The sequence below is a fragment of the Emys orbicularis genome, chromosome 2 (assembly GCF_028017835.1).
Source record: "Emys orbicularis isolate rEmyOrb1 chromosome 2, rEmyOrb1.hap1, whole genome shotgun sequence".
In the NCBI taxonomy this organism is placed as follows: Eukaryota; Metazoa; Chordata; order Testudines; family Emydidae; genus Emys; species Emys orbicularis.
The window spans coordinates 37,922,731-38,211,088 of NC_088684.1; the positions used below are offsets into that span (position 1 = coordinate 37,922,731).

The 288,358-nt window shown below is 44.2% G+C and overlaps 2 protein-coding genes across 2 annotated transcripts; one reads left to right on the forward strand and one right to left on the reverse strand.

Annotated features, from left to right (window-relative positions):
• Positions 1-59,450: 59,450 nt before the first annotated feature.
• Positions 59,451-77,480, forward strand: NCALD (neurocalcin delta). The gene is made up of 3 exons (XM_065398786.1): positions 59,451-59,828; positions 70,804-70,909; positions 77,383-77,480. Exons 1-3 carry the CDS (start codon positions 59,451-59,453, stop codon positions 77,478-77,480), a joined length of 582 nt encoding a protein of 193 aa, XP_065254858.1.
• A 21,732-nt stretch (positions 77,481-99,212) lies between these two features.
• Positions 99,213-218,377, reverse strand: GRHL2 (grainyhead like transcription factor 2). The gene is made up of 17 exons (XM_065398290.1): positions 218,373-218,377; positions 217,719-217,769; positions 188,507-188,696; positions 186,174-186,241; positions 184,096-184,486; positions 180,667-180,722; positions 171,935-172,091; positions 169,055-169,166; positions 155,265-155,359; positions 141,505-141,663; positions 122,683-122,770; positions 122,456-122,595; positions 119,451-119,482; positions 117,568-117,662; positions 111,268-111,353; positions 100,827-100,891; positions 99,213-99,327 (listed from the first exon to the last, which is right to left on the reverse strand). The coding sequence occupies exons 1-17, from the start codon at positions 218,375-218,377 to the stop codon at positions 99,213-99,215; spliced, it is 1,905 nt and encodes a 634-aa protein (XP_065254362.1).
• Between the last annotated feature and the right edge of the window lie 69,981 nt (positions 218,378-288,358).

Consider the following 288,358-nt stretch of genomic DNA (forward strand, 5'->3'; position numbering starts at 1 on the left):
TCAAAAATTTACCAGTGTTGTGTGTGTATTAAAAAGAAAAAGCTTGCAAAACGCTTGGGAATATTGGTGGTAAATGCAGGTGAGAGTTAAAGGAACTGCAGTGAACCTGGTACACATGTGGTCCGGGTGGCTGGGAGATTTTATTGAATTTATTAATAAAAGTTCAGGATGCCAGGCAGTTATGTGAATTCTGCAGTTTTTGCTGGACTAAGTGCCATCTGTACACAGAAAAGAAAACGTTCCTTTGCAGTCCAGTCTAGTCCAATGACTGTGAGTTGGCCTGTAGTGGTGTTGTCCACCTCTCAACATGCCCATTTAATGTCTGTGAATATTTGAGCAAACCATGTTAATTAAAAAACAAAGTTATTTTTAAAGGAAGGTGATAGAAAAGTTGCTGGTGTGTGTGGCTGTTTGCTCTGCATTTGCTCAGCCCTTCATTAAACACTGTAGTCTTTGTGGAAAACTCTGCTTTACGTTATTCTAAAGATCTCAATGAAAAGCAAATTTTAGTGTGTAATTAATTGTCACATTACAGCTTCTAAGATGCCAGGCACATAAGGTAAAATGCACATTGTTCTTGGTACACTTTTCAGCACAATGCTCCATTGTGATTTTAGTAGAAACTTTGCAAATTTGAGCAGTGTGCTGATTGCACAGTCGCCGGAGAGGAGGAGCAGCAGCAAAATGGTAAAAAGATTTATTGTTAACATTGTAAAGGGTTACAGCATTTTCCAGACTGGCATTTATTCCTTTTGTTCACTTAGTTCTCCTGTGCTTTTACAGTATTTTTCCCATTACTCATTTCTTGCCCGAAATAACATTTTTAATAGAAGGAATTGCTTGAACTTGAAGAAGAGGGGAATACGTAGCCAAATTGGACAGCTGTATGTCTGGTGTGTCAGTGTGAGGGCAAATTCTGCACTGTCATTTTAGTTTTAATTGGAGATGATAAAACAACTGGCCATTCTCAGTATTTTGGGTAATATAATAACTTTCATATCCCCAGAATAAGCTTGATAGTTCTCATGCACCGAGTCTACAGTTGGGTTTCCATGGCTATATTGATATTTTGCATGCACAGCTACAATTGCTCTAGCTCCATAGAATGATGTAATATGGATGTAAGTAACTTTCTAAAAAATGGAACAGTTAACGTGTGTGAATGGTTTCTAGCTACAAAAAAGATGTGATTACTGTACATAGTGCAAGGCTGCGCTGTGGGATCATGTAGATCTCCTGTAGGGCACCTTTGTGTTTGCAGTTGACTAGAACCATTGCTTCTTGATGGCATGCAACAATTAGGGACAGAAAGGGTTTTTTGTGTGGAGAAATGATGACAAAGAAACATAACCATGGAGCCAGGCAGATAGCCCTTGCTGAGTTAATCTTACTGAAACAGATCTTCAGTTCTCACTGTATCTCCTTTATACCTCTTAAAACTGACCCAAGAGGAAAGCTGGGATTTCCCATTATAAAGGAAAATGGTGAGATGGCTTAGAGCCAGGGTATGCCACCCATCCATTAGCGCCTAGAGTGGATGTGTGTGTCATGGACAGGAGGAGACATAGCCATATTACACTGTGCAGTCCTTGCTAGCTAGCTATACTGGAGGGAGGCCAAGGAAAGCCAGAGATGATCCAAAGATGAAAAAACTAATACCATAGCAATGGCTTCCCATCCTCATGTATAAAGGATCTTTGTTACTGCCTTGCTGTCACGGAAGTGTTGATTCACTTATCACTTAGGGTATGCCTACGCCACAGTCAAAAGTGTTACTGCAGCAGGTGTAGACACACCTGAGCTAGCTTTGATCTAGCTAGCTCAAATAACAATAGCAGTCAAGCCACAGGCTAACCACTCCAGTGCATACTCAGGACCCTGAGTGGGTTTGCATAGCCCATGCTGCAGCAGCTTCACTGCTATTGTCGTTCAAGCTAGCCTGATCAAAGCTCAGGTGTGTTTACAGTACCACAGTCACACCTCTGCAGCATAGATGTACTGTTGGATTAAAAGCAACAACAGATTCCTGCTGAATGTGATGCTTTGGTAGATCAGACAGGCCAACCCATCACCATCACTCACTCACTTTCCCCCCCCCCCCCACCCCTATACCACTGTGGAATCACCCATACTACTGGAAAACCAAGCCCAGGTTTGGGCTCAGATTCACTGCAGCTGGCAAAAAGAGGTATAACTGACACCCCTGTGTAATAGCATGGCCCCCTGCCCTGGAGGGGAGGATTCACTGAGTGGAAGGGGAGGGAGTGGTACCCCTAGCCTACTCTCCCTCAGTGCTTCTGTCAGAGAGATTCTTGATGAAGGCTCTGTGAGGACCTCTGCCATTAGAGGCCGATGTGGTGATGTGTTGAATCTGCACATCCCTTAGCCATGCCTCTTTCCTGGCCAGCACCAGCCAGTGTTGGGTTGTACAGGCCTCATGGCATTCCCTCCTCCCTGAAGAGAAGAAATTGTGGCCATTTCCCCCCCACCCCCCAACTTCCATCCTTTTCATGCATTTTGCTGCTGGGTTTTTTTGCCAGCTGGCTAAAGGGGAGAAGGGAATTTAGCCCTAGGATTTTTTTCAGTCCCGATTGCTGGTAACTTCAGAGCACTCCAAAACACCACCATCGGTACCACCACTATTCACAGCAGGAACAGAATGTGAGCCTTCTCTAAAATCATGCCAGCTAAAGTGACTTTAGGCATCAAAAGTACAGTTAATAATATGACACCATATCCACCCTGATAGAGTTAAAATAGTGGAGGATAAAGCTTCCTTACCAAAGTGATGATTCTCTATATTAGGGTTACCATACATCCGGATTTCCCCAGACATGTCCGGCTTTTTGGTCCTCAAATCCCCGTCCGGGGGGAGTTTTCAAAAAGCCGAACATGTCCGGGAAAATAGGGAGGCATAAGCCAGGGTCCGCCCGGCCCCAGCACGACCTGCCAGGTCCGCAGCGCAGCCCAGCCCAGCCGCCCCGGCTACATTGTAGCGAGCTCGGGCGGGGGGAGGGAGGGTGCAGCCGCAGAAGTCGGTGTAGGGGCCGCTGTTGCCCCTTAAGGCCGGGCGGACCGCGCGCCCCAGCCAAGCCCGCAGGAACACGGGGAGGCCGGGCCCAGCCAGCGGTTCGGGCTTCCTTCGCGGGCGGGGACCCCCCGGCCACTGGGGGACCCTTCCTGCGGCCCTGTCGCCCCGCGCGGCTCGGAACCCAGCGCCGTGGGAGCTGTTTCCAGCGGGGACATACAGGCTGGGGAACACGCTTGGCGGCAGCAGGCAGGAGGCTGCGGCGCGGGGCGGGGAGTGCGGCGTGTGCTGGGGCTGCAGGGACCCGCGCCCCCCCGGTCGCCGCTGAGCGTCCGAAGCCCCCGCCAGGCAGAGGCTGCCAGGGGAGCAGGGCATGCGGGGGGCGCAGAGGCTGCAGGGGCGGGGGGGTGCAGGCGCTGCAGGGCGAGTGGGGAGTAGGGGTCACAGGCTGCAGGGCGGGGGGGTGCAGGGGCTGCAGGGCGAGTGTGGAGCAGGGGTCACAGAGGCTGCAGAGGCGGGGGGTGCAGGGGCTGCAGGGCAAGTGGGGAGCAGGGGTCACAGAGGCTGCAGAGGCGGGGGGTGCAGGCGCTGCAGGGCGAGTGTGGAGCAGGGGTCACAGAGGCTGCAGAGGCGGGGGGTGCAGAGGCTGCAGGGCAAGTGGGGAGCAGGGGTCACAGAGGCTGCAGGGCAAGGGGGGGTGCAGAGGCTGCAGGGCGAGTGGGGAGCAGGGGTCACAGAGGCTGCAGGGCAAGGGGAGGTGCAGAGGCTGCAAGGCGAGTGGGGAGCAGGGAAGCACTTAGCAACCCCCAACCAAGATCAGAGCGGGAGGGAGGAGGGGGAATGCGGGGTGCTCAGAGGAGGGGGCAGAGTTGGGGCAGGGACTTTGGGGAAGGGGTTGAAATGGGAGCGGGGAAGGGGCGGGGGTGGCGAAGGGGCGGAGTTGGGGCAGGGCCAGGGCCCCCGTGGAGTGTCCTCTTTTTTCAGTGTTGAAATATGGTAACCCTACTCTATATCTTGGGTTTGATAATATGGGCCTCTACTTGTTTGTCCACTTGAAAGACTACCTGACTGCTCCTAAGATGATTCTTCTCAGACTCGGCCTCTCTTCCAGCAAAATGGGAAACCTCAGGGAAACTAAAAGTCTTTCTGAAACTCAGCAGTCAGGTGGGTCCAATCCCTTATGGTGGCTACCACGCAGCAAATCTGCCACATCCTCCAACTTGAGTATAAGTAGCCAAGGCAAGCCTGGAAGAGAGGCAGTTCAAGTCACCAAAAATATAGTGATGAACCTTTTAAAATGTGGATTAAGTGAAAGATATGATGAATATAACATGATTAGGAAAAATAGCAACAAACCACGGAATGACTAGACACAGATATTTCAGGATAGTTATTCTGTAAATGAGTTGGCTCTCTTATTATTGTTTATAATTTGTATTATCATAGCATCTAGGAGCCCTATCCTAGTCATAGACCAGGACCTCCTTGTGGTGGGCACTGTACAAACACGGAACAAAAAGATGAAAGCTTACACTTTAAGTATAAGACAAGAGACATCAGATGGATAAAGACAGATGGGGGAATTCAAGGAAACAATGAGACAATATTGGTCAGCATGATAGACAGTGGTCTCAGCAGGTATATTTGTAGCATGCATTGACCTAAGCTTGTGCAGAATAGGTTTATCCACTTTGATAATAATTTGATATACAGGTTTCACTCAGTTTTAGGATTTTCATGTTTATCAGGTATCCATTTTAATAGTTTATAAATATGTGAAAATGTGCAGACAGGTGTACAAAACTCTCATTTTATTTTATTTTTTGTAATCTCTCCAGAATGAATATGTGGCTTTTGTCCATATTAATCATCTCAATTACAGATTGACATGACGCCTTTTTTTTTTTTTTCAAAAGAATTAAGACAGTGAAAGGACCCACTTTTTGACATCTTCCTGCTATGGGTCAACAGGTCTGTACTGTATCACATGAAAAATTGGCTTAATGTCTTAGACAACAGCTTGACACAGTGCAGCACATGATAATGGCTGTGATTTGCAATGCTTTGCAGTGTTTGTATTTCAGGCCAGGGAAGGATGCCATGAGATAATGTCAAGATGCTCTCTTATGGCATTGACTGAGGAAAAAGAAAAGAGTTCTGGCTGCAATTTACACTCATTGCTCCTGGTTTATTGAACTCAACCCTTATGTTTTCAGCATAGGGATGTAACTTAAATTGAATGTACACCTCTACCTCAATATAACGCTGTCCTCGGGAGCCAAAAAATCTTACCGTGTTATAGGTGAAACCGCGTTATATTGAACTTGCTTTGATCCGCCGGAATGCGCAGCCCCGCCCCCCCGGAGCACTGCTTTACCGCGTTATATCAGAATGCGTGTTATATCGGGGTCTTGTTATATCGGGGTAGAGGTGTAGTTTTAAGCAGAGTCTTGTGTGGGGAGCACTTACCTATTGCTGTTCCTTGCAGAACTCTTTTTAAGATTGCTTGATTCCATTATTGTATTCGATGTTTGACATGGAACTGAGATGGGCCATTTTCCCCTTCCCTCAAATTTCCCAGTAAAATCAACTCTCCTCCAATGCCGTGCCCCTCCTGCCCTAAAGGTGTGGCAGCTTCCTTTACAAAGGGCATGTCACTAATCCTACAAGTCACAAAACCTGCCTGGTTTTAGGCTTTGTTGCAGACTGGAAATTTGGATCAGAGGCATTAAAAGGTTTGTTAAGGTGCATGAAGAGGGTGCATTCAGGAGAGGTATAGTGGGTTGGTGGCTAGGATGCTAGACTAGGTGTCTTCAGGTTTGGGTTCTAGTCCAAGCTCTTGCTTTTTGACCTTAGGCTAGTGAATTAGCTTTTACAGTGAAGTAAAGATAACTTTTTATCAAGTGCTTTCAGTTTTGTTGCATGGAAAGCCCTGTATCAGTGCTCCTTGTTTTTATTCATGGTCTTACATCGAAGTCTTGTGAAAGTCAGTGATTTTGGTTGAGCTACAGTTTGAGAGTCTTTGGGTTTGTTGAAACTAAAACCAGGGGCATGAACCCATGAAAATGGAAAGGTTCAAAACCTCCACCTGAAAACAGAAACTGCAGTGTTCTGCATTCCTCTAACTAATTTAAGGGACTTCTTGGAAGTAAGTCTGTCATTTTTCCACAGTGATTAAATATTGTCTTTCACACCCCACAAACTGCTCTCTGTGGTGAAGGGTTGATGTGTCTGAGTGAAATCCAAGGAAACTGGACAATGTGTAATAGTTGTTTTTTATTAAATAAACAACTGAACACAAGCTTTTCCTCCACAAAGTAGCAAAAGAAGGCAGTATCAGGTAAGTGCTTCAAAATCTAAACATTTTTTCTGAAGATTTACATTCCCATTAACAGTACAGCCTCTGGCCCTAATCTACTGTAGTTCTTTGGAGTAGCTCCGTGGGAACGAGGGAAATTCTGGAAACAAAATGTGCTCCTGTTCTGCACAATAAGACAGCTGATAAATTTGGTAATAAACACTATTCAACTGGCCTTATATTTCATCAGTGTTTGTACTGATTGTTCTTTAGCCTTTGCATTTTGCTAAGATTGTTCTATTAAGCTGTCAATGTTCTCCAAATTGCCATTGCTCAACTGCACATAATTCACTATTCCTTACTAATTAAGTTGGTTATCAGATTTTGCTGATGGGTAATTTTGTTCAAGACTTCACAAGCGCTGCTAAATTTTTTCATGTAAACAAATAGTAACATGCTTTTCTCTGTTATTATGAAGATTAGATTAGGAAAAGTTTTTCTCCCCTTTCTGGAAAGCTTAATAATAGCTGCCTTTTAGGCAGATATTTAGAATTTCTACAGGTGTCTAGCACAAAAGGTTGTGTGACATGCTTATTCCTGAATGCATTAGCCTTGACTAGCTCTGGGTAATTGGATGGCTTGTCATGTCTGTAAAAATACATTATTTCTTTAAAAAAAAATCCCCCACTGCAAGGAAAAGGTGTCAATAGAAGACTGGTTTAAATTGGTTAAATTTGTTAAGAAAAATGCAATGCACTGTGGAAACCTTTATTGCATTTCATTTTAAGTCACCGTATCTAACATCCAAAGCTCATCAGTTTACTCTTAAGTAGACAACAGCAAGATCTATTATACACGTTTTAACAACATAGACCTTCTCCAGAAAACATGCTTACGTAAACTAATTGGGTTTAGGGTTTCTAATGGGAACACTGGATAATCGAATTACACTTCCCCTGAGAGAAATTGGCATCAGATTATTTCATTTAGGTTTTCTGATAACAGCTCTTACTGAACAGATAAGAATCAACACTTTTTTTTCTGCCCTGAAGATAATCATAATATAGCCAAAATGTGGACAGTGAGTTCAGCTGATGGGTAATATATCTATCGCTGTCATTTTGAAGAGGACAGTTTCATTTTATTAGGCTTTGCTCCTATGTCCCAGTAAAATAGCTGCAAATCTGTTTTCATTTGAAGACTTTTGGAGTGTGTTCCACTTAAAAGAAACACGGTGGGATACATTGGTAGCACTTGCTAGATCATCATGGTGTGCTGATATTTCAAATCCAGGACAGGGAATTTCAGAGGGCAGAACGAAAAGCTCAATCCAAGGTTGCCTCCTGGAGTTTTGACTCCCTCCCAGCCTTGTTCTGCCCTGCATTATTTTGACCGGTGGCAACCCTTCAAACAGGTTAACCTCTAACTATTTGTAAATAATCACGTGATTGCTATAGAGCTCAGCTGGACGCATATACTGTATGCAGCAGCATCTGAAGAATTTAAATGATTTATAACAGTGCCTCTCCTGATTAAAATTAGTGTTCACATTATTTGAGGGATACTGGGAGTGAGAAGGCGCATGGAAAGATAAAAATGTGTGCTCTTCTACTAAAGTGCTACACATGGACTGTTCTGCTATTTACTTATTACTACCATCTACAAAGCACTTTTTAATATTAATTATTTGGGGATCATTTTTATTTCTAAATTTAAAGAAAGCGAGGATTCACTGGTTGGTGACAGCAGAATCTGGCCCACAAACAGCGAGCTAGGCAGCAGCTAGGTCTTCTAGTTAGAGCACAGACAGGGGAGTAAGGAGATGCAGGTTGTAGGCCTGACTCTACTGCTCTTTGCTGTGGCCTTGGGCAATCGTGCAACGTGAGATTTTCAAAATTGCCTAAAGACCTCACTTTCATATGGTTTTTTTAGGCACCTAATGGTGCAGACTGAAATTCTTACTAGGTGCTTATCTGCACCTATTGGGGAATGAACATCTTTGAAAATCTGAGCCAAAATGATTTAGAAGCACAGGTTACATTGACTTTGAAGATTAGGTGCTTTTTGAAAACTCCATTCTTAATCTCTGTGTTTCATTTTCTTCACCTCTGCAATAGGGATAACACTTACCAATTGCTATAAAGTGCTCAGAGATCTTCAGATGAAAAGTGCTAAGTTGCATCAATACAAAGTATTCTTATTGAATTCCATAAATAAATAAATATTGCAGGTAAATAAAACATTTTTACAAAGACAGATTTTATATGAAGAATGAATTGCCCTTGGATTAATGCTATATGTCCTGTGGGTACTGAATGAAAAATTAGATAAATGATTTCACTTAAAGAGAAAACATATTGTTTAACAGATTTGAACAACATACTAAGCAAAGCCTCTTGGTTTTAAGGTTAAATTCTATTGGCTGTGTTTTTTATTCAGATTACCTTTAAATCCTAATTTCAATTAAATTTTGCACTAATTGTATTGTTGCTTCTAATGCTCTCTAATGCATGAACTGACATAGCTTACTGACTCTTTTGACCTATCCAATTCGTTACAGTAGGTGATCATCCTCTTACACAACACTCTGTTTTACACTTTTGATGCAACGGAGTATTGATTTGTAATGATCAAATGTTATCTACTGCAGATGAAGGTTGAGATGCAATAAATACAATCCCTTTACATTACTGGCTTTGGAGTGAATATTGGTAACATTTTCTGCACTGGATGCAGTAAGCACTGGACAGTTTGGATAGCTCCTTCTTTTGCAAGGTACCAGCTGTTTTGGAAAGTGCTACTTCAGAAAGGAGGCATTTGTCAAACTCGCTCCCCAACCTACACCCCCTATGGGAATTGTTGACTTTAGATTTACACTTTGGTTTTATTCTATTTGTTTTTTTAAATGTACCTAAATGTTTTTATTATAGCTAATAAAGTGAAGGGCCACTGCACTAATTTGAAGCTTATTACAAGCAGGGTCTATCGAGGTTTCCATATCAGGTAGTTCTGCCAAGACACTTCACTTCTGACCGGCAACATCTCTACAACTTCAACGTGGAACCTCTCTTAAACAAAACTTGTGAACTGTGGAGATATAAATTGGGTGTTAGATGATGTGGATTTTGCTCTGCGTATGTTCTTATGTCAGAGGAGTGGTTTAAAGCTAAATTCTACAGATTACTAAAGTCATTATTCAGGGTCAATGTTTTGAGAATTTAGATACAGAAGTGAAAATTCTTTCATGCGCTGGACTATGGTGTGGAGATCTTGTTGAATTGCAAAGCAGAAACAAAGCCTGTGGTTGTCCTTCACTAATCCTGTATGTTCCTAAATGTCATGGCCAGGTCATGGGTGGCCAGACCTAGTAGTCAGAGCCAGAATCCACAGTCACAAGACAGGAGTCAAGAGTCAGCAGCAGCAGAGAATCCTGGAGGTCAGAAGCAGGACACAGACTGTAAATCAGAACCACGAGTTGGGAACCAGAGTCAGGCCAGGTCAGGATATCTGGGGGTCAGAGGCAGGAGGCAAACTGGAGGTTCGGAACCACAAATCAGATGCCAGAAAAATCAAGCCAGGGAAGCAGGAGTGGGTAATAGGTAACACAAGGCACACAGTCCAGAGCAGCATGGAACCCAATGGTTCAGACAGCTTCCTGTTCCTGCTGTTAGCTTAAGTAGGGCCAGTGGGCCAATCAGCCACTATGGGACTCTGCCAATCATACTTCAAGGGAGGAGCTTCACTGTGGGGCTGGGCTTTGTGGGTCTCAGGTGAGCTGTTGGCAGCAGGCTGCTAGGTAGAGGGTTGGAGCATGGCTGCTCCTATGGGGGGGAGGGACTTGAGACCTATGGGTCATAATAGTAAAATGATTTTTCTGCAATTTCTTGCATTAAAATTGTAACACAACCCCCCTCCCCCAACAAAAAGCTGGCCTCTTTCCCTCTTTATGTTGGAGGGCTTTGGAGGACATGGATGGATCACAAGAGCCTGAAAACTGAGCTGTGTCTTGTCCAGTCGCAAATAGAGGAAGGAGGGGCTATTGAGTTTTGGACTGTATAATCCTTGTAATGTCGCAGATCCCAGCTTTAGACTGAACCAGCATATCCTCTCCTATACTTGGCCCCGTTGCACTGTTCAGGCAGCACAAGGGGTTGGATTATGGCTGTAAATGAATAACTGAGGATTCCCGTCATGGTGGGAACTCCCTGCAAGCATAAACCCAGAGAAGGCAGCCCCTGCACCAGCCACCCCTCCACTCCTGATCTAAGGAGCTTGGTGGACATTGTGGAATGGAGCTTCTCTCCACCACTGATGTGAGGTCCCCAATGGACTTTATACCAGTGGCATCAGTTAGAGAAGCCCCTATTCTTTATAGCTCCATGCCACTGAGATTGGGGCTGGGCTGGTGCCGAACCAGAGCTATAGCCAGTTTGTGAAGATCCCTCCTTCCCTTTCTTGTGCTGAGCAAAGCTCAGATACAGGGAAGAATCAAGCCCAGAATTTTGGGGTTTTGACATGAGTGGAACTACTTAGAACTTGGTCTTTGTGTTGATGTGCTTTGTATCTGGCAAAATCAAGATTCAAAAAGTCACTTTATTGACAGAATGAGTTCAGATTTCAGTCCATCACATGCATAGTTAATGTGCTAGGAGATTAAGCTACTGTACCAATAAATTTGCTGACCTAATTTTGAGAAACATAAAAGCTCCAGTTAAGTGAGGTTTCATGGCACAATACTTTCCTTTCTTAATTCATAATGCTTCAGACGAACATTAAATTAAGATCTCCCCCAGGTAGCTGTTAAGCTGCTTGAATGTTTTCCTCTTCACAACATAGGCAAATGTAAGCAGATCTTGCAAGAGGAAGTAAATAGAGCAGCACTAAAACTTCCCTCCGCCTGCATCTGAACATCTGTTCAAACTTTTCACAGCCCTAATGTGAAAGTAAATACAAAGCAGGGATGGGAGAAATGGTTCGAGCAAAATAAAAACCATCCCAAACCTTTGTACACCCATTGAACCAAAATGAAATATTGTTTCAGGTTCAGAAAAAGTCACCCCTACTCCTGCCCTTTCCATCCATTTGCCTTTCCTTTCCCCTTCCTCTAACACGCCCAACAACCAGCTCCCATTGACCTCCCCTTTCTTGTGTGTTTGAATATCCAAAGAACACAACAAATCTTGCAAAGCCCCTGAGCAATCCCTGATTACAGCACTCCCAGTACTCTACGAATTCCCCATTTCACTTCATTTGCAATCCAGGCTGAGGGGCAGTTGTACTTACTTGCTGCACATTAAAAGTGTATCTATAATGTGTATTTGCAGCACTAATGGGTCTAAATCAGTGGTGGGCAAACTTTTTGGCCTGAGGGCCACATCGGGCTTCCAAAATTGTATGGAGGGCCGGTTAGGGGAGGCTGTGCCTCCCCAAAGAGCCAGGTATGGCCCGGTCCCCTCCCCCTATCCGATCCCCCACCCCCGATTTTTACCCCCTGACTTCCCCACCGGGACTCCTGCCCCATCCATCCCCCCCCCCCCCCGCTCCCTGTCCCCTGACCACCTCCAGATCCGACACCCCTGACTGCCCCCTGCCGCCCCATCCAACCCCCCTCTCCTTCCTAACTGCCCCCCTGGAACCCCTGCCCCCATTCAATCCCCCTGTTCCCCGCCCCCTGACTGCCCCGCCCCCTGACCACCACCCCAAACTCCCTTGCCCTCTGTCCAACCCCCCTGCTCCCTGCCCCCTTACCACACTGCCTGGCGCACCGGTGGCTGGCGGCACTACAGCCACCCCACTCAGAGCACCAGGACTGGCAGCTGTGCTGCCCGGCTGGAGCCAGCCACGCCACCGCGCAGCACAGAGCACCGGGTCAGGCCCGGATGCCCAGAGCATTGCGCCGGCGGCACGGTGAGCTGAGGCTGCGGGGGAGGGGGAACAGCAGAGAAGGGGCCGGGGGCTAGCCTCCCTGAATGTTGCTTGTTTGGGGGTAAAAAAGAACAGCTATTGGACCTAACCAAGACTACCCATGCCTATTGTCACACTGGGATACAATATACACTTTGCTTTTATATTGTATCCCAGTCCACCTTCCTCCCTCCCGATTTGTCCCTTGTCTTTCTACTGTGTAAGCTCACTGGGGCAGGGATTACCCCTGAATGTTCATGGCACAGTGGGGATCCAATTCTGATTGGCTACATCAAGGATACTTCTGAAGCTACAGAGCAATCAACATGAGCAAATCTTATCTGTTCTGGGGCTTGGGAGATCTGCTCTGCACTTGGGGTGCAATTGCCAGGAAAGCCCCAGTGTGCTGGGAGTTTCAAATTGAGACACAGCAGCCTGGAGCTCAGCAGAGAGGCTGCCAAACTTGCTTGTCCTCAGCAGAGCCTCACAAGTAGAGGTGTGGGGGAGTGGAACCAGTGACACATGTCGTGGAAAAGGAAGTGGCTAGATGTATATGGGATGGTTGTGGAAAGGGGGTGGCGTATGTAAATTTAGACTCCGATCCATCTAACCTATGTTCTGTGGCTTAAAAAAATTCCCTCCTTCCTAGTTTCTTGGGCCCCGGTGTTGCTCTTTCACAGAGACATCTGCAGGTCTTAACAGCTGGTTTGTTTTTCACCTATGATTAGACTGTCTTGTATGGTAAATAAGCCTGGTTTTCCATTTGTAACTTCAAATGCATTAAACTCTATCTGGCCAGGCTATTAGGGAAGTTCCGGTAAAAACCACAGACATGGCCTCCAGGTGAAGTTGATGCTTGTGGTTCTGTCTGTTTTGGCCACATTTGGGTTGGTTGCAGGCTAAACTGAACTTTCCCTTCCCTCCAACCGGCTTTACATTTTAAAAGGTAATATTTATACTGTAGACTTCAGTAATGTGCCTTGTAGGTACTATTCTGACACTGGTTCTGAACTATAATCACTATATATGAGATGATTTGTTGGGTTGTGCTTTCTTTATACAAGATCAAATGTCCAGTGTACATATAACATTAAAAAGAGCCTATTGGAGCCTTGTTGACATGACAAACTCCAAGAAAAGAACCTCCCCCCTCCAATAAAGCTCATGATTTAATTGTCACCAGAATCCCAATGAATTACTCTTGTATATACTGTCTGAGTGTGCATAACTCATCACAATCCATGGGGAAATCAAAAGAAGCTTAAAACTTTTTGTTATACAAAGGCCATTGGCAACAACTCTGCGTCAGCAACTCTTGTCAGGCCTGTCATACTCACTACACCTAATGCACTGTTGTCATGATATATACCCAAAAGGTGGCATATAATATAGCATTGGAAAACTAACAACTCCGTGATCATTAATATTCTTGCATAAGGTATGTAGAGGGTGTGTACAAAGAGTTATAAATATGTGCTAGAATTATGTTTGTTTGACAAGCACAGTCTGCCTTAGACCAGAGGTTCTCAACCTGGGGCACACCCCTCTGGGGGGTGCAGAATGTATTCGGGGGTGGGGGAGAACCTCTAGGGGGGAAAAAAAACTTGCTGTGCACATTCAGAGCTGGGTGGCTGGAGAGTGATGGCAGCTGCTGGTCGGGCACCCAAAGAGGTGAGGCGTAAACTACTACAGAAACAAAGAAGGGGGGCGTGATCAAATACATTTGACACCCACTGCCTTAGACAACGGAATGTGTATTTGCTTGTCTGACCAGCCTGGTCATCCGGCAGAGACAATGAAGATATATTTACATAAAAGGTCAACAAAGCCATCAAACTAGCAAGTGGGGGAAAGCGTCTCTTAACTGTAAAGACGGGGGTCTGAACCTTAAATGATAAGCAATTGTATCAACTGATTGTATATAATATTACTGTATTAAAAAATAAGGTCTTTTATGAATGCTGGTGACACACTGGTGATTAACATCATTGTGAAATGTTTTCATTAATACTATATGTGGAATTATGGATATTTATGGTTTAAAGCTTATGACCAAACGCAGGGAGAAACTGGTTTTCTCACAGACAGGAGGAGAGCAGCTGTCTACCTGTCCCCAGTGTAAATTAAGCAGTGTGAAATCAAAACAATGGAAGCTCCATTTACATATGAATCAGCAGGGAGATAGGAAGTCCATAAAAAGGGAAGAACAGTAAGAAGCCTTCCTGCCTCCTGAAACAGAGAGAGTGAATTTTGGGGTGATAAGGGGGGGCAAAAAGACATTTAAGTTATCCACCACTGGACACAGCCAGAGCTCTTGTAATCTGAGGAAAAAATGGGTCCTTCAGCCAAGGGGGTAGAAATCTCTGGGAACTGAGTTTAGGTGAGAAACCTGCTTATGCAAAGAGTGTAACTTGCTGAAATTAAGTTTATTTTAGAAGCATATTTTTACTTCTGTTGCTTCCTATCTTTATTCCTCATACTTGGTATCACTTAAATCTATGACTTTTTGTTTAATAAACTTGTTTTACTTTTTTTATAAACCATTGCAGTGCTGTGATTAAAATAGCAGTGTTTGTCAAACCCCAGTTAAATTAATGAGTGTCCTCTTTAAAGGAACAACAAACCTAATAACTTCTGTGACTGTCCCAGGAGAGGGCTGGACGCTGCAGGAGGACATCTCTGGGGAACTTGGGAGTTGGGGTTCAATGTTTTGTAGCCTGCACAGCAAGGTTTAGACGGGCAGAGTCCTGAAGAATTTGCTGGCAAGGTAGACAAGCTGGTGTGTCAAGGTGTTGTCACATAGCTTATCAGTAGCAAAACTCTCACTTGCTGAGGGGGTAATCTAATAACTCTCAATTCTGGGTACATCAGCAGATTGTCACATTGGCAGATGATTCTGGGGAAATTTGGGACTTGGAGGGTTCTGGCCTCACTTTGCAAAAAATAACTCTGTGGTGGAAGCCAGGGTGTGACCTGGATGCTGGCTGATGGCGTCAGGGCTGTGAGCCACAGAAGCATGCCATGTAAGGCACGCAATGTTGCAGGGCAGGCAGTGACACAGCCCCTATTGGTCTGGGTTGAACCCCAAAATGTCACACTCTTACTGACTGTCATTCCTGCCTATCTAGCAAGTTATCTGAACTGTTTGCTTGAGCCTAAGATGGAGACAAGCCCACGACCTGTTCAGATGTAGGCTGGGGTTTGACTGGGTTGCACATACGAACCTCAGACTATGTTCTCAAAAAGTTCAGGTGTATGGGCTGAGGTTTACATTTAAGTAACAAGCCCCTAGCTCCCCTGGTCTCCCCTTACCTGTTTATTCCTAGACCTTCTACCATTTGGGATTTGAAAAGGTATGTTTGGTAAAGAAAGTATAACATTGGGGTTGGATATTAGCTGGACTTTATGGAAGCATACTTTCAACCTTGTCTTTCGGTGGAATTATGGATATTATGATTTATATACACAGTGTTTGCCAGTTAATATTGGAGAGAGGTTTCTTAGTGGAATATAAAAACAACAAGGAGAGTCCGGTGGCACCTTAAAGACTAACAGATTTATTTGGGCATAAGCTTTCGTGAGTAAAAAACCTACTTCTTCAGATGCATGGAGTGAAAGCTACAGATGCAGGCATTATATACTGACACATGAAGAGAAGGGAGTACCTCACAAGTGGAGAACCAGTGTTGACAGGGCCAATACAGTCAGGGTGGATGTAGTTCACTCCCAATAACTGATGAGGAGGTGTCAATTCCAGGAGAGGCAAAGTTGCTTTTGTAGTGAGCCAGCTACTTCCAGTCCCTATTCAAGCCCAAATTAATGCTGTTAAATTTGCAAATGAATTTTAGTTCTGAGGTTTCTCTTAGAATAAATGGACACAAATCGGACATCAGGAATGGTAACATACAAAAGCCAGTAGCAGAACACTTCAATCTCCCTGAACATTCTAGAACAGATTTAAAAGTAGCCATACTTGAACAAAAAAACTTCAGAAACAGACTTCAAAGAGAAAGCAACTTTGCCTCTCCTGGAATGTGTCATGTGTCTTGTGGGGGGAGGGATAGCTCCGTCGTTTGAGCATTAGCCTGCTAAACCCAGGTTTGTGAGTTTAATCCTTGAGGGGGCCATTTAGGGATCTGGGGCAAAAATCTGTCTGGGGATTAGTCCTGCTTTGAGAAGGGGGTTGGACTAGATGACCTCCTGAGGTCCCTTCCAACCCTGATATTAAAAGTATAATAATGCCTGCATCTGTAATTTTCACTCTATGCATCTGAAGAAGTGGGATTTTTACCCACGAAAGTTTATGCCCAAATAAATCTGTTAGTCTTTAAGGTGCCACCGGACTTCTTGTTTTGTAGATACAGACTAACACGGCTACCTCCTGATACTTAATGGACTATGGCATAAGACAGGTCTGGTACAATACCTGAGCAGGCTGAGGTTCATTGCTAGCCTACGCGCTTTCCCTCAGTGCAGTCCATTTCAACAATCTTTTGTCTGTAAGTATTTTTCACTTACATGAATCCTGATCCCAATTGTTTTGCGAGCACCAGGTTTGTATAGTCACCTACTGCCAGTGTTTGAGTCCTTCTTGCCTCTCTGTTACGACTCTTATTCTAACGGATAATGTTGATTTTACTAATGATCCTTTTCCTCTCCAGTTGTGCATGATCGACATGCTGAATGTATGGCAATTTACACTTCGGATTAGAATATCTGATGTGTAACCTTGGGTGGTATAGCACAAGCCAAGGGGGACAGCGCAGATGTCTCGGAGGTGAGGGGTATAGTTGTGGGGGACTTTCCACTATTTATTACATTCTTAAAGAAGCCTGGAAGTTTCCCAGCGATTTTTCTCAATGGTGTCATCAAAAGTAAGGATTTCCATTAGTACTCCCTCTGCTGGAATAAGGAATTCTGCATATAGACTGTGCCGATATGTCTGGCAATGCAATTTTACGCCTATCGCACTAGATCCTCAGTTGGTGTAAACCGTACAACTCCATTGACTTAAAGGAAGCTACACCACTTTACATCAGATGAGGATCTGGTCACTGAAACCATATTACTATTTTCAAAGTCAGCCTTTACCAACAGTTTCCACAATATGATATCAGAAAGACAACAATTTCCCATTTAGTTAGAGCAGCCTTTGAGAGAGACCGTTGTGTGGAAAATGTTGCCTTCTCCCAATAACCATGCATCATATGTTTTAAAAGAGATTATAATAGAAGGACAAAAGCATGCATTAAGTCTTTGATCTTTTCCAGCTCTGGTAAAGAGATGAGATTTTTACCTTGAATTATCACTGCAGATTTTTCCTTTTTTGCTAGGCTAGTATGTCTGTTACCATGACGACAGCCTTCAGAATATTCCAGTTATTTTACATTCATTAATAGGAGTAAGAGAGCAGATGTATAATTATGCTATTCTTATTCAATCCACCAAATTGCAGTTGACACTTCTAAAACCTTTTCAGTTAAAAAAAAATATTTTTACTGTTTTCCTAGCAACAGATAAGGGAAGATAATTCTTTTAGGACAAACAGATACAGAGGAATTCATACACAGGAAAGTGGGGGTGAGGAGAACACAAAGAAAAATTATACACCTTTTGAGAGAAGTAATCAAAAGAGAACCAGTAGCATGGCCTAATAAATAGGTTACTGGGACTGGCAGTCAGAGGAGTAAGTTCTAGCTGTAGTCTCAGTCTCTGACCTGCTGCGTGACTTTGAGCAAATCATCAGATCTCTTTATGCCCCTGTTTTCCCTCTCAGAGGGAAGCTCTTTACAGCAGGGACCGTCTCTTACTATGTTTCTTTAGTGCCTGGCACAAGGAGCCCCCGTCTTGGGTAGGACCTGTAGGGTATGTCCACCTTGCAGCAGGGAGTGATGCTCTGGGTAAAAAGACTCATGCTAGTGGGGCTCAAGCTAGTGCACCAAAAATAACAGTGTGGACGCAGCGCCTTGGGCTCTCAAGCCAAGGGGGTCGGGTGTAGGGTTGCCAACAGTCCCTTATTATAAGGGACATCTCTTAATTTTTCATCTCTGTACGACAAGATCGGGAGTTGCTGAGTGCTGCAAAAAGCAGCAAGGAATACCCCTGGTGAATGTAGATGAGTACTGCTTCTTAGTAGTAGGGTTAATGATGATGATGATGATTGATGATAATATCGGGAAGAGGGATGGGGCGAGGTGCTAAGAAAACAGTCTCTTATTTTTGAAATATAGTGTTGACAACCCAAGTCAGGTGGGCTTGAAAGCCCAAGCTGCAACTTTCCCATTGCTATTTTTAGCATGCTAGCTTGAGCCCCACTCGCACAAGTCTGTCTTCCTGGCCTGGGAGGTTTGCTCCCAACTGCAATGTAGACATGCTCCTAGATGCTACTGCAATTTTATATCTATATCTCTATATCTCTATATTTAAAAAAAGAGAGGAAGAACAGTTTTACTAGTAGCTTTTTTTCCTCTTAAGCACATTTATGGATGTAATTCCAGTGTTGAAACAAAAAAGAAAATATTGTTTAATAAACTATTGGAAATCTTAATGTCTGTAAAACTGAGGACCTTGCATGCAATGTCTTCTCCTCTGGGTTGTAATATTTTTGATGTATGAACCGAAGAAGTAATCAAGGAGATTATTTCATCATTAGGACTATTATAACACACCCTGCTTACTTACCTTTCCCTTGGTCTGATGCTATTCACTTACATAATGTTACAACATTGTGTATTACACAGCATACATAGTGACTGCTTTAGAGCTTTCTTACTGGAGAAAGCTGCATTTAGACTATTACTACCCTCTTTTTTTTTTCTTTTTCATGTGCCCAGAACGAAATTTTTCTTTGGGGCTGATGTTTGGCCTGAGCCCGAAAGCAAATGGTTCTGGAAAGGTTAAGAAAAATTCAGCCATTTTTGAGTGGAGAGAAATTCTCAGTTGGAAAAAGAAGAGTCCAGTTTTCCTCTAGTGTAAATCAGCCTAGATCCATTGACTTCAGCAGAGTCGGACTTCAGAGTTGCTAGGAGAATTTATAGCTTCTGAGGATACAGCACTCAATTTTTTCCCTTACAGATTACTGAAAAAATGGCTGAACAAAGAACACCACACTTGGCATTTTGTTAGTTCTCCATAAGAAGGAAACTTGTTGCAAACTTCAGGTGAGGGGAGAAGAATTGAAAATAAAGTTTAAATGGATTTGAAAAAAATCAATTCTGAGCATGGTCAGTGGCATCGGCTGAGATTTTATCAGCACGAATTGCAACGCTGCTCCTATGCAACATCCATCGGAGACAGGAGAATTGCATATTTGACGAGTCTGGCCTGACAGGCACTGGGGTTACTACTGAGACAGTTTGCATGAGAACATTGGTAAATCACCCATTACCGCAGTTGAAGTTGGGATACCCCTTCTTTTAGTTCCTAGAGTAAATTTGAAGGTTTTCCAGTTGCAGGTGCTGTCTTTGGAACACCCTGCCCTCGATGGCTTACCAGACCTGAGCTTGGCAAGCTTCAATGCACAACATAAGGCCCATTCATTTTACTTAGCATGTGAGTGCTTTTTATTTGTTTTGTTTGAGTAAATGTGTTACTCTGGATGAACATCTGAGCTATGAAAGCCATAACGTATAGAGGCAGTTTGAGTGCCACTGTTTGAGCAGCTTATTTAAATGATGTGTGTTTCTAATACTCTTCTACTTAATCTGCCTGTAAAAAGCAACAGAGAGTCCTGTGGCACCTTTAAGACTAACAGAAGTATTGGGAGCATAAGCTTTCGTGGGTAAGAACCTCACTTCTTCAGATGCAAGTAATGGAAATTTCCAGAGGCAGGTATAAATCAGTATGGAGATAACGAGGTTAGTTCAATCAGGGAGGGTGAGGTGCTCTGCTAGCAGTTGAGGTGTGAACACCAAGGGAGGAGAAACTGCTTCTGTAGTTGGATAGCCATTCACAGTCTTTGTTTAATCCTGATCTGATGGTGTCAAATTTGCAAATGAACTGAAGCTCAGCAGTTTCTCTTTGGAGTCTGGTCCTGAAGTTTTTTTTTGCTGTAAGATGGCTACCTTTACATCTGCTATTGTGTGGCCAGGGAGGTTGAAGTGTTCTCCTACAGGCTTTTGTATATTGCCATTCCTGATATCTGACTTGTGTCCATTTATCCTCTTGCGTAGTGACTGTCCAGTTTGGCCAATGTACATAGCAGAGGGGCATTGCTGGCATATGATGGCATATATAACATTGGTGGACGTGCAGGTGAATGAGCCGGTGATGTTGTAGCTGATCTGGTTAGGTCCTGTGATGGTGTTGCTGGTGTAGATATGTGGGCAGAGTTGGCATCGGGGTTTGTTGCATGGGTTGGTTCCTGAGTTAGAGTTGTTATGGTGTGGTGCGTGGTTGCTGGTGAGAATATGCTTAAGGTTGGCAGGTTGTCTGTGGGCGAGGACTGGCCTGCCTCCCAAGGTCTGTGAAAGTGAGGGATCATTGTCCAGGATGGGTTGTAGATCACTGATGATGCGTTGGAGAGGTTTAAGCTGAGGACTGTAGGTGATGGCCAGTGGAGTTCTGTTGGTTTCTTTTTTGGGCCTGTCTTGTAGCAGGAGGCTTCTGGGTACACGTCTGGCTCTGTTTCTGCCCCTCTGATACTTAATCTGCCTGGCTTTCCTGGACATAACTGCCTAATTGAAACACGCCCAGCACCAGGTACACTTACACAAGAGAACGTAGTCTCGGGGAGCTCACAGCTAGCTGCCTGAAGCCCCATATAGACACTCTGAGCCTTCAGGAGACCTGGGTTCAATTCCCTGTTCTGCCATCGATTTCTAGTGTGACCTTGGTTAAGTAACTTAGTCTCCTTTGCCTCAGTTCCCCAGATAATACTTCCCTGCCATACTGAGGTGTTGTGAGGATAAGTATACTGAAGAGAGTGAGGTGCTCAGATACTACAGTGGGGTGGAGCCCATATAAGTATCTTGGGTAGGTAAGATGAGGTTAAAAGGTTTCTCTGGGAAGGGAGAGAAAAGACAAATAGATTGTGTATAACATGATTGGATAGTTTTGGGGTGGCCTGGTTTTGTTTTCACATTGTGCTCTATTTTGCGGACATTCTGGATCCTGTGAATGTAGAAGTTTTTAGCCTTTTTTTCTTAAGGTGGGCAATATTGGTGTACTAGCTTCTACTGAACATGGTGAATGTGCAGATATATAGGCAGCACTGTCTGCATTTGAGCTTTGGGTTAGAAAGTAGGGCCAGTTTTACACCAATATAACTCCACTGACTTCAGTGGAGTTACGCCAGACTGACAGTGCTATATCTCAGATCAGAATCCCATCTCGGCCACTGATTTACTTTTTAGCTGTGGTTTAGCCACTTCAACGGAGAAGTTTATTATCCTGTCGGTAAAATAGAGATAAGATTACTTTCTTATGCCACAATGAGGGGTGAGGAATGGAGCTATATGTGCTGCACTTTGAAAACACATTGCAGTAATAGTGCTATTATTATTACAATGTGGACCGGTCTTGAAAATTTTACATGCCACCCTGCTAACCTGAGGACTAAGCCCACTCATGAGCCAGTATGAAAATAACTGTGCTGCAGTGTTCCCTGCAATGCAATAAAATAAGCCAGTCATGTGCTATATTTAATTGTCACATTGTCAGTCAGCTTCCCATGTAACTTTTTGGTAACTGTCTGTGTCCTTTCTCTTTCTGACCCAGAGCCACCTAGCTACTGAGAAAGTGATGGTGGTGGTGGGTTCTCTGCTAATTTCCCTTTCCCTTGCGTTTTTGTGTCCTCCTCCTGAGGGAATAGCTCCTGTGCTCACCTCCTCTGACTGGGAAATTTCTCTTGATGGTGTCACAGGGTTCCCAAGCAGAAGTGAAAAGAGCTTTCATTTGGCTGTGGCGGCAGGAGCATTGGATCTGTCTGCTGGCATACCTGGGAAGATGGTGCTGCGTTAACTTGGTTCACATGTGGGAGGTTCTCTTTGCAATCATAAGGGCTAGAAATTTTGTTTTACTTTGGCATTACATTGGCTTTGATTCTGCAGCCATTTAGGGCACTTGCCAGGGGGAAAGAAAAAGATTCCTACTTGCTGTGGTCAAGTGAATGTTACAAGCCCTCAGAATGATTTTTTGTCATTTTAAATGCCATTTAAAGTCTTATGACCAAATTCTACTCTTTATTAAATCTGATGTCCATGAGTTATTCTAGATTTACACCTATGAAAACAAGGAGCAGACTAGTAGGCCATAAGGGCCTGGTTCTCAGGTCACTGACCCTTGTATAAATAAGAAGTTTTTTCCATTGACATTTCCATTGCAGTGATGGAAGTGAGATCAGATTCAGACCTCTCCCTTTTTCTCTTCCAATGAGAGTTACTCCAGTCCAGTGCTCCTTGACTCTCCTCCAGTAGCCCACTATTCCCTTGGCATTGGGCTGCCAGTTGTTCTCTATTAGTACATCTACACTTCGAGCCGGAGGAGTAATTTCCAGCTCAGGCAGGCAAACATGGGTTAGCGTTGATCAAGATAGCATGCTAAAAACTGAAGTGTAGCCACAGCACCATGGCTAGCAACAGGATGGGCTAGTTGCCTCAAGTAGGGTCCCATGTGGGGTTCTAGGGCAGATCGCCCGTACTGCCGCCCATGCTGCTGCAGTTACACTTCTACTTTTTAGTGGAAATTACCACTCCAGCTCGAAGTGTAGACGTACCCTTTGTCTGTTTATGGTTTAATTGTTCTGTTGTTGCCTGGTCTAGTCCTTTGGTGTTAAAATGCTATATAATTTATGATAGTGGCTAGACTGTGTTTTATAGAGCAGGTTATGGTGATGTGATTAATCCTAATGTATAAATTTTATAGAATAGGAAAGGAATCACAAAAGATTCTTAATTGGCTATGAATTCCCGAGTAAAGAAATCCTATTGAAAAGTGTTACTGAAAGGTTTGGTAAAAATAATTTATTTTGCCCTTTTTTAAAGATTATGTAACTTCTGCACCACCACTATACAATTATTACACCGAAGAATGAATAGAGAAAGTGCACACATAGCAAGAGAAGCAAAATAGGATACCTACCTTATATAAAGAATGTGCACTCAAAAAGACTCTACAATACCAGTATATTAAAGCATTCAGTGCAATAGAATAGCCAACCAAAAGAAAAATAAAGATAAATCAGATCATTGAGGCAGGTATAAGCTACAAAAATCAGATGGTAGTGACCCGAAGATCAAGCCAGACAAAACCCATAAATGATCAAATGTAGCAGATGGTTGTTTTGACAGAGTAGTTACTCATAGACACAATTCACAACGACAGAAAGGGGGAGCCAAATAGAGAAATAATCTGGGAACTCCTTAGGACAAAACAGAGAAAAGCGTCCCATTGCAGATAACTGGCATGCTTCCTCTAATGAGAGTTTTCATATTATAAGCCATAGCCCTGTGTATTATGCAGGAAGCAGAACCTGAATTCTGCAACAGGTCCCTTGTTTCTGCAGTGATCTGCTGCTGGATCCCTGCAGCAAATTGAAAATCCTGCAGCAGCTTCACATGCACTCAAAACGGAGGGTTTTACTGAATTCAATATGAACATTACTAATTGTTACTTATTTTTGAGGACCCATAAGTGGTTAGGCACTTAATAGAAATAAGGTGGGACATGGACCTTACATCAGAGACTTTACAATCTAACATCAGACTGAACCAGACAAATGAGGGGCATCTAACCAAACAAAAGGAGGGGAGGGAGGAGAGAGTAGAAGGACAAAGTTACATTAGTAAAATTGCATCATTCTTTTTCAGTAAGTGTTTCACACATCTCGAAGCTTCTGTTTAATTCGGGCTGTTTCTTTTAACTCCCTGCTCAAACACCACCATTGGTTTATTTATTCTTATATTAAATGCAGTGTGGCAAATTCTGTTCAGCGAGTCCACTGTAAATCTGGAGTAATTCCATTGTTATTGTTTGCTATTTTGCATTTCTGGTGGTGCCTATAATACACTAGGCATTTTACAAACATACGGGAAAGCCCAGCTCCTGCCCCAAGCAGCTCACATTGCCCCTATATTCTCAGTGTTCAAAGCGTTACATATTTTTATAGTGGTTGCATTTGGAGATTGTTGAGAGAGGAGCCAGAGGTTTTGACAGCTGAATCAAGGACATCTGGGACAAGTCATAGGAGCTGATTTGGGTTTTGGACCGTCCAAGGTCGAAGTGATTTTGTTTTTTGGCACTGGGAAGAAAATGCATCTTCTCTTGCTCTCCCCATTTTTGGGCAGGGGAGATAACGATGGTGATTGTGGAGAACTTGAACTTCCTTTTCCCTGTCTCAGGCCTTGTCTACACTACGAGAGTACTTCGATTTTAGTTAATTCGACTATGTGGAATCGATATTACTAAGTCGAACGTGTGTGTCCACACTAAGGACAGTAATTCGACTTTGTGAGTCCACACTAACGGGGCAAGCGTCGACATTGGAAGCGGTGCACTGTGGGCAGCTATCCCACAGTTCCCGCAGTCCCCCCTGCCCTTTGGAATTCTGGGTCGAGCCCCAAATGCCTTCTGGGTAAAAAAGTGTCGAGGGTGCTTTTGGGCGCCTGTCGTCATCCGTCCGTCACTCAAGCCCTCCCTCCCTCCCTCCCTCCCTGAAAGCGCCGGCGGGAAATAACTTTGCGCGCTTTTCTGATTACTGACAGCGCGGACGCCACAGCAGTGCGAGCATGGATCCCGCTGCGACCATCGCTGCAGTTGTGGCAGTTCTCAACGCCTCGCAGCTTCTCCTCCACCTGTACCAGAGGCAGCTGCAGATCAATCATGAGAGGAGGCTACGGCACTACCGTGACGGCATGAAGTCGGACACTAGCTCCGACCTCTCTGAGAACATGAGACCCAGCGCCCAGGACATCTCGCTGTCACTGGGTCTTGTTGATACTGTTGAACGGCGATTCTGGGCCTGTGAAACCAGCACGGAATGGTGGGACCGCATAGTGCTGCAGGTCTGGGATGAATCCCAGTGGCTGCGCAACTTTCGCATGCGGAAGGGGACTTTCCTCGAACTGTGTGAGTTGCTGTCCCCTGCCCTGAAGCGAAAGGACACCCGGATGCGGGCAGCCCTGACTGTCCAGAAGCGAGTGGCCATAGCCCTCTGGAAGCTCGCAACGCCAGACAGCTACCGGTCCGTCGCTAACCAGTTTGGCGTGGGCAAGTCTACCGTGGGGGTTGCTGTTATGCAAGTAGCCAGGGCAATCGTCAAGCTACTGCTATCTAAGGTAGTGACCCTGGGAAACGTTGAGCTCATCAGAGATGGCTTTGCCGAGATGGGATTCCCAAACTGCGGTGGGGCTATAGATGGGACTCACATCCCTATCCTGGGACCGGACCACCAGGCCAGCCAGTACATAAACAGAAAGGGATACTTTTCCATGGTGCTGCAAGCACTGGTGGACCATCGGGGACGTTTTACCAATATCTACGTTGGATGGCCTGGCAAGGTTCATGACGCTAGGGTGTTCAGGAACTCTGGTCTGTGTAGACGGCTGCAGGAAGGTATTTACTTCCCGGACCACAAAGTAACTGTTGGGGATGTGGAGATGCCTACAGTCATCCTCGGGGACCCTGCATACCCGCTAATGCCCTGGCTCATGAAGCCCTACACTGGCGCACTGGACTCAGGGAAAGAACTATTCAACTACCGGCTCAGCAAGTGCAGAATGGTGGTGGAGTGTGCTTTTGGCCGTCTCAAGGGCAGATGGAGAAGCCTACTCACTCGCTGTGATCTCAGCGAGACCAATATCCCCATTGTGATAGCTGCTTGCTGTGTGCTCCACAATTTGTGTGAGAGCAAGGGGGAGACCTATATGTCGGGGTGGGAGGTTGAGGCAAATAGCCTGGCTTCTGATTACGTCCAGCCAGACAGCAGGGCGATTAGAAGATCACAGCGGGACGCACTGTGCATCAGGGAGGCTTTGAAAGCCAGGTTCCTGACTGAACAGGGTCTCCAGTGACTTTTTACTTTGTGGACACAGATGCTGAACCTGCCCCCGTTTCTTTACCCAGTTACTGTTGACTATCCTTCCAAGTTACATACCCCCTTCCCCACCTTCCCAACAAATAAAATCTGTTCTGTTCTGTTAATGAACAAGGTTCTCTTTTTTACTGTTTTCGCGGGAATGTTTTAAACCGGGGACGCAGACTGTGGCGGGGGGCGGGCTTACTGTTTTGATGCAAATGATGCTTCTAAAGTCCGGGAATGACAGGCTCCGCAGTGCTGCATTGGTTGTTTCAACGCAGCCTGCCAGCAGTCCTGGGCGGGACTGGATGTATGTGTCGGCCAAGTGACTTTCTGGCAGGGGGCGGAGGGTAACAGATCCCCTGCTGCGTGGCTCTGTGATCCAGGATAAGGACCGCGGCATAGGATCTCTAACTGCCCTCCCCCGACACAAAGTCACAGATCAACCCCCTCGCACCCCAGAACAAGAAAACCGCCTCCCAGACTGACCAGGGTAACTGGTGACTGCACTGTGTATGTGTCCTGATGCTGGACCTGCCCCCGCCTCTGTAGCCTGCTACAGGTGACTGTCCTATCCAAGTAACAAACCCCTTCCCCCCCTTCAGACAGAATCCCCTCCAAAAGACACTCTCGGAAACAGTACTTAACAGAAACCGATGTTTTATTACGAACCGCACATGAAAAGGGGGGGGGGGAAGGAAACTTGGACATGGGCTAGTGTGAGATGGGTAGGAAAGGACTTTTCAAACTTTGGAACGAGAGCCTTCCATTGCTGCAGCAGTGTGCAGTGGCCGACTGACAGTTTTAACGGCCCTTGCCGCCCCTCCTTCTTTGTACTTTTGGCGAGGGGGGTGTGGGACTTGGTGGCGGGGGAGGGCGGTTAGAGATAGACAGCAGCAGTGCTCTGTCCTCCTGCCTCCGGTCTTGCAGAACATCCACTAGGCGCCGGAGCGTCTCCGTTTGCTCCCTCATTAGTCCAAGCAGGGTTTGAGTAGCCTGCTGGTCCTCCTGGCGCCACCTCTCCTCCCGTTCCATGACTGCTCTGTGCATTTGTGACAAGTTCTCCCTCCACTGTGTCGTCTGGGCTGCCTGCTCTCGTGAGCACTCCATAAGTTCATAAAACATGTCTTCACGAGTTTTTCTCTTCCTTCTTCTAATCTGCGCTAGCCTCTGGGAGTGTGATGCCAGGCTGGGTTGGGAGACAGTCGCAGATGTGTCTGTTGGAATGGGAAAAAGGGAGTAAATTCCTGAGACAGATAAATGAAGTTGCTAACAAAGAGCATAGTCTTTCTCTGTGAACAACACCATGCACTGCACCTTTCACATGCGCACTCAGGACAAGGTCGAATTTTCGGCCCTCGCCTTATGTGTCTGGGGTCCTGCAGTTGCGATCAGAGAAGCGTTGCAGGACACCTCTACTTCTGCTGCGGGAAAACATGGTAAGCCGTAGACTTGTGGCAGCTTAAACATGTAATAGTAGCACTGGGCTCCTTTCGCACTGAATGCAAGGCCACTCTCTGCTGGCAGCAATCAGGGAAGCATGAGCTCTGCCCCTGTCCCACCACCTCGCGGCTGTCCCCGGGAAAGATCCCTGTATGCTGCCCCTCTGCCGCCTCCACCGCGTGGCTGTAAAGCAGTCCAAATACTAACATTCCCCTCCCTAATTTAAAGCAGGGCGTCATGTGTGACATAACCCTCATGAGGATCTCGGAGACCGAGAGGGGAAGGATGCTGCGTGAATACATGCAGAGGCCTGGGCCATATGCCGCCATGCTGTGCCGCGCACTGATCCCCGACTACCTCATGGACTCATGGCGTGGGAACGTGTGCTACCACGGGGGACCAAACAAGATTGCCCTGCCGTTGAACCTCGTGCGCATGCTGGAGCGGTACCTCCAGGAGAGCTATGCGGAGCTATCCCAGGAGGACTGTCTGTCCATTCCCGGGCACATTGACCGCCTTTTCCTTTAAGTTGAGCATAACGGACTACAGAGTGGAGGGGCCGTGTTGTGGACTAATCATGAATATCCGGACAGTACTTGATTTTCTATACATAGTTAGTAGAAAAAAGTTTACTAAGCCAACTAAATCATGAACAACAAATTACTGATATAGTTATTATTCCTGTTTTGTTATAAATAAAAGTTTCTATGTTTAACTGAGTGACTGAAAAGCCCATTCTTAACAATATAAATATTCCACTTATGTTAAAATGAAATGTTTAGATGTTTAAAGCACTCACTGCTTGATCCTTCCCCTGATTCGGTGTCCGGGGTAAGGGCTGTGGACGGTTGGTAGGGGATCTCGGTAAGGGTGATGAAGAGCTCCTGGCTGTCGTTGAAATCAGCGGTGCAAGCGCTGTCGACTGCCTCGTCCTCCTCATCTCCTTCCTCATCTTCCCCGTCACCTAACATTTCCGAGGAGGAACCGGCCGTGGACAATATCCCATCCTCGGAGTCCACGGTCACTGGTGGGGTAGTGGTGGCGGCCGCACCTAGGATGGAATGCAGTGCCTCGTAGAAACGTGATGTGTGGGGCTGGGATCCGGAGCGTCGGTTTGCCTCTTTGGTTTTTTGGTAGCCTTGTCTCAGCTCCTTGATTTTCACGCGGCACTGCGTTGCATCCCGGCTGTATCCTCTCTCTGCCATGGCTTTAGAGATCTTCTCATAGATCTTTGCATTCCTTCTTTTGGAGCGCAGCTCTGAAAGCACGGACTCATCGCCCCACACAGCGATGAGATCCAAGACCTCCCGATCAGTCCATGCTGGGGCCCTCTTTCTATTAGATTGCACGGCCAACTCTGCTGGAGAGCTCTGCATCGTTGCTAGTGCTGCTGAGCTCTCCACGCTGTCCAAACAGAAAATGAGATTCAAAGTGGCCAGACAGGAAAAGGAATTCAAATTTTCCCGGGGCTTTTCCTGTGTGGCTGGTCAGAGCATCCGAGCTCAGACTGCTGTCCAGAGCGTCAACAGAGTGGTGCACTGTGGGATAGCTCCCGGAGCTATTACCGTCGATTTCCATCCACACCTAGCCTAATTCGATATTGCCATTTCGAATTTAGCGCTACTCCTCTCGTTTTCGAGGATTACAGAAGTCGAATTTAAAAGAGCTCTATTTCGAACTAAGTAGCTTCCTGGTGTGGACGGGTGCAGGGTTAATTCGATGTAACGGCGCTAAATTCGATATAAGCTCCTAGTGTAGACCAGGCCTCAGCAATCCTTGCTCTAACCAGCGCCTGCCACATCCCCACTGTCTGATACTGCAGCCAGCAAGATGGATGAGCAGATTAGTTGAATATTTCTGCTGAAATATGCAGTGGTGGTGTAGCTACGTTTGTCCCAGGATATTAGAGACACAATGGGGTGAGGTCATATCTTTTACTGGACCAACTTCTGTTGGTGAAAGTGACCAGCTTGCCAGCTTACACAGAGCTCTTCTTCAGGTCTGGGCAACAATTTTCAGGTCTGCTGAAATAAACAGGAGTGAAGTAGTTACTTCTTCAGTAACTGTCATCAGTAGGCTTCATAGATAACACCCCACTGAGATCAGGCAAGTCACACATCTGGAAACTCGACATTGGTTTGCATTCAGTTCCTGTCTGGAAGATTTCTCTTCACAAACATGAAGGCTAGAAATGTTTTTTTTTTTTTAAGTAATTAAAGCTTTGTTCTAACACACAACTCCCTGGTAAAGGCTGGATTCTGTGGCAAATTCCATGACAAGAGCGTTGTGCTCCGTATGTTTCAACTTGCAGATTAAAGCATTTTGCAAACTCTTACGTAGTGCATGCAACATCACTGAAATGCAGCTACCTCTGAGTGGGAAGAGCAGTAGCCAGGCAGACAGCAAGCTTTACAATAATAGAGGGAAGGGGAGTGGCTAGCTAGGCTCTGCTTCATTTAATCATGTATGGGTTTAATCTTCAGGTCTCTGTGGATGATAACAGAATCAATTACCTGATATATTTTTTCTCCTTATTTTGGTTGATAACAATATCTAGCTCTTGAAGTTGTAATACATTATTACTGCAAAGGCTTCTTTTGTATGTATCCTTTACGTAATGTAGGGGAAACCTCTCAGTATGGCCCTATCTACTTGTATTAGTAGAACTGTTCACTAGTTTCGCACTCTTGATTTCATGCAGAAGCATCTTAGAAGGGTCATTTTCCTAGTGGCAGCAAGTTCAGCTCATGAAGTGCATGAGCTTCAGGCTCTAGTGACTTTATACTATGTTTTATATTGATCAGGTGATGCTACAGAATCATGCCCCAAAACTGTGGTCCTAGAGCTGGTTGGTTGGCCTAGCGCACGGTTTCATTGAAAAATTCCAGTTGGTTCAACAACTTGGTTTCTTGCCAGCTCACCTGGTGGGTTGCTGGGTACCCCAAGATTTCCAGAGTCTGTGGCTCCATCATGCGGCCTGCCCTACAGCCAGGGACCTCAGAGCTTCCAGGGTTTTTGCTGAGGAGTGGGGAAACCCTGGGGACTCTCGGGAGGGGATGTGTGAATAACTAGTCTCTTGGTTTGGCGGCCGAATTGGGGGGGAAAAATGTTTCGGGTCAACTGGAAACTATTTTTAAAATAATTTTTGGCAAAATGAAAGTTAAAAAAACAAACCTCATTTGATGTTTTTACCTTTTTTTTTAAGGGAAAATTCTAAACGAAAAGTTGTTTTAAATTAAAAAAAAATCAAAGTTTTATTTAAAAATTGCCACTGTTTTTCAGATTTTTTTTCCCCTTGGCCAAAACTGTTTGTTGAACTTGACATGAATTCACATAATGTTTCAGTTCACCCAAATTCAGTTTTTGCCTGAGCTGCAAGCCTTGCCACTTGGGCTATAAGTGTATGTCTACACTGACTTGGGCTCAGGCTAAGGAACTGTTTAATTGCAGTGCAGACATTCGGGCTCAGGCTGCAGCCTGAGCTCTGGGACCCTCCCACCTCACAGGGTCCTAGAGCCCAGACTCCAGCTCAAGCCCAAACATCTACACCACATTAAACAGCCCCTTAGCCCGAGCCCCATGAACCCGAGTCAGTTGGCACAACCGAGCCGCGAATTTCTAATTGCAGTGTTAGACATACCCCCAGAGTCAGATTAATTTCAATTTTTTAAATGAAACAAGTTGATTTTCTAAATAACGTGTTTTTTCCTTCCATGTGAAATTTTGAAATGCTTCTTTTAGTTCTGTTTCAGAACAAAATGTTTTTCAGAATTTCAGCAGTTCCCGCAGAATAGAAATGCCAACTTTTTACCTGCTTTAGTGCCATCCTGCACAGCAGAACTGGTGAAGAGGGGGAAATAATCTGCTACTGGCATAGTGCAATAACAGATTGTGTCTCCATGGGACAAGGAAGAGAACCAGGAAATAGTTGCACTGCCCGTGGAACAGAACACGTGCTGCCTGTTACTCCAGGCATATTGTTAAGTCACAGTATAGCCCTCAGTGGATATCTCACTGCAACAGCTAGGCAGGCCTGCAGCTTGAAGGTCATGTAAAGGCTCAGTAAATTCTGTTCAAAGCAGCTTTGGCTGCTAACCTCAGATCTGCCCCTAGCCAGGAGATTTGCAGAGAAGCCACATGGATTTCTCCTCACACATATGTAAAGCATTATTGCTTAGTTTTGGCATCTAGTCAGTAATCCAGAACCTATTTCTCACTATTCAAAGTCTCTTGCACTTTAGAATGTTATTCTATTCAGGATGCTGTTTTCTCACCTTGTGAAAGTACTTCACCTTCCCCATACACTCAGTGCTATCTATGCATGTTATTACTTTAAAGAATTTAACATTAAGGTTTGAGTCATGCACTCAAAAGTTAGGAAGTACCAGAACTAAGGTTGTCTCTGCTTTCATCTTTTGAACTCTGTTAGCCTTGTTTTTTCTTTACTGCTATAGCATCAGGCAGTTTTTCGGTTTTGCTTTCTTTTTGACCTATCCCTTGAGCTTTTACAGTAGGTTTCCAAGAATGGGACCTCAATTAGATGGGTCTTTTTGGGAGAAGACAAATTCTTATTTACCGATAATTCTTGTTCTTTGAAGCTACACGCCTCAGTAGATCACCAGTCATCTTCTCCTCAGAATGTGAAAGAGTGTGTAACTATAAACAGGTAGAGTTCCTAACCTTGCTTTGAACAGAATATACTCACACAAAACACACTTGCAAAATCTTTTCTATAACTGACAGTCCCTCCAGTGCTCTTCGTTGCTTGGAGTTAAAAGATGCATCTGCCACTAGGTATTTTAGACAAAGTGGAACAGTTTCAAAAGGAGCTATTGAGAGCTACCAATAGCTGGATTAGGGTGCTCCCCTGAGAGGTCTCTGTTCAAATTCCTGCTGAGACCCAGACAAGGTGGGGATTTGAACCTGGGGCTCCCACATCCCTGTGGAATGCTTGAACTCCTGGAATATTAGGTAAGAGGGGGAACTACCTCCTCGGCTCCTGTCTGGTAGCTATGCTCTTAGGCAGCCTCAGCGACTTCCTACCGGATTGGGCCCCACCGGTGAGATTGGCACAGCAACACCTAGTTTGATGATCCCTCCGGGGCTTAGTCACTGAGCAGGTTGGCAGCACCTGGCCTGAGGTGGCGCTGTGTATGCCCATCAGCAGAAGTTTAGGTGCTGAGAGGACTTCACTTGCAGTAACTTAGGTGACAAGGAACTTTAGGCATTTGCAGGGTTAGGCAGCAGCTGAGCTGCGGTTTTGAGGATCTAAAGTTTGGAATGAGGTGACTAAATTCCTTTGTGGAGCTAGCCCTTAGCATCTCTCTTCATTTTGCACTAACACTTTCCATATATATATATCAGCTTTTATTTGGGAGTTATCAGCTGATTTTGATTTTGCAAATGATTTTGGAATGTATTGCTGCAGCCTAAATGACTGACTAATGTATGCGCAAGACTTCCTGATTCAGATCTTTCAAAGCTATGTGAGTTCAAATCTGATCATGTGCAGGAAGCAGGAGTTGTAATCCATTGAGATATACTTCTGGAGAAAAAAAGAACAAGTATTTTTCTTTTGTATGGATTTATTTTCAAAGCAAACATTGCATAACACGTGATGATTTTAGTTTTGCTTTGTTTTGTTTTTTTGTTTCTTTGCTTTGATTAAAACAGAAGATTAGATTTGGAAACACTGTTGGAAAAACTGGTCTGCGTATGGCCTTGTGTAAAGTGTATGTGTACATGTAATAAAGCAGGGTATTACACAAATTTAAAACACCTAATCTTTTTAAATCCATGGTCATTAATGTGTGTCAGTAATGTAGTATGTGCATATAGAGTGAATCATAGAAATTAGAGATGGAAAAGCCCAAATAGGTCAGTTAGTCCAGCCACTTACTAATGTAGGCCTTTTCCCTATAGTATTTTTTTTGTACTTTCTCCAGTCCAGTTATCAAGCATTGGGGCTTCTATCTCTTGGAATACCACCAGTCTTCCGGGAAACAAATTAATTTGTAATAATTGTGGGCTGTTTAACCCTCTGGAAGCGCAAGTTGTTTCCAGTGACAAACATAAGCCTGTGCTTCAAAGGATTTTGATAATGAAGATAGACACACTGTAGTAATAAAACTGGATAATGTGAAGACTGTCAAATACTGAGAAACTGGGACATTTTAAAAATGCCTCTAATACTGAGGAGTGACTCGTACTGTTTTGAGATGCATTATGTGCTCTGCTTTTGGGCCTGCCATTTGGTGTGGAAGAAACATAGAGCTATGGCCCCATAAACTTTGGGGCATCTAGCATAAGTGTCCAAATTCTGGCTGCCTCCCGTGTGAGGTAGAGGAGGAATCTTTCACTTAAATATGGGTGTAAAGAAACATCTCAAACCTTTTAGCTGCCAAGCTGCTGGCAATAATAAGACACATCCAAATTGAGTCTAATTTCAGTAGTTAGATGTCCAAGTTCAGAACCGTTATAGACGCCATGGGCTTCCTTCCCGATTCCTTCCGGAACACATTCGACAATTGGAAAGTGGGTATAGAAGCCATACGTAGTATGTGACAATGGTCACATTGTCCCTTCTATATTGAAAATTATCTCTGTGGTACTGAATTGTGGTGCACAATTTTTGCATCACTAATAGAAAAGGCCTGTTTACGAATTTCTGCACATATCAAGAGGCTCACGAATGTATCCAACCCTCTTATGTACTCCGGTTCTCTGTCATTTGGCAGGCGTTTACAAAAGTGCATTAGGTTTCTTTGGTGCACAAAACTCAGATTAGAGGGGATTGCATCATTTAAAGTCCGTTACTTTTAGCTGAACTTTGGCCTTAGCTGCTTCAAGTGCAGCATCAGAGGGGCCTATAAATAACTTGCCCATAATTTGCCTCTTTGGAAGTTTCTGAACAATTAATCAAGCAATTCTTGATGTCTCTGCTCCTTTCAGCACAGAGGCAGCTGTCACAGCCAGAACTTTTGAGTCTCTTTTGGAAAGTGGGAATGCTCATTTGATGAAGCTGCCTGTGGAAAAGTTTGCTGCCAAAAGCAAGGCCTACTGCTCCCTCCCACGCCTCTCTGTAATTACAACCAAAGTTGTCTGCTCTCTTCCAAAGTTTAATATATTAATTTCAGGTACTGGAAAAGTTTGCCAGCTGTTGTGAGCAGCATAGCCAGCTCCAAGCATTTAGAATCATACGATTGGCTTAAACATTTTCAAGAATAATACATTTGGGTCTCTCTTCATTCTCCTTCTGGTTTTTTAGACCTGACAAGCAACATTTTCAATCTATTTTTTGCAACCGTGAGAGCGAGAAACTTACTTTTTTAAAATGAAGGTTGAGTTTCTCAGCTAACAATCTGACTACAGCGGCTGGGGCTTGTGGAAGAACACCATCTAGTGCAAGACGTGCAGTAAAACGATGAGTGCTGGCAAAACTGAAGACTCAAGAAGCATCTTCAGACTTAACAAAAAATGAAGCCCAACAGTGCGTGGTGAGCTGAGCTGAGTTAGCAGCAGAATGAGCTTCAGTGGCTGTTGAAACTCCCAGATCTGCTCCAACAGTAGTACATGCAGCAGTTCTCTGCTCTCCTCCCACTTCATTGTACTCTGCTCTGCCACAGACTTAATGGATCTCTTCCATCTATAAGTTCTGTGGTAGCTGATCACACTTGATTAGCTACATCTTCCTAAATTATTTCACTAAATCTTGAGAGGTACTGAGTATCCACAACTCCCATTGACTTCCTATAAACAGTACCTCTATGTAAGCAACATCCACCAGTGGGTGTGGCCAGGGCTCAGCCATTTTTCCCCATTGTGTTGAGACAATGGTAAACACAGGGGCACTCTACTGACACCATTGCTTGCACTAGTGCAGTTGCACTGTTGGTAGCAGTTACTGTCTCATCCATTCCGGCACTAACAAAATCTTCCTGCCTGAATGAGTCATTAGTGATAACTCTGTATCATTATACAGTGTTTTGTCATTATTATTATTTGAATTATAATTGTACCTAGAGACTCCACCAAAATAGGGACCATATTGTGCTGGGTGCATAGTCCTGTCCTGTCGTGACGAGCTTCCAGTCTAAATAACTGGATCTAAATAAGAATGGAAGGAAAAAGAATTATCCACACTTTGTAGATGGGGAACTTTGATCGAGAGAGAATAAGTAACTTGCCCAAGATCACACAGGACTTCTGTGGCAGAGCCAGGAAAAGAATCCACATCTCCTGAGTCCCAATCCAGTGCTTAGCCACAATGCCATCCTTTCACCTGCACTCAGGGCCCTTCAGAGGAGGAGACTTCATTCATACAAAGTTCTGGAAGCTGCCAGCTGTTTATAGCTCCTACATAGTAAGTTTAAAAACTGTGGAGTTGTTTAATTATTTTAGCCTGCACATAAACAAAGTGCAGCAGAACATACCTCATTCAGACTGATGGTATAGAATGAGGAATAGATGTTATAGTCTAATTTGGTTGTAATACTTGGTGGGAAATTTTAACACAAATAGGAAATAGTAGTATCAAGTTCTGTTCTGAATAAGGCGTGATTTGTACAATATTTTTATAGGAGCAATGATCAAACACAATTGCGAACATCCATTCTGATTATTATTTTTATGTTGAGGCTTATTCTTTTGGATAAACATTTAAGATTTCACATAATACTGGACCATGAGGAGGGAAGAGCAGAAGTTTCACATTAACTCACCTTTCTCAAGCAAGATTTAGTGACATTTGATTTCACAAATCACTAGCAGTTAATTGAAACAACTTTTCATCTGAGCATGAATGATTGAACATCGCATGAGTGTAAATTGTGCATGTTATATGATGAGGGATGATGCAGATTGGTCAAATCTTTAACCTATACAGAGATCAAATTGAATGCCTATTGGTAAATGGTTGAAAAATGAACGTCCTCTAAACTAATAGTGAGGGAACAATGTGAAAAAGTGTAGATACATTCCCCATTTTAAACTAGCAAAGTAATGGACGGTGGTGTATAACTGATGTGCAAAGGGTATATTGCTTCTTAATGTATGGTACAATAAGCCTTGTGTATTTTTCCTAGAACACCCATTCATTAGAAGTGGTTAGTCTCATGAGTAACTTCCTGGTTAATAATGCTTTTTAATAAAGAAAAAGCACATAGAAAACCAGAAGTCCACTTTTCTTTTGAAATTGTTATGGATATCTTTCTCTCTCCTGCTGGATTCCTTTGGCAATCCTGTGTTTCTTGCTGATTTATGTGACTTTTCATGGAAGTCATCAAAATGTTAGGGCATAAAGCATCAGATGAGTTCTGTTGAACTGTTCTGTTGTATCTATTATTATTTAATATCCAGCAAGTAATTTATAAAGTGATGTAAATTTACATGGCACTTTACAAATACTGGGCCAGTTCTCCAGTGTGTTATGCCAGTTCCACACTGGTGTTACTCCACTGATTTCAATAGTTACATTGGCAATTGGTGTAACACAGTGAAGAACCAGGCCCATAGATTAAGAAACATTTTCTGCCCAAAGATCTTACAATGTAAGGCACAGACACCAGACACAGTGTGGGATGTTCAGGTAGGGGACACTAAGGAGAAAGTAGTGGTGAGAATTACAAGGAAGAGTTGCTTAAAAAGTAGGCTTTTAAGGGGTATCTGGCAAGAATGATAGATGGTTCCAAATGTAGGGGGCTACATTGCTGAAGACATGGAGTTGAGAGTACAAGAAGATTGAAACCGGTAAAGAAAGAGGAGTGTGGGTAGCACAGAGTGCAAGAAAGGAGGAGGAAGGAAGTGAGATCGGGTGGAGGTCAGATTATGATTATGTACATTTGATGAATGGATCTGAAGTGTTCATCAGCCTGTAACTCATGATATGAACACCCCCCCCACACACACACACACAACCAACCATATTACAGCTTTGGAGCTTGTGGTTTCCAGTGCAAACAGACCAGATCACCGATGGATGATTCTTTCATGCGACCCTACTGATAATGCTGTGAAAACCAGCATAGGGAACTGTTTCCCCTGCCAGCTAGGCAGCAATCCACCTAACAGCAAGACAAGGGCAGCAGGGCAGAAGTGACGTGAGAAATAACTGAGAGGGAAGTGATCGGGAGGAAAGAGAAGACTTCTTGAGCATGGGTTCTCCCACTAATTTCTTCTGCAGACCATTTCATAAAAGAGAGATGCTACCACAGAAGACCTCCCCTTCAATATTTCCAATACCCTGTTCTTTGGGTCTCAAAATATTTCATTGTTTGCATGACCAGAACTGGCACCACAGAGAAATGGTGCTTCACAGACCATACACTGAGATTCTGAGTTAGAAAATAAAGCAAAAATGAGAAGAAAAAAGTAAAAGGGACATGGCCAAAGATAATATAAAAAGAAAGAAAAAGAGGTTAGGTCTAAAGGATTAGGGAAAGAAAGAGAGGGGAAACAGAGCAAAAACAGAAGTCAAGAGAATAAAGAATGAAAGAAATAATAGGGTTAGCAGTATTGAGTTTAATAAAAGTACAGAATGAAATAAAATGTCTGGGAAATTAAAAGATAGGGGACAACAGGAGAATGGCAAACTGAAATCTCAGGGAAGCTGCCACATGGAGCACAGGAAGGAGGCAAAAAGTAAACAGGTACACAAAATATAACCGGCGCTAGCATTTTTATTTATTTAGGACTGCTAAGGAGTTATGAAACATGACTTTCGTTATGCCATGTTGAATACATTCTGGCATTTCTAAAGCGAAACCCTGGAAATAAGGGTCAGAACATTTTCTGGGTCTCCCACTTAAACTTTCACCAACAATAAAAATTGTTTGTACTTTCATGAGAAAAAATGGTTCGTTTGTTTGTCTGAAAACAGTTATCTGTTGCATTTCTGTTCATTTCCTCAGTGGTCAGTAATAATGAACACTGAAATGATGTTAACTCATCAAATGCAAATGAGTGCATCCTGGTGGGTTTAGAGGAAGAAATAATATTCAGTGAAGACCGAGCAAACATCAGATACTCAATCTAGGTTTTTAGCTCTGGCCATCACTGTGCTATTTGAGCAGCTGTGAATATGGTTTGCAGTATTGCTGTAGTCGTGCTGGTTCCAGGACATGACAGACAGACAAGGTGGGTGAGGTAATATCTTTTATTGGACCGACTTCTGTTGGTAGGAGGGACAAGCTTTTGAGCTTCCCAGAGCTCTTCTTCAGGTCTGGGGAAGGAAGAAGAGTATCTGAGATAAATACAAGCTGCAACAGATTGTTAAGCAGAAGGGGTCACATGTTGTAGGAGGCCACTTGAAATGGAATGGGCAATAAGAATCAGACTGTTATGGACAAGGGGTTTGAAGTGGGCTCTTAAGGGTTAGCAGGAAGACGTGTGTTACAAATCATTATAATGAGCCATCAAACCAGTGTCCCTGCTAAGTCCATATTTTTAGTGTCTAGCAGCGTTATGAATTTAAGGCCTTGTCTACACTACGAGAGTACTTCGATTTTAGTTAATTCGACTATGTGGAATCGATATTACAAAGTCGAACGTGTGTGTCCACACTAAGGACAGTAATTCGACTTTGTGAGACTTTGTGAGTCCACACTAACGGGGCAAGCGTCGACATTGGAAGCGGTGCACTGTGGGCAGCTATCCCACAGTTCCTGCAGTCCCCGCTGCCCATTGGAATTCTGGGTCGAGCCCCAAATGCCTTCTGGGTAAAAAAATGTGTCGAGGGTGCTTTTGGGCGCCTGTCGTCATCCGTCCGTCACTCCCGCCCTCCCTCCCTCCCTCCCTGAAAGCGCCGGCGGGAAATCAGTTCGCGCGCTTTTCTGATTACTGACAGCGCGGACGCCACAGCAGTGCGAGCATGGATCCCGCTGCGACCATCGCTGCAGTTGTGGCAGTTCTCAACGCCTCGCAGCTTCTCATCCACCTGTACCAGAGGCAGCTGCAGATAAATCATGAGAGGAGGCTACGGCACCACCGTGACGGCATGAAGTCGGACACTAGCTCCGACCTCTCAGAGAACATGAGACCCAGCGCCCAGGACATCTCGCTGTCACTGGGTCTTGTGGATACTGTTGAACGGCGATTCTGGGCCCGTGAAACAAGCACGGAATGGTGGGACCGCATAGTGCTGCAGGTCTGGGATGAATCCCAGTGGCTGCGCAACTTTCGCATGCGGAAGGGGACTTTCCTCGAACTGTGTGAGTTGCTGTCCCCTGCCCTGAAGCGAAAGGACACCCGGATGCGGGCAGCCCTGACTGTCCAGAAGCGAGTTGCCATAGCCCTCTGGAAGCTCGCAACGCCAGACAGCTACCGGTCCGTCGCTAACCACTTTGGTGTGGGCAAGTCTACCGTGGGGGTTGCTGTCATGCAAGTAGCCAAGGCAATCGTCAAGCTACTGCTATCTAAGGTAGTGACCCTGGGAAACGTGGAGCTCATCATAGATGGCTTTGCCGAGATGGGATTCCCAAACTGCGGTGGGGCTATAGATGGGACTCACATCCCTATCCTGGGACCGGACTACCAGGCCAGCCAGTACATCAACCGAAAGGGATACTTTTCCATGGTGCTGCAAGCACTGGTGGACCATCGGGGACGTTTTACTAATATCAACGTTGGATGGCCTGGCAAGGTTCATGACGCTCGGGTTTTCAGGAACTCTGGTCTGTTTAGACGGCTGCAGGAAGGTCTTTACTTCCCGGACCACAAAGTAACTGTTGGGGATGTGGAGATGCCTACAGTCATCCTCGGGGACCCTGCATACCCGCTAATGCCCTGGCTCATGAAGCCCTACACTGGCGCACTGGACTCAGGGAAAGAACTATTCAACTACCGGCTCAGCAAGTGCAGAATGGTGGTGGAGTGTGCTTTTGGCCGTCTCAAGGGGAGATGGAGAAGCCTACTCACTCGCTGTGATCTCAGCGAGACCAATATCCCCATTGTGATAGCTGCTTGCTGTGTGCTCCACAATTTGTGTGAGAGCAAGGGGGAGACCTTTATGGCGGGGTGGGAGGTTGAGGCAAATAGCCTGGCTTCTGATTACGCCCAGCCAGACAGCCGGGCGATTAGAAGATCCCAGCGGGACACGCTGTGCATCAGGGAGGCTTTGAAAGCCAGGTTCCTGACTGAGCAGGGTCTCCAGTGACTGTTTAGTTTGTGGACACAGATGCTGAGCCTGCCCCCGTTTCTTTACCCAGTTACTGTTGACTATCCTTCCAAGTTACATACCCCCTTCCCCACCTTCCCAACAAATAAAATCTGTTCCGTTTTGTTAATGAACAAAGTTCTCTTTCTTACTGTTTTCGCGGGAATGTTTTAAACCGGGGACGCAGACTGTGGCGGGGGGCGGGTTTAGTGTTCTGATGCAAATGATGCTTCTAAACTCCGGGAATGACAGGCTCCGCAGTGCTGGATTGGTTGTTTCAACGCAGCCTGCCAGCAGTCCTGGGCGGGACTGCGTGTATGTGTCGGCCAAGTGACTTTCTGGCAGGGGGCGGAGGGTAACAGACCCCCTGCTGCGTGGCTCTGTGATCCAGGATAAGGACCGCGGCATAAGATCTCTAACTGCCCTCCCCCGCCACAAAGTCACAGATCAACCCCCTCGCACCCCAGAACATGAAAACCGCCTCCCAGACTGACCAGGGTAACTGGTGACTGCACTGTGTATGTGTCCTGATGCTGGACCTGCCCCCGCCTCTGTAGCCTGCTACAGGTGACTGTCCTGTCCAAGTAACAAACCCCTTCCCCCCCTTCAGACAGAATCCCCTCTAAAAGACACTCTTGGAAACAGTACTTAACAGAAACAGACGTTTTATTATGAACCGCACATGAAAAGGGGGGGGAGGAAACTTGGACGTGGGCTAGTGTGAGATGGGTAGGAAAGGACTTTTCAAACTTTGTGGAACGAGAGCCTTCCAGTGCTGCAGCAGTGTGCAGGGGCCGACTGAAAGTTTTAACGGCCCTTGCCGCCCCTCCTTCTTTGGACTTTTGGTGAGGGGGGTGTGGGACTTTGTGGCGGGGGAGGGCGGTTAGAGATAGACAGCAGCAGGGCTCTGTCCTCCTGCCTCCGGTCTTGCAGAACATCCACTAGGCGCCGGAGCGTCTCCGTTTGCTCCCTCATTAGTCCAAGCAGGGTTTGAGTAGCCTGCTGGTCCTCCTGGCGCCACCTCTCCTCCCGTTCCATGACTGCTCTGTGCATTTGTGACAAGTTCTCCCTCCACTGTGTCGTCTGGGCTGCCTGCTCTCGTGAGCAGTCCATAAGTTCATAAAACATGTCTTCACGCGTCTTCCTCTTCCTTCTCCTAATCTGCGCTAGCCTCTGGGAGTGTGATGCCAGGCTAGGTTGGGAGACAGTCGCAGATGTGTCTGTGGGAATGGGAAAAAGGGAGTGAATTCCTGAGACAGATAAATGAAGTTGCTAACAAAGAACATAGTCTTTCTCTGTGAACAACACCATGCACTGGACCTTTCACATGCGCACTCAGGACAAGGTCGAATTTTCGGCCCTCGCCTTCAGTGCCTGGGGTCCTGCAGTTGCGATCAGAGAAGCGTGGCAGGACACCTCTACTTCTGTTGCAGGAAAGCATGGTAAGCCGTAGACTTGTGGCAGCTTACAAATGTAATAGTAGCACTGGGCTCCTTTCGCACTGAATGCAAGGCCACTCTCTGCTGGCAGCAATCAGGGAAGCATGAGCTCTGCCCCTGTCCCACCACCTCGCGGCTGTCCCCGGGAAAGCTCCCTGTATGCTGCCCCTCTGCCGCCTCCACCGCGTGGCTGCAAAGCAGTCCCAATACTAACATTCCCCTCCCTAATTTAAAGCAGGGCGTCATGTGTGATATTACTCTCATGAGGATCTCGGAGACCGAGAGGGGAAGGATGCTTCGGGAGACCATGCAGAGGCCAGGGCCGTATGCCGCCATGCTGTGCCGTGCCATGATCCCGGACTACCTAATGGACTCATGGCGTGGGAACGTGTGTTACCATGTTGGACCGAACAAGATCGCCCTGCCGCGGAACCTGATGCGCATGCTTGAGCGGTACCTCCAGGAGAGCTATGCCGAGCTATCCCAGGAGGACTGTCTGTCCATTCCCGGGCACATTGACCGTCTTTTCCTTTAAGTGCAGCATAAGGGACTACAGAGTGGAGCGTCCTGTGGTGGCCTAATCATGAATATCCGGACATTATTTGATTTTCTATACATAGTTAGGACTAAATAGTTGACTAAGCCAAATAAATCATGAACACCAAATTGCTAATATAGTTAATATTCCTGTTTTGTTATAAATAAAAGTTTCTATGTTTAAATGAGTGAATGAAAAGCCCATTCTTAACAATATAAATATTCCACTTATGTTAAAATTAAATGTTTAGATGTTTAAAGCACTCACTGCTTGATCCTTCCCCTGATTCGGTGTCCGGGGTAAGGGCTGTGGACGGTTGGTAGGGGATCTCGGTAAGGGTGATGAAGAGCTCCTGGCTGTCGGGGAAATCAGCGGTGCAAGCGCTGTCGACTGCCTCGTCCTCCTCATCTCCTTCCTCATCTTCCCCGTCAGCTAACATTTCCGACGAGGAACCGGCCGTGGACAATATCCCATCCTCGGAGTCCACGGTCACTGGTGGGGTAGTGGTGGCGGCCGCACCTAGGATGGAATGCAGTGCCTCGTAGAAACGTGATGTGTGGGGCTGGGATCCAGAGCGTCGGTTTCCCTCTTTGGTTTTTTGGTAGCCTTGTCTCAGCTCCTTGATTTTCACGCGGCACTGCGTTGCATCCCGGCTGTATCCTCTCTCTGCCATGGCTTTAGAGATCTTCTCGTAGATCTTTGCATTCCTTCTTTTGGAGCGCAGCTCTGAAAGCACGGACTCATCGCCCCACACAGCGATGAGATCCAAGACTTCCCGATCAGTCCATGCTGGGGCCCTCTTTCTATTAGATTGCACGGCCATCTCTGCTGGAGAGATCTGCATCGTTGCCAGTGCTGCTGAGCTCTCCACGCTGTCCAAACAGAAAATGAGATTCAAACTGCCCAGACAGGAAAAGGAATTCAAATTTTCCCGGGGCTTTTCCTGTGTGGCTGGTCAGAGCATCCGAGCTCAGACTGCTGTCCAGAGCGTCAACAGAGTGGTGCACTGTGGGATAGCTCCCGGAGCTATTACCGTCGATTTCCATCCACACCTAGCCTAATTCGATATTGCCATTTCGAATTTAGCGCTACTCCTCTCGTTTTCGAGGAGTACAGAAGTCGAATTTAAAAGAGCTCTATGTCGAACTAAGTAGCTTCCTGGTGTGGACGGGTGCAGGGTTAATTCGATGTAACGGCGCTAAATTCGATATAAACTCCTAGTGTAGACCAGGCCTAAGTTCCCACGCTCGCCTTTTGAAGCTGTTGAGTGAGTACTGAAAAATGATTTTAAGTGGCCTCCTACAACAGACATTGCCCCGTATGCTTAATAATCTGTCACAACTTGTACTTACCTTAGACATTCTGCTTTCCTTTCCCAAACCTGAAGAAGAGCTCTGTGTAGCCTGAAAGTTTGTCCCTTCTGTCAACAGAAATTGGTCCAATAAAAGCTATTATCTCATCTATCTTGTCTCTCGGCTATAACTATGTAAATGTTTCTTGACTGAAACATCACCCCTAATGTGTTTTATTACAATCTAAATTATGAATGGATGTTGTTAGAAAGTTTCCTTTACCTTTATACTGTTAGGTAAAACAGTACTAATCTGTGTGAGCAGCTAGTCCCTCTGCTTAGAATGGTGAATTCTGTCAGTACCTTATTGTAACCCCTGCTTGCTTGGTGTGGCACTTCGTCCCCTCTAGTGGTGGTTAGGCCAGCTTGTGGTTGATGAGCCTGCTACAGCGTTGGCTAACAGAGATGCATCTTTTAACTCATGCAGTAGGGGCTCATGTATTAAGCTCAAGAGGTCCAAGGTTTGGTCCCTGCTGACAATGTCCCATGTGGGTCAGCGTTACAAGTGGTGTCCCGTACAGGGATTTCAGGCAATTCAACTGGGAAGTCACTGAAGCTTGGGGACGTGCTTCTCTGCACCTAACCCCTGCTTGCTCGGAATGGCACACTATCCCCCTCTAGTGGTGGCTAGGCTAGCTAGAGATTGATGAGCCTACTACAGCCCTGTATAACAGAGATGTGTCTTTTAGCTCATGCAGTAGAGGCTCATGCATTTAAGCTCAAGAGGTCCCAAGAGGTCCTGCTGCTGACACTTGTATGTGTGTGTGTGTGTGTGTGTCAGCGTTACATTATCTAATGATAAAAAGTAAAAGAGAGAGAAGCCACTGCATACAGAGAGAGAGAGAGCGTCACAGCAAGTAATTTGTAAAAATGTAGTTAAACTCCTTTTGCAAGAGTCAGTGTATTGACTTGCAGGATGTTGTCCAAACCTCAGTTCATACAGGTAGATATCGCTACATATCAGGTATGGTCCTAGTGCCCATGCATGTATTAGCAGTTGGATAAGAGACATGTCTGTGCCTCTCCTTGCATGTGAAATCAGAACTGGATGTCATCATTATTTTCAAAATTAATAGATAAATGTTGCTACTTAATTTTTTAAAAACTTTACATTTTAAAAATCTTGTGTTTGCATTTTTCAGGAATGAGTCTTCTATTTCATTATAAGAAAACTACTTACTGTACCTCGCTTAGAAAGCTGTGACCTACTGAAACAAGCTAGCAGGGAAAAAATCAACCATTATTGTCTCAGTCAGTTAAATCTGATGTAGAAGGCTATAAAGGCTGATGTTCTTCTGAAGTCTCCTATGTGTACTTGAATTTATAGTATGAATTATGTGCTCTGTGTAAACTTTACATAGAATATATCTCAGAAGACCGAGAAGAGTATTCTGGCAGGATATGACATACAGTATACTGGGTTAAACAATTTCTATTATATTCTATCACACACATTTTATCCATATATCTCATTATGTCACTATGAGGTATCAAGATAAATACACAATTCTGAATGTCATTTGAGTAAATTAATAATGTTGATAGTAGTATACAATTAAATTTTACAAATAGGTTTATCTTCCATTTCAATGTACCATTCAGCAGTTACTGTACAAAAATGACAATTTGTAGTAGAGACAGATAACAAATATTCTCTTTTAATATTGGTTGACTTTAATATTTTTGTGGAGTAATATTATAGATAATGGTTACTAATTGCAAATACAGTTTGGTGATTTATATGAATGGCTGGACAGCTGTTCTGTCTAGAGTAGACTATTAGAAGCTGTAGGCTGTGCCACAAGTTACTGGAAGGATATTTTCCCACAGACTCTCAATAGAGTTTGGATTTCGCATGTGAATTCCGTGTCATGATCTGGCAGTTCTGTATGTACAATCAGAATGGCTTGACTTGAACGTCACCTAGACCACTAAGAGCTGGAGACTTGTTAGATGGCATTGACTTTAATAAGCTACACTGCATATCAATCAGTACAGAATATTGCCCTAACTCGTAATAGAAAGCAGTTGGCTTTATTGTTGAATAGAGCTGGTCATAGACTGGAATTTCTATTCTGTAGGAAAGTCCAATATTTTGAAATTTGTCTTCATTTGGAATCACAGCAAAAAGTAAATTTATTCAAAATTTCCTGCAGAACAGAAATTCCCCCCAAATTTGATTTGGAACCATTGAATCATTTCAATAATGTTAAACTTTTTTGTTTTGATAATATAAAAGTTGAAACAAAATAAATAAAAATGATAACGTCAAAACCAAAACATTTTGACGTTCTCAGAGTGAAATAATAAAGTTGAAATGATTCATTTCAACATTATTTGGGGAAACTTTTGTCAAAATTGTCTCATTCCTGCAAAATGTTTTGATTTTCCGATTGGAAACTGGATCCATCCAAAATTTTCAATCAGCTTGATTGTTGAGGATCCAGTGATACAATATCCTCAGCTAGTAAGTTCAAGATGCTAAGACTTCTTGGAAATAGTGTTTCATTATGCATGTGTTACATGCAGTATTTCTATATTTTATAAACATTGCTTTATGAAAATTATTTTAAAATTCTTGTTTTATTATTGAATATTTTACATTATATTACCCATGGACCCTGGTCAGAATCCATTGCACCAGTTGTTACAATATCCTGCTTTTGTTGTAACTTTTCAACACTAATTCACAGCTATGGGATGAGAGCATCTGTTAACCATTTTTTTTAAGGGATAATCTAAGCACCAATGTTGCTCTTTGTGAGAGTCACATGCTATTTATTTAGACAGAAGAAAGATCATGAATTCACACTGGAATATTGGCTTCTCATATTACTTAGGGCCAGGCAGCTTCTGGTGCACATTCTGTTTCAGTCTCCACCACTATTTAAAAAGTTTACTACATATATGGTTACAAGAGCACTGAACTAGATGTAGGCCAGATTAGAAGCCTGATCAAGTTGTTGCTAAATGCATCCAATGACTGGAATGTTTTTGTGTACTTGGGTGGTTTTTGTTGCCATCGGTGAGTTCCTTGTACAAAAGAGAGCTGTTTCAGGAGAGGGGAAATAGTTTAAATATCATTAGATATGTGAATATTAGAACAAAACCAAAATAACAGACCTGCTGCTAGGGCCAGACTTTGAAATATGCTCAGCTCCCAGTTAGACACCAAAATAAATGGTGAGATTTTCAGAGGATCTCTGCATGTTGGGTGCTGATTTCTCATTAAACTCTGGCCCTTACTTAGGTGCCTAATTGGAGCCAATTGTCTTTTTGAAAAATCTGGCTCCAGTTGTGGGTGCTGAGCACTTGAAAATCTGGCCCACACCGAGCTTTTTGAACAAAGAAACTTCAGGCTCCCAAGTTACTCTCATAATAGAAGCCAGGTTCACTGCGGAAAATGTCTGTCATCATGTTCTTAATACATGGCCTCCTTCTGAAAGAATGCTGCTAGATAAAGTCACCCCCAGCTGGAACCAGCTGAGAGATTTTGCCAGCTCCCTGGCTGTTCACTTAACACCAGTGTTGATGAATACTAGGTATACCCTATGCTCAGTGAAACAGTTGAATGCAATAGAGGCTGGAAAAACTCTTTATTCCCATTTTGGTCCATAATTATTAGGAAGCAGCAAATATTTTATAAAATTGCTGTTTTCCAAAATGCAGCCCCACAAAGGGTAGAAAAACATATTTCATTCCTACAGGACTCATCTGAAGTCTTCTGGGACAAGGAGTTAGTTGCTTTAAAGGCCATGGATGGTTCTGATAAGTTAAATGAATATTTTACTACATTTATTAATAAAGCCTATGGTAAATTATTGTTCTTCAACAGAGTTGTTGTTCTGGAATAATTAAAGAACAAAAAGCAGTATGAAGACTGACATTATTTTGACTTCAGTATACTCTTGACAAAGAGGGAAAGATGATATGAAATAACATGCCCAAGTGGTAGGTTAGGGTTACCAGCTGGACTCTGCTTTTGTGAATTAACCTCCGATTTTAGCAACATGGGCTTTCTATGTTTTTTTATTTTCCTTTGGCTTTCATTTTATCTTACTATTTGTAACTCAGGGTATGTCTATACTACCCGCCGGATCGGTGGGCAGCGATCGATCCAGCGGGGATCGATTTATCGCGTCTAGTCTAGATGTGATCAATCGACCCCCGAGCGCTCTCCCGTCGACTCCTGTACTCCAGCGTCGCGAGAGGCGCAGGCAGAGTCGACAGGGGAGCGGCAGCAGTCAACTCACCGCAGTGAAGACACCACGGTAAGTCGATCTAAGTACGCTGACTTCAGCTACGTTATTCCCCCTCTAGTGTAGAGCAGGGCTAAGAGTGGAAAATATTATGTCTGAGTTTTGCTGTGTGTCTGAAGCTCTTCCCACTCAGCACTGAGTAAATCATCTGGGTAATAAATGCTTAACCAACATTTTTTGCATAATTTTTCTTACATGTTCATAGAGTGAAAACCGCACACCTCCAAAAGCCAAAATAACTGGAGGGGCAGGATCGGATCCACTCTCCCCATGTGTGGGCAGCTCACAGGCTGAATCACCACATCTGCTATTTCAGCCCATCCCACACCTCTGTTTGTGGATTTTGAGGCACTGGATTGGTGTGTGTGTATAGATTGAGTAGCCCATTCCCCAACCCACATCATCAGCCCTTTTTGCCCAGCCTATTCAGGGTGATGCAGCAGGTCCCAAGTATTGGCTGCACCTGTACTGGTCCCTATGGAGAGGAATTGGGCCTTAAGTGATGTAGAAGGCACTCCCAGTGTGCTCTGTACCTGGCTGCATTGCATCCTAAATATCTGAGATTTTGCATGCTGTCAGATACTAAGATGGGGTTAACGAACGAACAATTGGTCAATAGATAGATGCCAATATCACCTGGGCAGTATTTTGATGACCAAGTTATGACCTCCTAAATGCAGGTTTTTGGAATGGGCTGGGTGACAGACTATGAACTAAGTGGAGTCACAGTATAACATGCAGCTCTGCAGAGCATGAATCGACATAATATGGACTTGTCCCCATCCTTCCAGTGCTATAAATATTCATGCTTGGTCATATTTCACTGGTGCAAACCTTCAGCCTTACATGAAACTCAGTGGAATCAGGAGACCATCATTCTGGCATCTCTGATTAAACTGAAGCCAGTACAGCAGTGGGAATGTGTGAGGGCATTCCTATTGCAGTCCAGCTCCTGACACATAACTGCCATATGTCTGTCTGTCTCTAAAAGATTCCAGAGTGGAACAAAGAACACAGCTGCTCATAACATGACAGACAATAGGTGGTTATCCATTTAACCATTGATGCTGACTATCCTGATAATAATTAATTAGCAATTATTGCCAGGAGCACTGCCTCCCCATACTGCCTCCTCCTCCCGCCCCCCCGCTCCCCCAATCTTCGAGACAGTACAAAGGAATTATGACAAAGAGAAACAGGAGACAACATGGTTGCAGCTGCAGCCCTTCTGTGCCAGAATAAATCTAAAGGGACTAGGGACTGACTACTCTTTTGATGTTTGATATCCATAAGAGTCTCTAAGCTCCTAACACATTAACTTGGGCAGCCCAAATAGGACCAGCAGCTGCACAACCTCTCTCACAGGACATTGCTATAAATTTTGGATTTTTGTCTTTAGCTTTTGCACGGTTTATATGATATAAAGGAAGAGCATATCATCATGTTGTCTAAGTAGCAATTGAGGGCACCCTGTATTTGGGAAGGATTCTTATGTGTAATATGATAAATATGATTGCAAAAAAACCCTGAGCAACAAACACTTTAGGACATTGGATAAGACTACAAGGCTACCATGAAAGACCGAATGGTATAATTCACTAAACTAGCTTTGTAAAAGGGAATTACAATAGATTACTAAATAGCAAAGGACAATCTGATAGTATATGAGGGCTGTATCTTATGTTAATAAATAAAGTATAAGTGTTTAATAATGCTCCTCATTGCAGATCTTCTTCCTTTTCTTCTGTTCTTTTTGCTCCTCCTTCATGCACTGTTTTTACTTCCTGGTCATTATACAATTTAGTTTTATCTAGCATATTTCTGCATATTATACCTCTTTTATATGGTGCACTCCTTTTGTTATATTACAGTTCTATTTGCTGAAATTACTTGTGCATAGTCTCAAAAAGAATCAGGTTTTTTTTTGTAAAACGCATCCTTCCTATGAATTTTACAGAGTTTGCAGTTTGACAGTTTAAAGGGTTATAATCAGAGAGGCTAGGCCCAAATCTTATTTCTGTATCTTTTTTCCCCCTGCTGTTTGCAAAGCCTGGGTAGTTTTGAATAAGCTGGTTTTTCCTTCAGAACAAATGCTGCAGATATGTTGCTTTTTAAAAAAAGAAGAAGCCTGTTGCCCAGCACTTAGGAGTACTGCTGCAGTAGTTAAACAAACAGTATGAATGCAAAATAGAAATAGTAGTAAGGAAACAAATCACAAGATTTGAACTGTGGCACCGGGGGACGGGGGTGGGGAAGAAGTTTGACCCAACCAGATTTTGCTCTTAATTGTACAGGGGTAACGTCTGAGTAATTCCATTGATGCCAATGGATTTACTGAAGAAGTTAAATCCCTCAAACTGGGAATATAATTTGGCCCACCAAGGCTGGGAGTGTGTGTGGTATTCACTTGCAGCTTGTTCACTTATGGTGAGTCTACGACTGCAAGAAAACACCTGCAGCTGGCTTGTGTCAGGTGACTTCGGCTGGCGGGGTTATAGAATTGCAGTGTGGGTATTCGGGCTTGGGCTGGAGCCTGGGCTCTGGGAGTCCCAGAGTTCAGGCTCCCGCCTGGGCCCAACGTCTACACTGCAATTTTATAGCCCCACAGCCTGAGCCCTGCGAGCCCGTCAGTTGACATTTTCAGTCCTGGGTGTCTTATTGCAGTGCAGACATATCTTTAGTTCACCTACACCTGAAAGAGGAGAGGGCAGCTGGAAAAGGTCATGAGGTTGTGAACGACACAAAGGAAAAAATGGAGAAATTTGAGAGAGGCTGAGGAAGAAAAATGCTCAGGGGTAACCTGTTGTGGAGATACCAGTGAATATTTACACAGCTCTCTGTGACTGTGCACTGCGGTAATTACTGAACACTGGTTCTTATCTTTGCAACTGGTGCCTCGTGTGACACATTTGTGTGATTTACAAGATGACACACAACACATTGCCCACATACTGTCATATTTACTGTTGGAGTTGCATTAATTATCTGGCCATGGCAACACCAACCTTCCAGCCATCAGTGATTTGGGTACAGAGGGAAACAAAATACGCAGATGGGAAGAAAATGTGTTATGTTAGCGAGCTGCTTCTTTGAAGAGAGACGGCTGATTATTCTAAAGCATGGCTAGCAGCTAAACGTATGAAAGTCTAAAGGAATAACTGATGCTACAAGGAAAACATGCCTTACAGGAGTGTGTGCATTAATAGGCTGGCTTAGGTAAATATTCACCTTCCTGTGTCCTGCAAGGGATTTTAGGAGGAACGGAGGAGAGACATGCATGCATGTGATGGATCGGGGACTGGAGACCTGACACGCTATATGAAGGAAGAGTAGACGAAGTAAATATGTAACATTTCACTAAGCAATGACAGCAGTTGGGGGAGGGGAGGGATGAGTGTAATAACACACACATCTGAAAGGTGTTGACAGCAAGAGACAAATCCTGACCCTGTGGCTCCAGGCAGAGTGGAATAACCTGCTGTGCGTTGTTCTTACAGACCTGGTCCTTGAATGCCCAGTTCCAACCGATCCCCTGGAGTAGGGTCAGAGAATTCCCACCCACACTTACTGCCATGCCTGGCAACGGGATCACTGGAAAGTGATACCGGAAGGAGGCTGTGCTTCCCCAGTATACCCGGGTAGGCGAGCTAAACAAGGCAGTCAAAACAGTGAAGGGGCTAAACAACTCCACTTCTCTCTCCTGCACCAGCTGCTACCTGTGTCATGAAGTTGTCAAACATAAGGCCAGGGGCCCATCAGGCCTAAGACAGGCCCTCTCTTCCAAAAACAGGAAGTTGATGGTGGGAAAGCCACAGAGTGCCACAGACACTTCTCAATTCTCATTCTCCACATGTGTGGGAGGGGGGAGGGTTGCCCACACTGAGCCCCCCTGTTGCCAAGCCCCATCCTGTAGGGATGAGTCAGGCCAGAACAGAGCGAAGACCCTCCTTCTATGAAGCGAGATCCAAAGGACAGGAATTATATAAGGCGAAAAATGGGGCTATTACCAGAAGTAATGAGAGAGAGAAGGAAATTTAGGAAGAACAAGTGTTCTAAACTATATTGCAGAGACCAGAGTCCCATGCTGCAGTGACAGAAGGATGGATTAGGTGGCTTCATAGGCTTTTCACTAATTTATATGAATATGTCTCCTCACTTGCAAGACTTGAGAGAAATAGAGAGCCACGTCCAACTTCACAGATAGTCCGAGTTACAGATTGCTTATGTGATTCCATTTTTCATGTGTCCATTGTTGTAACTCTTGGCTTCTGTAGTCATCACTAATTACTGTGGAGAAAGGGAGTAGAGGTGCAAATGAGTGCAGAACTATGTATATTGAATAAAACAATCTGATTATAGACAAGCCAATATACTCTGGTTTAGGAAACTGACTTGAATGCTGCTTGCTTGAGATGGTAGATAGCCTCCCTTAACGGTTATGTTGTTGCAGCATGACATGTTATTTTGTCTCTTAAGCTTTGGTCCATTTCAGGGATTGTCAGGACCTCATTCAATTGATTAGCAGAAGGCAGTATTCCTACCAGCTGCTTCTCTCAGTGAGGCTCTCAAATTATATAACTTGGACAAGCCAAAGACAGAACTTGTCCCTTAGTGGATTTTCCTTGGACACAGATCAGATTGTACCTAAGAGACCATGAGTTAGCTGTTTCTGAAGGCAAACGATAATAAAAAGGGAAGTGATTCATGATTATTTTCCACAAGATTTTGAGTTGATACCGGTCAAGTTGTTTTGCTCAGGTGGTTCTATCCCATGATTGCTGCTGGCCTCTGTATAAGATGCCTTCAGCTCAGATATGGTGGGGAAATATTCTTCACAGTTAGCACCATGTTACTGAAACTTTCCACCTTCATATACCAGAAACTCTCAACATGTAAATCCTGTATTCATAGCATTGTAGAAATTAAAGCTGTAAAACCCCACTCAGTTATCTTGTTCATCCCACCGTCAGTGCAGGATTGTTCCCTAAGGTATATTCTTAATTGTTTTGTTCATTCTGGTTTTAAATAGCTTGGGAAATGGGGCTCACATAAACTCTCTTGGGAAGGTTTTCCACAATCTAATAGTACTCACTGTTCCAAATATGTGCTTCATCATCAAGTCTGTATTTTCTCATGATTTGCCTTGTTATTGCCACTTTGAACACTCCAAGGAGTTCCTGTCTCAGAACTGACTCTTCACACCTTTCAAACTTTGCAGGCAGTTATATCTCCCTTGTCAGGTGCCGAGTGCCCACTGAGCCTGTCTCTCCATTCTGCCTGCACCCCATCTCTCTTCTTTAGTCTAGTAGCAGCCCACCCCTCATTATATTCTCCCTTCTCTTCCTTTCAACCTTATCCTTTCCTCCAGTTTTATACTACCCTCCCCCAAATTAAGGAGGACATGGCTCTCCTCTGCACTCATTAGAATGATAGCAGCAGAAGAGGAAGGTGTGATGGGTTCCCCCCGGGGTGCCACCTGGAACTGGAGTACCACTGAGCCCCCCTGGCCCACCAGCCTGGGCTCCCTCTTACACTGTACTGCTGTGACCAACTGCAAAGCCCTCCAGGCTTCAGCCTGCACTTTCACCAGCATACATACAGTTAGGGACACATCCGGCTGCAGTTACATGCAGGCACTTTGACCAGCCCCTGCATGAGAAGGCGACAGCTAGGGCAACTACCAGCTTCTCAGGCATGCATTCTCTCTGGAGTATAAATCCAAAATTATACCATCTTGTTCTGCGCAGGGAACTGTACAGTGTAAGCCAGGGGCGGGCAAACTTTTTGGCCCAAGGGCCACATCTGGATATAGAAATTGTATGGCGGGTCGTGAATGTTCATGAAATTCCCAGCCAATGGGAGCTGCGGGGGCGGCGCTTGGGGCGGAGGCAGCAGACGGAGCGGAGCCCCCTGGCTGCCTCTATGCATAGGAGCCGGAGGGGAGACATGCCGCTGCTTCCAGGAGCTGCTAGGAGCGGCCCCCAACCCTGCTCCCTGGCTGGAGCGCCGGAGTGGGGCAAGCTCCAGACCCCGCTCCCCAGTTAGAGCTCAAGGCCGAATTAAAACGACTGGCGGGCCGGATCCAGCCCACGGGCCGTAGTTTGCCCACCTCTGGTCTAGAATGAAAACATCTTGTTTAGTGGGCGTGAAATACGGATACATAGTCAATGTTCATAACTTCAGATACAAAAATGTTACATGCATACAAATATGATAATCATATTCAGCAAATCATAATCTTTCCAATGACATCTCACATGACTTATTTTGCATAAAATGCATCATAACTATGTCATAATCATATCCTAATAATATCATTGTGAAGAATATGGGGTGCAGAGGGAAGGAACATCATTATAATGGCCCAGAAGGTGGAGAGCCATGAGCACTGACAGGAAATCTCAGCTCCGTTTACAAAGGCTAGTGTTTGTCCTCTCCACATCAAGGGAGGGGTGGACTGAGCAATAAACTTACACTGCTCAGGCTTCTGGCCAGGGCAAGTTGGTACAGTTCTGGGGTGCAAGGCTGGGGAGCTGGGGGGAGGAATTGGCCTGAGCCTCTCTCTTGTTGGTTCATGAGTGGCTGGGAGAAGCATTCATGTAACTCAGGTGGGTGTGTCCCTGCCTGTGGATGGCTGTGTAAGTGCAGTTCCTGCCAGAGATTTGTAGCTTGCCAACAGCATCACAGTGTGATAGGCAGCCCAGGTTGCTGGGACAGAGGGCTCAGCAGTCTCACAGTCCAGGTTGCACGTTGGAGACCCTGTCACAACCTCGCAACATCATCTCCATAGACTTTTATAGTATGTTGATATCGTCACAAGTATATTATGCTGTCCCATTCAAAAGACTCTTTATTTATACCGTGCCATTCACCATAGTATCTGATGAAGGAATTACTATTGGTGCAGAAATGTTATGAAAAATAATTATCAGTACTCTTAACTTTTTTTTATATCTTCTCAGCATTTATTTTTCAATATATGAGATATTTTACTTTGCTCCCACAAATGTCACAGTGATCCTAGTTCATTAATTCCTTGCAATGTTTTATTATTTAAAGCTAAGATTTTAAGGTCTCTACCCTTGGGGGAAAGGGTGGAGAAATATCTACAACCAGATCCACATTTTTGTTTTTGCTGCTTGTAGTAAAAATTGTTTTAGCTCAGTGACTCTAACCTTAATCTAAGGTGAGCCAGACATAGCCATGATGAAGAGCTAGGCAACAACAGATGAAGTAATTGTAAGGATCTCCAAGTGTGTATTCTCTACTCAGACTGCAAAGGGATTTTTATCACCTGTGGATAAAATAGGGATGATTCATCCCAAAATTACTAATTTCTGGAGGGTGGCCTATTTAGGGGAGCATTTTTGGGGCAAGGAACATATTGGTCCATGTGCACTACAAGCATAATCAGATGGAACCTCAAGATGGAACCTTCCAAGGGGAGTAGTGGGGGCAAAAGACATATCTGGCTTCAAGACTAAGCTTGATAAGTTTATGGAGGGGATGGTATGATGGGATAGCCTAATTTTGGCAATTAATTGATCTTTGATTATTAGCAGGTAAATATGCCCAATGGTCTGTGATGGGATGTTAGATGGGGTGGGATCTGAGTTACTACAGAGAATTCTTTCCTGGGTGCTGGCTGGTGAGTCTTGCCCACATACTCAGGGTTTAACTGATCGCCATATTTGGGGTCGGGAAGGAATTTTCCTCCAGGGCAGATTGGCAGAGGCCCTGGAGGTTTTTCGCCTTCCTCTGCAGCGTGGGGCATGGGTCACTTGCTGGAGGATTCTCTGCACCTTGAGGTCTTTAAACCACGATTTGAGGACTTCAATAACTCAGGCATAGGTTAGGGGTTTGTTACAGGAGTGGGTGGATGAGATTCTGTGGCCTGCGTTGTGCAGGAGGTCAGACTAGATGATCATAATGGTCCCTTCTGACCTTAAAGTCTATGAGACTTCAACAGCATTGTCCTCTCACACACACCAGCTATGGATTTCATCCCATTAGCTCTTCTGTAATAAGATTCAGCAAGTAAACTTGCTTAGCATGTCTCCCCCAGAAGGCCAGAAGAACAGGGCCAGGTTTACATGTTGGGCATCCCTAGATGCAGGGGCTCAGAGCCCCCACCACCCCTGTGCCCACCACAGCCAGGAGCTGCAGGGTGCCCCCACCATGGTTGGGAGCTCTGAACCACCGTGGGCAGCGGGGTTACCCCACCACTTTTAACTTTTAGGCACCCCACTGCCCAGCACCCCCTGCACAGCCAAGTGCTCCACACTGACCCCGCACTGCCCAGCACCCCAACATACACAGACCTCCCCCAACCCCAGTGTCCCCCACCCCCTCACTGTCCAGAGCCCCCCCTCAAACCCACTTTCCCAAGCCGTGCCCCCCCCAGCCACACTCACCGGCCCCGCTGGAGGTGACTGTCCGCTGGGCTGAGCGAGGAGCACTCCAGCAGGGTTGCGTGGTGCCCTTCCCCTCTCAGCAAGCTCCACCCCCTGCTGGGACCCGGGCATGGCAAAATTTGAATTTTTTGGCACCCCTAGAATGCCGGTGTCCCTAGTCACGTGCCTACTGCGAAATCCGGCCCTGCAGAAGAATGCTAGTTCTAATCATGATGCTCAGTAATTACTGTTATAACTTTGTGTGTGTGTGCTATTTTATGCTGTGTTTTTATTGTCTGGTGCAAGTATTTTCACATGCATCTTAATGTACATTTATAAAAGATTAATATTTGCACTTCTGTAACCCCAGAATGAGGCACAGTCGCAAAAGCCATCTGTTGAAGGCCGCTCTTTCCATTTATTAACATTTGATTTGATAAAGCCTTTGGACTGAAAATGTTCATTCCAAGTTTCAGTCAAATGGCCGGGATATTAAACATCACAAACTAGGGATTATAATGGTTATAAATGCTAACACATCCTTTCCTGCAGCTTTCTTGCATAGTGTCCTCATAGCTCAGATGAGAATAGCACTTACATCTCCAGTTTTATGCCCTGAAAGTAGCAGAACCTACAGAACTGTGTAATAATGGCAAGCCCCGGTGCCAAACCAATGAAGGGGTTTGGGGTTTTGTTTTTTAATTAAAGCAATACTGCCTTAAGCCGATCTACATCATTTCACTTGGCTGTTTGATCCTCCAGGTTGCTCCCAGAACCTGCATGTGTCATTTTTCCTGATATAAACTCCAAGATTGCAAGCTTGAAAATGTCTGGTTGCTTTAATGTAATCCATTCACTCTGAAAACTCCCAGGTTGTTCATTATGGACCCAATCCAACGTCCATTTGAAATCACTGAGAGTCCTTCCACTGACCTCATGAATATTAGATCTGGCCCATAAATCAACAGCCTTTGCACTATCTTCAAGGAATTCAGGCCTTGGATCCTGTCAGGGCTTTATAATGCATCACTTGACAAGGGTGAATGAGGAAAAGGTGGTAGCAATATTTACCATTAAAATGGCATTTTCCATCTTCAAAGTACTTCACAGACATTTTCTCTTTTAAAGGCCAGTTTGGTTTTGTTGTTCAGGTCTATAAGCATTAGATTTTAAGGGCCCAATCCTGAAAAATCTCTCCCGTTGATTTCAGTGGGCGTTGCAGATGCTCAGCAGCACACAGGAAATGCCCAGCACCAATGAGGACAGGCCCTACATTTCCACCTCCTCTTTCCAGGGATGAAGGGGGAGAGGCAGGATATAAATTCCCCCGAACATGACATTTCCCACTGACTATTGTTATACATTTTAAATAGTGAAGAAGAAATTTGTATCGTGAACCTGCAGAGATATTTTGTTAGAAGTTCATTAGCCATTACAGATATTTTTCACAAGTTCGACCCTATGAAATAGTGAATTTACCACGGCATAACAATGTTGAAGGCTTTTACAGCTTAAATCACTAACAGCCATGACCCATTTAAGTTACATTTTCATAAATCATGTTTCATGGCTTTCATTTGCATAATGAATCTGACCATTTGTGTTAATTTTTGTTTGTAAAGAATGGCTTCCCCCACAATTCAGTCACGCGCTGGGACTTAATAAGAGCAGGGGAATCTGGCTATAAATGCACAGCAATTATCAGGAGAAGCACTTTTAACCATGAAAATGAGGTGGGTTTTCTTTTGGAGATGTGCTTTTTTAAGCTTCCAGTAAAATTAATGATACCGTCCTTTGGAGTAGCATGATCAGGCTCTGAAATGGTATTTAAAAAACAAAGGCCATTAATCCTTACTGTACCTATAGCACAATACAGTACATAGCAATTTGCCTTTGACAAAATGTAACTAAGGTGATTTAATTGAAAAACTGTACATATGAGTTGTATTCAGGAATATTTCTTCATGGTTACTGTAAGGGAAATGACTTTCCAATATTGTAAATGAGGTGATTAGCAGATCACTTTTTTCCCCATATGAGATTTTGAAAGGACCTTAGCTAAATAAATTTACAATTATCTGATAGCTCTTATTCCTGGCTACAAAGGAGTATCGAAAATACATTTACAGGTGTATGCAAAAGAATCCACCCCTGGCTTCTATCCAGATTCCACCCCCTATAATTTTAATGTTAACTAAAAAAGGGACTTATACAGATCCATACCCAACAAGAAAGGTATCTCATAAGCTGCTGCGAGCAGCATGGCTGGCATTCCACTGAAGAGCAGAATTTGCTTATAGAGTGAACTAGCATTAAAAGATCAATCAGAATTGAATTTGATTTCACTGTAATTCCTATGAAAAGACTCAGAAATCAGCGTATAGGTCAGTATTTACTGGTAGTAAAAATGATGGCATTTTTCAAAGCAGGAAAGATGATAAATATATTTACTGCCCCACATTTTGATCTAGCTTACATTGGCAAAAGTGTAGAGTAACTGCACTGAAGTCAACCAGTGTCAGAAAATTCAGAATCTTTGTTCTTCCCTCCCTCCCCCCCCCCAAAAAAAATTAAAAACAAAATTAATTTGTTGTTGTTTTTTTCCTCCTCAGATAAAAAATTTTGACACCAAGATGGGAAAACAGAACAGCAAACTACGTCCTGAGGTCATGCAAGATTTGCTAGAAAGTACAGACTTTACAGAACATGAGATCCAAGAGTGGTACAAAGGCTTCTTGAGAGACTGTCCAAGTGGACATTTATCTATGGAGGAGTTTAAGAAAATATATGGGAACTTTTTTCCTTATGGGGACGCTTCTAAATTTGCGGAACATGTATTCCGCACTTTCGATGCTAACGGCGATGGAACAATAGACTTTAGAGAATTTATCATAGCCTTGAGTGTAACATCTAGAGGTAAACTGGAGCAAAAGCTGAAGTGGGCATTCAGCATGTATGATCTGGATGGAAATGGATACATCAGTAAGTCAGAAATGCTGGAGATAGTGCAGGTATGTACTGTTCAGGAGGGTTTTACGTTTTCTCTTTCACTCTGATTAAATTGTGGGGGCAGTATTGTGAATGTTGGGTGTGCAAAAGGTTATTGTGATATCTTCTCCAACATTTTTAGTCTACTATATGTTTGCTTGAACATAAAAAGATACTGTTAAATTTGGCAAAGGTGGAATACCAATTAGAGTAGGAATGGAGATGTTTATAGCTACTTGAAGCTTTACTGAGTAGCCATGCGGCTTCTTTGTGGGCTTCCCTATGCTGGGAAATTACCTTGAGTTTGAACACGATAACTAACATGATGATAAATATTACAAAGAACTCCATGTAGACAAGGACTGTCATATTTAACATCATGTCAGCTGCTTGTGGGTCACCCTAGTGCAGGGCCTTGTGTTGACCAAGACCAGCTAACACATTTTTAAGCGGGACTGGCCCTGTCTACCTAAGAGCAAAGTCCTCTTTAAAATCGTATTGTATGAAGAAATAGCTAAAATGTTTGAAAGCTCTTTTCCTAGCGCGAACATGGCCTGAGCGCTTTACATTGTGTTAGTTTAATATAATTTTCCAGTGTAGACAAGCCCTCTCTTGTGATTCCATGCATGGCTTCAGGTATATTATCTAATGTTGCACTTATGAGTTCTTCCCCATTTTCATCTTTCTCTAATGTGTCTTTCCCCTTGAGGGCACATCAAATTCATTGAAAGCTTCATTTTTTTTTTTTGTTATAGTACACTTGCATAGTTTTAATCTGTGCAATCCACCTCTGCTAGGGAACCGCCTGCCTCCTCGTCACTGGAGATATTGAAGTACTAACTAGATACGATACTATTCATATTTAAAGATCTGATAGAAATGGAGGGAATGGAATGCATACAAATTAAAATTTATGATGGCTAATTACATATGGTAGAATCATTATAATGCATGCCATTCTGCTCCTTTTTATTAGTCTGTCTTTGAACATCCTCCCAACAGTAACCAGTGATGGCACTCGTTCTATTCCATATACATCAGACCATATACTTGACTCAGTTGCAGTCACCTTCGTCTTCTTTTATTTTTTGTAGTTTGTGTGCTTGTTTGAGAGTTAAACAGGACTTCATGTAGCTAACTCTGAGGGGCGTGAATTAATATTTTAACAACTGTGTGCCAAATTCAGACTGGTATAAATGGTACAACAACACCACCATCAGTGAAATTGCATCTGCTTACACGGGACATTCAGAAGAAGTATAAATAATGGCAGAAATACAGATGAGGGGACAGAAAGGCAGGGTTGTAGCAGGAAAAGCAGCTAATAGGAGGGTATAAAAGTGTATGCAGGGAGGCTGCTTTATTTTGCAGCTTCTTACATCTCCTATGAGTTGTTGACTGGTTTCACCTCTCCTTACATCCGCTTAGTACAGGGGTCGGCAACCTTTCAGAAGTGGTGTGCTTCATTTATTCACTCTAATTTAAAGTTTAAATTAGAGCTTCATTTATTCACTCTAATTTAAGGTTTTGCGTGCCAGTAATACATTTTAACCTTTTTAGAAGGTCTCTTTCTATAAGTCTAAAATATATAACTAAACTATTGTTGTATGTAAAGTAAATAAGGTTTCAAAATGTTTAAGAAGCTTCATTTAAAATTAAATTAAAATGCAGAGCCCCCCAGATCGGTGGCTAGGATCCAGGCAGTGTGAGTGCCACTGAAAATCAGCTCACGTGCCGCCTTCGGCACGCGTGCCATAGATTGCCAACCCCTGCCTTAGTATATAATTGGCACCCATTTATAGTCATTTTCACCAGCTGACCAATGTGTAACTTCTTCTGAATTTGACTCTATAGCTGCTAAGATCATTTTGAAAGTGGACTGGGGCATTACACTTCATTGGAGCAATAAAACACGCTTTCCTTAACCAAGGCAATCACTTTTCTTTCTTTCAAAGACATACACATAACCTTGCCTGTGTGCCATAATAAACTATATAAAATATTCTAGTGAGAAGATATTGCCCCCCTTACAAATTTCCCCCTGCAAAAGAAACAAAAAGTCAAAACAAATAAAAATTGTCCCTCACCCAAACGGATTTTTTATCCCTGAAAATTGAAAAGATCATGAAACTCCATAAAGCACCCTCAGGACCTAACTATTGCCCATCTATTGGACAAGGAAGGATTGCAGACATTTTGGTGATGGCCAGCAATATAAAATCCTAAAATAGATGGATTTAAAAATATGGAGAATGTAGTTCACAACACTTGTAGTTTTCCTATGAAGGAAACTATTTTTTCAGTTGCCACAGATCTGCTAATCAGATTGCTTAGCTACTAACTGACTTTGGCTCCTCTTTAGTCATGTAAGCACCAAATTCTGGTTTCATTTACACCCATAAAACCCCACTGAAATCAAGGGGCACCAAAGGGATGAAACTGAGATCAGATTTTATCCATTTATACTTAAAAAACGGAAGGATGGAGGATGTCTCTTCACTCATATCAATGTGAACGACTGTACAACTCATTAAAGAAAACTCATGCACTAACTGCTAGCTGGAGAATTGGGCTGGCTGTTTGCCACCTTGTGTGTGGGGGGCATGTACAACCATACCTGAGACTGCACACTGTCCCCCTCCCCCATGGGCCACCGTACTGCATTTGAAAAAAAATGTGGCTCTCAAGGCAAAATAACAAAACACAAAAATCCGCAAATCAAATAAAAACTGACGAATAGATTAGAAGGTGCTCAAGATGACCACTCAAGAATCAGTGTCAGACTCCAACCAGCCCTAGCTTTAAAAACAGAAAGAATTGAATACAGACTGTATCAGACCTCTTTTGAAATTTGAACAGCCAAGCTCCTCTCTTCTTTCTCTCTCTCTTTTTTCAGACTCCATCTATAATAGGAACAAACAGACTTGAAATTTCACAAAACACATTTTGCTGCAAGACACATTATCACATCACTGGAGGAAAAAAATTAAATGCATTAAAAATATGATACCTCTTCCTTCCACCTGTGTTGTTTTTCATCACATAGGCCAACAAAGCACTGGATTTTTAGGGACAAATTCCATTAATTAATGTATTCAACAACCATTCAGTATTGGCAGCAGGGCCAGATATAGGGAAGGTGATCTAGGCTGGGGTGCCGGGCTTGGGGGATGCCGGGTTCAGGGTGCTGCTTTTGTTATCAGCGACAAAAGGGAAAATAGAATGTTAGAAATAACACGTTTTAGGTATTTCATATTTGCTTATATACGGCATGAATAAATACAGATTTACAGATCCTAACATGCAAATGTATCTTCTTATATGACAGGGATAAATCATGCATGCAAATCGTGCATCAAAGTTGTGAAATGGGTTACACATGCAATAAAAAAGTAGGTATTGAAAAGCTTAACACATGGAGTGGGGTGGGCGCTGAAGATGCTCCTCACCTGGGGTACCATTTGGTCTAGGACCAACCTTGATTGGTACCCTTGCCATACTGCTCTGGTTCCCCTGCTCATAGACCTTGACAGCTCCTCATTCTACCTGTCTCTATGCTTCCAACTCTCCCTCTCCTGCCAAAATTTTGAGGGACTTTCTAAGGTTTGACAGTGAGAATCTCAATCTAAGAAACCTGGTAAGTTTTGTTCAGCAGCTGCTCCCCTGTTACAGACTAAAGGGAACTTCCCAAATAGAGAAGCTGCCTGCTACATAATGCAGCTATAAGTTCTGTTTGCCAGGCAACTGTGCCTACGAGTGTCCCCTTGTCCATCCCAATTCATAGAACCATAGAAATGTAGGGCTGAAGGACCTTGAGGTCATCTAGTCCAGCCCCCTGCACCCAAGTTCGATAGAGCAGTGCTAAATAGAGCAGGACATTTATCTCCCATGCCTTACATACGACACTCCTGTTAATGCGCCCCAGAGTGATATTAGCCTTTTTTGCAACTGCATCACAGTTTTGGCTCATATTTAATTTTCCAGTCCACCATAACCCCCAGATCCTTTTCAGCAGTACTGCTGCCTAGCCAGTGATTCCCCATTTTGTAGTTGTACATTTGATTTTTCTTTCCAAAGTGAAGTACTTTGCACTTGTCTTTACTAAATTTCATTTTGTTGATTTCAGACCAATTCTCCAATTTGTCAAATTCCTTTTGAATTCTAATCCTGTCCCCCAAAGTGCTTGCAACCCCTCCCAGATTTGTCATCTGCAAATGTTATCAGTATGCTCTCCACTCCGTTATCCCAGTCATTAATGAAAATGTTTAAGAATACCGGACCTAGAACAGCCCGTTGCAGGACCCCCCTAGATACATCCTCCCAGTTTGAAAGCAAACCATTGATAACTACTCTTTGAGTGTGGTCTTTCTACAGCTGTGCACCCACCTAATAGTAATTTAATCTAAATCACATTTCCCTAGTTTGCTTCATACCTCATCGTTGTTAATAAAATTTCTATAGCGCTTCTCATCTGTATATTTCAGAGGGCTGAGGCTTGATGGGGAGGGCTCCGTGAGTGTGTTTGAGTGGCAAGGGCATGTGAAACTGAGATTGATGTGGATGTTTTGTTGTCTTACTGGAGATTAATTTTTAGTGGTTGAGTTGATAAGAAATGTACTTTAACAATCTGAGCTGTAATTCAACAAAGTTGTGTGTGCGGGGGGGCTGTTTGGTTGTTTTTTAATTGTGGGAATAGAGGATACTGTATCAAATGTGTTCCACTCGGACATAAGTCATCAGGATCCTTCTCTTTGTGGGAAGAAAAAAAAAGAGCTATGCTTGCATCGTTGATATATCCCTCAGGAACCTATTACAAGTCTCTGATCTATGATACATTTGCATATTGATACGATAGGATTTATTATATTCTAGGCTGATTTTCTGCATAGGACAACGCATCAAGCTAATGCATAAAAGGACACCGTCAATGTGAAAATCATTTAATTGGAAACCCTCCCTCCCCCCTCCACTGTTCTTACCAGGAGCCCCAGGGATTCCTTTAAGTGAAATCAAGGAGATGAAAAACATTTCGTTTCTCTTTTTGTCAGTCTGCTGACTTTGTGTGCTTTAGAGCCCTTGGGCACAGATCCACAGAGGGACTTAGGTGCTGCAACACCTGGCTATTAAGCAACGTGTGCACTACGAGGTAGGGGTGTGACCCTCTGCCCGTGTACACATACTCGCACGAGCGCTCATCGAGCTAGTGTGGGCGTAAATAGCAGCATAGCCTGGAATGTGACGTGCTATACTGATGAAAAGTGCTAGGTATTATTGTATGACATCAGTCTGGTCACAGTGCAGTGCTTGGGTGGGGAGAAGGGAAGCTCACGTGCCTGCTCTTGTGCACGCTCTGTAAGAAGGCGTTTACCAATAGCAGCAGCAGCAGAGCTGAGACTGAAGAGACACTGGGCAGATCTGTGCACAGGGAAAGAAGAGGGTATAATTTTAGTTACAGTGTGTGTCTGTTTGCACAGGCGTTGACTTTCAGCTTTCCTGGGGGGTGCTGCACCCCTGCGGGGCCTTGAAGCCCCGCTCCCACTCTGCCCCTTCCCCCAAGGCTCCACCCCGCCTCTTCCTGCCCCCCGCTTCTCTGCCAAGCAGCTGATCAGCAGTGGGTGGGAGGTGCTGGGGGGGAGGAGAAGGAGCTGATCAGTGCGGCCCACCAAACAGCTGCTTGGCGGGTGACTGGTGGGTGCTGAGCACCCACTATTTTTTTCCTGTGGGTGCTCCAGCCCCAGAGCACCCATGGAGTCGGTGTCTATGTCTGGATGTGATAAATTCCTAAGTCTTTTGGAAATAACATCTCCAGCCAGTTGTCTTGAGGTGACATTTTCCTTTCCCCAGCCCTGCAAATACCTAACTTAGCAGGCTCTGTGGGGAGCTGTGCAGGATTGGAGAGGAAATAAAATCACTACTGCAGCCCCTGCTCAGCAGCTACTCTTGCCTAGGTGCTGCAATAGAAGCTGCTTCCACCACCCCATGAGGAGGTTCCGGGCTGCTGGATCTCATGGCCCTGCCCCAAGCCTGTGCTCCAGTGCTCCCATATGTTTCAGCCTATTCAGAGCCACCGTGGAGACCACGATCTTGGTTCCCACTAGACACAGAAATCCCATGTTACTCCCATTCAGCCCTGTCCTAGGGGCGCTGTGGGGCTCCCATGCCTTGAGGAGCTTTTGTGCAGGCCATCCACCAAGGGGTGAACACCACTGACAGTGCAAGTCAGCCTGTAGAACTCCATATTCCCTTCAGGCTGATGGGTTGGCTGGCAAAGCTCTTTTCTCATGTTGAACCCTATTTCTAGCATGCTGCATGCAACACATAGCAAGTGACTCACACAGGGTGAAATTCACCCCTGTACAAAGAGCCTCCATGCGCCTCAATTAAGTCCTGTTGTGAGAGACTCTGGAACTAGCCACAGCTATGGAGTTATTAAACCAGACAATTATTTCTAAAGTATATTTGGAAAATGCTGTGTTTTAATCTATACGTGTTGGGAGTGAGAACTCCAGTCCTTTAGCTCTCTCAGATTAAGCTGCAGCATTTCATTTTTGCTGTAAGGATGGAGTTTGATGCTTAATTTTGAGTGTCATGACTTTTGTCAGTCACTGACATCCCCAAAGGAATTTTGGATTGAATTTCCCCCAAGGTGGTGGCATGATCCGGAAGACCCCATCTGGGGCCCTGCATGGCAGGTTGGCAGCATGTTGTGGCTGGGTTGGGGGGGGGGGGGGTGGCTGGAGTAACTATTGCTCACACTAGAGGAGGATCACAGCAAATTTATGGGCTACTGTAGCCTCTTGGGTGCAGGAGCAGGCATAGAGCATCCACAAAGCTTTGTGGAAAGATTCCTTCCATCCCAGTTTCCCACCGGGGTCACAGTGCTTTACCACCCAAATGTTACAATGCCATATGCCCTCTCAGACTCCTCGCCTGCATAACAAACTCCTTTTCCCTTCCAGCATACATCCGCCCACACTACAAACAACTCCATTCAAGCTACAGCTGAAATCCAGCTAAAGAGTTCGAGTCTGCCCCCTTGCTGAAATAGTACATGTTTGGTGAGGACCTGAGTAAAATTAAGGGTTTAAGTGAAGAGATTTAAACTTTGCCATAAGTGTAAAACTTCAACACAACCTGATTCTGTGGAGCTGTTAGGGCATCTTCCCAATACCTATCCCACGGACAAGTGTAGCACTTTCAGCTGTCACAAAAAAAAAAACAGAAGTGGCTTTGGCCATCCCTCTTAAGCCTGTTCTATACTAATGAGGTAAATTGATAAGTGACACTAGTTAAGTTATGTAACTTAAGTTGACGTAGCTTAGATCAACTTACAGCGGTGTCTACACTGCACTATGTCGACAGGAGAGCGTCTCCCGTCGACATAGCTTCCACCTCTCGGGGAGGGGGAGTACTGAAGTTGACGGGAGAGCACTCTGCCATTGACTTATCATGTCTTCACCAGACCCACTAAATCGACACCGCTGCATCAATTGCAGCAGCACCAATTTAGCTGGTAGTGAAGACAAGCCCTTAGTGAGCTAACTGATCTGTAAGCCGGGGAGAAACTGGGCTTGAGGTGGCTTCCTTTAAAGGCAGTAGCAAAACTCCCAATGGGACTTCAGTGTGTGGGGGATCAGGCCCTTGTTCCCTTCATTAGATGCCCTGTACTAAAACTGCACGAAAGTCAAATAGAAAGAATAGCGTTCTGTTTGATTCTAGTACAGTTAAAAACATTCCCTAGAAATTCAGGCTGTCATCACTACCCCCATCACTGGCTCTCAGACACTTTGTCAAATGCAGGGAGCAGGTGCAGCCCCCATGGAAGTCGCTGTGCCAAATTCAGCCGTGGACTAAAGGATGGCGCCAGTTACATGCTGGGTGTCAATTGGTCATAAACAGGTGGGTAAGTGGCAAAGCAGTGGAATTTGCACCCATTTGTCACTCAGCAAATGTGGAAAGCTGAGGGAGAGAGAGTTCAGCAGGAAAACCAGCCAACAGCAGAGTAAGATAAAACTGGTGTACTTCCCCCTCCCCCCAGCCTGGCTCTCCCCTCCCACACAAACCACCCCCACATGCCTGATGCAGGGATTACTGGGTGAAGGTCTATGGGCTGTGTTATGTAGGAGGTCAGACTAGATGATCATGATGGTCCCTTCCGGCTTTTAAAATGTATGAAGTCATAAAATATATACCTGGCCTATGTCCCCTTGGCCTCCGAGAGAGCTGCGCCTGCTTCTCTCAGGACTCAGTTTGGTCCCCATCATGATTTTCTTTACTCCAGAGTTATGCCAACTTTAGCTGCCCTAACCAGTGCTGTGCGCCTGTGAGGGACAGTCTGCACAGACGGAGGTTGTGTATAGTCAGCAATCAGCAGTGATTAGTACCAGTGATGGTTCCAAGAGCCCAAGGACTCCCGTTATGCTCTGTCCCATGCCGGAGGCACAGGGAATGGACAAGGCTCCTGCACCCTTGCATGCCCATGTAGAGGTTTGAGCAGCATTTGGTCCCAGATTAGGGACTATCCGAACATTTTCACGTTATTACATAAACCTGCTTCCTTTGAGAGCTTTCTCATTTAAAAACACTGTATAGTTACACTCAGTTAATACAGGGGCAAATCCTGAGTTTCGGAATCAGTTTTCACTTGGCCATTACATAGGGAAACTTCCCACTGAACAACTGAGTAAGGCCATAAAGCTTTGATCAGAGACATCATTTTCAGCATAAAAGGAGCATTTTATTATTCCCATCATGCTCGGGCTCTCCTAGAACATCTCATATATTATTCTTTTAACACTCTTATGTTAAAGGGACTCTGTAGGATGAGGACATCATTAAACAATTTTGTTCTAAAAATCTGCATTTTCTTACTATGGTTACTTGAAGTGTAACCGTGACTGCGAGCCCAGCTAATGTAATTTTGCCCCACGCTTTCTCTTTATGCTATATGGCGCTCTAACATGCTGGGATGGACTAACCTCCCCTCTAAATAAAAGTTTAGCTATTTAACGAATGACAGATTTCTAAGGATCAGTGCTGCTGTGATCTCTGCAAACCAGAGCTAGGCAGGTGTAAGCACTGAGTGTCCTTCTTCATCTTCTTTCCTTTTCCTCTTCACTCCCCATTCCTGCCATCACCATGTTCATTTGCTTGTGTGTTATCCCCCCATTCTCTGTTCTTGTGTCTGTTACACTGTAACCTCTCTGGGATAGGCACTGTGTCTTCTTCTGTGTTTAGACATTATCCTGCAGTGTGAGACTCCAATCCTCATTGGTGCCGTTGGGCACTTTCATTATACATCATGATGATAATCCTAGAATATCAGGGTTGGAAGGGACCTCAGGAGGTCATCTAGTCCAACCCCCTGCTCAAAGCAATAATGAATGAATCAGGTGCTCATCACTTTCCCTATTCAGTTGTCAATTAATATCGAAACATCCTTTTCTGAACCTACAATTATTTTTAGAACTTGAGTCAAGGAACTATTAAAGGTCCCCCAGCGCAATCTGTTGCCATAATGTTAGTGACATAATCTAGGGGACAGATGTTTGATTAATTAAATATTCATCTGTTTGATGAATGCAAACAGGCAAATGTCTTTCTCAAGGTGTAATTCTTTGTTATTTAGAAATTATGAGCTCTGAAAGGTGAGCAGGTTTTGTCGACAAAAGGGAAGTAGTTGTGAATGCTGGGAAAGCAGGACGTTCATCATTCAGAGACGGAAGTGTCTTGCATTGCTTAACGGTATCCTCCGGGTGATGAAGCTGTGTTGCTGTGCTCCAGAAGCAGTTCCCTTGAGTCTCCTTTGACTTGATGGTTAAAACCTCCAGTGCAAAGGGCCTTCATGAAGGGGCAGATGGCAAGCTAGAAAGTGGAATTAAATTAAGAGATCTTGGGCCTACACCCAGGATGAAAAACAATCAGAGGGGGAGAGGAAATAACCAAAGTGTTGATGCCTTGGGCCAATTTATAAAATGGCTGCTACAAATTTTGCATGTGCACCTGTGGTATCTGGAAAACATGTATTTGTGCATGTGCAAATAGGGACTTAGGTGCACAATTACCTGTTTTGCATGCAAAAATACCAGTTTGCATGTGCAAATACAGGGTTTGCATGCACACTCAGTGTGTCCACATTTTGCAGGCACAATTCAGGGAGCCAATTTAGAAAATATGGCTCTTTTTGTCATAAGATTAAAATTCTCTAATCTCTCTCTCTTAATAGGAGGAATAGCAGAGGAACATAATATATCACAAATAGAAGAGTAAATACATAAAATATGTTGGATACAGTACAATTTTGGTGTGGCACCAGGATTTCTCTTCTCTGTGGAATGACCCAGATGAGGTTGTTGTATCTGTCAGTTTATGCACATATAAAACTTGGTGCGGTAAAATATCGTATTTTGTAATATGCTAGGCACTTCACAGGCATGCAATAAGATGGGTCCCCCTCCCTTGGAAAAGTTACGGTATAAACTGACAAAATAACCGACAAAAGAGTGAGGAAAGGAAGCAGAATTGGGGCAAAGTAAATAATGGGGAATGGGAATGGAGTGGGAGGTTGGGGAAGGGATGTGCAAAAAGATTAAAGAGTTGCCTGAGTGACACAGTGTGCATCATGTTATATTTGGAACCATCCATTCATTAGTTTATTGATCTAATGCATTTTGATGATTTGTAGTAATGTGCTGTAAGTATGATAAATTGTTCTGAAGCATATTGTAATAGGGAAAAATACAACCTCAGTCCAAAGCCAGAATTATATTAACAGCAACTAGATAAGGAAACAAGGTTATTTATCAGAAAGTCTCCAGTGTAAAAGAGCAAATGTATGTATAGATCTGTGCATTGTCACTCTCACTAGGAATCTGTGGTGAGAATCCAGGCTGAGGTTTATGTGATGCTATGTTTGTTGTTTTCAGCATCTAATAATTGCCCCGTTTTAGTCAGATCAGATATCTATTATCAACACTTTGCTTCTATCACCTCACTTAGGCAATCTATAAGATGGTTTCTTCGGTAATGAAGATGCCAGAAGATGAGTCAACACCAGAGAAAAGGACAGAGAAAATCTTCCGTCAGATGGACACCAATCGAGATGGTAGGAATCTTAGGCATTTCCCTTTAACACACTCTACTCTGCAGTTACTGACAGCTGGCTTTCCATCAAAGAGCTAGACTGATTGAGGAAGTAGAGAGAGATCACTCTGATGTCAAGTCAGTCAGTAGTTTCAGGGTGGTAGCCATGTTAGTCTGTATCAGCAAAAACAACGAGGAGTCCTTGTGGCACCAGATAACAAATTTATTTGGGCATAAGCTTTCATGGGCTAGAATTTAAAGCAGTGACTCCTCTGTGGCCTTGGGGAAGTCACTTAGGACTTGATTATGCTCTAGCTCTGCTGACTTCAGTGCAAAGAGGCTCTGGATTCTACCAGTGCCTACAATTGAAAGCAGAACTTGGCTCTTTAACCTGTCTGCTGCAGTTTCTCCATTTACCTAACTCACAGAAGGTTTGGGGAGGGTTTATTAGTTAATGTTTATAAAATGCCTTGAAGATGAAAACATGAAAGGCTAGATCACAAAGGGACTTCGACGTTGTAACTCCTAACTTCTAGGCTGCCTAGTGGAAACCTCAGCCCCAGGTTAGGTGCCCAGGCTCCCATATAGCACATGGGGAAAGGTAGGCACAGAAGAGAGGGATCTTCTGAAGCCAGCAAGCTGAGCAGGGCGCTGCCTAAACTATCCAGGAGTGAAATGCAGAAGAAAGGGGCGGGGCTTTGGGCGAAGATCGGGCCCTCTAGGCACCAGACTGCTGAGCTGGAGGAAGATGCCTATCTCTGCTCGGGATTCGCCGCCGTAAAAACCTCTCCTGGAGTTAGATGCCTAAACCAGGTCAGCCCTTTCTTGTGAAAACACACAGAGAGAAAGAAACCCACCCAGTTATAGCCCTTAGCCAGGGCATGCACCTAGGATGTGGGAGACTCAGACTCTTTGCGACCTGGCCCCAGCTGCACCGCCGGTGAATGCTCGGGGGTGGTTCCCCCTGTCCCCCAAGCCAGCCCTGCCCCCCCCCACGGAGGCCTGGGCCCCACCCCCACGGGGGACTGCGTAGGGCCCCAAAATAGCTAGGGTGGCCCTGCCCCTGAATACCAAGAGCCTGCTCCTTTCGAGCCCTCTCCTGGAATGTGGGTGCTCTGAGTTCAAGTCGGACAGAGGGTTTCCCACATCCCAGGTGAGTGCTCTGGGCAGGGGCGGCTCTGTTTTTTGCCGCCCCAAGCACAGCAGTCAGGTGGCCTTCGGCGCCACGCCTGTGGGCGGTCCGCTGGTCACGCAGATTCGGCGGCGTTTGTGCAGGTGATCTGCCAGTACCACGGCTTCGGCGTACCCGCTGCCGAAGCCGTGGGACCGGCGGACCTCCCGCAGGCATGCCGCCGAAGGCTGCCTGACTGCCGCCCTCACGGCGACCGGCAAGCCGCCCCTGCGGCTTGCCGCCCCAGGCATGCACTTGCTGCGCTGGTGCCTGGAGCCGCCCCTGGCTCTGGGCTATTGGGTGTTCTGGACACGTGAAAAATTCCCTGCCTGCTCACCCCCAGCTATCTTTCACCCAAGGCTCAAGCCGATAGGCATGCTGTAAGAACAGGATCAGGTCCTACAAGCAAAATAGGTGGGGGAGACACCTAGTTTGAGAATCCTGCTGGAGCTTTGGTATGCGCTGTGAGGCAGTGTCAGGACTTGGGCAGCTTTGTGTGTGCGAAACTTAGGTGCCTGCAGGGTTAGGCAGCATCTGAGCTGTGGTTTTGAGAATGTCAGTGACGCCTAAATGTTGGATTTAGGTGCATAAAGAGGCCGTTATTGCCTCTTTGTGAATCTAGCCATAAACAACCCTGATCTCGGGGTATGATGTGGTTGCTTTACATTGCACTCCTGGCAGATTTGGGGCATAACCATCTAGAGGAAGACTGCCCCAGCACAGAGGGATCCTACAGTGTCATAGAGCTAGTATTGATACTCCTATACCACCACCCCTACCTGTTGTCAGCTGAGAAGTCATGGCCAGAAGAAAAGGGGCGTGTCTGGGACACCCCATTTGTCTCTGGTATCTAGCAGCTATGGCTGCCTTGTTGGGCCACTGGCAGCTACAGTAATGTAGAAACAGCCTTCAAACCATCTACGTTATGCTGGAGAACCAGCACAGCAGAACACGCACTCTGCATTGATGTAAATAATTGTACAAGGTGAAGGAAAGTGAAGACTCCAAGGTATGAAATCTCTTGGGGATCTCTCTCACATCAGTATACGCAGTCCCTTTGTGCTAAAATAACCCTCTACATTGTTGTTAGCAGCTGAGTAAAAAAAATCATTATAAAGCAATAAAGAATGAAAAGCCATTACTTATTGGAAAAGTGTCTCTTCTAGAGTCTTTTCTATTTAACTCATGTCATTGCCTTATTGTAAATATAATACTAATGTTTACTTTCTTCTGTACAGTCTTGCTTAGCAGACATCTACAGCTTTCAGGCAGTCCTGCAACATCCATCTTGCAAGGAGGGAAAGAAAAGATTTAATTTATCTCCGCTAATTATACAGCTAACCAAGAGGCTGTGTGAAAACTGATGGCCTTATCTTATGTTTCAGATTTCAGAATTTCAGGGTTTAGTTTTGTTTTAAAGAAAGGAAATTAATAGAATACCATAGCTATGGAAATGTAACCTCATTAAACTGAAGTGAAATAGTTCTAAAATTGGTCAGACTTTTTAAAGGGGACTTGATGCTGCAGAATTGTTGCTTAGAAACCTATGTTCTGCAAATTAATTAAACGAAAAATCAGAAGTGTTTGCAAAAGGGAAGTCATGTACACAACATTTCATGGCGAGAGGTGTGGTGTACATTTGGACCGCGGTTGGATTTGAAGTTGTTTTTTTTTTTTTTAATCTTTGTGTTAGATCTTAAACAGCTAAGTTTAAGTGGTTCTTTTTTAAAAAAGTACATCGGGCTTAGACAATATAGCTTTTGTCATCTTCACAGCACTTTACAGACATTGAATATGGCTCTCCACAAAACCTTGTAAAGTTAGTAGGTTAATTTAAAGTAAATATTATTACTATTTTTCAGATGGGAGACTATCTATTGTAGGCTTTTGTACAGGTGCTCATCATTGTGGAGACTTTCAGTATGAGACATGGGTTTAGAACCCAGGTGTGCCTGGCTCCTTAGACCACTGCGCCTTGCCACTCTAAGAGACAGACTAGGGCTGGGGTATTCAAAGGAGCCTAAGGAAGTTTGGTGGGAACTAAGCCACTGTCTCCCTTTAGTCTCCTTTAAAATTCCCTGTCTAGCAGGATAGCTGGCTCTGGAAGAGTGTGTTGAATTAGGAGCTTTGATCAAGCGTGTTAGGAATCTCATTGTTTTGGGGAAAATGGCAGTATAGTAGAACCTCAGAGTTGCAAACACCTCAGGAATGGAGGTTGTTCATAACTCTGAACAAAAACATTCTGGTGTTTTTCCCCCAAAAAGTTTACAACTGAACATTGATTTAATACAGCTTTGAAACTACTATGCAGAAGGAAAATGCTGCTTTTAACCATTTGAATTTAAATGAAAGTCACAGAAACAGTTTCCTTACCTTGACAAATCTCTTTTTTAAACTTTCCCTTTATTTTTTTAGTAGTTTGCATTTAGCACAATACTGTACTGTATTTGGTGAGGGGGTTTGGGTTTTTTTGGTCTCTGCTGCTGCCTGATTGTGTACTTCCGGTTCCAAATGAGGTGTGTGGTTGACCAGTCAGCTCGAAACTCTGAGTTTCTACTGTACTCCCTGTTGAGCAGATAAATTTGGTGTTCATTACTTATTATGATTTATTAGTACTGTGGTCACACTTAAACGCAGCAGTCGGGATCGGAGACCCATTGTGCTAGGCACTGTGCAAACGTATAGCAGTAGACAGTGCCTGCCCCAAAGAGCTTACATGCGACAGGCCCAGTCCAGCAAAGACTTAGATATGTGCTTATCTATGTGCACCATGAGTAATCCCATGGTCTTCTATTAAGCACATGCCTAAACCTTTGCAGGATTGTGGCTTTTCTAGAAAAGACAGGGGGGAAACTCAGCAACAACGTAGAACCAGAATGTCAAAGGTATATGGCAAGTCATTCAGCAAGTGCTGTCCTGGGTCCTTGCCCTCTGGTGGTAGGATACAAGTAATACTCTGTGGCTGCAATGGGAGTTATTCATACACTGCCATGCTAGAGTAGAGGCCCATCTGGTTTGCAGAGCAGCGTTGGCAATGTCCTTTGGAGAAGATGCAAATTAGAGTTGAGCAAAATTCAGAATGTCTGTCCCACAGGGAATTCCAACATTTCAACATTTGTTTTCATCCCAAATCAGGACAAGAAATTGAAATTTTGAAGAAAAAAAATGTTTGTGGGGGGAACAAAAATACTGAAGTGTTTTGATTTGGAAATGTAGAAATGTTTCTTTTTGACATTTTCAGTCCAAATGAAACTTTTTGACACTCCCAAATTGAAATGCTTTGTTTGAAGTCAGTTCAACAGTAAATTGCATTTCCCGTTGTGGCATATTACCTCGTGGGAGTTCAGGTGAGAGACAAATCCACATTGTATTATGGGAGAAGTATTTCTCCAGGGAGCTCATGCAGTAGGAGAGAAAGGGGGACCAAACTACAAATCCCATAAGGTAATGTGCTGAGAGGGAAATGCAGTTCAATGTTTTATTGAACAAAACAAAACATTTTGGGTCAGTTCAACAAAATGAAATATCTGATTCTGGTCAACTCGACCCAATCTGAAATATTTTATTTCAATTTTTCCCAATGGAAAGTCAAAATTTCAGCAAAATCAAGATTTTTTTCCCATAGAAAATTTTGATTTTGCAGAAACAGATTTTTTTATTTTTTTTATTTTTGCCAGAAAGTCATAGAATCATAGAAATGTGGGGCTCGATGGGATGTCAAGAAGTCATCAAGCCCAGTCCCCTGTGCTGGATAAAGTAAACCCAGACCATCCTTGACAGGTGTTTCTCCAACCTGTTCTTAAAAACCTCCAATGATGGGCATTCCACAACCTCTCTTGGAAGCCTATTCCAGAGCTTAACTATCTTTATAGTTTAAAAGTTTTTCCTAATGTCTAACCTAAATCTCCCTTGCTGCAGATCAAGCCCATTACTACTTCTCCTACCTTGAGGGGACACATGGAGAACAATTGATCACCATCCTCTTTATAACAGCTCTTAATGTATTTGAAGACTTATCAGGTCCCCCCTCAAGTGTCCTTTTCTCAAGATTAACCATGCCCAGTTTTCTTAACCTTTCCTCATAAGTAAAGTTTTCTAAACCTTTTACCATTTTTGTTGCTCTCCTCTGGACTCTCTCCAATTTGTCCACAACTTTCCCAAAGAGTGGCACGCAGAATTGGACACAGTACTCCAGCTGAGGCCTCAGCAGTGCTGAGAAGAGCAGGACAATTATGTGTCTTATATATGACACTCCTGTTAATACACCTCCAGAATATCAGCCTTATTAGCAATTGTGTCACATTATTTCATATTCAATTTGTGATCCACTATAACCCCCAGATCCTTTTCAGCAGTACTATCACCTAGCCAGTTATTCCCCATTTTGTAGGTGTGCATTTGATTTTTTCCTTCCTAAGTGAAGCCCTTTGTATTTGTCTTTACCGAATTTCATCTTGTTGAATTCAGACCAATTCTCCATTCCAATGGAAGTTTTTCTATCTGGTCTATTGCACACAAGCTTCTCAGATAGAGGTTGCCCTGTAGTGATAAAATCTGCAGTTACAAATCAGCACCTAGATACAACTGTAATGGGCACCCTAAAGAAACCCCAGGTGAATAAATGGATATGGGTCCTTAATTCAAACATACATTTGGAAAATGTACTTGTGTGTACTCAGAGCAAGTCCATAGCTTTTAGAGCCTGTCTGTCTCCTCCTGTGATTCTGGGTCTATTGCAAAGAACCAAAGCACTTGTGCCACCAGCCCTCACATTTAAATGGAGGGAGCATTCTCAGAGCATGTCTACAGTTACCATGGATCGACGCTGCGGCAATCGATCCACTGTAAGTTGATTTAGAGGGTCTAGTGAAGACCCACTAAATTGACCGCAGATCACTCTCCTGTTGACTCTGGTACACCACTGGAACTAGAAGCCTAAGGTAAGTCGATGGGAGAGTTTCTCCCATCAACCCAGCGCGGTGTCGACACTGCAGTGAGTCGACCTAAGCTACATTGACTCTAGCTACATTATTCACATAGCTGGAGTTGCGTAACTTAAGTTGACTTAACCCCATAGTGTAGACCTGCCCTCAGAGAGGGTTCTTCACATCTGAAAGTCTCTCCCCACAATACTGATTCACCAGAGCCCAGATTTTGCTACTTTCAGGCAGGCTGCAAGGCCTAACCATTTTACCATGCTTTCCTTGTAGTGACAATTTGTAAATTTCTGTATGTATCCATAGTGTTAAAGCATTGCATATGTGCTGTGATTAATTAGTGCATTTTATAATGCTAAACAAACATTTATGATTTTTTTTTATTAGGCAAACTCTCTCTGGAAGAGTTCATCCGAGGAGCCAAGAGTGATCCATCCATAGTCCGTCTCCTTCAGTGTGATCCTAGCAGTGCAGGGCAATTCTAAAACAGTTCTTTGGATGAATTATGTATCTGCTTTTTGTTTTGTTTTTTTTGCCAAACAACATTCATGGTGGTGTTGCCTCTGTATGACCAATTATGCCTTCTTTTGTGGCATCTTTTAGCTTCTTTTGTTGTGGATTAATTATAAGAATGCTGAATGCTCTTAATAGTTTGTCCAGAACACAGACAGAATACTGTTTTAAATGGACATTGTGGTGTTAACTTGTTTAGAAGATTTTATTTTGTTCAATTTGTCTGCTCTCAAAAGTAAACAACAAGAAGGAAGAAACCTTCAGCAACACATTATTGCCAGATTTTAGAATGCTGTTTTAATAGCTGAAAATTCACCCACAGGATCTGAAGCACAATAGTGGTTGAAGTGCAAAGTGTTACAACAGGTGCAGTATTTGATTTGTACAGTCTTTTTTTTTATCCAGCAGGCACAAGTGAAACTACAAGACAGGATGAGTAAGAAGTGTTAATACAATAAATTAGCAAGTTCTAGCCTACTTCAATCTCCCTACAATGCCACGTTGTTTCTATACTGTGAACGTTTTTAAGGTGCATTGAGAAGGGGGGGGGAATGATCAGCTGTTTTTTTAACAGGCTTGTGCTGGTTGATTTAACATGGTTTTATCTGGAAATCAAACACAATTTATAATCCTGATTAATACAAAAAACAAAAAAACAGGTGGATGTTACCTGTTGCCATTTGGAATTAGTAAGTGTAGTTGTGTATATTACAAACTGAGTATTGAACACAAATTTAAGGGAGATGTGCGTTGAATGAAAGATTTTCAGATTAGTAATAAAGCAGTTTCTACTGCAGGAGACTGGGAGTTGAGCTAAGAAATAACATTGTGCAACCTTAAGCAGCTGACACTAAGACATGTCCACTGTTATGAATGTTCTTGTCTAGACTGGACTTTTTTTTCTCTCTCTCTCTCTCTCTGCACATAGATAATGCGGTTCCTGTGTCTGCTTCTAAAGGTTGGAGAGCTACTATCACAAACTGTTTTAAAGCTAGAATTGTAGAATTCATACTTCATTTACTTTAGTGGGGTTGAAAGATCTGTACTGAAACAAGGACATGGTACGCTTAATAATATATTTATATATATATAAATGTTTTTAAAAAATTAGATGTAAGAGAAAACTGTTGAATGTTTATCTTTTCACTTGGATGCAAAAGAATTTCTGAAACTTGCTGCTGCAAAATTCTTTCATTTGGTCAGGGTCACTATATTACAAGCAGTGTGTACGTTTGGGATCTCTTAAGGAATTTGCAAGCACTGCTTTGGCAAAAAAGCTTAGCAACGGGAGGTACTATGCTGACCGAGTTTGAGAGAACCTGTCATTTGTTGAGTCTGCTTTGTGATATGGTAGGTGATATATCACTGCAGTCACTGCCCAATATCAGGAACTTGTGAGACTGCTATAGTATAATCATTGTATGAGGGGCGAGGTTGATATTCTATTAAGTGACCTTGTAGACACTAAACCTCAACTAGCCTTAATTTAAAATAAACTGAGTAAAATAGGTTAGATCTGCTGCTGCAAACTAGTTAAATGCTGATTAGCTATCAGGAAAAAGCAGTAGAATATATTAACAAGTTTTTGCTGATCACTAGCTAGGAGAACATATATACAGTAATTTAGGAAGGAAAAAGATCCTTGACTTAATTCTCAATACCATTTTGCTCTGTCATGCTTAACATATGGAGCACAGTGAAAATTAATTATAGATAACATAGTTAATAAGATCTTTCAAATTTACTATAAGTGGCAAAGCAATCCTGAATAAAAGGTCATCAGGCCCATTTCTTTGTCTCGGATGACCTAAAGGGCTTATCCAGAATCGATTTCAATTTAAAGTGGTTACAGAAATGCCATTGATGTAATTCTCCTGCTAAATGAGCTAAAAGACCAAACAGAGTTGTGTGTGAGAGACAGACAGACGGAGGCACACACAAGTGCAGGTTCAATACATAACTTTTTTAGCTTTTAGCACAGTCACTGGAAATACTATAGTGAAATTTTCTGGTTGGCTAAAATGGTTTTTGCCTATTTCCCATCCCTGTCTTATCCACACCCCACTGGAAATACTATACACAAAACAGAACCTTTAAAGCACTTGTGCTCTTCAAGATAATTTTCTGTGTTTGTCAGAAATAGACCTCAGAGAGGCCTTGGCCCTAGAAGAAATCTGCAGAGATCTCCTCATACTGAATCAAAGGTCAGTTCTCTCCTTATTGCCTGGAGGGTCATTTTTCATTTGGACAAATCTGGCTAGATCCTTGGTTGCTGTAAATTGCTGCATTAAGGTGAATGGGTCTACACTGATTTACACCCACTAAGGATCTGCTCCTTCATCAAACATAAGCAATCAGTGTCACTGTATCAAAGCCCTTCTTTGGGTCACTTCATCACATCCACTATGTAAGAAAAATAAATTGCAATATAAATTTTCTAGAAATCTGAATACACATTGAAAAATTCCAATCCCAGGTATCATTGCAGGCTTGTGGATCAAAAGCAGACAAGCTAGAAAAATTGACATTTATTAAAGTTGAAGTAAAGTATGCAAAGTGGCTAGCTCCTACAATTAGTTTGTTTTTAATACAGTGAAAGCAGTTGCATGTGACTGAAACTATTAAAATTTTGCCTTTTTTAAGCAGCTGCCTTCCATCTCTTTTTTTGTACTATGAGAATCCTTTGGCCCAGAACCTAGTTCCTCAATTTGGTGTTTGGCTGTTTTTTGACAGAATCAATTTGTGTATTAGTACTTTAAACTATGTGCTTGAAAATGCAACCTGTGATATGACCCCAGGCCAGTGGAGTTGTAATTCTTTCCACTGAAAGACTAGGAATGTAACCCACAGCTGCAGAGGACATAAATAACTGGAGATATGGTTATTGTATAAACATTTACAAAATGCATGAAGATTATTCCTTATTTCTGCCTGCCTTTCACAATTTATTTTGTTTCAAAATATTAACTGTTCCTTTCTTACTCTGCAAGTAAAAATTGTAGATATTTTTAAAATGATCGATAATTGAATTTGTTAAATGAATATCTGCAGTTTATTGGCTAACAAAACAAACATAGTACTGGTATGCATCATTTCTTTATTGTCTTGCTAATTGTCATTATTACCTTCAGTGATCTCTCAAAAAAGAATGACCAAAACAAAATGTCACAGCAGCATAGCCATTTTTAAGGGAATGAATTAAAGTATCCGCATCTCAGACTGTAAACACTACAGGCTGCTTGATACCACTTACTGTAACTTTGTAGATACATTTTCAATAATACTTGTGCATGTTTGACAGGTAAACTTGACTGATCTGGCATCCAAAAATGTTTAGTGTTTTGTGTCTAGCATGTAGACCTAGCAACCGTAAAAGGGTAAATTAGAACTCTATTTACATGGAATTCCTAGTGAACAGAAGTGGTGTTAGTTCCTTGCTGGGGGCTTGCCCTTGAAGGAGAGTACCAGTCATCTGTGCAGACTAACGGGTGCAACTATAGCAGCCAAGCTGTAAAGCCATTCAGTATTCACTTTACTGAGCTCGGAAAATGGGAACTTGAAACACAGCCCCTGTAAAGCCAGGTAGCATACTCTTTGAGGCACTCTGGGTTTGAGGGAAATGAAGCACAACCCTCTTCCAACATCTGAAACCCCATGAACCCAAAGGATTTGGAGGTCCTCTGAGACCTTCAGGTAAAGTTGTAGTATTCTTCCTATTAAGCTTATGACTTTTGAACATTTCTCACCATCATTGTTGAGTTGCCTCATGCTTCATTATTTTCTGTTATAGCATTTGAGCTCTACACTCTCTCATGTTTAAATATCTTAAACATTACCATTGTTTTAGAACAACAGGAAACTATGTATATAACGACTTTAAATGGAAGATATATAAGTGCACCTTGAAATGTATAAGATGTGCACCTGGAGACAATTATACTATGATGATCTAAAAACATAACTGTTCCCCACACCTTTCTCAGTATATTTGTACTTGCTAATGTGGTACTTGATGAAGTTCTGTGGCCTGCAATGTGCAAGATGTCCCACTAGATGATCACAATGGTCCCTTCTGACCTTTAAAGTCTATGACTCTATGAGGTAAACCTGTACATTCAAAGCTAACTTTTTAAGCTCTGAGATGTGTCCCTTTTTCTAAATCAATGCTTATTTTGTGAACTCAGGAAAAAGCACAGCAACATGAGCAGAGCAGCCCAGACAAGGTAAGGGAAACTTCAGTAGCAGAGGCCACCAGCCAGCCATAATTCCTAGATGTTTCATATTGCAGCCTGGTGTACTAACACTAGAGTAGAGTGTAGTTACACCCTATGCTGGTGGAAGTGTGAGCTTGAGGCTAGGGTCATTTTTCTAATGAATCACTGTTACGAACCACCTTTTCTACATAACTCTGCTGATTCAGTTGGTACCTGTGGTGGGTTGGTCTTTTGGCTGCAAGATGAAGTGTCAGGTAACAGGTGCAAGACCTGCTGGAAGTAATATTTACCCACTGTTTGCTAAGTAGGGCTTCCAACTATAGCATAGCAGATTTAGATTAAATCTCAGGAAAAACTTCCTAAGTGTAAGAACAGTAGGGCAATGGAACAGACACCTCGGGAGGTTGTGGAAGCTGCTTAAGTGGAGGTTTTCAAAAGCAGGCTGGATATCCATCTGTCTTGGATGGTTTAGCTACAACAAATCCTGCATCTTTGCAGGGGGTTAAACTAGATGACCCTTGTGGTCCCTTCTAACCCTAAGTATCCTGGATCTATATTTGCTCTGTGTTTCACTGTACATTTATACTTTATTTAACATATTTAAAGAAGGGGAAATTGATTTTTATAGATGTTAAGGACACTATATAATTATAAAAGCATAAAGAAGTTTTGCGAACACTGGACAAACAACACTCAAGGGTGAAGGGACAAAGGTAGAACAGTAGGTTGGAACCTTATTGTCTCTACCACCAAAACCAAGTATATTTCCAACAAGCTACAGGATCACAGCAGGTGCTTGTGAGAAGAGTGAGATAATTAGTTCTGCTTCTCTAATATTTTCCCCATGGTGCACTGGCACATTTTTGGTGTCTTTGTGTGTTGTTTACTAGCTGTTTTAAAGACAAAGGGCCCTGCCTTGAATATTGTGTTGTCATTTACACCTGTGCAAACTGGGTGTTCACTGCTGCCAGATCAGAATTGTATAGTTCTCCATCAGAGGCGTAGCGAGCGCCCTCCGTACCCTCCAACCGGAGGGGGCCCCTCAAGGAAGGGGGCCCCTAAAAGTGGCAAAATAAATACCGCATTCCAGTTTCTGCATTGTAAGGGGCCCCGCCCGGACATATGTTCGGAGGGGGCCACGTTCTTTGTTGCTACGGCCCTGTTCTCCATTCACTTTGCACAGTTGTAAATGGCTACCCAAGATGCAAAGCAGTGGAGAATCAGGCCCAAAGTGTGGTCTCTCACTGAGATTCGACTAGGCTTGGCAGAATTTTGAATTTTTTAATATAATTTTTACTGATCAATGCTTATTTTTAAGAATTTGTTCTATGTTTATCTATTTATCTCTTGAAATTTTCACAGTTGTGGGAAATGGTGGGGGGAGGGTGTGTGTGGAATCAGACAATATGGGTGATCAGGCAATAATTATTTAATGACAGCAGATGTTGACAGTCAAAATGTTAAAGCTTTATAACTGTTAAAAACACAAATTGTCAACATCATATGTCAAAAATACACGAAGTACATATCCTTAAATCAAACTCTAATAAGGTCTCAAGCAGCATTTTTCTTACTTTGCTTATCTGTAAATTTTCCTTATCAATAGAAATATATATATTTTTTAAATCAAATCCTTCCAACCCTAGATATTACTACGTAAAAAACGGCACCTTCTAACTCAGCAGATCTGCTCCCCGTGTCTAGTCAGAGTCAGAGCTACTGACTGCAGTGACATAAATAAGTTTTTAATACTTTTTGCCTCAGAATCCACATCAGGAGGAGAGGCAGGTGGATTTTGTGCCTTCATGTGCATCATCAACAGAATTGTTTACTGTGCTCCAATTAGAACTCCAGCCAGGTTAGCAGATGTCACTAAGGGCATAATTGGAAGATAATGGCATTTCACAGGTGTCACTGAGGGCATAATTTGGCCTGCAGAACTTTGTTCGCCATCATCATGCACAAGAAGGAAAGAACTCAGCTTGACTTTTGAAGACCAGCTTTAGTTTTCAAGCTGGCCTTGAAAAAAATCTTTACTTGTAAATTGAGAACATTTGATATACAATTATTATGAAGCAATGGGCATAGAACCCCATGATGCCTATTTCACAGAAAATGTTCAGACGCATATTGCACTTAAAGTAAACAGCCATTTTTAAAACATAAGGAAAAAAGTGAAGAAGGGCCTGCAAATCAGCATGAAATACATTCACACTCTAGAAATAAAGAACACTGCAGGATATATTATATATGTATTCGGGTCATTTTGAAAGGTGGATCTATGTCTTTCCACCACTTCCACCCTATGAGACTGTATCTGACTATAATACATATGACTATCTCACTGTATCTCTCCTTTCAGTGTGACTTTGGCTGGTGGTATTGGGTTTCTAAGAATCTGTATGGTTTTAGGTGGAGATAGTTTTGGAGCTGAGGTTGGTGCTACATTTCAGAGGTATAAGATACACAAACTTTTCAGAACCTGCTCTGCCCACCTTTAATTATGTTAGTCTATGAAGCAAAATAATATCCATATAGATTTGATGCATTTCTTTGGGAATGCACATATTAAATTCCTGCCCCAGAACATAGCATTATTTAATTGTACAGTAGGGATTAAGAAATCCCTCCTAAAATGTTTAATATACAATGAACAACACAAATGAGATCTCTCATATATAGTGAACAATATGAAAAGATCAGAAAAATGAACATATATTAATTGTGCCTTTGTCCAGAGATCAAGGTTTGAATTCACTACAGGTGACATTCACTCCTGGACTAAAGGCCATGCAGAACCTTTGCACCACTTCAGGCCCAGTTAAGGTCTAGCATTTGCCCAGGGGTGAATTTCTCCCTGCGTGGTACAGACTGAAAGACCCAGGAAAATCAATGTACGAAAAATGAGAATTCTGTGTCCCTCAACAAAGCTTTACATTGGAGAATTTTTCAATTCAGTTGGTTAGTTCCATATTCTGAGGTAAAGTTTTGCCCACCTTGTAGTTGTGTTCATTAACTGTGAGGTAAATGGATATTCCCCTGTCCACCCCAGTGTAATCCTCAAAAAAGCTTCCTCAGCACAGGCACTCAGAGTATTAGACTATATTAGGCTGAGTCAAGTCTGGGTTTGGATTCTCATCTACATACAGTACTTAATTACCATGATCCATTTGACAACTCTTCCCCTCCCAATCAGTGAATGAGAGGCACTAGCCCTATGCCTTTGACATCTGGAAGTGCTGGTACTGCTGCATCTCTGTGGGTCGACTTTTGTTGGGCAGGCCCAGGTTTGGGAGCCTGTGTTGTTGTGTGCTGCTCACCAAACCACAATATTTATTATTATTAAATACTGAACAAAACTCTAATCATCTGAAACAATTTGTGGGTTAAATTATTTTGTTTCTATTAATCTGCTGCAAACTGAAGCTAATCAGTTTTGTTAGCCATCCCTATGGCTTATAGAGTATTGATTTCTTCAAGGTAGAGACAGGGTCTTCCTACGTGTCAGCTAGACCTAGACAAAAATTTTCATTAGAAACTTTTCCCACTGAAAAATGCAGATTTGGGTTGACTGAAACATTTCATCGATTTGTGCCAAACTGTTTCAGTCAAAAAACACAAACAAAATTCTGAAAAAAATCTAAATGTTATGTTTCGTTTGACATTTTTAAAACAAAACATTTGGATTGTTCAGTGTAAAATGCCTTTTCGTTTTGACACTACAACTTCATTAATCTTTTAAAAAAAAAAACCTCAAAGCCAAAACAAAACAGCTTGTTTGACGCAGACCAATTTTTTTTCTTTCAGTTCAGACACCAAACCAAAAAAAATTCAGTTCGTTGTATAGCTCTAGTGTCAGGATCTAGCACTAGAGAGCCCTGATCGTGCCTGGGCCCTTCTGAGCCTTCAATAACGATTTAACGCTAACACATACTCGGACACAATCTCAACGCTACATATTAAAGATCTTTTCTTTGCTGTTCTCCCCCGATAAGAACATTGAAGTGAAGAGTGTGGATGGCATTTTCAAGAGTCCTCAGCATTGGCCTAGCTCTATACCTGTTGAAGTTGATGGAGATTTACTAGTTATTTCAAAAAGGGCAGAGTTAGACAACGTTGTGCACTTCAGAGAATTCTCATCCCATCTGCCCAAAGAGCCAGGCCACGGTCACTTGATTGACTTGATGGCCATCTTGAACACTGAAGGAGCAGATGATGATGATTAGCAAAACTGTCTGAGAAAATCTGCTTTAATGCTAAACCTGCATTTGCTCTACAACTTAGATACCCGCTGTTTGACGATTAGTGGAGCCCTACACAATCATTTGTTGGGAGACTGTGTTTTTTTATTTTCTCATGTATCCTCTGCAATTAAACTATTAGCATTTCCACTGCAGCCAAAACCTGATTTGTAAAGTGTTTGGAGGGAAAAAAACAACAACAGAGGTTCAAGCTGATAAAGATCTAAAGAGGCCAATGAACTATTTTGCGTCTCATGCTGGCCATTTTAATGCTTGAGATGATTGTGTTCTTTTTTATTTTATTATTTAATTCCTTTATTAACATTTCTGTTTATTGTGTTGTTTTTCTCATAGCTATTTTGAAACAGAGTGAAATCCATTTTACTAGATCCAGTCCGGCTGTTTTTATTTTTAGTTCTTACTCCAGCAAAACTTCCATTGATCTCAGTGGGAGCTTTGCCTGAGTAACAGAAGTGGGTTGTGTGTAGTAAAAATGGAGTTTTAAATTGGTCTAGGGATTGTTTTTGTTGTTTCTTGTTGGCTTTTTGTTTTGTTTTGTTTTTGTCTGCACAATGTTTGCTGCGTAGGGTTGAACTTGTGATTGGTTTGACTTGTTTCTTGTATTAGTACTTGCTAATTCCTCCATTCACCCATGCCAGCCTCTCTGGGTTTTGCAGTTTTCCCTTTTATGGTTCTGCAGATTCAGTCCTATTTAACTTTAACTGTAAAGGGGTGATCAGTATTATTCTTTGGCAAAAACACTTGAGGCTGATCAGTTTAATAACATTACCAGTTATGAACATACAGGTCTACATCTTGATGTAGGGTAAAAATTTAGGGCCCAATTGTGTATGTATACTATACATATACCCTCCTCCCCCATTGAAGTCAGTGGGCTTTCCACAAGTCGACCACTTGCATCTTCATCTCTTAGGTTGGAAAATTGAAATACCCCTTGGATTAACCCTTTGTAAACTAATCGATGTAACCCAAGGAAGAAATGTTAAATTCCGAAAGAAGGGCAAATATTAATTAAACTAGCGCAATCTGCAGTGTTTTATTACAGCTGTCTGAAATCATTGGTCTTCTATGTATATTCACATCAGAACGTTGTGGGTCACCTTTTTTGTTTCTGCTGCAAACTCATTTGGCCACATTGTGAGACTTTACTCAGTTCTTACGCAGACAAAACTCAATGAAAGTGACATCAGTGAGAGCTTTGCCAGTGGAAAGACTTCAGGATTTGGGCCCTGGGTATTATTCATAGGTATGTGTTAGAAATGTTCAGGGTCAGTGGTTAAACCAATTCTCTGAAATGAAATTGGTAAACAGCCAATTAAATTAAAAGGGAGAAGGAGTTTGATAGGCACTAGTGTATATAGTCTGTGTTTCTAAGCATGATCACTGTTTGCTATTTTATAAATGTTTAGGACATTTCTGGAATTTTTAATGTGAAAGGAGTAAACTTTTCTTATTCTGCTAATGTACCTGCATTATGTTTTATTTTTTTATTGACTATCCTTTCCAATATGTCAGACATTTTCTTCTGTATATATGACATGCAGTTTTATGGAAGTCTTAGCAGCATTAGTTTGCATTTTTTAAAGACTGTACTAATGTGTGGTAATGTGTTTTAGAAACGGCATCTTTGTTGTAAGATGTACAAACTATTTAAACTGACTTCTTTTGTTGTTGTTCATAGAAACAGAAGAAATGCATGTTCCTGTTCACTTTTCCTTTGTGCAGCTGCAGACAGTCATTATAACGATGCAATTGGTTTATATCCTGTACAAAACCTGCATCTTATTTTTAGTAGGGGTTAGTTTAAAACTCACACAGACTTTTCCTGAAAAGTCTATTTTTGTGTATTTATCTCTCAACTTCAAGCTTTTTTGATCACACATTCTGTGCTGCTCCCAGTGCTACATGCCTGTGGCCAGGTCTGCATGAGGGCAAGACTCGGAAGTCTTCCCCATAGACTTATGCCTCCCTCCCCATGTGACACTGGTGATGAAATAGCAGTGAGGAGTGCTCGGCTGTCTCATGATGTCATGACTAGATCACTCAGGCCTTTACCCCCACAAGACAGACTGATCAGTCACTTTTGCTATGACTTTCCCCTCATACTTTATTGGCTACGTCAAAACAAAATTAATGGGTTACTACCTTAGCTTAGCCTAGCGTAGTCCTTTTTTCATGCTGATGTGGGTAACTGACTTAAAAACTGTATCATTTAAATATGAATGAGCCTGAACTGCTAATGGGTCTGAATCCTAGTCAGGGTGTTGGATTGAGCTAGGGTTTAGGTTCAGCCCATTACCCAGATGGGACCAATTATGAAGTTTAGATCCACATTCCTTTAAAGTTTGGGGGATGCTCAGATCCAGGATTTTGGGATGGGCCAATCCCGATATTTAACAAATTTTCTGAGAGGAATATGGATCCATTTTGCACACTGTGCTACTGCATCTTACGGATGTTTTTATGAGAAAACAGTTTAAAATGCATCTGGCAAAATGATAAATTTAGCAACTGTTTTTCCTTGTTATACAAACACACATAAAACAGAATTGTGTGGTTAAAAAAGATACATTTGTGACAGTTTCTTTTTCAGTGCCAAACATATGAGCAGTATTGTTTGAAGGGAAATAAGAATTTTTTACTGTATTATTATTGTTGAACAAATATTGTTTTTTAAATGTTAGATTTTTGAAGAATTTTGTATTGTAAAGTGTTTTGTGACATGGTGCTTTTTCATACTGGAATTACTGATTGCACCGAACTCTGAATTGTTTTTCTTATATAAATGCGTAACCTTGAACAATCTTTATGAACATCAGTGTATGGTGAATACCAAGGTTCACAAAAATTTCCCTATTGAAGCCCCTAAATGTTCCTGCCTACTAATAAATATTCTGCTGCAGCTAGTTTTCTGGAAAGTGCTATTGTATTGCTCCTGAAGAAAATTGAGCGAGTTAGCCATAAGACTTAGAGAAAAAACCTCAGTGCCTAGATTCACTATGAATTCTTTTCCTAATACTGTCTCTGTCTTCACTTTTCAGAAGTGCCTGTCCATTCCAGTTGGAACTAGCACTAGTTCAAAGTAACAGAGGGTCCTGTGGCACCTTTAAGACTCACGACTACCCCTCTTATACTAGTTCAAAGTACTGAATCAATATTACACTGCCATTGGCAGCACTGTTTCTTACTCACAAACTGGAAGAAATATGATAAGGTGACCTATGATCAGTGTTTAAAAAATCCCCTGCCACAAAAACTCACCCTCCCCCACCTTACCTGGTTGACAGAAATGAAATGTTAGTCATTTTAAATTCAAACATATCTCCCTCTCTCACAAGACTGACTTCACCTCTCTATTTGTTACTCTGAGTTATTGACATCAGAAATGACAATCCGTGAAGCTGGGCTTAGAGGAAACTACACATGTCTCTGCATCGTTGCAAGCTTCCTTCTGGCCCATTTCAGTTGTATCCCTCAATTTGGGTCTTAGTCACGGATATGTGACTTCAGAGGCTGAGAGCTTTCTACACATGTGAGAGGAAGCAATGAACAAGAATTTCCAGGCTATATTGGTTTTACAACATATAGTATGCAAAGTTAAAACCTGTCTACCTCCTCCAGTCCTGCTGTGAAACCAGCATCCTCCAAAGAGGATTAAACACTATGCCTCTACATTTGGACCCAGCTGGGATGACTGGGCTTGGAAATTTCCTGTTGGGAAAAGCATAGAGTTCGCACTGATAAAGAGAATAAATAACCTTAATTAAAATGGTCTTTGCAGCAAGGTTGAACTATTTCTTAATCCAATACTTTTCTTAAGGCTGATGTGTGTATATAGAGAAGTGAGCTATAGAGTGGCTCTTTTCACAATTTGTACACAGTGGAACTTAAGTTTAAGTAAAGTTTTTATGATGTTCCAGAATTTAAATACTATATAGGGAAGGGGCATTAGAATTGGGATTTCCTGCTAATGCATTTAGGGTGGAACTCATCCGAGGGCACAGGCCCAGTGTAGTCTGTGCGTCTCTAAGTCCCGCTTAAGACTATTTTTAGACTGAAATTATTCCCCACATGCCAGATGCACTATTTGAAACATTTTGGGTCTAATGTCCCTGCCTGTGCCCCAGCACTAGATGAAACCGCTAAAGAGCAGTTTTGTAAAAGAGAGAAGAAACACTAGGAGTATTTGTACCATCTCCTCAGGAACTGAAAAGGGAGGAGGAAACACAAGGACCAGAGAATGCTTATCAGCTGGGAGAGACAGAGACAGCAAACAGCTGCTAGGTGCAAAATGGCCACATTAGGGTTGCAGCCATTTGGCTCTGTCATATTTAAAGGGCCAGCTTCAAAAAAGCATGCTGGGAACAAATGTTCCTATAAGATGCCCCCCCTGCACAAAGGATAGTGGTTGGGACCAGGTCGTTGGCCAAAGAGAGGCAGGGTCTGTGTCACCACGGCATCACACTGCGGTGAATGTGTAAAGGAAAGGGGACAGATGGAGATTCAGTAGCATTTAAGCTCTTCTGGTATTATGATTCCTTCAGAGTAATTTAACAATCAGCCCATTACTTTCCCAGCTGTCCCTGTTGTAGGGTGCTACTAAATAAACTGACGGATTAACAAATAACATTCAAAATATTAGACGATACCAAATGTGCAACAATAATCCTTCTCTGAAAATGGCGAATGGCTGTGGAAGGGCTCTAACCAAGGGAGATGGGTGAACGTGGCTGGGGTTTGTACGGATCAGATTCCAGTAGATCAGCGGTGGATCTGTATGATCCAAATCTCTGAAGTCTACAAACTGGACTGGACATTTTAGGAGAAAAGCCTTTCTCAAATATCTCTGGGCACTTCCCTTTCAGTCACAGCTGGCAATTGTAGCACAAAACAGCCTCTCACATGGTGTTCTGTTCTATTCCTGGCCTGAAGTATGGGGGGCGGGGGGAATGTTTTCAGACCCTTAAGAAGGTTTAGTTTGAGTTTGGACATAGGAAGCCAAGCAGGCAGGGTGGGTAGAGGTTTTCTGTCATCTCACGTCTCCACTGCAGCAGGCCAGCTCCTTTCACGCTTTGGAGCCAGGACTAAAAATCCCCACTTGGCCAAGCAAGATGCACTATTTTTGCTATAACAGGGACTCACCTCAGTATCTTATCTTCTGCAGACAACTGACACTGAAAGTGATTGTTTCAACACTTACAATATGGCTGGCACAGTAGTTGCAAGTTGTTTGCCTTTGAAGGTGAACGTTCCAGTTTGATTGTTACACTAGCACAGAGACAACATGTAACTGTTGATAGTGAGGGTGGGGCACAATTTAAAGGTTGGGGGGGGTGGGGATGTGACCACCCCATTTGTTGCATCTGGCTTTAGCACAGACATTTTCAAACTGGAGGACGGGTCCCCCTGGGGAAGGCACAGAAGAACATTCATGGAGGGGGGAACAGTGATGCCAGGTGGCTCGGGCCAGTCCTGTGTGGGGAAGGGAGCAGCATCTCTACCTCCTGACTCACCATAGAACCTATTGCTAAATGGAAGGCCGTGCAAGCCCCACTGCAGTGCGAGGGGAGCAGTTTCCGCCAGGCAGAGCCCCTACTATAGGAATGGGAGAGCGGCTTCTGCTCTGAGAACAGGCACGCTGCATTTGCCTCACCAGCAGTAGGGAAAGAGAAGCAGCCCCAAGTAGCTGGCAGGGGGGCAGCCATTCTCCCAAACACACGGAGAATGCTGCCACCAAGGGGAGCTGCTGCCTCCTCGGTGCTGGGCGTCCTGGCCAGAGGCAGCCTGAGGCCTTGCTCACCCCCACTTCTCTGTGGGTCAGGCTGCAGCAGCCCCTCTGAGTGGGTCCCCTCAGAACATTTAGCTGTTGCCAAATGGAAGGCAGAAATCTGGGGGGGGGGGTGACCCTGCATCTCCCCCCACTTCACTGCTGCACAGTCAGAAGGGCATGAAGGGGGAAGATTTAGTTTCCTCTGAGGATAGTTTTAGCGCCCCTGTGGCCCAGTGCATACCAGTGTGAAAGGTGACTCAGGGCTGCTGTATTATGGGGGGGGGGGGGGGGCGGAATGACATTAGGACACAGTCAGCAGCTGCTCTTGGCCTTATAGTAGCCTCAAGCTGGATTGGGCCTAGTGTGAAAGCTGCTAAGCAGCTTATACATACACAACATGCAGCTGATTTACAGGGCAGTAAATTCATTGCACTAACCCTCATCAAGGCAGTCTAAGGCTCTAGGTAATGTTTATGTGCCGGTGGTGCTGCATTTATGCACATAATTCTAGTCATGGCTAGCACTATCTTAGGTACTGACACCGCCCCCCGCCCTCCCCCATTACCCTCATAGATGAGCACCTCTCAGTCATTAAAGGATTTACCCTCACAACCCATGAGGCTGGGCAGTGCTGTTATCCCCATTTTACAAATGTGGCACTAAGGCACAGCAGAACTAAGGGCTAGCATCACAAAGGGCCTTAGGCACCCATCTACCATGTTAGGCACCTAAATCCCTGAGTTAGGCATTCACTGGCATCCCTGCTCAGCTGCCACCCAACCCAGCCAGCGCCTACGTTTTTGCTGTAAAAGTTTCCTGTCCACCTATGGTTCTGCCTCTAGACTTGTGCTCTGCAGCGCCACGCCAGGAGGCCAGAGGCCTTAGCCTCAGAGCAATTCACAAAGATGTGCCTCCACCTGATTTGCCTGCAGGACCTGATGTGCCAGGCATGCTCAGAGACCTCCTAATGCCACACAGAACCGCCAAAGGCGAGCCCCCGCATAACCTTTAGCCCAGAGGGTTAGAACACTCACCCCCCCGGGTCAGTTCCCCCCCCCCCCCGCCTAATTAAGAGAAGGGACTTAAGCAGGGCTCTGCCATCTGTCAGATGAATGCTCTGGCCACTGAGCTATGGGATAATCTGATGTGGAGCAACCTCAGTCTCACCTTTGGAAACTATTGCTCGTTGGCTAATTAATTAACGTGTCATTGGAGCAGGGGCACTGGATCATGGGTCTTCCACCTGCTAGATATGCCTCCAACCTAGGCTGGAGGCAGTCTCACTTGCTGGCCCAGTGACTCTTTCATTAGTTTGCCGACATTGAATGGCTTCAGCAGGAGAGCTTGAGGGAGCCCCCACGTCAGAATAGCCCCTAGTTCAGTGGTTTGCACACTCTCCTGAGAGGCAGGAGACCATGGGCAGTGGGTGAAGCTTCCCCTTGGGGAGGCTAGCCCCTGTCCTGCCTCTTTCAGCCGAGCCCTCCCCCCCCCTTCCGGCCGAGGCCATGCTCCGGCTCACTGCTCTCATGCCCCCCCCCCGTCTCCTGGGGCATGGGGGGGGGGGGAAGAATTTTTCCAGGGCCCCAAATTGGCTAGGTCCCCTGAGTACAGGTCCCATGGGCCCATGCGTTCATCTCCCACTGCCTCCCTCCCCAACCCCACGATGGCACGAGGTTGGGGAGGCTTAGTCTCCCCCAGCCGCCATTATGCACTGGCCAGGCCAGGCGGGAGTCCCCAGCCCCCCCGTTCAGCGCCCGTCTTGTCAGGTAGAAGCAGCCTGGAAGGATGGGGTCTCCTACATCCCAAGTAAGTACCTAACCACTGGTCCTCCTCTTCTTCACAAGCCCAACTCCAGGAGCAGGTTCATGGCTGAGACTCACTAGCAGAGACAGACACCTCCCTGCAGCCCAACTTAAGTGCCTAATTCTTTGAGAGTGAGGCGGGGTTTAGGACACATCCAGCTTCTTTGGCATCTTCCATTGGCTAACGTGGGTTTCTCTCAACTCAGTGTGCTGGCTTTTGTGAAGCCCATGCTTAGCTCTCCCCCCGCACTGTACTAGGAGTCTTGGTGCCTAATTCAGGGTCGTGAATGCCCTAAAAGTTATTGCAATGTCTGCCTATGGCCCTTGGTGGCACTTGCCCAAGGTCAGGCAGGCCATGGAAGAGCAAGGACATGAACCGAGCTTTTCTGGCTACTGCCCTAAGCAATGGACCCATCTTCCGCCCCATTCAGCAGATGGAGCTGCTCATGTACACACCCCTGCTGTGGCTTTTGGGACAGTGACTGAAAAAGCAGAGGGAACAGAAAAGCAGTTTACAAACTGCACACACGGGAAGAGGGACTTTTGCCAACTGTAATTATTATAATGGCTCAATGCTGGCATACACCAAGCCCTAGGGGTGTTACGTGCATATGAGGTGTACTGCAGCTCAGAAGCAAGTACTGTAGGTGCTTCAGCAGCTAGGCCTTACAGATGCTAGCCATGGTGGGTCCCATTCAGATGTATGGCTAATGGAAAAGATATTTTACTAGGACTGGCAGGAAAGGGTGCAAATACTCCAGGTACAGAGCCTTAAAAAGTCACCGTTCATGTGAGAAATGTTAAAGTCTCTGGGGCGGTCCAACTGAGCATCAGGGATCTTCGGGCCTAATGCCCGGGGGGGCCCTCTCCAGTCCAGTCAGGAGCTTGCTGGGTTACAGGCCAGACTCAGTTAGTCTCACTCATTGGGGCCCTGCTGCACTGACTCCCTGCCCAGCTGCTGCTGCTCTCCCATAAGTCCCCAGAGACCTGCATCCAGCTGTAACATCAGGCAGGCACAGGCTCTGCATACAGTTCCTGGGGGTTCCTCTCAGTATGCCGCTTCTCTACAGCTCCTGGCTCCCAGGCTTGCCCAATCCCTTCCTAGTCAGAGTCCTTCCTCCCACCTGGCCAGGAGGAAGGATAAGTGCAAGGGGAAGAGGGTTAATGGGAGTTGGAGTCACCTGCTTAGCAGATCCAGCATGACAATCAGCTTTAAAAATGTGCGTCTGTTTGCTATGGAGCTTGGGGCAGTGCCCCATGCAATTAGCCCACATTCGCTGCCTTTGTTTTATGAAACTCACGGGGCCTCAGCGCATGAATCCAACACTACACCAGTGTAATACTGTGCTTTGCTGCCCATGGATTAAGGCTGATATTGTGACTTCCAGTCCCTACTTATAAATACACGAGTATTGACTCCAGAGCTTGAGTAATTTGTATTTTCATCAGCCCCTCTTGATTCCTTCATAATAAGTGCTACTGCTACTTTTCTGAAAAGTTTCTTAGAGACACAAAGAGGAAATGGAAAAACAGTACCTAATAATGCACTATACACCAATGAACCCGTTGGACACCAGTATCTCTTACATATGAATATTTATTATTTTCCTTCTGAAAAATGTACAAAAAAATAAAATACCTGTATTTATAGTTTAGCAATCCCCTCTCCCATTTACAACACTATTAAGTTACATGAGCTATTACCTTAATATAAACGCACACTGTTTATACATAAAGCTTCCTTGCTTGCCAGAGAGAGGGGCTGTCACAAAGTTTGGCACAAACACACTTGTTTGTATCTTATCACAATTTAAAGGAAGTGGGGAAGGGAATAAACATTTTACATACTTTACACTTTAAAAGTCTCAGGAAGCGCATTCATTTCCAGTTCCATGTCACACTACATGCTGCATTCAGAACAGTGGTGCAGCTTCGTTTTTATTGATAGCACTGAAGCCATCAGTTCCACTCAATCTGCAACTTTTAAACAATCCATAGCATTAAATAGAGGAAAATAAACAGGAACGGTGTCTGAAACAATATCATCTGTAGTTCCTTGATCAACACATGGTGCAAGAGACGAGAGAGCAGGAGATACACACAAGGACGAAAAGTCAATTGTTTTCTGAGTGTGTGCCCTTCAGTGGCAAAAATTCTCCAAACCTCACCAAACTGTAATTATCGCTAATCTTGTGGGGAGGGGGCGGAGGGGGGAGGAGGAGGAGGCGCCCTTTCCTCACGAACAAAAAATGTAGCCTTCAAAACAGGGGTTATGATTCTATGCATTTGCTTTGGGCTATAAGCAGCTGAAATATGTTGGAGCAGCATCAGACTTTAGATTTTTATTGCATAGTTTGGCTTTCATAATAAGGCATTCAATGGACGGCTATACAAACAAATTTATGAAACGAACCACTGACAGCTCAGGAATTACTACTTCTTGCATTATAGCTTTGGTCTTTTCTGGGACAGCTTCTACGCACAGTCCTGTTGGAATGTTTAAAAACTAGTGTAACATCTGTACTAAGCTGCCCTTAGTGTAAAGCGCTCCATGAACAAGCTGCCTTTCGGCCTCCACTAGCTCATATTCAGGACTCCTCGCTTGCAGGAGGAGATTTTTGTTCTTTTAAACCAATAACCACAAAGTGCCAAAAAAAAAAAAAAAAAACCCCAGCAAGCTCACACAGGCATTTTTGTCCTCTGTTGCACCATTGCCAAATCTCACTCCCATTTAAATTAGGAGCAAATTTTAAATGTAAGCTACATTATTCATCATAGGATTTGATGAAGGATACATGTTTTAACCAGTCTGAATGTAAATAAATGCATGGTATTTTTCCGGGCCAGCTGAAGCCTTTGAACCACTGTGTAATGGATATTTAGACTGGACAGAGGAGCTCTCCCACTGTTCTAGGTGTGTGAGTTATTGGCACTGGGCCTTCCTGTGACTTGAACTCCTCCTTTTGACGAAAAGCCCTGAAAGATGAGCCAGCACGCTTTTAACCTGTCAAGACCAGAGTTCAGGGTCCTGTGTTTCTCCTTCCACAACTCATGCTGTCACTAAAACCTAAAGCAGGGCAGCAAGCTGTGTTCTCTGTAAGGCTTTAGGTGCTTGTGATGCCATCCACTGGAGCCCCCTAAACTTCAGATCAGTAACGCTAAAGAAGAAATGACTAGCAGATTTGCTTAATGTAGCTATATTAGTCATTGTTAAACCTGTCTCTATATCGGGCCAAATCCTGCTTGCCGTACTCATCCAAAGAGGCCTTTAGCTTCAGGAAGGCTACCTGTGTGAGTAAAGCCAGAAGGATTTGGCTGTTCTGTCACTGTCATGGCATCTTAAACACTTTATTTTAAAGTGTATTTTACAAAACCTTTTCAGTTAGTCTTGGATGCACCTTCCCTTTTGCAGATTGTGCACAAGCTGCAGCTCCTGAGCCTGGGATTAGAAAGATGTTTTGTCTCACCCCTGTTCACATTTCCTAAAACCCTGCAGTTCTCACCCGTCCTAAGCTAGCAAGCAGCAGTGCTCCAGGACAATGGGACACACTGCAACCCACAGGACATTCATATCATATCAGTTATGCAGGCGAGAAGGAATAAACACATTCCTGGGGGAGGGAATGCAAAGTCCACTATTAACCCAAGCGCTGGTGCTACATGTGCAGGTTTTGCTGAGCCTTTCTTTATCTATGTCAACTATGTGGTGAATCCAGAATCCCCAACGACATCTGCCATTGATGTGTATTGCTAAACAGTCTAGTATCAAAAGCCACAGATGGGTAAAACAGATAAAAGAGCTTGCCTGATATCAAAGGGCTCCTATGCTTGTTTACATTTACTCACAGGCTTAACTTTAAGCACATGAGTAGCCCCAGTGGGCCCTTGTGAGATGTCTTAGAATTCCAAAAATTTCTTCCATTCAAAAAAGAAAAATACAAGAACAAATCCAACAACTCAGTAGGACTGTGCATCATACCCAGGCCTGAATCTAACCTGCCAGAATTCACTTCTTTTTATGAAGAGTCAGAAATAAAGATCTGGCCCAAGTCAGGGTAGATCCTTGCTTCAAACAAAAGCCAAATTCAAATACCACACGATTCCTATTCCTCAGAGTGTCCACTCTTATACCTCGTCACAGGTGGGTGAGAAAAGCAACCATGTAGGACTATGTGTGGTGTGAAAAGGCCATGACACACCATTCAGCACTACTTAATGGAGAGCAAGCTGCAGCTGGGGAGGGGAAATAGAAAAAATAGAAGATCTACAGTGCAGACAGAAATACAGCAAAAAGCAGATTCTGGATATGTTGGGTTTGATTCTCCCCTGAACCTTGCCTGGGTTCCAGTCCTGCAAATGATTACATACATGCTGAACTACTATTGCCAAGTATTGATGTCAATAGGACTACATACATGAGTACAGTTAAGCATGTGTGCAGGGTTGGGAGCTTACATCTGTACAAAGCAAGCGTTAATACCACCAGATCAGACTGGCAGCATTTTACACCCACCTTTGCACAGATGGAAATGACAACACGAGGTGCAAAGCAAGAGAGAATCAGGCCCATTAACCTGGGCAAACATTTCTGTAGGTGGCCATTGCAACAACATGACTGAAATGGACCAGCATGGAGACAGAAAGGAAAGGATTTTGGAGAAAAAAAATAGACACACATCAATAGAGCCACCAAACAATTGCTGTGCATTTGTCTTTTAGAGGCAATGGACCAAATTCATCCCCAAATTTAGCCCTTTGAAGTTAATGGAGTTACACCCGGGAGGAATTTGTCCTGATACTTGTAAATATTCCAGTATAAATACTGAACCAAACCCATGACTCAGATGTGAATATCAGCTTCCCAGCACCGCCTCACCTCTCAGCAGTTTGCAGAAATCTAAACCTCTCGGAAAGGAGAGACTCGGTTCACCCTTAATCCAAACACAAAAAAACACAGTGGCAGTAAACATGCCCATGTACAGTAGGTTAAAATATATTATTGCATATTATAAACATTATATACAAGGTTAAAATGGTATTTTTTCCAGCTTACTTACAAATTACAATATAGATGAATGCCTTACTTACACGTCCTCATTGCTACATGCAGAGAACTACCAGAAGTATTTGGCAAGACTATGCACTACAGAGCAATAGGCATCCTTTTGAGCAGGTGAATTCAGTTGGCCACTTTCCCCATCTTTAGCACTGCACCAATTAGTAGCATCAGATTTTCTGGCAATTGATTGTGGAGGGGGCTATCGTTAAAGAGATTTCAACCAGATTTCCCAAGTTGGACCAATACAATTCCTTTCCCTAATTTAGGGGGCTTTTGTGCTGTTTTAACATCTGGGTTCAAAAGTTGCTATTTCACATGAGCTGGGGGTGACTGGTCTGGTAATCGCTTGTACATTGAAGAGGGGGGAGCAATAAATAAGGGGTCAAATGAACGTGTGGCCTCATGCTTGACAGACTCAAGTCACTGTTTGTTGGGTTTGTTTTTAGTATTGAATAACAGAGTGGGCAATATTTTCAATGCATTTTTGTAACAGCTTCTCTGATCAGTGTCAACAAGTCTGCCAGGGTCCTGGGGAATGTTCTTCTTCACAACATGGATGAAATGCTGTGGTTCCTCAGGAAAGGGCCCTGAGCTAGGCTAGATCTCAGTCAGCATGATCTTGAAGCCTTCCACGGTGCTCTCCATGTTCAGGATGAAAGTGTCCTCGTTGGAGTAGTGCTCAATGATGTTATCATCCATGTTTACCAAGATTCTGGTGAAAATGAAGAAATCAGTATTCTTACATACATGGCCAACCAAGGGGAAGATTCTGCACACTTGCCCAAAGCAATGCTGCCTGGCTAGGTGTACTCACTGCCTAATCCTGATTGACCCCAAACTGTGTGGGCGGGAGGCTATAAGGGACATACAGCGATCTCTTTCAGAGTCCCACTGATGAAATCTCTTCCACTTCCTGAAGAGAACAGAATATCCCCCTCTCTCGCCCCCTCCTTCTCCCTCCCCCTCCCACAGCCATGCACTGTGAAATCTCAATGGGGGTGGGAGAATGGATTTAGTTTGTTTGCTTTATTTTCTTTACTTATAGCCTCTGGACTAGAGGAAGCTGCCAGAGCTGGGTCTCCTGTAGTACTTATAAGCTCTGCAGGACAGAAGAGAGCTGACAGGGGCAGGACATCTATGAAGTTTATAAACTGCCTAGACGTAGCCAAAGCTTCAGCCAAAGCTTCTGCATCATGCAACTCTAATGAAGCTTCCCCACTCTCCTTGCCCGGTCGCTCATATTGGCCTGCACAGGTGTTGGTCTGCCCAAATGCATCTTGCTACCCCAGCCTGCTGTATATACACAGGGAGGGTTACTGCTGTGAGTCAATGATCTTTGGGAAATGATTTGTAGCTGGGTGTGAAGCCTGAGCTACACCACATGTGGTGGGCTGGCGTAAAGATCAGCTTGTATGTGAGATTGTAACATGTTTCCTCATTCTTTTCGACAAAAATAGCTTCTTCTAAGAAATGTAACAGCTGAATATGGTGTTAGGAAGAAGCTGACTTAAAAAGCAAACTGGAATTTCTTTGGAAGCCATCGAAATTCCCCCACAGAACACTTTGTTCAGGTAGAATTAAGGCTGTAAATAGATGCCAATTAATTTAAAATGACATTACTAGAATATTGTCGTTATTTCAAAGTAAACATTGGAAGTCAGGACATTAAGGTTTGGGAGGTGGGAGGTTGGTTGTTCTTAAAATATTGGTACATTTGAATCATTGTAAAAGGTCTAAAGTTACTCAGCTAATGTTCTAATATTGAACGTAGCTCTGCCCGTCCCTCAACTACCAGCTCCCTGTCAAACTTTCAGCTCTGGGGCCATAGACTATTCCCAGGAAACTCTACATCCTGCCAAGTCCATTCTGAATGCACCCACTAGTTAAAGGCTGGAGAAGCAATAGGCCAGTAAATCATAAAGATTACATATATGGTCTGCACAGGACTCTGCTCTCACCCCATTATGGGCTTGATACCCAGCTGTACCCCATTCAGTCCATAAATACTGAAACTACGTGCTCCAGACACAGACTAGAGATCAACTTTTTCAATATCTTTCACCCTTTGTCATCTATTTGGGTTAGGGAATTGCTTCCTATTAGGTATTTGTACAGCACAGAGCACAATGGGGCCATGATCGTAGCTGCAGTCTCTGGGTACTACTGTACCAAAAAATCATAATGATTAATTAAGGTTTTACTTTCTCTTACCCCTTTTTGCTTTTCTTGTAAAGTTTTGCAATCTTTTCTACTGGAAGCCCATATTTCTCAGATATCTGAAATCATTAAACAACGACAACAACAAGAATGAAAGATAAACGAGGAATAGGACAAACATTCTGTACCTTTAGGATAAGATATTGAAGCATCAACTCATGCAGACTCTTTTAGCAAATATATATATTTTTCCCCATGTTAAAAGGGTCACCACCAACCTACTTTCATGGACAATGTGGCCTAATTGAAGATTGTTGTGCTCTGGAGAGGGATAATCCTAAATAACTAGATTTTTATAAAATCACTCATCAGTCCAGCACCAAGAACCATGGGGACTATAATCACCTTTGAGTGCGACCCACCAAAGCAGTTTAAGAGTTCCTTCTAGTGCTCTGCTCCAGCAGTTAACATTTCTTGTCACTGGTCACATCTGTGCATTTAGCAAGGCCATTAATATACCTTCCATACAATCAAATGCAATTTCTCATTCTGCTGACAGTGGTGGTTTTCTATGCAGGGGGCTCATGCTCCCGGCATCCATTCCTGCAGCACAAGTCTGCAGGGACACCTTAACCACAGAATGAAAGAGGGGCTGTCACTGGATCACCCACAACCTGGATTAGAACTGGTTGACCAATGAAAAAAACGTGTGCACATTTTCATTTTTCATCAAATTTCATTTTTTTGTTGAAATTTTGAACCAGCTATAGTCTGACTCCTTGAGGCACATCAGAAAAGTTCTTTAAACTAGAAGGCTTTCAAAAACATCTCTTGAGATGTATCCATGGGTGAACCAGCATGTACAAGAAAAGTTTTGAAGGATGACATCTTAGCTAACTGAAATTACCAAGGACAAATCCACTCCATTATAATGCTTTAGGCAGCCCTTTGCAGTACGTGGCAGTTCACTGGTAACTCCTTTGATGCTCATTATAACAGCATAACCCATGCCACGATAAACCCATTTAATGTTTACGGAGATAGTAATTCCAGTATTCATCAATCTTGTACCAATTTCATTTCAGAATTATTACTTCGTTCTTTGGGGAGGAGCGCTGTGTCTTTTTTCCTTTAAAGGAAGGGCAAAAGCAGATTGTTCCAAAGGGGAAAATAATTATGTCAAAGGGAGTGTCTCTGTCACAAACTGTTCCAGGCAAGAGGATGCCACAAGCATCCAGGCAAACTATTTGCCCTCTCCCAGGTGAAATTAAATTATGTTGCAACTAAATAGTTCATTCTCTGCTGTATTAGAGAAGTGAAATGCACAATTAAAAATTCATTTTGAGTAAAGACTGTCAGACATTAGCCACTAGAAAGTCCTAGGTAGGGGGCTGTGTGTGTGTGTGCGCGCGCGCGTTCAGCATGACTTTGAGAAAATGGAATGTTTTCGAAAGCTAAATGAGCATAATTGCTGTGAAATAGAGAATGAAGAGCAACAAATACCCAGTACTCCAGCACCAAGGGCAGTCTCAGAAGTAAATGAAAATGCTACGACAAAAATCAAAACATGGCTTCCTAACATCAAGAAGTGATCATGACTAAAGCCTCCTAGGAAGTCTTTAGGGACATTGAAAGACTGATCTAATTTATCTGAGAAGTGCTTGGACATGATGGGTGTTGTGTAGAAGCTAATAGATAAGGCACCAACAGATGGCACTCAAGAATATATAGTATAATTCCTGGATTTTGCAGGACCAATAAAAAATGTTGGGCACTGCAAATGGCTCTGTCTGGCCGCTCTGACAATGGGCCTGGTAGGACCTGCAAGACTAGATCAGGGAGATTTGATAAGAGATTCAGGTGCCATCCACACTTCTGGTTTTACACCCCATAAGGAATGTGATGCAGTTTAAATTTTGGCAGTGTGGTTTCCATGTGAAATTTGCAAACTGTCAATTTTATTAGGGTTGTGCTTTGTCAGGCTGGTGCTCTCAATCATGGCTCTGACATGGTTCATTGCCTCTGGAAATGGTTGGATGTGCTAATGCTAGGCCTGGTCCCATATTATCATTCGTATTACAATAACACCAAGAGGCCTCCATGAGGATCAAGGACCCATTGCATTAGGCACTTTACAGCCATGTAGTAAAGCACAGTCACTGTTCCAAAGAGCTCACAATCTAACGTAAACAAACCATAACAGGTGGGTTTATCAAACATGAAGAGGGATAGGAGAGAGAAAGGACACGGGTACGCTGATAAGATCATGCAAGATTCTGAGCACTCTCAATTCCCACTGGTTTCCATGGGAGTGGGGGTTCTCAGTATCTCCCAGGGCCATGCAGCAGCTTGCAGGGCCAGGCCCATTGTTCATAGGAGGATGGTGAAGATGTTCTAAACTGATTTGCATTAAAAAACAGTTAACACTCTGCTAACGTGAAGAAGGCTTGAGAGGTGAGGTTTGTGTGTGAGCTGAGGGGTGAAAACATTATCTACTATCCATAGTTAACAGCATGTAACTGCTTGCAAAGTTAGACTCCAATCCTGCATTGTGACCTAAGCAGGTGGGCTGCTGCAGGCATGTAGCTCACCTTGCAGAATTGGAGGCTTAGACAGTATCCTTATCAAACTAATCACAGTCAGTATTGCTACTCGAAAGCTCTTTAACTGCTTTTTATTCTCCTCCAAAGAGGCAGGGGGTGTGTCAAGAGGGGAACATACCTATATATGTGCATACTGCCTGGGAGAGGAGGGAAGAAAGAGAGACAGCAGATTAAGGCTTAAAGGTGTAGCTCTAAAAGTAATTTAGCTGAAATGAAAAACAGAAATGATAGAAAAAGTGTCTAAGTCTGATTGCTAAAAGGGGGGAAGGTTTAAAAGTACACTCAAGGCAAATTGCCCTGTCACTGTAACTCAAGAAGAGGCAAGAAAATCCGTAAGAGTAGCTGCCATTTCCAGGCATTAAATTCTCAGAGGTATTCCCATTTCCTCCTTTTACTTCCCCCTTATTAGTAATTATCTGTATTACCATTGCGCCTAGGAGCTCAAGTCATGGACCCATTTTGCTAGGCACTGTACAAACACAGAATCCCACAATCCTTGTTAAGTAGTGACCAGGGGTCAGCTAATATCAGGTAAGTGGCTGCTGCTCTCGTGTGTTCCCAAGTCTACACTTTCATTTGAAAAAAAGCATTAAGACTCTATCCCTGTTGGTTGTGAAGAAATCCTTGAACATGTTACTCAAATGTAAAGTGGTGCAGCAGTGTCTGCCTGAGTCTGCAGACAGGCTCAAATAATAGGTTTGTGATAGATACGGACTGCCCCTTTTACCTCACTGGGGAGCTGACTCTGAAGCCTAATGATGTCTTAAATGTCAATATTTTAACAAGCTATTAACACAGCTACATGAAAGAGTTGCTGAATTTGTATCTCTGTCCCATGGCAATGTTTATTGAAAATGTCAAGCAAACATGTAAAAGAAAAATCTCCCTGTCCCAAGGCCGTTTTACAGCAGCTAATGCATAGCATACCGCACATACCAAGGCAAAGCTTTCCTGGGAAGCCTCAGTGGACCTAAGATACACGTACCACATGTTTTTGGAAGTGGTTTGGGATGTCCCATTCTAAGTATATTATTAGGAGATACTTTGGGGAATGCCTTGTTTGCCAAACCCTAGGGCAGGTGCAGGATTTATATAACATGTCCGGATTACTGGGCTTTGGGAAATACCTGAAGTTGATTGAGTTAAGCACATTTCTCAGGAACCACTAAAGATTCTGCCAACTCTTAGAATAGTAAACTATGGAGGCAGGGCTCAGAGTGGGGTTATGGGAAAGCCTCTGATTCAGAAGGCTCTGAAAATGAGCAGCCACAGCAAACGTGCTAGAATCCTAAAGGCCTGTTATAGAATCAGAGAATTTAGAGATGTACTGTCAGGGCATCTCATTTAACACCCTCTTCCAAAGCAGGCTAGTTGGGAGTAGGGATCCTTCCAAAGCAGGCTAGTATGCAGAATATTCTCTGGAGCCATCACCAGTCTCATTATAAATAACCCAAATAATAGGACTTCTACCCTTTCCTCAGGGAGACTATAATACATTAGAATAGACCTCTCTGTTAGGAACATTTTCCTAACATTCAGCTTTCATATTCCCTTCCTGTATTTCATCTCATTGCTCCTAGTTCGAGTGGTCACCCTTAAAATATTGGCCAATTGCCTCAGATAACTAAGGGCTTGTTCATGTGGCATGTTAGTCCTCACTAGAGGCATGTAAATTCTAGTTCGCACTAGCATGTTGGGCACTAACTGGCCCACACGGACCCTGCTGGTGTGCACTAAAAGTTTCTTAATGCCAGCTAACGTAGTACTGTTTGAAATGGGACTACATTAATGTGCACTTGGGAACTTTTAGTGTGCACTAGCAGGGTCCACTTTGCCAGCTGGTGTACTACACGCTAGTGCGCACTAGAATTTACACCCCTCTAGTGTGGACTAACACACCATGTGGACAAGCCCTGAGTGAAGTAACTTCAGTATTTGAAATTTAACAGAAAATGCTAACTTTTGAACCATCCTTAATAGTGAGAGCTATCCTTTCTTTACTATAACAATGAACGAGACTCCTAAATAGCTAAAAAAATATCCCTGGCACTTTATAGTCTTTTGAGTAAGCGATCTGTTGATATCATATAGGCCGATATTGGCCTAAAACACTATCTTTAAACATCTTTCTTTCTATTACTAATTTGTTAAGCACAAATAGCGCCCTCTGTGTTTACATAAAGAAAGACGGGGTCCCTGCTCGGAGGAGTTTGCTGTCTGAATGTAAATTGACATAAGACACGGGACAAAGGGAGAAGCCGTGAGGATGATGTTAGTTTAGAGGTTTTGGTTGTTTTTGTTTAATCTTTCTCTTCCTGCAGCCTGTTCCCTGCCTGTGCAGTGGATTATATCTCCTCACTCCACCAATCCCTGTTCCAGGGGTAAGCAAACTATGGCCTGCGGGCCATGTCCGGCCCATCCAGGGCCGGCTCTAGGCCGATTCCACCGATTCCCCTGAATCGGGCCCTGCCCCTAAGAGGGCCCCGCGCCCAAGCCCCGGTACGGCGTACCGGCAAGAGCCGGTGCGCCATACCGGGGTGGCCCGGCTTCCCCAGGGGGCAATTTAAAGGGCCTGGGGCTTCCAGCAGGGGCTGGAGCCCCAGGCCCTTTAAATTGCCACCAGAGCCCCACTGCTGGAGCCCTGGGGTAGGGCTGCGGAGCTCTGGGAGCTATTTGAAAGTCCGGGGTTCCCGCTGCTTCTACTGCCCCGGCCCTTTAAATAGCCGCTGGAGCCCTGCCGCTTCCCCAGGGCTCCCGCGGCTATTTAAAGGGCTGGGGCAGTAGAAGCAGGGGAGTCCTGGGCCCTTTAAATAGCCCCCAGAGCCCTGGGATAGCGGGGGACTCTGGGGGCTATTTAAACGGCCAGGGTTCCAGCTGCCTCTGCCGCCCCGGTCCTTTAAATAGCCCCTGGAGCCCCGCTGCTTCCCAAGGGCTCCCTTGGCTATTTAAAGGGCTGGGGCGGTAGAAGCAGGGGAGCCCCTGGCCCTTTAAATAGCCCCCAGAGCCCTGGGGTAGCGGGGGGGAGGCGCTCCAGCTGCCTCTGCCGCCCTGGTCCTTTAAATAGCCCCCGGAGTCCCGCCGCTTCCCCAGGGCTCCGGCGGCTATTTACAGGGCCGGGGCGGTGGAAGCAGGGGAGCCCCGGGCCCTTTAAATAGACCCCGAGCACCGGGCTGCTGCTGCTACCCCGGTGGGGGAGGCAAGAGGAGGGGGCACTTACCGTACAGGGTGGGCTGTACCCCCTGCTCCCGTACCCTCTGCCCGCAGCCAGCCTCTGCTGCACCCCTGCCCGCACCAGCCCCACATCCCCTGCTCTGCCCACACCAGCCCCTGCCTGCAGCCAGCCCCGCAACCCCTGCCCTGTCTCCAGCCAGCCCCACACCCCCTGCCCTGCCCGCAGCCAGCCCCTGCCGCACTCCCTGCCCGCACCATCCCTGCACCCCCTGCCCTGCCCACACCAGCCCCGCACTCCCTGCCCTGCCCGCACCAGCCCCGCACCTCCTGCCCTGCCCGCAGCCAGCCCCTGCCGCACCCCCTGCTCACACCAGCCCTGCACCCCCTGTCCTGCCTGCACCAGTCCCGCCCCCCTGCCCTGCTGCTGCCTGCAGCCAGCCCTGCACCCCCTGCCCACAGCCAGCCCCTGCCGCACCTCCTACCCTGTCTCCAGCCAACCCCTGCCACACACCCCTGCAGTCCTGCCCGAAGCCAGACAGCCCCCCACACACCCCTGCCCGCACCAGCCCTGCACCCCCTGCCCTGCCTGCAGCCAGCCCCGCACCCCCTGCCCTGTCTCCAGCCAACCCCTGCCGCACCCCCCTGCCTGAAGCCAGCCAGTCCCGCACTCTTCTGTCTCCAGCCCTGCCAACCCATGCCGCACCCCCTTGCGGCCCTGCCTGAAGCCAGCCAGCCCACCCCACACCCCTCTGTCTCCAGCCAGCCCCGCACCCCTTGCCCTGCCTGCAGCCAGACCCTACCTCCAGTCAGCCCCATGTCCACTGGTGCCCTGCAGTTCCCAGGGCAGTAACCCTGCACACCTGCTTCAATGAGGGGGGCAAGGAGCAGCTGGGACCCACACATGTGCACACCCTAGGGTGACCAGACAGCAAGTGTGAAAAATCGGGACAGGGGGTGTGCGTAATAGGATCCTATATAAGAAAAAGACCCAAAAATCAGGACTGTGCCTATAAAATCGGGACATCTGGTCACCCTAGCACACCCCCAGGGAGTGGCAGGGACCCACACATGTGAAACGGAGCTCATTTCTAGTTCAGGCCCATCTTTTTAAAGAAGAACTTTAGGTAGGGTTAACCTACATCCGTATTTTCCCAGACATGTCAGGCTTTTTGGTTCTTAAATCGCCGTCTGGGATGAATTTTTAAAATTTAAATTTTAAAAATTCCTCCCAGGAAAATACGGACGTATGGTAACCCTATTGGTACAAAAAATGCATACTGTGGCACATCCCTTAAATCAGAACTTTTTATAGGGAACCGGTTGCTAAGAAATGAAAGGCTTTTTTTAACATGTTTTTTTTAGTCATCCCTGCCGGGGCCCCGCCAAAAATGTTAGAATTGGGCCCCGCACTTCCTAAAGCCAGCCCTGGGCCCATCAGATGTTTTAATCCAGCCCTCGAGCTGCTGCCGGGGAGCAGGGTCTGGGGCTTGCCCCACTCCAGCGCTCCAGCTGGGGAGCGGGGTCAGGGGCTTGCTCTGCTCTGCGTGTGCCGTGGCTCCTGAAAGCAGTGGTATGTCTCCCCTCTGGCTCCCACGCGTAGGGGCAGCCAGGGGGCTCCACACGCTGCCCCAGCCCCAAGCCCTCCCCCGCAGCTCCCATTGGCCAAGAACCATGGCCAATGGGAGCTGCAGGGATGGCACCTGCGGACGGGGCAGCATGCAGAACTGCCTGGCTGGCACTGCGCCTCCGCGTAGGAGCCAGATGGGGAACATGCTGCTGCTTCTGGGAGCTGCTTGAGGTAAGCACTGCCTGGAGCCTGCACCCCTGTCCTCCTCCCATGCCCCAACCCCCTGCCTCAGCCCTGATACCCCTCCTGCCCTCCAAACCCCTCAGTCCCAGCCTAGAGCACACTCCTGCACCCCAAATGGCTCATCCCCAGCCCCACCCCAGAGCCTCCACCCCCAGGCAGAGACCTCACCCCCCCACCCCAACCCCCTGCCCCAGCCCAGAGCCCCCTCCTGCACCCTGTACTCCTCATTTCTGGCTCCACTCCGGAGCCTGCACCCCCATCTGGAGCCCTCACCCCATCCTGCACCCTAACCCCCAATTTCGTGAGCATTCATGGCCCATCACACAATTTCCATACCCAGATGTGGTCCTTGGGCCAAAAAGTTTGCCCACCGCGCCCTGTTCAGTTTCCTGCAAAACACCTCTTTGGTCTGGAGTTCACAGGGAGGGGAGAATTTCACTAAAACTAACTGGACTCTGTTGACTCCCTGGGCTGCAGGTACCCAGCAGAGGAAAGCCAACCTGTAGCAGCAGGTAGCAGGGATACAGTGGCACAGGCAACGTGACCTGCAATTCCTGCTCCACTGGGGTCTTGGAGATTACCAGCACAGCCCATAAAGCATGCAGGCCAGTTCAGGATGGCCGGCTGGCTGGGAGGTGTATTGATTCCTCTCTGGCTGGGAGTTAAAATTACTGCCCTCTCTCTGCAGCGCAGCTGACTCCATGGGGAAGTTGCACTCAGACAGTACATCTGACCCATTATATTCCAATTTTTGTCCAAACAGACTCTACTGGGTTCATTTGTTACTTTTTAGTAACCATGGGAGAGATATTCCCTGCTTGGGAGATGCCTGATTTTTTCCCTCTGCAGCTAGAATAAAGCAGATGGCCCCTTCTGGTCCTACATAGTGTAATTCTGGAAGTACTCTATTGAAATCAATGGAATTACATTGATTTAAAATCAACTCAAACAAAAGCAGAATTAGGCCCCTGACGGTCAGCAATCAGCAGGAACGCAGTGTTTTGTGATTGCTGATCTTTTTTTCTAGACACTACTGATTCATGTAACTGTTCTCTGCTGACCACAAGTGCCTCGAGTAAAAGGCAAGCATAGAAAGGACGAATATTTGCATCATGTCTTTGAGTCCGCCTTCCTCTGAAACATGAGACGGTAGCTATTCCCCTGAAAAGAGTAATCTGAGTAGGAAATTGACTGTTCTTTTGGAAAGTGATAGGAAGGAGAAGAATAAAACAAACCCTAAGTCTGAGAAAATACTGTCAAGTGTCATGGAAAATATGGAGAACGCCAAAGACCAGGAAGTGTGATGAACAAGAAAAATGTATATCTTGTAAATACAAAAGCAGAGTTTGAATTAGGATCACTCAGGGAACCCTTCATTATTCAGGGGTGTGAGCCTTATTCTGTCAAACCTTATTACTGAGTTTAGAGTGTGTAAAAATACAAATGACCTTCTCATAAAATAAACTGCTGGAAAGACTGTGGGGAGAATACATGGTGCATGCAAATAAACAGCGTTTGGTATGGATTTCCCCATCATACCACCATTCTGCCTACCAACGAGAATGTCTGTTTTCCGAAAGTGTTCAAGATCACTAAAATGAACATTTCACTCCCAGACTAGATTCCATCAGTGCTAAAAACATATTACTGAACCCACAGCCATGCCCGTGGACAGGAAACAGGAACTTTTTCTGTCTCTGAGCTACTTCTGCTATCTTTTCAAATGCACATTGCCTAGGGAATAGGCACAGAGATGAAGAGGACGTTTAGGTCTAAATTGATTATAACACACCTGGAGCCCAGCTACAATGACAAGATCAAATTCTGTTATAACATTATTAATTAGACAGCAAACTTTTCAGGGCCCTTAGAACTACTTCGTTAGCCAGCCATCTGTTCTCCCCTGCTACTGGCCTGTTACAGGGGACTGTAACCCAGGACATTTCATTCTAGGCCTCTGCTGTTGGGCCGTATACAAGAACAAGCCCAACATTAACCCTGACAGTCCCAGTGTACTTTTTTTAGTGCTCATAGCTGAGGACCTGGAAACAAGCTCTAAGTTGGTGCTCCTGTCCCCTTCCCATTTCTCTTCTTAACTAAATTCTAGCCTCCCAAATTCTAACTTCCCTGCCTCACCCAGCCACCCGACCCACAGCTCACTGGTAATCTGACATTTTCCATCCCCCTCTCCACTCTGAGGTCTTCTCTGCACCTCACCAGACCTCACAATGTGACCTTGACTGGTGCCAGGTCATCAAACTAGGATTAAATTTGGAGGTGTCCACTGCTGATCAGGGATCACTGGATTGCAAGTAGCAGCAAAGCCAAATCAGAGAAGTAGAGCGGGCGCAGGCAGTTCATAAAGGGAAGGTAGGTCATTTTGGAAGGCTGGAAAAGAAAGGGAGTTGCTGGCAGAAGGTATCGAGGAGAGGAGAGGACTGGCTCTTGCCAAGTAACCATTAACAATCCTTTCACCCCCAGCAGAGCAACCCCACAAAAGCCCTAGGAAAAGGGATATTCACAGTCAGTATCCTAAGGTTAAAAGGCATTAGCAGTGGACACACATGCAGTTGCTACAGGCAAAGGTTTAAAGAGCTCTGAATCTCTCTTGCATAGGAGGCATGTCGGAACACGCAGTCTGACCCTATTTTCTTCTTCAGGCATTTGTTAATTACCTCAGTTTCTCAAGACCCATAAATCAGCTGTACGAATTAGTCTTATCTCATTGACCTGCTGACAGTAGTGAATTTCAGATAAGGAGACATGCTCCAAAAAGTCTTTATGAAGCAGTTAAATATGTATGAGGATGGCTTTGTGTGTGCACTATGTGTTCTGTCTAAGTAATACTTTGAGAATCTCAAGATTTTTCTTTCAGTGGAAGATTAATGAGGTAGGGATGTGAGATACTTACCGCTTCCATTAGCCCCTTCACTGTGGGTGACTTTAGCATCAAAGCATCAAACACTTCATCAGTCTCTTTCCTCACATACAGAAGCACTGAAAGAGCAAGGATCAAATTTGGAGCAGGCACAGACAACTGAGCAGATGAAATACGTCTTATTAAATAGGAAGCCAAATATTAATTTTGAATCAATGACAAATCAACACAAATAATGAAAGCCAGATGTTGTTGTTAAAAAATAACACCATCTCCTGTAAACACTGATGTAAACTTGCAGGAGGCATATTGGCTGGTTTGGAAACACACTAGTACGTCTATACTTACCTCCGGGTCCGGCGGTAAGCAATCGATCTTCTGGGATCGATTTATCGCGTCTTGTCTAGACGCAATAAATCGATCCCGGATCGATCCCGGAAGTGCTCGCCGTCGACGCCGGTACTCCTGCTCTGCGAGAGGAGTAAGACAGTCGACGGGGGAGCCTGCCTGCCGCGTCTGGACCCGCGATAAGTTCGAACTAAGGTACTCAGTTATTCACGTAGCTGAAGTTGCGTATCTTAGTTCGAAGTGGGGGGTTAGTGTGGACCAGCCCAAAGAAAATTAAACATTAAATTTTTGAGGAATCCATGTTTTTGTGAATTTAAGATTAGTTAATAGTTTTATTGAAATATGGGAAGTCCCCGTTAAAGAGCATTTGAGCTATTGCTTTGTAGATTTTCAGTCCCTGGGCTGAATCATGGGATCAAACAACTGAAATTATAACCAGTTCTCTCTGCAACCTCTTTATAAGATTTGCACCTCTCTAACCTTTAGCCAAAAGGCTAGGGAAAGGAATTCAGAAAAGGCACGTCTACTTCGTAAATTAAATTTGCCTTTAGCCAATACCCTGAGAAAAAAGTAAGTTTAAAAAAAAGTAACATTCTTTGATGTTACCATTTTGGCAACCTTAAATGTGCACCCTCAAAATGAAATCTAGTCAATTTCACAGAATGAGTTAAAAGTAATTTCAGGCACTACAGGGGAGTTATTCAAAGGCACAAATGGCAGTTAGGCACTTACTTCCCACTGATTTTCACCTGCCCTTTGTGCCTTTGAAAATCTCCTCCTCAGACCCCTGCCAATTTTTGCAGGTTTGCAATCATAGTTTCCTGTCTCATCTAGATGTTTTTTCTCTCCCCTCTTGCTGTGCTAAACACCCTCACAGATAAAAGGAGAAACCAATTGGCTGGATATTCAGGGGAAACAGTGAAACAGACTACACAAAGTGCTGACACAGGTACAAAGTAAACAAACTGAAAATTAGAAAAAAGAACAGGAGTACTTGTGGCACCTTAGAGACTAACAAATTTATTAGAGCATAAGCTTTCGTGGGCTCTAATAAATTTGTTAGTCTCTAAGGTGCCACAAGTACTCCTGTTCTTTTTGCGGATACAGACTAACACGGCTGCTACTCTGAAACCTGAAAATTAGAAAAACACATTTCTTTGTCTAATCTCTTCACTTATATGAATCTTAGGTGTTACTTGTAACTGCAGTAGGTTAAACTTTTTTAGACAGAAGTGTAAGGTATTGATAACTATTTTTCTAAAGGGACAGTTTATTTCAGACTACCAGGAAATTCAATATCAATTAATGTATATTACATGCACATATACATATTCTATCAGATACTTAGAGGTCTATGTGACAAACTGCACCAGCCATTATTTGTACCTACAAATTGGAAATACAAGAAAGAGAGACTAGTTTTTAACCATTAGAGTCTGGAGGATATTTTCCACCAGATTATATTAATTTTACAATAGAATCACCACCTGTCATAACTATAAAGGGAAGGGTAACAGCTCTCCTGTGTACAGTACTATAAAATCCCTCCTGGCCAGAGACTCCAAAATCCTTTTACCTGTAAAGGGTTAAGAAGCTCGGGTAACCTGACTGACACCTGACCCAAAGGACCAATAAGGGGACAAGATACTTTCAAATCTTGGGGGGGGGGGGAAAGGCTTTTGTTTTGTGCTCTTTGTTTAAGGGGTTGTTCGCTCTTGGGACTGAGAGGGACCAGACATCAATCCAGGTTCTCCCCATCTTTCTAAACAAGTCTCTCATATTTCAAACTTGTAAGTAAAAAGCCAGGCAAGGCGTCTTAGTTTTACTTTGTTTTCTCAACTTGTAAATGTACCTTTTACTAGAGTGTTTATCTTTAAGTTTGATTACCCTGTAAAGTTATTTTCCATACTGATTTTACAGAGATGATTTTTACCTTTTTCTTTAATTAAAAGCCTTCTTTTTAAGAACCTGATTGATTCTCCTTGTTTTAAGATCCAAGGGGGTTTGGATCTGTATTCACCAGGAGTTGGTGAAAGGAAGGAGGGGGGAAGGGTCAATTTCTCCTTGTTTAAGATCCAAGGAGTTTGGATCTGTATTCACCAGGGAATTGGTGAGAAGTTTCTAAAAGCTTCCCAGGGAAGGGAATGGTGGCAGCGGACCACAACTAAGCTGGTAGTTAAGCTTAGAAGTCCTCATGCAGGCCCCCACACTTGTACCCTAAAGTTCAAAGTGGGGATACAGCCTTGACACCACCTTTGTAAGACAGAGGCAGAAGGGTATTTGCTATAGCTTTAATTCCCATTGGAAATATGTTTTAAGTGTGAACATGGAAACAGAAAGAATTGCAACTTCTTCGCCCAGGCTTTCAGTTGACTGAAATGAGCTCATACTTAGCTGTCAAGATCACTGTCCATTCTCTGCCTTAAAACTGTGGGCTTCGGGGGATCATGATGTTTTTGCTCCTTGTATTTAGCAATGGTAAGGACCTTACTATAGAACCATATAAAGTGCACCCAGGGATGGGTAAAAGCCTTAAAAATCCATGTAATAGTGAAATGTAGGGAGACTAATCTATCTGATGGTATGTAGTAACACTATTTGCTTATTCAAGAATGGCTTTTTGGTGACTCGAAACAGTTACCATGTAACTTTCAGTTTACATCTGAAAGGGGGAAAACCACTCAATCAAATGTTAATGTTAGGGTAGTTAAAGTTAAATCTCTTTGCTGTACTGAGAATGTCAGAGAACATTATGTTGAACGAAGGATCCATTACAGGGATAATGGGGAACCTGAATCACTGCTATGCGTACATAGAACACGGAGTTGTAAATATATGGTGTTTTAGTGGCGTGAATGGAATTCTGTAATTGATTCACTCAATTATGTGATTCAAACATCTCTTATCACATCTGATTAAGTGTCCATCATACTGTCACTATTTCCATGTCATCTAGCCAGTCTCTCTTACAAAGGATAAATCACAGTGTTAGAGACAGGCTAGATATAGTAATAGACAGTGAGCTGTGTGTAGGGGCAAATTAGAAAAACTATAACCTCTAAGCTATCTATTCCTAGCTCTAAATATTCAGTACCGACTGTCTTCCCAGCTCTGGATTGCACTGTGTTACTTAATGCTCTAAGACCAAGAGTTTCAAATGTGATCCCTAAGGGTAGACTCCAAAACTATATTTAGGTGTCTGAATAAACAGCTTTCAGAGTAGCAGCCGTGTTAGTCTGTATCCGCAAAAAGCACAGGAGTACTTGTGGCACCTTAGAGACTAACAAATTTATTAGAGCATAAGCTTTCGTGGGCTACAACCCACTTCTTTTTAAATAAACAGCCCGATTTTCAAAAATGCTGAGCACCCAGCAGCTCCCCTGAAGTCAAGCAAAGCTGCTGGGATGTTCAGCTCTTTTGAAAAATCAGGCCACTAATTTAGGTGTCTAAATATGAATTTGAATTATGATGTTATGGAAGAATTCTGAAAATATAATGGATAGATTGCAGAATCAATGAAAAACTACTGGAGATGACTGGAACTCAGCAAATACTGAGACCTTATGAAAAGAAAGATTCAATTTGCAGGAAGCATTTTAAGGGGTTCAGCAGGTGATGCACGTTTATGGGAACTGGAAGGGAAAGTATTTGGCAGAAGAACATGAGGCAGGCAAAGAAGATCTTGGATGGATGATATGGTACCCTGTGCGGATCAAAAGGACTGATCATCCACAAAGAGATTAGCAGAGGGCTGTACAGAATGGGCTAACATGGGGGCAAACCTCCAGTAATGCAGATGCCACATAAAAAGAAAAAAGGAATTTAGGAGCCTAACTTTGGGCACCCACTTTGAAAATCTTAGCCTCATGCCTCTCAGCCTTCAAACCTGCCAAGGTATGATACAAGTAACCAAGGTGTGACAAATTAGTGCAATGTGTTGTGTTGTAGGTTATGGATAATTGACAATGGAGGGAGATGTGATTTATGCAACAAAAAAGAGGGAGAAGTGGTTTACACAAGTAAAGATGTGCTTTGCGCTGGTGGATCTTACCACTCGGGGTTTGTACCAGTGCAGCTACATCAGTGCAAATTCTCAGTGTAGACAAGACTTTAGGGTGGGTTTTGTGTTCCATGTGAACAGCTCACATGACCCTACAAATCCAAACTATTTTAGTGTAATTTAGAGTGATTTTCTTGAGAGACATAAGCTAGAAAGACAAGGCATTCTTCAGGATGGAGAGTCTGAGACAGGTTGCAGAAAGTCTGCCAGGGCAGGAAGGCAAGCTGGAAGAGGCCCGGCTTGGGACCAGCAAAGTAAAACCTCTGGGTAGCACTGCATGAACAGGGATGTGAACAGGGCAGCTGGAGGCTGCTGGCTTTAATTAGTTCAAATTTTGTCACCATTAAAATGTTTTATGTTTTGAATTCTTCAGCCTGACATAGCTGTGAATCCTGAATAACGTTAAAACAACAAATCACAGAACAAGAATTACACAGGTGCTTTGAGCTGTACAACAATGGCTCCTATGTGCATGCCTGTGTGATCTTCCTGAACCACATTATAAATTAATCACTCGACTGAAGGAATCAAAGCAAGTGTCTCTCTCATGCTAGTTCACCATGCTGTTAGCTGGGAATTCTTTGTTGGGCCCAGTGGGTAGGGAGAAAAGGGTTTCACACCCAGCCCTGGCAGCTGGCCCCTCTGCTTTCAATGGGTGGTGCCAACACCCCCAAATCTGAACTGACCAGGGCTTTAGTTTGGTCAGATCTGGGTCTTTGGCTTGGGCTTAGCTCACATTTTCATTTTGATTTTTAAAAATCTTTCTGCTCATTAATTCTAAGCAGACAACAGCATCCACCTGGTACATCTGGTACCCTTCACAGATTCATGTACATCACCACCACAGCCAACAAAAGAAAGATCACAGATCTAAGCACATGGGGAGACATTCCTGAAAAGGTGAAAGAACACCGATGTGTAGCACATCTCAGTGTTTTGTTGTCTTAATATTGTCAAGGACACACACACACACACTCACTCATGATCTCAACACATTGGCAGGTTTGATTGATCTGAACTATTCAAACCTCTGGAGTCTTCAGCAATATTTGACTGAAAGTCTGATGAAAGTAGCTCTCTCATTGGACTAAATCCTTAATCCTTACAGTTTTTACTCAGGCTAATCTCCCAATAAAGTCAGCAGGAGCTTGGATCTCTGTATCTGACTCAGTGTATTGTGTCCTTTGTATTGTGGTCCTATCCAGAACAAGAAAGTGCCAAGATGAAAGCAAATGAAAAATAAATAGTGAAGGATTTGTCAGGGGAACTTTTTTGAACCTCAAAGTCTGTTTCAAGTGTTGGGAAACATTCTGGACAGTTTATATTTTATACAATCACATTTGTCTATCCCTTCTCAAGATAGCATGCAAACTAGTACCTATTGATTACCCTTAGCATGTTCTAGGAATTCTCCTTGTATAATAGTTGGTGTGGTGGCAGTGGGCCTCATTCTTCTGTCACTTACTCTATTTTTACACCATTGTAATGCCACTGATTTTCATTTGAGTAATTTCTGGTTCACCCTAGACCAGTGGTTCTCAAAGCCAGTCCACTACTTGTTCAGGGAAAGCCCCTGGCGGGCCGGGCCGGTTTGTTTACCTGCCGCGTCCGCAGGTTTGGCCGATCACGGCTCCCACTGGCCGCGGTTCGCCGCTCCAGGTCAATGGGGGCTGCGGGAAGGGCGGCCAGCACATCCCTCGGCCCACGCCGCTTCCCGCAGCCTCCATTGGCCTGGAGCGGCGAACCGCGGCCAGTGGGAGCCGTGATCGGCCAAACCTGTGGAAGCGGCAGGTAAACAAACCGGCCCGGCCTGCCCGGGGCTTTCCCTGAACAAGCGGCGGCCTGGCTTTGAGAACCACTGCCCTAGACTGCATGAGTGAAGAATGCAGACCAGTGCATTTATTTTCCTGATAATTAATTATTACCTCTTTTCAGTCCTTCTTCTTTCATTTGTTTCAAAGGCGACGGGCCAAACTCCTCCTCCACAGGCCGGAACATCCTTTTAACCAGGATGCTGCTACTAGAAAATAACAAAACAACCTTTTTGTCATAATACTGTCCTTCCAACAAGAGAGGAGCCAACAGTGACAGTTTATATCTCACCCCATACTCAAGCAAAACTCCCACTAGCGTCTCAAGGAATGGTAGAGCAAGAACTGCAAGGATTTAGATCCTGATCCTTCTCTGAACTATCCAAGCCTCTTGAATTTCCCAGAATGACTATGTCAGGTAAATGTTTCCCAATATTAAATACAAATTACAAAGGGAAGGAGCATGAAAAAAGAAAGACCTAGCTGCTGATGTCACTATACAGTCACTCTCCCACCTTCCTCTATATCAAGGACTCCACCATGCCAGGGTATGCCCCCCACTATCCCCTCATTCCCCCTTCAGGGACTCTATGCACCATATCTCCCCCTTACTGCCATGCCAGGGCTCTGTGTTCTCCCTCATTTCCCCCTTCCCCATACCAGGTTCTCCATTCTCCTTCCCTGCTGGGATTCTGTATGCCCCCCATCTCACCTCCCCCACCCCACATTTTATTCCTTTTCTTCTGTTTGGGAGATAAATCATCGAAGGTGTCAACATGTGAAACTCTGTTGGGAAGATAGGCAGAGATGAGACTGGGGTATTGTTATGCTGGAAGCTATTAATGGCTGCCGTCAACCAATTTTTTGATCTGTAGACAATTACAGACCTGGTTGAATGTGTTATTGGAAGCATTATTGCATTATATCCAAACAGACAGAAAGAGAAATGCCATCAGTTTGAATGTAAGATTTTGCTTCTCTTGGCCAATAATACTCTGCAATTTATATGGTTGAGTCTTGCTCAATAGTATTCCAAACTCCTGTTCTTTACACTTGTTTAAAAGGCAACACCATGCTCATTTGTACAGAAGATAGAGAAAGGAAGGAGGAACATGAAGTTAATGCAGAGAATTCATAACTTGTAGAATGGAAAGGGGTTGTGGTTGCAGTCTGCAAGCTTTAAACTTCCAACTGTGATCTCACCATATTTAAACAGGCTCAAACAGTCAGTACCTGGTTGGGAGACACCAGAGAAACCAAAGGTGCTGCAGGAAATTATTGTGGTGGTTAAGTAGGGGGCATTCTTCCTCTCGCTCATAGTGAGCTAATGCTTCTGCATGCTGCTAGGGGGCACTATGATAGTGGAGCTACAATCTTCAGGATAAGTCAAAACTGAGACTGGGCCACTTGGTACCATTAAAAACTCCATTTTGTTTGCAAGAGTAGGGGAGTCAGCCCCAACATGCTGACCTAACTATATTCAGCCGACTTAAAATCCTTCTGCATTTGTATTGGGCATGGATCCACTTCTCCTACACAGTTGCGTCACATGTTGCTCTGCACTATTAAACAGCTTCTATGTTCCACCCAAGAGCTTCTTGCTTTTCAATGGTGCTTTAAGCAATTCCTACATGGAAAAATTTTAAAGGGGTTTGGGGTTCCTTAAGGTGGAAGGTACAGTACTAATATAAATGTAAAATTATTATTTTATGTTATGATCCAATACATTGTATTGACCTTGTGATGACCCTTCCTGCTTAATGCACTATTTTATTATGGACTGTAAAAATAAACAGATATAAAAAGAAGCCAGCCCATGTGGAGGAAAACAGTAGTCAAAATAAAAAAACTTTGCCTTCTCAACTCCACAAGTTATGAACACAGAACAGGAAGGAAAAAATGGTTCTTGTTTATTTGACTCTGTGGTTGCGTGCCTGATTTTCAAGGGTTTGGACTACTGGCTGCAAAACTTTATCGCAAAGCAATAAATATCTTACCCTTCTCTCTCGTCGTCTATGTTATAGCAAACCTGTAGGGGTGGAAAAGGAACAAGTTTATTGCTGCAGCATGGATACCCGCTGTATGGAAGAGCTCAAAAAAGGAAAGGAGACACAGTTTGAATTTTGCATCTGTTGATTTTTTTCCCCTTGTATAAAACAATTGTCTATGGTTTTAATTGTGACCTGAAGAAAATGTGGATTAGAACAACTGCTGTTGTGTATGCCACAATGGAGGTACCTCAATGTATTTTGACAAGAATCTTCTTCAGTCTGGTTTACATCATTCTTCCAATCGCTAGGAAAGTATAACACTCCTGAAAATCAGATTACTACTTGCCTAAATAACCCCAATGTGATTTAAACCACAGCAGTCACAAGCTTTATATATAAAATAGATGTCGAGGAAGCTAATTAAAATATAAAAACTAATATAAAATTTAAAGGCACTAATGGATATGCAAATGGTATTAGTATGTATGGTACACATCTGTTTCTAGCATGATGCACCTATATACAGGGCCAGATACTCAGCTCCTGTAAATAAGCATAGCTTGAATACAGTGGCAACATTTTAAACCAGCCAGGGTCCTGGACTACAGTCTGTAGCAGAGATACAAATAATGCTCAGTATTTTCATAGCATTCTCCATGTTTCAGGTGCTGTATAAGATACTAGATCAACCATAGTCCTCACAACTCCCCTGCAAGGCAGGTGAGTAGGTAGATAGGTAAAAATGCTTACTGGTAGGTAAGAATGCTCGCTTGTTCTACTAACATTGAAAACTAGGAACTAAAACACAGAACTAAAAACCTGTGTTCTAGTCCCAGTTCTGCCACAGATTTCCTGACTGACCTTGGACATGTCTCCTATGGTTTGAATGTGCAAGGTGCTGATTGCACTCAACTGCAACTGAAACTTTCAGTGGGAGATGAGGGCAGTGGCGTAGCCAGGTGGAGCGAACAGGGGGAGCAGAGAAGTGTGCTGAGGCTAAGTCCATTAATATCTGTAAAGTAGTATAAGATCATCAGATGAAAGGTGCTTTATAACTCCAAAGTATTGTTCTAATAAAACATTTTGGAACCAAGAAATAGGAGGTATTTCTTGTAAAATACAAAACACAAAAAATAGCTAAGGATAAAAACATTAGGATACCCAGAAAACCCTAGTATACAGCAATATAGAATAGGGATAAATATTATCTATGAGCGTGCAGTCAGAAAGAATATGATATATTCCATTTTAATTTGGAAAATTATTTACATTCCATGTAGTAAGGAATAATTCTATCTTCTTACATTTTGATGCAAATACACATTCGCATTTGAAAGTCACAAGAATAGAAGGTACCCCGTGCTGACATATAAGTGGGAGTCTTTCCATTCCTGGTGAATAATTTTAGTGGCAGCTGTGATCATGACGCCTAAGGTCTATGTGCTTTTCATAATCTCTTCTGCAATGCTGGCTGCTTTAAAAATTAATGATAAACTCATACTCAATGTCACTTTAGTCTTTGTTTCTTTTACATTTCTAGTGAGATGTGCATATACCTAGACACAGATTTGGCAGTCCCTATTACTAAGCTTTCACTCCATCCACTAAGCAGTACACAGTTAATATATCCATGTTTAGGAAAAAGCCACTGATGGAGCTAGAATTCAGCTTTGCAGCTTTCCCAAGGAGCTAAAGGAGTGGCTCTAACCAAGCCAGCAAAAACTCTGTTGTATTTAATTCACAGGTCTTTAAAAAAGGTAAATCATGCTTGTGAACAATATTAGTAATGATTGTGAGCATTACCCTTGATCTCCAGAGTTTCATTATCACTACCTATGTGAGTGCAAGACTCTTCTAAGGAAATATAGATATCAAGGTGACAGGCATCATATGTAATGGCGTTAGGGGAGCTTGTTCCTTGTGACTACTTTTAAAGACAGCAAAAACCTGACAGGCCGACATGGAGTTAACATTTGATCATACTGGTCATTGTTTTAAATCATCCTGGGAGTGGGTGTCTCTTCTACCACAAGGGGGCACATTATCTCTTAAAGTCTCTCACAATCAGGGCCGCCGAGAGCAGGTTCGGGCCCCGGTGAAAAAAATTTTTCGGGCCCCCCAGCAAGGGCGGACCGGCTAAACAGGGCCGACGAGGGGGGGGGGGGGGAAGCCGGGCCCGGAATTTTTTTGGGCCCCCCAGCAAGGGCGGACTGGCTAAACAGGGCCGACAAGAGGGGGGGAGGTCGGGGAAGCCGGGCCCGGAATTTTTTCGGGCCCCCCAGCAAGGGCGGACCGGCTAAACAGGGCCAACGAGTGGGGGGGGGGAGCCGGGCCCGGAATTTTTCGGGCCCCCCCAATAAGGGCGGACTGGCTAAACAGGGCCAACGAGAGGGGGAGAGGCCGGGGAAGCCAGGCCCCGGGCCCCCTTCCGGACCGCCAGGCCCCGGTAATTTGTACCAGCTTCCCCCCCCCCGCCTCGTCGACCCTGCTCACAACATGTGTTTACTTATGCTAAACAATCTGTTCCACCTTGGATTTAGCTGGGACACTTGAGTACCTTTCCTAGACCCGAAGAAGAGCTCTGTGTAAGCTCAAAAGCTTGTCTCTTTCACCAGAAGAAGTTGGCCCAATAAAAGATATTACCTCACCTACCTAGTGTCTCTAAAGTCAATCAGCACAGACAAGAAACAATTGTTTCTCTCAGTCACATGCCAACTTCCTGTTCTGAAGCTCCTATTTGTTCCCTTCCTAGTTACCTTAAAAAAATCTAGAAATATTAAATTAACTCCTTCCTTCCCCTGTAGAACTATGAACAATGTTTCCCCTCTCTTCTGAGGTCTTCCTGGTATACCTGTACCACAGGGCTACTCAAGAGCAACATTAAATTAAAATAAAAACAAAACCAAAAAATCCTGTCACCAAACCCCTGCTTTGAGTCTATGAAGTATGTCTTACAGCATAGGTAGCTGGATAACTATCAGACACCTGTGCTTCTCATTGTTGATTCCTACCTGTCCAGTCCTTTGTAGGTTTCCAAAGTGAATATCTGGTATGAAGAGAACTGGCTGAGAATCCAGGTCAGTCATTGTTTTGAAGTAGGTGATGTCACTCTTTTTTTGCAGAGGGAGAGCAGACAATTTCCCTTCAGCTGCTAATAAGGATCACAAAGCAGTGTTATGATGATAGAAGGCATAATGAGCATGACTTAGAGCAATCTGGACTGGCCTTTCTTACTCACAGTTATTGCATGAGGCTTGTGATGCTTGGCCTTTCCCTTTCTTCCTGTTCTGCTTCCTCTCTTCATCACGGATTTTCCTTTCTGCTCCCTGAGGCCAAAAATACAGATATTACCCTACAGGGATCAGCTAATAAAACTACTACATGTGATGCCTAGACACCACAGTCATGGGTGCATTGGAAATGCTTAAACAGAGAGAGAGAATCAAGTTAATGTGAAATAAACCAAGGCAAGTGAAAACTCAATACAATGGCCAACTCTGTATCATGTCACAGTGCCTAGATGCTTCATTCCATTATGCACTAAAGTGAGAATACTGCAGGACTGGCATTCCTTTAAACCTTGTCTACACTGAGCTTTCCCTTAGGATCTCCTAGGTTTGCATTAGCACAGCAGTTCTATACAGGTGCTAGCTTTGTAAAGCGCTTTGAGAAGCAGGGCTGCCCAGAGGATTCAGGGGGCCTGGGGCAAAGCAATTTTGGGGGCCCCTTCCATAAAAAAAAGTTGCAATATTATAGAATACTATATTCTCATGGGGGCCACTGTGGGGCCTGGGGCAAATTGCCCCACTTGCCCCCCCCCCTCCGCCCCCCCCGCCGGGCGGCCCTGTTGAGAAGTACTGATGAAAAGCGCTATATAAGAGTTAGGTACTATTATTATTAGCAATGGTGGGAAAGCTAATGTAGCCCCATAAGAGTGTACAGGCCACAGCCTTCAAGCATGTAAACAGATATTTATAGACATTTAAAGACATGGAGAAGTACATACAGACTTTGAAGATGCATAGTGTTGACCTAATAGGCCCTAACAGCTCCTTTGTAGTCACTGGGCTGTTATGTAAATACATTCCTAAGAAGTTTATAAAATAAGCCTTGTTATTGACATAACAAGCAGCAAAACCTCCTTTGAAGCTATTCAAATTTATTGTATAAATAGAAGTATAGACATATTGTTAAGCAAAATAAAAATCCATATGCCCCAAGACAGTCGTCATTCAATATTAAATATCCCAGTTTTTTCACCTTAAAAATAGAAATTCCTCTTTTTTATTTTAATCAAAGTGGGAGATGTTCACTTGGAGCCAGTAAAATTCACATGTACTTATTCAGAACTAAATGAATCAAGCTACAAAAGACAGTAAGAGAGAATGAAACGATTCTGGAGGCTGAGAATCAGAGAATCATAGAAGATTAGGGTTGGAAGAGACCTCAGGATGTCATCTAGTCCAACCCCCTGCTCAAAGCAGGACCAACCCCAACTAAATCATCCCAGTCAGGGCTTTGTCAAACTGGGCCTTAAAAACCTCTAAGGATGGAGATTCCACCACCTCCCTAGGTATCCCATTCCAGTGCTTCACCACCCTCCTAGTGAAATAGTGTTTCCTTATATCCAGCCAAGACTTTCCCCACTGCAACTTGAGACCATTGCTTCTTGGTCTGTCATCTGCCATCAATGAGAACAGCCGAGCTCCATCCTCTTTGGAACCTCCTTCAGGTAATTGAAGGCTGCTATCAAATCCCCCCTCACTCTTCTCTTCTGCAGACTAAATAAGCCCAGTTCCCTCAGCCTCTCCTCGTAAGCCATGTGCCCCAGCCCCCTAATCATTTTCGTTGCCCTCCGCTGGACTCTTTCCAATTTGTCCAATTTGTAGAGGGGGGCCCAATACTGGACGCAATACTCCAGATGTGGCCTCACCAGTGCTGAATAGAGGGGAATAATCACTTCCCTCGATCTGCTGGCAATGCTCCTACTAATGCAGCCCAATATGCCATTAACCTTCTTGGAACCCTGGACATGATCCATGAATGGCACTTCTGATGACTGCAATGGGACCAAGAGCCAACCCAGAGAGTGAAAATGGAAAATGTTCATTTGGAGAAAAAAAAATGAAGTTATTTATCCCTAAAAATTAACATTTATCATGGAACCTCTGACCCAGATTTAAGTCCTGATCCAGCTCCAATTGACATCAACAGCAAAGCTCCCCTTGACTTGGACAGAGCTACCCATTACCTTTACAAACATGCCAATAGGTGATGTTGTATTAAAAAGACTTTTGCTCTTTAATGAGAAAGGGGTGTGTACTTTGTGCATCAATGCAGTGTTTCTCATTAAAGGAGAAAAAAGGTATTTTTCTGTGAGAGTGTCATCTCTGCTACTGCTATCAAGTGCCATATATAACCCCCATGCTCTGAACTAGTTCAAAGCAATTCCAATGGATTCAATAAGAATTATTCTGTGTTTATGGCTGTAACTAAGAGCAGAGGAGAATTGCTGTGGAAGGTAATTGATTCAATATTACAACCACTTTTTATGCTGTCATTAACAGCACAAAGTTGCACAAGTACAACTGGTGCATTAATGAACTGAAATACAGTCTCCATATTGCTGCTGAAAAGCTACATAGCTCTTATCATGTCTGTCTGTTGATCTGCTTTCTTTAACAGCAGCACTTTCCTGTAAAAATTGGCCATATAAGCACACTGAAAATGAGTTTTCGCAGAGAGCACAGCAATTCGCCTATATAGATTCAAAATGGCCCCTATGTTTTCCACTCAGTTGACTATTAAAATAGATCTTCTCTCCACACTCACTGCAAGTGGAAGACCTATGGAGGAGCCATAGAGTGCTCACTGGCTCTCAAGTGGCTCCTTCCTCACAGTTCCACCACTACTATTAGTGAATGGACAAATGGTATAACGAAGATGGGAAAATGTTCCAGACACAAACAGCTGTATAGCTCAGTTCCACTGTAACATTACAATCCAACTGAAAACGGCACAGCAGATTCTGAACTCAGTTATAACAGATATAAATCCAGAGTAACTCCATTGATTTCACTGGAATCTGGCCGTGCACCTTCAAATTCTGCACTGACAACATCAGCAGGCTAAAACACAACACTGTCTCTTTTAATTCAGCATGAAAACATTTTCTCAATATGCTTTGTCCACTTGCCAAATTTGAAGCCAATTATTTTTAAAAGTTAGAGGTGCTTTTCCCTCCATTATCCTGATTGATATTCTCACACTACAAGCAACATACATTTTAGTGCTTTCCTTTAATATTTTCTGAAAGGTCTGAGCCTGGGAAGACTTTGCCTTTAAGCCAAATGTTACTGGTGTCAAGATAAGACATCCAAACTTTCAAGGACAGAGACAGTTTCAGAACAGGCATCTCTTCTGTATAGCTTGCATTGATTTGGTGCCATTCAGCTACATGGCACCAAATGTGCTTTACAAATACATTGACTTCATTAGAAGTTCAGGGCACTCAGTACTTTGCAGTAAGGTTTGAGCCAACACTCACAGAAAGAAATTGAAAGATTCCCATTGACTTCAGTGAGCATTGGATAGGGCCTAGGAACTTAGCACCTTGCAGGATTGAGCCAACAAGAGTAACTTTGCCTACTCCTGAAATGAACCAGCTATTTAACAGCACATCACTGGGTACAATTCTCCATTGCTTTGCACCTTGCATTGTCACTTACATGCATGCAAAATGAATGTAAAAACTAACTACTATTCTGATTTATTAGCATTCTGCACTCATTTAGCAGAAGTGGCATTGATGAGACAGAGTGCAAAGCAGTGGTGAATCAGACCTGTTCTGCTTGTCTTTGCTTTAGATCAGGGGTAGGCAACCTTTCAGAAGTGATATGCCGAGTCTTCATTTATTCACGCTAATTTAAGGTTTCACGTGCCGGTAATACATTTTAACGTTTTTAGAAGGTCTCTTTCTATAAGTCTATATTATACAACTAAACTATTGTATGTAAAGTAAACAAGGTTTTCAAAATGTTTAAGAAGCATCATTTAAAATTAAATTAAAATGCTGATCTTACGCCATCAGCCTGCTCAGCTTGCTGCCAGCCTGGGGTTCTGTTCATCTAGGCCGGCAGCGGGCTGAATAGGGCCTGCGGCCAGGACCCCAGACCTGGGGCGGGGGGTTCAGGGGTCAGGGCAGAGGGCTGGGGGAGGGGGTTCAGGGCAGAAGGCTGGGGTGTGGGGGGGGGGGTTCAGGGATCAGGGCAGAGGGCTGGGGTGTGGGGGGGGTGTAGGGCAGAAGGCTGGGTGTGGGGGGGGGGGTTCAAGGGTCAGGGCAGAGGGTTGGGGGTGTGTGGGGGGTGCAGGGCAGAAGGCTGGGTGTGGGGGGGGTCAAGGGTCAGGTCAGAGGGCTGGGGGCTGGGGGGGTGCAGGGCAGGAGGCTGGGTGTGTGTTGGGGTGTGGGGGGTTCAGGGCAGCGGGCTGGGGGTGTGTGGGGGTGCAGGGCAGAAGGCTGAGTGTGTGTGTTGGGTTCAGGGCAGAGGGCTGGGGGTGTGTGGGGGTGCAGGGCAGAAGGCTGGGTGTGTGTTGGGGTGTGGGGGGTTCAGGGCAGAGGGCTGGGGGCATGGGGGTGCAGGGCAGAAGGCTGAGTGTGTGTGAGGGGGTTCAGGGCAGAGGGATGGGGCTGGGGGGGTGCAGGGCAGAAGGCTGGGTGTGTGTTGGGGTGGGGGGGTTCAGGGCAGAGGGGTGGGGTTGTGGGGGGTGCAGGGCAGAAGGCTGAGTGTGTGTGGGGGGGTCAGGGCAGAGGGCTGGGGTGCTCGGCTCGTGGGGGTGCTCCCAGCCCCCTGCCCTGAGCGGCTCAAGGCAGGGGGATGGAAGGGATATGCCCTGTTCCACCCCCTCCCCCCAGGCTCCGTCTCTGCCTCCTCTACGGAGCTGTGTGCACGCTGCCGCTCTTCCCCCTCCCCCTCGCTAGGGCCATCAGCAGATTGGCACAGGGAGGAGAGGAGGAGGGGCAGGAAAGCACCACACTGGGGGAAGAAGTGGGGGAGGGGGGAAGCTTGGCTGCCGCAGGACCAAGCTTCTGCCTCCTGCCCCCGCAGGGGAGAGCGGTGGGCGGGGGGGCTGAGTGGGGCTGGGGGCCGGGACCGCGTCAGGGAGCTGCGTGCCACTCAAAATCAGCTCGCGTGCCATGTTTGGCACGCGTGCCGTAGATTGCCAACCCCTGCTTTAGATGCTGAGACAATGAGCCAGGCTGGAGTTTTAGCAGAGCATATGGTTCCTGATGGTGGACTTCTGTGGCTGAATCTTCTAATATTGATATTTGATAAACCAGAGCTTTAATATTAACTGAATGCTTCCCTGTAGTGGAAACAGTCCTCAGCACAGAAATGGTGGGCTAAAAACCAGGCTATAACCAGACAAATCAAATAAATGAATGTGCATCCCTTACTAGACGTATTTTCTCCCTCTACTGCTAGCTGGATGAACTGTTATAATTCCAAAAGGCAACAACACAAGCTGGATTATTTCCACCATGCTCTCTCCTTTCTTTGGAGACATGGTCCTGAAGCATAACGTCTGTTCCAAAACTCCATTTGGGGGAAGTCTGGATCCATCTGTGACTTTGGAGCTTTTGGCTCATAGACCTTTATTTCTTAGTAACATTAATGCTGTTGGCCTTTTTCTCTGAATGGATTATCCCAGACAAGCATAGTACCATCGTTTTATAGGGCAGCAACATGCTCATTACTTCTTCTGTTATTTATTAATAGCGCCCTACCAAATTTGCGGCCTGAAAAACATGTCATGGACTGTGAAATCTGGTCTCCTGCCATGAAATCTGGTTTTTTGTGTGCTTTTACCGTATACTATACAGCGTTTCTCAAATTGGAGGCCCTGACCCAAAAGGGAGTTGCAGGGGGATCACAAGGTTATTTTAGGGGATTGCGGTATTGCCACCCTTACTTCTGCACTGCCTTCAGAGCTGGGCAGCCGGAGAGCAGCAGCTGTTTGCTGAGCACCCAGCTCTGAAGGAAGCACCCCACCAGCAGCAGCGCAGAAGTAAGGGTGTCAATATCATACCAGGCCATCCTTACTTCTGCGCTGCTGCTGACGGCGGCTCTGCCTTCAGAGCTGGGCTCCTGGCCAGCAGCCGCTGCTCTCCAGCTGCTTAGCTCTGAAGGCAGCACCGCCGCCAGCAGCAGCGCAGAAGTAAGGGTAGCAGTACTGCAATGCCCCCTACAATAACCTTGCAACCCCTCCCTCCCCCCAAAACTCCTTTTTGGGTCAAGAGCCCTACAATTACAACACTATGAAATTTCAGATTTAAATAGCTGAAATCATGAAATTTATTATTTTTAAAATCCTCTGACCATGAAATTGAACAAAATGGACCTAGTTATTAATAATACAGGTAAATCCCAGTATGTGAATTTCAGATTATCTGAAATGTATGTCTGCCCCCCAAAATCTGAAATTCATAAAAGGTTCTATCCTGCAAGGTGCTGAGCACTCTGGCCCCGATCCAGCAAAGTACTTAAAATTGTAACCTGCTGGGCAATACTCCCATAGAACATCAGGGTTGGATGGGACCTCAGGAAGTCATTTAGTCCAACCCCCTGCTCAAAGCAGGACCAATCCCCAGACAGATTTTTACCCCAGTTCCCTAAATGGCCCCCTCAAGGATTGAACTCTCAACCCTAGGGTTAGCAGGCCAATGCTCAAACCACTGAGCTATCCCTCCCTCCATGTTCAAAGTTAAGCATATGCTTAAGTGCTTTGCTGGACCAGGGCCAGAATGCTCAGTGCCTGGCAGGATCAAGCCCACAGAAACAAAATGTCCTCTATTTAGCATTGAAGGTTGATGTACTGTAATAATGTACAAAGGGAAATCCATTTCCACCCATAGCACTGGTGTCAAAGTAGAGAGCAGGGGGAAGAATAGGAACAGCAATCAATGTAAGGAATATGGGGTCAGGCCTCTTGACTTTGGAAGAAAACATCACAGGCACTGACTTTCAGCTTTCCCCAGGGGTACTCCATCCCCGCTCCACCCCAAGGCCCTGCCCCCACTCCACCCCTTCCCCCACAGCCCCACCCTTGCTCTGCCTCTTCCTGCCCTGTTCTGCTCCTTCCCCAAGTGTACCCTGCCCTTTCTCTGCCTCTTCCTGCCCCTTCTGAACAGCTGATTGGTGGGGGGTGGGGGGTGCTGGGGGGAGGAGGAGGAACTGATCGGCAGGGCCCACCAAACAGCTGATCGGCAGGTAGCTGGTAGATGCTGAGCACCCACTATTTTTTTCTGCACCCACAGAGTTGATGCCTATGGAAAACATAGTATTGTACTGTGAACAAAATGTCCTGAGTCAAATGCTTCTTCAACTATTTTAACAGAACTGTAACATAAAGAATCAAACCTTTTTGGAGCCCTAATTCTATCATTCTATGTGGTAAAAGCACATTGCAATTCATGAATATAAATAGACTTGGTGGCAAGTTTCCCTGACAACCTATGTAATTTTATTAAGGCATAAAAATTACATAATTTTATGATAAGAAGGCATGAATATTCTGCATACGGTAAGGGAGCATTAAGGGTAGCAGGATTAACATGTAGGAAAATGAACTCCATAAAGGTTGCTTGGATTGTCATTGGTGGGCAACACCAGGGACAGAGCATTGGAGAATATGTAGGGATCACCAGTTACGCCTTTGCCATGTTTACTATTTTACTGTTATGCTTCAAGTAAAGCACAAGCTAGATCAGGTCCTACATAATTTATATGCAAAAGAAATGCAATACTTGGTAAATAATATTGCTGTACATAAAATGTACTCTTGGATATTATTTTATTTCTTTGAGGATTCTTCTTATGGTACTTTGATACTGAGTTTCAGTTATAGTGTATTTGTTCAATTAGAAGTTTGCCTTCAAAATTAGTCACATTTATCTGTGATTTGACTAAGGCCTGCTCTACACCTAAAAACTTAGGTCAGCCTAGCTAGCTACATCACTCAGGGCTGTGAAAAATTTCACCCCCTATGACCATTATTTGGTCGACCTAACCCCCGGTGTAGATGCAGCTAGGTTGACAGAAGACTCCTTCTGTTGATCAAGCTATAGCCTCTCGGAGAGATGAATTGCCTACATCAATGGAAAAAACCCTTCTGTCGATGTAGGAAGTGTTCACACTACAGCGGCAAAACTGCAGTGCCACAGCTGTGCTGTTGTAGTGGCTGTAGTGTAGACATACGCTTAGTTAATATATCAGACTTCTCTGGGCTCTGAAGAGGCACAGTAACCACCGGCAGCTATTTACAACAATACTGGCAGGTAAAAAACAAAGCATTTTAAAATGTTTTCTCACCTATTTTGCAAACAACACTGTAGATCAGTAGTGGGCAACCTGCGGCCTGCGGGCCGCACGCGGTCCATCAGGGTAATCCGCTGGCAGGCTGTGAGACAGTGTTTACATTGACCGTCTACAAGCATGGCCGCCCGCAGCTCCCAGTGGCTGCAGTTCACCATTTCCAGCCAATGAGACCTGCGGGAAGCAGCGGCCAGCACGTCCCTACGGCCCCCGCTGCTTCCCGCAGCTCCCATTGGCCGGGAATGGCGAACCGTGGCCACTGGGAGCTGTGGGCGGCTGTGCCTGTGGACGATCAATGTAAACACAGTCTCGCGGCCCACCAGTGGACTACCCTGATGGGCTGCGTGCGCCGTGGGCCGCAGGTTGCCCACCACTGCCATAGATGATTAAAGTGTATTTGCGTCTCACGGTTTATGCTGGAAGGAGGATCTCACTTCGCAATTCCCCCTAATTGGACAATGAAAATAACCCAATCACTTTCTAGTCACTTTCATTTTCTGTCTATCTGCTCCCCAGCATGATGCTGCAATGATTGTTTTGCAAATACATCAGGGGCTGTGTGTTTATCTTTTTAAAAACGGTTTTCATGGTAATTTTTTTTTAATCGTGGAAAGGAACAACAAAAGGCACAAAGAAATTTCCTTTTCTTCCTTTCCAGTATCTTGGTCTATTTTGCTGTTCTGATCAGCTCATGTCCGGCTCTCCTTCTTCCTTTGTGCTCCCTGAATTTCTCTGATTGCCTCAGCAGGATGCAAAGGGCATCTGCTGCTGCTGCAATCCCCACTGAGTACTTTGGTCTGCGGTCACTCTGAAACAGTCAGTTTAAATCCTCAGGAAGGTCTGGCTGCCCAGTTGCAAGAAGCACAGAATGACCATATGTAACCCCCAAGGAGCTTACTTGGTTCCTGGGTCTGTGTGCTTGTCACTCAGGGGAGGCGCTGCCCCTGCTCAGAAGGGGGGCCAAGGGCAGACTCAGAGTCTGCTGAGCAACCAAGAGGGAAAGAGACTATTTTGAACAATAGGGGCCCCTGTTGGCTCGAGGGGAGGGGGGAGCGGTGGTAGAAGGGTGCCTGGATGGCCACTTGCGCACCTGTTCAAAGGAGGAGCAGTGTCAGAGTCGAACAATTGACAAGTAAAAGCCCTCGAAGAAGAGCTAGCCCAGTGGCTGTCAAACTTTTGCACTGGTGACCCCTTTCACATAGCAAGCCTCTGACTGCGACACCCCTTATAAATTCAAAACACTTTAAAATATATTTAACACCATTATAAATGCTAGAGGCAAAGCGGGGTTTGGGGTGGAGGCTGACAGCTCGCAACCCCCCATGTAATAATCACACAACCCCCTGAGGGGTCCCGACCCCCAATTTGAGAACCCCTGAGCTAGCCTGACCAACAGGAAGTGAGATACTTGCCCCTAGGAGTGTTGTGAGCAGGGAGAAGCCATTTTTGGAGGAGTCTGGAGCCAGCCACTGAAAGGGAAGGACTGGCTGCGGGGTGAACTCCTGAGTCCCAGGCCTGCATGCAGGGTTCCCCTGAGAACTGGCTTCTGGGTACCTGGAAGCAATAGCCGTAAGCCTTGTCCTTTCCCTCGTCAAGGTAACTCCCCAGTGTATGGAATTCTGCTGGGAAAACTCCCTACCCCACCAGACTGGGTTAGCCCTCCAGCTCCTAGATAAATGCAGCTACCACGTGGCAAGTGCTGCTCTTGCTGCTAGTGCCAGGCTGCCTGCCTGCTGGGAGTGTATCTCAGCGCTAGGGCAGGAGATTAGAATTTGAGTTATTATAATTTGCACCTTGCGCCTTCCATCCCTTAGTGGTGAGGGGAAATCTTGGGAACAGAATCAGTCTCATTCCTGCAGGACGAGGATTCCTGACAGCAGTGATCATTAGCCCCTCTGCAGTTGCTGAGGAGTCCAGAGTCCATTCATGGAGTTGTGAGTGCACCATCTTTTAGTTAGCTAGTCCGGGAAATTGTTTGGGGGACCCCCTATCCCCTGAACTGTGTCCTCCAGCTGAGGGATAAGGGTTGGGGGATTTTATTTCCTGCTGCCTATTAAACCTGTGGAGGGACTTACCACCTTATCCCATGTGTGAATTTTGTGGGCTGTACTGAACCCAGTCAGCCAAGTTGCTTTGGGACTACAGAAGATATCATTGTCACAGGTCATCAAGGGCCCCTACAAAGTACATGTACCAATGGGATGCTAAATTTTACTTTTGCTCTATCAGGTCATGGGACTGGGGAAATTCCTGGGTATTATCAGTGTGGGCAGCAGTGATCCTAAGAGTAGTGTTTTACCCCATTATGTTATATTTACTTCCTGTATTACTCTGTTGAATATATGTATTGTGTGTTTGTTATTTCTTGGGCGTCTCCAACTATCTGGCAAGTAAGTGGGGATTTCCCAGTGCTTAGAATTTTTCTCCCAAGCTGACCTGGTGACCTGCCAGAAAGGAGCAAGTGTGTAGGCACCACCAACTAAATTCATATGGGAAGAAAATAAAGAAGTTACACCCTGCTGAGTAGAGGTGGGAACCAAAAGAACAAAGGCCTGTCCATCAAATCTCGTAAGGAGACTGATGCTGAAGGAGGTAACCAGGTGGATATGAGCACTACACATATATCTATAGGAGAGAGCACAGAGGGTAGTTGATCTCCTTGCCCAACCAATACTTGGGACCTGATTCTCCTCTCACTTACAAGCATTTTACACCAGTGTAACTCAAACCGACTGTAGTGGAGTTAATCTTGATTTACACCTGCGTAACGGGGCAGAGAATCAGGCTCCGGTCTCTACACAAAATGCCAGTGAGCACTAATGGTGATGTTGAGGTTAGGGACGTGAACTCTTGCACATTAAGAACTGGACTGAGACTCCACCACATCATTTCACATAGGCCACTAAACATCCTTCAGAGAGGGATGAATCTGTCATTACCAGTCTTCAGGACAACCTACAGTTAAAGGGTTTTATATCCTATTCCCAATCCCCCTGAGCTCTCCAGCCCACACCTTTAGCACAGTTTTGGTGTGTGTAACACTTTAACTACCCTTGTGATGTTTTCTCCTACTTTAAGACGGTTTTGATTAAATGTCTCAGCATTCATTTCCTGCTTCCTAGCCTGGAAATGTGAAGTATCAATTAGGTGGATAGATAGTCAAAGTAATGAACATTTATAATTCAAATCTGCAGGTCACCCTTGATGAGGTTGTGCTCTAGATGTCTTTCTTTCTTTTTTAAGTTTTTTAATAGTTCAGATTTTTCTAATTGCTTTTTAAAAATGGGTAGATGAAAAACACTCATTCCTTTGATATTTACTGAGCTTTTAACAGCCAGCTGTAGCTTCAAATCTCTGTAAATATTTGACATTCAAAGTTACAATTAAAAATATAGCACTTAGGCCTTAAGATGACTTCAGCGCATACATTTACATTCATTACTTTCAACATTTTTTCTCCACTCATAAAACTGCCTGATTAGCCTTCAAAGATTTTGTTGCCAAGAGGGTGCTAGAAGGAGGGGGAAATGTGAGAGGGAGGTAGTGGAAAAAAGGAGAGGGAGTGGTATAGTGATCTGAGGAGCGGCCTAGAAGCCTGGAGCACATGAGATCTTACTCTCACTTTAAAAGCTGACTCTCTGTGGCTTGGGCATGCCTCTAACCTTTCTGCCCCCGTCTGTAAAATGGGAATCAGAATTCTGAGTAACATTTTCAAAAGCACCTAAATGATTTAGTTGCCTGAGACCCATTGACTTTCAGTGGTGCTTAGGTGCCTAAGTCACTTAGGGCAGGATCCACAAAGGTATTTAGGCACTCAACTGCCAGACTTAGGTGCTCACATCTCAGGTTTGTTCAGGTGCCTAAATTCCAGTTTGAGGCTCCACTATAATCCACAAAACTCCAGCTGAACCCTGTAAGCACCTAAACTCACTTGGCACCTAAGTTTTCAGGGTAAAAGTTCCCTCTGAGCCTAAGTTTCTGTCTCTTTGCATGTGCACTGCTGCCTCCCTCTAAGTGTTCAGATGCCAGTCTCCTGCCTCAGCCTCAGAGCAATTCATGAACGAGGGGAAGATAGGTGTTCACCCGCCTAAGTTGCGTGCAGGGTCTGATCCAGTAGGCAGCCTCTGAACAGGGGCAGGGCTGGCCTTACCATGAGGCGAACTGAGGCGGCCGCCTCAGGTGCCAGACTGTGGGGGGGGGTGGGGGGGGGGGTGGCGCCACTAGGACCCAGAGTGTAGAAAATTGTGTCTGCTGCTGGTGCATATGTATTCTCTCTGCTCTAGATGCACAGAGATGGTGGAGTGCTGTGCTGGAGGAAGGAGGGCACAAGAGACATAACAGGCAGGCAGGAGAAAAGGTGAGAGGGAATAACAGAAAGCAGCAGGAGCTGCAGGGAGAGAGAGGAAGAGGAGCTTCTTATGTACCTCTCTAGCACCCCCAGGAACCTGGACTGATTAACACCAGCTTCTCAGGGAGCTTCCTGTTTCCTGCTGCTTCCCTGAACTCACTTGAGGAGAACAGGCAGTCAACTGAAGTAGTAGGAGCCAGTTAGACCCTTAAGACACTGATATCTTCCCTCACTCAGGCCCTGCTACCAGCCTGCTTATTTGTCCCCTTCAATTGAGTGTGGAGAGCCACTATAGCTGGCACAGAACAGCAGTCATGAGTGAAAGAAGAAAACGCCCCTCTGGGGCAGCATTCAGAAAAAGAAAGAAAACAAAGGAAGAAAAGAGCTTTCCTGAGATACAGAGACACAAATATTCATGGTGAGCCTTCCGGCCCCAGTGAGGATGTGAGTGGCGAGGAGATGCCTGATCTTCTAGTTAGTCAGAGTGCAGGTGACCTGGCAGCTACTGCAGCATCCATATCTCCATCTCAAATAGATGTAACCAGGCACATTCCTGAAGAAAAGTGTAGATCAGAGAAGAGTGTGGTGGAGGCGCAAGAAACAGCTGCTGCTGAGTTTAGTTCCTTAAGTCTAGATGATCCAGGACTGTGGACCCACTTGAGCAGTAGCCTGAGGGACTTCCTTGTACTGCATGGGCCATAGCAAGTGAAAAACTTCATGTTCCCCAAAGACAATGAAAATAGTTTCCATCCAACACATTACTGGCCTGAAATCCCCAATGGTGATAAAGTGGAGAGGCCATGGCTTATGTACTCAAAAACTCAGAACACTGCATACTGTTTTTGTTGCAAACTCTTCCAGTCTAATGTTCCAGCCACAGTGGGTTCTACAGGAACAAAGGGCTGGAAAAATCTGGCTAGAAATCTGGCATGCCATGAGAGGGCAGCAAATCACCAGAGAGCATTCCATGGGTGGAAAGAGCTTGAGATGAGATTAAGGTTAAAGGCCACCATAGATGATCAGCATCAAGAGAGGATTGCATCAGAGTCTCTTTACTGGCAAAATGTTCTGAAAAGGCTCATTGCCATTGTGAGAATGCTTGCTACCCAAAACCTAGCACTGCGTGGCACTTCAGATCAGCTGTATATGCCAAACAATGGAAACTTCCTTAAAATTGTGGAGCTGATGGCTGAGTTTTATGCTGTACTCCAGGAGCATCTAAGAAGAGTCACCACCCAAGAAATGTACACACACCGCTACCTTGGAAAAACAATTCAAAATGAGATCATACAGTTACTGGCAACAAAAGTCAAACAGAAGATTGTGGCAGATCTGAAGTCAGCAAGATATTACTCTGTTATTCTGGACTGCACACCTGACATCAGCCATACGGAACAAATGACTTTAATGGTGCGTTTTGTAACAACAACAGAACCTAGTGAAAATGCCCCTGCAATGGTGACTGTCAGAGAGCATTTTCTAGAATTTATTGACATTGATGATGGATAGCTCAGTGGTTTGAGCATTGGCCTGCTAAACCCAGGGTTGTGAGTTCAATCCTTGAGGGGGCCACTTAGGGATCTGGGGCAAAATCAGTACTTGGTCCTGCTAGTGAAGGCAGGGGGCTGGACTCAATGACCTTTCAAGGTCCCTTCCAGTTCTAGGAGATGGGATATCTCCATTAAAAAAAAATGATACTACAAGAGCTGGTATGACAAATGTGCTTCTTAAAAAGCTGGAAGATATGGGAATTGCGAAAACTGACATGAGAGGTCAGGGCTACGATAATGGTGCCAACATGAGAGGAAAGAACAGAGGAGTGCAGACACGGATCCGAGAGTTAAACCCTCGAGCTTTTTTTGTTCCATGCAGTTCTCATTCATTGAACTTGGTGGTCAGTGATGCAGCATCAGCTTCTAGTGAGGCTCGCTGAATTTTTTAATGTAATTCAAAGCATCTATGTATTTTTCTCTGCTTCAACTCATAGATGGCAAATTTTGAAGCAACATCTGGGAACATCCTATCTGACACTGAAACCACTGAGTGCCACACGATGGGAAAGTCGAGTGGAGGCGATAAAGCCTATAAAACACCAAATTGGGAAGACAGATGATGCCATACTTGCCATTATGGAGAATAATGCTATGACAGGAACTGTTTGTGGGAGAACAGTGGCAGAGGGAAATGGAATCACCAGAAACATACATAACTTCAAATTCTGTGTAGCTTAGTGTTGTAGCATGACATAGTGTTTGAAATAAATGTTGTAAGCAAGAGACTCCAAGGTGTTGATCTTGATATATCTGGAGCAATGGAACAACTGGACAAAGCAAAGTCATACCTACAGTCTTACCAGTCAGATGCGGGATTTCAAAACATTCTGAAGAGTGCACAGAAGTTGGCAGAGGAACTTCACACTGAAGCTATTTTCCCACCCATTCAAGAATACAAGAGTCACCAAAGAAGAAGACATTTTGATTACGAGGCACGGGATAATCCCATAAGAGACCCCAAACAACAAGTTGAATTCTTTAACCAGCGGCTAGATTGTGCAATACAGTCAGTTGAAGTACGTTTCATGCAGCTCAAGGAACACAGCAGTATATTTGGGATGTTGTATGATTTCCAAAACTCCTCACTATACCTGAAGAAGACCTACACCAGCAATGCAGGGCACTAGAGACAGTGTTGACACATGATAACATGTGCGATATTGATGCGAGTGATTTAGGTGATGAACTGAAAGCCCTTTCAAAATACATTTCAGCAGGATCAACTCCAAAGGCTGTTCTGGAATATATGTGCACAAATAAGATGACCACCCTCTTTCCAAATGCTTTTGTTGCTCTGCACATATTTCTAACACTTCCTGTAACAGTTGCCGGTGGAGAACGCAGCTTCTCCAAGCTGAAGTTAATAAAAACACATCTACGCTCCACAATGACACAGGAGAGGCTGGTCGGCCTTGCAACCATCTCAATAGAGCATGAGCTGACCCAGACTGTGGACCTTCAGGAAGCAGTTAAAATCTTTGCAACCAAGAAGGCACGGAAAGCACCACTTTGATTATTCAAACAGATAAAAATGCCAGTGTTTACTATGCAGACAAGAGAAGTTACATTTGCTGTTCAGGCGTTTGAAAGTTAAGTATTACTTAACATTTTTGAACAAGACATTTTAAGTTGTTAGTTCTCCTTTATTGGGGTAGGTAGCAGAGCAGTACCATGAGAGGAGTAGAACAGGAAGAAGGCAGAATTGAGACCTTTCAAAGTTTTGGCCCAAGCGAGGAGGTATGGGGGTGTCATTTGAGCTCCCCGCCTCAGGTGCCAAAATGTTGTGGGCCGGCCCTGAGCAGGGGCGTGCAGAAGTGGGGGCAAGCAGGTAATTGTCAGGGACACAGAACTCCTCCAGCCCAAGGGCCACAGTGTGGGGAAGGAGCAAGCTCTTCCAGGCCCTGGGGTTGTGGTGGAGGGAGGAGAGTGAGCTCCTTTTGGCCCTGGTAGGGGATGGGGGGAAGCGAGCTCCTCCCAACCCTGGGGGCCGCGTTGGGAGCTGACAGCTCCTCCAACCCTGGGCCTTGGTGGGGGCACAGAACGTGCTCCTCCTAAAGGGGTAAAATTTAAATTCCTGCACACACCCCTGCCTCTGAGTACGCCCACTGGATCAGGGCCCATTCAAAATCTGGCTGGAGAAGGTGTCCATCTGATAACTTTTAGCTCAGTGGTTAGAGCACTCACCTGGGATGTGAGAGATCAGGTTTAATTCCCCCTCTCTGCCAGAGGTGGAGAAAGGATTTGAACAAAGGTCTCCCACCACTCAGGAGAGTGCACTAACCACTGAGCTATAGGGAATTCTGATATGGGTATCCCTCAGTCTCTCCTGTTGAAGTTGTTCCTTTGTGGATGGACTCATAGACTTTAAGGCCAGAAGGGCCCATTGTCATCATCCAGTTTGAGCTCCTGCACATCCCAGGCCTCAGAACCTCACCCACCCACTCCTGTGATAGACCTAAAACCACTGGTTGAGTTACTGAAGTCCTCAAATCATGATTTAAAGACTTCAAGTTACAGAGAATCCACCATTTACTCTGGTTTATACCAGCAAGTGGCTCATGCTGCAAGGCTCGGCTTAGGGTTGCCAACTTTCTAATTGCACAAAACCGAACACCCCTGCCCACCCCACCCCTTCCCCGAGGCCTTGCCCCTTCTCTGAGGCCCTGCCCCCTACTCACTCCAGCCCCCATCCCTCCGTCACTCACTCTCCCCCATCCTCATTCACTTTCACTGGGATGGGACGGGGGTTGGGGTGTAGGAGGGGGTGAGGGCTCCATCTGGGGGTACTGGCTCTGGGGTGGGGCCAGAAATGAGGGGTTCAGGGTATGTGAGGGGGCTCTGGGCTGGGGCAGGGAGTTGGGGTGCAGGAGAGGGTGAGGGCTCCAGCTGGGGGTGCGGGCTCTGGGGTGGGGCCAGAAATGAGGGGTTATGGGTATGGGAGAGGGCTCTGGGCTGGGAGAAGAAGTTGGGGTGTAGGAGGGGGTGAGGGCTCTGGCTGGGGGTGCAGGCTCTGGGGTGGGGTGGGGAATGAGGGGTTTGGGATGCAGGAGGGGGCTCCATGCTGGGGCCAAGGGGTTTGGAGTGCGGGAGGGGATGCGGGCTGCAGGCTCTGGAAGGGAGTTTGGTTGCGGGAGGGGGTTCTAACCTGGGGCAGGGATTTCGAGGTGCAGGCTTCAGCCGGGCAGTGCTTACCTCAGGTGGCTCCCGGTCGGGGGCGCAGCGGGGCTAAGGCAGGCTCCCTGCCTGCCCTGGCTCCACGCTGCTCCCGGAAGCGGCCGGCATATCTGACCCCTAGGCAGAGATGCGCCCAGGCAGCTCTGCGCAGTGTGTGCTGCCTGTGCCTGCAGACACCGCCATCGCAGTTCCCATTGGCCGTGGTTCCTGGCCAATGGGAGCTGCGGAGCCGGCGCTGGGGGCGGAGGCAGCACGCGGAGCTTCCCTGATTGCCCCTGCTTTAGCCCCGCTGCACCGCCAACCGGACTTCTAACACCCTGATCAGTGGTGCTGACTGGAGCCGCCAGCGTCCCTTTTCAACCGGGTGTTCCAGTCGAAAACCGGATGCCTGGCAACCCTACTCGGGCTGCGGAGATATTTAATTGCGGTGTAGACATTCAGGCTCAGGCTGAAGCCTGACCTCTGGAACCTTCCCACCTTGCAGGGCTCCAGCCCAAGACCGAATGTCTACAACCCCTTAGCCAAGTCCTGCAAGCCCGAGTCAGCTGGCACAGGCAGCTCTGGATTTTTAATTGCTGTGTAGACATACCCTAAGGGGCACTACCAATAGAACTACAACTAAGATGGCTACCAGAATCCTCTGACCTTATTTCCAGCATGCCTGGAATTAGGGGTGGAGGCAAAAGAAACTAAAAATATCTGCTATGGCCAGTTAGGGAAGCTTCTTCATGAGGTAATCTGGACAAGCAGTCCACTGGACCAGTGACAAGCCAGGGTTGAACAGCTTCCAGCAAGTGAACTGGGTAAGGGACAAACTGATGAAGAAAGGTGGTTTCGGGGTTTTTGTTGAGTTTTGGAGCTGGGAGAGTGAGTGCAGCTCAGGGAGTTCCTGCTGAATTCTCCCTTCCCTCGAAGGGCATTTGCATGCGCTCAGACTTTAGCTGCCTGGATCAAGCAGCAGCAGCACTACGGTGAAAAACATCCAGACAGAGTGACAGCTACCGCCAGCCAGCCAAGACCCTAGGAGAATTTCAGACCAGGAAACCAGCAAGCCTGGCTGGAATCAGAAGAGGACCCTGCCCAACAAGGGATGAGGTAAAAGTCTCCATCTTGGCACATGCAGTCTTGGCTAACCTTGCTAAGGTGCCAGGGAGAGAGGTGTGGTTGGAGGAGTTTGTGAGTATAAGGAGGCGGAAAATTGGCTTATTTATGTTTATTAGTTAACTTGAATCCCTTCCTTCCCCAGATCCTATGTTCCTGTTCCCAGTAAAGTTCCCCCTCCCATTGTTACACTGTTATTTTTGAAGGGGTGTTTCTGCGCTGGTATTATTTACCTTATTGTCCCCTGTGTCCTGGGATTTACACTCCTTTCCAGCTTGTAGGGTTATCATTGATTTTTCAAGGGACTGCACCCCTGTATATAGGGCACAGTGAGGAGTTACTTTGTGTGGAGGCTCCATGCACCAAGAAAAAATAAAAGAACCCAGGCCCCAACCCATACGAGGAGAGGGGAGAAGCCACTCCAAATATTGGTGATAGCAAGCACCTCAGAGAGAAAAAGGAGACCTTGGATATGGGCTCCCTCCATCTTTCACAATGTTATCTTCACTCACTTTGTCACAGAAGACCTTGATCTGGCAGTAGGCCCGGTGGATGGGTTTATTGCTGCGATTATTGTAGCTGTATGTGTCTATCTGAATCATCAAAGGAAGCCCCTTCACTCCTTTTTGTGAGGAGAAATCCGTGCTCAGGCAATTCACCGTGATGAAAATCTGAAGCAGAGAGATGGAGATCAGAAGTTACCTTAAAATGCTGTGCAAACTGTTATTCTGAAATTGCTACTAAATGTAGGACACTTGGGACCTATGGAAATGTCTGGCAAAGATTAAAGCCAGGGTCATCTCATTTAAAAAACAAACCAACACAAACCATATATCCAAAAAAGACACTGTTATTAAAGTCAACTACTATCTCAGTGCTGCCAATCTATCTCTCTGCTCTGCATCTGTCTCTTTCGGTCCGAACTAAAATCTTGGCCCGTCTCTCTGACATCTCCTTGTGGATGTCCAGCCATGAATTCATGCTCAACATGGCCAAAACAGAGCCCCCACTGTTTTCCCAAAGCCCTCTCCCCTCTCTATCATGTGGACATGACCAACGTGCTCCCTGTCACTCAGGCCCATAACCTGTGTGTCATCTTCTCTCAAAGCCAGGCTACGTTGAAATCTTGCTGATTCTTTCTGCATAACGTCTCTAAAATATGGCCTTTCCTATCCATCCACACACCTAAAACTCTTGTCTAGGATCTCATCACCTTGTTTCTCAATTACAGCAAAGTCCTTTTCTTCTGGACAAGTCCATCTTGCTTTGCTCATATCCATTCAGAATGCTACTGCAAAGATCATTTTGCTAGCCCATAGCTTTGACCAAGTCACCCCTCTCTTTGCACCCCTCCACTGGCTCCCCTTTCTCCATCAAACATAAGCTACTTGTCTTCACTTTCATGGCCGATCCCCACACATTGTTAATTTTTTTTTAAAAACCTTGCTGCCCCAAACACTTGGGACAAACTCCTCATAAATATCTGTGAAGCTGCCTCATTCTCCTTCTTCAGATCCTTTCTTAGCACTCTTCTTTGCCATGAAGTTTACATAAAACTTGAGAACAGTTAGGCAGCTGGTGTGCTGATGAATATTGTCTTATTGTGTCCTTGTATTCCCCTGGTCTGTCTGCCTATATCCACCTGCTATCTCTTGCCTTATGCTTAGATTGTAAGATCTTTGGGGAGGGACCATTTTTTTGTTCTGTTTTGGACAGCAACTAGCACTGTGCAGTCCTGGTCCATGACTGGTATTCCTAAGTGCTATCACAATACGAATAATAAATTATTAGTTTTGCTCTGAAATACTGGTTTCTCCCAATCCAGAATACCCCATATGGGATTTTAAAGATGAAAATGTGATACTAAAAATCCAGTTGCTTTTAGTTATTTCCCATTGAAGTACCTGTGCATCATATATTTGTTTGTGCTGATTACGTTTTAACTTGATTAGATTTATCTCTTTCCCATAGATGAAAACTAAGCACTTTATACTAAGAGGATACAAAGGAAAACTGCCAATACAAATTGCCTAAGTTATGGCAACGAAACCTTCTGGAGTAAAATTTATTGACTCCTAGAGGAAGAACTTTGATGGTCTCCATAGCGAGCCCAAAGTCCTGCTCATCTGCAAGGACACAAGCTGTTGCTGTGGGACTTTGAGGGTGCAGAGGAGAGACTTGTAGGCGGTGGGAATCCACAGGGTGGTATAAGAATTAGAGACATCACAGAATTGCAGAGGCCTCTCCCCACCCACAAAAGGAAAGATTTTTGTTTAGCAGGGAACATTAAAGTCCAGCCCCTCATATCTCTGTGCTAGCTTGCATCCAGAGAAAAGAGCAGTGCTGGTGTCGCTTTGGGGGGAGGGGCACTTTACTCTAACTGCAGGAGTTAATATTACCGCAAGGTAGTTTATGATGGAGTTGGCACAGCTTGCTTGCCTGACTGAGCTAATGGCACAGCAGCATTTCTGCACTTGATTGTATCACACTGCTGCATTTACAAATCAAGTAGTTGAACTTTAACTGAAATGAGGGGAAGGCATCAGGGAAGGGCCCTAGCTGAAACTGATTTTGAAACTGATAGTGTTACTTTGCTTCAGTTTAGAGCCCAGCCTGTCCAGTTCCCTAGGTTAGGGGTGGACATGGGTGCAAATTTCTTGGAAACACAGGGGGCCTTACGCTCATTTATTTTAAGTCTCTGTTACACTGTTCTGACAGTGCCTTAAAGAGAACGTAAAAACCACTTTACATTGCTAGAGCATGGTGAAGGGCCTTAATAGGTGAGAATCTGGTCCTGCTATTTTTTAGTCTATATTTTTGCACCAGAAAGAACTAAACGCAACATCAAAAATGTGAGTGGAAACCCACGCCACATTTGCACTTCATGTTTGCTCAACAGGTTGCTGAAGCGCTGTGAAGCACACCATGTGCTCACATAAGACATAAAGCACTGCCCCCATCTTATCCAATTCCATGCACTGTGTATTCTCTCTGGCCTACATTTCTGGAGGTAGGAGAAATAGTAAGAGATATCAGAGAAGATAAACTGTTACAGCTGTTAGCCTTTCTTTTTTCTGAAACATTACAAAGGTCCCTGCTACAGAGACAGATATCATTTAATGAAAATAATAGACGCAATAAAATTCAATATCCTAATCTTGCATAGTGATATTTCATCACTCCAATGGTCAATGGTTGTACATTCATGGCACACATATGAAGGTGAGGACTGGCATACTGTGCTTAATGTCTCATTTGAACCATGTGGATAGATAGGTGGATTAGAATTAACACAGATCATTGATTTTCAGAAGGGTTTTGTGTCTCAGGACACTTTTCTATTAGCTTCCCTTTAAAGCAGGCTTTTGATCTGGAAAAGCAATTTACAACGTGGTAGGGTGGGAAGACTATACACCTTCTTGGAGTTTATTTTATTTTCTTATTTTGCATCATTGAAGATGACAAGGTGCTCCGTTGGAGTTTGCCTCTGGAAGACTTGTCTGACCAGTCATTAATTATTTGAATGCTGAGGGGGGTCCTTACATTATTTCTCAGCGCATTTTTAATTTTCACAGAGTTTTTGACTCCAGTGATCGGCCCTAGACAGGATGGCACTTAGATACCATGGTGACTGATGCTCTAGGAATAGATCAGTAGATAGGCAGGCAGCAGAGAGCACAACGAGAAATCGAACTACCACATGCAGCAGGACTAGAAATTGAAACATGGACTATTTTGCTCCAGACATTAGAATTGCTCTTGGCAAACAAATTATTCTACAGCAGATGCCTTTTCTGTTACATATGTTCTATGAAATCATAAAAGCTGAACCATACTCCAGTCTTTCCACTTGTCCTATTGATAACTATGAATTCAGCTTCTAGCTTTGATCCCTTCTTAAAGTGCATTACACACCATCCCATATATGTTGTTCCTCAGAACAGAGGAAGACAAGTTTGGAATTTGGTATGAGAGGAAAAGCAACAACATGGACAAAGAATCTGCTGAACCTCTTCTGTTTGATCACCCAGTCTGTAATCCTCTACAGTACCATCTTTCTCCCTTATAGCCTCCTCTGACATCCTACATTGTTACTCTCCTTTCCCCTCTAGAAGAATTTAGCACTGGCCATAATAGTTATTGTAGCATATCTCTGCAGTGAAAGGAACCCAACTAACCTAGTGAAGATTCTCCTTTCCCTTCCTAATATTGACCCAATGTTCATCTCCCCACTCCCTGAGGCAATGACTGAGGAAATGTGGACTATTCTGACCAACAGTGATTTCAGTTGCCCCTTCAAGTGGGGTCCACATTTCCCTGTATAACACCCATGTAAACCTTACTCTTGTCTGAGGCTGAGAGTGCAAACAGCCTCTTCTGAGGTAGCAGAACACACATCACAACTAGCCATAAAAGGGTGCAAAAGATTAACTCATACCAGGCTCCCAGGACCATTCTTCCTAACACACTGACAGTCAGGAGTCAGGAGAAACAAGAGTGTCACATTCAAAGATACTCTTTGGTCCCAGAGCCTTCTTGCCCTGGCCTCCTCCATGGTAGAGTTATATGGTTGGACAACATAGACTTGGAAAAAGCTGTAATAGCAGTACTGCTGTTTTTCCTAAGGTCCTGTCTAATATTCCATATACAACCGTATTTGGGATTCTGATTACAGGCACTTGTCCCCCAATTCATTTACAAATACGACTCCAATATGTAGTGTAGACTGGACCTTAACTATGTTTTGCAACCAGGAAAGAGCCTTGGTTGTAGCTTTAGTACAGAGAGAACTTTTGCTAGGGTTCCGCTGGATGTGAGGAACACGTTTGAGCAATGTGATGGTATTTCATCCATCTGCTCACCTGAGCTACTGGGGGATCAAGTACACTTTGACAATGAAAAATTAAACTGGAGAAACGTTTGATGCATGAGAAGCTGACAGAACTGGCCTAAAACAAATAAGAAACTGAGGCCAGCCTAGATTGTTTCATATGGGGAACCTAAAGCCAAAATCTCTACCTCTTTTCAGGGAGGAGTTCCTCTCTTGTGCAACAATTATGAGGATTACTTATCATTTGATAACAATGGCAGGGTAATTAGTGCTGTACAAGACAAAAAACACAGCTACCTGCCAGGAGAGAATGCAAGGCTCAGGGATTAATTTCCCCTTTATCATTTAATCCAGCCAACCTGACTCCTACCTCAATCTCCTGTTTTATACATTGTAAAGGTCTTTAGTCATTAAATCTGTAACATATAAACCTTTTATTACTGTTTGCATTTCTTGTTTTCATCATTTTAAAAAGAACTGATAGCAATTTTTCATAACAAAAAATTTAAAACTGTGCAACCATGTCCCTATATATCGCTGCCAATATATGGAGTCTATATCCAGAGCGCTGCTCTTTAGAGGATTGATCAGTCTTCAGCTTTTGAAACACCACATTCCATACTGTGACACCAAAGAGTTAAACTACATATCTGTTCACTGAAAAAAAAATCAATCCCATCATCCCTTTTATATTACCATAAGTGCAGCTTTATAGTTTTTCTTGCCGTGCATTACCTTATAAATCCTATACAAAGGTAAGGCCTTTGATTTAGTTCAAGACCAATGTCTCCAGAGAATGTTTACATTTCTCTTTTGAAGCTTCCTTAACCCACACCACACCCCAGCAACTGCATAAAAATGCCATTTGCCCTTAATCCCAGCTGCATATTTACTGAACCATTTGTATACAATGAAATTTCAACCTTGCTTGCTACCACAAGCTGTTTTATTATCCTCTTTATACATATACAGAGGGATGATTTATTAAACCTGGCTCCAAGCCTAATACTACTGAAGTTCTGGTACCAGTCCTCAAATACAAAATGTCTATTCCTTCCAGCTTTAAATTAAAAAAAAAAGTTTGAAAAAGACTAATCTTTGGGGAAGGGACTTCTTTTTGTTCTGTGTTTGTGCAGCCCCTAGCACAATGGGGTCCTGGTCTAGGCCTGGGGCTCCTAGGTGCTACAGTAATACAAAAAAATAATCATAATTAACCATTAATAATTAATTTCTTCCCCAGTGAAATGGAATTTGATGTAGCTTTAGCAAGGATAGGAATGGGTAAGGCCATCACAAATCCTACACTGCTCACAAGATAAACAAAAGACATTGTCTATATTGAGTATACATAGGTCACCACAGTGCAATCACCTCAACCCAATCTACATGCTGCTTTGCATCTGCATTAAAGTGATATTTTTCTTCATGAACTGTGCACTGAATTGGTGCCTCGACTTTCATATAAAATAATCACTGGAAGTAAATTGCCTGTGTGCACGGTTTTTTCATCATGGAGAAAGCTCAGATGTAGCTCAGTCCTAACTGTTTAAATTTGTTTTCTATTAATCATGCTCATGGCACCAATTTATTTTCAGCTACATCTTAAGAGTTTGTGCAGCTTAGGAAAAAATGTTTCCATGAAGCTAGTGTGGTCTCTGGTCTGGTTATTAATTACTTTCCCCAAAAGTTCAAATTTTATCATGAGTCAAACTGAAAATGTAACTGTTACCAGGAAAAAAAAGAGTTATGTTGTCACCAAAGTTCCACTAGATCTTTGTTATCCAACCAAGCTGTGACTTCAGCACATCTATAATCAGGGCCGGCTCTGGCTTTTTTACCGCCCCAAGCAAAAAAAAAAAAAAAACCGTGCGGGGCGGCCGGAGCCAGGGTGCAGGGGGACTCCCTGCGCTGCAGACGTGCCCCGGGCAGCGGAGTGCGCACCCCGGCTAGCGGGGGGGGGGGGGCCCGGGGGAGGGAGCGGGGGGAGAGAGAGAAGGGGGGTGGCCAGGGCTTCCTTCAGCGGAGCGCTCGCCACGCGGCCCCTCCCGCAGCGCCGCCTGCCGGAAGGGCTCCGCGCTGCTCCGGTCGGCGGGCAGGGAAGGACGCGGGCTGCCCTGCCGGGCTTGCTGCAGACCAGGCACCGGCTGGGGCAGACGGGGCGCGCAGCCCGCTCCCAGCAGGGCACTCCCCTCCTCCATGCCGCCGCCCCCTACAGGGCCGCCGGAGCGGCGAACCAAAAAGAAAAAAAAACTGCAGGGCGGCCGGAGCGGCGAAGCAAAAAAAAAAAAAAAGGATTGGAGGGAAGCCGCCCCTTAGAATCTGCCACCCCAAGCATGAGCTTGCTCGGCTGGTGCCTGGAGCCGGCCCTGTCTATAATACAGCAGAACGGACACTCCAGAAATATTAGCTTTTTATAGTCACACAGCCACTCCATGCTTAGTTTTTTGTTTTCCATCTTCCTTTACCAACATTAAAGGCTGCCTTCATGTTAAACTAGGTGAGAAACCAGCTCATCGCCTTGCTCTTAAATATAGATATTCTGTGCATAAAGAGCAAGTGGGGGAATGAAAGTGAGATGGGTTACTCGCCAGATAAAATCCTTTTTTCCCATTCTAGTGACACTCCCTTAATACCTACAGTGTCTTTCTTCTGAGGAAGCTGGAGATGAAGCTTAACATGACTGGAAATCTCTTCTTCTGACTCCCCTGGGCCCCAGATTTAGCCAATAAATCCCATGGATTTAGCCTAAATAGGTAAGAAAAGTCCCCATCGAGAAGGAGGAGGAAGTGGGTGCTGACTGAGGACCTACTCCTGCTCTCACTCAACCGAGTAAGACAGTTGCTGTTGACTTCAGTGGCAGTAGGATCGAGTCCTGAAGGATCTTAATTGGCAAAAGAAAAGGATTCTTCTGACATGGAGCCGGATCCAAAGCCCACTAAAGTTGGTGGACAGACGCCCACTGAATTCAGTGTGCTATGTATCGGGTTCATGGAGAATGGTTCCTCTCCCTCTTCCAACCTACACTAAGGAACAGTGGGAAAATCAAGGATTACAGCAAGATGAGCTGGCTTTATTGAAGCTGTAATTCTCTTATAACCGAGGAGATAAAAGAGGTCTCTGTTTGAATTCTTTGTGTGTGTGTTTGTTCCTTTTACATCAGACCGAACTGATAGTCTGTGTGAAAGTTTTGGACAGCCTTCCCTTGCTGATGCCCAGATCTTGACGCCCTTACTCAGGCTGAGTAGTATCTTTCTCCTCAAATTGTTCCACTCAGCTGGAATATGGGAGGGAGGATCTGGCCCTAAATCAGCTGCCCACCAGGTGGAGCAGGCAATGATGGAGAAAGGAAAGATCTAACTCTGGAGATAGGGCATGTCTGAGCCTGGCTGAGTACATACCCACTGGTTTCAGGCTGGTTTGTACTTGGCACGGCTCAGCTGTGCCTGCGCTTCTGCTACCAGCAGTACCGCAGCTGCACTGCTGTTTATACTCACGCTAGCTTGCTGAGAGCTAGAGCGAGCATGTGTACACAAGCAAGGGAATCACACCCCTAGCTCATAGTGTGTGTGCGCTGGCCAATACGTTTTAGTGTACGGTGGTAACTTGCAGCAAGTTGTACCTATCATGTTATCATATAATCTGCTAACTGCATCCCCCACATTTATCACTAACCATCTCATTCTTGTCAATACACATAGATTTCAAGTCCACTTTGAGTCAAATATTTGATGATCATGTCAATGAATAAGCACATGCTACCATGCATTTCAACGAGCAACTCCTACAGGAAACAGGTTTCCTAGACTTCATGCATAGAGCATGGCAGCACCGTTTGGTCCTAAAAAGACTCATTAGCTCCTATTATTTTAAATTCCCAGCTGGCCGGGGATGGTTTGGCAGTATCAGTTGTGGCTGGTTACAGAATTGCCAACGCCAAGTAGCTAAAAATCAGGAGCCAGGCACCCAGAAATCATGAGGTTGGCTTTCAAATACTGAGTTTTAATAAAATAATAAATTTCATAGATTCCAAAGGCAGAGGGCACCATTATGATCATGTAAAAAGCAACAGAGAGTCCTGTGGCACCTTTAAGACTAACAGATGTATTGGAGCATAAGCTTTCGTGGGTGAATACCCACTTCATCAGACGCATTATGATCATCTTATCTGACCTCCTGTTTAACACACGTCAAAATAATTCCTAGGGCATACCTTGGCCTTGGCTACACTGGCGCTGTACAGCGCTGCAACTTGCTGCGCTCAGGGGTGTGAAAACGCCCCCCCCGAGCGCAGCGAGTACAGCGCTGTAAAACGCCAGTGTAATCAGAGCCTGCAGCGCTGCACGCTCGCTCGCAGCGCTGCAAGCTATTCCCCTCGGAGAGGTGGAGTACATACAGCGCTGCGAGAGAGCTCTCGCAGTGCTGGCAGCGCGACTACACTTGCGCTTCACAGCGCTGCCGCGGCAGCGCTGGGAAGTCCCAAGTGTAGCCAAGGCCCTTGACTGAAAAGTTGTCAGTGATGGAGAGTCTGCCACAACCCTTGGTAAGTTGTTCCAATTGTTAATTACTCTTACTATTAAAAATGAATGCTTTATTTCCAGTCTGAATTTGTCTAGCTTCAACTTCAAGCCATTGGCTCATGTTATACCTTTGTCTGCTAGCTTAAAAGCCCATTATCAAATATTTGTTCTCCACGTAGGTACTCACGGACAGTAATCAAGTCACCCCTCAACTTCTTTGTTAATCTAAGTAGATTGAGCTCCGACAAGGCATCTTTTCTATCCTTTAATCATTCTTGTAGCTCTTCTCTGAACCCTCTCCAATTTATCAACATCCTTCTTGAATTGTGAGCACCAGTTCTGGACACAGTGTTCCAGCAGCAGTCACACCAGTGCCAAATACAGAGGTAAAACAACCTCTCTACTCCTACTTGCAATCCCCCTGTTTATGCACCAAAGGATCATGTTAGTCCTTTTGGCCACATCATACTGGGAGATCATGTTCAGCTGATTATTCACCACGACCCCTTTTTCAGAGCCACTGCTTCCCAGTAGACAGTCTCCCATCCTGTAAGTACGGCTTATGATACCTGGGTCTTTAATCCCCCCTCTTTCATTAAACAAAGAGACCTTGTGGCAGCTGCCTTTCTTTTTTCCCTTCTCTCCACGATGGAGAGAGCAGGAGGAGAAGGAGGCAGATTCTAGCCTCCCTTGTAGGAAGAGCCCCAAGTTGATTAGTCAATCTTTATTTGCAGGGAGAGGGGGGTCAGAAATTATTTTGGAGGGGTGTGTGATGGGGTGTCAAATATTTTTGCAGGGCAGGGGGGTATCTAATTGCCAGCCCCACCACTTACTTTGGACACCAACTTCCCCTGGCCAGTGTCCTTACCGTTATCATGCTACTACCATATACACAAGGGTGCCAACAAGAGAGAGCTCTCTCTATGAGGGGTCCATGTAGCTCTGGCTCTCCCTTCCCACCTTGGATTTTCTTGGACCTCCTGCTTTTCCTGGGCATGACATGACGGCAGGTTGGGTTGGAAGTCCTACAGGAATTTTTCATGGCAACTAGACCAAGTACAAATATATCATTTAACAAGGCCCAGGGTCTGAAGGAACTTGGGAGCTTTTCAGCAGCTTTGTTTTAAAGATGTGTTGACTGTATTTTTTCTTCTACAATGGATTAAATATAAAAATCTCTCTTAAAGTAATCTCAGTGTTCCCAGTTCAGTCCACAAACAGCTGGGAGAATGGGAGCTAAGGCTGCTGCTCAGTTCTGAGTGCAGCCTGCTCCGAGTAGAATGCTGCTGTGGTAGGATGCAGTGGTGACCTAGGCTGTGAGTGTATCTGTCCTTCTGGGTTTGTCAGCCCCTTTGTGCTACATTAGTACAGTGGGGTTTGTATTTAAATGAAGCTGGGCCCATAATCTATTGAGCACTGACAGTGTTCAATATTTATTATTATTTCTAGATCTCTAAAAAGCTTTTTTACACTGCACATTTTGCTTGCTGATAAAAGCTTAGAGAATACAAGCTTGTTTTTAGCATTACCTACAGCTTTTCATTTCTCACACATATCATTGCATCCGCACAGCTTAAAGTAATGACCTGCATGCCAATACAAAATTGGAAAAGCCCAGAAATTGCCAGTTGAAATCCAGCTAAGCATTAATAGGTGAAAGTTTAGATAAACTCACACTGATTTAGGTAGCCATATAATCTCTACATGAATACGCACTCAGTTCAATCTCTGATTAACTGTGTCTCCATGAATAAATTATGTTAGTCAGAATTTACATCTATTCCTGCAGGCTGGAATGCTCCCATCTAAGAGAGCTGTGCAGGAACCACATTTTTCATTTTGCATGAAAATCCACCATTTTGAATGTTTTTCAGTTTTGAAACAGAATAAAAACAAAAAGAATTAGTATATTTCTACACAACAAAATTTAGGAAAAATTCATTTCTGATCAGTTCAAGAAAAAAGCCCATTTTTTGTTTCCCTTCCTATCTCCTCCCACCCCCCCACAGAAAAGTTGTAAATGAAAAATGGTCACCAGCTGTAGCAGTAGCTTTTGTTCTCAATAGCAAAATCCACCTCCTTCGAAACAGGAAACTCAGGAAAAAAATATCACTTGCCCTTCTCGCATTCATTCATAGTTACTCCTGATGGATGGTCAGATTCCTGCACTCATGCTGGGTCCCCTTCCCTGGTTCTAAAGCTATTTTCCTCAGTTTTACATGACCATATGATTGCATGTTGTATCAGTATATGACAGGGTAGTGGGGCCTAGGCGTCCAGACTCTCGCATCATATGGCATGACCCTTTAAGATTTTGGGAGGTTTTGATGTATGCAAAGACAGGAAATAAGAGGTACTGGTGGAAAAGAAGCAGTCCCAGGAAAAAGCAGTGTTTGGGAGAAAAATCCATTACTGTTTCTGTAAGGGCCCAGGAACCTTGCAGAGTGGGCTGGGCAAAGCTCCCCTCTCACCCAACCAATTGGGGATGAGTTGAGAGAAGGGAACTGGCATAAAGCCGCCTGCCTCCTACCTCATAGCAGGGCAGACATCAGCAGGAGAAGGCTGCCTGCTGAACCCTCTGAACTTGAGGTCTAATTAGGGAAAAGGAGCCAGCTGAAGGAGAAGCTGGCTAAGGCCCTACAGCCGGCCTAAGTTACAACCCAGCTCCAGGGAAGAGAGCTGGGGACTCCTGGCCTAAGAAACAGTGACTATTTGAAGTACAGCCCAAGCTTCAGGAAGGTAGGGTTACCATTCGTCCGGATTCCCCCGGACATGTCTGGCTTTTAGAGTTAAAAATAGCGTCCGGGGGGAATTTGGAATTTGTAAATGTCCGGACTTCCCTCTTCCTTCCTTCCCCCCCCCCCCCCCCCCCCCGGGCAGAGCACGTGCTGCTGACAGGGCAGCCGGACGGATGGTGCCACTTACATGGGGCTCCGACAGCCAGAGAGAGCCCCTCCTCCACTTCCCCCTCCTCTGCCCTGCAGCTGAGAGCACTCCCTCCCTCCCTGCATTCGCAGATCACCAGCCGGCCGTTCGCACCGGCAGTCTGGAGCTCCTCCCCCTGCTCCTCCTCCCCGGCACGCTGGTCTGAGCGGCAGGGTAAGGGGGCCAGGGGGTCGGAGAAGGGGCAGGGGCAGGGAGGTTCTGGAGGGGGCAGTCAAGAGATGGGGGGGGGGGGGTCGGGCGTTCGGGGGGGGCTTTCTGGGCGTGGGGGTGGGGGTGTGGATAAGGTTTTGGGCAGTCAGGGTACAGGTAGGGGGTAGGATCCTGGGGGGGGCAGTTAGGGTGGGGGGGTCTCAGGAGGGGGCAGTTAGGGGACAAGGAACAGGGAGGCTTAGGTAGGGGGTGGGGTTCTGGAGGGCAGTTAGGAGCAGGGGTCCCAGGAGGGGTAGTCAGGGGACAAGGAGCGGGGGGGGGGTGTTTGGGAGTTCTGGGGGGGGCTGTCAGGGGGCAGGGGTGGGGAGAGGGATCGGAGCAGTCAGGGGACAGGGAGCAGAGGGGTTTAGATGGGTCGGGAGTTCTGGGGGGGGCTGTCAGGGGGTGGGGAGTGGTTGGATAGGGCGTGGGAGTCCCAGGGGTCTGTCTGGGGGTGGGGGTGTGGATAAGGGTTGGGGCAGTCAGGGGGCAGGTAGGGGGTAGGGTCCTAGGGGGCCAGTTAGGATGGGGGGAGGGTCTCAGGAGGGGGAAGTCAGGGAACAAGGAGCAGGGAGGCTTAGGTAGGGGGTGGAGTCCTGGGGGGCAGTTAGGGGCAGGGGTCCCAGGAGGGGGCAGTCAGGGGACAAGGAGCAGGGGGAGGGTTGGGGGTCCTGAGGGGGGCAGGAAGTGGGAGGGAGTGGAAGGGGCAGGGGCGGGGCTAGGGCAGGACTGGGGCGGGGCTAGGGCAGGACTGGGGCGGGGCTCCTCCCATCCTCTTTTTTGCTTGCTGAAATATGGTAACCCTACAGGAAGGGGACTGGGGAGGCCTTCTGATCAGAACTCTCATGTGGATCCAAAGTGGGGGGTGAACTGGGGCACCTAATGAACTGAGTTACACTTTGTAGAAAGACTTAACCAATCAGACCCCACCAAGGGTGTACATGTTTTGAATCATAGTCTTGGTAATTGATTCACAAACCCAAGTGAGCTTTGAATGCAATGCACCTGCAGAGCCAGGAGAGACCACAAGGGGTATACTACAGGGAAGAGCCCCTGTGACACTCATTCATCCTTTCCCTTAAACTGTAGTACTGTACCAAGTTCCTAAATGTGTCTGAATTATAACGAAAATACTTTGACAGCCTTGGATGATGGATTCCACAGAAATGTAAAGAACTTAACAAAGATTAATTAAGCCTTATGATGACACCACTTATGAGGCAGAAGAGGTATACTAGACTCATGTCCATCTACAACCCCACTGAAAACAATGGCACGCAGATCATGAAGGGCATAATTTGGCTTGCAGAATCTTTCTTACTGGTGATGATGCATGAAAAGGGAAGATCCCAGCTTGAGTCTCAGATCCCAGCTTGGGTTGGCAGATCTGGCAGTTAGAAAAAAGCCACCCTCTTATCATGTGTAAAACTGAGCATATTTTATATGGAAATTATTGAAAGTCAATAAATATGGACCCAAACTATACCATTTTTACAGTCATTGTTTTGCACTGAACCTCACTTTAGTAGACAGGGACCTGGCTATATTTGAAACATTCCTCCAGGAGTCTCCTCCTGATGGGCTCCTACTCTCACACATCACCTGGCCTTGTACAGATTCCACCACCACACCATAAGTCAGTGAGTGACCAAGCTTTTACTGTGCTGGCTTTGAGGATGTGGAACTTGCTCACTTCTGTCTTTCGTATGCTTGTTAATGATGAATGGGATGAAAGGTGATATTTATAAATAGCATAATAACAATAAATTCACTCTGTGCTGCAACTCACCTTGGCTTCGTCATTGACGTCCCAAGTAAAGGACACAGCATTGTATGCAATTTCTTCAATATTCCCAATGGTGTTAAAGCTCTCCTTGTAGTCAGCTGTAAGACACAACCAATAAAAATGACTTTAAGAACAGGGTTCTATCATTTATCTTCATAGTTCACAGATTCTTCTGCAAGGTTGTCCTTTGCCTTTTCATGCAGGTATGTCTAGGGGGTCAGGAAAAGCTATGGTGCTGCTCATGTTTCATTATTAAAAATCTGATTTACAAAGATGTAAGCTTTCAGCTGTTCAGAGTAATAAATCTTCCTGGAGCCGTACTCTTTATTACACTGTGCTAGCTGTATTTTTACTGGAGGCTTTATTGTTAACATGGAACCGGTGTTTCTGTATTGAGAATGAGTGTGTGTGCTTGTTAACTTGGCAGTAGGAAGGAAAGGCTGAAACTGGGAAGTTAAACAAGGTAATGGGAACATTAAAAGGAACATTTAATCCTTTATGGAAACGCATGGAGCCGAGGAGACCAATGAGCCTTGCAACGAAGTTTGAGGAAGGCTTGCAACATGCTATGCAAGTATTATTCTGGCATCCATCTGCCAGCATTTTTTTTTTTTTTTGAGGGGAGGGGGAGGAGTATTCTCTCCTTTCTCCACCCTCCTGCACTGCGGACTTTGCAAAGGAACTTTTCTTTCACAGTGCAGGAAAAGTCATGTCTCCAGAGAACTCACATCTCAACTCCAGTGGTATAATACTCTATCTGGGAAGGAAGAGCTCAATGGGGAATTAAGATACAAAGCAGAATGCCTTTACCGGGGGCGGCGGCGGGAGGGAGGGAGCAGTGTGACTCTTCACATTTATAGTTTGCAATGCAGCCTCTTTGTGGTTTCTCTTCCTCCAAACCCTTCTTCCTATACCGTGGGGAAGTTTAGCAGCAATTGTTTGGAATAAGTAACAATGCACTATTTAAGCTATAACGAAGAACCTTATTTGTTAAACAAGCACATACTCTTTCATTATCAAACTATTTGGAATATATGTTTTAGATAAACACAAGTTCACTTTAGTCAAACACAAGTGGTTGGGCTCAATACAGTGATAACTGGATGAAACTGAATGGCCTGTGATTTACAGGAGGTCAGATTGGATGATCTAATGATCCATCTGTGCTTAAACTCTCTAAAGCTAATTTATTTAGATAAGAAATCCTCAGAGGAGGAAGGTAAAATGGTTTTGAATTGTTGGTTAAAAAGACAATTAAATTTTAAAAATGCAAACAAACAAAACATTTCTACTGGTTTTTGTAACTAGGAACACTAGCCTGCCCAAGTTTATAGTGGAGATGTGAGGAAAAACTAGGACCTGATCTTCCACTCCTCTAAGGAAAAGGGAGCGTAGTCAGGGACTTCAATGTAAGCAGAATCAAGCCACTACAATAGTTTAGATACCACAAGACTTCAATAAACCGATTGTTGTGTAGCATGCAGGCAGATGGCTGTACCAGCATGGAGCCCTGCTGAAGTCAGTTTGAGCATTTACAGGTTACCCAGCCAAGATGATGTGCCGATTCCCAGGGCCCCAGTTCTTCAAATGGTCCCATCCAATTCCCTTTGAGTCAATGGGAGTTAAGGATGCTCAGCACCTCTCAGGACCACTCAGATTATCTCCCTTGAGCAGGAAAGAATCTCTGAAGTAGTAACTGGGGTTTAGGGAGGAATTTGAAGAAGGAGAAAGATTTTTGTCTATTTCTAGTCATTGAGGGCCTGATCCAAAGCCCAATGAAGTCAGTGGCAGTCTTTCTGCTGGCTTCAGTGGGCTTTGGATTAAGCCCTTGGGGTTCACTTTTGCTTCCAGTGAAATCAACAAGAGTTGCCACTGGTCTCCTTGAGCCCTTACTGCCAGATGCTACTTTACATGATTTTTTTTTAAAAGCTCTGATAGATTCATTGAAAGCAGAAGCAAGGCCTGCTCTACAGCAGATCCAGCTTTTACGTTTCTGTAGAATAAAAAGGATGAACCCATTTCTAAATCCAGGCCTACAGCATGAATGTATGTTATATTGGGACTCCACTATTAGACCACCACAGCCTGGATAATTGCATTTTTACTATTCATTATTGATCAAAGGATGAGAATTCCTCTTAACAAGCAAGCTTTCCTGGCATTAAGTTTCTCATAGTTCTGAATACATTTAAAGACATGATCACTTTAACAAACAAGCAAGCTCAGGTGATCATCAGAGAAAAGGCATATAGATATTATAAATAGCTTCTTTCCAATTTGACCAGAAAGTTTTGTTTCTTTTGTAATTTAAATAAACAAACAAATCATTCACCACCAACTGCCAAACAAAAAATCCTGCTTGTTTTTATGTTAGATATATCAGGAATGTGTCCAGTGGTGTCCCCAGTGCAGTGGTTACAAACTCTCTCTGCTTTCTGATAACTGAAGGTGCAGGGCATTGGATTTTTAACAAAGGGATATTTTCTTCCAAAAATTTTATTGGCATTAACAAAAACAAACAAACAAACAAAAAATCCATGAGTGTTTAAGAATAAACAAAAACAAAAGTAACCAAACATATCCCCCCCTCAATTAATTGGCTTTTGCTTCCTTTGGACCTATGATGTCATAACCCTATTAATACTCTAGTCATCCAAAGAGTATTGAAAGGGGAAAACCCAATGTAAGTGAGACCTGAATTTCTAAGGTAGAAAACAGCAGGAAAAAAATTGTGGGAGAAGGAAGCACGAATATGGGAGATTTCAGCTTTTCTTTATACATCACAGAAGCAGAAAGGGACAATAACCCATTTTTCTCCTTTATCAGTCTCCTTTAATATTTCTGTTCCATATCTAATCACAGATTAAAAGCTTTCAGATTCTTCAAAAAGAAAATGTGTCGACCTTCCATGGGACATATGCTGCCCAAGAATCCCTTGAGAGCTATAATTGGACTCAGTACCAGAGGGCTGAGATTACTCAATGTAATAACCTTTATCTTAACTTTTACCTGCATCTGCACTTTAAAAGTATGTTGATTCATAGCTTTGTACTCAGTTGTATAAAGAGAATGTTTTACATTCTGTAAGTGATGGCCCTATATGAATTTGGTATTCTTTTTCTCAACCTTGTTATTCCTTTAAGAAAAATGAATATTATTCTAGGTTTTCAAAAAATAATTAAGAAGCAACAATAATTTCAAGTACGCTTGCATGGCAAAAGTGCCAGTGTTGTGGGTGTGATAAGGGAGAGAACTATAATTCATATAAAATTCTCTGCTTTGAAGCACAGGGATGCTGTCTGGACTAGTGAAACAACACGCCTGGAATGCTTGAAACAGTTTGGATCAAAGAATTCAGAACGTTCAGACCACAGGCATGGCATGAAACTTTCAATGGGGTCAAGCAATTGGACACAGTGAATGTGTATAGAGACGGTCTCTGGGCTTTTTTATCCCCACTGTGAACACAGGTCATCTTTCTAAATGAACACATTGACTTTCCTGTAAGCAAGAAGAATTAGGAGATATACATATGTAGTTTAATATGCACATGCACCCACCTTCCCACCCACCCCTTCGGTTTATGATTCACCCAAAAATGCCTTGTGCAAATGATTGCTGCACATGAGCATGCTGTGTAGGTGTATCTTGGAAAGGGGTGAACAAGATGTCTTGTAAAGACATATGTTTTCTTCATGTAAAAGACAATAAGTACCCACCATCCCACCAGCATCTCTCTTCCCCCAAAACACCCCCCACTCCATTTCCTTAATTGCCATACACAAATCTCAGGAAATGTGTGACATGCCATTTAACAGCAGAGCTGCACATCATTCCCTCCAGCTCAAAGATAACTAAAGATGCCAGAGCAGATAAATCAGCATTCCTGGTTTTGAAAATGACTTACTGTAGCTGTTTTAAGCAACAATCTGGTTGAGGCCTCTAGATGCTACCTCAGTATAAATGTTAAGTAACGAAAAACCGTCATTTAGAAATCATTTCCATGGATATTGGAAAGTTGCCATCATTATACTTTCTCCTCTCAAGCTGCTACTGCTTTAACAGAAATAGAAAATTGGGGTTCTTTGATATGCAAGAAAATGGCTCTGCAAGAATTATTTCCATTTTGTTTGGAAAATTCTATACGAAACCAATATTGAAATTTGTAGTCTATTAAAACACTATAAATTCATAACTTGGGTACAAGCTTGCATGGATAATATGCTATGGGTAACTGTTTTTGTTTTAAGCATCCAAATGATACCAATATTAAGTAAAATGTAGGTAAAACTGTACCACTGTTGGTCATATTATGGTATCAATCCTGGCCAAATGATTACAGAGTGTTGTAATGTAATCCGCTTCTATGCTCCATTGTTTTTGAAGAGAAAGTCAGTGCACTGTGGGATGTCTGAGCATGTAAGTGTTAAAAGGTCAGAAATATTTCCCAGTCCTCCTACGGAAGAAAAGAGGTGAGGTGGAAGTGCCTACCTCCTTTTCCGCAAAAATCCATACCTACATTTAGCCTTGATTTTGCAAAGCTCCTTTGCTCCCTGCTAATTAAGGGCTTAAGCCCTTAAATCCTTTCTTATATAGAACAGTACTTAAACAACTGCTTAAGTTTAAGCATGTGCTTGTCCCATTAAAGTAATTGGGACTTAAGCTTATACTTAGAGTTAAGTATATGCTTAGGGACTTTGGATGGGGAGATAGAACTCTAAGGTAGATATACTGGGCTCCCATTGCTGTAGAATTGAAATATCTCACAATCTTTAGCATACTTATCCTCCCAATACTCTATGTAGTAGGAAAGTGCTCTTAGCCCCATTTTACAGATAAGGCACAGAGAGTTAATTGATTTGGGCAAGGTCACAAGTCTGTAGTGGAACAGGGAATTGAACAAAGGTCTCGAAAGTCCCCACCTAACACCTTAACCACTGGACCATTCTTTCACCCTAGCTGGAGCACTAAATCAAAGTGTACAAACTTAACCACCCCTATGTATCTGGCGTGAGCTGGAGCAGGCTACCCAGCTTCCCCCTTGCCCCAAGAAGACAACCTTACATCAGAAAGAGAAGTGTTCTTCAGGGACAGCCCTAAGTCTTAGGGGAAGGCAGAGAAAGGATACTGAGTCTATCAGAAGCCATTTGTATTTTGGGGCTGGGTATGTGTCTGAATGTTATCTAAATATTTGGACTCCTGAATATAGACATCATCCAAATATCAACTGATTCTCCCTCCCACTGCTAGTCCCAATATAAGCTAAGAATCCCTCCCACTGCTAGCTGTTCAACAGTTAGACCCACAGGAAATCAGCAAGTATGACACACTGCACTGCTGAAGGTGAGACAGTGCTTATAGTTATCCTTCAGAAGGCTCATCTTTTCAGCAGCAAAGGGGGAAAAGGAGTCTTCAGTTCTGCAAAGTGTCCGGAGTGTTTTCTTCAGACTCCCTCTGCCTCTGTTTGGTCTCTCCAGCCTTCAGGTGCATAACTGAGGAGTGGGAAAATCGACTTCTTGCAAGTTCCAGGGGTTGTCAATACAAATTTGCATCATTTCAGCATTTGATTTATTGCTAACACACATATCTTCTTTTAATGGAAGACAAAAAGGGAGTGACAAGCTGTTCACTTGTGAACAGCTGTGCTCTGGCTTCACTCCATGCTCTCAATACTGAAGCCAATCTGAACACTGAGACTGAGACATCAACCTGCCATGGAACCTTAGTTCATCACATGATCAGTAGATGATGCTTTTCTGCAAACTTCACAGTTGAGATGAGCCCAAGCCAACCCCCCAGATCTGGAGTCTCCTGAATTTGGGTAAAAGTTGGCTCCACATCTGCAGTTTGCAGCTCAAGCCTATCTCTAATTCAAACAAGCAGAACAATGCACAGAAGCTGATGACAGGAGTATCTAAAAAGAAGTAACGTGATGGAATATTGGCACAGACACATGGACATCAGAGCGGCTAGCAGGTATCGCAGCTGGAACCTTCAGCACCAGCCCCTATTATCTGAGCTAAAGGAATTACTCCTTTAGCTCTGAGCACCATTGTTGTTCTGTAGGCCATGCTTTATATTAAGGATATATTAATGAATAGTTTATAAAGGATTAGTGAATGATTAATAGAGGTAATAAGCATGTAACAGGCATGAATAATATGTGACATAGAGGGCTATAAGTAAGGCTGCGATTTAGTCAGGGAGATCACCGTGACTTCCAAAGACCTCTGTGACTTCAGCCAGCGCTGGCTGGGAGCTGCAGGGTCCCCTGCCAGCTGTGGGGTACCCCCGCAGCTCCCGACCACCACGGCTGGCAGGGGGGAGCCCTGCAGCTCCCCCACTGCTCCTGGCCACCACGGGTCGCAGGGGGGACTCACGCCGCTCCCTGCCCCCGCGGGTGGCAGGGGAGACCCGCGCCACTCCCCGCCGCTGCGGGTGGCAGGGGGGACCCAGCGGCAAGGAATTCCCACTGCTTATTGCCCCCCGGGAGGCAGGGGGGACCCGGTGGCAGGGGGGACCCCCCACTGCTCCCATGCACTGCGGGCAGCAAGACAGACCCCCGGAGCTCCCGGCTGCTGCGGGCGGCAGGGGGGACCCCGGCAGCTCCCAGCTCCAGCGGGGGGACCTTGGAGTTCCCAACCCTCTCTTCCCCCAGCTGCCCAGGCTACCCATTTTGTCATGGGTATTTTTAGTAAAAGTCAAGGACAGGTCACAGGCTTCCATGAATTTTTCATTATTGCCTGTGACCTGTCGGTGACTTTTACTAAAAATATCCATGACAAAAACTTAGCATTAGCTATAAGCACATCAGTACAAGGTGTTATAGATGGTTATAACAAGCTATGGCAATTTACTACAACATAAATTAATCATTTCTTAATATTTTATAAACTATCCTGTATTTTTAATATGAAGTGTATACAATATGCGTTACTTGTGCCACGCCTAAAAATGTTGTAGGTGCCTCAGGAAAGATAGCTAGACAATGCCCTGCCTCAAAGTGCTTACAAGCTGGAGTATAGAAATGACCCAGCCAGTTACTATGAGAACAGACCAGAAAGGAGCTTCTTGGACCAGCCACTAGCAGGAGACATGATCACAAACACTAACCAGTTTATTGTTATGTTAGCACCCTTGAGAACGAGAATTCTTCCACTCCAAGAGAAAGCTGGTAGCTATTGAATTATCTTTAAGAAGGCCCTGATATTGTACTCTAGATGCAACAGAAACAGAAGCATGAGGAATAATAAACTGACTATAAATAATAAGCATTGCAAAGATCAAAGTGTGTTCATTAGTTAACACCCAGATCTGCATGCAAATACAATTTCATGAAAATTAGACACAATGTTGCATAACGTCTTCTGCCTCTGTCACGGCTTGGCCCTCTGTGTGGAATAGATGTAGCATACACTAAGGACCGAGTTATTATGTCCCATGAAAAAGAAAAGTGCAGCTGTTTTGCGGAGCACAGTGTTTGAAAGCTCACGTATGAACTATACTTGACAATCATTTTGTTCCGAAGTGGCAGCATCACTTGTGACACCAGCAGTTTGGGAAGCCCAATGTCCAAAATTTTAATTCTTGATTAAAGGAAAATCTGTTTTGTAAATATTTTATTTGGCAATGGTAACCACCAAAGAGCTTATTTCAATAGCACTTAGCTGAAATACCATACAGCAGTGCCTAGAGTGCTGGAGCTTATTCCTGAGAAATGTTTTGGCAAAGTTTAGATCCAGATTCTCGTGTTTGAACCTAGTTATTCCAGGCTTCATGCAAGTTTACAGTCTAAATAAAAACTACAGATAGGAGTGCCTGGAAGTCAGTGACGGCCTATTTCTCTTCAAATTAATACAAATGTAAAAGACATTAATTTTAGCATATATAAGACACTGCTTATGCACAGCATTCATTTTGCTGTACTCCGGTATACTGAACACACACTGTAGATTTACTTGTTTGGGCAAGGGGCCTAAAATGTATCAATTAAACCATTGTGAAATCCTGGTCCATTGAAGTCAGTAGGAATTTCACCCCATGTCATCAAAGGGGCAAAGGTATGAACATTGGTACTGCAGCATGTATATACTAGTACTAAAATATACAGCTTTAAACAATAGTTGTGACATGATACAACTTCTCTCTACATTTGCTCTGTTAGAGTATTTCCTATGACAACTAAACAGACAGATTTATTTGGCCTGGGAGCTAAAAGGGAATTTTTAATTAATCTTCCTCAACGAATGGACAGTTTTCAACTTGAGTCACTGGGGCCAGGTTGGTAGGAAGGAACTCAGTAACAGCACCTTAGTAGCTCTCACCAAATAGGTGGGTTTCTAAACAATCCTCGTCTGAGGCCTTGTCTATACTACACAATTACACTGCAGTAATTACTCCATTTTTTCATGTCCACACTATCCTCCTTCTGCTGGTGGTGCGCATTCTCACGAGGAGCCCTTCCACTCATTTATGAAGGGAGTGTGGGGAGCTGAGAGCCCAGGCTCTCAGTGCCTGGCAGCTCGGCAGGGAGACTCCAGCTTTGAGCTGCATGTGGAGCCCACAGCCAGGGCCGGTGCAACCACTAGGCGAACTAGGCGGCCGCCTAGGGTGCCTAGTGGTTGAGGGCGCCTAAAAGCCCACTCAGGCGAGGAGGTGGAGTGGAGGTGAGCTGGGGTGGGGGGGTGCGGGGAGGGCCGCCCGCAGTAACGGGGGGGGGGGGCGCACAAGGGAACCGCTCCCCGCCCCAAATCACCTCCACTCTGCCTCCTCTGCTGAGCACACAGCCCCCACTCTAATTCTCCTCCAATCGGCGCCGCAAGCCTGGGAGGGGAGGAGAATTAGAGCGACGCCGGCGTGCTCAGTGGAGGAGGCGGAGCGGAGGTGAGCTGCGGTGGGCTCCCCGGGCAGGGTTAGCTTCCGCGTGGGGGGGGGGGGGGGCACTCCCTAGGCAGGTTTAGCCTCCCTGGGCGGGGTTAGCTGCCTCAGAGGTGGGGGCTCCCCGGGCAGGGGGGCGGCGGGCTGGGTTAGCTGCCGCGGGGGGGCTCCTCTGGTGGGGAGGCGGGGGGCGTGATTAACTGTCGCGAGGGGGGGGGGTTAGCTGGGTGGGGGTGGCGCAAGGTGGAAGTTTCGCCTAGGGCGCGAAACTTCCTTGCACCGGCCCTGCCCACAGCCCGGGTTTTCAGCACAGGCAGCGAGGCTCCAGCTGTCAGCATTGCAGGGCTCACAGCTGGAACCCCTCCCCTGCCCTGGGGGCTCAATTTCAAAACAGGGCCCCTATCAGCAGTGAAATTGACATTCTCAGCAATGCAAGTAACTATGAACTATGAACTACATCGACCTAAGTCTTACGCCTCTTGCCAAGATGTATATATTAAGTCACTGTAGCGGGAGAGTTACAGCAGCGGGAGAAACACTGTAGTGTGTACACTTACAGAGTAGGTCAACGTAAACTGCTTTACGTGGACCTAATTCTGTGGTGTAGACCTGGCCCCAGTAGAGGCTGGCAACGTCGGAAAGTGGACAGGCAAACCTGATGTTCTCTGTCTGGGCTGAGAGCCTAGGGACTGCTCCCAGTACAGTACAGGTGATCTTTGATTACCCCTTTGTTTTTAACAGTGCTATTTTCTCCACCATCTCCAAGTGCTGCTTTTCTCATTTCTCCCCCTCCCTCCCTGCACTCAATTGTTTGGTTCCCTCAGGCAGTCAAAACAAGGTAAACTCTGCCTGCTTTCGTCTAGCAAACTCCTTAGACTGGAATCTGCTGCAGATTACCAGGTATGTAAACTGCACATGGGGGGAAGGTGGAAGCTCCGCCAGTGATGAGATCTTCCCAAGCACATGGGGAGGGCAGTTGCAGGCTCTCAGAGAATCTTGTAAATGTCTGTGGTGGGATAAGTAATAAAGGTGCTTATCAGGATAACTCATCAGGGTTCAAACAGCTTTACTCCCAGTTTTTGGTGAGACAAACAGTTAAAAGCAGAAAACAAAGGGTGATGGGGTGTGCTGCGTGCTCATTGGCCGTCACTCATGCAGACTCTGAGCTCCTGAGCAGACACCAAGAATGGATATTTGCACATGTATATTGTTTTGCAGCACTGCTTTCTAATAGTTTTATAGTAATGGACATCTTCGTAGCAGATCAATTTAGATTTAGGAATGGAGTTTCTGTACGTTTCACTTTTTCACATTTTCTAGGGCATCATATATGAAGTGCTGAATGGACATGACGTTGTAGCAGGGCCAGTGGAAGGATGTTTCGCGCCCTAGGCGAAACTTCCACCTTGCGCCCTCCCCCCCCCGAGCCCCTGCCCTGAGGCGCTCCCCCCTCCCGTGGCAGCTCCCCCCCTCCGCCCTGAGGTGCCCCCCCCCCCGCGGCAGCTCCCCCTCTCCGCCCTGAGGCACCCCCCCTGCGGCAGCTCCCCACCCCCACCCTGAGGCACCCCCTCCCGCCCCAGCTCACCCCTGCCCCGCCTCCTCCCCGAGCACGCCGTCGCTGCTTCACTTCTCCCGCCTCCCAGGCTTGCGGCGCCTAAGCTGATTGGCACCGCAAGCCTGGGAGGCGGGAGAAGTGAAGCAGCTCACCCCTGCTCCGCCTCCTCCCCGAGCACGCCCCCCCCTTGCTGCAGGCAGCCCTCCCTGCACTCCACTGCCCCAGCTCCCTCCGCCTAAATGCCGGCGGTGACCGGGGCGGCCGAAGATCCGGCTGCTGCGGTTGCTGCCGAAGAAAATGGTGCCCCCCAAATCCTAGCGCCCTAGGCGACCACCTAGGTCGCCTAAATGGTTGCACCGGCCCTGCGTTGTAGTATCTTGGGCCCTAATCCTACAACAGACAGAGTGCAAATGGACTGCTGTGTCTGCACAGAGACTCATTATTTGATTTTGATGGGGCCCTGTGTGAATGTATGAGTCCACCAGTTCACTATCTTTAAAGAAGCAGGCTTTGGAAAGAGCCGATAACAGTGTTGGGTAAAAGATCATGCCTTGGTCAATGAATCTTCTTTTTTTTAAAAATAAAGAACCTTGCCTTGGACAGTATCAGTGGAGGCTTATTAGAAACATGGAATTTTTTCACATTAGTCATACTATGGTTGCTTGCCTTAACCTGCTGCTGAACGAAAACATCTGAGAAATACAGAGAGGAGGCACAATTAGGGGGTAAGTTCAACCTTGTAAGAATACCACTCAAGAAAACAAGGCCAGCAAATAAACTGGAATATTGATTCATTTCCTTGAAACCAAACAGTGAATGTCTCAAAGACAGCATTCAGCTGTACTATTATTAGAAGCCTTATTTTCCCAGGACCAAACATGACACGAAGCTGGGAGGTATTGCCAATACAGAGAGGGACCGGGATATCCTACAGGAAGATCTGGATGACCTTGTAAACTGGAGTTATAATAATAGGATGAAATTTAATAGTGAAAAGTGCAAGGTCATGCATTTAGGGATTAATAACAAGAATTTTTGTTATAAACTGGGGACGCATCACTTGGAAGTAACAGAGGAGGAGAAGGACCTCGGAGTATTGGTTGATCACAGGATGACTATGAGCCGCCAATGTGATATGGCCGTGAAAAAAGCTAATGCGGTCTTGGGATGCATCAGGCGAGGTATTTCCAGTAGAAATAAGGAGGTATTAGTACTGTTATACAAAGCACTGGTGAGACCTCATCTGGAATATTGTGTGCAGTTCTGGTCTCCCATGTTTAAGAAGGATGAATTCAAACTGGAACGGGTACAGAGAAGGGCTACTAGGATGATCCGAGGAATGGAAAACCTGTCTTATGAAAGGAGACTCAAAGAGCTCGGCTTGTTTAGCCTAACCAAAAGGCGGCTGAGGGGAGATATGATTGCTTTCTATAAATATAACAGAGGGATAAATACCAGGGAGGGAGAGGAATTATTTAAGCTCAGTACCAATGTGGACACAAAAACAAATGGATGTAAACTGGCCATCAGGAAGTTTAGACTTGAAATTAGACGAAGGTTTCTAACCATCAGAGGAGTGAAGTTCTGGAACAGCCTTGCAAGGGGAGCAGTGGAGACAAAAGACATATCTGGCTTCAAGACTAAGCTTGATAAGTTTATGGAGGGGATGGTATGATGGGATAGCCTAATTTTGGCAATTAATTGATCTTTGACTATTAGCGGTAAATATGCCCAAAGGCCTGCGATGGGATGTTAGATGGGGTGGGATCTGAGTTAGTACAGAGAATTCTTTCCTGGGTGTCTGGTTGGTGAGTCTTGCGCATGTGCTCAGGGTTTAGCTGATCGCCATATTAGGGGTCGGGAAGGAATTTTCCTCCAGGGCAGGTTGGCAGAGGCCCTGGGGGTTTTTTGCCTTCCTCTGCAGCGTGGGGCACGGGTCACTTGCTGGAGGATTCTCTGCACCTTGAAGTCTTTAAACCACAAGTTGAGGACTTCAATAGCTCAGACATAGGTCAGGGGGTTGTTACAGGAGTGGGTGGGTGAGATTCTGTGGCCTGCGTTGTGCAGGAGGTCAGACTAGAAGATCATAATGGTCCCTTCTGACCTTAAAGTCTATGAGTCTATGATTCCATGAGTTTGGACACTATTCGATGATTACTGACAATTTCTGGAATTTCTTCTGACTAAAACAACACCCCTGCCCACCAATCACTATTATTTAATACATTGAACATTCAGCTGTTGACTGCAGTGTAGATATTATAAAAATAATTGATAAAGCTACTTATTTTCAAAATTAATGTCAAGAAATAAATAGGAAAAAGCTTTTAAGAAGCAATCTTTACAGGCTAATTATGAGTCCTTGTGTTCTAATTAAAGATGAAAGATTAACGAAACAGGCATACACAGATGCTCTGATTCAGCAAAGCACCTAAGCATGTGCTCAAGTCCCAGTGACTTCAATAGGACTTAAGCACATGCTTAACTTTAAGCATATGAGTAACCCCATCCTTTTTCAACAAAGCACTTAAGCATATACTTAAGCTTAGGCATTTGTCTACATGGGAAAATTTCACCAGTGACACCATTATAATTATACTGGTATAGTGAAACCACTGTCGTTATACTGGTGGAACTCCTCAAGGGGGCATTCCTATTCCAGAATAAGTGTGGCTTTTTTTTTTTTTTTTTTTGGTGGCTTAGTTTAAACAGCTTACAAGGAAACGTAAATTAAATCAGTAAAAGACATTCTTATACTGGAATAAGACTGTCCACACAGGAGGTTATACCCATATAACTAGAGTGGTTTAAATTCAACCTTATCTTATACTAGTATAACTTTCCCCATAGACAAGCCCTAAAAGAGAGCTATCTAGAAACAGAGGGACAGCTTAGACATTCAAATCAAAAAAGTGCTTGGGACATTCCACGAGTTTAGGCTTGCAAAGTTCCCAAACTATCATCCTTTCAGAGGAGTTGGAGTGCATGGGGCATAGGTTTTCCATCAATGGAGAAGTTGTGGGCATGATATTCTCTGAGTCCCACATGACAGCACAGATCTTTCACTGGTTCTCTTCCCCTCAGACCAATCCTCAATGGGGCTCAGCAATTGCTAACAGTTGTATCACAAAGCTTTTACCTGTAATCACTAGGTAGTCCATGTGTTAAAAAGTTCCACCACCTATGGTAATTTTGTACAGTATTTGCAATGCTGTTCACATATAAATTGCATCTACCTTTTACGGAGTTGATTTTTCCCTCTTTGAATGTTCTATTCCCTCACATAATAACAAACTGTGCTTCTCCACATTTCAATATGGAGTATGGAGGAGAATATAAATTCATAGAACTACTCACTTACCGATGTCAAGGACCCTCTGTTTAGCTGTGTGTTGCCGAGAATGCCAGTATTTCCAATACTTCAGCTGTTCCTCTCGGTTTTTATCTTCACTGAATACAACCATGACCACACTCTACAGAAAAGGGGAGTGGAGACTACATTACTGGCAGTACCTCACGTTTAATTAATTCTGAGATGCCTAAGTACTAGAAACTCCCACCTGCCTCCATTGCAACTAGAAAATCTATCCTTGAAGGGAATACCATTCAGTGTTTTGTATTCTTGCCCTACATGTGTGATGCATTTAATATTTGAGTGCAATAGACAGGTAATTTAAAAATAAAACAGGGACAATGATGATGCTTTTTCTGGAGTTTGAATAAAATGTGACTGAGTATTTACATTTAAGAGGGCTGTGTTTCATAGTGCTAAAAGAGGTGATCTCAAAAGCAAAAGCATCCCAGATTCTAATTCTGACTGAGATACTTGGAATAAATCATTTGGACTCGTTGGGCCTTTAGAAGATTATATAAAAGTAGAAATGATATGTTCTGTATGATAGGAGCTCTTCTGGGTAAAAGAAACATACACAAAAAGTTCCTATAATGCTGCAATCAACTAAGGGGGGCTGGCAGGATTGGGGACAGCACTGCAGGAAAATCAGAAGTGCAGCAGGAAATATCATTGTGAATGTTCTTGTTGTTTGATTTAAAAAAATATATAGCCACAAATTGATTTAACACAGCTGAAAATACACTCTGAGAAAAACATAGTATTTTAGTGCCTGCAACAGTCAACAATTCAGACAAATTACAGCCTGTGATGTTTAATGTTTGAGCTACTTTCAAACAGGTGTTTTCATATGTGATGAGCAGCAATCATTTAAAAAAAAGTGTTCTTTGTCTGCATTTGAGGATATACCACTTTATATCTCTCTTAGTCCAGTGGTCCCCAAACTTTTCAGAGTAGCACCCCCTCTTACCCCTGTCCATGCCCCCCGCCAGGAGCCAGGGCTGAGAGCGGAGCCACGGCTCCCGGGGGTTGGGGGGAGAGGTGAGGGCATGAACAGAGGCAAGGGGTGTGTGGCTGGGGCGCAGCTGGGAGTGGGTCTGGCTGGGGTCGAGGCAGGAGCTGCGGCCAGGGGCCGGGGCTGGGCCGGAGTAGAGCTGGGGGTGGAGTGGGGCTGGGTAGCTCTCCCTCTCTGCCCCCGAATGTTCCTCCACACACACCCCAGGGTGGGGCATGCCCCACAGTTTGGGGACCATTGCCTTAGTCCCCAGCACCCATCCTATGGTCAGAAGTCTTGCATATATTTTTATTTTTACCACAATGCTATATGGGTTTTTTACTGAGCCTCGTTTGAGTTTTCATTTCAAGTTCTGGATTCATTTTGCTCTAATTATGTGATACCAAAAACCAAACCAAAACAAATTGTAACTTCACTCTACATCTTAACACTGGAGTCATAAAAGCTCAGGAAAAAATTGCCTATTTGAGCACATTTAAAAAATTTCTCTTTGCAGTCACAAACGCTGCATGCCAAGGTAACCTGAAATTATGGAAAACAAAAAATAGCCCCTTCAATGTGTTCTTTTTGTTCTCAGATGAAAAAGCTTTTCCCAATCTCCACACAAATTCCCCATAAATAACCTCCCACCTTGAATCACCAAACTGTTTTAAAAAATTGCTGCCTCTATATGTAAAGTCTCCCAAAACTATGTGTGAGATAAAAAGCACAATTGATGGTGTTCCCCTGGACCTGATCCAGTGCAATGACATCGCTGAATAGCCTCTCACTAACTGCAATTGACTTTGCATCAGGCATTTGTTCTGGGATTATATTCACATTTTCGCCCTTCTAGCAGGGTTTGAGGGTTGTCCCCAAACTGTCTCAGAAGGGGTTATGTCATAAATCTGGTAACCCCTTTAACAAATCTAATCATCTAAGAGCCTCAATAAACAGATTTATTTCATCTTGCTTTAATCCCCCACTGTGTCTCTGACACACAGCAAGAAAAACATGTTGAGAATGAGATTGGACTACAGTGGCCACAGCGTTCTCAACCTAGTAGTATTTCATCTGCTTCATTCATTCATTCACATACTCACTGCACTTTGAGTTTCAGGGGACAGTGCCATTCTCAGGGCAGCAGCTTTGAGGCTCATTTTTCATTTCAAGTCTAACGGGTGATCACCAGTTAATCTGAAACACTATCGGATGAGCCCAGTGTGTTCACCACAGTTTGATTGTCACAGCTCTGCTTCAGAAACTGAGAACTGCAATGAAGCCGTAAATCTGATTTCCAAGGTGGGAATCTCCATAAAGGTTGTGTTCTTCTTGAATATAAAACAGCTCACATGCATACACCACACTTGTTTTGATTTTTAAAACAGATCATTAGTAAGTTAATGGCCCAATCCTGCAAGCTGCTAATGCCCTCAACTTCCCATGGCTTGAGTGGGAGCTGGGAGAACTCACTCAGCACCTCACAGGTTTGGGCCATGAGGACTCAAGCAGGTGCTTAACATTGGATGTGAGTGCAACTTAAGCATGTGCTTAAAGTTAAGTAGAGGAATAAGTGCTTTGGTGAATCAGGCCCATGAATGGTTCCACTGAAGTTAATGGGAGTACTCATGCTTAAAGTTAAACACATGCTTAAGTGTCTTGCTGAATCATGGCCTTAGACAGATATATATGCAACTGGGCAGCTCATGAGATGGGACTGAAAAAGGACTAAAAAATATACAGCAAGTATCCATAGCTGATAACTTTTCCCCATATTTCTGTTGGTGTTGTAGCCAAGTGTTTCTGCTGTTCCCACAAGAAAAATAAAACAAACCATGAGCAACCCCCTGAAGATATCGGCAGAGTTCTGTTCTGTCTAGCAAAGGCTGCCATACCCTGACTTTGCTGATGGGATGTCGGAAACACTTGTTGTCACCCGTCTCGCTCAGAGTAATGGCATAAAACTGTCCTTTGTTCAAATAGGTCATCGGTCCTTCCCCTTGCTTTTGACGCAGAGATTTGGTAGCTTCTAGAGTATACTGAAAAGTGCTGCTGTGTGAGAGAGAGAGAAAGAGAGATCAAACAATCTCTATGACTTTTCCTTTTCTTTTTTTCCTTATTTATTTATACATTTCATATGCATACAGATGGTATTGGCATAAAACTAATAGGAAACTAAATAGCAATAATGATGGGAAAAGGTCAAAATACGTAAAAATAGAGACAGGTGATTCAATAACTAAAATTATCTTCCTTTAAATCCATCAAATCTGGAATTCATTAAGAATGGACTAGCTAGATTGTAAGCCTCTTTGGGCAGGGACTGTCTCTTTAGTTTCTCTGTACATAACTATGGAACTCTATATACACCCCAATGATAAGGGTGCTGACTGACAGGTGGGAATAGATCTTGGTTCACTGCTAGTAAGGGGAGCTAAGCTGCCTCCATGAACATCTGAACCTGCAGCTGGCACAGGAAGAAGAGTCCAATGAGAGCAACACAGAAGCTGCTGAGATGGTGTGCAGGAGGAACAGGACTCCTGACTACTGTACGAGGAAATGGGAAAGGGAAACGGCAGAGTGGGGTTAATTTTTTTAAATTAGAATCTAATTTTTACAGGTATCTTTACAAATAAACCCGACAGTGCAGAATACCTAGATTTCACTGGTAGTGCAATTGATGAATAATACAATTAGAAAAAACAAAAGACAAGATATTAGTGATGTTATCGTACGGGAATTAGGATTTTGGAAGGGAAGATGTTCCATAAGAGAAACTGCACCTTTATCTGTGGTGCACACTATGAAAAAGTTTGAGAATCTCTGTCCTATAGACTCTTTCCCTAAACACACTCTTCACAGAACATTGTCTATTGGCATCCTACCACGCTGCATTACGATAATTTAGGCCTGGTCTACACTACGAGTTTAGGTCGACTTTAGCCGCGTTAAATCGAATTAAACCTGGACACGTTCACACGACGAAGCCCTTTCTTTCGACTTAAAGGGCGCTTTAAACCGGTTTCTTTACTCCACCTCCGACGAGGGGATTAGCGATAAAATCGGCCTTAGGGGGTCGGAATTGGGGTAGTGTGGACGGAATTCGACGTTATTGGCCTCCGGGAGCTATCCCACAATGCGTCATTGTGACTGCTCTGGACAGCACTCTCAACTCAGATGCACTGGCCAGGTAGACAGGAAAAGCCCCGCGAACGTTTGAATTTCATTTCCTGTTTGCTCAGCGTGGAGAGCACAGGTGACCACACAGAGCTCATCAGCACAGGTAACCGTGATGGAGTCCCAGGATCGCAAAAGAGCTCCAGCATGGACCGAACGGGAGGTACGGGATCTGCTCACCATATGGGGAGATGAATCAGTGCTGGCCGAACTCCGAAGCAGTAAATGAAATGGCAAAATATTAGAAAAGGTCTCCAAGGCCATGAAGGAAAGAGGCCATAACAGGGACGCACAGCAGTGCCGCGTGAAAATTAAGGAGCTAAGGCAAGCCTACCACAAAGCCAGAGAAGCAAACGGAAGGTCCGGGGCTGAGCCGCAAACATGCCGCTTCTACACGGAGCTGCATGCCATTCTAGGGGGTGCAGCCACCACTACCCCAACCGTGTGCTATGACTCCCTCACTGGAAAACACACAGGGAAGAGGGTTCGGAAGAGGAGGATGGAGGAAATGTAGATAGCTCACAGCCGCAAGGAAGCGGAGAAACCGGTTTCCCCAACAGCCAGGATATGTTTGTCACCCTGGACCTGGAACCAGTAACCCCCGAACTCACCGAAGACCCTGAGGGCACACAGGGGACCTCTGGTGAGTGTACCTTTGTAAATATTACACATGGTTTAAAAGCAAGCGTGTTTAATGATTAATGATTAATTTGCCCTGGCAATCGCGGCCAGTACAGCTACTGGAAAAGTCTGTTAACGTGTATGGGGATGGAGCGGAAATCCTCCAGGGACATCTCCAGAAAGCTCTCCTTCATGTACTCCCAAAGCCTTTGCAAAAGGTTTCTGGGGAGGGCTGCCTTATCCCGTCCGCCATGGTAGGACACTTTACCACGCCAGGCCAGTAGCACGTAGTCTGGAATCATTGCATAACAAAGCATGGCAGCGTATGGTCCCGGTGTTTGCTGGCATGCAGACAACATCCATTCCTGATCGCTCTTTGTTATCCTCAGGAGAGTGATATCATTCACGTTCACCTGGTTGAAATGGGGCAATTTTATTAAGGGGACATTCAGAGGTGCCCGTTCCTGCTCTGCTGAACAGAAATATTCCCCGCTGTTAGCCACGCAGTGGGGGGGGAGGGGTGAAGTGATCATCCCAGAGAATTGGGTGTGGGGGAGGGGAATTAGTTGGGTTTGTGCTGCATGTTAACCCTGAAACCGCAGCCCCTCCTTTTACATTGCAAACCCATTTTAAATGGCCAACCCAACGGGTGCTTGGTATGGGAAATGAGAGCACTACTGTTTGAAACCATTCCCACATGTTAAGAAGGTTAAAAAAGCCAAAAGACTGTGTCTTACCATGGCTGCCTGCAAGCTGAAATCTGTGGCCTGGCACTGCGTGAGTGATCTCTCACACCAAACCGGCAGGCCCTCAATATAAGAGGAAAAATGCGACCTTGTAACGAAAGCACATGTGCTGTGTAATGTGAACAGCAAAATTTAACGTGAAAGAATGTACCCATTGTTCTCTAAAATGTGTCTTTTTTAACCACCTCTCCCTTCTCCTCCACCAGCTGCAAATGTTTCTCCTTCACAGAGGCTAGTGAAGATTAGAAAGAGAAAGCGAAGGACACGTGATGACATGTTTACAGAACTACAGATGTCCTCCCACGCTGACAGAGCACAGCAGAATGCGTGGAGGCAGTCAATGACTGATTATAGAAAAGCCCAATATGAACGAGAGGAGAGGTGGCGTGCTGAATCGCAGGATGAACAGAGCAAGTTGCGGGCTGAAGATGATAGGTGGCGTCAGCTTGCAGACAGAAGGCAAGAGTTGATGCTCCGGCTGCTGGAGCATCAAACTGGTATGCTCCAGCGTATGGTTGAGCTGCAGGAAAGGCAGCAGGAGCAGAGACCGCCGCTACAGCCCCTGTGTAACCAACAGCCCTCCTCCCCAAGTTCCATAGCCTCCTCACCCAGACGCCCAAGAACACGGTGGGGGGGGCCTCCAGCCACCCAGTCACTCCACCCCAGATGATTGCCCTAGCATCAGAAGGCTGGCCTTCAATAAGAGTTAAAGTTTTAAACTGCAGTGTGTCCTTTTCCTTCCCTCCTCCCCCACCCATCCTGGGCTACCTTTGCAATTATCCCCCTAGTTGTGTGATGAATTAATAAAGAATGCATGAATGTGAAGTAACAATGACTTTATTGCCTCTGCAAGTGGTGCTTGAAGGGGGGAGGGTAGGGGAGGGTGGGGTGGTTGGTTTACAGGGAAGTAGAGTTAACCGGGTGGGGGGGGAGGGGCGGAGGGTTCTTCAAGGAGAAACAAACAGAAGTTTCACACCGTAGCCTGGCCAGTCACAAAACTCGTTTTCAAAGCTTCTCTGATGCGCACCGCGCCATGCTGTGCTCCTCTAACCGCCCTGGTGTCTGGCTGCGCGTAATCAGCGGCCAGGCGATTTGCCTCAACCTCCCACCCCGCCATAAATGTCTCCCCCTTACTCTCACAGATATTGTGGAGCGCACAGCAAGCAGCAATAACAATGGGGATATTCTTTTCGCTAAGGTCTGAGCGAGTCAGTAAGCTGCGCCAGCGCGCTTTTAAACGCCCAAATGCATATTCCACCACCATTCGGCACTTGCTCAGCCTGTAGTTGAACAGGTCCTGACTACTGTCCAGGCTGCCTGTGTACGGCTTCATGAGCCATGGCATTAAGGGGTAGGCTGGGTCCCCAAGGATCACAATAGGCATTTCAACATCCCCAACGGTTATTTTCTGGTCCGGGAAGAAAGTCCCTTCCTCCAGCTTTCGAAACAGAGCAGAGTGCCTGAAGACGCGAGCATCATGTACCCTTCCCGGCCAGCCCACGTTGATGTTGGTGAAATGTCCCTTGTGATCCACCAGGGCTTGCAGCAGCATTGAAAAGTACCCCTTGCGGTTTATGTACTCGGTGGCTTGGTGCTCCGGTGCCAAGATAGGGATATGGGTTCCGTCTATGGCCCCACCACAGTTTGGGAATCCCATTGCAGCAAAGCCATCCACTATGGCCTGCACGTTTCCCAGAGTCACTACCCTTGATATCACCAGGTCTCTCATTGCCCTGGCAACTTGGATCACAGCAGCCTCCACAGTAGATTTGCCCACTCCAAATTGATTCCCGACTGACCGGTAGCTGTCTGGCGTTGCAAGCTTCCACAGGGCTATCGCCACTCGCTTCTCAACTGTGAGGGCTGCTCTCATCCTGGTATTCTGGCGCTTCAGGGCAGGGGAAAGCAAGTCACAAAGTTCCATGAAAGTGCCCTTACGCATGCGAAAGTTTTGCAGCCACTGGGAATCGTCCCACACCTGCAGCACGATGCGGTCCCACCAGTCTGTGCTTGTTTCCCGGGCCCAGAATCGGCATCAACCTGCCCCAGGAACACCATGATTTCCAAATTGCTGGGGCCTGTGCCTTGTGAGAGGTCTATGTCCATGTCAATTTCCTCATCACTCTCGTGGCCGCGCTGCAATCGCCTCCTCGGCTGGTCCTGGTTTTGCTTTGGCATGTCCTGGCTCTGCATATACTCCAGGACAATGCACGTGGTGTTCATAATGCTCATAATTGCCGTGGTGATCTGAGCGGGCTCCATGATCCCAGTGCTAGCTATGGCGTCTGGTCTGAAAAAAGGCGCGAAACTAGTATCTGACGGACCAGGGGAAGGAGGGAGGGAGGGAGGGGCGAGTGACGACATGGCGTACAGGTACAGGGAATTAAAATCAACAAAGGTGGCTGTGCATCAGGGAGAAACACAAACAACTGTCACACAGAATGGCCCCCCCCAAAGATTGAACTCAAAAGCCTGGGTTTAGCAGGCCGTTGATTTCACGGAGGGAGGGGGGAAGCAAATGAATACAGAACAAATCTATTTTTTACATCTTAAGACGACGGTGCAGCATGACTGATAGCCCTCGGCATCTTCTGGGTGCTTGGCAGCAAATACTGGGCGCTTGGCAGTAGCCTTCAGGCCTATTGCACGATCTGCTGCTCAGGGAAGACTCTGCTAATGTGCGATGATCCAACAGGGCGCTTGGCAGAAAATGGCATACTACGACTGATAGCCATCATCATCATTGTGAAGGCAGCAGAATATGACTGGGGGAATGGGGGATTGGGGGACATACGGAGTTCCAGCCACTGCTGGACTGAACATGTCTGCCCAGGTGCCCATGATCGACAGCCACTGCAGTACGATGACGACGGTTACCAGTCGTAATCAACCATCTACTGCCAAAAGGCAAAAGGCAAGGGCTGGTGCAATGCAGCCCTATGGCTGCCAGCACCCAGATCGCTGATGAAGGCTACCAGTCATGCTGCACCGTCTACTGCCAAAAGGCAGTTAGCTGCTGCTGCTTTGTAGCAATGCAGTCCCATGTCTGCCGGCACCCAGATGACATATGGTGACGGTGAGGTGAGCTGAGCGGGCTCCATGCTTGCCGTGGTATGTTGTCTGCACAGGTAACCCAGGTAAAAAGGCGCGAATCTATTGTCTGCCGTTGCTCTGACGGAGGGGGAGGGGCCTGATGACATGTACCCAGAACCCCCCGCGACACTGTTTTGCATCATTCGGGTATTGGGATCTCAACCCAGAATTCCAATGGGCGGCGGAGACTGCGGGAACTGTGGGATAGCTACCCATAGTGCAATGCTCCGGAAGTCGACGCTAGCCTCGGTACTGTGGACGCAGTCCGCCGACTAGAGCACTTAGAGCATTTTATGTGGGGACACACACAATCGGCTGTATACAACCGATTTCTATAAAACCGGCTTCTATTAATTCGACCTAATTTCGTAGTGTAGACATACCTTTAGTATATTCATCCCCATCACACTATAGTAAAACTTGCTGAATAAACATTTCCCTTCAAAATACTTTTACAGACATCATAATGGAAAAAGTCACTTATAGGATATTACCACAAGTTGAAGAAAATAATACCTTCTCAAAGGTCTGAATTAACAAAGCATTTAAGCACTGCTGAATCAGGGCCAAAAGCAAGAACATGCTAAATCAAAAGGTTAAGGTGTCCTTGAATTTCTAGTTTAAACCAAATGTACTCTGATGTCATACCATTGCCTATGGCAATATGAAAAGGAAATAAGGCAAAGACCAAAACACTATTTTTCTTATTTTTAGCCACCAAATAAAAAATAACAACTAAAATTCAGTAATAACAAGAATTTGTTTTCAAATCCCACCCAAAGAGATGGAGAAAACCCCCCTTCATTGCATCTTTCCTCCATCTGATGCAAGAGCGTTCAGAAACTGTTTAGTTTCAATATAGTTTAGTAGTAATTTTTATAATTTGAAATGAAGGCTAAATTTTAAAGGTGTTCCTAATTACGTTACTCTACTCTAAAATCTATTCTGTTTTAATGTTAAAAAGAAAAAAGTTTGGGGTTTCTGTGCTAAATTTTGCATTGTTTTGAAAAGACTACTGGATGTACTGTATACATTTTGTTTATGCTAGAAGGGTATTTTAAACACAGAAGGCCAGATTCTCATTGACATTAAGGCTCCTTAACATCAGTCAGTGTATAAAGGAATCTAAAATGGAGTTTAGTGTGAATCAAAATCAGACCCCGAAAGTGCCACAGTACAACTGACTAATAGTCCATGTGCCTTAGTTTGTTCTCCTGTGTATGACAGTTTCCTACTCTGGATGTTTCAGAAGGTGTTAAAAAAAAAACCCAAATATCAGACATACTGCACCTGGCCAATTGTGTAATACCTATACTATACCGTAGTGGAAATTTCTTCCAGATTCCAATTGGCAATCAGTTTATGCTCTAAAACATGAGCATTGCTACCACTTGTCATTTTTACCCTAGCAAATGTAACTGCAATTATTATTCAGAAAACTTTCTAAGCCTGTTTTGAATCTCATCAACTGTGTGATCTAAAAGCCCTTTGAAATCAATGGGAAACTTTCAATCTACTTCAGTGGGTCTTGGACCAAGCCCTAAGTTATGTTGATGTTATTTATCTGAAGCATTCATTTCTGTACATACAGGGTACGGAACACTTAGCAGAATGCTATATAATTCACAGGGGGGAGGCATTTCCTTTCTGAATTGTAAATTATCATCTGAAGTTGCCCTATGCTAAAGTTTTTCACCTTCACAGAAATGCTGACAATGCAAACACTCCTGGATTAGGTTTCAAAAATAACCAACACAGGAAATGGAAACTTTGCTGTATTGATGCTGCAGATATACTCCTGCCTAAGGTCTCAGTCCTGATCCCATTGAGGATAATTTGGATTTTGCCATTGACTTTATCAGGAAAGGGATTGGGACTTAAGAAAGCTACACCATGGGAAAAAAGCCCCAGGCATGAGGCCCCAATCCAGGAAAAATCTTAAGCATATTTCTAACTTTAAGCACATGAATAGTCTCACTGATATAAATTGAACTACTCACACGCTTAAAGTTAAGTACATGCTTAAGTGTTTTCCTGGATCAGAGCTAATATGAGTCAATGACTAATCTAGCTCTTGCCCATTTATATGCATGCATTTTGCTGTGTTTAGTAGCTAACAGTGATGACCGGTTATGTCTCCAAAACTTTAGTTTTATTGTGCAGTACTTAGCTGGGTGGTGACAGACACCCAACAGATTAAATAATACAAAATACACAGAAACATACCACAATATATTGTGACAAAGATCTCCACCAAAACCAATTGTTACAAAACAAAATGGGAATTTCATAAAATTTGGGGAACTGACTTAACAACCTCAGACATGTGCGTCCTGGAAGGCAGTGAAGATTTTCCAGGAGCAGGTTGGCAATTTGTGCTCTGTACTTGGGGTACCAAGAGCCTGGTTCTCCTCTCACACCAGTTTTACATTTGTACAGTGCCATTGACTTAAGCAAAGTTATTTTTGATTTAAGCTGGTGCAAGTAGGAAGAGAATCAGGCCCTGACACTCAGGGCAGGTCTACACTACGGGGTTATGTCGACCTAAGTTATGCAACTCCTGCTACGTGAGTCGACGTAGCTTAGGTCAACTTATTGCAGTGTCTACACTGCGCTGGGTCGACGGGAAAAACTCCCCTGTCGACTTACCTTATGCTTCTTGTTCCAATGGAATACCGGAGTCAACGGGAGAGCGATCAGCAGTTGATTTTGCAGGTCTTCACTAGACCCACTAAATCGACCCCCGGTAGATTGATCGCCGCAGCGTTGATTCACGGTAAGTGTAGACGTGCCGTCAGTGAAGACACACACACACTAGTCAGATTTTAAAGCCAACGTGCAGAGCAATGGAGGGAAGCAGCAGTAGCTGCGCTCCCAGGCTTGGGGAGTACAGTACATCCCTAGTGGTGGCAAAGTGGGGTTCTCCATACTATATTTTAAGATGAGGCCAATCAGCTCCATTTATTCCCCATTGTCTTTCAGTAACCTACCTTGCTGTTTGTTCGTAAATGTATTCCTCAGCCCCTACTGATGCACTGCGGTACTTCTGAAAGTTATAAAAAACAAACAAACAAACAAAAAACCAGATGATGAATTATTGGATACAAAGAAAATTAAAATTACTGACAAGATCATCTTAAAACTTTTCTAGTTAGGGAACCCTTATAATAAACTATCAGGTAGTTAAGACTCAAAATACCTATTAGCCTGAGTAGTCCCTATGTGGTTTCACTTCTAGAGTTGACACAGAGAAATTATTTGCACTGAGTGTTTGGATTTTGTCAGTCTAACTAGCTCATTATAACCATATCAGTAAAGTGGCAGGTATTTTTGTGTTCTGCTTGCCCTTACATTATCACATGTTTAAAAGAAACCTGTAATAACACGCATCACTCACAATTGCAAGCATGTCCTAAGCTGCAAATTAAATGAAAGCTTTTACGGTGTCTATGTTTTTAAAGAGGGTTTATGTGAATCTATTTCTAATTGTTCTCCACAACCCACGCACTGAGGCTCATAAAAATTCATATTATTGTATCATCTCATTTGGATGGGAATGGGGACACAGGCTAAGGAAGTATTCTGCATGTAATGCAGGATCATGTTAGAATAATAGATTCATTTGACAAAATGAAAACAGAGTTATAAAAAGGTATAGATGAAAAATGTGAAATATATTGCATCAAGAGGCTGAATTATGAAAATGATGTCCACTGCATAGATTGAATAAAGAACTATACACTACATTATAGAGCAGAGGAAAATTATATTCTGTGAAATCCTTGCTTTTTCTTCTTTTTAGTTTACCTTTTGTGGCCATAATACACTGTTTCTAATGGATCATTAGATAATATCTCATGGATTATTAATTATTACTATTACTATTTTGTCACCACTCAAGGTTAATTACATATTGATGTGCCATGATAAAAATCCTCTGTAATAAAAAGACTTGAAACCTGTTTAAGAGATGCCAGTTTATTACAGAGTGTTTTTACCATGGCACAGCAGTGGTTGTAGATTTGCAGTTGACTGGTCTTATTTTTACATCATTTTATGTGATATTTTCATGTATGGCTTGGTGTAGTGATGCCAAGAATGTCTCCGGAGGATAAGCAACTTTAAAATATTAATCCTTGTTTTTGTTAGATCAATACAACTAGTTTATATTAATTAGTATGTAATTAAACTATTTTATTAAATTAATCTGAGATACAATTTAAAATCTGATCAGTTATTTAAATCCATATTAAAATCAGGCAACAATCAGATAGAAGAAATTACCACTTTTATAATATTATGAAAAAATCATGATCATAGTACTGTAATTTACATGGAATGTTATACATAATTCTCTTGCATTCTGCCTTGGCTGATTAAAAGAATATACATCAAGATGACTTTTCTAAAAGGTATCTGCACTTGCACTTTTATAACAAATGTATGTGCATAGGGTAATGAAATGTGGGGAGGCAATCTTGTTGGTGGAAAAATTACTTTTTACAAACTTACACTTCACACTTGAGACAATCGGGCTAAAGCCCTGCAAACTCATTCACACACATAGCTCTTACTCACATGAATATTCACATTGATTTAAAAGAGATTGTTCACATGAATAAGAGAGCTGGACTGGGCCCATCCTGCACACATTTTCAAAAACAAGAGTCATAACTCAGATGCGTAATCTTATTGAATGCACCGAGAATATTTACATGTGTGAAGTTGCTTATGTGCAGGAAGGTTGGTAGGCTTGAGCCATGTTTGTAAGTTACAGTAGACAGTGCATAATACCTAATTTTAAATTGGTAATATAAATGACAGAGTATATTTTAAAAAAAATGTGATAAAATATTACTGATGTCACTGAGGTATTAGCAAATATATGTATTTGCTCTTTTTTTCCAGTTTGTTAATTTTGTCCATTTGACAGCACTTTGTAGGATGGATTCACTGTTCTGTGAGAGTTCAGTTGCATCTCCAACAGCATGTACTGGCATGATAGGATCAGTGCCATGAACTACCCTGGGGAAAGCCTATGTGCACACTACTCCCCAGCTCCTACAATAGGGTATTTACCAGTCTCCTAGCATAAGGGTTGAAGCCATATAATTATAATTAATTCATAATAGTGCTTGTGCTCCCAGTTTAGTTTAAACTGATTTTTAAAGGCACAATAGATTTCCTCATTATGTCACCACAGAGAGAATTCAGGTTGTATAGGTGCCCTGAATATGCATTTCCATACCTTAACATATTTGTATTTCTTTTAAGTTTAAGTTTAATTCTGCATTTCCTGGGTTTGAATACTTGTTTTGGAGATAATTACATCCCTGTAATCGTTTTTCCTAAATGAGTCATACATACTCTCAACCTTAACTCCATCTTAATGTAGTTTTTGACTGGGAGCTTCCTTGTTTTGTTTTAATTATTAATAATTTCATACATTAACAGGAATCAGGAAACCAAAAGAGAATGTTACTATGTGATTTGAAGATATGTAGTATCAACCTTAAATTATTTTTTAAATGTTAACCTCTAGGGTCAGGCACTCTAGAGCAGCACAAAGCAACCAGAGAATACTGGCCAGTTACACTGAATTTACAGTTGCTTTGCATTGCATAGCAGCCAGAGCACACAGCAGTTCTTCCCTCCCTCCTGTCCTCAACATTCCTCTGTACAAACACCCACCCACATACCCCACTTTCCCCCTACCTTTTGACCTCTACATTCCCTTGCACCCTCCTAATGCCACCCATTCCCCCCTCTTGCCCTTTTTGATGAGCAAATCTGGTGCAATAGATAGCTTTTGAAATGAACTATTTAGGATTAATGGTAATTTTTTTGCCATTACTTTTCACAACTAAAAAATTTATCCCTCAACAGAGATTGGTGCATAAACTCTTCCCCTTAAGAGATGCTCATGAACAATTATCCACTTTCAAAATGGCTGCCATCTCCTATTGTTCTGAATAGAACTGAAGCTACAGCCTGCTTGCCCTCTTTCAAAATAAGCCACCCCTTCCCCCTTTATTCTCAATGGGACTGAGGTCACAAGATGCCCTCTATTAAAATACCCATCACCTCTCATTGTTTCCAATAGGTAAGAAGCCAAACTACCCTCTAGGACGATGGTGTTCTCTTATGCTGTCAGAAGGCAAAGAAAAGCACTGTGAGGAGCAGCTGAATTTACTAAAGATGGTCACGGTCATTCACCTGCTCCTCTGTTGTGGAGAGAGCTAAAATATGCTGCTTGTGTTATTTATTAATTATTATTTATTATTATTATTGTAGTAGTAACTATGAACACCAGTCAAGGACCAAGCCCCCACTGTGCTCGGTGCTGTACAACACAGAGTCACACTGTATGATTCTTTTTAATGAGTTCCAAGATACTAGTTCATAAATGAAAAACTTACTTCTGTTCCCCCATCTTTGAAAGTGTCACTGTAAGTACTATCAGGAGTACTACGCTGGTCATCTTTGAGATAGTTTGTATGGGGGGCAATGTTGGGCACTTCATACTGAGTCTGTTCAAAGATAACCCCCCGGTGCTCCTCATTTTCACCCCTAACATAATGCACTTGCGGGGCCATAAAAACTGGTGTGAACTCTTCTGCCTTTACCACAGTAACTCCAGTCACTGAGATTGGCGTTGGGCTCCCAGATACATTTGTGCTGTACTCCCTTTTGGAAGACTCCAGATGTTCTTGGTTTAAGGAGAGATTAACTGGTACTGTCTTCAGGACTTGAACTCTGTTCTCTCCTCCACTCAAATTACTCTGAGCTTCATTAGTACCAAGACAATTTCTGTGAAACAAACAAAAACCTGTGAATTGTCCTAATAGAAACTGGCATCAAATTTCCTCATTTAGGGAGTAAGCTGATTGCTAAAGAAGTCAGGAAGATAATACACCCTCAGTGCAAAACTTTCTTCATGTATTGAGGAGGTTATCTTCCTCTGAAACATCAGGTATTGGCCACTGCAGGAATTAGAATGCAGGACCCAGTGATCGAATGGTCTGATCTCGTATGACAAATCCTATGTGACCTATACTTCATTCTCCTTAGACTACTATTGGATACATAGTTAATAGATCAATACAAAAGCCTATTGGCCAAAATAAACATCAAGGGTTTTACATGAAATAATATATATAACTGACAGTAGAACAATTTTCGTGTGGTATAGAGAGAGTGAATTGTCAATAATGAGATTAATATTTTGCTATCTGCCCTTTCAGACAGCCACGGGGTGGTGACCATGTTTACTGATATAATTCCTGAAGATGTACTTCCAGGAATCCCATAACAGAGCAGGACAGTAATTGTTGCGGGTACACTGTAGCTTTCAGCAGCTCCACCCTATCTCTAACTGAAGGTGCCCTTGAAAACCCATGTCATGCGCAGTCGTCACACACATGAAATGGTTAATTCATAAAGCTTTCAGCTTTCAACAGCTGCTAAGTGTTTTGTTCTCATTTTCAATAACTAATGAGAGTTGCGCTGATGAGAAAATGGCTGCCAGCTTGGTTTTCCGTTGGATGGATGTTTTGCACTGATGAGAAAATGGCTGCCATCTTGGCTTTCCGTTGGATGGATGTTTTGCCAATCCTGCTGTGGAATTTCTCTGGAGCCAGATGGAAGTGGAACTCTCTCTCCAGATGCTGACTGGAGAAGTTTCAGGTTATGTCTTCATTGTAAAAAGGTAGCTTTTTGTGCATTAAGATAGCTGGTTTTATGTAAATCATAGTGGAGACAAGGCACTGTTAGTTTTTACCTCAATGTAACTAGCTGAGCCAAACCCCACTTTGGGGCATAGCTATGACCTTGACTAACTAAGGTAAAAGTTACCTGTGCCTTCTCTCCACTAGGATTTTACATTGAGATAGCTAACTCAATGTACAAACATATCTATTTTTTTGCAGTGAAGACATAGCCTCACTCTCTCCTGCTCATGAGTCTCAATAAAGTCAGTTGTTTTTTTCTTAACCTAACACACAGGACCCTTTAGCAACTTTGACTCCAGACACAGCAAAAGCTATGATCTGACAGGTGTGAGGGGAAGAAAATGTTTTAATGAAGGTAGTTTTAATGAAGAAGGTGTTATGTAAAGTTATTTGCTCCCTGACAGAGATGAGATTAGGCTAAGTATAACTATCTAAATCAGTTTACTGAAGCCAAACTACTTAGCTTTTGTTACCAAAAAAAAAAAAAAAGCAGTATTTCTAATGTCAATATTTTTTTCTGGTTTACTTTTTCAAATAACATGACAACTTCCCTGGGATTCTTTATTACTTTGCAAATCACATTTTTAAAAAATCCCATTTAATTTTTTTAATATGTAGAGATGTGTAATGGTTGCTTCCCACATTAGACTTTGTTCTTTTATCTTGTAGAAGGAAGTCAGAAGCCATAACAATTCTTTTGATTCACATCTGATCAAAGTTTCTTTTAGCTGCAGTGTATTAATATATTATTTTAAATGATACTATACCTTTTATCTTGGTCTTCTTGACTGTCACTCACTTTGTTAACAGACAACAGCCTTTTATCTCTGGGAACCTGAGAAAAGCATCAGGCATTGGTCAGGCAAGTATAACACTTTGTATTTGCAACTTCAGGTTAATATAGTCAGGGCCTGATTCTCTTCCTACTTGCAGAAGTCACCTACAACAGAACAGGGCCAACAAGGAAAATAACAGAACACCACTGGCCATCATGTACAGCCTCCAGCTAAAACCTCTCCAGCACATCATCAGTGATCTACAACCTATCCTGGAAAATGATCCCTCACTTTCACAGACCTTGGGAGGCAGGCCAGTCCTTGCTTACAGATGCCCCCCCACCCCAACCTGAAGCAAATACACACCAGCAACTACACACCACACCACAGAAACACTAACCCAGGACCAATCCCTATAACAAACTCCGCTGCCCACTCTGTCCCCATATCTACTCTAGCAACATCATCATAGGACCCAACCACATCAGCCACACCATCAGAGGCTCATTCACCTGCACATCTACTAATGTGATATATGCCATCATGTGCCAGCAATGCCCCTCTGCCATGTAATTGGCCAAACCGGACAGTCTCTAAGTAAAAGAATAAATGGACACAAATCAGACATCGGGAATGGTAACATACACAAGCCAGTAGGAGAACACTTCAATCTCCCTGGACATTCAATATAAAAACTTCAAAAACAGACTTCAAAGAGAAACTGCAGAGCTACAATTCATTTGCAAACTTAACACCATTAATTTGGGCTTGAATAGGGACTGGGAGTGGCTGGCTCACTACAAAAGCAATTTTCCCTCTCTTTGTACTGACACCTCCTCACCAATTATTGGGAGTGGACCACATCCACCCTGACTGACTTGGCCTTGTCAACACTGGTTCTTCACTTGTAAGATAACTCCCTTCTCTTCATGTGCCACTGTATCTGTAATTTTCACTCCATGCATCTGAAGAAGTGTTTTTTTACGCACGAAAGCTTATGCTCAAATAAATCTGTTAGTCTTTAAGGTGCCACTGGACTCCTAGTTGTTTTTGTGGATACAGACTAACACAGCTACCCCTCTGATCAATTTAGATAATTTTTTTTATACCTGCAAGAGATTTTAAATTGTTGAGGTGAATATTGCTTGATTCGTTAAAAACCAAACATGAAAAAGAAACCACATTGAAACACAGCTTGAATGTGAAAATGCACATTCATTGTAAAAGTAATGTAAAAAAATGTCATCCAACACATCAGAGACATTGGGACCAAGACAATTTAAGTGAAACAACAAGAACTTCAGATTACACAAACGGGAATCAGAATTGAGTTTCATGCTTTAGAGCGGGGGACCATCGCTGCAGGGGTTAAAATGGTATTTCTCACACAGGTACTGCATGGCAAAGTTGGTAAGAAGCATTCCATGGTTTTGCTTTGACTTCAGTCGTAGCCAGTAATCAGGGCCAGAGTCTTAGCAGCAGCCATACTTAGACATTATCAGAGATACGAGAACAAAGATGATTTCATGGTTAAGCTACTGGGCTGGGACTCAGTTTTCAAATCATGACTTTGTCACAGGCTTTCTATGTGAGTTTGATTAAATCCCTTAATCTTTCTGTGCCTCAGTTCCCTATCTGTAAACAGGGTAATACTACTTCCTTTCTTCTACCCTTTGTCTCTCTCATAGTCTATTTAGATTGTAAGCTCCTTGGGGCAGGGACTGATTCTTATTCTGTGTCTGTACAGCGCCTAGCACAATGGGGTCTGAGCCCAGAGGGGCCTCTAGGCACTACTTTAATACAAATAAATAACAACAACAATAACAAATGGAACTGCCATTAAGAGAGAAAGCCTAGTTAAAGAGTGGGCAAAAATAAAAAGTTTCAATTTAAGCAAAATGAGTCCTGATACCATAGAAAAACCTCCAGATGAGCAAGGTCTCTGCTTTTTAAAGAATACTCCAGACTTGTAAACCAAAAGAAAACTTAATTATAGAAACTTAAAGAAAACTAAAGAAAACTTAATTAATTATATCAGAGGCTTTTAGAAATGAAGAAAAGCAAGAATACTGTGCTGAACAAAATAGTGGGTCCTGGGTTCTTTTAAGGTTTGTAATTGTAGCTTTAATCCCCAGTGGTAGCTAAATCAAAAGGCCTTTAGGTTGTCTTCTTGAAATGGAGAGGGAGTTTAATGCTAGTGTCCAGTGGGAAGAAACTTATTTGGAAATTGTTCTGCAGCATAATTTTCTTTCTTGATTATGCCTTAAAAACAGACCCCTGCTAAATTTATCACGGTTGGAAGATATATCAATCAAGTTACCTACTTTATAGTAATCATACAATAGGCCGAGAGCAGCAGCACTGTCCTCATCTCCATTTATGCTCATCATAGCCTTGGTAGCTGCTGTTAGGGGATTTTCCAGGTACGATTTCCAGGCTTCATCTTCACTTGTGTAGGCTCGTCTGGTATTGAATGGTGTCTCATTTGGTACTAAGGCCACAAGCCGTTTGTTACTGTAAAAACACAAGGCACACAATGGTAATTCACCAGAGATTTTTCCTTTCAGATCCACAAGCCACCTTACAATTTTCTATTGCATAATCTTTTCAAGAGAGGATGAGCAAAAAATAAGACAAAATGGAGTAAAATTGATCTAATAGTGTCAAGCAAAGACTTCGGTACTAAACTTGCTGTTAAAACATGCATCAATACTAGATAGAGATCCTCAAACCTTAACTATATGTATCTATGCATCCAGAAGACCAAACTGGTGTGCATCTGCACCCCAATGATTTGTGTGCATTGTTTTCCTCACACTGTACTATGTATATTGGTGTATCTGTTAAAATAATTTTCAAATTGTTGTAAAACAATAGGTATTATTTTTCCGTTTAAGAAACATGCCTGTTTTATAGCAGAACTATTTTTCTCCCTTCTTGCTTATTTGGAAGGTAATTTGACAGTGATTTCAGATTGCCTTTCAATAATTGGGGCATCTGTGGTCCAATGGGGTGGAAGGCAGGAGACCTGGATTCTATTCCCACCTCTGCCACTGACCTACTGTGGGCAAATCATTTAACCTCTCTGAGTCTCAGGCATTGTATATGCTGGGGACTTCTGCCTCCAGTATAGCTGTAAACCCTTGGCATAGACAGGCAAAACCACTATAAACTATGATTTGCACAAGTGTAGTTTGCCCTTGCTTGAAACTGGGATACACTGAACCTGTGTGAATCGTGGCATTATAGTGGGTTTGCACACATACATCACGGGTTTGTATTCATACAACTACACTGATGGCTGACTATCAATAGCTGAAATCTCCATTGCAGACAAAGCCTCATTTACTGGAAATGGAAATAACAATGACCACCTTTATAATGTGCTTTGTGATCCAACAGATAAACAGCTATATAAATGCAAAGTATTATTACTACACAAAAAATCAGAAGTAACCCAGCACTGGGAGGGAAGTGTTTTATCTGGATTGAAAGGCAGATAATCCCATTGTTCATTGGAAGCACTGAGTCAGTTTGATTGTTCAAACTATGCACCTGATGAAATCTTTTTTATACATTTCCTCTTCAAAAAATTTATCAGTTCTCCGAGGAAGAATCAAATTGGGTAAAAATGACTTAGAATTGAATGTGCTTTCTTCATTTGCCAGCCTATTTACTTGACTAGCCTTTCTTGTGAAGTTTTTTTTTTAAATTCCTTACAATCGTTTACATTTATGTAAAAACTGCTCATTTTAGATTTGTTGGTTCTCCTCTAATTATTGTTGGCCTAATCCTACAGTTCTTAAGCAGGCAAAACTTTAATTGAAGTTAGTGGGACTTCTGTTAAAACAAACACTGTGCAATCTAGTCCTATATTTGAATTGAGAAATAGGAGACAATAAAGGTCAAACTGAATTCACAATCCAAATAAGTGCTTCCCTTGCCTTTACTCCCCTGGGATATGCCCTGACCCACAATTTTCCAGTTACAGTGAATCCTACTGTAAATTTACTGATAAGCACAAACTTCACATTGAACGCTACTGATGGTTGAATGGGCTTTGTAAAGTGAATTTTCTTGTTGAATAATTAAGGGATTTTGGGGGGTAGAGATTATCATCTCTCCAGAACACAGCACTGTTTGCATGTTACTTCGTTTAACAAGAAACAATAATCAGCCAGTACACGGATCAAAATTTTATGAGCTGCAGGAGAGAGCATTTCATAACTTCATTACACAAATAACCAGAATAATGATCTCTGATTATTTTTTTCCTTCTGGTTAAATATCTTGACTTTAAGATACTCCTTTCCTTTTTGCAGTGTCTTTCCACCATCATCTGGCCTTTTGCACTATTTTAGGGCTTCCCCCTCTCATTTCCATATCTATAATTGGGTACCTACAGCTACAGTGAGGGAAACTAAAGCATTTATTTATAATAGAAGAGACAGGTGTAAGAAACTGCAAGGCCTGCTTTCCTTGTCAGCTTTGTATTGTTAGTGACGTTCAACTCAGGTTTGCAATAACCTCTTTCTTTGTGCTTAAGAGGTGATTGAAACCTTGTTCCCGCCCTGGAAGAGCCACTTCTCTTCAGCTAAGAGGTAATTATTCCCTTCGGATTCTTCTTTCCTGAACAAAGCTCTCCTTTAACTAAACACATGATGGTTTTATGACATGGACAACTGCCCATTGTGAGCAGCACCAATACCACATACAGTCTCCTCTGTAGTGATCTTAGCTCATAATCAAAAACTACAAACATTCACTCTTCTGTCCCTTGGAGCTCTTGCATTTGACAATCATAACTGACTTCATAGTGTGAGTGCTACAGGCTTATCACAAGAATCACCTGTTTAAAATTGTAACAGGCTTGTCTGGAGAAATGTTAGACACCCAAACCAGAAGGAATCAGCCTCTAAGCACTCAGTCCTTGATAGGTTCAATCTTCAAGGGGTAAGAAAGGAGAGTTCCATAAATGATACATCTATCATTTTGGAGGGCACTCAGACACTAAGGTGATGAGTGCAATTGAATTGCCTGTCAATAATTAAATAGCCTGGGAGGTAAAAAATCATGGCAGCAGAGATCAGGAGATTAGGTTTTAGGGTCTTCCTTCAGATTCAACTAAACACATTTTCTCTAGATTCTATGCTTTCACATTTAAAAATAAAATGTCTCCTCTGGTTATAGAGATGGCCTGCAGCATGTAAACAAAAGCACTGTCGTTTTATGGAGCTTGGAAACAAACTGAAACAATAACACTAACAGAAATAAAAACTTCTTCTCTACCCTGAGCCCTGCAGTCAGCTCACAGGGGGGTTAATGCTGAGACCTAATTATCACCAGTTAAGCATTGTGAAATCATTTCAACCAATTGATTGTTATCAGAAGAGCTAGTCATGGGCAGAATGCAGTATTAGCCCTAGTCTACACTATAGAGCAGGGGTAGGCAATCTATGGCACATATGCCAAAGGCGGCATGCGAGCTGATTTTCAGTGGCACTCACACTGCCCGGGTCCTGGCCACTGGTCGGGGGGCTCTGCATTTTAATTTAATTTTAAATGAAGCTTCTTAAACATTTTTAAAACCTTATTTACTTTACATACAACAATAGTTTAGTTCTATATTATAGACTTATAGAAATAGACCTTCTAAAAATGTTTAAATATATTATTGGCATGCGAAACCTTAAATTAGAGTGAATAAATGAAGACTCGGCACAGCACTTCTGAAAGGTTGCCGACCCCTGCTATAGAGTTAGGTCGACATAAGGTTACATCGACCTAACTCTGTAAGAGACTACACTACAGGGTTGCTGCTGCCGATGTAAGTCCCCCACTACACCGACCTAATAACTCCACCTCCACGAGAGGCATAGCGCTTAGGTCAATGTAGTTAGGGCAACAAAGTGTCTGTGTAGACACTGCATTACTTACATTGCCTGTCAGCACTGCGTGGAACTCACCAATTTTTTGATGGGAGTGAGGTGGAAGGAAGGGATACAAGCTTGTGAAGAACAGCAACACTATCACATTACTCATGGGTCAGGTTTAGTACAACAAAATGTTTACACACTGTAGCAAATTGGTCTCCATGATAGTATAAGCCTAGTCTGAGGCCTTGTCTACACAGGAAAGTTGCACAACTACAACCAAAGGTATGAATTTGAACCAATATACTTAAACTGGTGAAAACCCCTATTTGAAAACTCTTATTGTAAAGGTCAGTTTAGTTTAAGTAAACTTGGAAGAGGTTTAAATTAAACTGAACTAGCACCTTCCCCTAAAGAACTCATTTTGAGATAGTAAGTATGGTTGCCAACCCTCCAGGATTGTCCTGGAGTCTCCATGAATTAAAGATTAATATTTAATTAAAGATTATGTCATGTGATGAAACCTCCAGGGACACGTCCAACCAAAATTGGCAATCCTAGTATGAGGCATTTGGAGTGGCACAAGGCATTATTAATAGCAATAGCATCCCCTTTTCATCCATGTGTCTGCCTCTCTCCTGCTCCCATATTTGATTTCCTGTAAGCTACTCCCCATAGCATGGCCACCTGCATTGGGCCCACATGGAGTTCACAAATACCATGAGATTCAGCATGTCCATAGAAACTTCATGTCACAATAACATAATTTCCCTGTTAAGCACCAAAAGCTAGGCACAGGTTGAAGAGATTGGAGCAAATGTGGAGGGTTCACTCTAGCCTGTCCCATCATTGGGTTGTCCAAGCCACACTTTGCCCTCTGACTCTCCAAGGAATGCACATATCCAACATGCTTCAGATAAAGTTCCCTCATTCCTGGGATCTGGTTTCTGAAACATTACAAGAACTAAACAGTTCATCTGGCCCTCCCAGGTACAAACCATTCCTTCCCTAATAGACAGGATTTCACAATCTCCTCTATCCCTCTAGGCTAAGTTCTTTCTGCACGTGGGTCACGCAAGGCATTTTTGCAGGCTCCTTCCCCAATTCCTGGCACCACTCGGCTCTCCTCAAGCCCATTTGACACGATGCAGTTTATGACTTGTCTGCAGTACATTTTCCTTCCAGTTGGCAGAGCTGTGAATATGCTTTTCTGGTCTTCTTTGAGGGGTAGCAGAACTTTGGTCTGAGGTGGTTGGGTATGTTGGTAAAGAAGAAAAGGTTGCCAATAGGTGTTCTCCGGCCACTGGTTGCACTGGCAGAGCAGAAAAGGCTGTAATCAGGGGGTTTTAAATAATTGATTGAAATGACAAGGAAGAAAGTATTGTGATGCACACTATCTATGTGCACAGTCTATGCACTGTTCTTTTGTTTTCACTTTTGGCTGTACATCTGGACAGAGTTTAGTTCCTTTTCTTTTTTCTTGTTTTAGCCACTGATACAGCTATATCAGTACATGGTGCACTGCTATCTACTCCTATTAACGTAGGCCAAGTGAACAGGTGTAAACCGGGACTGACTTGCACTGGTGCATCTTGCTCCAGGACCCTGCAGTCTTCTCCATGTCAGCTGTACTGGAGCAAGTCACCATTTTCATTAATGTTCTTCCTTTACACCAGGAAGCTACACCAAGTGGCTAACCACCAGGCCTTTCAGTGGGGCTGGCTCGAGGGGTTTCTGCTGCTCTAGGCAAACAGCAAATGTCCAACTCCTCCAGATTGGAGACACATACAGACACAAATAGTTAGTGGACATTTTGTTTCTCCAGGCAACCACCTATTCTGTCTGTACCAGAGAGAGAGGCCCAACTTCATGTGATTCTCCATCACTGTATGTATTCTTGAACTTTCTTACCCCTTGGAGCTATTGTGTGGTCTGAGTGAATTTTGACTTATTCAGTGGGGTTTTGGTTGGCAAGTTGTTGGGCCTCTTAACATTGCCTATGTTTCCTGGCTATGGGTTTTGGCAGCCTCACGCTTGATTTTTATGACTAATGAAGATAATGACTTTGCTTAGGGCTTGTCTACATCTGAAATGTATAGCAGGTTAATTGGAGTTATGTCGCATTAAAGTGCCTTGCATCCACAAACAAGATTATTTTGTTGTTGCGAATCACCTGCTGTTTTGGAAGCCTATTTTGGAAGCAGATTTACTGAGATGCGGGATGAATTTACCCACAGCAAAGTAGGTGTGGCTGAATCCCCATCCCTAAGGAACTGTTGCTCATCTGCCAAACTGGTGTGTCCTTTGCATCAATTAAAAAATAAAAACGAAACAAAAAACACAACAAGTGCTTAAGCTTTCTGTGTCCTGTCCACCCCTTTAACCTCCCCACTGCAGTGTCTATTGCTCTCTTTCCTGCCTGGTCTTCCTTCTTCCTCCACCCCAATCAGGATGAATATAAGCAAACAACACAGGAATGCAGGGGCAAGATTAGAAAGGCAAAGGCACAAAATGAGCTCAAACTGGCTACGGGAATAAAGGGAAACAAGAAGACTTTTTATCAATACATTAGAAGCAAGAGGAAGACCAAGGACAGGGTAGGCCCACTGCTCAGTAAGGAGGGAGATACAGTAACAGGAAACTTGGAAATGGCAGAGATGCTTAATGACTTCTTTGTTTCGGTCTTCAGCGAGAAGTCTGAAGGAATGACTAACTTAGTGAATGCTAATGGGAAGGGAGTAGGTTTAGAAGATAAAATAAAAAAAGAACAAGTTAAAAATCACTTAGAAAAGTTAGATGCCTGCAAGTCACCAGGGCCTGATGAAATGCATCCTAGAATACTCAAGGAGCTAATAGAGGAGGTATCTGAGCCTCTAGCTATTATCTTTGGAAAATCATGGGAGACAGGAGAGATTCCAGAAGACTGGAAAAGGGCAAATATAGTGCCCATCTATAAAAAGGGAAATAAAAACAACCCAGGAAACTACAGACCAGTTAGTTTAACTTCTGTGCCAGGGAAGATAATGGAGCAAGTAATTAAGGAAATCATCTGCAAACACTTGGAAGGTGGTAAGGTGATAGGGAATAGTCAGCATGGATTTGTAAAGAACAAATCATGTCAAACCAATCTGATAGCTTTCTTTGATAGGATAACGAGTCTTGTGAATAGGGGAGAAGCGGTGGATGTGGTATACCTAGACTTTAGTAAGGCATTTGATACGGTCTTGCATGATATTCTTATCGATAAACTAGGCAAATACAACTTAGATGGGGCTACTATAAGGTGGGTGCATAACTGGCTGGATAACCGTACTCAGAGAGTAGTTATTAATGATTCCCAATCCTGCTGGAAAGGTATAACAAGTGGGGTTCCGCAGGGGTCTGTTTTGGGACCAACTCTGTTCAATATCTTCATCAACGACTTAGATATTGGCATAGAAAGTACGCTTATTAAGTTTGCAGATGATACCAAACTGGGAGGGATTGCAACTTATTTGGAGGATAGGGTCATAATTCAAAATGATCTGGACAAATTGGAGAAATGGTCTGAGGTAAACAGGATGAAGTTTAACAAAGACAAATGCAAAGTGCTCCACTTAGGAAGGAACAATCAGTTTCACACATACAGAAAGGGAAAGAGACTGTCTAGGAAGAAGTACAGCAGAAAGGTATCTAGGGGTTATAGTGGACCACAAGCTAAATATGAGTCAACAGTGTGATGCTGTTGCAAAAAAAGCAAACATGATTCTGGGATGCATTAACAGGTGTGTTGTGAGCAAGACACGAGAAGTCATTCTTCCACTCTATTCTGCGCTGGTTAGCCCTCAACTGGAGTATTGTGTCCAGTTCTGGGCACCACAATTCAAGAAAGATGTGGAAAAATTAGAGAGGGTCCAGAGAAGAGTAACAAGAATGATTAAAGGTCTTGAGAACATGACCTATGAAGGAAGGCTGAAAGAATTGGGTTTGTTTAGTTTGGAAAAGAGAAGACTGAGAGGGGACATGATAGCAGTTTTCAGGTATCTAAAAGAGTGTCATAAGGAGGAGGGAGAAAACTTGTTCACCTTAGCCTCTAAGGATAGAACAAGAAGCAATGGGCTTAAACTGCAGCAAGGGAGGTTTAGGTTGGACATTAGGAAAAAGTTCCTAACTGTCAGGGTGGTTAAACACTGGAATAAACGCCTAGGGGGGTTGTGGAATCTCCATCTCTGGAGATATTTAAGAGTAGGTTAGATGTCTATCTGGGATGGTCTAGACAGTATTTGGTCCTGCCATGAGGGCAGGGGACTGGACTCGATGACCTCTCGAGGTCCCTTCCAGTCCTAGAATCTATGAATCTATGAATAACCCCTCCCCCCCAGCCAAGATGGCGGCACCGCATGGGTTAAAAAGCAGATGGTGTAAAGTAAAGGCATTTTTATTGTAGTGGCCGACACAGAAAAGAAAAACACCAGAATCATGTATCTTGCTCACAGTTTCGTTAATGCCCTCAGCTTTTAGCCAATGCGCAGTATTCTGAGGTAAATCAGAAAAGTAACGGAACATAAACATTTCCACAAATAAAATTATTGTTAGGCACTGTAAGGATTTCAGCTCCCTTTGGGCTACTGCAGCATTCTATTTATTTTACAGGGCACTTTGTGCTGTTTCATGGGTGTTTTAAAAACAGAACCTAAGCCAAAGATAGTATTCTGCTTTGGCAAGAAGATTGCACAGCAATGCAGCTCTTCTCTCACTGCCCACAGTTTGTGGTTCCATATTAGTTGCACCCCAGCATTGTGGGCACCATCCTGATAAACAGCAGCACAGCATATTTTTCTGCTTTGTCAATGACCTTTTTGAACAGAATCCTTTTCTGCCTTTTGGTGACCTGCCTCAGAGTAACATCCTCCAAAGTAAGGACAGCCTGCAGAGATGCACGTGTAATTACTACCCTGCCTCTTCTGCACCATCTTTAGATAGCCCCCACCCCAACACCCACAGCCCACCATGTATTTATTACCCCTTTCCCCAAGTTGGCTAAACAAATCACCCCCCTCAAATCACAGGTGAAGGTGTCCTGTTAAAACAGAGAAGATTGTGAAGACATCCTACCATCTCCAAGCTCACCCAAGACTGGGAAGAGTTTCAGGAATAGAATTCTAAAATTAAGGAAAAAGCAACATTTGGTTACTGTTAGCATGGAGACTTCAATTTGAACAGTAACTAGTTGTCCTTTCGCTCTCTCTTTTTTTTTGGCCATCACAGCAGACACCTTATAATGAGCAGGGATAGGGTGCTAACACTGCGTGAACATCTGTCCAATCTGCATAGGAGGAAGAGCATGGCATGACATGTTCAAAGAACATCCCGAGAGAGATAAATGACAGAGGAGTGGAGGGAAGGGTTCCTGCAGCATGACAGAAAAGGAAAAAGAAAAGGACAGGGACATGGCTAGGTCCATATATACACAGCTGCTGCAGATGATGGAAAGGCAAACAACTGTCCTGTAGACTAGAGCATAGTGGCTCTCTGGTCAAGGCCTATGCCCTAGCCTATGCACCTGTGCAGCCCTCTACCTCTGAAATTCCACATTTTGGGACACACCATTCACTGCAACAATGCCAGGAAAGAGTTCTTTTTCTAGGCAGTCTATGGCACAAGATAAAGAAAATCATGTTCTGTGAGCCACAGGGAGATTCCCTTCTACCATCATCCCATATTCCAAGATGCCGAGAGCAGTATTGAGTGCCCTACATACATACATTTATGACTTTGAAAGCATAAACTTATTTGCACACTATACTTTATAACTTAAATGTTTTAAAGTGTTTTTCAATTTACACAATCTTATGAATGTTGAATACTTTTTTACTGATCACAACTTTCAAATTGGTGTACTGTATTTGTTATTTTAAAATTATTGAAAATGTCTTTGCATGGTTTTTCATCTAGAACAATTCATGAAAATGCATATGTCCACTAACCTAATTCATAAGAATGCCCACCTTCACATGCACTATAATACAATCCATCCATACGCTATGTTAAAAATTCCCACATAGAGTATACTAGAATCCCTATATGCAGAATGTCAAAAGCTAACAGTACTGTACGTATACATTAATACGAGCACAGTGATCCTGATTTAAGCTGTATACATAAGAACGGCCATACTGGGTCAGACCAAGGGTCCATCTAGCCCAGTATCCTTGCTTCCAACAGTGGCCAATGTTAGCTGCTACGGAGGGTATGAACAGAACAGGTAATCATCAAATGATCCATCCCCCGTCGCCCATTCCCAGTGTCTGGCAAACAGAGGCTAGGGACACCATCCCTGTCCATCCTGGCTAATAGCCATTCATGAACCTATCCTCCATGAACTTATCTAGTTCTTTTTGAACCCTGTTATAGTCTTGGCCTTCACAACATCTTCTGGGTAGAGTTCCATACGTTGACTGTGTGTTGTGTGAAGAAATACTTCCTTTTGTTTGTTTTAAACCTGCTGCCTATTAATTTCATTTGGTGACTCCTAGTTCTTGTGTTATAAGGAATAAATAACACTTTCTTATTTACTTTCTCCATACCAGTCATGGTTTTATAGATCTCTACCATACCCCCCATTAGTTGTCTCTTTTCTAAGCCGGAAAGTCCCAGTCTTATTAATATCTCCTCATATGGAAGCTGTTCCATACCCCTAATCATTTTTGTTGCCCTTTCCTGAACCTTTTCCAATTCCAATATATCCTTTTTGAGATAGGGCAACCAGATCTGCACACAGTACTCTAGATGTGGGCGTACCATGGATTTATATAGAGGCAATATGATATACAAAAGCATATACATTGTTCACAAGTGACCCCTAGCCTCATAGTAGGAACATAACACATCTTGAACTGTGCCCCTCAGTAGCTGCAGCATTTCACAGAGGCATCTTCTCTGGCTGTTGAAAATGTTCATCAAGTATGCCAACCTCCTCCTCCCATCCATCTGCAAGGCTCTCTCCCTTGCTCTAACAAAGGCTGTGCAAAACACAGCAAGCAGCTGTCATAAGTAGCAGCTATTTCTCATCAGCCTCTAGCCTAGACATCAAACCCCAATATCTATCTATCAATCTCCCAAATGCACAGTCCACTGTCATTCTGCAACACTCAAGGTATAGGTGATGGGGTGTCCACCCCACACAAGACCTGATGGGGTAAATTAGGCCAATTAATGCATAAGCCACACCTGGAAGAGAGCCAAGGAGTGCTAAGGCCTAATTTGCTGATGAAGTCCAGCTGGAGGAGGAGCTGTCCTCACTTTATGAAGCCAGGAAGTTGGCAACAGAAAAGGGCTGATGGGAAAGGCTGCAGTCACTCCCTGGAAGGAGGGAGGAGTGTTTGGAGGCTGCAGAGGCATGTAGCCTGCACTTGCTTCCTAGGAGGAGGGAGTGGTGTGAAGGTGACAGATCCAGAGAAGGAAGGGAGAACCAGAAGGTTAGGAAAGGGCTCAGGGAAATGCAGCAAGATATGGGTGGAACAGGCCTTGGCTGCTGACTACAGGGTCCCTGAGCTGGAAGCCAGAGTAGAGGTTGGGCCTGGGTTCCCCAACCAGCCATTAGGGAAGTGGCACTGGCAGGGCAGTGAACAGGGAAAACTGCCTGAGCCTATTGTGAGAAGAGACTTTCCTAACCCCGGAAAGGGAAATCACCTAGTGACCTCGTTGGAGAGCCAAGTCACAAATGGGAGGCTGCAGTTCCTGGAACAAGAGGGGCCTCAGGATGAGACAGGATGGGTGAAGACACCACTGGAAGGGGGGCACAGCACCTGGCAGAGCTAATCCCTGGGATGGCCAGGAAGAGGTGCCACCGGCAGTGAGTGCACCCTGTCACAGTATAGTTAAACAGTTCCTTTCTCCTATCCAAGTGTAGAGTAAAAGGCTTCAAAAGTCAGGGGAACATATGGTAAAGCTGAGTCTCTAGAATGACTGGTGGAATCTTGTCCCGTGCACCAACAGAAGTTGGTCCAATAAAAGATATTACCTGGACTCTCTCATATCCCAGGACCAATATGGCTACAAACACCATCTGCAAACACCATCAATGTCCATTGAGACCATGGGAGCAAAAATTCAATTTCTCATTGCAGGAAAAAACTCCAGAGATTCTAAAGATCCTGGCATCATGGACCTTTCCAGACCACCCAATGTCAATATTAGTGAATTGTTGACAGTGATCAACTACGCTTTGCGGCACCATCAAGAAATATCCCTTCCTGTTGATTAACTCCAAGGCTGGAGGGTGAGGAGGCAAAGAATACGCACACAAGTCGTATCAATGTGCGCAGCACAATTTGGGAACCCCAAACCATGCAAACCCATTAATAACCTCCGTGCATAGCCCAGACTGATGCCCAGGACCATACACATCTCCATGACAATAGCCCAGACAGTTGATTTAACAACACCAAACTGCTTAGCTACTGACCAGTAGCAATCAATGGTTGTGAGCTCCCAGACAGCAGTGGCTGTGCGCATCTCCACACTGACAAGAGCTCTCGTGTCGGTGTTCTGCTACTGCAGCTCCAGTTCTATACAAATTTCTAGGAAAGTGACTTTTGATATCTTGAAGGTCTGCCGCTGCTGTTAGTCATCCCAGGTCTGCATCATTATCCTGTCTCACCAGTAAGTGCTATCTGTCTGCGCCCAAAAGCAGCTCTCTGTCAAGCGAAGCCACCCCAGGAAGAGATCTAGGAGAAATGTGTGTTCAATGTCATCCTCCTTAACAGGGCCTCTATTGCCCTGGTTCTAAAGAATACTGGATGAATTTAGATGGTGATGAATATAGTGCTCTCATATGTATCCTCTATGACGCCTGACAGTGCTTTGAAAATGGTGCTGGCTAGCTCGCAAAAGCCAGATGGATGATGGGATGAAATAAGAGGAATCATGGTAATTATTTAGTTTGTCCCTCAGCCCCACAATTCCATTGCCTGCCAATAGATACCCCACAATGCACAGTGCAAAAAATCCCAGAATGCATACAGCATAGCTACAGAGCAATGCATCATGGGATGGCTGACCAGAATGCTGAGCATTTATTTAGAAACAAAACAATGCAGGATAACAGTGTGGTGAATACAAACTGCTTGCACAACAGTTATTGTGGATCACTTAATGCAGATCACTTAATGCGGATACACAAAAGTTGCAACAAGTTTCAAGTACAGACGTGCCCTTATTGAGAGTTTCTCTCTGATATGCTGATTCTTGTTATGTGCTGTTGTGTAGTTGCTTTCTAGATGAATGAGTAAATGTGTAGATCAACAAACCTGTCACATTTACAACTGCATTTCAAATAAATATTTGATTCAAATGATACAATATGATGCAAGTAGGCTGAGACACAAGCTCAGAATTGGATATGATCTACGTGGCAGCTTGTAGCAGCTGTTAAATAAGTCACCAAACTTCTAGGCTGCAGGCAACATGCCACTATATAGAAGTGTGAAAAGATACTAAACGAGGGCTTGTCTCAACACAGACATTGTGCCAGTTTAATTTAATTTGGTTTAGTTAAACCAGTGCAATTTCTGTGTGTGGATTCTCTTACATCATTTTAAAACCGATTAGATCAGTTTAGCTTGTGCTTGTAAATTTTACAGACGTGTGAAGCTGATATAAACTAGATTTAAACCCAGGGTCCACACACAAGTTGCACGGGAAAGCCCTGCTTGAGTGAGACGTAGCTAAAGGGAGGACACATCCTGAACAAATTTGAAAGTGTGGGTAAATGACAACAAAAATTCTCTTTTGTGATAGGCCCAGTTCACAACTTTAAGATCCAGATCTAAATTTTCTCCAAGTTTGAGAGTGTTTGAAACTGAAGTTCTACTTGTGTCCATTACAGAAATAAGCATAAGCCAAAAAGTTCTGATCATTGTCTTGACTTTCCTAGAACTTGAAGAGATTTGAATTGAGAATTCTAGGTCAGCCCAAACTCTACTCACAATATATTTTTGTGGGCAGGAGGTGAAGAATAAAATATACCATTGTCTCACTATGACTTTTTAATTTATTTAATAGATATGTTGGAATCCAGAGAACTTGTCCCAGAAATTACAGTTTAATAGCCAGTAAAATCTGGGCCTCAATTAGATGGCAGTGTCCAAAGTTATAAAGAAGCATAAGAATTTCCATACTCAAATAAGAAAATGGTCTATCTAGTCAGATGGTTTGTCTCTAGTAATGGACAATACTAAAGCTTCAGAGGAAGACATAAAGTCCTTATAATAGACTTCACCCCAACCCTGCAAACATGTACTGTACACAAATAACTTCAAAGTAGAGTAAAATACAAGTGTTTAGACTACTTGGAAATTACAGGTAAGAAGATACCAGACCTCTGGCCCAATCGGCAGTTCTTCCTCAATCAAACAACACTCCCATTGAAGGCAATGGGAGTTTGCCTACTAAGGAGTGCTAGTTTGGGACTCTTCTGTAATTCTAGGTAAATTTTTCTTCTTCAATATAATGACAAATCTCAACAAGATCAAACATGCTGAATGACTAAAAGCAATTATATTGCCTACACTAATCTCTGAGGGAAAGTAAAGTATATTGGGAACATGGATATGTTATTAAATGTGTCAAAGGCAGCTACAGAAAAGTATTTGACACAGAAAGAAAGATAAAAAATATACAGTAAAACCTGAACTAAGGTCCACCTCTAATAATCAGTTTCCTGTCTTAAGTAAAGACTTTAAAGTATCTCTGTGGTTTCAAATACAGTTTTGTTTGACTTAGTTAAAAACAATTTCTATTACGCAATCAATTTTTGTTGACCTTTGGGTAGTTACAGAAGGAAGGTTTCACTCTATTAAGTAGGACAATATTATGTGGCATATCTTCAAAGAACGGAGGACTTTCTGGATTTGCACCATGGGCTTGATTCAAGGCCTAATGAAGTCAACAGGAATTTATTTAAATGGGCTTTGTATCAGGACCTATATCCAGGTCCCTCTGTATTTTGATTCTTTTGACAGGAAATATACGAGATTGTTTAACAGATCTCTCTGTGCAGGTGGCCCCACAGCACTTCTTTAATCTCCAAGTAGCAATGACAAAGCTTCTTGGACTTGTTGCATTGTAGGGCTTGTGCCTGCAGCCCTGGTTCACTCAAAACTCTCACTGAAGTTAATAGGAATGCAATAATTATAGCATCAGCAATGCACCTCTCTAAAGAGGCTTTCTATTCTGAAGATGCAACAATCATATGGAAAGCACAAATGCAATAGTCCTAACCTCTTTCGAGCCACGACTTCTCACAATGGAAAAAGCATATTATCATAAAATCTTAGTTTATTTCAAACATAAAATAGATAAATTCTTCAATACTAGGGACAGAATTGCATTCTACGACTACTAGGGAAAATAGCAAGTCTGTGAGTGTCTCTCTCATTTGAGGCAATAGTTATTAGGCATATATTCACAAATTACAAGGATGTTGCAATATTTGATTTCTCCACAGTTCAAACACTCTTAATATGGTTTAATTAGTCATTCTTTCAGAAGGAAGATTTATCTTCCTCTTTACATATTTGATATCATTAGAGAAAAGAAGGATAGTGTACCGAATCTGTTGGGAGGTCAGAGCTAGTTACTTATTGCTGTTAGCTGTTCTCTGCTGATTAGCTGTTATTCTTCCAGTCATTGATTAGAAGCCTATGATTTAGATTCCAAAGCCAGAAGGGACCACTGTGATTATTGAGTCCGACCTCCTCTGTAGCACAGACCATAGCACATCCCCACAATAATTCCTATAGAGTATCTTTTAGAAAAACATCTAATGTTTATTTTTAAATTGCCAGTGATGGAGATTCCAGAATAACCTTTGGTAGATGTTCCAATGCTTAATTACCCTCACTGTTAAAAATGTATGCCTTATTTCCAATCTGAATTTGTCTCACTTCCATTTCCAGCCATTGGATTGTTAGACCTTTCTCTGTTATATTGAAGAGCCCATTACCAAAGAGTTATTTCCTATGTAGGTACTTATAGACTGTAATCAAGTCACAGCTTAACCTTCTCTATGCTAAGCTAAATAAATTGAGCTCTTTGAGTCTATCGCTTTCAGGCATGTTTTCTATTCTTTTAGAGAGACAAGGTGGATGAGGTCATATCTTTTATTGAACCAACTTCTGTTGGTGAGGGAGACAAGCTTTTGAGCTTACACAGAGCTCTGTGTCTCTCTCACCAACAGAAGTTGGTCCAATAAAAGATATGACCTCGCCTACCTTGTCTCTCTAATATCCTGGGACCAACCCAACTACAACACTTCTAATCCTTTATCATTGTTATGGCTCTTCTCTGAACCCCTTCAGTTTATCAGCATCCTTCTTGAATTGTGGACACCAGAACTGGACACAGTATTCCAGCAGTGGTCATACCAGTACCAAATACAAAGGTAAAATAACGTCTTTACTCCTATTCAAGATTCGCTTGTTTATGCATACAAGGATTGCATTACCCCTTTTGGAGTGTCACTCTGGGAGCTCGTGTTCAGCTGATTATCTACCATTACCCCCAAATCGTATTTAGCCACTGCTTTTTCAGAGGGGCATTACTAAGCTAACAGATTCATACAGTGGTGAATCCCAAAATCTTGGTGAATATTTGGAAGTTTTATTTTGAGCAATATAAGACAGCCCAGACCATCTTCTCCATGACTACTGGAGAATATGATACAAGCAAAGGACTCTCCAATAGTGCACTGAATTGATATTTTTCAAAAGACATCTAGTGTCAACTGGTTTCAGGTGATTTCACATTCGGATGCCCCATCCATAGCAATGGTGATGAGCTTTTTAATGTGGCCAGGCTAAGAGCACATCTCCACCGGCCTCCCTCCACAACCCTTCCCCAGTGCAGAGAGGGCAGGAATCTATAACTTCCGTGACCTCGTGACAGACACGCAACCTTCATCATCATGTGTCTATTAGCTAACTTTATTCTTAGCAAGCAAATCTATGTTTGAAAATCCTGTACATTCCTCAGAATAGCAACCACTCATCTGCTTGCTTCCCTGACACAAAGTCAGACACTTTTCAAGGGACACTGAAATAGATAAGAGCAACATTTTGAAAAATGCAGGTACTGAACACTTGCACTTCCCATTGGCTTCTCTTGGAGTTGCTGGATGCTCACCACTTGAAAATCAGGCCCAACAATGCTTTACGCAGGGGCATTTGAGGCATTCAAAACTAGTGGATACCTTTGAAAATAAGGCCTAAATAAATATTTAATAGCTGAGTAACGGGTAATCTTATACAGTAGAACCTCAGAGTTACAAACACCAGAGTTATAAACTGACTGGTCAACCACAGACCTCATTTGGAATCAGAACTACGCAATCAGGCAGCAGCAGAGACCAAAACAAAAGCAAATACAGTACAGCATTGTGTTAAAAGTAAACTACTAAAAAAATAAAGGGAAAGTTAAAAAAAAATAATTTGACAAGGTAAGGGAACTGTTTCTGCACTTGTTTCATTTAAATTCATATGATTAAAGGCAGCATTTTTCTTCTGCATAGTAAAGTTTCAAAGGAGTATTAAGCCAATGTTCAGTAGTAAACTTCTGAAAGAACAACCGTAATGTTTTGTTCAGAGTTACGAACATTTCAGAGTTGCGAACAAAACCTTCATTCCCAAGGTGTTCATAACTCTAAGGTTTTACTGTAACAGCTCAAGACCAATTTAAGACTTGGGCCTTATATGGAAAGGATTACAACTTGCCAGGAGAGAGATTCAGCAGATCAGAAATAAAGGCTCAGATAATCATACTGTTAAACTTCCTAACTTAACTATGACAAAGGGAACAAATAAAGCAAAATACCTTTAGATACAGTCACTCAGGAAGGAACATGAGAAGGTCTTTCTGCTAAGCTGTAAAGAGTGCAAGGAAGGCTTCAGACATCCAAACCATGAAATACTAAACTATACACCATCAGTCTGCCACAGCACTAGGGCTGGCACAAAGACAGAGGGGAGGCAGCTTGTCTCCCCAGTTCAAGGGCTGCTGGGGCGGTATCAGATCCCAGTCTAGTGCCACAGTCCTTGTGGGCTTTGGGCAGAGGGCAATAACTAGGGCACAGGGGGGACCCTGCTCTGCCTCCACCTGCCCCAGGCCCTTTCTAGTAGGGGCTGTGTGCCTGGTCAAAGGGGACACTGCACTAATTGTATTCATCATGCCTGCCTTATATTTGGCCTACAGCCCTCCTGCACTGGCTATGGAGTAGTAGGGCAACAATGAATCTGCCCCTATGAACCAGTTAAATCTCATGAAAACTGAGGCCAGCATTATTCAGTATCACTAGTGCACTTAATATCACTGGTCTGAAGATCTAGGAATTATATATGAAATTATATATACTGCAGCAAGAAAATATTAATACTAAAAGGTTTTAATTTATTAATGTAGAGGAAAATCCTGTAATCTGTGCACAGTGCAAATAAAGACACTGTGCAAAGGGGTGCTCCATGGCAGCTGGGGGAACAGAAATCCCCCCCACCCAGGCCACACAGCAACCACTGCTGTTGGCCCTTCTGGCTGGTACAAGTATGTGTACTGTTTCTTTAAATCTGTAGAACAGGGGTGGGCAAACTTTTTGGCCCGAGGGCCACATCGGGGTTGCGCAACTGTATGGAGGGCCGGGTAGCGAAGGCTGTGCCTCCCCAAACAGCCTGGCCTCCGCCCCCTATCCGCCCCCTCCCACTTCCCGCCCCCTGACTGCCCCCCTCAGAATCCCCAACCCATCCAACCCCCCGTGCTCCTTGTCCCCTAACTGCCCCCTCCCGGGACCCCCACCCCTATCCAACCCCCCTGCTCCCTGTCCCCTGACTGCCCCGACCCCTATCCACACCCCCTGACAGCCCCTCCCCCCCCGGGACTCCCACCCCCTATCCAACCGCCCTCTGCTCCTCGTCCCCTGGCCACCCCCTCCCGGGACCCCCCGCCCCTAACTGCCCCCTGGGATCCCAGCCCCCTGCTCCCTGACTGCCCTCCTGACCCCTATCCACATCTCTGCCCCCTGACAGGCCCCCCGGGACTCTCACTCCCAACCCTCCCTGTTCCCCATCCCCTGACCGCCCCCCTAGAACCTCCGCCCCATCCAACCTCCCCCTCCTCCTTGACTGCCCCCCAGGACCCTCCACTCCCTTACCCAACCCTCCCGCTCCCCGCCCCCTTACCAGCAGCAGGAGCTCGCAGCTGCAACACCCAGCCAGAGCCAGCTGCGCTCCCCACACTGCCCAGTGGGAGCAGCGGGCCAGAGCGTGGCCTGGCTGCAGGGAAGGGGGCACAGTGGGGGAGGGGTCAGGGACTAGGCTCCCCAGCCGGGAGCTCAGGGGCCAGGAAGAACGGTCCCGCGCGCCGGATGTGGCCCGCAGGCCGTAGTTTGCCCACATCTGCTGTAGAAGGAAGCCAGGAAGGACAGGATCTAGGCAGAAGGGTACAATGAACCAGAGAGAGAGAGAAAATATCTTCAGGAATAATACTGGGTTTTTTTCTTCTTGTAAAAAAGTTTCATGTTCAGTGTTAGAATCAAATGACTGATTATTTACTGTTGTCACCTGACTGCTGATATAAACCTTCTCTTAAGAGAGAATAGCCACTGGAGCCACATAGAATAGTTGTGAATCCACTGGATCCGGTTCTCCCACTAAACTCAATTGAACACTGAGGTGTATGGGGTGCCCATGGAGCTGTGCTGCAGCGATTCTATAGACCCTCTGCATGGGCCATGCAAATCAGAACATAAAACAGCCATACTGGGTCAGACCAAATGTCCATCTAGCCCAGTATCCTGTCTTCCGACAGTGGCCAATGCCAGGTGCCCAAGAGGGAATGAACAGAACAGGTAATCATCAAGTGATCCATCCCCTGTCGCCCATTCCCAGTGTGACGTGCAGTCTACATGGTTTTATAAAAACATGACAATAAGTGAATATAATGTAACTGGGATAGTTTTATAAAAAATTTGATAATAAGTGACTATAATGCAAATGGGATATGCTTTGTGCAAAAGGTCTCTTGTAAGGTATCATTACAAAGCTCATAATCTACTGAGTGTGATCATCCTATTTGTAGAAATGTACCACTCTTGTATCTAAAACTAGAAATATAAAATGTAACTCTGAGGGCCTATTGTAATTATGTAAAGTGTGGGCCATTAATGATGGTTTGGAATCTTGATGACTCCCATTGTCTGCAGATGGCTGTATTTACCTGTGAGTCTTCCTGTATATGTGTGTGCTGGCAAGTGAGTAATGAAGTCTTGCAGTGACATGTGATCATGTCACCTGAACTGGAATCCATCTTTAACCTGGTGCTTTTCCAGTGAGGGGGGGTGTGGAAACCCAGAGGGACAAAGGGTTCCCGCCTTATGCAAAAGATATATAAAGGGGTGGAAGAGAACAGAGAGGGAGAGAAGCCATCATGAAGAATCCCCTAGCTATCACCTGAGCTGGAACAAGAGCTGTACCAGGGGAAAGAATTGTGCCCAGGCCTGGAAGGTGTCCAGTCTGAGAAAAAGCTTACTGAAGCATCTCTGAGGGTGAGATTATCTGTATTCAGTTTGATTAGGCATAGATTTGCGCATTTTATTTTATTTTGCTTGTGACTTACTTTGTTCTGTCTGTTACTACTTTGAACCACTTAAATCCTACTGTCTGTATTTAATAAAATCACTTTTTATTTAGTAATTTACTCAGAGTATGTACTAATACCTGGGGGAGCAAACAACTGTGCATATCTCTCTATCAGTGTTATAGAGGGCGAACAATTTATGAGTTTGCCCTGCATAAACTTTATGCAGGGTAAAACGGATTTATCTGGGTTTAGACCCCATTGGGAGTTGGGCATCTGAGTGCTAAAGACAAGCACACTACTGTGAGCTGTTTTCAGGTAAACTTGCAGCTTTGGGACAAGTGAATCAGACCCTGGGTCTGTGTCTGGAGCAGACTGGAGTGTCTCGCTCAGCAAGACAGGGTGCTGGAGTCCTGAGCTGGCAGGGAAAACAGGAGCAGGGGTAGTCTTGGTACATTGGGTGGCAGCTCCCAAGGGGGTTTCTGTGATCCAACCCGTCACACCCAGTGTCTGCAAACAGAGGCTAGGGACACCATCCCTGCCCATCCTGGCTAATAGCCATTCATGGACCTATCCTCCATGAACTTATCTAGTTATTTTTTGAACCCTGTTATAGTCTTGGCTGTCACAACATCCTCTGGCAAGGAGTTCCACAGGTTGACTGCGTTGTGTGAAAAAATACTGACTTTTGTTTGTTTTAAACCTGCTGCCTATTAATTTCATTTGGTGACCCCTAGTTCTTGTGTTATGAGCAGGAGTAAATAACACTTCCTTATTTACTTTCGCCACACCAGTCATGATTTTATAGACCTCTATCAGATCCCCCCTTAGTCGTCTTTTTTCCAAGCTGAAAAGTCCCATTCTTATTAATCTCATATGGCAATTGCTCCATACCCCTAATAATTTTTATTGCCCTTTTCTAAACCTTTTCCAATTCCAATATATCTTTTTTGAGATGGGGCAACCACATCTGCACACAGTATTCAGAATGTGGGCATACCATCGATTTATATAGAGGCAACATGATATTTTCTATCTTATTATCTATCCCTTTCTTAATAATTCCCAACATTCTGTTCGCTTTTTTGACTGCCACTGCACATTGAGTGGATGTTTTCAGAGAACTATAACTCCAAGATCTCTTTCTTGAATGTTAATAGCTAATTTGGACCCCATCATTTATACGTATAGTTGGGATTATGTTTTCCAATGTACATTACTTTGCATTTATCAACACTGAATTTCATCTGCCATTTTGTTGCCTAGTCACCCAGTTTTGAGAAATCCTTTTGTAGCTCTTCACAATCTGCCTGGGACTTAACTATCTTGAATAGTTTTGTATCGTCTGCAAATTTTGCCACCTCACTGTTTACCCCTTATTCCAGATCATTTATGAATATGTTGAATAGGACTGGGCCCAGTACAGACCGATGTGGGACACCACTATTTACCTCTCTCCATTCTGAAAACTAACCATTTATTGCTACCCTTTGTTTCCTATCTTTTAACCAGTTACCATGAGAGGATCTTCCCTCTTATCCCATGACTGCTTACTTTGCTTAATTGCCTTTAATGAGGGTCCTTGTCAAAGGCTTTCTGAAAATCTAAATACACTATATCCACTAGTTCCCCCTTGTCCACGTGCTTGTTGACCCCCTCAAAGAATTCTAGTAGATTGGTGAGGCATGATTTCCCTTTACAAAAACCATGTTGACTATTCCCCAATAAATTATGTTCATCTATATGTTGGACAATTTTGTTCTTGACTATAGTTGCAACCAGTTTGCCCGGTACTGAAGTCAGGCTTACTGGCCTGTAATTGCTGGAGTCACCTCTGGTGTCCTTTTCAAAAATTGGAGTCACGTTAGCTATCCTCCAGTCATTTGGTACAGAAGCTGATTTAAATGATAGGTTACAGACTACAGTTAGTAGTCCTGCAATTTTACATTTGAGTTCCTTCAGAACTCTTGGGTGAATACCATCTAGTCCTGGTGACTTATTGCTGTTTAGTTTATCAATTTGTTCCAAAACCTCCTCTAATGATACCTCAATCTGGGACAGTTCCTCAGGGCATGTCTACACTTACCTCTGGAGCAACTGATCCAGCGGGGGTCGATTTATCGTGTCTAGTGAAGATGTGATAAATCAACCGCTGAGCGCTCTCCCATCAACTCCGGTACTCCACTGGAGCGAGAAGCGTAGGCGGAGTCGACAGGGGAGCATCAGCAGTCAACCTACCACAGTGAAGACACCGCGGTAAGTAGATCTAAGTACATTGCATAACTTAGATCGATCCCTACCCCCCCCCAGTGTAGACCAGGCCTCAAATTTGTCACCTAAAAAGAATGGCTCAGGTTTGGGAATCTCCCTCACATCCTCAACTGTGAAGACCGATGCAAAGAATTCATTTAGTTTCTCCGCAATGGCCTTATCGTCCTTAAGTGCTCCTTTAGCATCTCCATCGTCCAGGGGCCGCATTGGTTGTTTAGCAGGCTTCCTGCTTCTGATGTACTTAAAAAAAATGTTACTATTACTTTTTGAGTCTTTGGCTAGCTGTTCTTCAAATTCTTTTTTGGCCTTCCTAATTATATTTTTACACTTCATTTGCCAGAGTTTATGCTCCTTTCTATTTTCCTCACTAGGATTTAACTTCCACCAACCTTCCTCACCCCTGCTACACAGAAGAAGAAATAGTGCATCTTTTCATAGGTAGCTTATCCCAACATATTAATATCACATAACCAAAAAAATGTCCAATTAAACTGACAGGAATTAATTGACATCATAATAATGAACATCTCTATCTTGTTTTGCCCCTGGGAGACATATAGAGAGATATAGATAGATATAGATATAAGATATAGATGTATAAAGTAAAGGGAGATGCCACCTGGAGATAATGCTGCAGGTTAGGTTTTAATTAGATACAATTATATACTGAACATATTAAAACAAAATTAACAGACTTCCTTCACACACACACACACACACACACACACACACACACACACACACACACACTTCTTTATTCAACCCTGCCATTATCCTTGATAAACAACTTTACTTTTCCTTCTTGCTTCACACACCTATGTCTACAAAGACCAGTGACGTTTTCCCACATTTTATTTCCTCTTCAAATCCTCCCTTCCCTTGCCCCAGGATCTTTCACAGGCACACTTGCAGAGGGCAGATGTTGATGTCTGAGAGGTACATGGCCCCTGCAACTTCTCTATCCCTCCGGTGTTCCCCACAGTGTGGTTAGCAGGCAACAGTAATGACAAGTGCACACTTCTGCACCTACTCCACTATCTTCCTTTCCTTTGCCTCGGAGCTTCTGGAGCAGGCAGACTTGTCCCTCACCTCACCTGGCTTCCCCACTCCAATTTTCTCCTGGATCCACTGAAACCTGGCTCTGCCCCTCTACTCCAATGAAATCACTATCACTAAGATCATTCTCTTTGTCAAGCATAACAGCCTCTTCTCCCTTCTCATCTTCCTTAACATACCCATTGTTTTTAACAGAGTCGTTCACTCCCTCTTGTTCCTGAGCTTTCGGAACACTGTAGTCATCTGGTCCCCCACCCAACTCTATCTTTTCTCTTTCAGCTGCTCCTCCCTCAGCACCAGCATCGCTCAGGGCTCTGTCCTTGCCTCTCTCTATACTTATCCCTTAACTTACACTACTGACCTCATCTGCTCCCTTGGCTTCAGTTCCCATCTGTGCTCTGGTGACTCCCAAATCTCGATCTCCACTACAATCCCTCTCCTTCTCTAATGGCTCCTCACCATCTCCCGTTCCAGGATCCTCCTGCCAGGTGATGATCGAAGTGGCCAAGACTAAATTTGTCACCTCTCCCCTCTAAACCGTCCCTTCTTCCCCCGCTCTGTCTAAGCCACCAGCCCTGCTAGTCTCCTCTTCCACCCCACACAGTCAGGCAGCCTGTCGCCGAGTCCTGTGGGTTTTTCCAGTTCAACGCCTCTCAAATCTGTCCCACCCTCTGTCCACACTGACAAGCCTTGCCCGTGGTGTCCTCACATTGTAAGTTCCACCCCCGCCCCCCAGGGGCCCGATATCTGACACCCCCCCACACACCTCCCACTGGCCTGGCATCGCTCCAGCCACACACCCTCCTCCTGGCTCATTCTCTCCCGTCATCCGCACAACGTGGGTGCCACCCCCCTTATCGCTAGTCCTACCCCAGCCTTCCCTCACCCCTGCCCACCCACCCACCCTTCCCCTGGTGCCCCTTTCCAGCTGCTCTCCTCCTCATGGCCTAGGTTCCTCCATTCCTGCGCCCTCCCTCCTTTGGGTCCCTGGCCCCCGTGTCCCTCCCCACCCCCAAACATCTCTCCTCCAGGTTCCTCCATTCAGATCCCAACCCGCCCCCGAGCCTGACCCAGCCGCGCTGGCTGGGGAGGGGAAAGGCCGCCACTTCAGCGAGACGTGACTTTCCCAGGGCGACGCACATTGCGCCTGCACATGCCCGGAAGGAGAAGGTACATTCTGGCCAGAGCAGAATCGGCTCCCCAGCCCCAGCCCCAGCCCCCTTTCGTCGGCGGGCTCTGCAGGGCCGGCGGCTGCTGCCTGAGCTGAAGTCACCGGACAAAGCTACAAGGAGCCAGCGGGCTTTCACGCCGCTGAAAGGAGTAATATAATCCCGAGGGAAAAACCAACTCCCCAAGAGATCCACCCCCCTGCCCCGCACACTGGGGGGAGGCAGGGCTCGGGCGAGCGGAGGCTGCAGCCCAGGCAGGTACTCTACACCCGTGTACACACCAGCCCCCCAGCACACACGCTGCCGTCTCGTGGCCTTCGAAACTCACGCGTAACAAGTTCCATTAAACTTTTTCAAAGTTCGTCCTTTGGGATTTGTTTTCACGTTTAACAAGAACCAGGGCATGCTAAAGTGTCTGTCACCGGGGGTCTAAGTGTCCTTGCGTTAAATATATGTGGGCAGGTTTGTTTTAATTCCGCACTGTTTAAAAATAATAATTGTGGCGCTTCTTGGGGCAATTGGCTGTAAAAGTTATTTCGTTACCCCTGGGATCGCACGCAGGCTGGTGCGAGAGGCCTAGGCGCTGCAAAGACGTCCTGGTTAAAAACAATTTCAGATTGTAGAGACTGAAAAATAGATCTATGCAGGTAGTAATTAAAAGTGACAAGCAGCCCAGAGAACAACGGTCAGACAAGACTGCGCCGACAAGACTGTGCCTGGGCTCCCTGACTCCCGTTGGGAGGAAACAAAATCCCACAAAAGCCACTTTTCAAACACCCCCCTGCCTCACAACGTCCCGAGCCAGGAGCTGGAGTGGGGTCTCTCCCCAGACACTCCCCAGGAGAGATTTCAGAGCTCCCCCTCCTGCTCTCTGCCACACGCACCAGTGCAAGGAGAAGGGGGAAGAAGATGGCCGTTTGTGATCCAATATAAAAGCTCTTTGTTGCATTCACACAAAAGCCAAGAGCCACTTTTCGGCCCGGGCCTGAGGCCAGTGGAAGGAGCTGCTCTGCTCCAGGGCCAAAAGAAAGAGCCCCCCACACGGAAGAAAGCTCAGCGAAAAGGGAACACGAATAAAAAAGAGCGAGAGGAGAAACGTTAAGCTGCAGCTTTGTGCTCAGCAGCCCTGGGATTTATTCGACCTCCTCAGTCTAGTGCCTTTTATCGAGGCAGAATCGTAATCCCAGCAGGTCCAGAGCCACCACCAACAAAACACAACAAACCAGTTGGTCTGATCAGCCCAAAGCGGCAGGAGCAGCAGGATGTCTGTGATCACTTACTTGTCCGTCTCTTGTGACATGTTTGATCCAATGAACTCTCTCCCCTTTTCCTGCTGCCTCAGTCTCTCTGGTGAAACTGGACTTTCAAGTCTTTGCAGGTGAAGGTGTGTGTGAGCGCCCGGGACGGGAGAACCAGAGCTACTGGTAATTCTGCTTTCCTCCCTCTCCCCCCCCTCCGCCAGCCCCAGAGGTAGGACAGGTAGAGCCCCCTCCCCCCTCACATGTGGGCAGAGGCTGGGTGCTGGGCTCTCTCCCGTGGTGCTGGGGCAGTGGGAGGCACAGAGCGGAAAGCAGCAGACCTGGGCGCCCACAGGTAACTTTCTCGAGAGGAGCTGGATTCTTTCACTCAAGGATACAAGGCAGAGGGACGAACTGCGAGCTGATTGGATGGAGGTGGCTCTCAGGTGAGCTGCCATTGGAAGAGGCGCGCTCAGGTAAGGCCCCTGCTTAACTCCAGGCAACTCGCTGCGGAGCAAGGCAGCACGGAGCTAGCTGGGGAGAGCTGAGAAAAGAGCTGCCCGGGGCCGGCTGCAGGCAGCTGAGCTGAGCTGGGGGGAGACCTGATGGTCCAGGAGCCCGCAGGCCCGAGCGAGGCCCCATCAGAGCTCTCTGCCCTCCACGCAACTTTTTCCTTAGGGCTGTTTAACAATCGGCCCCAGCCCCACCCCCAGCCGCAGACAGCTGAAATGCCAGCCGAGTAGGGGAAAAGGCCAACGCTATTGAATTCAGGGATATAAAGAGTCCTGGATGGCCAATGGGGTATGGCTGAGTACAACAAACAAGAACATTTATTGTCTTGTAAAGAGGGATGGTTGGCAGAAATATGTAACTAGTCTACAGCTACCTTAGAGACAAATGTATCTATTACATAATTGCATTGTACCAGTTTTACCCATACAAGATTTACAGTCCTGATCAGGACTATAAAAGGGCACTTGTGAGAGTTCTGCTCAGTTATACAGCATCCTCCAGCTTTGGTTTTGGCATTAAGTACATGGTAGGGAAAATTAATGTATATGCCTTAGGATTTTTCCCAACCAAAACCTGTCAACTAGTAACCTGCACCTCCTACCCACCCATTCTTGCAATTCCTGAGCCCTCTCAGTATCACACTAACATCTATTGGCCGTTTCTGTGTTTCGTTTTGTTGTTGTCATTTGAAGTTCTCCAGAGAAGCATCAACATTTGCCCTGTAACTCCACAGAAATAGGAATTAGACAGACACTCAATTCTTCAAGCTTAAAATAGATACTTCATGAGGCTGTAATGAACTGAATTTTAAATTGGTGGATTTGTCAGGGAAGAAAACATTTCATAGTGAAGACAGATACATGATGCCGGAAAATGACACCAACCATCAGAATTTAAGAGCAATTGGTAGCAAATGGTGTGGCACATCTGGCAAGATATAGTCTGTAAGCACAGAAGTCCTAGGAAAAGTAAGAGCTAGAAAAGCTTAGAGACAAAAGCTTGCTGTGCTTTATAAATAATATTTTATATCCTAAATAGTGTATAAAGCCATTATATGATATACTTTTTCACAAGGATAATATTTACTTAGTTGTCCTGTTTCACAGCAGGATTAATTAATTAATCAAGTAAAAGGTAGTTCCCTCGATGAACAGCTATTCATAAGGCACCTAAGAGCTTGGTATTTCAATTTCAGCTCTGCTCACATGCCTTTTTAGTTCATAAAGGTGTTCACTGGTAGGAACATTCACTGAAACAGTAAATTTTTTAGTAAATATTATAATGTTCAAATATAGAACATTTTGAACTTGTGGAGTTTTATTCTCCTCTCACCCCAGTTTAAATAAGGCTTAGCTCTCTTTAATTAAATGGGATTTCAATCATGTAAAAATCAGCATGAGATCAGAATCAGGTGCATAAATATTTGCATAAACCTGAGTCTATATTCAAAGTTACTAGCCAATTAAGCTCAAATCAATATAAACCAGATTTAAATTGATTTAAGAGTGTCCGCTAAAAGTTTGCATTGGTTTAGCTAAATTGATTTTAAAATTATTTTAGCTACACCAGTAGAGCTTTGAATATAGACTGGGCCTAATTATTAGGGGACAAAAACAATACCTTGCAACCTGCATGTCCAGTCAAAACTAAGTAACAGCTTGAATTTTGAATAACAAATGCTGGCAATAAACTGCTCAAACAATCTATAGACCAAGAATTATTCATAAAATGATTCTATGAGTAGTTGTGTGTAACAAATCTGAGAAAGTCAAAATTTGAACAGAAAAAAGCCAGTTCATTCAATAAATTACTCACTAGAAATTATTTGCTCATTTCTAATAAGGAATTATGGTGCCACCTTAAAACCACTTGAGGGCCTAAGGGTACAATCCTTCAGTAGCTTTTTTTTGAAAAATAAATGGTGAAATGCTGGCTCTATTGAAGTCAGTGTGAACACTCCCATTAAGTTCAATAGGGTAAGGATTTCATCCCAAATCCTTATGTTTTAGTTATCTTGAAAGAAACTATTGGGCCAAAAAGGACTATTTGTACGAGTAAGGCAAATAGATGGTTCCCATATCGGGTCTAATCCTTTCTTTCCCTTTATTTTTAACAGTACGATAACATTTAGGATGTGATTTTTCATTTTCCTAACGAAGTCTATAAAATCAGAGTAAGGCCATTGATGAGTACTTTTGAAAATCCCACCTGTAATGAGGTAGGAGTGTTGACATGGAAGGTTGGGTGACTTTATAAGAAAAACATTCTCATCACATCCACAATTCTGGATCAAACCCAATTTGTAATCTGAACTGAAGTTTGTTGTCCTAGTACACAGATCACAACACAAAACTGTTTTTGGCAGTCTGATCTCAGGAGATTCCCTTAGAACAGGGGGCGGCCAACCTGAGCCTGAGAAGGAGCCAGAATTTACCAATGTACATTGCCAAAGAGCCACACTAATATGTCAGCAGCCCCCCATCAGCTCTCCCCACTCCAACCTGCAGCGACTCCTGCCCGCCGGCAGCCTCACCAATCAGTGCCTGCCGCCCGGTGCGCAGCAGGCTCTAGTGGGGAGGAGGGGAGAGTGAGGGCATGGCAGGCTCAGGGGATGCGGTGGAGTGGGTGCAGGGCCTGGGGCAGAGCAGGGGGTTGAGCACTGAGAAGTCCCCGGCACATTGGAAAGTTAGCATCTATAGCTCCAGCCGCGGAGTCAGTGCCTATGCAAGGAGCCGCATATTATGGTAACTTATGAAGAGCTGCATGCAGCTCCGGAGCCACAGGTTGGCCACCCCTCCCTTAGACCGAACTAACCTGGAGACTGAATAAGCTTTCAACCTCAAAGAAAGTGGTCCAAGGTCAAAACTAGGGACAAGAGTAGAAAATTATAGGGTAGTATCCTTTTCTGTTTTGTGGATACTGGAGATGTCTAGTGATATCCTTATTCCCCAGCCTGGAGGTGTGGGAGAAGGAAAATAGATCCTGGAAATCATCCTACTATATTTGGTGGGGATTTCTTTGTTTGGATGGAGTTTTTCTGCTACATCTAGCAGACTGAAATACATCTTAAAGTGTTGGAGTCAAGCTCTAGTTGAGCAAGTCAAACAAGTCCTGTCTGGTCCAACCTGCTGCTCATTCGTCGTGATCTACAAAATCTCCATATTTGTTTATGTGTCATTGAGTCAGTTGCAAAATCAGCTAACAATATCTTCTGACCAAAGCAATCTTCCTCTCTTGTAGTATAAACAGTGAGTGAGCTAAAACGCAATGGCCATGTGGCATATATTTTAAAATCTATGGCTTGTCTTTGGAGCTTACAAGAACAATTAAAACAAGTTTTATTTACTGTTCCAGTCAACCACTGTTTTTCATACTTCGCTTTGGCTTGCTTGTTTGCATAGCAGCCACTAGTTTTACTATGGCATTACTCCTATAAAGAACCAGCGTAGAATTCAACTAAGAACTTACCTCATGTTTGCATTATTTTCTCCGTTACAGCTAATTAGCATTGTTTGGACTTGCCAGTACTGGGCAGAGAAAATAGGAAATGCAAATAAGGTTTAACTAGGGTTTAATTGGGGTAAGTACCTAAAATGGTTTTCTGAAAACTACTAAAAGAAGTCTGTGAGATAAAGGTTGTTAAAAGTTTATATTTATATAAAAACAATGCTATAAAGAAGTTCAGTGAGACAGCAGATGTTTGACAACCCCTTCTCTTAATTTGAAAGGATTACCCTCTATTTTCACTTTTCTACTGCTATGTCATTGTCAGTTGTTGATCCAGACTGTGTGCACTCACAATAAGTTGCCTACCTACTAATTTTGTAGCATGTAGCCCTTAATGTTAAGCCCTTCTATAGGCTCTCCTTGGTAGTCATCTTCTGTATCAAACTTCTCCCTGCTGAAACCTTATTTGATTGTTTTGTTCAATTTCTTTATTTTATTCTAAATATATGTAGGACCTGATCCCCAACAGACTTCAGTGGAGCTCTGCCAGTTTATACAAGCTGAAGATCTGGCCCACAGTTTGCCCCCTGAGAGTTCCAGCAAGCTCAGGTGATTTTCTTTTAACAAGACACATAGCACTTTCTTTTCCCCCTTTCCTCTCCAACACATCATTTACTTCTTGTTTTTTTTTTTTTTTTAATGTTGGAAGTCAATTCCCAAGAATTTAGTCTCTAGTTTCCAGGAATTTATAGTAAATATGGCAGTTGGGAGTGCAATCTGAAGAATAAATGGGCAAGAGTGGGAGGTGAATGAGAAAACGCTATCAAGGCATCAGTTTTAGGGCTTGATCCAGCTTCCATATATATCCGTGGGAATCTTTCTAAATCATCATGGGGAGAATCTTCAAGTTCATGGAGTAACTTCATCTGAGATCTTAGTTTTTGCTGTCTTGGGGAGACACATAAAATGCTATTATTTGGTCTAGTGTATGACAAAGCCTTTGTTGAACCTCAGAAGGCAGCGACACTAAAATTTGGACCTCCGTTTTTTGTTAATGGCAGGAAAAATTCATAGTTTTTTTAAAATTTGCCATTATTCGTTTAATTTCAGTCTCCTTTTCCAAAATTTCCAAATTAAAATTGTTTTATACCAAAGAATTCCTTCAGTTGTACAAATGAAAACAGTGTTTTTTCCTGGTTCTACACTCAACATAATCCAGGTCACAGTGCACTCTAATGCCCCAATTCTGCAGTGAGCTCTGTGCAGGTGGATCCCTGGACTTTCACAGAGCTTGCACACCGCTCAGTACAGGATTGGGCCTCTGACTGAATTTCCAACCAGTTTGCAAGAATTGTAAAGCTGCTGTGAGTTTTAGAAAATACAGATATAAAATAACCATTTGAAATGATAAATGACTCAAAAACTGTTCAGTGTGTTTTCTCAGGATCTCTTTTTGCTCTACTTTATTGTCCTAAAAGTAATAGATATACCTGCTCAAATTGTTTTATTTCGAATACTTCCCAGCACTCTGCAATCTTTCCATTCAGTAGATTAACAGGAAGGATGGATTCTAAACAAAGCCTGTTTACCTTCTCCACACTTCAGGAACCATTGTAAACTCAGTCCAAAGAGTCTCAGGAAAAAAAGCTTTTCATTCAGTACAGTTGAAATCAGCAAATAAAGCTTTAATTGCACTGGAATTGGCCCCAACTATCAACATAAATCAATACTCTGAAAATTATAGAAAATGATGCTTGAAAATTATCAATAATATTTTAATCAAGTAGATGACGGGGAGCACTTCAGTGTTAATACAGAAAAAATACTAGGAAATGGTATTTTTATAAATAGAATAGCAACTTTCAAGGAATGTCAAGATAAGACCAACTGTGCATTTATAATCTTCAGAGGACTTTATAATGTTACTCGGTAAGTCCTCACAACAGCTGTGTGAAGTAGGTAACTGTTATTTTGCTTACAGGGAGACCAAGGCAGGAGAGTTAAGTGACTTGTTGAATGTTAAAAGGAGTTAGAGCCAGAGGAGAACTCTGGAGGCCTTGGCTCCTAGTCCTATAGCAAAGTCAATAGCCCACATCTAAGTTTCTATGTCAGTTTTGTTTTTATGTCAGTTTGACATGTGCATAATATTATCAATTTCCATTGTCTATTTCTATTTATTCAGACCGAGTTTCTAAGAAGAGAGCATATATACAACTTTTCCTGAGTTAAAAGTGAAATAAATCTGCTCAACAAGCCAGACTGAGTACACTGGACCATCAGAGCCTGCTGAGATAACCTTCAGCCTTCCTCAGGGCTGCTTATCAGTTCCAGGTTATTGTCTGTTGTTTTGTTTTTTAATGCTCATTAGCTTTAAGAGCACTCAGTCCTACTGATTCAGAAAGACCCCAGCTCAGGATCCCCTGCAGCGACAGACTCAGTTGCCTGTCCCAACTGGCTCACAATCTAGGTGATAGTGTGTGTTTATAAGATACATAGAGCGCACACAAGGAGATTTTGTTTCTCATATTTAGACCCCCACTGGAAGTAATTTTAGTTATCTCTTGGCTTGCAGTGAAGAAACTACTAGATTCCCAAATGGTTCCCTAACAGCCACTTTGCCGCCTTCCTCCAGCTCCTGCAATGATCGCAGCATGTCCAGATTGAAGAATCAGATCCGTTGTGTTGAAAGCAGACTGCTACCAGGACAGGCAGCATGGAGTAGCTTTGTGCCTTATTTATCCTTTTGCAAGACCAGATGCTTATCTAGCTGAACCCCTATGTTCCTATACTGCATGAACTGGCACAAGTTTATTAACTGTTCTTTAATAAAGTTTGTAAATAGTGGGTACCAGAGCCTTTGTTACCTGCTTCAAAGCTATGGAATATACAGTGTAATGACATTACATCTATTTCCTTGGTTCCAGTGTTTAAGAGATAGATGAGGTATCTATGTTTTTTCAAGCCTTTCAGGCAGTTTGAGCTCTGCAAACTCTTCATACTGTATAATGCCTTGAGACACTTTGTAAACAAATGAGGGTTGTATTGGAGATTTTGCTTCCTTTATTCCAGTATGGAAAGCAAACATCGCAGGATAAACAGGTTTATTTACAATTCCTATATTTTTTCTTTCTGCTTCATTCTACTTTTTCTTGGTTTGTTTTTCTCTTTTCCACCTCCATGGAAGCATTTTCTTTTCACCAAGTGAGTTGAAAGTATATTTTACTGAAGAAGTTAGTTTCATGTGGCTCCAAGATATATAAACATTCTAAGGATTTGCCCGTCTTTGTTCGGCTAGAAAAACAAAGTAGGTGGAGATGGCTGTTTGTTTATCTAATGCATATGGTTGTGAGGTGTAAAGCAGTAAGATTTACATTTCAATTTCTTTGCCACTTCTTTCTCTTGCTCCCACACATCAGCAGTAGCTTTGAAGGTGCACGGAATTAGTGTGTTTCTATTTTACCACAAACTAACTTGGCATACTAACACTCCGTAGGGGGATACAAACCTAGTACTGCTGTCATTCTGGGGACAAATCACCTCCCTGTAAACTGAAAACATAGGGAAGTTGTTTTCAGTATTGCAATGTTGTTGTAGCCGTGTTGATTCCGGATCTGAGAGACACAAGATGGATGAAGTAATACGTTTTATTGGACCAACTTCTGTAGGTGGAAAGTACAAGCTTTCAAGCTACATAGAGCTCTTCTTCAGGCCTGGGGAAGGAAGCAGATCTGAGCTAAAGTCAGTTTGGGTGGGACAGTGAAAACAAGTGCTTTGTCAGTGCCGTTCCCACGTGAACTAGTGTACATGGATACATAATTTCTTTTAATGAACTCTGCTCATGAAGGATGCTAGATTGACAGACTGAGGTCTTCTAACCACAACCCAGAAACATTTTCTATTATTATAGGGCCACTCAAGGCCCCACAGGCCCTGTACACACTCATAGTAACAGACTGTTGCCGCCATGAAAAGCTTATGGACCGAATAGACAAGATCTTCCTCTTATAGTGCTTGATGCTGCAAGGTGCTGAGCACTCTTGCCCCACTTCAGCAGAGCGTTTAGGTAGTCCCATTGGAGTAACTGACTCTACCCATGTGCACATTCTTAAACGTTTTGCTGGATATTGCATACAGATGCAGTATGATCAGCAACAGCCCTCAACCCTGCCCTGGAGAGACCAGCTCTAGGGGTGGAAGAGTAGTTCAGGCACCATTCTCAATCAGTGCTTTGCCTTGATGCTTAGACTAATAGCAAGTATGTTGCCCATGATGGTGGAAGTGGTTGCAGAAGAACAAAGAATTCTTGCAATATGAATGTGGTTCCATTACATGTGAGTATATTTGAAACTCAGCATTTTAAGCTGAAACCAAAATAAGGTCCCTTCAGATATTTGCAGTGCATACTTTAAACCAGTTTTGTTAAGGGTCTGTATAATGCAGCTGTGCTGGGCCTGTAACTTTAACATGATGACTTGAACTAGGGCAAACATCAAGCACTAACTAGATCTGACAGTACAACTAAGATGTCTTTTGTTCAGAAAAAAAGTCTTCTAAGTTGTACAATAAAGCAAATTAATTACAGGATTTATAGGGTCAAATTCGACACTTGGGAGAGATGTGGCTCACTTCAAGTCAATCTATTTAAGAGAAATTCAGCATTGCTAGAGCCTTTGGAAGCCCCTGCTTATTGGACATTTCATGTTCCACTCACACAAGTTGTTGTAATGGCACAGGTGTTGCCAACACTGTTCTAAGTGCACATGCTCAGTGCAATTCCCTAGTGCGGATGGACCCGCTGAAGTCAGCAGGATCTGTGGATATATATCCAAGGGCAAGACTGTGGGACTAAAATTCAATATTAATTAAGCAGCGGGTAAGTATGGCCACTCTCACTGACCTGTAAGGAACATACATGCAGAAAGCACAATGGCTAGAAGATTATATACAGTACAATCGAGGAGCATGGCATTTTAGGTCACTCTAGGATTGCATCTTCACTGATGAAGTTAGAAGTTATCCTACAGTTGGTTATTTTTATACTGTGGTAGCACCTAAAGGTCTAGCATTGGTGAAAGCATGTCAGGGGGATGCAGGTGTTATTCCACTGTAACATCTAACCCTGCTCGCTAGGTGATATGACGGTAGAAATGCTTACATTTGCTCTACGCTATTCTCTTCAGGTTCTAAAGCGTCCCAACTTTAGCAAGCATGGGTGCTACACCAAAGGTAGGAGCATTTCTGAAAATTCTCATTGCATACAAGACCAACTGAAGAGGCTGCTCTGCTGGGATGTCACACATTTAGATTACTTAATTGTAAACAAGCAATTAAAGCATGGTGGAGATAACTGATCTTTAAGACAATACTTTAAAGTGCTTGAGCAGCCTTTGCTCAAAATTGCAGCAAAGAACCAGTTTAACAGGATGCTACAGAGTTCAGAAGTTAGCAGCTGTTGGCCTCTGTTGACTATAGTTTGCTGGCAACAAAAATGGCAAACTCTCTAGGAATTGTGTAGATTGGAAATGGATTTAGACAGGGATAGATGGTACAGCAGTTAAATGCCATCAGTCCTGGGTAATTAGCCAATGGTAGCATGGCTTCTGGCCTGGCGGCATTGCTAATGCTGGTAGCAGCAAGAGATGGACAGTGGAAGGTTGCTTTGTGAATCTGAGAATTGATAGGTAAAGACCTGGACACCTCTGGAACGTTGGCCTCTACTTCATTAGCTATATCTCATGATGGATCTGCAACCTCCTTTAGCTCAGGGGAGAACGTATGAAATAAATGACATCATTGTACCTAGCTGTTCATGATTTAGACCACAGTTGGGGCTAGTTCTTGGAATTTCCATGTATGAATGTGGTGTAGCCTTCTTTTATTCAATGCATTACTTTGTTCCACCTCACAGCTAGTAAGACCAGGGGGAATTCTTTGAGGCACTTTCAGACTATTTCCCTTTGCTCTCTCCTACACATTGCTGAACACATAAGTAAATGCTTTTCACCGTCTAAAGACTGGATACAGTGACATAACCAATACCTGCAGACTCCCCAGGAATTAGAAACATGAAGATTGAACATTTGTACTGGGGTTGTGCCCCAATCAGGGTCAGCATTCTGTTGTGCCAGGTGCTGTACAAACACAAAGAGACTATCCCAGCCCTCTGAAGAGCTTGCAATTTCTTCTCTTTAAACCACTTGCTCTTAGGGCCTGATCCAAAGCCTGTGGTAGTCAATGAGAATTTTTCCATTCCCTTCCGTGGACTATGGAACAAGTCCCATAGAGTCAAACACCTGGCCCTGTGCATAGGTCAGTCTGCAGGTGAGTTCTGGCCTCACTGGAAGGTAACTGAATGTTCAGGGCTGCAGAAGGCTTCCCAGCCACTGACTCCCTTTTCAGAAGGGTACTTCAGCCCCATGGATTCATGTAGGCTCTTATCCAGTGGTCATGTTCTCGCCCCTGCCTCAACCCCCGCTGCCATGTATTCAGCTCCTATGGAGACTGGGCTCCTCACAGGTTGTCCTTTCCTCCCTTCCTCCTGTTGCACGCTCATCCTCACAGCAGAACTGCACTGACTCCACTGCCTATTAGCTCCTACATGCCTAGAGAGGAAGGGCAAAAGCTGTCTCTTTAGATGGTAAATTTAATTCCAGTTTTATAGCAATAGCGGTAGATTACAAGCAAATTCAAATTATACCCACATTAACATAAGTTTGCTTCTAACCATTAGCTAGGAGGAGGGAGAGGATGATTTAGGCTAACAGCTGCCAGACAATAGGCTTGTGTATAGTATTAAATTGGTTTAATCTATGGCAGCCTATGCAATTTAAAGAGAAAGATAAATATACACAGACTGTTCAAAAGCTTGGAGTATTATAATGCTAATTGGGAGAGTCACCAAATGATGCCTTTGCCATGTGTGGGAATTTCACTGTATGGGATTAGTGGCTAATTAGTGACTGACAGTTGAAGTGCACGCCTCCCAATCCCCACCTATGGCAAACTGAAAATAATCAGAGCAGTCCCATGTGATCAACTGTTACCATTGCTTCGAGCAATTAAATAATGATATTTGGCAACAGAAAGTGAGAGTGGGTATGTGACTATTTAAACAGCGTTACAGAACCAAACTCCCAGAACAATGAGCAGTATAATTAGACACCATGTTAAAGGCCCTCCAGTATGAACAGCTTGTTGAGTCCTAATTCACATTAGCGAGTGCAAGCTGTCTTTCTGCAAATGCACGAGTCTGGTTATTCCTGTTTCCATTTTTTCCACACCAAGTTCATAGCACATGCAAAATATGGACAGGCGGCACCTCAAAACATATGCTAGATTCAAGAGTGCAGGGTACAGTAAACACTGAGCACTACCCAAGTGACACGAGCATGACAGCCCGTCCTGCAAACATTACTGAACATGGGGCATACTACTGTGAGCAGCCCAAATGTCGCCAGACCCAAATGTTAAATTATGAACAGGCAACTCCCACGCCACCCCCAAATCATGAGATTTGAAAAAAATTATTGGGAGGTTATTTGGCTTCTGGTGTCATTTTAAAGCTTCCCTAGAAAATCATGAGGGCTAGAAATTTACTGTGACAGGGCCTTCCTCCATGGTGCACCCTTGTGGCCCAACAAGACACTCAGCCCAGGAAGGCACATGAGGTCTCCAACAGTGGCTGCTGCGCTGTTTCTCATGGGACCAGTATAGTCTCTGCTATAGCCCACCAGCTAAGGCATGCTTGAGATTGATCCCTTCCAAGGTATCAAAGTCCGAAGATAAAGAGATGCTGTGAATTCAAAACCAGAATCATCTTTCGGCAGGACCACACCCTTCTACTCAGGGCTTGCCTTCATGCAGCCTGTTCGTTTACCCAGCTTTCCTGGGCTGAGTCATCCCATCCACAAGTTCATCCACGCAGCCAGCTGTCTTAGACTCTTGGCTGAAGAGCTCTGTTCTTCCTGGTCAGCCCCAGACTGAGCTTGGTCTCCTCCTTTTAACTCCTCTCTCCACATCTGACATCTACTACAGGTGTAATGGGGCAGGGCCAATTGGGTGCACTGCACAGGCTCTCCTTGCCAGTGTGGGACTTGTATGGCCCGTCACACTTCAAAAATGGGCGGGGGGGGGGGGGGGAAAGCTGAGATTCTCAAAAGTCACATGAATCCAGTAGCTGGGGCTTTAAGAAAAGCTATTTTTCTGAACTACTCTGGATAACATTTGCAAAATCCTTTTGCTTTATTATTTCAGTGCATGAGGATTGTTCTTTAAAAGGCAAAAGGATGGGGAGAAATATACAGTTATTCAGATTTAAAGACCAAAAAAAATAAAAAAATGTTAAAACACTACATTAAAATGAAACCATCAAGAATTTTAATCACCTAATTTACCTCATTTTGGAAGTTTTTAATTGACAGGGAGGAAATCACCTGCATTCTAAATATTTGGAAGCGAAACATCAATTTCTCAGTGTTGTCAACTCTTGCGAGTTTTTTGTGAATAACACAGTGTTGGCTTGGACTGGAGTGAGTCTTATCACAATCCAAGAAGCTCCAACCCTCTTGCAAATTTCAACCCTGCCTGGGGGGTGGGGGGGAATGCCCCCTCTGATTGGCTGCCTTCCTTATTTGCCTGCATCCTGGGAAAGAGCAGCCAATCAGGATTTCTGCAGGAGGCAGACGGAGTTCTCTTTCCCCCACTGAGGAGCTGCCAGGGGCCAGCCTGCAGCACAGCCAGTCTCCTGGCAACCTAATGAACCCTAATAACAGCCCTCTGATTGGCGATGCCACCTGATTGGTTGACGGAGTCAGCCGACTGATACTTAAGCTCAGTAGCAGCAGCAGTCCAGTGGCTGTTCAATGGATTTTAGACCACAGCTGCACTTGATCCTGTCCCTGCCTTTGCTATCTCTAGCCTTGCTCCAGCCCATACTTGCTCCACCCCCCAGCTTCTTTCTGACTCCCAGCTTCGACCCTCTGCTAGTTACACGTTCTGACTGCAACTCTGGTTAACCTTCGGTTTAGGCGTTGGTTTCTGACACAGCATTGATCCTTGGCTTCGCTCCTGGATCTGCCCCACCTGAATCCAGCTTTAAGTGGGAGGCTGGACTCTTTCTCCAACCACTAGGTCAGGCCACCTACGACTCAATCACTGACAGGAGCAGAGAGAACTTTTTGGGTAGGGGAGGGGAGAGGGAACAGCTCCCACTGTTTTCAGAGAAGGGAGCAGAAAGAACTTAGATGGGAAAGTGGATATGAGGACCCCACTGCAGCTGCTCACCCATGCCTGGGTGTGGGTGAAGACTCCAGGAGCTGCAGGTGGAGCAGATGCAGGGGTTAAGGGGACAGCAGGGCAGAATTGATGTCGGAGGACACAGAATTAATTAGACCCTGCTGGTGCGCTCTAAAAGATTCCTAGTTCATGTTAATGTAGTCCTGAACATTAATGTGAACTAGGTACCTTTTAGCGCACACTAGCAGTGTCTATGCAGGGCAGTTAGGATGCTATGCATTAGTGCTCTACAAATCACACCACTTTGGAGTGCTTTGCTGTGCAGTGTAGACAAGCCCTAACGCTCTAGGCACGTCAAACAAGTAAACACAATATTCAGTGCAAAATTCACAATCAGCAAGAGAGGCCTGTGAATTCTGCAGTAATAGAGTCAGCCTTCCCAATGATCAAAATAATGCAACCATTAGGTCAACCCACTTCCCCCCATAACGCTTGCCCATCAACCCAAATCCTCCCTAGATGCCTGAGGGAAATGGTGGGTGGGCTTTCCAAAAGGCACACCAAACAAATCCAAGCTTACAGACAAAAAGCAAAACTAGATACAAAGTCAAAGCTCCTTCCTGGAGAACATCAGCCCTCTCCAAGTTAAGATAATGGGGCTCCAGCTCAAGAGCCTCCATTAATCTTTTGCATGGGATTTCCTGGGTTAAAACCAATACCTTAAACCAAGCTGCCGGAAATATCTAGTATGGCAGCCTGACAACAAAGACTACATACCTGCAACTTATAGTAACTGAGAGAGAGAGAGAGAGAGAATTGGAAAAAGTCTGGTTTTGAAAAGTCAAGAGTTGGCACTTGGAGAATTTTTCCATATTTGCCACACCACATCTAAAACATGGGCTGGCCTAGAAACTTCCAGGTTGTTTCAGAACTGTTAAATGAAAAACGTACTCCTTCTGGGCTCAACTAGAGGGCTATATTAACATACTGATAAAGGAGACAGAGGGAGCAGTATTCACATAGAGAGATGGTAACCCACTGCCACAAGCACTTTTTTAGTATTAATCGTTGATTGAAAGATATATACATAAATACATGGAGAGAGAGAAGATATAGTCTTGCCACAACTCTGCTGAAGTCAATAGTTATGCCTCCTTACGGGGCTGAATTTGGTTCAAAACCTTTCAATGTTTTATTAGAAGTACTGAACTCCCTTTTAAGCCCATATCTGCCTCTGTGCTTAAGTGGTTTCACCATTATTACAACACATAACTATTAAGCAACATCCCGTCAGATAAAATTTTGACTAGGTTTCATTTGTCCAAGTCATCACCTAGTTGATTTAGGTTATTTTCCGAAGTTCAAGTTAAAACACATTACTTTCATAAACATGAGTAATGACCTTTTAATGCAGGGATGTGGCCGTACTAGTGTATTTATTCTTCTTTTATCCAGTAGCAATTAAGAACTAAAGGTTTGTTTGGTTTTAAGATTTTCTCTTATTTGAGCAATTGCATCAGTAATTTAATTCTCATAGCACCTGTAAATTTTTAAGAAACAGGTTTCAGTTCATTTGTGTAATGAAAACATCTACCATTAGCTAGATTTGTTGAGTCAAGAGTTTTTGATCATCCTTAGGAACCATTGTGGGGGAAAGCAATGGGTGTGTGCTCCCAACTGCCCACATAAAACTCCTCTTTAATCACTGTGCAAGGAACAGCAACCTGATCCTGTAAGATGCTGCTGTCAGAAGCTCTAGGTCAGGAATTGAGGGTACTCAACCACCGGAGAAACTCTCACATACATATACACGACACCACACTGTATGTGTATAGTATATTCACATTTCGATGCACAGAATCTGTGTTCTCATATCTTTGCATATCAAAATAGCATACCAAAGTTTACTAGTATGAAAAAATAAACCATACTTAAAGGTCTCTAGCCCTGTGCAGGATTTATGTGACTAAATCTCTATTGGTAAAAATGTGCTACGTCAGCGTAGCAGGACTAAAATGTTAGAGTACTCGTGCTTAAAAAAAAACAAACGCAAGGAGTACTCGGTATGTGCAACCAAACAAAAAAACACTGGATAATCTGGCAATAGCCAGGACCCTAAATAATAACAGACATTGTCTCAAAGTATTTGATTCAACAAGGATCTTTCATTCTCTACCATTAGATTGCTTTTGTGGGGTCTGATATAGTATAGTCTTTTATTCCTCCGCTTTTCAGTATTAGGTTGACCAAGAAAGATGTTTAAAGCTACTGTTAAGAATATTTTTTAAAATGACCATTATGCAGTAAATGAGGCATGTATTAATAATGAATGTGTCAATTTTCATAGAATGGTTGTTTGAAATTGGCACTCTTTGCATATTCTGCATTAAAATTCTTTTGGAAATGGCTTGCATTTTATGCTAAATAGAAATATTGACCTAAAATATTACTACTGGCCTCAGATTCAACAAAGTTGCTCAGACAGTATGGTGTTGGGCATCAGTAAAGGAATCTGGATAAACAGATAAGACTTGGTCAATTTAGTGATTGACAACAATGTCTTCCACGGTGAATTGGGATGAAAGACTGCAAACTGTGAGATTAGGAGCCTGACAGAGAACTGGAGGCAAATAATAAGGCACCTATTTAATGACCAAGTATGCTGATTATGAAGTGGGAAAGGCAAAAAGGAACATTCAGTTGAATGGAGCTTGTTAAGGTACCTCCCTGTGTTTGAACAGCTTTTGTATGGAATTTTATAAGAGCTATGAACTTTATGTGCTGAGAAAAGGTTCTGCTGCTGCACCTTTGCCAAGCAGAGGCAGGATTTGGGGCTCTTCAGGTCAGTTTCCTATATGGAGCAAAAACCTCCAAAAACAACAACAAACACGCCAGCCACACACACACACTCAAAATTCAGAAAATTGGAGCTAGCTCTAGCTACCTCATGCTCTTGGGTAAGAGGGCTTAGGGTCAGAGTGGAGTTATTTGGGTACTTACACGCTGTTTTCATACTTTCCTACATTTTTAGGAATTCTAACCTTAACTTTGCATCGGTTTCCTTGCTGTCCAGTATTTTATTTATTTAAACTATAATGTTCTTTTAGGGTTACTTTTCCTAAGTAACTAGCCAAGCAAAAGTGAGGTCTGACACTCAACTCAATGGCATTTGTCTGTCTGCAATACAATAACTTCTGAACATTTCATCTGATCAATTCCAAGATTTCAGAGAATGTTCTATCTAGGCATGGGTGTCCAGAACGGTATTGATTATGGTGACAATTGGAAAAAAACACAAGAGGAAAACTGACAGCCCCTGGCATCTGCTTAGCACAGCCATCAGCCTCAAGCACCTCGGTAATTGTCTATAGATCAAAGAACTGCTGATGGCAGCCATTAGCACCTTTCAGCATAACAATACCACACCCTCCTCACCCCCCCAAAAAAATCTTGGCACTGCTGAGCCTCCCAATGTAGTTTAAAATGCTGACACCCTGAAATACTTCTCCGCCCAAAACAGAAAATAAATGAGAATGGTGGGGGGGGGGGGGGGGAGAACCCACAGAGCCCCTGAAATAGAGGGGATGGGAGGGTGGCACTCAGGGAGGGAGCTTGTGGGGGTAAATGCAAGGTGCTCTCAGTGCATTCAATGAGCCCAGCCTATAAATGAAATAAAAAGTGTGTTGTAGTTGATACATTAACAGCCTTCAATCCATCTTAAAAGATTTTTACCTGCATGTTTCCTTAGAGCTTGTCTACCCTTATAGTGCTGCAGCGGTGTGCAGCTGTGCCACTGTCATGCTTAGTGAAAACACTTCCTACGCCAACAGAAGAGTTTCTCCGGTTGGCAGTTAATCCACCTTTGTGAGAGGCAGTAGTTATGTGGACGGGAGAAGCCCTCCCATCGACATAGCGCTGTCTACTCTGGTGGTTAGGTCAGTATAACGGTGAAGTTGTACCAATATAGGTCGGTAATGTAGACCAAGCCTTGGTTTTAAAAGAGGTGTTTTCAAGAATTACTCATGTTCGTTGTTGGTTTCTAAGGCTAAAACATAGATTTGTTTGCACATCCTCTGGTGTAGCTGGGACTGGACTGGTCCTGAACTCCCAACAGCCAGCCTGGGCCTGCTGGATTAACAGCTTCCCTTACGAAGAGGCCACAGTCTCATAAGGTTATTTACTACCATGAGTCTAAATTCTTGTCCTTTGCTGCATCCTACTGAGCCCTTACAACAGCTCCTCTGCCATCAAGGTCCAGGTCGTGAGGAAGATACACCCTTAACAAGGCAAGAGCCTCTCCAAATAGTCACACTCCTCCTTTTATATGCCCCTTAAGGAGGTCCAGCTGTCTGCTCCTCCCTCTATGATTGACAGCTTGCCAACAGCCCTGGGGCTGTGGTAGGGCTCTCTCTCCTTTTACAGAGAGTTGGTTAACCCCTTCATCACTTTGCAGGACATCCACCCTATCACAATGTTGTGTCTACATTTGTGAAGTATTAATGTGGTATGATAACACTGCATGATTTTTTGAGTGGTTATAAGCTCTGTAGGAGTCTGTGAGGGGTTCACAGGTCCTACAGGAGGAGTCCACTCATGATCCAAAGCTCTGCTAAACCCTATGATCCCTGGTAGCTCACCTGTAGACTTCAGGATCTCTTCTGACTTCCTAACTGTGACGTTGTGCAGTCTACATGGTTTTATAAAAACATGATAATAAGTGAATATAATGTAACTGGGATAGTTTTATAAAAAATTTGATAATAAGTGACTATAATGCAAATGGGATATGCTTTGTGCAAAAGGTCTCTTGTAAGGTATCATTACAAAGCTTATAATCTACTGAGTGTGATCATCTGATTTGTATAAATGTACCACTCTTGTATCTAAAACTAGAAATATAAAACATAACTCTGAGGGCCTATTGTAATTATGTAAAGTGTGGGCCATTAATGATGGTTTGGAATCTTGATGACTCCCATTAACAAGGACCATTGTCTGCAGATGACTGTGTTTACCTGTGAGTCTTCCTGTATATGTGTGTGCTGGCAAGTGAGTAATGAAGTCTTGCAGTGACATGTGATCATGTCACCTGAACTGGAATCCATCTTTAACCTGGTGCTTTTCCAGTGAGGGGGGGTGGAAACCCAGAGGGACAAAGGGTTCCCGCCTTATGCAAAAGATATATAAAGGGGTGGAAGAGGAGCCATCATGGAGAATCCCCTAGCTAACACCTAAGCTGGAACAAGAGCTGTACCAGGGGAAAGAATTGTGCCCAGGCCTGGAAGGTGTCCAGTCTGAGAAAAACTTACTGAAGCATCTCTGCGGGTGAGATTATCTGTATTTAGTTTGATTAGGCATAGATTTGCGCATTTTATTTTATTTTGCTTGTGACTTACTTTGTTCTGTCTGTTACTACTTGGAACCACTTAAGTCTTACTGTCTGTATTTAATAAAATCACTTTTTATTTAGTAATTTACTCAGAGTGTGTATTAATACCTGAGGGAGCAAACAACTGTGCATATCTCTCTATCAGTGTTATAGAGGGTGAACAATTTATGAGTTTGCCCTGCATAAGCTTTATGCAGGGTAAAACGGATTTATCTGGGTTTAGACCCCATTGGGAGTTGGGCATCTGAGTGCTAAAGACAAGCACACTCCTGTGAGCTGGTTTCAGGTAAACTTGCAGCTTTGGGACAAGTGATTCAGACCCTGGGTCTGTGTTGAAGTGGACTGGAGTGTCTAATTCAGTAAGACAGGGTGCTGGAGTCCTGAGCTGGCAGGGAAAACAGAAGCAGGGGTAGTCTTTGCACATCGGGTGGCAGCTCCCAAAGGGGTTTCTGTATCCAACCCGTCACACTAACCCTACAAAGAGTCATTCAAATCCCTCACAGCTCAGCAAAAGCACCATGCAGACTTGTGGGAGTACAAACAAACCTCATCTCACCACATAAACCATCAACTTTCAAAAAAAAAAAAAAAAAATCAAAGGCACAAGTCTTTGCCAAAGAAAACCAATAAAACCCAATCTGGAACTTGTATTTAGGTTCAAAAAATTAAAATGCTTTTGGTAAAGTGAAAAACAACTAATTTTTTAAACCATCATTTCCAACTAATCTCTTGTCCAATTTATTTGACACACTTTCAAAATAAAATCCCCTGTAGTATAAGATCACACGTGTGAGATCTGCAATGGATTTGGTTAATTTTGGTGAAGTTAGGGTGAGATGAGGTAAAAATCAAGTTTATAATGGAAAGCTACCTTCCTGGAGAGAGCTTACCATCTCAGTGTCAAGATCACGAATCTCTTACTAATGATAACAGTCTGTGTTAGGTCTTTTCCTCCCCCTCCCTTTGCTTTGGGCATTTGCTGACAGCTGGGAGAGGATATGAAGCTGACTACATTCTGAGTGTTGTTATTTAGCAGAAATGGCATCACATTGTGCTAGGTATTACAGGCATGTTGGGGGCTATAGTCCTTGTCCCAAAGCGCTTATAATCTAAGAAGACAAGGAATGTGTTAAGGGTGGGGAGTGGAGGGAGAGTCAAATATCTACAATGTTTGTTTATACACATTGATTTTTTTAAAATTGTATTTATTTGTAGCTGTTTTATTATGTAGATAGATATTGGCTTTCCCCCACCTCCCCTCAGCCTACCACTCAATTGTGGCTGACTCCTTGTAAGTCATGGCAGAAGTGGGTCCTGGGAAGGAATTTGAAGGAGGATCCTTACAGATCAGTTCAAGGAGAGCCTTCCATAGGTAACAGGTGGTGTGGAACAAAGCATAGGACATTTGTGGAAGGAGTGGTCTGTTTGCCTTGTGAAAAAGAGACTCAGGGCTTGTCCACATGACCACATAATTAATGGCAAGCTAGGGTGTTACGTCTACCCTGCAGTAGCCTGCTGCACACTAAGTGTCCACGTTGACCCCACTGCCATGCACAAAACGCTCTGTAGTGCGCTTTGACCTACCCCACTTTGAAACAAGAGTAGATTTCCTCCCCAGCTTGTTGTGAACTAAGTCTTCATTTAGACAAGCCCTTAGAGACTATGTGAAGATGCCTTGTGTGTTATGCCTGTTATTTTGCTGGTACTTGTCATTTCTGTTTTGTGTGTTAAATATTTGGTACAAATTTATAAAATCTCAATAAAGTAACAGCTATTTTTTTCCTTGTGATAGCATGTTTCAGTGTGGAAGCCTGTGAGATTTTAAGGATGTTACAGTGGCAGCAGACTTGCTTTGCATGTACATTTACAGAAGAGCCAATGAAAATGGCTTTCTAGTGAAATTACCCAAAAAAACTCAGTCTTGTTTGCTGATGTAATTGGGCCTGAGCCATTTTCCCTAGTTGGCACTTCTTTGCCTTTTCATAAAATGTAGAGGGGAGCAATGGTGATAACTGATATGGATGAGCTGGACAACAGCGACTGGATACTGCAGTAGTCTGTGTTTGGAGACCCTCTCATTGTAAGCAAGTTGATTCTGTTACGCTCTGCAGAGCAAGTCTGAACTGGAACAAATGATCAGGAAGTGCCAGTTCCAGCTCTTCAAAATGGCTCTGGGCTGCTTTGTACACTAACTTGTTCAGGCTCAGGAAACTTTATATATTAGCACCACAAAGTCATCGAACCAGTTTTGGGATCAACATCTTATTGCTGAGATCACTGAAAAGCCACCACACAGATAAAGCGATGCGGGCGGTTTCAGAGCCATTGGTTATTATTATGTTTATTGGGCTGATTGTTCCTCTGCCTTGTTGTGGTAATCCTGGGCACTAGTGCAGGTATTAACATGTACAGGAAAGCTTTGTCACAGTAAAAATGGCTGAAAATGCTACTCTCTTGCTGCCAGCCAAAGATATAATCGTATTTTAAGTCAGTCCTGGTTAAAATCATCTGCGGGACTGTGAAAAGGTCAAAGGTTTGCAAGTTTAGGATTTCGTGGGAATATATGCTTGTTTGGACTTGGCCCAAGAGCTTAGTTTACCTGTTTGACAGGTAACAATTAGAGAGTAATAGCTTGCCTAGCTGGAATGTTGCTGCTGAGGCCCAGCACTGAGGATCTGGTTTACCTGTTAGGCAGGTGTGGGCTGTAGAGCTCAGATAGGTATGTGCACGCACAGCATTCCAGAGAATCAGTTTTCTCTTAAAGATACAGCAATGACTGCAGGGCACAAAAGGACTGGGCTTAGCCCTGGCTTGAAGACTTTAGCTATTTGCAAAGCGAAGAAGCAAATAAATAGTATCAGAGAAGACAAGCCAAGGAAAAGACTGTGAGGAGCATTTGGCCCTTTTTCTTCCTCTTTCCATTTGTCAGGTGACAAGAATGTTTGATTATTGATCAGAAAACCTAACAAATGGTAAATTAGATACACATAAAATGTCGGGGGTGCTAGAAAAAGATGGCAAAAGTGGTGGGGAATCTCAGTGTAGAGATTATCTGAGTGGAGTTGTGCCCGTTTCTTCCTTGTCTGTCTAATAGCAGCATTTACTGGCTGTCCGTAGGCTGAGCAGACTGCTAGAAGAATGGAGCTTAAGAATTTTCTTTAGAATTTGCTCACCAGTGGCACACATGCCAACAAACATGTTTTGAAAGAGGAACCTGACTTTAAAGGAAAATCACCTTGTCAATGGTAAATAGCACGACTGTCAACTCCTAATGATTTCTACCAAAGAGACCATCAGAATCCCCAGCTTCAATATACAATACCATTTTGTTCCAGTGAGAGGGTCTGACAAAACTGGTTTCTTATAAACTATGTAGACAATTAATAATAGTACATGTGTTTTGAACACATTGATACTTCCATACTCTGTACAGCACCATGCTACCATTTGAATGCTACCTGCAGTTCCATGAACAGCAAGATTTATGGTTTTTCAAAGAACTTTTTTATATTTGGGAAAAGGCTCTTGTGTTTAGATTTTCCTGTTTCATGCTGAACTGTTGTAGTATTACCTTGGGCAAGTCACTTCACCTCTCTGGGTCTCCATTTTCCCATCAGTAAAGCACGGAGAGTGATTCCCATCTTTGTAAAGCCCTGGGAGACATGGATGAAACATGCTAATTATTATTGTATTATCAATATGTGATGGGCCAAATTAATCCATGATCCAGCTCCATGGAGATAAGGCTTATTTCATTCATTTTCAGTCACTTATTTTCAGTCATTTCTTACCACACTTCCTTATTTTTAATATAAATAATATTTTTTAACACCACTCTCTACCACAAAGGATCTCTGTAGCATACTAGTGGTCTGTCATTGTTTGAAGAGAAAAATCCACAATCGGGTACAACATGAAAGCATTTGCCTTGTCCTTGTAGGAGCCAGCACTGTTCCCAGCCTTTAAAAGTTGATGGTATACTGCAGTTTAATATTATCTTAATCAAGGGATAATCTCTATTGCATATGAAGCAATAAATGTCTGGTGAGAATGATTAACAGCTGAAGTGAAGAGGAGGTGTTTAATCATTCTGAAGAGCTGTTTATTGTAAGTATACGACAAAGTAATAGAGATCATTCCTGTTACATCCTGGAACAAACCACAACATTAAAATAAATATGTTTGGAAGTGCTGCGCTGTACTTGACTATTACACTACCGGGATATTCAGGGCATAGCTAGCTCTTTTGGGGAGGGGCTCTCTCAGGGGCAGCTCTAGGCACCAGCAAAGCAAGCACGTGCTTGGGGCAGCCCATTTGCAGGGGCGGCAGGGATCCAGCATGGGAGCTGAGAACCAACAGGGGGCCCTGGGAGCTGTAGTTCCTTGGTTAGCTCCCTGCCTATAGAGCCAGCCCTGGAGCAGGGAAAGAACTACATTTCCCAGCATTCCCTTGGCCACTACCAACAGGAAAGAGGGGGAGGGAGTGAGGAAGCTGAGACCTCATGCTGCAGCCTGCTGTGAAAGGAGAGCTGCACTGGGAAGGGTAGGGATTCCATATTTTAACATTCAAAAAATAGGACACTCCACGGGGAGGGAGGGTAGCCCCACCCTGCCCCCATCCACTCCCTCCGACTGCCCCCCACAGAAACCCCAACCCATCCAACCCCCCTGCTCCCTGTCCCCTGATCACCCCCTTCCGGGACTCCTGCCCCAACTGCCCCCCAGGACCCCACCCCCTATCTAAGTCCCACTGGTCCTTGTCCCCAACTTCCCCCTCCTGAGACCCCCCCCTAACTTCCCCCAGGACCCCACCCCCTACCTGTCCCCTGATAAACCCCTGGGACTCCCATGCCTATCCAACTGCTGCCTGTCCCCTGACTGCCCCCCCCGAAACCCCTGACCAATCTAACCTCCCCTTCTCCCTGCTCCCGACTGCCCCCCCAAACCTCCGCCCAATCCAACCCCCCCGCTCCCTGTCCCTTGACTGCCCCCCCGGAACTCCCTACCCCTTCTCCAACCCCCCAGCCCCCTTACCGTGCCACTCAGACCAGCGTGTCTGGCTTCGCGCAGCGCCAGACACGCTGCTGCATACATGCTGCCGTGTTTCCCTGCGGAGCCACAGGCCCCCCGCCCCGCACCTGCCTTCCAGATTTGAACACCTCAAAATTCAGGAGTGCTCAAGCTCAGTTTGGGCAGCTGTTACTTCATTTCTCCCAAATCAAATATACTGATCCACTGTAACTTGCTGTAGAAAATGTAGGATAAAATTGAGCAAGAAATGCTTCCCAGTGGTTATTAGGACTGGAATTGCTATTTTCAACAGCCATTGCCTTTTTGTTTGTTTGTTTGTTTGTTTGTTTAAAAGGAAGACAGTGATATTGCATTGGCAAATTCCCCATAGAAAGAAAGAGTGGAACAAAAGAATAATAAAGGCACCTCAACTTTTCCTCATTTATGTAGGACAGTCTTATAATATGCATCCAGATATCCTCCAATCACACAAGCTGAAAATTGTTCCACTTTACTGCAGTTCTGTAACCATATGGGAACGAATCCTGTCTGTGTTCTGTGCACATCTAAAATTCCAGCTGAATGACCTGCCCTGGGAGCGAGTTACCAGTGACCCAGGGCTGCGGCGGAAGGAGGGTGCAGGTGGTGGGGGGGTGAGCCCAGGGCTGGGGCGGCAGGAGGTGTGTGTGGGGGTAATGGTGGGGGGGTAGGGGGAACCCAGAGCTGGGGCGGCAGGGTGTGTGTGTGGGGGGGGGGGGGAGAGCCCAGGGCTGGGGCGGCAGGGGGGTGCGGTTGGGGGGGTGAGAGCCCAGGGCTGGGGAGGCAGGGGGGTGTGGGTGGGGGGGAAGAGCCCAGGGCTGGGGCGGCAGGGGGGGGTGTGGCGAGGAGCCCAGGGCTGGGACGGGGGGCAGCCAAAAATTTTTTTGCTTGGGGCAGTAAAAAACCTAGAGCCGGCCTTGGGCTCTCTCATTCTGTGCTTGTGCCTAGCAAAATGGGGCCCCTGAGCACTACCACAATATAAACATTTAATAATAATAATAATGGTCAGAGAAGGAATAAGTGGTTGTGATAGGTTGGGAAAAGGAATAATTGTTGATGTACTATTGTTTAAAACAAACAACTGTTTGTGTGAAGTGCCTATATGGAAAAAGGAATATCGTGATTGGTCCACCTATAGGGCCACGTTCTTCTCTTCATTACATCCAATGCAACCCTTTTCACTTAAAGGGGGGGGGGAGGGAACCAAAAAAACCCCACACCACTGACTTATTGAGTAAAGAAAGGTCTCCAGAAGCAGAAATGCATAGCACCAAAATCAAGAGCAAAATTCTCCTGTCCCCTCTGCACAGCAGTATTTAGTATAGGTGTTTTTCTCTCTTTACAGGAGTCTGATCCACCTCCTATTAAAGTTAATGGAAAGAGACCCACAGACTTCAAGGAGAGTTGGATTGGAGACCATGTGATCATCTCCCATTAATGCGGATGGAGATCTGAGTGGAGAATTTGTACCTTGCTTAGCATTGAATAATATGCTCTTTAAGGCTACATCTACACAGCACTTAAACACCCACAGCTGACCCGGGTCAGCTGACTCAGGCTCGCAGGGCCCAGGCTGTAAAATTGCTGCATAGATATTCAGGCTCAGGCTGGAGCCTGAGCTCTGGGACCCCATGAACAGGGAGGGTCCCATAGCCTAGGCTCCAACCTGAGCCCAAACATCTACACCACAAGTTTTAACCCCACATCCTGAGCCCCATGAACCCAAGTCAGCTGAGCCAGTGGGTCTTTTATTCCAGTGTAGATGTACCCTTCGGGACTGTGAACTGCAATTTTCACACTAGTAGGGAGAGCAGACTCGTTACCTTCTGAAGAGAGGTGAAGCTGGTGTTAAAGGTATTACAGCAAACACCAGCAGTGTCCCCGTGACAGAGCTTTGCATATCCATTAATTTTCTTAAACACTTTTTTTGTGAACATGAACATTAAGGAATTTAATCCTTCAATCTGATATGTTCATCAGCACTGATGCTGCTTCACACCTTAACAGCGTCTAAGCCGTAATTGTCTAACAGGTTTTCTAAACATTTCAAGAGAGGAGTCAAGATGTGCAAAATCAAGAAGAATTTGAAAGGCTGGAGGAAAAAAGCCAGCATGCCAAACCTTCAGAATTCAGTGCACAGGGATTAGTTTAAAGGAACTTGCTCCTCTTAGAGAGAAGGAGCAGATACAGGGGAAAGAGACATCCTAAATTGCTCATCATCTCCCATTATAAGATGTGTATTTCAGTTACTTTTAACTTTGCCAAATTGTAACTGTTTGGACTGAAATTTTCCATGCTGAGTGTCTGCCTCAAGCTGAATTATTCTGGAATATTTCAGCCTAAATGGTTCAACCGTTTCTGACAACAAGGCTAGGGGAAAATACATGCTTTTGTCCATGTGAAAAAATTCTGACCTTTTTAGAACAGGACTAGCACTCCTATGCTTTGAGGCAGGGAATTGAAATTTAGCACAGCGTGGCCTTGGTGTCAGGGATGTGTTTTTAGCCATCCCTGTGAAAATCTACCCAAATTTGACTAAGTTATAAGCCTTTGAAACATCACAGTTTGCACATGCTCAGTAAAGAATTCTTAGATTTTAGCAGCTAAATTCCACAAAGATTTCATCCACACTAAGCGTGTGCTAGCCCAAGTCCCAATCAACATTTCACCAGGCCTGGGGCAAACTCATAACATGGGCCCCCACAGAGACACACTAATTAATCAAAGAAAAATGTATATGTTGTTTCTGAAATGGCATAGATAGGCCTTATCACTTTACAACTTTATTTTTCTGAGCTTTTTCATTGCAAAATCATGAATGACCTCACTAAAGTAAATTTTTCTTGTGAGTTCACACTCAATAGACAAAACAATAGCAAGATGATCTAAGTGTTCCTGCATGATAGGAGATCACCTGCAGTTTTTGATGAGTGCCAGCTTGTTGAAATTTTTTCCAACTTCTGCCACTGTCACTGGCATTGTGCAACAAAAAAATATTTTTTTTCCCCCATAGGACTATGCACACTTAACTGAAAATTAGCTGTAGTTTGTTGTAAATCTCATTAAGTAAGATAATGGTGGGAATTCAAGTTCTTTTCCAAAAGTAGACTTGAAATTTTTTTTCAGATGTAAGATTTTGCATAGTAAGCTCTCCAAAAGATCCATAGGATACTTGAGAACTACACATTTGGATTTCTCTTCCAGTTCCTCAGGCTCCAATGTGACTGGAATGCAAAACTAATGTCATTGGTTGTTCCGAATTAGTGCTCCAACTCATATATAACATTGTCCAAAGTTGCATAGAACACATTTCTTCTGAATAAAGAGACTGTTTCATCTTCAGAGGTGATAGAACATGATTATTCAGGTGTCTCATGAAATCTTTTCCATTTCCAACCTCTTTTCTGCAGTAATTGTGAGAAAATTCCCATAGCTTCTGCCTCAAGGCATGTTTCCAATAGAACTTTGGGCCACTGATCTCAAAGTTGCTTTAATTCTTCAATAATAACTGCGATGAGAGCTGACTGAATCAAGAGAGATTCCTCAGGCTTGTAAAATCTTGTTTATCTCATCAATACTTCAAAGAACTTTATACCAGAAGCCAGCCAACAAAAGGCATGAAAATGAGTTGAAGTCTGTTTCAGTGCTTCCACTTCTAATCAAGCTTCGTGTGTCAAATTTAATTGAGGAGCGCATTCCAGCGTCTCCAGAATACCTGGGAGATGCTTTGCCATTGGATGGACAGCGTCAGCACATGCACTCCATCATGTGTCTGATTGAGAATGGAGTGACCAGTGTAGCTTAGTTGATACAATCTTCCACCAAACAGGACTGGCACTGAAAAACATGAAAAACATGCACGCAGCCAAAAAAATGTTACTGTTTCAGAACATGCAGCAGCAGCAGCATTAACTCCTATGAGATTAAATGAATGAGAAGAGCAAGGAGACTACATAGCAAGATGATTTTTGGACATAATGCAGACATGAAAGTCTTTTAATTTTCCTGAGATATGAGGTCCATTATCAAATCCTTAACCTTTACAATCATCAAGGGGAATGTTATGTCATTTCATGCTGGCAATTTGCTTTTTGGCTATCTGTTCTCCAGTTTTTTGACCAAAGTTTATGAATTCAAGAAACCTCTCTTAAATGTTAAATGCACCACTGTCTTGAAACACTTATGTTGTTATAATGAGCTAGTAACTCAAGAGTTCCAAGGAAGTTGCTGTTGTGTGGATTATTATTTCTTTGGAATGCTAAACCACAATGTTGTTTGAATTTTTTTCTCATGATAATAGGCTTGTGGCCCTCTGGTTGGGCCCCTTGGACCAACCGGGCCCTGGTAAAGTGTATCTATTTTCCCCCCTTTACTTGTGGCCTGCACTGGCCTGGGGCTCAGGAGGATTTTCTCTGCAATTGCAGTTCTGGGCTGCGGCGGGATGTGCCTGATCTGGGCACCTGAACTGAGAGCAAGGAAACTCTCTCCTGTGCTCTCAATGACTCCCCTGATGGGCCCAGACAGCACAGAGGAGGAATCTGCCTGAGTCAAATGCAAGACATTGGAGACAAGAACTGGACCTATAAAGGGGGGGTGGGGAATTGATTGCATGAGGAGCCTAAGTGGTGGAGATTGGGACTGGAGATTGGCAGGGTTGGGGAGGGAAACTGGACTGGAAGTTGGGGTGTGGGGACTGGAAGCCAGTAGGTGCGTGGGAGAGACTGAGCTCAGATGAGGAGTTGGGAGAAGACTGGGACTAGCTGGCAAAGGAGACTGGGACTGAAAACCAGTGGGGTGGAGGAAGGAGGTGAAGAAGGAGGGGAGACCAATTTGATGAAGAGTCAGGGTGTAGGGACAGAACGGACATAAGCTGAACAAAGACCGGGTCAAAGGGGGTTGGGGGGCACTGACATTGGATGAGGAGCCTGGGGAGGGAGATTGGGAATAGGGAACATGGGATTGGTGACTGGAGGCAAGGGTAGGGGCAAGAGACAGGTTGATTGAGGAGCCAAGGGGGGAGGGAGGGCGAGGGAACTAGGACTGACTAGGCAAGGAGACTAGGAGTGGGATGAGAAGCCTCAAGAGTGGAGACTGGACAAGCTAGGTGAGAAGAATGGGACTGGGACAAGGAGCCTGGGGAGGGGAAGAGACAAGACCAGGACAAGGACAGACTGGATGCTAGGCAAATCACTTAAACCACAAATTAGTGGATATTTTTTACTTTAATGTTTCTGTGCCTCAGTTCCCCCATCTGTAAAATGTGGATAATAATGCAACCCTCTCACCTCATAAGGGTGTTGTTGAAATAATTTCATTAATGTTTGTGAAGCACTCACTCAGACACTATAGCGATGAATGTCCTAGTAATCCCATGAAGAAGTTAATAATTCTGTCTTTAGAGCATGGTTTGAATTATATGCAGTAAATAAGGCTTAGGGCCACACATTGAACAATGAGGAGAAAAGAGACTATTCAATAACTGATCCTTTAGTTAGCACCCTCTAGTCTGTGCACTGAATGAGGCATAGGTCTTATGGAAAAAAACAGTATATGATCATGTAATTAAAGACTATATGATAATGCACAAGGGAGACAAATTAAGGTTGCATAGCTAACTTTAATTCTGCAACTTCCTAACTTTTGAGTGTTTAATTTTGCAACCTTAATAATGTTATTTCAATGTAATTTTGTGTGTGTAATATTTTATAAATCTACTGAAACTTCTGCAGCTGTCAGATATTTAAATCCAAAAAAATAAGATGGATTGCACACAGACCTAATTGTATATTAGCAGCAGCCTAGCAGAACAAAGAGGAAGCCCTTTGACAGATAGTTTAAAGTACAGTAATGTTGTCTGTGCTTAAGAAGAAAAATGGTATGTTACTGTCAGTGATTAGGTACTGGCACACAGTACTTCTTGTGATGGAGGAGACTTAGGTTATGGAGAATTTTTTTGGTTATAATATGTATTTAGAATTTGTCCAGCACAGTCTCCTTGGAATAGATTCGAACTATGAGTAGGCAGGAGTCCACACAGCAAAACAAATACAGCACACACCAGGTAGGTTCTTATACAACTCAACTCCTGTTCTAGTGGCTGCTTTTATTCAACTTCCTCAATTACTTAATTCAAACAAAGCCTGGAGCAGAAACATACTTCAAAACTACGCCAGTACAAACATGGTCCGAGCTCCCTCTTAAAACGGCTAGTCCCAGGGTTTTCCATTGAAGGATTTGCTCCCCCCTCTCCATTCCTTTGGCACTCTCAGACTTTCATATCTGCTGAATCAATGGGAGTAATGAGAGCCATCTGGTCTTGTTGATTATGTAGGTCAGCAGAGGAGCTCTGCTCTGAAGCACAGTTGTTGATGCTTCTCTTAGGATAAGGACAAGATGTTGTAAGACAGAAAGATTTCCCTGCACACACACATACAGCCCTTGAGAGTGGACCCTCTGTCACAAGATTCCTGTTCTATTGAGGTAATTTTCCCCCCCTACAGAATAACTTTGTTGTAAACAGAGGTTCAACTGGGAATTATATTTTACTTCCTAGGACATTTCAGAATATCTGAGTTCACTCACTATATATACACATCACGGTCTAAACACTTAAAAAATGAAGATCTAAAATCAAATGATGAGAATCATCACAAGTTTATACCGTACATTCTAGCACATCAAAATGCAAAAGGCCAACTTATCCTCTACAAGTCTTCTAATAACTTCCTCCCTCTGCTCTGCACATATTCTCTATCCTAGACCTCCCTCCCTCATCCTATCCACAGAGTGTCAGAACGTGCAGCATCCAGCTCTCTGTACCCAGGAGAGGGAGCTAGCCTGTTAGATGGCTTCTGGGGGAAATGTAGGATCTACCTAAGCATTAAACATTGTTATTATGAAAGGAATTGTTTAAGAAGGAGGGTTGAGTTTTGCAGCACTTCTCCACAGGCATGAACAAAGTGGAACCTCCCCCCCTCCGAACACGCACACATCTAAATGCTTCAAATAATATTTCAGCTCTTTTGTCAGCCTTCCCAAGGGCACTGACAATATTACCACAGTACTTATGGTATAATGGGGATCCCTTGGGACATCATCATGTCAAGTATTTAATAGCCAGTGATCTCATAGTTATTCTTACGCTAAGGATACAGGATGGAAGACTCCTAGGCAGCCTGAGGAATCACTTGACATGCTACAGCACATATTCCACAATGGCTAAAACAAGTCCAGGCAGAAAGTTAACATACAATCTTCCTCCAAAAGCGCAGTAGATGACGAGATTACTGTGGCCCAGAGGGTGCCTGGGTTGCCCTTGGGAGGGCAGCTTTCAAACCCAGTTTTGGTATTTAAGGCCCCACATTCCATCTGGTCTTTGATTTGTATTAATCTTGCCTTGAACTCTCTATTTGTACTGCTTTAAATGAGACAATTCCTTCAGAATGTATTTTTTCTGCATATTTAGTATTGGACAATGGTTCCACAGCAGACTGACCACACCGGAGACTGAAGTCTTCTATTTAGACCCAAATGAAGAGGGACTGAAGTCTTCTATTTAGACTTACATAGACCCAAACTCAGTGTAAGTTTCCCCACAGTCTTGTTCTGTGTGGACCACCTTTAGACTCATTCTCCTTACCCATTCACCCCTTGGCCTCTCCGCTGAGATTGCCATTTGTGATGGCAATTCTTGTTATGTGGACACCGATCTACTAGGAACTTGGCAGAGACCATCAACTTATAACCCATAGACCACAAAACAGTTAATACATGATTATGTGGTTTGATCTCTGTTGACTCAAGCTAGTTTCAAACTGGTGACCTGGAGATTAAAGTCTCCATTTCCCACTACCAATTTCCTCATCCACCCAGTGCCCTTTTTCTTTAGAATGTTATTATAAAAACGAAGTCTTAGGACCAATGACTGCACAACTTCCTAACCCACTTGAACCTCAGACATTCAAAATGTCCTGCTAAGACACCCTCTTGAGGCTCATGTCCCCTTACAAGTGCACTCTCTTTAAAGCTGAATGAAGGAAGAAGGAAGTTGAAGAGCAAGTTCACCTCTCTACCCCAGGGAACTGTCCAGCTATTGGCTGAAACCAAATGGAGAGGGATCCAGTGTCAGAATACTTACAGACCTGGTTGGATGTGAATCAGATTTTTTTTTTTTCATTCCACAAGAAGAGAAGAACACTTAGTTATTTAAAGGGTGGTTTTATGGCACACACAGTAATTTCCAATTTAAAAAAACATCCTTCAAGTGCTAGAAGTTCAAAAATATTTTCAGATTGGTTATAATTGATTTAGAACTACAAATATCTTCAACTCTCCTTTCCCTTGCTTACTGTTATACACTCAGCAAACAGATATAGTTTAAGGAATATTAATAAGTTATAGTTTATGATTTTTTAAAAATTAGTGCTTTAGCTCAGTTTTATTTACAAGTGTATCACAACAATTTAAAATTTTTTAAATCTACCACCAACTTCAGTCAGTCTAACCCTATGACAAATATAGGCACCAGACACTTGTTTTATTAGGGCTTGTCTTCACGTACAGCGCTGCACCAGTGCAGCTGTAGCGCTTTAGTGAAGATGAGCTTCTCCCGGTGACGTAGTTAATCTGCCCCCCCAAAAGGCAGTAGCTATGTCGATGGAAGTAGCTCTCCTGCTGACATCGTGCTGTTTACACAGGGGGTTAGGCCGGTGTAACTACGTTGCTCAGGGAGTGGATTTTTCAAACCCCACAGCAATGTGTAGTTATACCTGGAATCCAGTGACTGAATATTTTTCATACAGCAGTCTGTTAGACCTGTCAAGTTAGATCCACAGCTAGTGTAAATCGAAGTAGCTCAGGAGACCCAAAATGTAACCTTTTCATTCTGCTCTATATTTACTGCAACACATTTTTGGCACCTACAGCTTCAAATAGTCATTGTGCTGCACACTACGGTGGCAGAGAACTTTGCCACACGAGTAGGTATAGAACTCAGATCCTACTTCTACAAAAGTGCAGGCCTTGCACTTTGCACTCTCCATTAGCTGTTGCTAGCTTAGGGCAGTGCTTCTCAAAGGCTTGGTCTACACTTACCCCCCAAGTCGAAGTAAGGTACGCAAATTCAGCTACGTGAATAACGTAGCTGAATTCGACATACCTTACTTCGAATTTACCGCGGTCCACACGCGGCAGGCAGGCTCCCCCGTCGACTTCGCGGTACTCCTCTCGCCGAGCTGGAGTACCGCAGTCGACGGGGATCACTTCCTGGTTCGATTTATCGCGTCCACACCAGACGCGATAAATCGAACTCGGAACTTCGATCCGCAGCCGTCGAACTACCGGGTAAGTGTAGACTAGCCCAAAGTCGGCTGGCCACCCTTCCTGCAGCCCCATTGGCCTGGAGAGGCGAACCGTGGCCAGTGGGAGCTGCGATCGGCCGAACCTGCGGACGCGGCAGGTAAACAAACCGGCCCGGCCCGCCAGGGGCTTTCCCTGAACAAGCGGCAGACCAGCTTTGAGAAGCACTGGCTTAGGGTTTGTGACACAGTTGAGCAGTTCTGATTCTGTCCTGCAGAAGGTAGCACTAGACACACAAATGAATTTGTTCATTACAATATGATGCTTGACTCTGGGCCCAGTTCTGTTCTCACTGGAGTCAGGATTGGACAGACCCTATGTACTGTAAACACATTTATTCATATACAATTAACTGTGATGACGTACATTTACTATTTTTAAAAAACAGTAACTCAAAATAGATTTTAAATGAAATTGAAGTTATAAATCATGCATCCACTTCTAGGGGAACCAAGAAGTTAGAACATCAGGGTTAGAATAATAGCTAGAACATGCTTCTTCCCACTAGAAAGGCAAGGAAGAGCAGCCAGGGCTTCTGGCAGCAGATTTTATTAGCGCGGCCCTCTGAGATGACTAAATAGCTCAAGGTAAAAGGGTGTATCACTGGCTCACCTGAGCCAGTGGGTGTATTGTGAAGTGATCTTGCCTACTTCTCAGTGTCCAATTAATATCTAACTCAGGATGGCCTGCCTGGGCCTGACACTTCACAAAATAAATCAAAAGTCTCTCACTGACCTAAACACAAAGTACAGTCAGGAGTAGGCTCTGGCCAAACATGGCTTCTTGGGCTAAGGCAGAGGGAGGATACCTCCTCCCCTCTCCTGGCTTCACCCAGAACTGCCATTTGATAGAAGCAGCCAACCCTTTTTATCTGGCCTGCTGGACCCTGACTGGCCTCTGTCAGCTCTCAGCCCTTCTAGCAGCTGGTGGATCAAGTCTTACCGGTTCCACCAGCAGCTGACCCTGGGAACCCTGGGGTTCTAGGCAACCCCTGGAGGTCCAAACTCGCTGCCCTTTTCTTTTTAAGGGACTGCTTCTTACAGTGCGGTGCACCAAGGCAGCAGGTTCTCTGGCAGGGGGCAGCAAGTGCCTGATACACCCCATTACCAGGTGTCAAAGCTCTGATTAATGCTTTGTTTGCAGAGTTGTTCCAGGGTATTAGAGAGACAAGGTGGGTGAGGTAATATCTTTTATAGGACCCATCTTCTTTTGGTGAAAGAGACACGCTTTCGAGCTACACGGAGCTCTTCAGGTCTGGGAAAGGTACTCAGAGGCTATGTCTACACTAGAGAATTTACAGCAGCACAGCTGTAACAAAGCAGCTGCACCACTGTAAGATTTCTCGTGTAGCCGCTCTATGCCGATGGGAGAGAGCTCTTCCGTCGACATAATTAACCCTCCCCCAACGAGCGGCGGTAGCTACATTGGCGGGAGAAGCTCTCCTGCTGACATAGCCCTGTTCACACTACCACTTATGCCAGCAACATTTATGTTGCTCGAGGGGGGGGGGGGGGGGTTCACAGCCCTCAGCACCATAAGTTTTGCCAACATATGTGGTAGTGTAGACATGGCCAGAGTGTCACAGCACAATACAAGGTAGAACAGATTGTGTAGCATAAGTAGTTAACAAATACTGTAAGAGAACATTCAGGATAGAACGGCCAGTTAACATCTCTGTAGTCATAGGGTAAAAAGGGGGGTTAGTGGGTTACAGATTGCTGTAATAACCCATAAATCCAGTGTCCTTATTAAGGCATGATTTTCAGTGTCTACCAAAGACATGAATTTAAGTTCCCAGACTCATTTTGTGAAGGTGTTGTACAGATTTCCTTTTAGGACGAGGACGGAGAGGTCAGATATGGAGTGGTTGTTTTGTAAAAAGTGTTCACCCAGAGGTGATAGAGTGTTTTTGTCCTTTCATTTTCCTGTGTGAGTTCATTTGAGAGCATGATTCTCTGGTTTCACCCACATAATTATTATTGGGGCATTTAGAGCACTGGATGAGGTACACCCCATGTTGCGATAGCCATGGGCAGGACCCATGGATCTTCAAAGGTGTTTTCTAACTTTTGAGTGCTGGACTTTGCAACTTTAATAATGTACTTTGAACTCAGTTTTTTTATGGGTAATAGACCTTATAAACTAGGATCATTCTTATCCAATAATCCTACTCCACTAAGATAACCTCATTAATAGCTAAGTAAATGTTAAGATACTTGGCCAGGCTTCTGGTACCTAAAAGAGAAAACAAAGTCTCTTTCCTATATTTTGTGTTTACCATTTATAATAGTTTGTAGAATCACTTCAGCAAGTCTTAATTACTCTCTCTGAAGTGAAAATCCCCACTCCTACAAAACAGACAATATATAGACAGTGAATAATCACTTCTTTGCTGTGATATTAATCTCATACACAGCCAGAAAAGTGGTAGCCCCTGTATACGTTTGCACTCTGCGACACATTCATTGTGTCAAAACGTCCTGATGTTTGCAGCACAATGTTGTCATCTGGTCACTGTGCAAAAGAACCAAGATGATTTTTTAACATCCCTAGTCTAGGCAGAGTTTTAGAGACAAAATTAAATGGCCTTTGCAGGGCAGAGAAACTATGGAAAGATCATATGGAACGGAAAGTGACTTCTTTTGTAGTGAGCTCCTCTAGTAACAGTTCAGGGGAATCACCATCATGTGGTGCACTTGGTGGTGCACACGTAGATTATTATAAACAGGTACAATAAATGATTCATCCAATGTTTGGGGGGAGTCTTGGCTTTTGGCCCAAGGTTCGGCCTTTGCTCCAGAAGGGTTTCAGGTCCCGTCCCCCACCAATCACAGGATTTTTTGTGCCAGCGCTGTGAAAATAACTGGACTAGAACAAAGACAGGAGAGACAGGCTGCAAAGAAGTCAGTTCTTGATTTCTTCAGTTTCACCATTGTCTCTGAAATCACTCAGAATCAGGGAATGTATTATTTTCATGATTTGTCCTATGGCCAAAGGGGAGAAGGGCTTGGGGAGCAGCCATGATGAAAAATTAAACATTTCAGTTTCTCATAGATGGTATTGTTACCTAGCAGCTCTGTGTTCTTGGGGAGCCAGGTGCAGTACCCAGCCTGTCTGACTCATGAAAGACCTTTCCTCCCCCCACCCCCAGCTTCTGCTTGAACCAAATCGGCGTCAGAAGAAAGACTTACAAAAAATAATGAAAAGGCAGTGGGAGACACACCTAAACCCCTGGGACAAGGGTGACAGGATTAAGGAAACTCCCCTAGCCTCATTTGCATTGAAGATGGGAGAAGGAGGCATCTCCATCAGCATACAGAACAGAGAACAGAGATTCCAAGACAAGAACTGCACGGAACTCTGGGACCAGAAAAGCAGGGAAGCACTGCATGATGGGGGATCGCTGCTCCAGATGTTAATGAACCCACGCCTGCACATAACCAGTTCAGTAGTTATCAGACCAATTCTAGTAATAAATCTTTTATTGGTATCCAAAATAGTGAAGCTCCCTAATTGCATTGTGAGCTCCCTCCAGAGAACACTGCCCAGAGCCAGGAATGATCAGCTTCCATGGTCTAACCTGAACAAAACAACTTTGGTATACTCCCTTGTTTACCCATAAACAAATCTAGTGTTCTCCCTTGAACCATTGTTGTCTCTGTACAAAACCCCCTATCCATGCTCAAGTAAGGCCTTGGCTACACTGGTGCTGTACAGCGCTGCAACTTGCTGCACTCAGGGGTGTGAAAACGCCCCCCCCCCGAGCGCAGCGAGTACAGCGCTGTAAAGCGCCAGTGTAATCAGAGCCTGCAGCGCTGCACGCTCGCTCACAGCACTGCAAGCTATTCCCCTCAGAGAGGTGGAGTACATACAGCGCTGCGAGAGAGCTCTCGCAGCGCTGGTGGCGCGACTACACTCGCGCTTCACAGCACTGCCGCGGCAGCACTGGGAAGTCCCGAGTGTAGCCAAGGCCTAAGTGTTCTGATGCCTGGATCCAAAATCTGCATCAGTTCCATTGGGACTTCATCTTCTCCTGACTGATCGTGCTGGGAGCTCTGCCTGACTCCAGCATTCTGGACCCTCAGCTACCACCACGACCCTTATCAATTCAAGCTTCATGGAGTGGTGAGAACCCATCTCTCTCTCTCTCTCTAGGTATGGCCTTCTGACCCTGACTTGTGTGATCAGTTACAGTTTTGTAAACCTGACTTTTATAATCAAATTTAAGTTAGATTTAATATTATAACTGTTTTGTTTGTTTGGCTCCCCTATGGTTATTACCTGGCAATAAATAACTTTCATGATTAAGCTGGTTGCTTCTCTCTCCCCCTTGTGTGTGTTTTTTTGGTTTCCTCATTTGCTCTGCAGCAATGCTTCTCGTACCTAAGCTAAAAGATCCCTGCACTGCCCAAAAATCCTGTGGGGATTGCTCATCAAGTGGGTTACTACCAGAGCAATTGTAATGTGAAAGTGGGGATAGGTACGTGCTGAACCAGGGACATATGAGGGTGACAGTGTGGAGGTGCTGTTCGACCCAGCCTGCTGAGTCCAGGGAAATATAAGGGGTCAGCTTGGGAGTGCTGATTAACCCGGTCTTCTCAGATGTGCTCTGTTAATGTGTGTGTATATATATATGTGTCTGTATGAGAACACAAGTGACACAAGCAGTACATTGGTAGAAATACAGACCTCCCCCCTCCCCCCCCCCCGCCCCCAGAAGAATAACACTAATAAATGAGCATATCCCAAAGTAACGGGCAAAGCTGGTAACAGTGTGGGGTGAGCAGTATGTGATATATATTAAGGTACAGATGGTGGCAGACCCTTTACTTTAGAAGAGAAGCTAGTATGTTGTGTACATGGAGCGCTGGGGAAGTATGGATACCACTATGCTTAGGGAGGGGAGAGCAATGTACAATGTACATGCAGATACAGTATAGTGGAAGCCTCAAAGCTTTGAGAGGAGAGCATAATAAAAGCAAGTGCTTTGTAAACTAACATTCTGAAGACAAATGGCCAAAAAAGTTATTAGTGTTACCACATGTTCACAGTCAAATATGATCTGCAGTGCACCCATGAAACTTGAGTATATCAGTAAACTGTCTGTGAGGATGCTATGATCCCATCATCTAATATGGCAAAGGGTAAACTAGATGGAGCAGAAAAGCAGGAGCTTTAGTGAAACTTTTATTGCTGGGGCTGGACAGTATTTCTGAGAAAAGAAAAGGAGCATATGAAGTTACTGCAGCAGAGAATAGTATAGACTGGGATGAAAGCAACAAGACTGGATGGTACAAGATCATGATCAAATGTTAGTTCTCCAGGACTCAAGGCAAAGGAATGTCAGGAAATGTTTATGCAAATCAAAGAACTCCATTAAAATGCCAGCATACTGATTATGTGAAAGTTAAGATACTGATACCATCTGGAATACAAATTACAAATGTCCAAAGCAAGGTGCATTGAGCTAAGGCAGGTACATTCCTGGGAACAGCATGTTGAGTAACTGGCCAATACTATTTTGGATTTACTTTTGGTAATATATTAATGATAGTTGCATGGGGCTAATAATCATGACTACATCAGATATGTATAAAGTGACAGTTTAAACAATTAAAGCATTGCGAGAGACTACAGAATGAATCAGAGAAAACCAATTGCCTAATAGCTGAATCAAACCTCATTGTAAATTTACTAGAATGTGACAGTGCATGTTACATTCATTCTGGTCAAGTACACACAAGCCACACAACATGCACACCCACAAACATGCAAAGACCGTGCAGTTTTTATCTCAATTCAAATAACCAGAATACAGTATAAACCATATCAATTATCAGGGGGTAGCCGTGTTAGTCTGTATCTACAAAAACAACAAGGAGTCTGGTGGCACCTTAAAGACTAACAGATTTATTTGGGCATAAGCTTTCGTGGGTAAAAACCTCACTTCTTCAGATGCATAGAGTGAAAGTTACAGATGCAGGCATTATATACTGACACATGGAGAGCAGAGAGTTACTTCGCAAGTGGAGAACCAGTGTTGACAGGGCCAATACAGTCAGGGTGGATGTAGTCCACTCCCAATAATAGATGAGGAGGTGTCAATTCCAGGAGAGGAAAAGCTGCTTCTGTAATGAGCCAGCCACTCCCAGTCCCTATTCAAGCCCAGATTAATGGTGTTAAATTTGCAAATGAATTTTAGTTCTGCTGTTTCTCTTGGAAGTCTGTTTCTGAAGTTTTTTTGTTCAATAATAGTGACTTTTAAATCTGTAATAGAATGACCAGGGAGATTGAAGTGTTCACTTACTGGCTTATGTATGTTACCATTCCTGATGTCCGATTTGTGTCCATTTATTCTTTTGCGGAGGGACTGTCCGGTTTGGCCAATGTACATGGCAGAGGGGCATGCTGGCACATGATGGCATATATAACATTAGTAGATGTGCAGGTGAATGAGCCCTTGATGGTGTGGCTGATGTGGTTGAGTCCTCTGATGGTGTCGCCAGAGTAGATATGGACACATATTTGGGGGAGCATCTCCAGTCAGGCCAATGGGGCCAAGCGTGGGTTTTTGTTTTTGTTTTTTACAAATTCCATGCCTGCCCAGGACTGCAACGCTCCCCGTGTCTCCCCCAAACTATGCCCACAGTATAAACCAGATGTGAACTGAAAGGGGACTATGGATACTGATGTGCAAATGATCACACCAACCACCCACTTCACTTAAAATTCCTATATCCAATGCTGCCTTCAAAAATCAGCTTTTAAGTTGGAGTAGAATTTAGTCATTCAGCTAAAACAACAGCCAGCTCTTCAAGGTCTGTATGCATGATTTCAGTATATATTCTATGCACAGAGACCTTGTGCAACTGGGCCTTAAGCATCTCTTTGCACATTTAGAAGTGAATGGAATACAAATGTGGATGTGATTCAATCAACAGGTAAGGAGACATCCAGAAAAAAATGGAAATCATTTTACAATGCAGCCACGCTTTGTAAATGTGAGAGTTGGACAGACCCTTATCCCACAGATAATCAGAAAATAACAATTTGTAAATGCAAAGTATAGTTGGAGGAACCAGCTGCACTTAGATCAATCTAGATCATCTAAATTAACACAAACAATTAGCAGAGGGCAAAAGATAAAGGGGAAAAAGCAATTTCTTTAGTTAGCATGTTAAAGGTAATCAGAAAGAAACGATAAGGGCAAAGAAAATATTAAACACATACTTTGCATCTCTATGTACAAGAGAAAAGATATTTTCCTAATCAGGAATCTGATTACTGTGACCGGATTATGAAGAATTAGGAAACCAGGTGATAAGATCAGAAACGGTTAATAAAAACATGAGATCCTTAAATCTGATAAAACAAAAAGCCCATATCCAAGTGTGTTGAAGGAAATGGGGAAAGAAATTAGAGACGCTTTAGCAAACCTTTTTATAAGTTCAAGAGAAATTCCTAGGAACTGGAAAATGTAACGAAATGCTATTGCTGGGGAAAAGCAGCCCGGGGCACACTAAGAGCTACAGACTAGTCAGTTTGAAATCCATTGTTCGAAAGTCTTAAGACTCTTTAAGGGATCAAATTGGGGTGATACTTGGAAAAGCCTGGCCCTGGCTTAAACCAGCCAACCTTACTACATTGCTGGAATTCACTGAAATTAAAACTTTTCTATATCCTGCCAGTAGCAAATAGTGCACAGAATATTTAGCGTTTGTGAAACAAATGTATGTACAGATGATTGGCCTAGAAATTATTTTTGAAAAGGGGCTAATAAGGACGGTACCAGAGGACTGGAGAAAAAAATAAACATTAGCAAACTTAACAAAAACAAAAAAAGAAGAGACTTACTAGAAAGTAATTGCCAGGATTGATCATCCTACTTCAATCCCTGATCAAATCATGCAGCAAATACTGAGAAACAACAACAACTGAAGGCACCTAGAGAACAATGGAACTATGCGCAATTAAACAGTACGAAATAATCACTTTTTCTATTAGAAAGAAAAACACAGTAACTTTACACTTGTTCCTGCTGGCAGGGCTGGAAGAGAGATTTTTGTGTTCACTTTTTGATCAGAGATATCACACCAAGGGATGATTTTATAAAAATGTAGATAGGAAGGTAACTTTTTATTTGAATTACAAAATTATTCAGGGGAAAAGTGGAGGCAACAGATGTAATAATCTGTACACCAGTTAGTTTAAATATGCCTTATTGGGACAGAGAGCGGGGCGCAGAACACAAGGGGTTAACCCCAGCTTCCTTTCCTCCCTGCACACCTGTGAAGGGAAGGACTATAAGAAGGGCTGTTGGAGAGGCAGGAAAAAGAACATGCCTCAGGGAAGGCAGGGTTCATCCCTGGTTGGGGGAAATTTTGTTAAGTTGCTCTTTTAGCTGACATGATCTTATTTGGCTTGTAGTTATAAAGATTCTGTCCTGCTGATCAGACCTGACCGTTGCTGTGTTCTGTTTCTGCTCAGGTACCCCAATAATTTATCCTCAATATCCTATTTTCAATATTAATTCAAATAAAAACAGCTGAACACTGTCCCATGGACTGAAAACTGAGCTGAAGGACTATACACAGAAGGAAATAAAACAGGCAGCAGAATAAATATGTGCTTTGAACAATATGTTAAAACAGTAACTTAATGATTATCTCACAGTGGCCACACATAGGCCAAGCTGCAATCAATGTAAGTTACTTTTTTTTTATTAGCAAGAAATGCTTTGGAACAATAAAGATGTTGCAATTAGTGTTCTAAATTGCATCTGTATTTAATCAATCTGCTGTAAGAGCTGTGTAGAAAAACAAACTAAGAGCTACTAGTGGAAAGAGTGCTGGCTCCTAGACTGTATTTCTTAAGTAAAGCAAGTGTTACTATATGATTCTTCAATACACATTAATATAGATTTTTCAGGGGGATATCTAATGCGTTGCTACAGAGATCATTATTAGGGGCTGGTTTTATTTAAAATCTTTTCAATAACTCCAAAAAGGAATAACAAGAAATCTAAATAAAAAAAATAGAGAAGTCTTAAAAAACCACAGTGAGAACAAAGACATAACACAAATGGACATCAAAGAAAAGGACAGGGAATAAAATGGAAACACCATGGAAAAATGAACTCCAATGTGTCAGGGAAGAAATATTCTAAGTCCTAAATATTAAAAAGAAGACACATACTTAGAGAGCAGCTATACTGAAAGAGACCCAGGGGATTGTAATTTAGATATGAGCTTGCAATAGAGAAGCCACCAAGGCCAATGTGTTTTTGAGCTATATACAGGGGTGCCATGTCATAGAGCTGGCTCCATCTCAAATACGGTGTTGAGTTCTGGGCACTTTAATACCAGAGAGATGTTGAAAAATTAGAGGAAACTGATAACAGCAACTAAAATGTTAAGGAGCTAGTATGAGGAACTTCTACGAGAACTAAAATGTTGGCTAAGTGTTGACTAAAGCTGAATATGATGACCTACAGGTATTTAAAGTGTTGAAATACCTAAGAGGAAGATAAATTGTTTGAGGTGACTGAAGAGGCATAAGCAGAAGTAATAGGAAATGAGCAACAGAAAATCTAGGCAGAATAGTGGAAAACATTTCCTAACTGTGAAATCAATATGCTAGGGAAGCACTGGAAACTCCATTTAAAGGTGCCTGAGCTGGATAAAGCACTCAAGAATACACTGAAATAAACAATATTTAGCACTAATAGAAAATTATATTAATACATTTCCTGTAAAACACCAATCCTCACAACACTCCTGTGGAGTAGTCAAGAATTTATTCTAAATGGGAAGAATTGTGGTAGTGAGGTAAAGTGACTTGCTAAAGACTGCACAGAAACTCAGTGGTGGTGGGATTAGAGTTTGGGAGTTCTTGGTTGGCTGCAAGCCCCAATACTGATGCATTAGATCTCTCTAGCAATCTTACGTTGGAAGAGGAAAGGACAATATGATCAAATATGTCTTATTCTGTCTGTAATTTCTATGGTGAGGCCACAATCGGCTGGCTCTTTTAAAGGGAGATAGGTCTCAGCCCACCTGTGATGCAGCTGATTTACCTCCCCAAGTGGAGAGAAGGAATTAAATTATATGACAGTCATGTGACTGAACCAGGCTGTAGGGAGGAGTATAGAAAAACAGAGGCCGGTGGACAGCCCTAAGGGGGACTGCAGAGTGAAGATGCAGGAAGAGAGAGTCTTCTGCAGCCATCCCTGAGGAAGTGAGTCGTGGCTGGGTAGAAAGCCCAGCTTGGAAGTTTAATTGTCCTTTCAGAAATAGCAAAAAGGCTTGTGACTTCTCCAGCAGCTCAGTGAGCAGTAAGAGAGAGAACCTCAGGGAGGAGGGGCTGTGCCCAGTTTACAGCTGGGGCAGGGCTGCCCAGAGGGGGGGGGGGCAAGTGGGGCAATTTGCCCCAGGCCCCGGGCCCCACAGGGGCCCCCATGAGAATATAGTATTCTATAGTATTGCAACTTTTTTTTATGGAAGGGGCCCCTGAAATTGCTTTGCCCCAGGCCCCCTGAATCCTCTGGGTGGCCCTGAGCTGGGGTGGAAGACTTTGTGTTTATTTTTAAACTTTATGCTAATAAACCAGACACCAGAAAAGGCTGTTAGTGGAGTCATGAATGTCTCTTGTGTATATCTGGAGTCCTAGGAGGGAAATTGAGGCAGGGCACTGCAGACCTAAATCTGACCAGAAGGGGTGCTTGGGTAGTGACCATCCTTCCACAGGTGATATGAGATGCAGGAATTCAATGAGGAATGGTCCTATTAGACTTATGAATGCAACCAATTTTTCTCCATTTCCTCTGAGGGTAATAAGAAGTAATTGTCTTATAGTTTGCAACAAGGGAGATTCAGGTCAGCTAATAGGAAAACCTATCTAACTATAAAGATAGCTAACAACCAGAACAAGCTACCGAGGGAGGTTGTGGAATCCCTGTCCTGGGATGTTTTTATGAACAGTTAGACAAACACCTGTCAGGGATGGTCTAGGTTTACTTAATCCTGCTTTAGCACGGGTGGAGGGGTGGACAAAGGGGTGTAGATGAGATGACTTCTTGAAGTCCCTTCCAGCCATACATTTCTATAATTCAGGGTAATCGGATACTAATGCCAACATTCCCCCATACCAGCCTGCAACTAATGAAAATCTTCTATACAAAGCTTTCATATTCTTTGACTCATTTGAAACAGCCAGTGAGAATCCATAGGAATAATTTGCTTACTCATAACAATTCCAAGCATTATCTCAAAAGCCATTACTTAGGCCTGGTCTATAGAAAGATTTTGCACCAGTATTTAAAACTATTCTGGTTAGTGGTGTGATTTTTTTACTGGTACAACCTGTAGGGTGGATTTATATTGATATAAATGTATGGAAATAAGTTATACTGATATAAGCACCTTTATACTGATATAACTGCATTCCCCCCTGGCGGTGGAGGGTATACCACTTTAACTATACTGATATAGTGAAAGTGGAACAACTTACTGTGTGTAGATAAGTGTTTAGTCTATTACTTAATATTACAATCGGAGAAGCTGCTTCACAATCCACTCAAGACATGCACCAATAGCCTATCAACAAACATCCTTGCGTGGCTTGTTGGAGCTAGTTTTTTTTTAGCTGAATCCCAAATGCATTGTGCTGCATGTTCTATTATGAACTCTAGAGTTTACAGATCCTGGAGTCTGATCCAGCACTCCTCTTAATGGAAACTCCAACTGGCTAATTTTACCTAAGAAAGGAGCTCAGACCTACTCTCCTTTCCACCCACGTGGCAAGTAATGGAATGACTCCGCATATAACCCTTCAGAAAGCCTTCCCAAAGGGGAGTGCATGTGTGTGTGTGGGGGGGAGGGGGTTTATAGTAAATTCCTCAGAAAATGAGCCCATGGAACCCAGTAACAAGAAATAATTGTAACCAAGGGCTTAGTGCCATCCAGCTGTAGGTGGAAGAAACGCAGGAACATTGGGCCCAGGCATGATCAGAAGATGCTGACCAATAGGAGGGTGAGTGCAGAGCTGTGGGGTTGGTCAGATTTGGTAAGAGTCTCATCCTGATTTGAAATTACTTGCAGCAGGTGAAACAGCAGATGCCTCACAGGAGTTGGGTAGCAACCTGAGGTGACAAATGGAAGTTGAATCCAGACTAGCTTGTCTTTATTGGAAGTGCTTATTAAAATCATGCACAGAGGACTGATTTGGGAAATGTTAGGAGAAAATATCTTTAATACAATGTGTTTAAGAATGGGAGTAAATTTCTCAAATTGAAAAAGAGAAGGCCCTAAACCAAAAACCCCACCAACAAACCAGGCAACTCATGGGCTCATACCCCACCCTCCCCAATAATTCCCAATTCGCTCATCACCGCCCCCTTCCTCCCTTTTCAAAAACCTGCAAAAAAGGAGGTGTTAATGTGTCTTGAAGATCATCTCAGTCTGGCTGTTTCAGACCAAGGTTGGGGATGGTTGGAATTCCAAAAGACATGAGGCCACTGCAGACAATGCCCAGCAAGCAGCCCCTTCTTTTTTACATCAATGGGACTCCAAATTGTGCACCTCTGCCTATCTCCACTGTGGCATCAGGGCAGGGAGAGGCAGGCTACCAAAGCCCACCACAAAGCTCTATCCAGGGTGGTAAACTGCTTCATCAATCCTGAGTACTTACAGGCTGCATCAGAACTGAGCACCAAGATCTGTTAAGAACTATAATCCTATTCCATTGAGAAGATCATGCACATTTAGGAAGCTTTCTCAACCAATATAGATCCATTCTACCTATACTCACCAATCCACAGCCCAGCTGCATTCCCACTCAGCAAGAAGTTCTGGACACCCTAAAGGAATCTTAACCCAAGATTTATTAATCCAACTCATGCCATTACTGGCTTGTGAAAGAGTCATGAACACCTTGTGTGCCAATCCTGACTGAAACAGCCAATGCATCATTCAGAGAAGGATTCTTTCCTTTCTCCTTCAAACCCAACCTGCATACATGGGTTCTAGCCAGCTCCTGCCCAGTGTCAAACTTCCCATTCTTGAGCAAACCTGTAGAATAGGTAGCCAAAGACTAACTCCATACTCATCCAATTGAAGCCAACGTTGTATACCTGGCACAACCTGGATTCAGGCCAGGACATGGAAATGAAACCACTTCAGTGGCACTGATGGATGATCTCCTCCTGTCAGTGGATAGAGGATAGACATACATTCTCACATTCCTGGACTTCTCTGCAGCATTTGACACCTGACTATGAGATATTGCTGTCTTGCCTGAGAGAGGTGACATGGCTCCAGGGTAATGTACTAAAATGGTTTGAATCTTTCCTGGAGGCACCCACCAAACAAATAGTGATGGAAATCTGCACCTCCACCACTACATCTCTCATCCGTAGAGTCCCACAAGAATCAGTTTTCTTTCCCATCCTTTTCAGCATCTACATGCAACCACTATGTGAACTGGTCAGATGATACAGACTCAAATGCCAGCGATATGCAGATGACACACATCTGTATCTGTATGTATGCCACATACAGCCACATCTCTACCACTAAAATGACCTAATGCTTGGACGAGATCAGCTCATGGATGAAGATCAGCTGGTTAAAGCTGAACCTGAGCAATAGAGGTGATGCTAGTGGGCAGAGGAAAGCATTTTTAGAGTTTGCAGCCATGATGCAGTCTCCTTTGATGGAAGGTGTATCCCCACAATTGGTCAATTCAGTCCATGGTTTTAGGAGTACTCTTGGGGTATGTCTACACTACGGGATTAATCCGAATTTACAGAATTTGAATTTTGGAAACAGATTGTATAAAGTCGAATGTATGCGGCCACACTAAGCACATTAATTCGGCGGTGTGCGTCCATGTACCGGGGCTAGCGTCAATTTCTGGAGCGTTGCACTGAGGGTAGTTATCCCATAGCTATCCCATAGTTCCCGCAGTCTCCCCCGCCCATTGGAATTCTGGGTTGAGATCCCAGTGCCTGATGGGGCCAAAAACATTGTCGCAGGTTGTTCTGGGTACAGCCTCACCCCTCCCTCCATGAAAGCAACGGCAGACAACCGTTTCGCGCCTTTTTTCCTGGGTGAACACAGCAGACGCCATACCACGGCAAGCATGGAGCCCGCTCAGCTCAAGACAGCAGTCATGAACATTGTAAACACCTCGCGCATTATCGTGCAGTTTATGCTGAACGAGGACCAGAAAAACGAGGCAAGGAGGAGGCGGCGACGGCAGCTCGGCGACGAGAGTAATGAGGACATGGACACAGCCTTCTCTCAAACCGCGGGTCCCGGCGCTTTGGAGATCACGTTGTTGATGGGGCAGGTTCTATCTGTGGAACGCCGATTCTGGGCCTGGGAAACAAGCACAGACTGGTGGGACCGCATAATGTTGCAGTTGTGGGACGATTCCCAGTGGCTGCGAAACTTTCGCATGCGTAAGGGCACTTTCATGGAACTTTGTGACTTGCTTTCCCCTGCCCTGAAGCGCCAGAATACCAGGATGAGAGCAGCCCTCACAGTTGAGAAGCGAGTGGTGATAGCCCTGTGGAAGCTTGCAATGCCAGACAACTACCGGTCAGTCGGGAATCAATTTGGAGTGGGCAAATCTACTGTGGGGGCTGCTGTCATGCAAGTAGCCAAAGCAATCATTGAGCTGCTGCTACGAAAGGTAGTGACTCTGGGAAATGTGCAGGCCATAGTGGATGGCTTTGCTGCAATGGGATTCCCTAACTGTGGTGGGGCAATAGATGGAACCCATATACCTATCTTGGCACCGGAGCACCAGGGTACCCAGTACATAAACCGCAAGGGGTACTTTTCAATGGTGCTGCAAGCACTGGTGGATCACAGGGGACGTTTCACCAACATCAACGTGGGATGGCCGGGAAGGGTTCATGACGCTCGCGTCTTCAGGAACACTACTCTGTTTAAATGGCTGCAGCAAGGGACTTACTTCCCAGACCAGAAAATAACTGCTGGGGATGTTGAAATGCCTATAGTTATCCTTGGGGACCCAGCCTACCCCTTAATGCCATGGCTCATGAAGCCATACACAGGCAGCCTGGACAGGAGTCAGGAGCTGTTCAACTACAGGCTGAGCAAGTGCAGAATGGTGGTGGAATGTGCATTTGGCCATTTAAAAGGTTGCTGGTGCACTTTACTGACTCGCTCAGACCTCAGCCAAACCAATATCCTCATTGTTATTGCTACTTGCTGTGGGCTCCACAATCTCTGTGAGAGTAAGGGGGAGACCTTTATGGCGGGGTGGGAGGCTGAGGCAAATCGCCTGGCTGCTGATTAGAAGAGCACACCAGGAAGTGTGGCGCATCACAGAAGCTTTGAAAACCAGTTTCATGACTGGCCAGGCTACCGTGTGAAAGTTCTGTTTGTTTCTCCTTGATGAAAACCCGCCCCCTTTATTGACTCATTCTCTGTAGGCAACCCACCCTCCCCCTTCAATCACAGCTTGCTTTCAAAGGAAATAAAGTCACTATCATTTAAAAATCATGTATTCTTTATTAATTGATTATAAAAAGAGGGAGAGAACTGAGAAGGTAGCCTGGGTGGGGTTTGGGAGGAGGATCGGAGGGAAGGAAAAGGCCACTAAAAAAAGGTTAAAATAATGACAGCCTTTTGCTTGGGCTGTCCACTGGGGTGGAATGGGAGGGTGCACGGTGCCTCCCCCTCCGCGTTCTTACACGTCTGGGTGAGGAGGCTATGGAACATGGTATGGGGGGAGGGTGGTTATACAGGGGCTGCAGCGGCAGTCTGTGATCCTGCTGCCGTTCCTGAAGCTCCACCAGACACTGGAGCATGTCTGTTTGCTCACACAGCAGCCCCAGCGTTGCATCCTGCCTCCTCTGATCTTCCTGCCGCCACCTCTCATCTCAAGCATCCCTCCTGTCGGTCCCTCCTGTCCTCACGTTCACTGGCATCTTTCCTATACTTTGAAACCGTGTCCTTCCACTCATTCAGATGAGCTCTTTCAGTGCGGGTGGATTCCATGATTTCCGCAAACATCTCATCTCGCGTCCTCTTTTTCCGACACCTTATCTGAGATAGCCTTCGGGACGGAGGAGGGAGGCTTGAAAAATTTGCAGCTGCTGGAGGGAGGGAAAAAAGGAGAGAATTTTTTAAAAAGATACATTTTACAGAACAATGCTTATACTCTTTCACAGTGAACAACACTATTCACATTACATAGCACATGTGATTTCTGTGCAAGGTCGCATTTTGCCTGTGGCTTTGCTGCTAGAGATCAGACGCAGGTCCGGGCAACAGAATTCGGCTTGTATGTGGCCATGATAAGCCATTGTCTTTCGGCTTCTGCGCCTTCCTTTCCCACATACCAAGCAAAACTCGTTGAGTGCTGCGGTTTTCCTGTTAACCTTCAGCAGCAGAAAACAAACTAACCCCCCCCATCCAATTCTCTGGGATGCTCGCTTTATCCCTCCCCCCACCGCATGGCTGGTATCAGGGAAGATCCCTGCTAGCCACACGTGAAAAGCTCAGCGCCAAACCCCCCCACCCCCCGCGCTTGGCTTACTACAGGGAAGGATTTCTTTTCAGCCACAGGCAAACAGCCCAGTAGGAACGGCCACCTCTGTCCCCTTAATTAAATTCCCAGTATTTCAACCAGGTTACCATGAGCGATATCACTCTCCTGAGGATTACACAGCGAGATAAAGAACGGATGTTGCTTGAATGCCAGCAAACACCGGGACCATACGCTGCCAGGGTTTGTCATGCAATGATACCAGATTACTTGCTACTAGCATGGCATGGTCAAGTGTCCTACCATGGAGGACGGAATAAGGCTGCACTTCCCAGAAACCTTCTGCAAAGGCTTTTGGAGTACCTACAGGAGTGCTTCATGGAGATGTCCCTGGAGGATTTCTGCTCCATCCCCAGACACGTTAACAGACTTTTCCAGTAGCTGTACTGGCTGCGAATGCATCCCAAGTCCTCAGGGCAAATTAATCATTAAAAAACGCTTGCTTTTAAACCATGTTTTATATTTTAAAAGGTAAACTCACCTGAGGTCCCTTCCATGGGGTCATGGTCTTGGGTACTGGCTTGGGAGGCTTGGGAGGGTACTTCAGTCAGGCTGAGAAAAAGATCCTGGCTGTTCGGGAGAACGGAGTGCTGTGTGCTCTCCACAAGCTTGTCCTCCTCCTCCTCCTCTTCCCTGTCCGCAGAATCCTCAGGTGTGGCTGATGAGATTACCCCCGCCTCAGAATCCACGGTCAGAGGTGGGGTAGTGGTGGCGGCCCCCCCTAGAATTGCATGCAGCTCAGCGTAGAAGCGGCATGTCTGCGGCTCTGACCCGGAGCGACCGTTTGCCTCCTTTGTTTTCTGATAGGCTTGTCTGAGCTCCTTGACTTTCACGCGGCACTGCTCTGAGTCCCCATTGTGGCCTCTCTCCATCATGCCCTTGGAGATTTTTTCAAAAGTTTTGGCATTTTGTCTTTTCGAATGAAGTTCTGCTAGCACTGAATCCTCTCCCCATATAGCGATCAGATCCAGTACCTCCCGTACGGTCCATGCTGGTGCTCTTTTTCGATTATCGGCCTGCATGGTTACCTGTGCTAATGAGCTCTCTGTGGTCACCTGTGCTCTCCTGTGCTGGGCAAACAGGAAATGAAATTCAAATGTTCGCGGGGTTTTTCCTGTCTACCTGGCCAGTACATCAGAGTTCAGATTGCTGTCCAGAGTGGTCACAATGGTGCACTGTGGGATAGCTCCCGGAGGCCAATACCATCGAATTGCGGCCACACTAACCCTAATTTGAAATGACAATATCGATTTCGGCGCTACTCCGCTCGTCGGGGAGGAGTACAGAAATCCATTTTAAGAGCCCTTTATTTTGAAAGAAATGGCTTCGTTGTGTGGACGGGTGCAGGGTTAATTCGATTTAATGCTGCTAAATTCGAATTAAACTCATAGTGTAGACCAGGCCTTGGATTCCTCACAGATGCTAAATTCTCACATAGCATTCCTCATGGATGCTGCTTTCTACCATTTCTGGTTGGCTAGGAGACTCTGTCCCATCCTGGTGGATGATGACCTGGCCTCAGTTATTCATGCCTTTGGCACTTCTCCGCTGGACTACATCAATGAGATGAAGCCTTCAGCAATTAGGAAATTCCAGCTTGTGCAGTACACTGCAGCACATCTCAGCAACACAGGCTACAGTGAGGACACCAAACCTGTTCTCCACTCTCTACACTGACTTCCCAGAGAATTATGGATCACATTCAAGGTCTTGGTCCTTACCTCCAACATGCTGCATGGCCTGGGCCCAGGATATCTAGAAGCTGTCTAAAAGCTTCAGAATGAAAACTATGGTTGACAGCTATGCTCCTCTGGCACAGTGGAATTCTCCATAATAAGGGTAAAGGGTATGAGAGACAGAAGTTTCTTAGGGGCCAGTCCAAGACTGTGGAATAAACTCTTCGAGAAACTAAGGACCGTCACAAACCTCACCACCTTCCACTCCAAGTTCAAGGCACATTTCTTTGATCTAATGTCATAATTGTAACAAATACATAGCAACAAAAGAACCCTAAAACCCTTTCAAAAGAAGACAGTCCCCAGAACGCATTTCTCTCCTGGGAGAGGATGAGAAAAAACACACACGTGACAAAAGTGTAGTCACTTAATAGTTACTGCACTACTGCAAAGCACTCACATGCTAAGTGTTGAGTGCGGTATAAGAATCTATATTGAATGGAACAGAACACCTTAAACTTCCCCCAGAAACCCACAGATAGATCACGGGACCCGATCAGTTGAAAATATAGCTGGTGGTTAAATAATCTAGAAAAGCACTGGAATGTGGTCTGATCTTTCCTGTAGCATAACAGCTAGAAATGCCAAAAGAAAAGGGCATTTAAAGTTAATAAAAGTCTAACGTGCTCATTAAAATTCTTGGAAAACTCCACTATCTGGATTCATACCATGGAAAGAACATGTGAGTTCCCTGACTAGGCTTGCTTACCCTAGTAATAGACTATCCTGATTGTGGTCATCTTGTTTTCGTGATTAAACTTTTTTTTTAAATCACCTGGAGCCTTTTTTAGAAAAGTCACAGTGATAGATAATGCTTTAGTTTGCCCACAGAAATGCACACGAAGCAATGGAATCTACTTACACCACTTATATTAATTATTTGTACTGATACTATGGGTTTTTATACTGAACCCGAATTTTCAGGTGTTTGTAACTCTCCTAGGCCATTCTCCTGCTCTTCTTATTTCCACCTCCAAACATCCAAATGCTGCAGCTTTTATCCACAGCCTTCAGTCTCTTGGATGTCAATAACTATTCAGCAGCATTGTCAGATCTGGAATCATTTGAAGGAAACTTCAGCCCTGTATTTGACCCCATGCTTCTATTTACTCCCCACACTAATTAGGTCAGGTGGAGGAAAGGCCAATAAGACAGATAGAACAGACTATTTGCATAGCTGGAAGCAGTTTCTGTCTGAGTAAGTGGAGTGGATTGAATTGAGGTGGATTGTGGGTCAAGAGGTTGTTTGAGTTTCACATTGATGGATGCACTTTCCAATCCTAATATTTTTGCTATATAGGTCTCCAGTGCTCTACTATTGACTGCTGAATTGTGAATTAAGTGACTGTTTATTGAGGATGGCTTCTCTGTATCATTAGTGTGAGTGGAGACCACATTTGAAGTTACTGGGTCCTGTGCACATAAGTATTGGAAATGTGCCCTTTTTGAAAGGCTTAGTTCACTAGGTGCTGAAGCCTCCTTTAATCTAATGGTTAATTTTGGGGTAAAAATTACATGATCTTTAGATGTCTCAGCATGGACTTATAGCCCTGTTCCCTAACTCTTAGCCCTTGCACCCCAAGGACAAGGAGCCTTTGGCTAATATTTCACTATTATTATCATCAAGTAGAACATCTTGTTTATCCAGCTTTGTTCAAAATGAAATGATTACCTCGACACTTGGATGTGCTATTTAATTTTCCACCTATTGGTTTAAGGTGTTGGACTCAGTTTTCCTTGATTAAGAGATCAGTTTGTTTTCTGATATTATTCAGATAAAATTACTGCCTTCCAATGTTATTGCACCTGAAAAACCTGCTTCAGTTGCTGCTCATTTTCTTAACCATTTCACTGCTGCTGATGTCAAGTGTGTATTTTCTGTTAAACTAAATGCACACACCAAACATACAGGTGTGTTGATCCATGTTGCATGTGTATGTTTCTTATTTATTATGACTGTTACTCTCTTGAACTTCTGATCAGTGAAATAAGTGGTATTATTTCAGTGCCTGCTCCTCCTAGAAACTAAGAGGTGCATTATTTACAGCAATAAACCTATGTTAAACCTGTCTGCTAAGCTTATGCATTAGAAACCACAGACATACTTTTCAGCCCAAGACAAAGTTAGATATTACCAGTGATAGCTCATCTGTGGACTTTAGCCAAACAGAAGTTGCCAAAGCAAAAGGTGAATAAAGAGTCCTAGAAATTATAGAACCTCAGGCTGAAATTGTGAACAAACAGCATCACTTGCCCCATAACCTCAGCCATACAGAATGCAATGCCATCCACAGCCTCAGAAACACTATCCTCTGATCCCACTGAGGAATACCAAAAGAAACTACACCATCTGCTCAAGAAACTCTTCAGCACGGGAACAAATCTACACGGACACACCCCCAAGGCCCCAACCAGGGGTATTCTATCTGCTACCCAAGATCCATAAACCTGGAAACCCTGGATGCCCCATCATCTCAGGCATTGGCACTCTTACAGCAGGATTATTTGGCTATTTGGACTCTCTCCTCAGACCCTACGCTACCGGCACTCCCAGCTATCTTTGAAACACCACCGACTTCCTGAGGAAACTACAATGCATTGGTAATCTTCCTGAAAACACCATCCTGGCCACCATGGATGTTGAAGCGCTTTACACCAATATTCCACATGAGGATGCACTACAAGCTGTCAGGAACAGTATCCCTGATGAGGCCACAGCACACCTGGTGGCTGAGCTTTGTGACTTTGTCCTCTCCCACAACCATTTCAGATTTGGGGACAACTTATACCTTCAAGTCAGTGGCACTGCTACGTGTACCCGCATGGCCCCACAGTATACCAACATTTTTATGGCTGACTTAGAACAACGCTTCCTCAGCTCTCGTCCCCTAGCGCCCCTCCTCTACTTGCGCTACATTGATGACATCTTCATCATATAGACCCACAGAAAGGAGGCCCTTGAAGAATTCCACCTGGATTTCAACAATTTCCACCCCACCATCAACCTCAGCCTGGACCAGTCCACACAAGAGATCCACTTCCTGGACACTACAGTGCAAATAAGTGATGGTCACATAACCACCACCCTATACCGGAAACCTACTGACCGCTATCCTTACCTATATGCCTCCAGCTTCCATCCAGGACACATAACATGATCCATTGTCTACAGCCAAGCCCTAAGATACAACCGAATTTGCTCCAATCCCTCAGACAGAGACAAACACCTACAAGATCTTCAAGCATTCTTAAAACTACAATACCCACCTGGGGAAGTGAGGAAACAGATTGACAGAGCGAGATGGGTATCCAGAAATTACCTACTACAGGACAGGCCCAACAAGGAAAATAACAGAACACCACTGGCCATCACGTACAGCCCCCAGCTAAAACCTCTTCAGCGCATTATTAACGATCTACAACCTATCCTGAAAAATGATCCCTCACTCTCACAGACCTTGGGAGGCAGGCCAGTTCTCACTTACAGACAACCCCCCAACCTGAAGCAAATACTCACCAGCAACTACACACCACACTACAGAAACACCAACCCAGGAACCAATCCCTGTAGCAAACCTCGTTGCCTACTCTGTCCCCATATCTACTCTAGCGACATCAGAGGACCCAACCACATCAGCCACACCATCAAGGGCTCATTCACCTGCACGTCTACTAATGTTATATATACTATCATGTGTCAGCAATGCCCCTCTGCCATGTACATTGGCCAAACCGGACAGTCTCTACGTAAAAGAATAAATGGACACAAATCGGACATCAGGAATGGTAACATACACAAGCCAGGAGGTGAACACTTTAAATCTCCCTGGACATTCTATAACAGATTTAAAAGTAACTATTCTTGAACAAAAAAACTTCAGAAACAGATTTCAAAGAGAAACAGCAGAACTAAACTTCATTTGCAAATTTAACACTATTAATTTGGGCTTGAATAGGGACTGGGAGTGGCTGGCTCATTACAAAAGCAGCTTTGCCCCTCCTGGAATTGACACCTCCTCATCTATTATTGGGAGTGGACTACAGCCACCCTGATTGAATTGGCCCTGTCAACACTGGTTCTCCACTTGCGAAGTAACTCCCTTCTCTTCATGTGTCATTATATAATGCCTGCATCTGTAACTTTCACTCCATGCATCTGAAGAAGTGAGGTTTTTTACCCACGAAAGCTTATGCCCAAATAAATCTGTTAGTCTTTAAGCTGCCACCGGACTCCTTGTTGTTTTTGTGGATACAGACTAACACGATATATGTCAATGTAAACAATATTTGCATAGCATTTATTTCTCTTTAAAGAATCCTTACTTGTGTGATCTAATCACTGCTCAGAATTCTAAGGAATTCTGAAGCACCCTTAATTAATTAAGAGTGTTGTCTCTGCAGCTTTCAGAACACTGGGTTTCCTGATTGGCTGATTGGCTGGCAAGTACCTTAGTTGTCCTCAGCATGAATGGAATGTTCCATTTAGGCCTTTCCAAGAGGAGAGTTCACAGTTAACTCTGCCATAATGATTTGTACTTAGAGCCCGGCCACACTGTTTAGTACATTTAGTATTCAAATACAGATCAAGAGATATTTTAAAGTAATAATGCTGTACTCTATTGGGTTTACCCTCTAAGGTAGAACGCCATTGTCTGATTTAAGATCTAGGTTTTAAAACCAAAGTTCAGTTCATAGTTACTTCTACTTATAATGCTCAGAAGGCAAGATTTTACTAATCTGGGAATTTATATAAATTAGTGGAGATACTAATGACAACCACAGATTTTTAAATTATTCTCTAAATACAATAATTAAGGCCTACTAAATCAACAACATAAAAAGAGGGGATTTTACAGGTTGTTATCTGGAGCATAAGGTAGATTTACCAAAAAGAAAAAAAATCCCATTCAATACACAGAAAACTGTTTTAGGTAAAATGTAGTTACCCAAATTAGAATACTACCAGGATACCTATCCTAGTATTTGTAACTCTTGCACAAAATGCCTTGGAAACTTCAGCTGCCACCTGAAGCATCACACCTCTTACACCAAGCAGAGACTGGTTTAGCACTGCCCAGAAACCTTGTCCTCACTACAGAATTCTGGCACTACAAATACCTGCCATGTTTGTAACATGCCGTATGATCAAGGTGTTTGCAATGGTATACAAGCATTATCATCACTGCAATAGCTTGGCGCAAGGCTCAACAATGCTGCAATCCCACACTGGGGCCTTGTCTACACTTGCAAGTTAGAGCGCATTAAATCAGCCCCAGGTGCCCTAACTCCTGAGGTATTCACACTGGCAAGGCACGTAGAGTGCCCTGACTCCCCGGCTGGAGCGCCTCTAGTAATCCACCTCCATGAGAAGCATAAAGCTTGTTGCGCCACGGCTGGAGCGCCACAGCGCCAGTGTGGACGCCCTGGTCTATTAATGTGCTCTGATCGGCCTCCAGAAGTGTCCCACAATGCCTGTTCTAGCCACTCTGGTCATCACTTTGAACTCTACTGCTCTGCCCTCAGGTGACCAACTGTCAGACCCACCCTTTAAATTCTCTGGGAATTTTGAAATTCCCCTTCCTGTTTGCTCAGCAAGGCGTGGAGTGCTCTCAGTGCATCTTTCCAGGTGACCATGCCTCCACGCGCCAGGCGATCCCCCAGTATGAAGCAATGGCGAGGTGCTGGATCTCATCAGTGTTTGGGGGGAGGAAGCTGTCCAGTCCCAGCTGCGCTCCAGCTGTAGGAATTACGATACCTATGGGCAGATATCAAAGACCATGATGGAAAGGGGCCATGACCAGGACACAGTGCAGTGTTAAAGTGAAGGAGCAGCGGAATGCCTACCACAAAGCGCAAGAGACAAACCGCCGCTCCGGTGCTGCCTCCATGACCTGCCGTTTCTACAAAGAGCTGGACGTGATACTTGGGGGCAACCCCACCTCCACTCCAAAGACCACCATGGACGCTTCAGAGGCCGTAGCAGCACAGAGTTCAACAAGGCAGGAGGAGGAAAGCGGGAACGAGGGTGTTGAGGAGGAGGGGGGCCCAGAGCCAGAGGACGGCCCGGCATCCATAGATGCATGCAGCCAGGAGCTGTTTTCAAGCCAGGAGGAAGGTAGCCAGTCGCAGCGGACGGTGCTTGGGGAAGAACAAACAGCAGAGGAGGTACCCGGTAAGTGGCTTTTATTTTGGGAAGGTAGTTGTTTGGTGCGGGCTCTTGGGGCGAGGAGGGTTGCAGAAAGAAGGGTTAGGGTGGCGTGCATGCCTAGATGCGGAATAGGGCGTTGATGTGCTCTCTCACATCGCGGTAATCAGCCTCAGTGATCTCTTCAAAGGTCTCATGCAGAAGCTGGGAAATCTGCTTGCGCAGGTTCCTTGGCAGAGCTACTGTGCTCTGTGACAGACCCAGACCAGTGGGGTACAGGAGTCTGGTAGAGGGCAAATATACTGGTCACTGGATGAGTAGTTTTCTGTTCCCTGAGTGACCAGAGCAGGGGCTGCACTAGAGTAATCAGGAACCTGCTAGAACCAGTTAAGGCAGGCAGGCTAATTAGGACACCTGGAGCCAATTAAGAAGAAGCTGCTAGAATCAATTAAGGCAGGCTAATCAGGGCACCTGGGTTTTAAAAAGGAGCTCACTTCAGTTTGTGGTGCGAGTGTGAGGAGCTGGGAGCAAGAGGCACAAGGAGCTGAGAGTGAGAGGGTGTGCTGCTGGAGGACTGAGGAGCACAAGCGTTATCAGACACCAGGAGGAAGGTCCTGGGGTGAGAATAAGGAAGGTGTTTGGAGGAGGCCATGGGGAAGTAGCCCAGGGAGTTGTAGCTGTCATGCAGCTGTTACAGGAGGCACTATAGACAGTTGCAGTCCACAGGGCCCTGGGCTGGAACCCGGAGTAGAGGGCGGGCCCGGGTTCCCCCCAAACCTCCCAATTGACCTGGACTGTGGGTTCTTCCAGAGGGAAAGGTCTCTGGGCTGTTCCCCAACCCACATGGTGAATCTTTGAGGCAAGAAAATCCGCCAATAAGCGCAGGACCCACCAAGATAGAGGAGGAACTTTGTCACAGCTCCTTGTCCCAGTAAGGCTAACATGTTCACGCCACTGTGCCATGAAGGGCGGGGGGGACCATTGCTGCACATAGGCAAGCTGCATAAGGGCCAGGGTGGAAGCCACATTGTAGTAGAAGACTCTCCCTTGCTTCCCGGGTCACCCTCAGCAGCGAGATATCTTCCAGGACGAACTCATCCTGTGGAAAATGTGGGGACAGTGTTCTGTTTGGGGGCCCCCTGCAGCTGTTGGCTCTCCCCAAGGCACAGAAACCCAGAGGAAAGTACGGCCCTGAAGCAATCGGTCCCCCTTGCCCCTATGCTTACTCACCATTTTGGGGCTCCTGTGGGTCATGTGCGCTCGCTTTGGGATGGGCACTTTCTGCTATTGTGTACACCATACTTGTCTTTAAGTACGGCCGAATCATTGCTCTGTCTGCATTCCAGCTGCACCACTGCAATTGGTCCAGTTTCAGCATGATCCCACAATGCTCCTGCAAGCCCTTTAAGACCACCCTGTGCAAGATCTCCTGTATTCTGTCAGCTTCTGTAGTCTTATGCACAGGAGTTCTCTCTTTTATAAGGAGCAGTATACATAATCGTAAGACATTTTTTGTTTCTAAAACACTAAAGAACCAAAATCATAGGACTGGAAGGGACTTGGAGACGTCATTTAGTCCAGTCTCCTGCACTCATGGCAGGACTAAGTATTATCTACTAACCCTGACAGGTGTTTGACTAACCTGCTCTTAAAAATCTCCAATGATGGAGATTCCACAACCTCCCTGGGCAATTTATTCCAGAGCTTAATCACCCTGAGAGTTAGAAAGTTTTTCCTAATGTCCAACCTAAACCACCCTTGATGCAATTTAAGCCCATTGCTTCTTGTCCTATCCTCCGAAGTTAATGAGAACAATTTACCTCCCTTCTTCTTGTAACAACCTTTTCTGAACTTGAAAACTGTTATGACCCCCCTCCCCACCTCCCCAGTCTTCTCTTGACTAAACAAACCAATTTTTTTCCAATCTTTCCTTCATAGGTCATGCTTTCTAGACCTTTAATCAGTTTTGTTGCTCTTCTCTGGACTTTCTCCAATTTGTGCACATCTTTCCTGAAATGTGGTGCCCTGAACTGGACATAATACTCCAGTTGAGGCCTAATCAGCGCGGAGTAGAGTGGAAGAATTACTTCTCGTGTCTTGCTTACAACATTCCTGCTAATACATCCCAGAATGATGTTTTCTTTTTTTGCAACCGTGTTACACTGTTGACTCATGTTTAACTTGTGATCCACTATGACCCCCAAATCCCTTTCTGCTGTACTCCTTCCTAGGCAGTCATTTCCCATTTTGTATGTGTGCAACTGATTGTTCCTTCTTAAGTGGAGTACTTTGCATTTGTCCATATTGAATCTCATCTTATTTACTTCAGATCATTTCTCCAGTTTGTCCAGATCATTTCGAATTTTAATCCTATCCTCCAAAGCACTTGCAACCCCTCCCAGCTTGATATCGTCTGCAAACTTTACAACTGTACTCTGTATGCCATTATCTAAATCACTGATGAAGATATTGAACAGAACCGGACCCAGAACTGATCCCTGACGAATCCCACTTGATATCCACTTCCAGCATGACTGTGAACCACTGATAACTACTTTCTGGGAACAGTTTTCCAGCCAGTTATGCACCCACCTTATAGTAGCTCTGTCAAGGCTGAATCCCCACTCTAGCACTCCGAGTGCAGAAGGTGGGGGCCTGCAAGGATTCTAAAAATTAATACTTGCCTCTCCAGGCTTGTATTAAACTCCCAAGGTTACAGCTTTTCTCTGAACTTGGCTTGGTAAACGCTACCACCACCCAAATGCAAGCAAACAAACAAAAATACCAACCACCCTTGGACCCAGGAAGGAGCACTTGGGAATTCCTCCCTGTGGGGTACCCTCAAGCCCCCCCTCCCCCCGCCCCGAGAAAAGCTGAGAAAGAAAACAAAGGAAATTAGTGGTTGCCACCTGCTAATTAAACAACATATGCACAAACCTCTAAGGACACCAAAATCCAATCCTCTTATTAAAAAAGGTAAATTGTATTTTCTTTCTTTTTGTTTTTAATAAATTTGTAACTTAGGCTTTTGCTAGATTTTAAAAGATCAGTTCCAAAAATTAAGCACCCAAAATAGCTTCTTGGGGTTCAGCTTAAAAGTTACAAGCAAACAAAAGCATCTGGGGTTAGCACAGAGGAGATCCACAAGCCAAAATAAAGAAATAACCTGATCGCGTCTACCTAACCATTCCCTATCCCAATGAGTCCTGCTAGGTACAGAAAATTAATTTTTCATACCTGGTTCAAACCTTACACAGCATTCCTGCTTATAGCATTGCTGCTCCATGCCCCTGCAGCCCAGAGAGACTAACAGACAAAGGGAAAGTTTCTTTCCCCATTTAAAAAAGTTCTAGCCTTCCCATTGGCTCTTTTGGTCAGGTGTCCACTTTTTTTCTTTACCTGGGGGACTTTTTAACCCTTTACAGGTAAAGCAAGTAAAGAACAGCTATCAAGAGGGATTTTACAGCTAACTGGCTGGCTGGATGTCCATCAAAGGGAGTCGTCCCCCCTTTATTTATCACAAGCTCCATCTAGGTTGTATTTCCCTAGTTTGTTTATGAGAAGGTCATGTGAGACCGTATCAAAAGCTTTACTAAATTCAAGGTATACCACATCTACCACTTTCCCCCATCCACAAGGCTTGTTACCCTGTCAAAGAAAGCTACTAGGCATAGGCACGGGAAGTAGGGGTGTGGGGGGTGCTGCAGCACCGCCAGGTTTTGCATCCGGTGTCCCAGTCCTGCATTCCTGTTGCTTGGGTTCCCAGCTGCTGGCCCTGCTGCCAGCCCCGGGTCCCACGTGGCCACCGGCCCTACACCCAGGGGCTCCGCTGCTGGCCCAGGGTCCCACTCAGCGGCCAGCCCGGGGGCTCTGCTACCGGCCCAGGGTCCTGCCTAGCCACCAGCCCTTCACCCAGGGGCTCCACTGCCAGCCCCAGGGTCCCACCCAGCCGCCAGCCCCACATGTGGGGTCCTGGCCACTGGCCCCATGCCCGGGCCTCTGCACCCACCCCTAGCTGTGGCCCCAGCCTCTGCTCCCTTACCCTTGTCCATGTCCCCCCCCCACCCTGGAGCCACAGCCCTGCTCCCATTCCCAGGTCTAGGGGGCAGTGAGGGGTGCAGACAGGGATAAGAGGGGTGCAGCTCAGCACCCCCACTCCAAAAACTGTTCCAGCACCACTGCTACTAGGTTGGTTTGACATGATTTGTTCTTGACAAATCCACGCTGACTGTTATTTATCACCTTATTATCTTCTAGGTGTTTGCAAATTGATTGATTAATTATTTACTCCATTATCTTTCCGGTTACTGAATATTTGTATTCAATGTTGTCTTATAAATATATTCTGTTCTATACAAGTAAAAAAGGCTAATGTACATGGTTCACATTTAAAAAAATATTTTGTACAGCACTTCTCCAGTTGAGAATTGTTACTCCCATAAATCTTTGCTTCAGGAACCTGTGCTGGAAATAATTACCCACAATGCACTTTACTGCAACAGCTGGAAAGAGTGCTGTGTCTGGAGACACCAGACAAGTTTATACAAGCGAGACTGTCTAATATTGATATACTACATCATTACAACTTACAACAATTTCTTAAATTCATGGAGGATAGGTCCATCAATGGCTATTAGCCAGGATGGGCAGCGATGGTGTCCCTAGCCTCTGTTTGCCAGAAGCTGGGAATGGGCGATGGGATGGCTCACTTGATGATTACCTGTTTTGTTCATTCCCTCTGGGGTACCTGGCACTGGCCACTGTCAGAAAACAGGATACTGGGCTAGATGGACATTTGGTCTGATCCGGTAGGGCCATTCTTATCTTATGTAACAATTCAGTTGAACCATTTTAAGATGTAACAATGCAATACGCCAGGGTAAAGTAGACTAGAGGGAAGAGTGCCTCCTACTGAATCCTCAGCATCACTTCTTGCACCATTCTAGCTTCTCATTGAACATTGCCACTCAAAGTACTGATCAGCCACAACCCTACTTAGCTTATGTGATTTGATGAGATCAAAAGCCCCATTGAAGAAGCATCTTCTTCAAGACTTCTTTGGTAAGAGTTACTTTTTATATTATAGTAGTGCCAATAAGCCCCAACTGAGATTGAGGCCCCGTTGTGCTAGGTACTGTATAAACACAGAATAGTGACCCTGCTCCCAATATCTTACAGTCTAAACAGAACATACAGTCAGGTAATGGGTGGGAAAGGCACAGAGTAGAACCCAGATTTTTCAAATCCCAGTGTATTGCCCTATTCACTGGACCATGCTGCTTCTTGATGGATCACTTATATCTTTGTGAGCCCTGTAAGATGCTCACCTTAGGAAAACCAGCTTCTCTTAGTCTTTCTGGAAAGAAGAGGATATTGTTAAAAAAAAATGGGAGGAGACCATGCTGTGTAATGTACGCACATATCTTTTCTTCTACAGCTCATTTATTATCAGTAAATAACAAAGATATGGAAGATGCAAATCTGATGTGTTTACATGAAAGCTGCAGTATTTATGGATGTGTCTGGGGTCATATTTTGCCTTAATCAAGCTATGGAAAAACCTAGGGTATATCTTGTGGTTAGTTACCTAAACACATGTTCTGCTTATAAATTGGGTGGGACAGATACATAATAAATTTGATCTTGGGGACAGTTCATGAAATATAAGGTGGACTACAAGGTGGATAGAAAGCTGGCTAGATCATCAGGTTCAACGGGTAGTGATCAATGTCTCAATGTCTAGTTGGCAGCCGGTATCAAGCAGAGTGCCCCAGGGATCGCTGCTGGGGCCGGTTTTGTTCAACATCTTCATGGGATGGATTGCACCTTCAGCAAGTTCACGGATGACACTAATCTGGGGGGGAGAGGTAGATATGCTGGAGGGTAGGGATAGGGTCCAGAGTGACCTAGACAAATTGGAGGATTGGGCCAAAAGAAACCAGATGAGGTTCAACAAGGACAAGTATAGAGTCCTGCATTTTGGACAGAAGAATCCATGCGCCACTACAGGCTGGGGACCGACTGGCTAAGCGGCAGTTCTGCAGAAAAGGACCTGGGGATTACAGTGAACCAGAAGCTGGATATGAGTTAGCAGTGTGCCCTCGTTGCCAAGAAGGCTAACGACATATCGGGCTGCATTAGTAGGAGCATTGCCAACAGATCGAGGGAAGTGATTATTCCCCTCTATTCAGCACTGGTGAGGCCACATCTGGAGTATTGTGTCCAGTTTTGGCCCCCCATTACAGAATGGATGTGGACAAATTGGAGAGAGTCCAGCAGAGGGCAACGAAAATGATTAGGGGTCTGGGGCACATGACTTACGAGGAGAGGCTGAGGGAACTGGGCTTATTTAGTCTGCAGAAGAGAAGAGTGAGGGGGGATTTGATAGCAGTCTTCAACTACCTTAAGGGGGTTTCCAAAGAGGATGGAGCTCGGCTGTTCTCAGTGGTGGCAGATGACAGAACAAGGAGCAATGGTCTCAAGTTGCAGTGGGGGAGGTCTAGGTTGGATATTAGGAAAAACTATTGTGACGGGTTGGATCACAGAAACCCCCTTGAGAGCTGCCACCCAATGTGCAAAGACTACCCCTGCTTCTGTTTTCCCTGCCAGCTCAGGATTCCAGCACCCTGTCTTGCTGAGCCAGACACTCCAGTCTGCTCTGACAAAGACTCAGGGTCTGAATCACTTGTCCCAAAGCTGCAAGTTTACCCGAAAACCAGCTTACAGGAGTGTGCTTGTCTTTAGCACTCAGATGCCCAACTCCCAATGGGGTCTAAACCCAGATAAATCCGTTTTACCCTGTATAAAGCTTATGCAGGGCAAACTCATAAATTGTTCGCCCTCTATAACACTGATAGAGAGATATGCACAGTTGTTTGCTCCCCCAGGTATTAATACATACTCTGAGTAAATTACTAAATAAAAAGTGATTTTATTAAATACAGACAGTAGGATTTAAGTGGTTCAAAGTAGTAACAGACAGAACAAAGTAAGTCACAAGCAAAATAAAATAAAATGCGCAAATCTATGCCTAATCAAACTAAATACAGATAAGTTCCTCACCAGTTCCAGAATGCTCCCTTTTACAGGCTACTCTCCCATTAGCCTGGGTCCAGCAATCTCTCACAACCCCTGTAGTCTGTCTTTTGTTTCAGTTTCTTTCAAGTATCCTGGGGGGGTGGAGAGGCTCCTTCTTTAGCCAGCTGAAGACCCCATGGAGGGGTCTCCCCCAGGTTTAAATAGGCTCTCTCTTGTGGGAGGAGACCCCCCCTCCTCCCTCCTATGCAAAGTCCAGCTCCAAGATGGAGTTTTGGAGACACCTGGGCAAGTCACATGCCCCTGCATGACTCAGTCTTTACAGGCCAACGCCATTGTCCACATGGTATCTTGCATGTCTCCAGGAAGACTTCTTATGTGGATTGGAGCATTCCAAGATGCATTGTTCCCCAAGTGTTTCCCGATCAGGTACTTAACCTGGCAAATTCCTTCCTAAAGAAGCTGACCAAATGCCTCACCAAGCTTACTTAGAAATCAAGCAAGCATACAGCCCATATTCTTAACCTCAAGCAGAAAATGGTATATAAGTACAAAGGATGAATAGATATAGTAGACCATAACCTTTACGGAGATATGTTACATGGCACAGGCAGCACAAAACATATTTCAGTTATATCATACATACATTTATAAACACCCCCCCATAAAGCCTTATGGGGTACGCTGTCACAACTATATCACTAGGAGGGTGGTGAAGCACTGGAATGGGTTACCTAGGGAGGTGGTGGAATCTCCATCCTTAGAGGTTTTTAAGGCCCAGCTTGACAAAGCCCTGGCTGGGATGATTTAGTTGGGGTTGGTCCTGATTTGAGCAGAGGGTTGGACTGGATGGCCTCCTGAGGTTTCTTCCAACCCTAATCTTCTATGAATTCTATGATCTTCAATTACCTTGTTCTAAAAATTTGATTTCCCCAAGAGGATCCATCATGAACAAGGGGCAGAGTTTGAAAATAATTTATTCAGATAGTTACAGCACCATATTTGCCCATTGATATCACAAATTGCTTTACCTATGAATGCTGAGTCTGCAACTGGGGACCATAAAGATTTGACTGAGAAATGGAAACAGAAAATGAAAGAAGTTTAAGAACTGCTATCAAAATGTTCTCAAAAAATCTCCTGCTCATGGAAAGAATCATGATCAGAAAGTGCATGGTGCTGCCCTCTTCGCAGGTGACCAAGTTCTTGTCGGGAAACTTTCAGAGAGAGGAGGAACAGGCAAATTAAGATTCTGTTAGGAAGATAGGATTCATGTAGGAAACTGAAAGGAAAGGGGATAGTCCAGTCTATGAAGTAAAAGCAGAAGATTGAAAAGGAGGTGTTAGAGTTCTTCACTGCAGTCCTTTACTTTCTTGTGACTCCTTACCCTTGGATCTACTAAACCACCACAGTGGAAGACACAGAGAACAAGATAAACTAATGAAATAAAAGATGAAAATGAGGACAGGAGTTTGGACTCCAGTGATTCTTATAGCAAGAGTGAAGATGAACTACATTATGTGATGGTACCAAATACTACACAGGGCACAGAGACTCTGAATCCAGAGTCTGAAACATTTCACTCATGTCTTTGAAATGAAGATGTTGTTGATCCTGTAAACTTGGAAACTGCTGATCAGACTGAAGTGGCATTCAGACCTGCTGTAGAAAGACACGAATGCCAAAACAAGGTCACTGAACTTGAAACCAGTAGTGCACAAGAGGACAGATCACCAGAACAATCCACTGACAGGCGAGGTTGTTGGACTAAAGAGACAAGAGCCCCACAGACAGTGACTCAAACTGACACAAACACTCAGGGACACCTACTTATCAGTGTCTAAATCCAACTGGTGAATGCACCATGGGGTTATTTATCACATGCCATACGAAGTGCCTATTCCTGTAACTTACCTGCTTTCTGTCCAAGACTGATTTAATATTGGTAAATAAAGTGATATTGACTTTCGGTATGGATATTAAAATATTTTATAGTTCGGGATAGTTTGTAATTATGTTAATTGAGTATGTTTTCTAAATAGCTTGTCATATGCCCAGTGATTTGGAGTTAGATGGTTATACCATTGATCAAAGACTCAATTGAGAAGGAAAGTTATGAGCTTGTGGAACTCATAGACTACTGCTAATAAGTCAAATGGATGGACTGTATGTTATATTTTGTTAATAGAAAGGTCAGGATAACATTATATTTTTGAGAGGGGAGCATACTCATCAGGGAACGTCAGGATTAGATTTACTTGTGTCCTGCCCCTTAGCGATTGTAGGTCTGAGGACAGGGTTGCCAGGCACCCAGTTTTCGACTGGAATGCCCGGTCAAAAAGGGACCCTGGTGGTTCCGGTTAGCACCGCTGACCAAGCCATTAAAAGTCCGGTCAGTGGTGCAGTGAGACTAAGGCAGGCTCCCTGCCTGACCTGGCTCTGCGCAGCTCCCTGGAGGTGGCCAGCATGTCCAGCCACTAGGGGAGGGGTGATCAGGGAAGCTCTGCATGCTGCTCCTGCCCCCAGTGCTGGCTCTGCAATTCGACTGGCCGGGAACCGCGGCCAATGGGAGCTGTGGGGGCGCTGCCTGCGGGCGCTGGCAAAGCACAGTGCGTAGAGCCACCTGACCCTCCACCTAAGGGCTGGACATGCCATCCGCTTCCAGGAGCAGCACAGAGCCAGGGCAGGCAGGCAGGGAGCCTGCCTTAGCCCTGCTGCACTGCTGACCAGGAGCTGCCTAAGGTAAGCACCGCCCGGCCAGAGCCTGCACCCCAAACCCCCTCTTGCACCCCGAACCCCCTGCCCCAGGCCGGAACCTCCTCTCGCACCCTAACTCCCTCCCAGAGCCTGCACCCTACACGACCTCCTATGCCCCAACCCCCTACCCCAGCCCTTAGCCCCCTTTCCCATGCCAAACCCCTCCCCCCAGCCCAGAGCCCCCTCTTGAACCCCAAATCCCTCATCCCCTTCCCTACACTAGAGCCTGCACCCCCAGCCAGAGCCCTCACCCCCTCCCACACCCCAACCCCCTGCCCCAGCCTGGAGCCCCCTCCTGAATCCTGAACCCCTCATTTCTGGCCCCACCCCAGAGCCTGCACCCCCAGCTGGAGCCCTCACCCCTTCCTGTACCCCAACCCCCATCCCATCCCAGTTAAAGTGAGTGAGGGTGGGAGAACACGAGGGAGGAGGGCTGGAGGGAGGGGCGGGGCCTCAGAGAAGGGGTGGGGCAAGGATGTTCGGTTTTGTGCAATTACCAAGTTGGCAACCCTATCTGATGAGGGGCTCAAAGGGGATAACTCTTGCTGCAGCAGCAGAATTGTGTGTGTTCTAAAAGGACTGAGCAGCAATGGGACTTGTGCATGTCGTATTTGGTTTTTTTTATACTAACTTATAATAAAACTGGTTTTAAAACTACCCCTGGTCTGGAAGTGTAACATAGGCAGCTGCTTACCAGCCCATGGTCCAAGCAGCAGGAAGTGGCCCCATGCCTCGGAAGCACTCCTGCCCCCTCCCCAGCAACTCCCTACCCTGGGTGCAGGTAAGATCACAACCAAGGCTTAGGCGCTAAGTAGCTTGGGGCTCTCCTGGCAACACCATCATCAGCACTGCCAGGGCTTCATGTCAGCACCCAGGCTGCACTTGCCACTCTGTATCTGGCCCCCATGGGCCCTGCTACCTTGGCAGTTCCCAGCCCCTGCTCCGGCTGCTGCATCAACAGCAAGGAGCTTATCTGGAAAGGTGGGGGTGGGCAGACTTGGGGCATGGGAAGCCATGTAGGGGGTGAGAGCTGGGTTGGGCTGGGGGACCAGACGGGGGACACAGGTGGGTGGTGTGAAGTGCAGGGGTCGGGCAGTGATGTGGAGTGCAGGGGCTGGGTGGGGGATGCCTAGGTCCCATTGTGGTTGAGCTGAGCAGCTCCACAGGAAGGGTTGTGGGAGGCAGATGGGGAGCAGCCCCTGATAAGAATTAATCTCTTTACTCTGTTTCTACTAACTAACCTAGATTCACTGGAAAGCTATTGTCAACCTCATCTGATCAGCTAGTTTTACTGTGTTTATGCAGTGGCCCAAACGTAGCTGGAGCATACCAGTGAACCTTGCCCCATCTGGGACAGGATCAAACACTATCCAAAAAGTGTGTGCATTTTAAAGGTACTTACACTTCTATCATATGGAAGCGGACATACCATTACTGACTTAGATTGTAATGTAAAAATAGATTAGGTATCATGATCTTTGCAAAGCATTGACGTATAAGGATCAGTGGACCTAAAACAAAGGTCTGCAAAGCCCATGACAGGGGATAGTGCCACTCAGAATCACAACCATGGAGCACTATGGAGATAAGGTGCTGCAGGAAGTACTGCCCAAAGGATCCAGAGTGACAGTACCCTGCAGCCCTCTGACTGGCCAAGAACACTATGTAACCTGAAGAATACCCCAGGAAGTTGTCTAGGCAACCACACAGACTTCTGGCCTGCTGTGACTCCAGAGCACATGTGCCTTCTGGTCTCCAGTCTCTGACCCTGGCCTCCTGATTCCAGCCTGGTGCTACCTCTGATCTCCAGTCTCTGACCCTGAATCTTGCTTATTGATCCCTTCTCTAGCAATTCCATTAATGGCTATTAGCCAGGATGGGTAAGGAATGGTGTCCCTAGCCTCTGTTTGTCAGAGGGTGGAGATGGATGGCAGGAGAGAGATCACTTGATCATTACCTATTAGGTTCACTCCCTCTGGGGCACCTGGCATTGGTCGCTGTCGGTAGACAGGTCTGACCCAGTATGGCTGTTCTTATGTAATTCCTCTGCTCACTGACTATCATCTTGTGGCTGTCCTTGATGTGGGGACACCAGCCCAGCTGTGACTGCTAGGCCAGACCACCTATGCCCTGGTTCCTTACATGAGGATGAAGTTGTTTTTAATTTATTTTATTTTAATTGCATGGCAGCATGGATCCTTATGTTTAGTTTCTGTGGCACAGAGACCACATTTTCAAGAGTGGTCTGTATATTTCTGCCAAACCTTGTTTGCATGTCATGCTCAGCCATGTGATTGGTGAATATAAAACAAATGCTGTTTGTGCTCCAATTGCAAGTTTTTCCATGAGCAAAATTGTGAGTTTAGGTATAAAGATGTCAGGCTAGATTTCCCCATAGTACGTTACTCTGGTTTTACAGTGGTGTAACTCCATTCATTTAGTTTCAGTAGAGTTACGCCAACTTGAAACTGGAGTAACAGTGGTGACTCAAGCCCTTGGGCTTTTTGATTGACTACATGTGTGCTTTGGATGTTCCTGGTGACTTAGTTTAAAGTTTGGCATATACTAGCTGAGTGCATATGTTTCTTGTTGATATGATGTGTATTTATTACTAATGTATGAAGTCTCATAATTGCTGTTGTACAGATTTTTCATTAGCTAAAATTTACTGGTAAAATGTTAGATTTTGAATAGAGATGCTTTGTCTTATGATGATATCACTCCAAAGATAACTTTTTTGGAGACTCTCTCACATGTGACAGAATTACCAACTTAGGATCATTTTTGCAGGGTTCATGCACTATAAAAATGTAGCACTACTTCACTGCCAGTGAGAAGTTTGTATACATTTGTAAATAGAATTTTTCTGTATACACATCATGGATATGTTCTGATTTTCCAAGATGGTAAATGAAAGCAAAATTTTAGATTTTGGAATTGGTAAGGCGGCTCCTAACCTATTTTTGGATCAAGGCCCCATAGGGCCGTGCTACACTCCTGTCTTAACATAGACAAAAACAATGTATTTTTCACTCGCCTCATTCTTGGAGATGCCAAACTGTCTTGGCTGAAATTTCAAAATAAATTCAGCCTGAGGCAGACTTTGGCATGGCAAACTTCAGCCTGAATGGATAAACTCTGGCAAAGTTATAAGCAACTGAAAACAGGATCTTCTAATGGGAAGTGTCAGGCAACCTTAATAATAGGCGGGGCTGGTAGGTATAATAAAATATTCAGAGTGGCCATCCATATAACAAACTAGACATTTTCTATATGGTAATTTGGTGACCAATACAAAGGCCACCTGCCTCAAACAGAATTAAGTAAATAAATCTAAGCAAACAATTTGACTCTAGTGCACCAGTTTAGTTTGTATAGTTGTTAAGCCTTGTGGGCTGAGCAGGACTGAAAGCCTGCGAACATCCTCTATTAAATCTGAGCCAATCTCCCTGAAGCAAATGTCTTTGTTGACATTTCATCTTTCATTTCAGAACAGCTGCACCATAAGGGTTGTGAGCTAAACTAGGTGTGGCCAGTTGGCAGAAATAACACAAGTGGCTAGGATGGGATCAATAGAACATTTACATTCATATGGAATGATGGAGAAGACCATTAAAAGGGTCTAGGGGAGTAACGTTTTCCAATTCCTAAAACTCTATCTGTGCTTACCTGCAAACTTCCTTTCTTTGGCTTAATCTATACTAGAAAAGGTTTGTCTGTATAGCTATACCAGGAAACCTTCCTAGTGTAGACACAGTTTATACTGGCTCCCTGAACAAAATAAACTATACTAGCAAAAGCACTTTTAGCAGCTATAACTGTGTGAATACTATGGCTTTTGCTAGCATAGAAATGTCACCAAAAGTATGTCACAAAATGGGATTCTCACAGGCTCTACTCCTTTCTACTGTATAGGCTCCAGATGGGTCTCACATGGGCCCCAGCCTGGGGTACAGTAGGGATCCCTTGGGAGGCCTGTTATAGAGGTGGTGGTAAAGGGAGGAAGCTGGGTCAGAAGGCCCCTTTATCATACTCTGTGGTGTTGGCCATGTGTGTGCTGTGCCCCTCCATCCATGGCCTGTGGGGATGTGAAAGGGGAGGGAGGAGGCAGCTGAGTGCTGCAGTCAAAGGCACGGCTGCTGGTGAAGGTTATAGGGAGTCAGGGGCAATCTTCCATGTGGCATGCTGCTCTCCTGGCTTCACTGCCCTCCCGGAGAGGTGAGGCTGCCTGTCCCTGGATCAGGCAATTCCAGTGCCGCCTGATTCCTTTCCAGCCAGGAGGACAGGAGGCTGAGGTGACCCTACCCAGAATGGGCTTTGAGGGGGACACTTTGTGCTGCCACAGAGCCAGCTGAACTCCCCATGGAACACTTGATTGGGGGTGCGGGGTGGGGGGGGCGGCAGGAGACACAGCCTTTTCCTTTTGGCCTCTGTTTTTTCTCTGCCTGGCTTGCTCCCTGAAGCCTGCAGGGCACCAGCCACTGCAAACGCCTCCAAGAAGGAAGTCGAGCTGAGGTGGCGATGTCCCCAAAAGGCAAATGCAGCCCTGGGAAATGGCTGGGACACGTCATTGAGCAGAACTGTCAGTTAGAAATCTGAACTCAAGTCTGGGATTTCCCTCCAAAAAGCGCTGCAGCAGGTAGGGCTGCCTGAGCCACTGGCCAGGTAGAGAAAATGGAGGGAACTCTGGGGGCACAGTATTCCCCTGCACCCAGTGACTGACAGGTCTGGCTCTGCTCCCATGCTGCAGGCAGGCTGCAGTACCCATTGAAACGGCACTATGGACCTTAGCATGAAGAAATTAGAGACTCAATCTCCCTTTTTACAACCACATAATATAGTTATACAATTATTATTTATATCACAGTAGGAAACCCAGTTAAAGATCAGGTCCCCATTGTGCTAGGTGCTGTACAGAAAAGTATCAAAGAACACAGTCCCTGCCCTGCAGAACTCTCTGTCTAGGTGTGTAACCTGTGGGTTGGACTATAGGTTCAAAGTTAGCTTTTAAGTATAAGATATAGGTATAAGGCAGTAATGCAAGAAGCCTACAGGCCCAAACTGAAAGACATTAGCTTAAGCATTTAGCATAAGGAAGTTAGGCCTATTAACCCTTAGCGTAAGGAAGTTGACCAACAGTGACCACAATCACAAGATGGCATGAGATAGAATTTTGCAATAAAAATTCTGCTGAAATTTTGCATAAAATGCTGACAGGTAACTGCAAAGAGTCACTTGGTGTCAGTTTGGGTATTTTAGGATAGGAATATCAGCAGATGCTTAACAGCAGGATTGCTATAGTAACCAAAGGATATATATTCTAATGAGTTTGTGATAATTAATATACTGACCTACAGAATAAGGACACCCCAGTATTATTAGGGTGAGGAAGTGAGTTATGGGCAAAGAGGGTTGACCACTCTCTTATGACTATTCATGGCAGCCATCAGATCCTATAATAGAGCTAACCACAGCCTAGACCATCAAAACGTCAACCATTGGAATTGTTTGGCATGCCATAGGATGGGACCATTGTGGATCACCACCTATCTCCCTACTCCTAGGTCTCCACAAGGATTGTGTGAGTATGCATATGATATGAAGCTGGACATAGCATTAATAGTGCACTATTGTTACATTCTTGTTTGGATTGGAACATTTGTGTGTTTACCAACCATGTTAATAAAACTACTAAAAAGCCAAAAGCTTTTTTGTAAGTGTGAGTGTTGCAACTGTGCACAGGGGGTTTCCAATTTAATTGTAATTCTAGTAACTCTGGGCCTTACCTTGCAACTGGAACCTGTCAAACCTCAGAGTGTTAATTTGTCAATTGGGAATTCTTAAATAATTAATACACAATCAATAGATCAGGCAACAGGTGTCAGACAGGATGCAGATAGACCTTAACTTGCCTGATAATCTTCTTTGTGGTGTGATAATATTGTAATGAAGCAGGTCTCGATAGCGTATAGGTCACTGTAGCATGTACCCGTCTTTTGCACAGCATGGACATATAGTTAATTACCATGTCAGACTAGCTCTCTGATTTCATATAGTTAATTACCATGTCAGACTAGCTCTCTGATTTCCAGAAGGTAAGAAGAGGGATAAAGGGACGGAGGTTTAGAGGATAATACTAAATCCAGAGGCCTGGACTCCCCGCTGTGCTCCTCTCCAGGTTTATGGTGATATAACTATTGGAATGGATGGAGATACACTGATGTAAAACTGAAATAGGGTGAATCAGGGCTATGGTGTTCTTCCATTGGACTGCTATGACCATGCATCTTTCCTACCAGGATCCTGTGCTTGACTGGATCATGGTCTACGAGGACAGTGTGAAACTGAACTCTAGCTGGAGTGAGGAAGATCTGAACTCTTTAGTACAGTATTGCACAATTAGGTGCAATCTGCAGGTTTAACAATTTTCTTTAAAGCATTTGGCTGCTGTCAGGGAGAGGATACAACAGCAGATAAACCACTGATCTGTTCTAGCATGGCCACTGATGTGTTCTCATAATAATCCACTAGCTCTACACTCTTCTTCAGGGATGAGCTTGGTGCTGGTAGCCATTGCGTGCCTGATTTTTGCATTTACCTTATTGCTGCAGACAATGCATCCCTGGGAACTCTTATGAAGTATGACAATACCAAGAATGCCCCCCCCCCCCGGTAGAGTCCCCAGTGCATAAGCTTTCCCACCTTTTTGCCCTTCCCATGATGG

Bases quoted from the DNA above. Each gene is read 5' to 3' on its own strand.
- NCALD (XM_065398786.1), top strand. From the start codon at position 59,451: ATGGGAAAACAGAACAGCAAACTACGTCCTGAGGTCATGCAAGATTTG. The intron at 59,829-70,803 runs GTATGTACTGTT...CACCTCACTTAG, and splicing joins AAATGCTGGAGATAGTGCAG to GCAATCTATAAGATGGTTTC. The intron at 70,910-77,382 runs GTAGGAATCTTA...TTTTTTTATTAG, and splicing joins GATGGACACCAATCGAGATG to GCAAACTCTCTCTGGAAGAG.
- GRHL2 (XM_065398290.1), bottom strand. The intron at 172,092-180,666 runs GTAGGTTACTGA...TCTCTCACACAG, and splicing joins ATTTACGAACAAACAGCAAG to CAGCACTTTTCAGTATACTC. The intron at 122,596-122,682 runs GTGAGTAAGAAA...GATCCTTATTAG, and splicing joins ACAAGCCTCATGCAATAACT to CAGCTGAAGGGAAATTGTCT.